At 46.3% G+C, this 288,358-nt stretch overlaps 1 protein-coding gene and 1 long non-coding RNA gene across 3 annotated transcripts; one reads left to right on the top strand and one right to left on the bottom strand.

The window, feature by feature from the left end:
• Positions 1-48,096: 48,096 nt before the first annotated feature.
• GRIK3 (glutamate ionotropic receptor kainate type subunit 3) lies at positions 48,097-276,977 on the bottom strand. Of its 2 annotated transcripts, none has more exons than XM_007060684.4 (16): positions 276,398-276,977; positions 154,047-154,223; positions 149,717-149,974; positions 147,800-147,981; positions 142,321-142,374; positions 134,242-134,415; positions 126,316-126,459; positions 119,122-119,229; positions 112,731-112,844; positions 103,137-103,340; positions 83,409-83,632; positions 72,654-72,772; positions 67,086-67,303; positions 53,451-53,673; positions 52,956-53,206; positions 48,097-51,800 (listed from the first exon to the last, which is right to left on the bottom strand). In XM_007060684.4, the coding sequence occupies exons 1-16, from the start codon at positions 276,510-276,512 to the stop codon at positions 51,606-51,608; spliced, it is 2,760 nt and encodes a 919-aa protein (XP_007060746.2). In that variant the 5' UTR covers positions 276,513-276,977; the 3' UTR covers positions 48,097-51,605. The 2 variants fall into 2 exon arrangements, with proteins under 2 accessions (XP_007060746.2, XP_027678922.2); XM_027823121.3 differs by having other exon boundaries at positions 53,451-53,646; positions 276,398-276,876.
• On the top strand, positions 183,133-186,919 carry LOC122463328. The gene is made up of 3 exons (XR_006286586.1): positions 183,133-183,363; positions 185,047-185,318; positions 185,742-186,919. It is a non-coding gene; the product is annotated as an uncharacterized LOC122463328 (long non-coding RNA).
• Positions 276,978-288,358: the final 11,381 nt, after the last annotated feature.

Below are 288,358 nucleotides of genomic sequence, written 5' to 3'. Positions count from 1 at the left end.
CTCGCTATGGGCAGGAAGTAGCCAACTGAGGGAGTTTTCTTTTTATTATGGTTTTAATATTTGTGATACACACAAATTAGCAAAGAGGCAATTGCCCCAGTTAACACCAAGAAGTCATCTTTCCCCCCACATTTCTTCTAATTTGATGTTCTGCTTCTCTCATAAAAAGTTTCCTAGTGAAACTACCTCAGACCTTGAGTTCATGCAAGAGCCCGCTGAGCTTCTGTAATTAAGCTGTGATGAGCCAGCTATAAATACACTTTTTGAAGCCAGCATTGCACTCTTAGGGCAACTGGAAGTAATAAAGTGCAGCGATCAGTGAACGCCAAAGTGGTAAAACACTATTGGTGAGGTATAGTCATAGCAGTGAAAAGCAAATCAGTTGTAGGGCTTTAATTCCCATAGCCTGGTTTTTATAAAGAGCGGTAAATCTAGGAAGTTGCTGCTGTTACGATTAAAAAAAGTCTCTGGGTTCCATTAACATTGCTGCTTTCAGGCTAAGTGATGAGGGAGCATATTGGGGTGGCATCTCTGTGGAGATTCGGCATTATTTGGTTCCTGTGATGGGGTGTGATGAGCGGAGGAATCTGTATGTAAGAACATAAGAGCAGCCATACTGGGTCAGACCAAAGGTCCATCTAGCCCAGTATCCTGTCTTCCAAAAAGGCCAATGCCAGGTGCCCCAGAGGGAATGAACAGAACAGGGAATCATCAAGTGATCCATCCCCGGTCGCCCATTCCCAGCTTCTGGCAAACAGAGGCCAGGGACACTCTCCCTGCCTACCCTGGCATGTGCAATTTATGAATTCTGTGTGCTAATGAGGGCTCTGTATATGTCTGTTTCAGACTGCAGACTCCATTTTGGATGGGGGTAAGCGGGGGGGTCTTTACTATTTCTTTTGTGCTGCTACCTGCTGGGGACAAAGGGCTAGCAACAGAGGGACATTGTGACACATGAAAGGGTCATGAACATACTTACCCCTGGAATTAGAAGTTCTGTCAAATTCTGTCTGTGGAGAATTCAGATCAGCTGGTAATTTTTACCTATTTGTGTGTCAAATACATTCATTTTATTTTGTTTGAAACTCATTGTTATTTTAGTTTTAAAACACTTCAAGGAAAACTGCTGCGGATTATCTGGTTAATGGGCTGTTGTTTGAAGAGCTGTCCGAGTGATAATTTTCCTTTCACCAGGTTCTCCTTGCTGCATTACTCTTATTTCTGTGTGCGCGCCCAGGGGCCCCAACCATATTGGAGTCCCAGAGTGCTAGGGGCTGTACAGAAATAATGGGTGAAAACCTGACATGGGATTTCAGTGGGGCCAGGATTTCACCCATAGCTAAAGCGTCCCTGCCCTAAAGAGCTTCCAGGTTGAGGGCCCTGATCCTACAGGCTCTTAGGCAAGTGCTCTTATGAACAAGTCCAAGTTCAATGGGCTTATTCACATGCTTCAGATTAAGCACAAGCATATGCGTTTGCAGGATCGGGCCTTAGTTGATGACAAGCCATAACAGGGTTGCTGTGGGTGATGCACACAAACCAAGAAGGGAGGAGGAGGGTTTGGGGGGCGGGGTGGGGGTTATACTAACTGAATGAATTGGAGGTATTTCACTCCCTCGTTTTCACCCTTTCACATCTGTTTATGGTGCTTCCAAAAGTTCCTCTGGTCATAAGGATTTTGTGCCTAGGGCTCAGATATTGAAAGGCCTTTTGGTGTTGAACTCCCCTGGATTTCAAAGGGAGTTAGGTGCGGAAATATCTTTCAAACCTGGCCCCTAGGTAACCAGGGAAAGGGTCTATTATAAACCCGACCTTTCCTCCCTCGTCATTTTTCTGTCTCTCTTGCTATAAAAATGCAACCAATAATCAAGAGTTTTTTGGTAAGTGTGTAGAGATTGGTTGTTTCTCTACCCCAACAGATAATATGCACTAATACTGCACAGGGCACCTACTGGACAAGGCCCCTGCCCTAAAGAGGAGGTCAAATGCAGGACGGCAGTTAAGGGATGGGCAGGTGCAGGGATGTTGTCACAGAGAAGAGATCCTAGCTGACAGGCTTGGCAAAGAGCCATTGCAGCAGGGGTGATCTGAACAAGGAGATGTGGTAATTCAGTGCTGGGGGTGGGGAGGTGCAAGGAGGTGCAAAGTAGAGCCTGGGAGAAGGGGAGAGGCAGTGGAGGAGCATGGGTATTTTGTAGGAGGAAATGGGAGTTAAGATGATAGAATCATAGAATCATAGAATATCAGGGTTGGAAGGGACCCCAGAAGGTCATCTAGCCCAACCCCCTGCTCAAAGCAGGACCAAGTCCCAGTTAAATCATCCCAGCCAGGGCTTTGTCAAGCCTGACCTTAAAAACCTGTAAGGAAGGAGATTCTACCACCTCCCTAGGTAACACATTCCAGTGTTTCACCACCCTCTTAGTGAAAAAGTTTTTCCTAATATCCAATCTAAACCTCCCCCATTGCAACTTGAGACCATTACTCCTCGTTCTGTCATCTGCTACCATTGAGAACAGTCTAGAGCCATCCTCTTTGGAACCCCCTTTCAGGTAGTTGAAAGCAGCTATCAAATCCCCCCTCATTCTTCTCTTCTGCAGACTAAACAATCCCAGCTCCCTCAGCCTCTCCTCATAAGTCATGTGCTCTAGACCCCTAATCATTTTTGTTGCCCTTCGCTGGACTCTTTCCAATTTATCCACATCCTTCTTGTAGTGTGGGGCCCAAAACTGGACACAGTACTCCAGATGAGGCCTCACCAGTGTCGAATAGAGGGGAACGATCACGTCCCTCGATCTGCTCGCTATGCCCCTACTTATACATCCCAAAATGCCATTGGCCTTCTTGGCAACAAGGGCACACTGCTGACTCATATCCAGCTTCTCGTCTACTGTCACCCCTAGGTCCTTTTCCGCAGAACTGCTGCCTAGCCATTCGGTCCCTAGTCTGTAGCGGTGCATTGGATTCTTCCATCCTAAGTGCAGGACCCTGCACTTATCCTTATTGAACCTCATCAGATTTCTTTTGGCCCAATCCTCCAATTTGTCTAGGTCCTTCTGTATCCTATCCCTCCCCTCCAGCGTATCTACCACTCCTCCCAGTTTAGTATCATCCGCAAATTTGCTGAGAGTGCAATCCACACCATCCTCCAGATCATTAATGAAGATATTGAACAAAACCGGCCCCAGGACCGACCCCTGGGGCACTCCACTTGACACCGGCTGCCAACTAGACATGGAGCCATTGATCACTACCCGTTGAGCCCGACAATCTAGCCAGCTTTCTACCCACCTTATAGTGCATTCATCCAGCCCATACTTCCTTAACTTGCTGACAAGAATGCTGTGGGAGACCGTGTCAAAAGCTTTGCTAAAGTCAAGAAACAATACATCCACTGCTTTCCCTTCATCCACAGAACCAGTAATCTCATCATAAAAGGCGATTAGATTAGTCAGGCATGACCTTCCCTTGGTGAATCCATGCTGACTGTTCCTGATCACTTTCCTCTCCTCTAAGTGCTTCAGGATTGATTCTTTAAGGACCTGCTCCATGATTTTTCCAGGGACTGAGGTGAGGCTGACTGGCCTGTAGTTCCCAGGATCCTCCTTCTTCCCTTTTTTAAAGATGGGCACTCCATTAGCCTTTTTCCAGTCATCCGGGACTTCCCCCGTTCGCCACGAGTTTTCAAAGATAATGGCCAAGGGCTCTGCAATCACAGCTGCCAATTCCTTCAGCACTCTCGGATGCAATTCGTCCGGCCCCATGGACTTGTGCACGTCCAGCTTTTCTAAATAGTCCCTAACCACCTCTATCTCTACAGAGGGCTGGCCATCTCTTCCCCATTTTGTGATGCCCAGCGCAGCAGTCTGGGAGCTGACCTTGTTAGTGAAAACAGAGGCAAAAAAAGCATTGAGTACATTAGCTTTTTCCACATCCTCTGTCACTAGGTTGCCTCCCTCATTCAGTAAGGGGCCCACACTTTCCTTGGCTTTCTTCTTGTTGCCAACATACCTGAAGAAACCCTTCTTGTTACTCTTGACATCTCTTGCTAGCTGCAGCTCCAGGTGCGATTTGGCCCTCCTGATATCTTTCCTACATGCCCGAGCAATATTTTTATACTCTTCCCTGGTCATATGTCCAACCTTCCACTTCTTGTAAGCTTCTTTTTTATGTTTAAGATCCGCTAGGATTTCACCATTAAGCCAAGCTGGTCGCCTGCCATATTTACTATTCTTTCGACTCATCGGGATGGTTTGTCCCTGTAACCTCAACAGGGATTCCTTGAAATACAGCCAGCTCTCCTGGACTCCCTTCCCCTTCATGTTAGTCCCCCAGGGGATCCTGGCCATCTGTTCCCTGAGGGAGTCAAAGCCTGCTTTCCTGAAGTCCAGGGTCCGTATCCTGCTGCTTACCTTTCTTCCCTGCGTCAGGATCCTGAACTCAACCAACTCATGGTCACTGCCTCCCAGATTCCCATCCACTTTTGCTTCCCCCACTAATTCTACCTGGTTTGTGAGCAGCAGGTCAAGAAAAGCGCCCCCCCTAGTTGGCTCCCCTAGCACTTGCACCAGGAAATTGTCCCCTACGCTTTCCAAAAACTTCCTGGATTGTCTATGCACCGCTGTATTGCTCTCCCAGCAGATATCAGGAAAATTAAAGTCACCCATGAGAATCAGGGCATGCGATCTAGTAGCTTCCGTGAGTTGCCGGAAGAAAGCCTCATCCACCTCATCCCCCTGGTCCGGTGGTCTATAGCAGACTCCCACCACTACATCACTCTTGTTGCTCACACTTCTAAACTTAATCCAGAGACATTCAGGTTTTTCCACAGTTTCGTACCGGAGCTCTGAGCAGTCATACTGCTCCCTTACATACAGTGCTACTCCCCCACCTTTTCTGCCCTGCCTGTCCTTCCTGAACAGTTTATAACCATCCATGACTGTACTCCAGTCATGTGAGTTATCCCACCAAGTCTCTGTTATTCCAATCACGTCATAGTTCCTTGACATCACCAGGACCTCCAGATACAGGCAAGGGTGGAGTTGTACAAAGCCCTAGAGAATGGGGAGACTGAACTCAACACATGGGGAACGGGTAAGGGATTCACACAGGGGCAGGGGCGCAGAGGCCCCCAAGTGCAGTTCAGGTGCTGTGATATGCACAGCAGAGGCTGATTGTTCCACAATAGCCCACCAGAAAGTGGCTGAAGATACCCGTGAACAGCCAGACGCCGAGCTGCCAGGAAGAAGCAGCGCCAGGGCTGTGAATCCATCCCAGATCATCACACTAACATTTGTTTACTTTTCTAGTCCTGGGACGTGTTGAACTCACTGAGAGCATCAGCAAGTTTTAACTCAAGCTCAGGTTGCTTCACACAGGGCAACAGGTCCATGTAATTATTTATTTCAAACTAGAGAAACTCAACCAAGTGTGCGTGTGTGTGTGGTAAAAGAACCAAGCAATTCTTCCCTCGCTGCTAATTCCCCATCTGGTTTTGTATCGCCATGTTGCCCCCATGCAGCTTTGAGTGGGGGCTTGCACCAGGGAGCTGCGTTCAGAACCACCCCACACATTTCCTTATTAACCGTGGTGCTATTGTTCTGGAATGGTGATTTTTCTCTAAATCGGTGCCATCATTTCATTTCCAGATATCCCCACTTGTCATTAGGTTGCCTGGACACACCGTAAAGAGCACAGATGTGAGAGAAGAAAGGGTAATTTCAGGAGAAGAGCAATAATTTGCTGCACACTTTACGTAAATTGGCTTCTAAAATCTATTATGTCTCCCTGAAATTCTCATTTTTCACTCCATGCTCCATCAATGCAACTGGGGCCTAACCTGCCACCCACCTGGCCCCTGCTATTCCAGTCCTAGCCTCTCCATACACAGATATTTCTAAAATTTTAAAGTAAGCAGTTTTATGCCCCTTATTTATTCCTACTACATGCATTGCTGGAAGGGTTTCTAATAGTGCCAGTCAGAGAAAAGCCTACGAGCATTCACCTTGCCAAGTAATTAGGCTTGGGGTCCTGAGGAAAGACTTGAACCAGCGTCTGCCAGACAACAGGCAGGTAAGACGTCTGTGCGGCTACCACTGCACTGCGTGTTCATTGGAACAGCTTGTCATGACAGTCTACTTAAAGCTCTACATACCTCAGGGATTTCCCTGTGGCTGCCCAAAATATAAAGTCCTCCATTAAGTCAGCCCTGCTTTAAAGTGGGGTCATGTCATTGAAATGTTCCTCACTGTAATGCACGACCTGAGATTCTGCCATGACCCGTGCTGCCTTCTCAAAGCCACAGTCTCCAGGGAGCCTCAGCAGCCTTCCAGGGGGAGGAGAAGCTTGGGAAGGGTTGGTTTGCTTGAGCTTGGTGTGGAATGGCCCAGCCACGCCCGGAAAAGGGGATCCATAAGTGGCTGCAAACACAGTGCTGTCCCAGCGGAGCAATGTCATTTCCAGCAACCTTTTCTTGGCTAAGTGAACCCACTACATGATAGACCGAGAGGCTGGGAAGAGAGGATTTTAAAGTTGTAAAAGTGAAAGGTGAATAAAAAGCCAGTCCTAATGTGAGATTCTCTCTCCAGCTCAGCTAATGCATCTAGGTCCTGACTTACGTCACCTCCTGCTGTTCAGCCCTGGAAGCCCTTTGCCTTTGCCATGGCATCTCACTTGTGTTCTGTATCACACCTTGCCACTCCGCCTTGGGTTGGCTCACAGCTCTGCCACATGCACCTGCATCCCCTTCTGCAGCATCCCTTGCAGTACCAGTCTGAGGGCCAGCTCTGTCAGTGCCCCTCCATCGTGACCTGATGTTTGACTCTGGCTCGAGAATACTGCCGATGGAAGCCTTGTCTCCTCAGAAAGTCTCTTGAACAGTGGCAGTACAATCTCTTCCCAGGCCACAATGTGGAGCTACCAGGGGTTGTGGGTTTCCATGCCCATGAACCATTCTAGTAAGGATTAGTGTCTGTGCATCTCCTTACTGACCCTCTGGGGAGCTTGAATCAACAATCTGCCTCAATGGGTCAGAAACACACAGGCCAAGCAGGTCTGTGTCCCCATCTATGGCCAATCCATGAGGTACTCACCACTCCCAGAAGAGCTCTTGGGTTCATCTCTCAACCAGGGTCACTGTTCAAGGTTATGGCTGCATCACAAATATGCTTCCTGGAGCATGAACTGATAAAGCTTTGCTGTTCGATATGGGCCCACGCTATATAGTTTGAATCTTAACTTTCCCAGATTGTTCAGATTTGTTTTTCTGTTTTGGGGCCCGTCATCTGTTTCCTCCATGTGCCACTTACAATGCCTGTTGTTATGCAAATCCAGTCGTGCAGCTATAAGTGCTCCCTGGAGATTTCAAATGGCTCTGATCTGGCGAAAGGATCCATTCTGCCATGAGACGTGTGCAGCACATTCAATTAAAGATGAAATATTGATATTTGGTGCATTTGACTACAGTCAGATGCTGTTTTATCCCATTCACCAAGCATTACAGCACACTTACTGACCAGCAACCCATGTAATTGCTGGAAAGCAGGATAAACACACAGATGGATAAGCATGAACAAAGCAAGTAGAACATATTTCCAGCTTCTGACAGAATCTGCAACCTCCCCATTGCAAGCTGTGAACTCATCAGGTCCCATAAATTAAGTGGGGTTAGACTGGGTCAACATTTAGATGGGAGAACCTTAAGGAAAACCTTAACCCTAACCCTAATCCTGGCCTCACAGGTGTCTAGACACAGCCATAATGCAGAGGCAGTACTGGGCCAATGGTCCTGATCATCTGTGCTCATTGAAGATCCCATGTGACTTTTCACTAGAAGGGGTGTTTGAGTATTAAGCCTGATACTCTTGCCAAATTCTGTCACTGGTAAAGTATTTGTTGGTTTGCCCCAAAGGTGGATGCATTTTGTGGGTGATTCGTGCATAGCCTCTATCCCAGTTGAAACACCCATTACTAGAGGCTTGACTATGGGAAAGAGCAAACAGTTCATAACAAATAATATTTTTGATTAATTTAGCCTCTCTCCGTGTTCCGAAATTGCATGCCAGCAACCTACAATCTTCTCAAACGCACCAGTTGTTTGAAATGTTGTACTGAATAGTTTGTGAATAATTCTTTGTGTGTAGCTTGCTCCCACCACCAGATATTTGTGAGCATTCAGTAAGGGAAATTCAGGTTGTGCTGGCTGGTTTTGATTGTACATGCAGGTCACATGGAATTGTTTCTGTTTCCTGGTTGCATGAGTGTAACCTTAGAATTAGGTTTTTCATGCCAATATTCATAAGTGCATGCTCAGAATTCACTTCCCACAAATGTCCTCCTAATGTTCTTTTAAAATTTGATGGGTTTTGTGAATATTCTTCCAGGATACTCAGGTGCTAGAAGATTTATGGGATGTGAACACAAAAAGAGTGAGGAATCAAGTGTCGCTCATGTGATTTTTATATGGCCAAATATCAGCAAAACATTTTTTCCAATATTTTCTCTACCTCTCTACAACTTGCACTCATTAGACTAGTCAAATAGCCCACAGTATTCCCACTGAATAGAACCACACCAGTCAGTGGAGGAGAGAAGGTGTCTGGGTTGCTAAAAACCAGCAAGCTATCATGATGGTATTTGCACCCAAGAAGAAATCTTGCTAAAATAAACATAGAACCATCAGGGGACTTTGTAAAAGGTGACCTTGCACCTCTGAGGGAATATTAGAATACAGTATTGCAGGGAAGGATTTACAGTCACATTCATCACCGAAACAAAAGAGGCAAGTACGAGGTTAGATATAGGTTCTATATAGGGGCCAAATCCAGCCTGTCATAAGGTACAGCTCCCGTACACATCCCAGGAACCAATTCAGTGGGGGCGGGAGGTAAGTTATTCAGGTGCTCTGCTTCTGAAGCAGTGAGGTGAAGTGAACAGGGCATTAGACTCAGAGTGAGGAGATCTGTGTCACTGAGCTGCTTGGTGACCTTGGCCAAGTCCCTGTGTTTTCCCTCTCACCCTTTGTCTGCCTCATCTGTTTTAAACTCATTGTGCTGGGGACTGGCTCTGGAATTTGTGCAGCAATGAGCCCAGTGGGGACCCACACTCAGTTGTGACGGTAACACAAACAATGCCAATCACTCGTATTCCAATTTCCGTCTCTGTGTTTCCTGTCTCAGTAACAGGATCTAGCACTGGCCACCTCACTTTACCATAGTGGCTCCTGGCAATCCAGGCTGCACGTTGGGTGAACATAGATCAAAACAGAACACGTATTTAAAGCACAAAAGATGTCCAAGTGCCCAGTGCTCCTTTGTCATTTTCAGTCACATCACCCCTAGTTTCATCTTCTCAGTCCAGGTCCCACCCACCCTAAAATTAGACCACATGGCACTTCATTGTCTTTGTCAGATCACAGCTTTCAGGAGAGGAATTAGTAATTAGGAACTCCACTCTCATCAAGGAAAGTAATTAGTGAGAATGCATGCAGTTTACAAAAGCCAGTTCAATTAAAAAGAATAACAAGCTTTTTACAGCAACAAAGAAACGACTAAGTAGACCTCAGTGAGTAAATAAAGCTGTAATCAGTGTGATTAATTTAAAATCTCAGGAAGGGATGCATTGGATTGATATTCTAAAAAGTCTAATGGATCCTATGGGACAATAGAAGAAATCATTTTACTAAAGAAGAGAATGGGGCCTCATTAATTGTGAATAACGAGAAAAAATATAAAACTGACAAATGTTCTTTTGCCATAAATTCCTTTTCTTTGTACACACAATGGTTTCATTGTTTCTCTAAGTCTCATACATAAATCTACATGTATCACCTGGCTAAAATAAAATAAAATAATATGAAGGTTTAGGAATAAATTGGCCAGAATTTTATCTGAGCACTTTAAAGAGCTTTTTCATTTGGGCCTTTAATTTAAAGGAAATTTCACCATAGATGATATTTTTATCACAAACTCAGATGGAATTACAAATGTGTCTCATAACACAAGGCTAAAAATAGGAGTTAATTTTAGATGCATTGTATTGCCACAGGGGAGAAACGTGCATGCATTTGTGTACAGGAAACGAGCCAACTGTTTATGCTAAAAGGATTTTTTGGGAATAAAAAAGATACCCAAACAGTAGGGTGCAGTGATGCTGCATGGGTGTTTCTTTCTGGTTAGGCACGGTATGGTCCCATCACTGCAGTATCTGAGAGTGCTTTTACAGTCAGCCACCAGTAATGCAGCCATGTAGCACTCTGGAGTTCTCTGCAGCAGAGGATTTAGCAGAAGCACGAGCAAGCAATAGGAGACTGCAGAGGTTGCTCTGTCCCTCACATGCCTCACATCACTCTTCCACCCTCTGGACGATGGTAGGAGCAGTACTGACAAGCGGCAGATGGAGGAAGTTACAAACAACCTTCCTCATCTGAAACAGTCATGATAGTAAACCTTGGAGACAAGGAGGAGTAAATTGGGTTGGTTTGTCCTCTTGAGCCTTTGCCTAACTGAGAGACTTAAGGGGGAAAAACAGTATACTGTTATTTCGCTGTCTTTATTTTTGATGTCGTCCTGCTTTCTTTCATGTATTTGATGGATTCACTAATCCAGAGCTACAGCTAAAAAAAGCAGCAATAAAATAAAATAAAATAAAAACGAAAATTAAATTCATGAAGGCTTCTCTTAAATCTGAAATTGCCAGATTGTGTTGTAAACTGAAATGTGGCTCTGCTCCTCTGTATATTTAACCTTGGGCTGTAACATGCTATGCAAGAACTTGGATTGTAAATTGTAACTAACTTTTATTTAGCTCATCTTCTGGGGAAAATTGATGATTTTATGGCATTTTATTACACTTCATAATAATTTAAAGTGCAAGTTCAGTACATCAATAAAACCTATTTTGCAATAAGCTGGTTGTGGGGTAGAAAATATACATTCATCTGACTTTTGCTTAGGTTGTAAAATTTAGATAGATAATTAAGAAAAGTGGTTCTCTTTTTTGGAGGAGAAGGAAAACAGGTTTTCCCCCTTCCTGGCTTGCTTGCTTTCTTCAGGCGCAATGGTTTGGGAGTATCTCTTCCCAGCAACGTGGAGGAGGCAGAGGAAAGACAATTCCAGGCTTTAGCAGCTTTAGAACATTGTTTCCCCCCAAGTCATAAAAAAGTGCTTCTGTACCACCGGCGTTGGTGGACATTTTTTTAATTGAAAATTTGTTGGAAAGAAAAATGGGTTTTGAACCGAAACAAAAATTTTCATTTTGGTCAGATATTTTGGTGGGTTTTTTGGTGGAGTTTTGTTGTTGTTGTTTTTCCCCAACAAACAAAACCGGAAACTTAAAACTTTTTTTTCTTTCATTTTTTGATCAAATAAATCATTTTTGGCAATCTTTTTTATTTAGTTTGTTTACTTTTGGAGTGTGGATAGGGTTTGGTGAAAAGCCACAAAAATTTCACAGGAAATTTTTGTAAATGAAAATGTTAATGACATTTCCCCTTGCAAAATAATTGGCATTTTTTCCCAGCCCGATATTGCACAAATATCTATCTGGCTATTTATTCAGCCCTCATCACTGTAGATCGGAGCACTTCACAAACATTGTTGAACGTTATCCTCCGAGCATGCCCGGTGAGACAGGGAAATATCATTATAACCACTTGACATGTGGGGAACTGAGGCATAGAGAAACCAAAGGCTCGGCCATGCAAACTGCTGAGCGCTCTGACCCCGATCCAGCAAAGCATTTAAGCATGTTGGTAAAGTTCCAAGAAGAAGTGGATTTTGCTTTGACCAAGTGATCAGTGTCTGGAAATTGCATATTTAGTATGTGCAGGTGGGTTGTTTGTTGAAGTTTTTTCTTTGCTAAGCTTGTTAAATAGGCACCTAAGAAGGATGAGTGTCTAAGGTTGTAGAAAAAAATAGGGTACAATATAGTTATATTTGAAGTCAGAATATGCTATCCTGTAATTAAATCAAATGGGTCAATTTCCCAATTCTCATCAAAACAGATCTCCTGAAACTTTTTGCGTTTGCCTTTTACTCGGCTTGCGTCTGAAGACTACTCCATGCCTGTAGTTAGCAATCAAACTGCAAAGCAGCAGCTCCTCTGTCCTGTAGTTGGGGGGAAATGTGCACAACTCTCCCGCTCAAACACCTTCCGCTAGAAACAGGTCATTCTGTAACCTTGACTTTACATGACAGAAAGCCCAACTGCTTGTAAAGATAAGGCCATAAGAAATTACTGTACAAGAAAAAGCCACTCCACTCCAGAAGTCTGTCCTTTTAAAATTAATCTCAGTCCCCACCTCTGCTTTTATCTCTCCCTCCTTAATCCTCTGACTATTCCTCTCCTTCTATTTCTGACCATAAAAATGTCCAGCTGTCTCCTAAACCCATGTGTACTAGCTGTTCTTTGACCTTATCTAGCAGCTTCTTCCAAAGGTTTGTTTCTCTTTTAAGGAAAAAAAAAAAAACCCACAAAACCTCAGGAGTGATTTGCCTCTTTAAGATGGTTTTGAAGGTCTCAGCATCTGGGAGGGATTCGTTATGTTCCACTTTATTGAACCCATTTGCAACCATGACCTCTTCCATCTGGTGACTTCAGAATCTTCTCTGTCTTGGTGCAACTAGGTTCAGACGCTGCAATCTGTCCTCAAGAGAAATATTCTTGAAACAAGGAAATATCCGGTTTGCTGTACAAGATACACAGTGCAGAGCAATAATACAGTCCTACGTGCCATAGGGGGCACAATGACCCTTTTGCGTCCTTTGATTCGTTTGGCACCCTTCTTTCAAAGCATCCCTGCATCCTGGTTGTATGCCGAGCACCATGTAAAAAGCTGCACACAGTAAATCATTTGCCGCCTGGCAAAACAACAGCTTTTATTGTTTCTCACTCTGCTTCCTTCCACAGACCCGAGGAAGAGCTGTAGGGCTCAAAATCCTGTACCTTCCAGCAACTGCTATTAACATTGCTGCAAATTCTTGAATGTCATCAATTGGTGCACCATCTCACTATTTGCATACATGCAGACATCTCCTTTGTGGGACACTCTTGTAACCGTTTACTTTTTAAAATGTTTTTGGTCAGCTCTGATATGATGTGGATAGCTTGAAGGATTCCTTCACAAGATCCATATGCTGGACAACAATTCCGTTGAACATGTACGCTGTATTTTCCTCCAGATCACTTCATTTGTGTTGGTTTATATTAAATAGCCATGGCCAAGATATTTTTCTAAATTTGAAAAGAATAATCACCTCAGTATTGTCTAAAGTAACGCCCCACGGATGGTGGAAATTGATACTGTTTTTTTTTTAATTTTATTCCCCAAGTCATCATGCAAGAACACCCTCATGACTGAGAGGCTATTGTTATTCTTTCATATCAAAAGAGAAGCATTTAATTGAAAACACACACAAAGAAGAACACTGATTTTACAGAAAAATTTAGAAAAATCTATGCCACAGTTTTGGCTGAGCATCAAAGATGGTAAATAATTGCATTTTAATTTACTACCCTGTCATGGGAAAGACCTATAGAAAATGAGATCCCTGGTGTAAGATTTTTTTTTTTTTTTTACCAATCTAAAGAATTTTATAAAAAGGATATTTTTTTTCCTATTAAATCCTGTAGGACTTTCCATAAAGGCCATACATAATCCAAAACTTTCTAGATCTTTTCTTTTTTCTTCATTATTTTTCCAATATAGTCAATGAAGAATCTTGCATTTGATATTTTTTTAATGAAAAACCCAGGCATCTGCCATAACAATGAAGCCCCCAAAGTGACATATCTCCCAATGAGTGCTCCAGCAACTCTTTCCTGACACATGCCCTCTTTTCTTAGACATAACAATATATCATGGTACATTTGGGATCAGCTAAGTATACAGATATAATGGCCCATTCTAGTTCCCTTGTCTTGCACAGCAGTGAAATCTTGGAACACATCCAGCAAGTTAGTTAAGCACGACCTCCCTCTTGCAAATACAAGTTGGCTGCCTCTCATCCAATTATGTTTCTCAAGGTCTTCCCTCTCTAAGTACCATGAAGCTGTTTCTCAACTAAACACAGCACGTAACCCGCCATTGTATTTTGTCTGTTGTGCTCAGTGCAGGCATCCTAGAGAACTGTGCAATATGAAACAAGTAGCAAAGAAAACAAACCTTAATTAAAATGCAGCTGAATAAACAGAAACCTGATACAGTACTGAAATCCACTGGTGACACTGTGAAATTAAGCCCCACCTATTGGAGATTCCACTGTCAAAGGGCATTATACGTTTGGGAGTACCCCAACAGGAGTTCACTTCGGTGCCCATTGGAAAGGCTCTCATTTTCCTCAGTGAGTTTTGGATCAAGACCAGGCCCCCACAAGGAACTCTGTATAAAGCTGCATCATCCTAAAGCATATGAGGCAAACAGCTTACTACAGTGAACTGGACATAACCCTAAGGAATGCATCGCATGTGCAATTCTGTATTGGGGCAGGAGTGGGCTAGATGTCACTGCACTGGCCACTGCTACCTCCAGAGTGTATGATTTCATGCTAAATTAGCAAGAACCCTTTCAAGCCTTCATAGACATTGAAGAAAACCTGGTGACCAATGATATTCAACTAAACTCAACTAGATACATCTAAACCACCTAACAGCTCTGTCAGCTAAATTCTGTAAGAGCTGGAGGCAAGGCAGGGAAGAAATCTGGGTAATAGAGATATATTAATTCCTATAAAGCAAAGCAAGAAGAGACCAACACGTGGACTGGAATCTCCATATCCTGCTAATTAAGTGTTTTATGTCAAAGTGGTGTGTAAAAATCAGCTAATTAATACTCAAAACACCCCTGGGTGGTGAGTAAGCAAATATCATTATCTTTAGTTACACAGGTGGGGAAAGTGAAATAGAAAGTCCTATCTGGCTTGCACAAGGCCAGACAATGAAACAGTGGCAGAGCAGGGATTAAAACACAGAAGTCCTAGCTGAGTTAAAACCTCTTCGTAGGGCTGGAATCAAAGCCCAGTGGAGTGAATGGGAGTCTTTTCATTGACCTCAGCATGCACTGGATGAATCCCTTATTGCACAAAACCACATTTGTCCCTATAATACTTGCCAACCTTCTAGCCTGCAGTATTTGGACCCATCAAAGTTTCAGTGAAGACAGCTTTGAGTATCTACCATGTGCTTCTCCCAGCACATAGAATTATAGGAATCAGAGATAGGAGAGGCTTATTAAGCTATTTCATCCATCTCCTTTCCAGTTCAAAACTGTGGTATTATAGAGGCATCTCTGCAGGGACACAGAAGGATGCTTTTGACAGCAACTAAATGTTCATCAGTGAGGAATGTTTTGTATGAAAAAATGTGTTTAATAGCCTGTTTATCTGGCCCACATCACCAGAATATCTGAGCAGCTCACAGTTTTCAATGAACACAGGCTGTAACAGGGTCGAGGGGAGCCCTGGAGATCACCCTCTGCTTCTAAGCTGATTCTGTAACATGCCAGCCACGTTCTGTGTAACATACACAGTGTAATTGTATCCAGTCAAATATTTAATGCAGCTTGAAATGAAAATTTTAGCTTAGCCTGTTATGTGTTTTCCCCCCCTCAAGCAGCTTGAGAGTTCTTCGTTAATGATCTTCCTAATCTAAACATACCGTTTTTATAAACCTTGGCTGTGACCCCTTCAGTAACTTGCATGATCATTTTTAAGGGCACAATGAAAATATTCTTTCCCTAAATAAATGCCAAAGTCCAGGGAGAATCTGCAGTGTGTAGGAAAACTCAGAAGAGAGAAGACTATTTCAGCAAGTTCAGAATCCAACCAAGCTCTTTCCAGCAAAGGGAAATGTTGCACTGTTATCTCTGTGTCCTGTTTATTTCCCCTGGAGAAAGATCAAAGTGTTTGCATTAAGTTTCCCAAACTTTTAATAACATAATTTCGCCCAGGAGGATTTTCCAGCAGGATAATATATAGCCCAGTTTTATGTTACCTAATTCCATTTGCCTGAGATCAGTGTTTTATTGCCATATCAGTGTTTTCAAATTGATCTATATTTTCTTAGCTTGATGGGAATTTACGGCACCCAGAGTGGAATGAAATGGAGCTGTTCAGTGCAGCTGGGAAATTATTTTTATCAATTATTTCTGACTGAAATCTTTACCCTGTTGATTAATTTTGCTAATTAGTTATAAAAGAAGTGGTTACTGCAACTACCAAACAACTATGGAGGTGATTAAGTGACTAGGAGCCCCGATATTGTCTGTTGGATTTTGCTGTGATTTTTTTTTCTTGGGTCAAGAAGAAGCAAATAGGTACATAAACAGGGCTGTACAGAGAGTGGCTACTTGTTAGAACAGCAGAGGGGCACTTTAAGATCTTACAGTTTGCACTGAGTTGAAGGGAGACATGTGGTGCGCAGGACTTGTGTTTCCGGCCCTCTGCACAGGGAAGAATTTTGTAGTTTACATACGCCCGGTTCCTACCTGCAGGATGCGCTGCTGTCCTGTGTCCCAAACAAATAAAATAAAATAAAAATTGGTGAGGCTTGAAATATGGTGAAAGCATAATCTTGCTAAGAATGAGTTTTCCAAGCCCACCTCCTGTTCTGCTTTGGAGCCCTGCGTTTCAGGCTTGCTCCCCTGCACCAACTCTGTTCTCCCTGGGGTTCATGTGTGGAATCATGCAGGGTGATTTCTTTTCCTTTATAATTGTATTTTTGGGAGCTAGGTTGCTCATTTGCTGATTCCTGGAATTAATATCATCATCATGTTTAAATTTATGTTTCTTTTTCTATGTTGGTTGGCAGCTCTTATAAAGACACCTAGAAACCTTTGGGCAAATGTGTACAATGTCAAATGAAATGTTAACAACTGTTTCAGAGGAGCTGGACATTCATCTATTATGTGGCCTCGCAGATGGAATACTGGACTGGGAAGTAGGTGGCCCTGGCTTCTATTCCCAGACTTGCTACTGGCCTGCTGGGTGACCTTAGGCAAGTCACTTCATCTCTCCTTCGGTTAAATGAGGCTAAAGGTTCTGTGCTCTTTTTAAAAGTGCTTTGAGATCTACTGATGAAAAGTGCTAAATAAGAGCTAGGAATTATTATTATTTCTGATATGGCAATTCCTACAGGAGTTTGCAGCATTCTTCCCTTCCAGCTAAGAAGCTGAGAATATTTAAAGAGCGGGTCCTATTGCAAAATGGGCCTGATCCTGCAAACTCGGACTCATATGAAGCAAGAGCAACAAGGGTGATGTCGTGGTGGGAGTCTGCTATAGATCACCGGACCAGGAGGATGAGAGCAATACAGCGGTGCACAGACAATCTAAGAAATTTTTGGAGAGTGTTGGGACAACTTCCTAGTGCAAGTGCTGGAGGAACCAACTAGGGGCTGTGCTCCTCTTGACCTGCTGCTCACAAACAGGGAAGAATTGGTAGGGGACGTAGAAGTGGGTGACAACCTGGGCAGCAATGACCATGAGATGGTCAAGTTCAGGACCCTGATAAAAGGAAGAAAGGAGAGCAGCAGAATACAGACCCTGGCCTTCAAAAAAGCAGACTTTGACTCCCTCGGGGAACTGATGGGCAGGATCCCCTGGGAGGCTAATATGAGGGGGAAAGGAGTCCAGGAGAGCTGGCTGTATTTTAAAGAAGTCTTATTGAGAGTGCAGGAACAAACCATCCCGACGTGCAAAAGAATAGCAAATATGGCAGGCATCCAGCTTGGCTTAACAGAGAAATCTTCGGTGAGCTTAAACACAAAAAAGGAAGCTTACAAGAAGTGGAAACTTGAACAAATGACTAGGGAGTATACAAATATTGCTCAAGCATGGAGGGGTGTATCAGGAAGGCCAAAGCACAGCTGGAGTTGCAGCTAGCAAGGGATGTGAAGGGTAACAAGAAGGGTTTCTACAGGTATTTTAGCAACAAGGAGAAGGTCAGGGAAAGGGGGAGGCAATTGAATGGGGGAGGCAATGAATGTGGAAGGCAACCTAGTGACAGCCGATGTGGAAAAAGCTGAAGTACTCAATGCTTTTTTTGCCTCGGTCTTGGCAGACAAGGTCAGCTCCCAGACTGCTGCACTGGTCAGCACAATACGGGGAGGAGGTGAGCAGCCCTCAGTGGTGAAAGAACAGGTTAAGGACTATTTAGAAAAGCTGGTCATGCACAAGTCCATGGGTCCAGATCTAATGCATCCGAGAGTGCTAAAGGAGTTGGAGGGTGTGATTGCAGAGCCATTGGCCATTATCTCTGAAAACTTGTGGTGATCGAGGGGAGGTCCCGGATGACTGGAAAAAGGCTAATGTAGTGCCCATCTTTAAAAAAGGGAAGAAGGAGAATCTGGGGAACTACAGACCGGTCAGCCTCACTTCAGTCCCCAGCAAAATCATGGAGCAGATCCTCAAGGAATCCATTTTGAAGCACTTGGAGGAAAGGAAGGTGATCAGGAACAGTCAACATGGATTCACCAAGGACAAGTCATGCCTAACCAACCTGATTGCCTTCAACGATGAGATAACTGACTCTGTGGATGAGGGGAAAGCAGTGGACGTGTTATTCCTTGACTTCAGCAAAGCTTTTGTTACGGTCTCCCACAGTATTCTTCCCAGCAAGTTAAAGAAGTATAGATTGGATTAATGGACTATAAGGTAGATAGAAAGCTGGCTAGATTGTCGGGCTCAACGAATAGTGATCAACGGCTCGATGTCTAGTTGGCAGCTGGTATCAAGCGGAGTGCCCCAGGGGTCGGTCTTAGGGCCGGTTTTGTTCAACATCTTTACTAATGATTTGGATAATGGGATGGACTGCACCCTCAGCAAGTTTGTAGATGACACTAAACTGGGGGGAGAGGTAGATATGCTGGAGGGTAGAGATAGGGTCCAGAGTGACCTAGACAAATTGTAGGATTGGGCCAAGAGAAATCTGATGAGATTCAAGTGCAGAATCCTGCACTTAGGATGGAAGAATCCCATGCAGTGCTACAGGCTGGGGACTGACTGGCTAAGCAGCAGTTCTGCAGAAAAGGACCTGGGGATTACAGTGGACGAGAAGCTGGATATGGGTCAACAATGTGCCCATGTTGCCAAGAACGCTAATGGCATATTAGACTGTATAAGTAGGAACATTGCCAGCAGATCGAGGAAAGTGATTATTCCCCTCTATTCGGCACTGGTGAGGCCACATCTGGAGTATTGCATCCAGTTTTGGGGCCCCCACTACAGAAAGGATGTGGACAAATTGGAGAGAGTCCAGTGGAGGGCAATGAAAATGATCAGGGGGCTGGAGCACATGACTTATGAGGAGAGACTAAGGGAACTGGGCTTATTTAGTTTGCAGAAGAGAAGAGTGAGGGGGGATCTGATAGCAGCCTGCAACTACCCGAAAGGGGGTTCAAAAGTGGATAGAGCTCAGCTGTTCTCAGTGGTGGCAGATGACAGAAGAAGCAGCGATGGTCTCAAGTTGCAGTGGGGGAGGTGTAGGTTGGATATTAGGAAACACTATTTCACTAGGAGGGTGGTGAAGCACTGGAATGGGTTCCCTAGGGAGGTGGCAGGGGGGAGGGATAGGTCAGTGGTTTGAGCATTGGCCTGCTAAACCCAGGATTGTGAGTTCAATCCTTGAGGGGGCCATTTGGGATCTGGGGCAAAAATTGGGGACTGGTCCTGCTTTGAGCAGGGGGTTGGACTAGATGACCTCCTGAGGTCTCTTCCAACTCTGATATTCTACGATTCCTTCCTTGCAGGTTTTTGAGGCCCAGCTTGACAAAGCCCTGGCTGGGATGATTTAGTTGGGGTTGGTCCTGCTTTGAGCAGGGGGATTGGACTAGATGACCTCCTGAGGTCTCTTCCAACCCTAATCTAAGATTCTATGAGATTTGTCACAAGAAAGGATTTCTCAGGTGAGAAGATGCAAGGTCAGGTCATGTGATGTGCGCCCAGGAGGCAGCCGTGGAACCACTGATTGATTTCGGAAAATACATTCCGGAAGTAAAATGTATAGCAAGAGTATCCCAGGTCACAAGCCCAGGATGTGCATGGAAACATACCCTGGAGAAATGACCAGGCAGAAACACCAGACTGGCGTGGCCACAGCTGTCCCCTAGTGAGGTCAGATAGCTGTAAGTCACTCTCCCTGTAGCCGGACAACCCTCTAATGAGGAGGGAGTCTCTCTCTCGATTCAAGAGATCTAGGCTAAATTTTCAGAAGTGACTGGTGATTTAGGGTGCCCAGCATGAATCACCTTAAAGAGGCCCAATTCCAGAGGGCAGATGATAGGCACTTCTGAAAATCAGATCCTTTTGAGTGTTTTAAGTTGGGCATCCAAAATCATGAGTCATTTTGGAAGGCCCTATAATATCTTGCAGATAGGGGATGACCCATTAATTTGTGCTGCATCGAGTTTTTCAGTGGTCCCTTATTGAAATATTCCTTTGTAGATATCAGGCTTCTGAGGGGCATTCAGCTCCCACAGAAATCAGTCAAATCCCATTGGCTGATCATTTTCAGGATCAAGACCTTGAGCAGAAGATAAGGCTATTCCTGGGACACTCACCCAGAGCATGTGCAGCCAGCCCACTTAAATGTGCTGTTCTAGCACGAGTACCCATTATAGATTATGTTCTGTGATCCCTTAGATAAATGGGTTCATTTTCTAGGTCATTAACAGAGATAATCACTATACCAGATAATTGCTGCTAATTATTACTGTGTATTGTTTATCACATTTATGTGCAGATAAAGAATAACTTTCTTTCTCTCCTCACCAACTTGAGAGCTATTAAGCCTTTTGTATCGCTTATTATATTGCTGGATGTTTTCAAACCGTACAATTAGTGAAAAAATGTAATAATTTACTCATTGTACTTGATTATAAGTGTATGGGGTTTTGTGGGCTTTTGCCCCTCTGAGTATTTTTATGTCTTATTTCCATATGGTAAATTAGTTCCATTTTACATTCAAGATTTTTCTTTCAACTTGTTAAAGCATTTTTGGAATCGTGGGCCTAGCTTTCTCATTGTCTTCACACACAGGCAGCGCAAAAACGCTTTACAATGGGTAGAAACAGCTCCCTGGGAACAATTCTCTGTAGGAAGCCTCCCTAGCCAGTGTAGAAGTGGACTGGGGGAAAGGGAGGCACATGGCACTAAGGCTGTTCTCAGTTTATCTAAGCCCAGAGGGCTTCCTGAGCCCTGCAACGTACAGAATTGCCAATCCCAAGTGTTCAACAATTAATGCGTCAGACCCCAAAGTCATGGGATGGGCTTAAAAATCATGAGATTTAAAAAAAAAAAAAAATTAAAAATGGGTTCTTCTGGCGTTTGAGTTTTTAGGGGTCACGTTTTCAAGCTTTTCTCTGCAGCCATGAGGGCTAGAAACTTGTTTTTAATGAAAGCTGCGATCCATGTGTAATAACAGTCTCTCGGGCTTTAAAAAACAACACCAAACACCAACAAGATCTTCACCAAGCATTCTCAAAACTACGATACCCACACGAAGAAATAAGGAAACAGATCAACAGAGCCAGACGTGTACCCAGAAGCCTCCTCCTGCAAGCCAAGCCCAAGAAAGAAACCAACAGCACTCCACTGGCCATCACATAAAGTCCTCAGCTAAAACTTCTCCAACGCATCATCAGTGATCTACAACCCATCCTGGACAACAATCCCTCACTTTCACAGGCCTTGGGAGGCAGGCCAGTCCTCGCCCACAGACAACCTGCCAACCTGACGCATATTCTCACCAGCAACGACACATCGCACCATAGTAACTCACTCAGGAACCAATCCATGCAACAACACAGGACCTAATCAGATCAGCCACACCATCACTGGTTCATTCACCTGCACGTCCACCAATGTAATCTACGCCATCGTGTGCCAGCAATGCCCCTCTGCTCTGTACGTTGGCCAAACTGGACAGTCCCTACGTAAAAGGATAAATGGACACAAATCAGATATTAGGAATGGCAAGATACAAAAACCTGTAGGAGAACACTGCAGCTTCCCTGGACACACACTAGCAGATGTAAAGGCAGCCATCCTGCAGCCAAAAACCTTCAGGGCCAGACTTCAAAGAGAAACTGCTGACCTTCAGTTCATTTGCAAATTTGACCCCATCCGCTCAGGAGTAAACACAGACTGTGACTGGCTCGCCAACTACAAAAGGCATTTCCCCTCCCTTGGGGTTCACACCTCAATTGCTAGAAGAGGGCCTCATCCTCCCTGATTGAGCTAACCTCCTTATCCCTAGCTGATTCTTGCTTGCATAAATTATACCTGCCTCTGGAAATTTCCACTGCGTGCATCCGATGCAGAGGGTGTTCGCCCAGGACAGCTCATGCTCCAAGATGTCTGTTAGTCTATAAGGTGCCTCAGGACTCTGTCGCTTTTACCGAATACTGTGAGACTCATGATGAAATCATGAGAACTGGCAACCCTGGGAGCATGAAGATGGCTTAAGGCGACATTGGTCCTCGCTGCAAGCACAGAGCTGGAGCGAGTGGGATTCTGACCCACAGTCTTATCATTTCTTTATGCTCGTCCCACAAAGCGCTGGCCTGTTCATCTCATTGGTACCTACCTGTACTGCCATAGCGGGCTGCTGTGGTCTCGCTGCCTGGCGATCTTACAGATGGCACTGCTGCTCGTTCACCATTTGAATTACAACATGATGTTCCCTTGCTGGTTTCAGTCATATCACATGAGCCCGCCGTTGCAGGCTGTATTATTTATTATTTTAATTGTATATCGTTTGTCAAAGGCCTTAAGATGCCTCCTCTCGTCTTTACGGCTAATTTCAAATAGGAGCTTTTCTGAGGTGCTGAAAGGTTTGAGTAGTTTTTAAAACCAAACCAAACTGCTCATTGCGCCTATGGTTGTTCATCTGGATTCTGGCTGGGACCAGAGCTAGAAGTGCTGGGAATCTCCAGAGAGATTCCCCGCACAGATCTGCAAGGATCAGGGATGTATCTAGACTTCTGGATGCTGATCTGAAACAAAGCCAGACCCCAGGGTTTTCTCATCACTAACACATGTATGGAACATAAATTATTTTCAGTTAGCATTTTATGACCTTAAACTTGCTGCCTGCCTGAACGAAAAATCCCTTGTAAAAATGACTTTAAAGAAACCCCAGGCATCTCTTTGTATAGCAAAGTGATGGACTCCAAAGCAGCCATCAGACATGTCACTTTTCAATAGCAATATTAAAGGAGATAAAGGGCTCCTCCTTTCTCTTTAGGGGTGATGACAGTTTAAAAAATGCCTTGTCCTGTCTGCACTCTTTTCATTTGGCACAATTTGGTATTGGTAGTTGATATAATTTGGCAATGATCCTCTGTCTAAACCATGTCCAACATTCTATGCAATAAAGTTAATGGACTTTTCCATCTTTGAACAGCTGAATTCTTTCTGAGCAGCTGCTCTGGGTTATTGATGAACTAATTAGGATGCTGCCTTAGGCATACCACTAGACTATGAAAGACATTTTTACATATTCCAGTTTACACCAGAAGAAAAATGTTTCTAAATGTTCCTGCTTAAAGGAATGTAGCTCCGAATGTTTGGGTTCACCACCCCATGCCCTGGAAGGCAAGGGGAAGAGCATTCAAGCAGCATAATTTGAAAATGTGACCAACCAGTTTCTCACTTTTTGTTTGCTTTAACATTTTTTCTTAGGAAAAATGAATTTTTGCACAAATTGAAAATTTTAACAGAAAAAAATTCATTTCTGACTTTCGGTTTTGTTTCCCCCCCACGCTCCCTTTCTTCTGGTGGTAAATAAAGGGAAACAAAAGAGAAGGGAGGCGGACTCAAAAAACTGAAAACCAAACATTTTGCTTTCAGTTTGCTTTGTTGAAAATCCCCCAAATTTCTAAAAATTTCAAACAAAATGAAAGCAGAAAATATTTATCATGTTCCAGCCAACTCTTCTTACCATCCATTTACTCTTAAGCTTCTTAAATTTATTTTGCTTTCTAGAGATGATCGGCCAGATGCTGCAGTGGTGTAAGTGGGTGAACTACCAAGGATTCAAAATGCAGCTTATGAACCCAATATCCTTAAGGCCTTGGTCATCCAGACCTCAACAGGGCCAGGATGTGTTGTATGGTTCACCTCTTCATTGAAAGCATTTATTTCCATTGCGAATGCAGGTGGTGCCACTGTTCCTCAGTGTTTCTGTCTTCACAATACCACCCCAGTTTCCCTGATGTGTCTGTTTTTATTGGAATAGGTCTCAGACAGATGTTGTAATTCCCCTTGTGAAGAGAGAGGTGTTGTGAAGTGTGACGTTGCACTCCGTATGCTTTATGAAAATATGCTCATGAATGTAAATATGATGTAACTGGAATATGCTTTATGCAAAAGGTCTCTTGTAAGGTATCATTCCAAAGCTTATAATCTACCAAGTGTGTTCATCCTGTTTGTTTGCATGTATTATTTCTATGTCTGGAGTTAGGAGAATAAACTTGTATTACTGATGTAAACAGATTAAGTGGAAGCCATTAAGGGTGTTTCAGAAACAATCAGTTGTAAATGGCTCTAGTTACTTGAAAGCCTTCCTGTGTACATGTGGGCCAGCCCATGGGGAATGGAGACTAGGGGTCTTACAGTGGCATGTGACCATGTCACCTGATAATGAAATCCATCTTAAATCTGGTACTTTTCCATTTAGAAGGAGGGGTGGGGACCCAGAGAGACAAAAGATTCCCGCCTTGTGCCAAAGCTATAAAAGGGGGTGGAGCAGGACAAAGGGGGCTGCCAGTCATGAGAAAACCCCTGCTTCCCACCTGAGATGTCTGCTGGAACTAACAAGGACTGTACCAGGGGAAAGGATTGGGCCCAAACTAGGAAGGAGTCTAGTCTGTGAAAGAAGTTTATTGGAACATCTCTGAGGGTGAGATATTATCTGTAATCAGTTTCTTAAAGTATTAGACTTAGACTTGCGTTTTTTTGCTTTATTTTGCTTGGTGACTTACTTTGTTCTGTCTGTTATTACTTGACACCACTTAAATCCTACATTTTATACTTAATAAAACCACTTTTGTTTATTAATAGACCCAGAGTAAGTGATTAATACTTGGGGGAGCAACCAGCTGTGCATATCTCTCTATCAGTGTTATAGAGGGAGAACAATTTATGAATTTACCCTGTATAAGCTTTATACAGAGTAAAACGGATTTATCTGGGGTTCAGGCTCCCAGAAAGGCTGAACGCTGGGCTCTGGGAAAGTCCCTGTTAACTGAGAAGCCCCTGGGCTGAGTGAATCTCAGTTTCAGTCAACTGCAGAGAGTCATGGCCCAACCTCTGGGTCTGTGCTGGAGGTGACTGGAGCGTCTAACTCAGCAAGACAGGAGTGGAGGGGTGCTTGTTCTGGCAGGAGGGTTGTTCTCAGTGGTATCTCAGCTCATTGAGTAACAGTCTCGAGGGGAGTCTCTGTGACCGAACCCATCACAGGGAGGATGTGTGGGTTGCTACTAAACATGGATACCAGCCACTATTATTCCAGCACTGAGTAGCAGGATTTTAGTTATAGGTGTGGGGTTTTCCCCCACGTTTTGTGCAGCAAAACAAGGGGAAATTCACTGGAAGTAAGTCTGAAATGGGACTTTTATTTTATTTAAAATGCACTCTCAATATGTGCTGGAGGGATTTTAGCTTCAGGATTCTGCACTCTTCCAAAGCAGCGGTTAGTGGTAGAATCCCAAACCCCATCAAAATCAATTAATTACAGGGAGCAATAATAATAACTAACTGAGTTCCTGTGTTGATACTGGAACCAAACTGGCTTCCCTGCAGGTGTAAGAGAGAAGGGACAGATTCTCCTTTCATTCACCCAGCTCTAAATCAGTGTTAACCAGATACAGTGGCATAAGTCAGCCCCTCTGAGTCCTAGAGTGTCAGTCTTGCAGGGGTGGCTGAGTCCAGTTCATTGGGGAGGCATCTGGGAAATGATGTTAGGACCTGATCGAAAGCCCAGTGAACTCAACAAGAATCTTCCCAGTGATTTCAATGGGCTTTGGATCAAACTCTGATAAGATGGGGCAGGTTAGTATCCTTGTGGAGTCAGTCTGCCCATTCCTGTAAGCTTGTTAATAGACTGTGCCCATGTGATGATGTCTGAGGATGTTCTCCTCCATCCTCCCCATGTGCAGCACCCCAGAAGTCTCTGACCGTAGGTGTCACCTGTTTACAGAAGCTTGAGGGGCACAGCTAGGCATTAGCAGCTTTGGCCAGATTAATTAGTCTTTGAGCCAGTCATACCCATCACACTGCATGCCCATTTGGTGCGCTCTCTGCCCTCCCAACCCACTTCCAGGATCTGTGTCAATGCCCTGGCATGCATGGCCCCCTTGTTATGCTTGGCTGGATATGTTTTCTCAGGAAATATCAGCTCAGAAGGTAGAGACCTGGCCCACAGCCAACTCTTACTGTATCATCTGCTTCTGAAATGCCCCTGGACACACCTTCGCAAAGGTAGAGGGAGAAAGAAAGTCTTTGTTCCAATCTCTCAGGCAAACAGGGGGGCTGGCACACCTGCTGGGTATTGCAATCTGGGTTAGCAGGTGGGCACCGTTAGGCAATGTGGCATAGTACCATACCTTGGAGCTGACAGGGTTTTTGTAATATGCTTGGTTTACTTACTGGCATGTATTCATCTCACTGCTTATTTTGCAGACAGAGAGAGGAGACTTACAAGGGCAATCATACAGACCATCAAGATCTCTCTTTCAGTGCTGGTTGGGCATTGCGTTTTCCATCCCAAAATGGGCTAGATCATGGCAGGGGGCTCCAGTAAACCTCATGCTAATGAACTTTAGAAGAAATAAAGTACAAAGTTAATTTTATGTTTAGCCTTTAAGGATTTTAACTGTGCAATGAATTCATGTTGCAGAATTTGTGGTTTCATAATGTGGATACAAACAGGTCAATACCATAATACATGAAATATGGACCCAACTAAATATTTAATCCTAAATTTTCAAAGAGTTGCACGCATTTTATTAGCCACCCAACTCACATTAAAGTTAGTGGGAAGGCAGCTGGCCCATTAAAATTAACAGGATCATTAAATCAGTGGGAGCTAGCGAGTTACATTCCATGAAGCTCTGGAAACGTGGGGGATAATCCTTATTTGAAGACTCACATACAGTTTCTTTGGAGTTTAAATAATACATTTATATAGCACCTTCTATACTGAAAAGCTCCATACTAAAACTATCTGAGGCCTGGTCTACACTGGGGGGGGATCGATCTAAGATACGAGAATAGCGTAGCTGAAGTCGACGTATCTTAGATTGACTTAGAATCACTTACTTCATATCCTCGCGGTGCGGGATCAACGGCTGACACTCCCGCGTCAACTCCGCTTCCGCCTCTCACCATGGTGGAGTTCCGGCGTCGATGGTAGAGCGATCGGGGATCGATTAATCGGGTCTACACTAGACACAACAAATCGATCCCTGATAGATCGATCACTACCCGCCTATCCGGCGGGTAGTGTAGACGTGGCCTGAGTACATGGGTACAGCGATTCCTTCACCTACCAATGAAATGCAGCCACCTCTGACATGGAACATGGCAACTGTTCAACAGCAAACATCAACACTGTAACATTTCAATGAGGTAGTGAAGGCTATCCTATCCAATGGAACGAACACAGTTAGCTAGAATGCATTTAAACAAAATGTCATGTGGCCAAGACCCTAGGGCTAGCTTCCTTACTCTGAAAGACAGGGAAGAAGTGTTTTGGGATATTTAAAGTCTAGATGTAGTTGGAGTCTTGATTTTATATCTCATATGAAAGACACCTCTGTTTAGCATGATGCTGAGACATTAAAGCCCCAGTTCAGGAATGCATCCACACATGCTTAAGTGTTTTCCTGATTTGGGATCTTAAATCATTCCTGACCCAAGGGAAGCCCTCTGAATGCTGAATCAGTAAAGTAACTCCTCTTGCTTTTTAACTTTCTCTTGTTAATTGATAGAAAGTAACAGAGCAACACTTTCACTTTTCTAGTGGTGAAAAAAATTTAAAAGGGAGCAAAAGTAGGGTTTTTCCCCCTCATTTTGTCCAATCCCATCCTCCCCATCCTCTATGTCCAGGGGAAATAAAAAGGAAGATTTCAAAAGTATGGAAAAGTCAGATTTTTTCTCACCAATTTCTCACCAAAACAAAAGAACGTTTTTTTAAAAAATGAAAGAAAAGTTTTAAAATTAATTTTAAAATTTTTAATTGAGAATTTTTTTTTGCAAAATAAATTGAATGAAAATTTTTTTTAATGAAAAATAACGGACCAGTTGCAACCAGCTTTATCTGAACCAGCTTCATGCAATCAGTTGTGCTTGGTGGCTTGTTTCAAAACGGTTCACCGAGAGTTGTTTCGGTATGAACATTGAAATTTGAGCAATTTTTCTTGAACACCGAAGTCACACGACACATTTTATTTCCCTGATTGGATGAGTGTAGCTCTTAGACAGTTGATTCTGGTGTGCATATAAATTCTAAATTTGCTTCCCAGAACTATTCTGCAGCATTCACTTAAATAATGATAGGTTTCAGAGTAGCAGCTGTGTTAGTCTGTATCCGCAAAAAGAAAAGGAGGACTTGTGGCACCTTAGAGGCTAACAAATTTATTTGAGCATAAGCTTTCATGAGCTACAGCTCACTTCATCGGATGCATTAAATAATGATGTTATAGCAAACATTCCTGCTAGTAAACTTGTTTGATAGTCTCTTCTAGCTAGCAGCATATTCTGGAAAAAAAAACCTGTTTTTGTTTGTTTGTTTGTTTATTTAAAAAAAAGATTAAAGAAAAAATTCCAGAGGTTTCCAAATCTCCTAGTTAAAATCCATGGCCATTAAATAGCCCCGAGTGGCAATGCTTAAAGCTTACAGAACATGCCTGAAATTTTGCATCTGAAGCTAAAATAGATGAGAGGGAGCAAGAGATTTATTCAAATAGCATAGAAGAGTCTTGGCCCTCCAAGAAGCCATTTGCTGTACAATGTTTAAGATAATCACTGTTTAGTGTTTGCATAAACTGATGCAAGAGGGCCCCTGTTCCAAACCGCTTTTAAGCCCAGTGAGCCTATGGTATGCACTGTAAATCCCATTAGAAATAAATAAATAAAACCCCGACAAGCAATTCAGCCATAAGAATTTCAGTAATTTTTGTTTTTGTTATTTTCATTTGCCTGGCTAATGGAATTTGTTGGAATTAGGGGTCTGGATAATAACATTTTCTAAACCTCTAGAACACATGAGAGCTGTGGAGAATGTAGATGTAAAGAGAGTGCTATATTGATTGGAATAAACTAGTCCCAGATAGCATCAATTACCCACTTCTGATGGACGTTTGCTTGCTGGCTGCCAGGTTTAGATTGCACAGTATTATCCACCATTTCCATGTGTTTCTAGCGTTCCAACAGCTTTACCTTAGATTGAGTTTGTTTGTGTTCGTGGCATATGAAGAAGAACACCCCTGTGTCAGTAAGTAGACAGGAGAGAGGGGCTTTATAAGATTATTATTAAAATAAGCATTAAGACTTCACAATGGCAGCCTGTCAGATCACTATGTTCATTCAATGCCTGAATGACTGTGGCCAGTCTACTTAGCTAATTGTTTCTCTCCTAACGGTCCTGGGTGAATACTAAGGTCTGGTGCTGGGGATGTTTCATTTATCCCAGCTGATGTGAGCAAGGGCATGTGGGAAGGATCTGCCCCAGTGCCATCACTCTGTCTAAGTCTTCAAGGCACCGAGAAAGTTACAGACATTGGCTATTTGCTATAGGTTGTAAATGCTAAGCCCAGATAATAATATACTGGCTTTCATTTACACTGGTTACATACTGAGTCACCCCATTAATGTCAATGAAGTTATTCCAGATTTACACAGGAGCAAAGGAGAGCAGACTTTGGCTCCTGGTTATGATGGACACGAGCGGTGGCTGTGGTGGTAGAAATGTTCAGATTCAAACAGGTAAATTAGGACTAATAAGGTACAAGGATATATTTAACAATAATGTTTAGGATTTATAGAGCGCCTTTCCTTTCAAGGCTGTTGTACAAACATTAATTAAGTCTTAAAACACCCCATTTTACTACTGTTATTATATAGAGAGGCAGACATATGAGTACCCAGTGGTGTGCAAGAGGTGATATGTGACCAAACCACCAGAACCTGCCCCAAAGAGTTAACAGTGGAAAGGTGTGAGTGGATCAAGGGAGCAACCAGACTTTCCAATTCATGGTAAATTCTGTGAGTTTGACCATTTTTTCCACTCTGAAATGGACTGAAAACAAAATGTTTTCATTTTAAGAAGCTTACAAGAAGTGGAAGGTTGGACATATGACCAGGGAAGAGTATAAAAATATTGCTTGGGCATGTAGGAAAGATATCAGGAGGGCCAAATCGCACCTGGAGCTGCAGCTAGCAAGAGATGTCAAGAGTAACAAGAAGGGTTTCTTCAGGTATGTTGGCAACAAGAAGAAAGCCAAGGAAAGTGTGGGCCCCTTACTGAATGAGGGAGGCAACCTAGTGACAGAGGATGTGGAAAAAGCTAATGTGCTCAATGCTTTTTTTGCCTCTGTTTTCACTAACAAGGTCAGCTCCCAGACTGCTGCGCTGGGCATCACAGAATGGGGAAGAGATGGCCAGCCCTCTGTGGAGATAGAGGTGGTTAGGGACTATTTAGAAAAGCTGGACGTGCACAAGTCCATGGGGCCGGACGAGTTGCATCCGAGAGTGCTGAAGGAGTTGGCGGCTGTGATTGCAGAGCCCTTGGCCATTATCTTTGAAAACTTGTGGCGAACGGGGGAAGTCCCGGATGACTGGAAAAAGGCTAATGTAGTGCCAATCTTTAAAAAAGGGAAGAAGGAGGATCCTGGGAACTACAGGCCAGTCAGCCTCACCTCAGTCCCTGGAAAAATCATGGAGCAGGTCCTCAAAGAATCAATCCTGAAGCACTTACATGAGAGGAAAGTGATCAGGAACAGTCAGCATGGATTCACCAAGGGAAGGTCATGCCTGACTAATCTAATCACCTTTTATGATGAGATTACTGGTTCTGTGGATGAAGGGAAAGCAGTGGATGTATTGTTTCTTGACTTTAGCAAAGCTTTTGACACGGTCTCCCACAGCATTCTTGTCAGCAAGTTAAGGAAGTATGGGCTGGATGAATGCACTATAAGGTGGGTAGAAAGCTGGCTAGATTGTCGGGCTCAACGGGTAGTGATCAATGGCTCCATGTCTAGTTGGCAGCCGGTGTCAAGTGGAGTGCCCCAGGGGTCGGTCCTGGGGCCGGTTTTGTTCAATATCTTTATAAATGATCTGGAGGATGGTGTGGATTGCACTCTCAGCAAAATTTGCGGATGATACTAAACTGGGAGGAGTGGTAGATACGCTGGAGGGGAGGGATAGGATACAGAAGGACCTAGACAAATTGGAGGATTGGGCCAAAAGAAATCTGATGAGGTTTAATAAGGATAAGTGCAGGGTCCTGCACTTAGGATGGAAGAATCCAATGCACCGCTACAGACTAGGGACCGAATGGCTAGGCAGCAGTTCTGCGGAAAAGGACCTAGGGGTGACAGTGGACGAGAAGCTGGATAGGAGTCAACAGTGTGCCCTTGTTGCCAAGAAGGCCAATGGCATTTTGGGATGTATAAGTAGGGGCATTGCCAGCAGATCGAGGGACGTGATCGTTCCCCTCTATTCGACACTGGTGAGGCCTCATCTGGAGTACTGTGTCCAGTTTTGGGCCCCACACTACAAGAAGGATGTGGATAAATTGGAGAGAGTCCAGCGAAGGGCAACAAAAATGATTAGGGGTCTAGAGCACATGACTTATGAGGAGAGGCTGAGGGAGCTGGGATTGTTTAGTCTGCAGAAGAGAAGAATGAGGGGGGATTTGATAGCTGCTTTCAACTACCTGAAAGGGGGTTCCAAAGAGGATGGCTCTAGACTGTTCTCAATGGTAGCAGATGACAGAACGAGGAGTAATGGTCTCAAGTTGCAATGGGGGAGGTTTAGATTGGATATTAGGAAAAACTTTTTCACTAAGAGGGTGGTGAAACACTGGAATGCGTTACCTAGGGAGGTGGTAGAATCTCCTTCCTTAGAGGTTTTTAAGGTCAGGCTTGACACAGCCCTGGCTGGGATGATTTAACTGGGACTTGGTCCTGCTTCGAGCAGGGGGTTGGACTAGATGACCTTCTGGGGTCCCTTCCAACCCTGATATTCTATGATTCTATGTTTGATATTTCCTTTAAAAACAAGGCAGAATTTTGAAAATGAAAAAAAAATCAAAGTGTTTCATTCTGAGACTGTCTGAAGGGAACATTTGTATGGGTTTTTTCCCTCCCCAAATGAAATGTTGTTGAAATTGATACATTTCTGAGAAAAGTTTTGCTTTTAACAAATTGGCATTTCCTGAGGGAAAAGTATTCCACCCCCAAATCTCCAGCCAGATATAGGTACAAGTGTGTGCCCGAGAGAACCCCTGTCAGAGGGGGTAGGCAATTATAGGGAAATGGTAGAGGGTTTAGGTCAGCGGTTCTCAAACTGTGGGTCGGGACCCCAAAGTGGGTTGCAACCCCATTTTAACGGGGTCACCAGGGCTGGCTTAGATTTGCTGGGGCTCAGGGCCGAAGCCTGAGGGCTTCAGCCCCGGGTGGCGGGGCTCAGGTTACAGGCCTCCTGCTTGGGTCTCGAGCCCTTGGGCTTCAACTTTGCCCCACCACATCCCGCCCGGGGCAGTGGCACTTGGACTTTGGTTTTGGCTCCCCCACCCCGGGCGGCGTGGTTCAGGCTGGCTCAGGCTTCTGTCCCCCGTCTTGGGGTCATGTAGTGATTTTTGTTGTCAGAAGGGGGTCATGATACATTGAAGTTTGAAGACCCCTGGTTTAGGTAATTTGCCCCCCCAAAAAAACAGCAGGAGGCAGTGAAGCAGGATTACAGTTCAACCACTCCTGGTGCCCAGGCCTGTGTTCCACCCACTAGTCCATGCCTTTCTCCTCTGTTGCTGCTCATAAACAGAGGCAGAACTAGAGAGGTGAGTGCCATCATTCCTTTACAGGGGCCATATCATAGCCTTTCTGTGGGGGCAGAGAAGGGTAAACCTGGTCAATCCTCAACTCTACCAGTGACTCGGGCAAATCACTTGATTCTGAGTGATTCAGTTCCCCCTTCTGCTTTAGTGTTTTTCTTCATACATCTCTGTGTGTGTGTGTGTGAGAGAGAGAGTGCACACGTGTGCATGTGCCTGCGCAAGAGAGAATGAGCGAGAGAGCAAGAACGTAGCTTCTACAAGTGATTTTTGAAACTACTGCAGGGTTTATTCAGGCTACGAAGATAGAAACTTTCCTTCATAAAACTCTGCGGATGCTAAGCGAATTTTAAGAGAAGGTGACAATTTACAAGCGACTGGGTTCAGTACAAGGTTATCTGAGTGAAGCCGACTGGCCTGCAGTACGCAGGGGGTCAGACTAGATGATCTCTTGGTCTTACACTCAGCGACTCTAGGAGGCAGTTGTCCTCCCTGAGTATTTACCTTCCAAGGCCTGTTTATCACACCGTGCGTGTTCTGGGGGAGCAGAGAGAGGCAGACCCTGTTGGTTCGGTCACTGTCCTGTAGTTCAGAGAGACAGGGTTTCAGCAGGGTGTAGTTGCCACAGTGAGTTGTGGCTGGAGCTGTGGTTCCTGCAAGCAGCCATGCGCAGAGGATCTGCAATCTCCTTGAGCTAGCATAACAGTTACAAAGCCAACCTGAGTGTGGCGTCAGAAGGGAGCAGCCCAGAGTGCGCCTGCCAGGTTAGCCCCGTGTTTGCTTTGTTAACGCAGTGCTGCATTGTGATACAGGATGTGTCTACACTGCAATAAAACATCCAGGGCTGGCCTGGGTCGGCTGACTTGGGCTCTCGGAGCTCGGGCTGTGGGGCTATACCATTGCAGTGTAGACCTCTGGGCTCAGCTCTGGGACCCTCTCTCCTCACGGGTTTTATAGCCTGATTGGAGCCAGCTGCAGGTGTTTCACTGCGGTGTAAACATACCCAGAGAGTCTGCCATGGCCAGCCCCAGAGGGATTCTGCATTCCAGCAGTGTCTCCGAGACCTTTGCCTACATACCATCTTTGAGGGGCATCATTGTCTGCAGGAGCCACCGGGCACCGCAGCCCTTTGCTGTCTGGCCTGGCGATATGAGGACCAAGCAGCACAGGCGGTAATGACCTGAATACGCATTAGCCAGGGGTACAGATTAAGCGGTAGGAGGGCTCCAGACCTTGCTGACATGGCAGAAGGCACTGTTCACGTGGCAAAATGCAGCAGCTTCTCCAGAGGGGGAGATTCCAGGCTGCACAAAGCTGGGAAAGGCACAAACCCAAATACTGAACGGTGTGGAGTTATGTGTCCTTTAGAACTTCAATGCTAGGCTCCCTACAGGCAAGCAGCTCCTCCCATGCCCCCTGCAGCCCTCCTCTCAGCAGAGTCCAGCCTACCTGAGTAATAGTCTGTGGTGCTTCTAGGGGCAATCCTAGCAGGAGGTCTCAGCCTACTTAGGGAGAGGCTTCCCAGCTGGGATGAAATTAGGGGCAGCTGAGCCTCGTTAGGCTCAGAACCATAAATAGGAGCTGAGCTGCCCTCTGAGAGGAGAGAGGGACTGGTGTCTAGAAGCTGGGGAAAGGGGCTGCTAGTATCAGAAAGTCCTGATTTGTTTGCATAGTCTTGTGTTTGTGGGTGATTTGGTATTTAAAGATTTAAGCTGCGTGAAGGAGAAGTGGCCAAAGATGGGGATGAGTTTGGGGATTTGGCTTTTGCTCTTTTCATTGCACAAGGGCCCTCTTTAAAATACAGCTGATTTCCTGACCCTGGGCTGGCTGTGAAGTTTCCTTCCCTGCTGCTTAGGGTTGCTAACCCTCTAGGATTGGCCTGCAGTCACCAGGAATTAAAGATTAATCTTTAAAGAGTGTTGTGTGATTAAATCTCTAGGAATACATCCAACCAAAACTGGCAACCCTACTTCTGCTGTTCCAGGCTTCCAATTGTTGGGGTTCCTAGTCTGTCTCCCCCCTGTAATTCTGCAGTATATCAAGCTAGGCCCGTCCTAGAGCCCAGCAGAAAAGCTGGAAGGCCGCTATGGAGCAGGTGGTGGGATGCAGTCTTTAAGGGTGAACATTGGTTCCAAAACAGAGCCTTCCTGTCTGCACCTCAGCCCTGACCATCAGGCTCGATGCACTATCTGTGAAATATTAAGATGCTCAGATACCAGGGTGATAGGCACAGCATAAGGCCCTAGACAGGGAGATCGAGAGCACATACAGGGCCATACCATAGTCATACATTGTATGGCATTTATACCTGGCATTAAAGGCAGCTTGGAACCACAAAATCCCTTATGTAAAAGTGAATTGTGGAGAAACAGAATCCAAGCAAAGCGTGTGGGTGTGGGGGAATAGAGGAGTATTTTACAGTACAGAGATAGGACAGTCATTCAAGCTAAATTACAAAGAAATTCTGACTGAATTATCTGCTGCAGCTGCATGATCACCCAAAGGATGTATCGGGATTAGTGATTTTATAAGCAATGCACCCCCTTAGCATAAAGGCTTCATGCCACAGACTGTCTAATACTTTCTGTGCACTGGGTGGGAGCAAGTGCATTGGGGATCTGTTCGGCCAGCCCACCCCACCCCACCCCAGCAGGCTGAGCAGGTGAGCCACTAACCAGGAGGGCATGGTTATGTGACATGAGGAGCTGAAGAAGTGTATTTACAGTCCTTCATTGGCAGTCGATCATCCCAAGAGCGAGAGCCTGGCAACAAATGTTCTAGCTGGGACTCGTATCGCTATGCAGCCCGCTCTGCGGAAGGGAATACATGGCTCATTTACATAAGATAATAGAAATGGCAGCAAAATAATAAAATAATAATGACAAATGCTTTTTAAACTCTCTAATTATACCTCATGGTGCTACTTCAGCTGGGCCAGAAAAAGGGATTGCAACATGGCTGAAATATTCACAACAAAAAGAACTCTCTTCCTACACTATTAAATTATCCCCAGACGACATTTTCCGTAGTTCCCCCAACTCAAGAGCTGTAATGGTTGTGGGAATGCAGGGTTTAGGGGATTGCTAAGGAGATGAGAGAGAGTCCCTCGCTTCTAGCTCATTGCCTGGTTCCAGCCCTGACTCAGGGCAGGATGGGTTGGATGGTAGGAAGTGGGACACAGAGCTGTTGTTATTTCAGGGCAGTGGTGTGAGAGTGACTGTTCGTGGGACATCATTTCTTTGTCTGGTATCTAGTGGGCAAGTGATACAGTCATTAAAAAAAGGAAGAGGGGGATTAATTCCTCTGTTCCTTGTGGATGGTCTCTGCAGAGAAGCAGAAGATTGACTGGGTCATCGTGATTGAACTCCTTGGTCATCCTGAGTGGGGATCCCTTCATCTCCAGATGATGGGGGGGAAGTTTGCACAACTGCTGTCCATGCTCTGTCTATGTGGAGGGTGAAAATGACTCCAAACTCGAGGATGGTGAAAAATAACACTGGCAATAAAATATGAAAACAAGAATTCCCCTGCACCACTGTGGTGTCTGAGGTTGTGTTTGTGTATTGGATGCCTCATGCTCTCCTCCCAAAATATTCTGGGATGCTTTGTGCAAGATTTGGGCAGTGATGGATTTTCACTGTCTGTTTCATAAGCTTGGTCTAGCGGAGAGACCACTGGGCTGGGAGTTGAGCTCTGCCGCTGACTCATTGTCTGACCTTGACAAGTCACTTGCCTCCTTCCCAGCCTTTGTCTGTCTGATCTGTTTAGACTGTAAGATCTTTTGGACACGGACTGTGTCTTACCATGTGGCTGTTCAGAGCCTGGCTCAGTGGGGCCCTGATCTTGGGTGCTATTGTGATACAAACTCATGCAGCATCTTTCTAGAATTTGGTCTGCATCATAATACAATCTAGGCCAGTCATACCTGGTGGCCGGGAATGGGTCAATCTCCACAAAGCAAACTCACAGACAAACACATTTATTTGAGCATAAGCTTTCGTTAGCTACAGCTCACTGCATCGGATGCAAGCTCACGAAAGCTTATGCTCAAATAAATGTGTTTTGTCTCTAAGGTGCCACAAGTCCTCCTGTTCTTTTTGCGGATACAGACTAACACGGCTGCTCCTCTGAAACCAATAATAGTAATAACTCGTAGCATGAATACAGATGTCCAGCAGCTCACCTGCATTACTTCAGCTTTCCTGGTACCAGTAATTTACAGTAATAACCAGTGAAGAAAAGCCACGTGTGGTGAAGGAAATACATTTGAGTTTCCAGGAGCAACGGCTAAGAGCTTTCCTGATGTGACTGAATGTAGAGTCCCATAGCACCTATCTTTCATTCCAAGTATGCAGAAAGGCCCTTAGTGCTAGGTGAAGTGCAGTTTAAGGGAGACTAGAAGTGATATAAGAGGAATAAATTTCTTGAAGACCCTGTTCTGCCACGCTCAACTTGGGATGGTTTCTGGTGCCTTTAGTCACAGTGAGTTGTACCTCACAGAGCAAACGGCCCTGCTGATGTCCACAGAACCACAGAAGGGGTGACAAGTATAGTAGAATCAGACCATAAGTAATTACAACTAATGCCAGTGTGGTCACACTCAAGCAAACTGTAGACTTCTCCACTTGGGAAATGTGCAAGTCTTGTGGTGCCAAATCAAAGCTGATTCTTTGACACACACATACTAGGATAGAGCCTGTAATTAGCAGGGTATGATTAAGCATCATTTATCACAAGGTGGTATTTTGTGGATCTGCATTAAGCCACAGCCAGGATCACTGAACTATAAGAATAGGTGCTGGAACAAGACATGCAGGGGGGGCTGCCGCACCCCCTGACTTGAAGTGGTTTCCTGTATATACAGGGGTTTACAGTTTGGTTCAATGGCTCTCAGCACCTCTCCTATACAAATTGTTCCAGCGCCCCTGGCTACAAGCTCTGTTCGCTGAAGATCCCAGGCCTGATTCCCATTAAGTCTGGTTCCTATTTTGATACTATGCTTTCAGTCTTTGGAATAGAGGAAGAATATTGCTTTTAGCGTGGCTTTCACCCTGTCAAAGGGAAAATCCCCAGGATAGACAAAGCCTAAGAAAATTATTGTCCTGTCAAAATCCCATTCTTTCCAAAAGGTTGGAAAGGTGTTTGTCTCCAAATAGAAACTAAAGAAAACTTTCTGTGCTCTCTGCGAGAGATGAGTCAAAGAGACTACAAATCAGATTGCTCCTGCCTTTGCCACTGATTTTCTATTTCCCCTTCAGCAAGTCATTTAACCTCTTAGTATCTCAATGTCCTCATCTGTAAAATTAGGGTAGGAATATTTGTCTGCCTCACAAGGCTAGTATGAATATTAACTCCTATTTGCTAAGCACCTTGAGACCTGAGGTGAAAGACATTGGGGAGATGAACTCCTGAGGTCCCTTCCACCCCTGATATTCTATGATTCTAGATACAAAGTATTATTTATATTGCGGTTTATTTTTACCATTATTCTTTATTATTAAACACTGATTTGAACTAGCTCATTAGCCGTTGGTGTCAGAATGAAAACAGAAGCCTCTTCTGTCGGGAAGGATCTCTTCTCCCTTTTCATGCCCAGAGGACAGTGCATATTTGCTCCACCTCATTCCCCGTGCCGAGAAGTCAGCACAAGGCTGGCATTGCATTTCTTCTAGTGCAGGACTTCTCGGCTGCGGCTGTGCAATGTGAGTTGCATCCCAAAGTCACTTTGCTAACCAACCAAAGCTATTTCAAGGCGCATTATGCACGGAGCCCATATGTTACTCAAGTGCTGCCAAAGGAATTCTTGTTTACTAACATCTTGCTTCACCTTATTTCCAGAGAATGCTAAATGGCCCCATTGACACCTTTTATCCTAAGTGATATTAAAGCATTGGCTGCTGTATATAAACTCCCCTGCAGACAGTTACACATTTAAAGGTCTGGTTTTCAGAGAGTGCAAACACTAATGCCTCCAAAGGGAGCGACGGGAGCTCAGCACCTCAGATACTTCAGGCCCAAACTTTTTAATAGTCTGGACCACGTCTTATCTTATGGACCCACCTCCTGTCCCATTGATGTCAGACAGGCCACCCTTCCCCCATGAACGTCCATGGGGCAGCCACAGCGTTGCTCATATGGCCAAGAGTAACATTAAGAACACATTTAATGTTTTTTAACTTTTCTTAATGCTAGTCAGTGGCTGGAAACAAGGAGGAGAGCCAACACCCCTGTGGCCACTGGCATCTAAGCATGCCTTCATAGTCCCACCTCCCTCCCCCTTTTCTCTCCTCCCCATGCAGATACTGGTGCCAGATCCCACCCACTGCTTCCTGTTTATGTAATATTAATGAATGATTCATGCTGCAAACAGCTGGTACAAGAATGGACCCTCCTGGGGCCATGAGGAATGGGGATGGAGCCATTTTCTTCTGTTCATGTCTCATTAGCGAGATTGCTTCCCTGGAGCAGCCTGATGTGGCAGATCCCCGCAACGGCAGTGCAGTCCTGGGCCTGATGTGAAATTCAAATTTGCCTTCACGCCCCATAAATCTCCCCTTGGTGCTGAGACTGAGCCTCTCGCGAACGGGGAATGGAATCCTGCTGCCTTCCCCACCCCCAGCCTATTCATCAAAACTCGCTTTCATTCGCTTTGCCTTTGAACAGCATGGCATGTGCTTTGGGGGCAGGACCTGGGCGTGGGTCCCTTCTGCCTTCCCAGTCCCCGCTCGGGTCAGAGAACGTATTACAAACGAGGAGAGGATCTACAGAAAGGGAGGGGAGTGTGGGGGCCTGTGCCCCAGCTCTGGAAACCCACCTTCCAGTGCCAGCAGGCTGATTTTGGCCCTGGGTCCAGGCGTGCTTCAAGAAGTTGATGGTGTAGAAGCTATCAGAGGAGAGGTGAATCATTGAGCTCCTGTCCTCTCTGTCTAGACAATGAGTTTTCGAAAGGTTGGAGGCCCCATGGGAATACACAACGGATGAAATTCTCTCCTGGGCAGAGCGCCAGAACAAGGGCAATGCACCATGTAAATACAAGGACTCGCCATCAGAGACTGCTAGTGCTCTGGGTAGGGGACAATTTCAACAACCATGAAGGTGCATCCAAAGAGGGTCATTTTCATTGCAACTGCCCAGAAAAGCAGCCCGAACACGCATCCAGTGAGCCGTTTAGCCCTTCTGTGGTTCTGTAGTGGTATGTAGAGCTCCACTGGACACAGAGGTTCTGCTCTGCTGTGCCCCAGCTGTTGGCCTGTGGTCCCATCTTCCATCCAGAGACAGCATGGTTTAAGTAGTGGATGAACCCGTATGCACAGGGAGCCATCAGGATGAAAGGCACTGTCTCAACCTGAGACATTCCTATTATCGAATATTGGGTCCTGGGAAAGCCTGTTTGTGTGCAGCTTGTACTGGGCTGGGAAGAGCTCCGAGGAGTGGGGGGAAGGAACATTTAATAGTAAATTATTATTAAATGAAGCTGTAGGTTTTATCTTGTGGGGTGCTTGATGTCCGGTTGACACTGAACGATGGGCCTTGTCTGGCCTCCAGGTTCCGGGCTGGCTTTCACAAAACTGAAAGACAATTTCTCCCAGAAGTGAAAAGGATCAAATTTGACCCAATATCAAATTCGTGACACTCTGGCTGGAGAATCCCAGATTTCACAGGTTGCTGCTTCCAGGACAGAGGAAGTGGCTGTGCATCGAGGCTGTCTGAGAGCTGTGAAAAGCGGGCCCAGACTTCCCAGAATTGTTGTCAGGGATGAAAGAACAGTTTGACGTTAGGAATACGTTAATAAGTAAAAACCAGGCTGGCTGCTCCGTCCATAGAGTCCAGACATCCGTTCTATGGATGGGAGTTCAGGGAACAGCTGATGGGAGGAAATGTGGCTGTGCCCAGCAATGTAAAGAAAATTCTGCCAGTGCAGCCTGCTTGTATAGACAAGGCCTTGTGGGGTTGAAGGAAGGAATGATTGACTGAGAGGGGGACTTGGACTAGCGACAGGCATTCAGGTTAGCCAAGGAGTTAATGGGAAGTTAACTGTAAAGCTAGAATACTTTATGCTGCTGAACTGCAGGAGGGACCCAGGGAACAATTTCCAGAAGTTTGTCTTCGCTATTTCAGGTGCTTTCTGCATTGGGAAGAATCTAAAAATCTTGGGGTTTTACCGTCTGCCTCAACTGCTTTGTTCTAGAAACCTACCTGGGAAAGTCGCTAGAACAGTTTTGTAGCTGGACTCCCAGCACGGTCTGGTTACCAACAGGTGTTTAAATATACAAGTCTGGCCTCCTGAGACGTCTGATATTTCAGCTTCTGGCTGAAAATACCCAATGCAGAGGCTGATGGGGAACGTTAAAAGGAAATGTTACCAAACTTCCACAAAAGTCACAAGCAGATTTGGATTCAGGTTGAGTTTCTAGTAAAGGTGCAGCTCTGTTCTAATTTAATTCAGACTGGTTTGTCCAGGCCAACAAAATTCTGCTCCCTGGAGTTTAGGTCTTAACAATTTTGAGTCATTGGACATTTTGGGCCCAAGTCTGTGCTCACATGGGCAACTCCCATCAGGGATGCAGAGCTGTGACTAAGGAGAAAATTCATCCAGTTTGTCCCTTTTTGCTCCTTTTCCCATAAGGAATCCGTTGATTCCTCCTCCCCTTTTCATTTACCGTCCCCTTGCAGACAAGTCAGGTCTTGGTCAGTTTTGATCTGAAGACCTTCCAGGTAGCATGACAGGAAGGGAGGCTACCTAGTGCTTAATGCAAAGGCCTGGGAGTCTGTAGTTCTGCTACCGACCTACCATGTGGCCTGGTCAAGTCACTTGGCCTGAATTTCCTCATCTTTTAAACTGGAGTTAGATGCTCCATGGGCCAAAGTAACTCCTGGTGTAATATTAAGTGAGTGAATTTACAGTAGGGATGAATTTTACAATATTAAACTACCTTGTAGGTCCTCAAATGCAAGGCATTGTACAAGTACAAAGATACTTTAATTATTATGCATCTTTACAGATATTTGCACTGTACCGATTACTATCGGTATTTAAATGTAATAAACCACCTCCTGCTGCCATGCCTTTCACATGCTCTTCTTAAACGAACTAACCTCACTGTATTTTTGACCCTACCCTCTAAGTTGTGACTGTCTTCCAGAAAACCAGGCATGTTCTGCTGTGTAAGTCAGAGCTTCGTCAAATCCTTCATAACTGAAGAGGGTTTAAAAGAGAGAAAGAACAGGGCAAAATGTAATGTGACAGCAGAGAATGACTGAAAATCCAGCTGTCCTTTTGCCCCGCACAGGGCTAATGGCACATGCTAAGAAGTGGCAGAACAGGTGATGTGGGCTGAGATGTGAGGTGGGATCAGATTTTCTGAGATTCAACATGAGGAAAATGCCCACCCAGACCTAGAGACAAACGCCCGGATGCTACATTCGAAAATGAGACTTTCTTTAAATAAATAAATCAATCAATAGGCATTGCTTTCCCTGATCATCTGAAAGAATTTTCAAAGCTTCCTGGTTGAAGAGAGAGAAGTGGGAAGATAGATGGGCAGCTTTTCCCCACTCCCCTGTTGTTCCTTTATTTCCCCTCTCTCACTCCCTGGGACTAATTAACACTGAAAGGTAATGAATTTTCCTTTTTTGTGAGTGAAATCTATTGTCAGCGTAATTATTCATGCCTGGCATGATTGGCAGTTTTGAGGTGGCAGGTTCATGGTCAGTGAAAGGTGATTCATTGAATGATAAGGTTAATTGCTCTCCCTCGTTACTGGCCACCTCTGACTAACGATTCATGTTGACAATTTTTCATATTATTAATGCAGACATAAGCTTGGGTTGCTGGCTCAGACAAGGTCTGCCTGGCCTAGCCTGACTTGTGCTTTTCTAGTAAAGAGAAAACAGCCTCTTCCCTGATTTAGCCTACACCATGTGCATGGATTTAGCTACCGTACACACCGCTGTCGTGCTAGGTTACGTAGCAGGAGCCTTGCAAGAACATCTGCTGCTTTCTCCCTTTTTTGACATATTCTCTGCATATTGATCAGAGTTCTGAACCTAAAAGTGAATCTCTGCCACCCTCTGACACACTCTTCTGGGCACAAATTTCAAGGCTGCCATTTTCCAGGTGCTGGTAGAGAATAGAAATGAGAGAATTTATGAGTGTGCCCCTTAAAAATAATTAATATGGAAAGGAATTGTTTGTGCCTTTCCAGCGTGCAATAAGTGAAGGCTTTGTGGTTAACAGCCTAAATCCCATTTTCAGTAGTGACCTAGGGTGCACTTGGGCAAGTTCCATTGTCTTTCATTGATCCTCGGGCTCCTGGAAACCAAAGTAACATTTGAAAATGGGACTTAGGCTCCCAAGTCACTTATGTACTTTTGAAAATTTGACCCTGTGCCTACCGTCAGGCCTCTACTCATGACAGAGTGGAGTCTTCCTCGGAGAAATGTCTCTGCAGAGAACTTCTGAATACTGTGGCCTATCTTTTCAAATGCAGCCATTCACTGTATGTGAGCAATTTGAAACCCTTGGGGCCTGACCTTCATAGGAGAGAAGAATGACCTTGTAGTTAAAGCACTGGACGGAGCCTCAGGAGGTCTGACTTTGCTGCATTTATGCCCCAACTAACTTTGCATAAATGACTGACTCACATTGTGCCTCAGTTTATCCATCTGTAAATTGGGGTCATTTTTTGCATACCCTTTTGTTTGTCTTTTCCCTTTAGACTGTAGGCTCTTTGGGGCAGGGGCTGTCTCCCACTATCTGTTTGTGAAGTGCCTCGTACAATGGGGCTCAGATCTCAGTTGGAGCCTCTCAGGGTTAATGGAAGTGATAGTAATCTTGCCTCCAATATTCTCCTCAGCCTACACATGCAGGGTTTCCTGTGGCACATTTCACTCAAAATGTCAGAACTGAGATGCAAGGTACAGATACGAGAGTAGAATTTTCCCCCTTAAATGCCGAAATCTAAGCTCCCTGGCTTAATATAATAAAGCAGAACTGTAAAGAGTTCATACTAATAAACATTGGCCTTTTGAGTCCTTTAAGCTTTTATCAAGCTAATAAGATTTTTAATTGCCATTAGACTCACATCAAAGTGGGGAAGATGTAAACAGAGGTTTTCTAAGACTTGGAGCCCACAGGGAATCTGTGAGCCTTTCCTAGACTCGGTGAATCTAGCATCCGTTCATAATGAAAAGCACAATTTCAGCCTGCGTGCTATGTAATACAGGGAGCAAATGTTTACAGGCAGTGCCTGGTGAAGCATCAGGACTTTATTACCTACCCTGCATAGAACTTTCTCTAAGGAAGGGGGGTTAGACTAGGTAAGTCCCATCACCAGTTCATGTCTCAGCAAACATAGGGCAAATGTGGGAATCTTTCCATTGACTTCAGTAGGTTTTGGAATCAGGCCCAGATGCCCAGTTCTCCAGGCTTTTCATCAGAGCACAAACCCCTTTGATAACGTGAAGAAGAATCATAAGGAACGTCCATGGGCTGAATTCAAGCTTTTTATGGCGGCTGCTGCTTCTTTCTTCCAGAGTCCAAAGCACTGTGCTCTGTGCTTAGCAAATACTGACATAAAAGTGCAGCGCAGCAGAGCCAGTTGGGAAACACTAAATATTTTCTATGAAGAACTTCCAAAGAAATACAATTTTTTCCTCTTTTGAGGAAACTTTTTGCTGATTTTTCCCCCCTTGATTATTAACAAAACAAAAACTGCAGAAAAAAAAATCATGGCTTTCAGTTTCCCTTCTCCCAACCCCCTTCTTTTCCTCACTGGAAAATGGAGAGAAAAAGGAGAGAGAGAAAAGTGTTGATTTTGGGGTTTTCATTGAAAAAATTCAGAAAAATATGGCTGAAACGAAAATGTGCCACTGAAATTTTCATTTCAGGGTAAAAAAGCCATTTTTTATCCCCCCCCCCCCTTTTTTTTTTTTTTTTTTTTTTTGAGGAAAATATTTTGACCAGCTCAACTCTGCGTCCCCAACCTGCCCTCATGTGGCCTGTGCATTAGTGGAGAAGGCCTGGGTGGTTTCCCAGCTGGCACGAAATGACAAGTCTCCTTATTGATGGGGACACTGAACTGGAGAAGTTGCCAGGCGTGTCTTCTCGTGCTGTGGATTTTACCTTTTGGGGTAAAAGCTCGGCTTGGGGTGGGTTTTGGTTCTGTTGTGTGATATTTTTGTTTGTTTGTTACGGGGTTTTTAACGGGGAGTGCGGGAGAAAAGAGGAGGGAGAACTATCTGTCTAGAAGGGGAATCAATTAGGGAAGTCATTAAACAATGTAGTTGCTCTCAAGACACAGATTCCAGCAAGGCTAAAGGGGCACCTTTAATACAAACGGGCACAAACTGTTTTTTCCTAGAAATTATTTTTTATTTAAAATTTAAAACCATATTACCTCATACAGCAAACTGTGCACTTTGATATATCACAGTGTCTTAAAAAGGAAAATAATCAGAATTTTTTTTTCTTTTTTTCCTGGAAATTTTATTTACATCAGCCTAGAATGATCAGCAAGTAACACAGTTACTATGAAACCAAAATTGTTACAAAATGTTTACAAAAAACTATATTCATAGAAATTCTGCATGTCCACAAAGGAAAATCCCCTGAATGTCACAGAGACCAGTTTTTTGAGAAACATGTCAAAGAAAATTATAGACAGCAAAGGGCATTCTACAACAATGCTCAGAAATCCATATCCTCCAGGCAGACTGGCTTTAACTGGCAAGGCACAGCCCTAACTTTCCAGAGCAAGGGAGCCGTGATTAAACCAAACAACGTGTTGAGTATGTTTCAACCTGGTCTCTCACAGCAGGATAGCACATAGCACATGGCTCAACTTTGTGAGATCACGAATGCTGCATAATGACTTCCATGGCTGGCATTCAGCTGCCAGAACTGCACTGATGTCTACTAGAGGGAGAAATACTGGGGCCCAGACCTGGCAGAAACCTCTACCATGGAAACATACGATAACATTTCTGACCCAACCCCCTTCCCCTCCACACACACCTCTGAGAGAACAATAGCTATCTTGAAACATATTCCCACCCCCCTTTGCATATTCCGTCTGTTGGTGTATATGTAGGCTGAGTGTTGGGTGCTGGAAATTTACACTAGAAATTAGCCCCCCCCAAAATTGAAAAAATGACCCAACTTTTACCACAGTGAGAGTTTGAAAGATTTGTAACCATGGAAAAACCCAAAACCAACCCATCCTTGTGTTACTTCATTGGTCTTACAAGAGATTAAGAAGGAGACATTGAATACTGTAAGAGTGACAGTGAACTGAAACCGCAGCATTTTATACCAACGTTTTTTTCCACGCCTCCCCCCCCACCCCAAAATGTGCGTGATTGATTTATATTCAGTGGAAGTTAATTACTTTGTGACATTTATTTAAGAAACATGTATGTGGTGTGTGTGACAAAATGATTTGCAAAGTATTTTTAGTTTGTATTAAATTTTCTACCCATCCCAAAGTTTCCTTTCAAATGTATGTTTAGCTCCTAGTTCACCACTTCTCCACAATCAGAGACTGCATGGTGCACACTTTACCTTTGCTAGCCAGTCCAAAGGCCTGATGCACCCCCAAAGATTAGTGGAGGCAAGGGGATAGATTCTGATCTCGGTTATACCAATGCAAAGGCAGCATAGTTCGAAAGCAACGTTAGTCAGATTTATACCAGTATAACAGAGATCAGAAATTGTACTGCCCCATCCCTAAATTTTGGTTGAAATGAACCAATCTAACTGGGGGGACCCCTCCCCCCAAATAAAGGCAATGGGCCAGATCCTCAGCTGGTGTAAATTGGTGCTGTTCTTTGAAGCCAATGGAGTGAAGTTGGTTTGCACTGGCTGGGAATCTGGACCAATAGACGTAGCTCAACGAAGGGAATGGGATTAATCGGTAACAATGAGGTGCAGCCAGGACATTCAGGAGCCTGAAATTGCAAGCTGCTAAGGAGAATGAGCAGAGCAGGGTTTGTACGGCCCCCTGGGACAAGACTGGTCACTATCCAGGCTCCACAAACTGCCTCCAGCCCTACCCGAGATCCCTTTGTGTTGGGGTGGGGCAAGGAGGGCAGAATGGAAGGAGACACAGAGGACTCTCACCCTTCCACTCTTCCTGTGGCTTTTGTAGATCATTGCCAGATGGCATTAGAAAAATATGATGGCATTCTGGTAATATATACAGATAGTATTTAAAAACCTTTGTATGTGTATCATATACTTTTAACAATATATACTTTTAGGCATGTGCACGTCTGTGTCTCTCTCTCTCTATATATGAATGAGAGCAGAGCTTACAGGATGGTAGTTGCAGTAAGACACTGATTGCACAGATGTGGGTGGTTATGAAAGATCTGCACCGCAAGGAAACCTATTTGGCATCTCAGTAAAGGCCCAGGAGAATCTGCGTTAGAGGCGGGGAACAGCCCATGAGGAGATGAGGCCTGAACTGCTGCTGCTTGTGGACTACACGAGAGATGTCGCCCCCACCTTTTAACAGTTACAGATTCACTCATCCTCCTGGCTCTGAGCTACCCACATTCCCCTCTGTGCATTCCACAGTCCCTTTGCTATTTACACTGCTGGGTCCATACGCCTCCCTGGCCTCTGCTGGGTACACACGCCAGCACCTTTAGGACTCCTTGTGGTTCTGCTGTCCATTCTGTCACTAACCTGTACACCCGTGTGTGTCTGGCTTCTGGCTATTTCCTCTCCATTCCAGCAGGACTTTCTCCATATTCAGCAGCAAGCAGCTGTTCTGTAGGGCTGAAAGTTTTAATACTCAGGATTTTAAACATTTAGAAGCATGAAATGGGCTATTCTTTCATGGCCAGTTTACTGTAATTGTGGAGATAGAGAAAAAATTAATCTGCAGGGATTTTTCTTGCTGGTCGCAAACAGTGGTAATTCCACGTGGTCTCCTGTAAATTTGGGACAACGGTGACAGAAACTCACTCGTCACATTGTTTGTGACAAGTAAATGGTGTTGGTTAAATTTTATTCTTTAAAATAATCTTCTAAGGAGTGAAATGGATGATACTTTGTATAGTCTTGTTACTACTCACCCTGTTGGAGCATTTAAAGGGGGGGCCCTTTTTTTTTTTTTTTTTTTTAAGTCCAGCTGGGTTTTGACTTTGCTTTTACCTTCCCCTTGATTGTGAAATCTATTTCTAAGAGCTTGGAAAGCCCAGAAGAAAAGTGTAAAAATGGCCTGTCTGAAATGCCCCCAGATGTGCAAAGAGATGGAGAAGGAAAATAATTAGTTTTGGGGGAGGGAGGTATTTTTTCCACCCCACTTTCTGCTCTTCATACATTTCTTCATTTATTGCTGTTTTAGTGACAGAGATGGTGTTGCTGTTGGGATCCAACCCCTTTGGATCAAACACTGAATTTGAAGTCAGCCAGGTTTTTGGAAGTCAAACAAAAGCGGTCTAAATTCAGCTTGAGTGAGGCTAGGAATGGAAACAGGTATGAGGTGGCAGGGCAAAACATGGCTAAGTCACCTACCTTGTCACAATTAAAGGGAGTTGCTTTCTGTGAGTCAGCAATCAGATTGGTGCCTATTGCTCTCGGGATGGTGCTCTCCCTCTGAAGGAGGCTGGCACAAAGCCTACACACCCCACTTACGTCCCACTTCAATCCTGTTCTGCCTGGTTTGAGGGCTGAAGAGGGATTTAAGTGGGCTGTGGCCCACTGTACTGGGGTGAATTTCACCCTTGGTCACCCAACTCGGTGGAGTCTGACACACAGAGAGTTTCACCTCTAACTTGTCATGGCATCTATGAAAAGAAAAGGTGAGAATAGTGGCAAATTCTCTGCCAAATGGCTAATTTTTATCAGGATCATATGCAAGAAAAGCTACCATTTTATTTCAGGATAAAACATTGTCTTTTTTCATTGTGTGAAGAAACCAAACCAAAGTACGCGCTCTGGTGAAAAACAGCCACAGTTCTCCCTGGAGCAAATGTGCTAATTCAGCCCAAACACCACCACCCTAAAAACTAAAACTGAACAAAGAAAAGAAAGAGGAGGGTCAAAAATGCTAGTGTGTCTTAGACTGCAACTGCAAATGGATTTGTTTCTTTGGGGTCAGGCGAAATCTCTAAAAATGTTTCTAAATAAGAACATGAAAAATTGGATTAGTTTAGCAGCTGACTCCTGCTGTAGCCATAAAACCTTCCTAAATTCACACTATGTAGGGTGAGATTTACCCCATGAAGAGACCAAGCACAAGGCATTACTTAAAGCCCCGCTAAAGCCCTCAAAATAGGACTTAAGTGGTGTATAAGCTTCGTGTTGGCCCTGTATGTGGGAGGGAACATCAGCCTTGAGGATTAGCCTCTGTTCTGATGGGAGAGAATGGAAGGTGCAGGGAGTCCCTATGGCAGATCTCTAGCGATGCTGCATTAAAAGAGGAAGTTGAGCATCGTTTTCCTTCACGCTAAATCCTCCCCATAATCGGGCAGCGTCAAATCCCTGAACTCATTTTTTCAGCACATTCCCCACAACGTTTTAGAAAAGCATCTCTGCATGTTGCAGCCTATCGCTGGTTCTGCACAGGGCCAGGAAGGAAATGAGCCAGTGACATGTCACGCTGAACGCTGTTGTGTGATGCTCTGAGGGGCCAGAATGCAAAAAAACCAAAACCAAAAAAACAAACCCTACTCAAAGATTACCTCTAAATCAGCTCACACGTCTTTGGTAATTCTGACTGAATGCATCTGCAGGACCAGCCTTGTAGGACAAGCAACCTGGGTAGCTGCTGAAAATCCGAGCGCCATTCATGGAGGATGTTTTAAATGGGAGTTTCTTGTTTGTTTGGTGGGTTTTTGGTAGCGTAAAATGGCAATGCATTTGTTGTAGGACACTGAGTGCACTGGGAGAGCAACAGTGAAATGTTCTGGCTCATCCAGGGTGCTGTTTGACTCAAGACTGGTCCTGTCTATTTGGACCAAGATCTTCTTTGCAAGTCTGGGATGTCCCACAACCCCGCAAATTAAACATTAATTTTAAACCAAACAAACAACTCGGCTCTCCCTGCCTGTCAGGAATATGAAACCAATGCAGCCATAATTCACTGCCATCAAACTTGCTGGAGTTAGTAACATTTGGTGTGTCTACACTGCAATGTTAGCCCAGGGTTTGAACTCAGGCTTCAAGCCTAACCCTTTTAAGTCTACGCACAAACCGCACTAACCCAGGACTTGGATCCAGGGTCCCAGGACCGCATGGAGGTGGAGGGTCCAAGCCTGAGTCAAGCTGAGACCCAGCGTCCAAGCCCTATTGCTCTGCAGTGTAGATGCAGCCCCACTGGACTCGTGCTCTGGGAGTCTGCCAGAAATATCCCACAATCCCATAGGCCAACTTTCTTTGTCCTCTGGAGAGTCAAGTTTTCCCACACTGCACCATGAACAAATGGCTAGAGTGGCCGCATTTTTGGCGGGCTCTAGGAGGCCTGGCATATGGGTGGTTGGACTCGATCCCACGTAATGCAGTGTAGATGCTGGAGTCCCAGGTTGGGACCCAGGCTTCAACAATTCCTAACCTGGAGTTGCAAATGAGTGTAGACACTCAAGCCCTAGGTTAACAAACTTGAATTCTATTAATCCTGGGCTTACATTGCAGAGTAGACTTACCCATTAGCTTCCCAGAAACAGCTCCCTCACTTTCCCTTCATGTTAATGCTGAAGTCTAGATTTTTCTAAGGGGAACGTGACCTTCCCACAGGCTGTGAAGGAGCTAGTGACCTGAAGATCACAATCCCGCCCTGGCATTGCAGGGGCAATTGGCACAGGAGGATTTTGTTTATTGTTTTCAGATGGTAGCAATATCGGGTGCACTACCCTAATCCTATGCCCTGTGTCTGGGAGTCCATTAAAGATCATTTGCCCCTTCTTAGCCGCTGTCTGACTCCGATGTATTTCCACACGCCTTTTTGCATCACACGCACACGTGGACTTCCCGCTCTCGACGACAAGAAGCCAGCACAGCATTGAGGTAAAAGGTCATGGTGGACTGCTTCGAGAGAAGGCAGCAGCTTTGACAACTGTTTTATTTATTTATATTTGTTCCCCTTCCCAGTCATTCTATCCTAAATGTGCTGTGTACGTCAGTTCGGAATAGATGCTCACGTGGACTGTCATTCACTCCACATCTGTACTGTACTCACAAAATGTTTCTTTTTTATTGCCATGCTAAAGGAAGCCTGGGGTTTCGGGGGGCTTCTCGTTATCCACTGAGGGTCAGTCCGGCTTGATTCTTGCTTGCCTCCATGTGTGTTCAATATGTAAACATCAGACTCCTGGATGTGTAGTGTGTTTGGACTCCATGAGGCCTATAGGATCTAAGCCTTTTTAAAAAAATAAAACCAGGTTACAGTCCATGCTTTGAAGTTCCCGTTCCTGTTCCAGCGACCAATGGAGTTGTGTTAAAGGCCTTGTTCTTGAAATTGAACCAAACCAGGATTTTTATCCCTTCCTCCCTAATGGAGAGAGCATCCGATCCCGCCTCCAGCATGTCCCTCCCTCCACCCCAATCCCGGTTCCTTATGGAAACACGGGCGTCAGCCCAGTATTGCACGTCATGCTGTCCTTCCCTGGTAGCCGTCTGTCGTTGAACGTGTGCATGTTGATCACGGCGTCCGTCTTCACCATGATGGGTGGCTGGGCTTTGTGTTTGACCCTCCGCTGGCAGGTGAGTGACAACCGGATCTCGTCGGCCATGGTGCTGCAGAAGGAGCGCTGGGGAAGAGTGGAGGCAAAGGGTTTTGTTACTCCTAGGAAGGTGTTTCGAGACCTGTCTGCACAGAGGGCCAGCATGCTTCCTATGTACCACTCTGCACAGGGCTGTGGAGGCCATTGGTGGGCCCCTATGCACACGGGTGAGATTTCCCCATCAGTCTATTGAGACTGGCTAAAGACAAAGCATAGGTTACTGTAAGAAAGTGCAGGGGCGTTCCCTGTTCCCTGGGAGTAGGAATGCTGTGGCATGCTGAGTGTCATAGGACTGCTGCAGCCTGACCTGGGCTGGCTCGTTTACTGGTTTTTGCTTATGCCAACTTATTTCAGTCTCTGGTTATAGAAGTTACTCATACACACAATTATTATGTTCTGTGTAACATCACTGTATACGCAGCACAAGGTAAAAACGTATGAGGGGCATAAACCCTCTTCCATCAGGGGCAAATGGCAACCATGAGAGGTGGGCCTGGCCACACTTTCTGTTAAGATTCCATTTAGAAATAGTGTATAAAGGGTTAACTAATGAGGAATAGTGCATGGAATACTATGCCAGTTCCCTGGTTTCACCAAGACAATTGCCATAGCATGGTAGGACAACGTTTAGTGGCTCCTTTACTGCTCGTGGAGTTGCCACTCACCAAGCCCATTTTGGTGACCGGGTGTCTTGTTTCCCTGGGAGATGCATATTGCATTGGCTACAGGGCTGCTCCCTGCAAGTCACTGGCCTTCTCTTTTCCCCCTGTTTTCTGTCCACCTTCTTCAGCACCAGGCCCTACCACGCCCAAGGCAGGTACAGTCCATCATCCCCTCCCTGGAGGCAACATCCTTCCAGATGGGGGATTTGGTTAGGACATCCAAGCCATACAGTATAGGGAGAGGAGCTGTGAGTCCCACCCTATGGCATCTTCATTTTATCCCTGCTCTGGGCTGCCAGGACTTTTCCCCAGTTGGCGAGGCTGAGCGGCGCTCAGGGCTCTGACACAGCCAGGGTCCTCTTGGCCATGCAGCAAGTGGTAATGCTACCAGCCTTTCAGCTCTCCGAGCTGTGTGCGCCCTGAGCACAACTCCCAGACTCCTGCGAGAGGCCAACCCTGGGACCTGAGCTAGGCTCCAAGGCCTGCAGGGCGGGGGCCAGGAGACCGCCGGGGCCGATACCTGCTCACGCTCCGCTGTTTTGCGCAGCTTGTAGACGAACTCAATCATCGCCACGAATACCGACAGCACCAAGCCTGCTGCTAGGACAATGAAAATCCCACCGATGTTCTGTATCCCCAAAGCGCTGGCCTCTTTGCTCTCCTCCTCAGGGCAGCCGTTCCCTCGCCACCATTTCTCTTTCATTATGTGCAGCTTGTCTTCCTCTTGCAGCTGGAGAATCGCAATGGTGATCTTGTCCCGGTACGGTGAACCTGCGGGGGAGGGAGAGCGGATGCAGTTACACACGCAGCGGGGAAGGAAGACAAAAGCCACCAAGTGCAGGCAGCGTGTCTGTGTAAGCAGGGCTGTGCATCTCCCTGTTCACCCAGCAGATACTCCTGGGTGTTTTCTTCAGAAATACATGGCTGGGAGCGATTAGCTCAACGCCAGCTGTTGTGTTTATGCTAAGCAGCCCCTCTCCGGGCCGTGTACACAAACTGCACCATTGTCACTTACCCATGGGAGTTCCAATCCCATAGCCTTTGGAGTCCATCAGCCCTCCAATCTGGGTCAGGTTGCAGTTCCTTTGTGTGATATATTCAATAGTGGTGGACTCCATTAGGAGGGCGTATTCTGCAGTGAGGGCTCTCTGGATTCCTTCCTCGTTATTTTTAACGAGTGCTGACGGCTTGCTGCTCATGAACGCCCACATCTTTTCGAAGGTGGAAATTTTGGATTTCTGGAACAACAATAACAAGTCGTCCCACCCCCCCAGAAGTGAATTAGCCTTTTATTCCTTTGCTGCTAAACAATGTCTGGAAAATTCCAAATTGTGGCAAGGATACCAATAAAGTTAAAGCCCCAGGAGAGAACCAAAATGTACAAGAATGTCAGTGGCGGATTCGGGAAAGCTCATTGGTTGATGTTGGCATCCTTCTCATTAAAGGAAAACCAGAGTAACTTTGAGGCTGTCTGACACACCAGAGGTAATCACAACTATTACTAACAACAATGATGCTTTGCACTTAATTAGTGACTGCACAATAACTGGAGATCCTCAGATGAAAAATGCTGTTAACAACCATTGGCCCCATGAGTGCCCCAATGCCTCTTTTACCAAATATGTAAACTGAGGCACAGAGGAGCTAAGTAGTTTTCCCACGTCCTAACTATCAGTATCCTGACCGACAGTAACACTACAGGAACTCCCTGGCATTATTTCCCATTTGTATTGAGGTAGCGCCTGGGAGCCCCAGTCACAGACCACGACCCCGTTGTGCCAGGTGCTGCACCAAACACAACAACAGATATCAGAGTAGCAGCCGTTTTAGTCGGTATCCACAAAAAGAAAAGGAGGACTTGTGGCAGCTTAGAGACTAACCAGTTTATTTGAGCATAAGCTTTCGTGAATACATCCGATGAAGTGAGCTGCAGCTCATGAAAGCTTATGCTCAAATAAATTGGTTAGTCTCTAAGGTGCCACTAGTCCTCCTTTTCTTACAACAACAAACAGAGCATCCTTGCCCCAAAGAGCTTCCAAGCGAAGTAGAAAAATGTATTTGTACATTTGAACAATGCACAATCACACTTTGCTTTGATGCCTTGCAAAAGTTGCTATTATGGTGGACTCCCAATATGTCTGTCAAATTATTCTGAATAATAACAGCCACCTGAATTCTGCTTATCCCTTTATCTTTCTACCCAATGACCAAGGAGAAAGAGGGTTTCAGAGAATGTGTTTCACTCTCTCCAACTTTCAAGCACCGCAGGCCATCTGTGTCCCTTCTGAGAGATGTTTCCCCGTCAAACAGGCTTTACGTTTTTACATAAACAGATGCACAGAGACAGTAGAGAAGCATCAGCTATATTTTGCTGGTGCTAAGAAATGGGGACTTTTTTTTTTTTTTTTTTACTATTGGCAGACTTCCCATTGGAATGGGAACTACACATTTTCTGGACTGGCACATGATGTGACCTTTTGTCTTCATTTGCTCATTCAAAAATGGGTTAGGATGGGAAGAAGTAATTTTGTTTTCTTTATAACATGATCCCAACTGGCTTAAGATCGCCTTTTGAAGTGTCTTTTACGTGTGCGGTAACAAAAATTGGTGACGCGTAGGCACTGGCTTTGGAAGGTTCCACAGAAACAGATGCGCGTACAAGTCCCCTTAAACCAGGTGGTCGGTTAATCTTTGTTTCATGGCCAGGTACGCCATGGAAGGAGTAAATTGCAGCCACGAGTGTGTATTTAAAAGGCACCCGTTTCTTCCATGAATGATGAGACCTCACTTAGGGATGTCCGAGTTCACCCCTTTGTATGCTTAGTGCAGGCACTAATTAGCCCAACACAGCAAACAGCCACCTTGCCAAAAGCTTTAGCAAAAGAAATAAAAATATATTACATGGCAAAGCCACATGGGCAGGCCCTTCACTTCAGAACTATTGCAGGAAGTGTACTGTGATAAGCAGAACTGGAGAAAGAGGGTCTGGGTCAGGTTTCAGGATTGGATGTAGTCTGGTGGGGTCCCAAGCCGCTCAGAAATGCAAGCTGAACCAGGTTTCTACCAAACAAACTAGGGCCTCGGCATATAACACTTGTCTCTTTGCATGTGCATTACAGATTTATTTCCTACAACTCTGGGCTAAGGGAAATTATTCCCCCTTTGGGAATGGGTCACTGAGGACCGTAGCTCTTTTAATAATGGAAAGGATGGGAGGAAACTCCCACGCTCTCCAAAGTGAGAGCTCTTTTGAAGAGGCATGTAAGGGGACAGTGCTTGCTCAGTCTTGTCATTTATTTTTTCCATGACAAACAGTTGGAGAATCTCTCTCCTCAATCTCCCTTCCCATATGTTTGCACAAGATAGCAGCATGCATCATCCAGGCAGATACCATCAGCTGAGCAAGAAGGAGCGGATTTGGAGAACATATCACAGGCTCGGTCTGTTTCTTTGATGAAATTTACCATGTGTTGGAGAGGATGAGGATGGAGGGTGTCAAAAAATTCTGTCCTCACACTGGATGTGACAGGAATATAAATGTGTCAAGCAGAGCGAGCATGAAACAAGTCCACAGTACTGTTTAAGCCATACCTGGCTTTTTTGTGCTTCTGGCTCCCAGTTGCACGGGATGCATGAGATGGCCCAGTACTCTGGGATTGAGACGAAAACGTTGTGCTCGCGGTGTCTGAGCTTTCTCTCACTATACATGTAATCTAAATTCTTCCATTTATGAGGCCTGTCCCCTACGCTTAGGCAAGGCAGCAGACGCGGGTCTCAGGAAGAGATGCACAGAAGGGAAGGAGGTGGTGGCCATGCAATACGTTCTGAAGTGAAGGGCCTGCCCATGTGGCTTTGCCAGGTCATATATTTCCATTTCTTTTGCTACAGCATTTGGCAAGGTGGCTGTTTGAGGCGTGGGGTCACTGAGTGCCTCCACTAGGCATACAAAGGGGTGAACTTGGACACCCCTGCGTGAGGTCTCATCATTCACGGAATAAATGGCTGCCTTTTAAATACACACTCGTGGCTGCAATTTGTTCCTTGCACTGAGTACCTGGCCATGAAATGAAGATTAACCAACCCCCTGTTTTAAGAGGATTCGTATGTGCCCCAGAGCCAAGTTCCTCCTATCATAGGTACCTCTTTGGGCCACATTGCCGTAGGATCTGAGTACTTCACAGCTTTTGATGTGCTCATCCCCCCTGCACCCCTGCGAGGAAGGGAAATACCTGCCCTGAGGGAGCCGAGGCAGAGAAAGTCTAAATGACACACGGATTCCATGGCAGAGGGGGAACTGAACACCCGTCTCCTAGGCTTGCACCCTAACCCATACGTCCTCTCCAGCAAAAGCTGTCCTTTGAGCAATCCTGTTGCAATGGGCAGGATCCTTAACTAATATCGCTCACCCCAGGATTCAGTGGTGGTATGGCCATTTACACGAGCTGAGGATCGGACCCAGGCCTTGAAGTAGATTTGGGGCAGCTATTGGACCTCAAAAAAACCAGCAGGAAATTTAGGCCACCGAAGACTATTAAAAGCGGCAAAGAATGCATCTGACAAAGAGGGTATTCACCCACGAAAGCTCATGCTCCAGTATGTCTGTTAGTCTATAAGATGCCACAGGACTCTGCCGCTTTTACGGATCCAGACTAACACGGCTACCCCTCTGAAAGAAGACTATTAAATATCTATACATTGCAATGCATAAGTGAGGTGAATAACACGCTTTCCTCCCCGACAACGACTTGTTTAACACTTGCATAGTTCACATCAGAGACCTTTGAGTCCACGAGCATTCCCTTTCTCTCTCTCTCTCTCTGCATTTACTGCTGCCTGGGTGCTGACACAGAGTTCTTTAACGACATCAGTGTTCTCCCAGTTTAAAGCACAGAGAGAAGTAAACTGGCAAAAAATCAATCGGCTGCATTTAGGGACGCTAATAGGACTAGCAGGAAGCAGTGTAGCTCTTTAGGCAACTTAAATTACATGCGACAAGCCTCTTTCCTACAGAGAAGGCACTTTTCTCCTCTCTCCTCCTGAAATCTCTCCCTTTGACTGACTGAAAAAACGTAATAGTAGTTTGAAAGGCGAGGGCAGCCCATTTCCCCCCCACCCATCCCCGTCACATGATCTCATTTAGTGCAGGGGGGAATGGGTGCTAGAGCAGCAGGGTATCTCCTGGTTCTTCACTCTGCATCCTGAAGTGTGAACCTGGGTCAATGGCAAATGCTCCCTTCTCTTTAGATCCCACTTTGATGAATTTCAGAGGAGCAGCCGTGTTAGTCTGTATCCGCAAAATAAAAGGAGGACTTGTGGCACCTTAGAGACTAACCAATTTATTTTAGCATAAGCTTTTGTGAGCTACAGCTCACTTCATCGGATGCATTCAGTGGAAAATACAGTGGGGAGATTTTATATACACAGAGAACATGAAACAATGGGTGTTACCATTACACACTGTAAGGAGAGTGATCAGGTAAGGTGAGCTATTACCAGCAGGAGAGAAGAAAACCCCTTTTGTAGTGATCATCAAGGTGGGCTATTTCCAGCAGTTGACAAGAATGTGTCTCAAGAACGTGTGAGGAACAGTTGGGGGGGGAAGGAAATAAACATGGGGAAATAGTTTTACTTTGTGTAATGACACATCCACTTCCAGTCTTTATTCAAGCCTAATGTAATGGTGTCCAGTTTGCAAATTAATTCCAATTCAGCAGTCTCTCGTTGGAGTCTGTTTTTGAAGTTTTTTTGTTGAAGAATTGCCACTTTTAGGTCTGTAATCGAGTGACCAGAGAGATTGAAGTGTTCTCCGACTGGTTTTTGAATGTTATAATTCTTGACGTCTGATTTGTGTCCATTTATTCTTTTACGTAGAGACTGTCTGGTTTGGCCACTTTGCAACAGCTACGTACAGTCACTCATGCATGCGTAATGAACCAACAGAATTAAAGACCCAGCAACACTTGCTGAGCCACTTAAGAGAGCAAATGTGGCAATATGATCCCCCAAACAGAGGCATAGCTTGAAATACATGAACACAAGCTACTTCTGCCTCTTCTGCTCTCCTCCAATCCATGCTTTCAGCGACCTCACAATGTCTCAAGGCCAAAATGCCACTAGTCACATTACCCTTATCACGAGGGTAAAAGGTGTGTTCTTACTCATGTTAGCTAACACCAGGTAACTAAGAGGAGGTAAAATGCTGGTGAAAACAAGGCAGAGTTTAATATAAGGTCTAGCTACCTTGTACAATATTTATCTTTTTTCGAATTAAAAGGAAAAAAAAACAAATCTGTCCATCTCTAACTAGCTAGTTGCTTGCTTGAACCTGTCCGATCACAGATATGGGCCAATGTAAAAGGGAAAAAATATGGGCACTGGACTGTAAAAAGTCAGTGCAAACTGCAAGTGGTACCCACTGCCGCTCTACTGGTATGCAGTTGACAGAGGCAGCTAGCATCATTGCAGATGGGGAGGTGTGCAGCCTTGGCCTTCTATTGAAAAGCACCGAGTTCCTGTGAAGACGGTACTCCCTCATCCTGCACGGCTGCAGGAATTGTAAAGGTCCAGAGAAAAACTTTCAGGGGCTCATGCTCTTAATCCTCCCTCCCTGTGACTGAAAAGTCTCCATTCACACTGTCATAAATATAAAGGGAAGGGTAAACACCTTTAAAATCCCTCCTAGCCAGAGGAAAAACCCTTTCACCAGTAAAGGGTTAAGAAGCTAGGATAACCTCGCTGACACCTGACCAAAATGACCAATGAGGAGACAAGATACTTTCAAAAGCTGGAGGGGGCGAGAAACAAAGACTCTCTCTGTTTGTGTGATGCTTTTGCCGGGGACAGAACAGGAATGGAGTCTTAGAACTTAGTAAGTAATCTAGCTAGGTATGAGTTAGATGCTGTTTTCTTTAAATGGCTGAGAAAATAAGCTGTGCTGAATGGAATGTAGTTTCCTGTTTTTGTGTCTTTTTGTAACTTAAGGTTTTGCCTAGAGGGATTCTCTATGTTTTGAATCTAATTACCCTGTAAGGTATTTCCCATCCTGATTTTACAGGGGTGATTCTTTTTACTTTTTCTTCTATTAAAATTCGTCTTGTAAGAAACTGAATGCTTTTTCATTGTTCTTAAGATCCAAGGGTTTGGGTCTGTGTTCACCTACGCAAATTGCTGAGGATTTTTATCAAGCCTTCCCCAGGAAAGGGGGTGTAGGGTTTGGGAGGATTTTGGGGGGAAAGATGTTTCCAAGCGGGCTCTTTCCCGGTTATATATCTGTTAGACGTTTGGTGGTGGCAGCGATAAAGTATAAGGGCAAAAGGTAAAATAGTTTGTACCTTGGGGAAGTTTTAACCTAAGCTGGTAAAAATAAGCTTAGGAGGTTTTCATGCAGGTCCCCCATCTGTACCCTAGAGTTCAGAGTGGGGAAAGAACCTTGACATGGTGGCAGAGGTGGGATTTTAAAGGTGTTTACCCTTCCCTTTATATTTATGACACGTCAAAGAAAAGTGCTCCAGGTCAGGTTAGATTGTGATTAGAAGCAAATTAACTCCCACTTACACTTTCTGAGGCGATAGAACAATTTATTCTTGGTCATCAAAGAGTTCTTGGACATGCACAATAATTGCCTGGTATGAAACTAACTGTCAGTAAAGAAAGAAGTTAATTGTGCCTGCTGCAGAGGTAACTGGATATTTGTCACCTATTGATTTAAAGGCTAAATGATTATTATAAAAAAATTTACTGGGATTCATCAACTATGCTAAATGGACGTCTGTAATACGGTGGTTGGATGTTAATAACATTCTTACTAATGAATTGCCATTTAATTTTAATAAGGTATTGTGTTCAAATTAATGGAAGTGTCTGAATACAGAGTCAATCTGAAATGATGTCCATCTGCTACCTTGATATTCAGTCCCACTGGTAACACGTTCCATCTGGGCAGGTGGGAATAATGGAAGATTTCTGACACCTGGTGTAGCCCCAAACTCCCCCAAATCAGATCTGTTGCAAAAGGTCAGTGAAGAAAAACTGGGGCAAAGCAATTTCAGGGGCCCCTTTGCCCCCTTCCCTGTCTCAGACCTCAGACATTCTTGTGGGGGCCCCTGCGGGGCCTGGGGCAAATTGCCCCACTTGCGCCCCTCCCCCCCTCCCCCCCCGGGCGGCTCTGTGCTCAGTTGCTCTGGAGTAGTAAGAGCTGATCTTAAATGACCTGGCTGCGAACTACTGGGGAACACTGGATTGTCAGAAGTGCTGACTAGAAAGACAGGGACCGCCTATGGTATCTCTAGGTAAAGAAAGACATTGGCCAGACCACCCCAAATGTAGCTCTTCTTAAATCAGTGCAGCTACATCGATTTACACCAGTGGGGTAAACGGATGTGGCTGTTTCTCAGTCTAACCTTACCTTGTGTTCTGAACCAAATGTACTTGCAAAAAAGCTAAACAAGCACACTGAATGTAGCAAATGCTGTGAACAGTGCAGATGACTCTGACTCTGTTCTTTACAGTCACAGCTCAGGAGCTGCCTGTAATAACCGGTGTTTCAAGAGCAGTCACTCAAATAAATTAATGGAATAGTGTAGGAGAGCCAAAATAAAAGAGCCTTGCCAGACATATATGCTTTTTTATCAGTGAAATTGGCAAGAAAGTCTCTTTCAGGCTTATGCTTTTCAATTCCAGGCCATACAAAGAAATAAATTGATTTTCACAAACTGAAGATACTTCATCTTGAGAATTTAACATTTCTGTACAAGGAAATATATATGAATGCTGCAAAAGGCACATTATAACCAGCATTTTTGTTCTGAGAGAGATAGCATCCTTCTTAACACAGTATTTCTGGTATTTTCTATAATGGAAACAAGATACAGCTCCTAAATTAATTGATCTCTTCCTGGAACCCTCGTCTTCCAGCTTATCTGACCTGCATTCCCTGGCAGTAAATGGCTTCTCATAAGCTCTTTCCACAACGATGAAGTGAGCAAAACTCTCTCTTTGCTGTGCATAGGCTGCAGCTAGCCAGGTTGGCCACAGAGCAAGGCCACGGTTAGGCCTGACTGACCTGAGCCAAAGGGACATCTTTCCAGTGGGCTTTCGATCAATCCCAGCAAAAGCCATGCCCTGCATTTTTCAAGCTATTTAGGCTTTGCTGTACTCAGCATCGACTCAAGTGCCTAAATCCCTTTTGGAGATATGAGATTTAGGCTCTTCACTCAATTAGGTGTTACGATGCTGAACGTAGCAACATCTAAAAACCTTTCAAAGTCTGGGCTGATGTCCCCCTGCCTACAGATAGGGACATCAGGTGGCAGGTGGGGAGTCTGCTCAGGTAACTGTGGCAGGAGGCTTTTGCCTTCCTTTTCTTTATGCTTCCATTTTCTCCACAAGTGACAGCACCTTGATCATGTTTCAGAGGAGCAGCCGTGTTAGTCTGTATCCGCAAAAAGAAAAGGAGGACTTGTGGCACCTTAGAGACTAACAAATTTATTTGAGCATAAGCTTTCGTGAGCTACAGCTCACTGCATCGGACGCATTCAGTGGAAAATACAGTGGGGAGATTTATATACACAGAGAACATGAAACAATCGGTGTTACCCTACACACTGTAAGGAGAGTGATCACTTAAGATGAGCTAATACCAGCAGGAGAGCCGGGCACGGGGGGAGAAAACCTTTTGTAGCTTCCCTTGCAGCAGCAGATGTTCCTGTCCTGGCCCTCATCAGCAATTCTCTGACATTCCTACAGGCTAGAGAAGCTGCAAACCAAAGTGACATATTGTGTCTTCATAATGCAGTTAGCAAACGATGCTGCTAGCCTTAGCAAACCAGGCAGCAGAGAAGCTGGGAATACAGATTCCCAGGCTGAGCAGGAGGGAACTTTTAGAGCTGATCATGGAGAAGGGGAGGGGTGATAATCTCATAAGGGAATCCCCTATCAATCAATCCTGGGGCATTTTTCTGCAGCGAGCCGGATGCGATGTCTGCTTCCCTTCAAGGCTGGTATGCCCTAAAATAGACATCAGAGGCTGCACTTCTCTGTCCAGAAGATGATCTGTATCACACAACACGGGTGCACTTGGTCACCAATTGCCCAGGGCCTTTGTTCCGCAGGACCCTGTGTCTCGAGAACGGCTGCCACAGCATCATCCCCAATGAACAGAATGAAGAGCGGGTGTCTTTGCAAACATTGGGGCAGATCCCCAGCTGGTGTACACAGGCATAGCTGTACTAAGTCATGGCGAGGGGCTGCTGAATTACGCCAGCCACGGGTCTGGGTCAGAGTTTGAGATGGGAGCATCTGGATGCCAGTTAAGGAAACTGAGCCACATTTCTCTTTCCAGGGAGGACAAACACACAGCGTCCCACAAGAGCATTTCGGCTGCTCCGGCAAACAAAGCCCATGTTGGGGGGGGAGACAGCCCTGAAAATTCATCTCTTCCCAGTCGTAACACAGAGAAATAAAATATACTGTGGAACATAAACAGACTCTGCCAGATGCATGAGAGGAACCAAAGTATGGGTGGGATGGAGAAGGCTAAGAAGCTATAAAGATACTGCGCGTGCGCTTACACACGCGTGCACACACACACACACACATGCACGCGCACACGCACACTCTTTTATTTCCACATAGAAATCTCATTACAAAGAATATTTAAAATGCAACACTGAAAGTGAACCTCCTCCTAATGGCTCGTCTAAGCTTTCATTGCCTATGAAGGTAACACAATATGGCTGTTCATGCTAAAGAGGAGCCTGCTTACGCAGACTCCGCTGCGAAAAGCAGACTGACACCGAGTTTGAAATTCTCTGCGATGTTTGTACCGAAAAAAAAAAAATCTCATTTCCTTATGAAGGCACATCCACTGCCCGTCAAACTAAGCATGGGCTTTGGAAAGCGTAACTTCTGGCCACCATTGTCATAGCCAACAGCAGGCTGTGAATCTGCAGGGAAATGCTCTGCTCTTTCTTCTTGTTAAAATTCAGAGCACCAGCTCCCTTTAATGAGTCTTGGCTATTAAACTGCTGACTGGCTAATCTAAATGCTATTATATTACACCCATTCAGCGTTTTACAGTATTCCAGGCACAACCTGGCTTCTAAGATGTGAACTGTTTTGGTCCATATATTTCCAGCTGAATTGAAATGATAGGAAGGTATAAAGGGGTTCGGGAAAGGTACATTTCTCAGTACTGTTAGCCTGCTAACCAGATCAGAAAAGCAGCCACATTTTCACCATCCAAACAATGAAAGTCCCCATTTCTCTGAATCCTGGCATCTCCCTTCTGGCAGGGAATTCATAGCTCACCCACACAGAGCACTCACGCTTTACCTTACATTTAATGTTAATAGTGAGAAAGTGCATTGAGATCCTTGGATGGAAATCTTTAAACCAGGGCAAAATATAATAATGATAATATTTGTCACTCCCCCTTTTAGGCTATAATTCTGTGCTTGGCTATATAAGAATAATCACAACTCTGGTTCTTTGCCACATGATTTAATTGGCAGTTGCACAGTATTAAAAACATCTACTCCAGGGCAATCCATTCAAATGGTCTGTTATGTGATCGGAACCAGGTGGAGCACTCGACTGGGACTGAGGAGACCTGGTTTAAATTCCCAACTCAGCTATGGACTTTCTATATGAACTTGGGCAAATCTTTTCACCTGCGCTGGGCCTCAGGTCCCCCTGCTGTGAAAACGGGGATAGGATTTCCCCACCTGACAGGGGTGTTGTGAGGATAACATTCATTAACGAGGGCAAGGTATTCAAATACGATAGTAATGGGAGTTTGGTAAGCGTCAGTGTGATCCCAGTGTAATGAGGCTGGATTGGAACCTCCTTTTACACTGGCCACCAGACAGACAGTCATCAGAGCTAACAACTTTCCCTTTCTAAGCTCTGATGTGCTTTGGTGTCTCAGGGTCTAACATACCCACCTGGTTGGGACTGTTACCAGTGGCACAGGGTAAAAGCCTGCACTCTCCAGTCTCAATCTCTTCCTTGCAAGGGAATATTAAAAATTCATCCTCAAAACATAAAAACCCAGGTCATGTTCGCAAAGGAGGCTAATTCCTAGATAAATTCCTCCCCATTTCCCACTCTCCTTTATCTTCTCCTTCTCTCTCATTTTTAACACATACTTTTACAACCCAATTGTGGTTTCAAAGGCTTTCTTAAATCTCTTAATTAATTTTCATCTTCTAAGCAGCAGTAAAATGCGACAGCTCTTTGCATGTTCTCTGCTGTGTCGGACAACTTCTAAAATTAATTTCCGTTTAAATGGAAGGAATTCATGTAATTTGCCTTCCATGACATGATTGCAATGTATTTGTGGCCTTGGACTGCATGGACTTTCATAGGTGTGGCCTAAAAGCCTTAACATGGACTTGCCAAGAGACAAAGCAGGCATCAGATTCCTTTTCCCTGGTTTGTTTTCTGCTTTGGTTTATTGTTTTGTTTTCTTCCCCTTTCCTTTGCCATGGATCTTTTTCTCCAAGGCACTTAGTGCTTGATAAAAGGTTAACATAGGTTGGAGGTATGTCACAGTAGCTAGTTACTCTCTGAGTCCTGTCAGATGCTACTGTTCTATTATTTCCTGAATTAAGTTACCTGTTGGGTTCCTGTTTCTTTAGGACACTTCATATTAGAGCAGGAAATTACTTACTCTTGCTGTCTGTCTGGATTTGAGAGCTAGCGTGATGGAGAGGGTGGAAACCCCAAAGGTCGACTGTTAGGCAGACTAAAGCCTCTTCCATGCCACTTGGACAATGCTTTTCCAGCAAATTCAACATGTGCTGAACCTTCTGTCTGTGTCCCAACAACTGTTCTTTTGACTGAAAACTGGTTGATGTTTGTTGTCCAGGGCTTGTGTCCATTCTGTGCCTTTAGCATTAGTATTGGGAACACGAACGGAACCCTGCTGTCAGTCACACGCCAGCTAACTTGTAGACTGGGGTTTAAATTTGCATCGTGAGACACCTTCACGGGGCCTGGTCTTCATAAAGTGTTGAACACCAACACACTGAGAATCAGGCTCCTTTAAGATGGCGCTTGTCTGTTACCCCAAATCACTAGTCAGACTTGAAAGTGCAGTTCTGGGACAACGAATGGGTCTACATTTGGCATGTTGTATTTCCTTGCTCCCACAAATATGTGGGGAGGGGTGGGCAGAAAATTGCATTACATTGTTTTCTGAAGACCCTGGTGGAATGATCCCGGAAATATTCTTGCTCCTTGTGATTCCTAAATTCCAGCTCTGCAACCCTGTTGATCTAGTATGGATGAAATATTTGGCCCACTGTGTTCAGAGATGGGGGAAGAACAGTGTTATAACAAAAACCTTGTAGCAAGGGAATAACCTGAGACTACACAAGCTTTGTATGTAATAGGCCCAAGGCAGAGATAAGGGTCTTTTACTTACTAGCAGGCCATGAAGTAAGTTTATCTGATTACTTTTATCTCTTTGCATCTGAAAACATGATTTTCTTGAATTTATTTATGCTGTTTGTTCTTACGATTTATCAAAGATGTAACACCATCAGCAGGTGCCCATCCTGTGCTGTACAAGACCTGATAACAATTAAAAATGGACAATTTCATACTAGGATACACTGTAACAAGGAACAGACTACTTATTCCTACCTAGATAGATAAGTAGCTACTCAGTCCCTACCTAATACTCTTATGAGTAAATAAAAAAACCTTCTCTGTGCAAACCACCCCCTCCCTTAGCACCTGTGAGAAAAACAGGCCACAGAAGGTTAGCAGATCCGAGCCGTCTGCTGAACCACTTATCCGTTCTTCAGTATCATTCAGTGTGTTTTGTTTCATTCTGTTTGAGCTGTGTGGGTTAGTTGTGGTTGGTGATATATCACGTGGTGTTTTTCCCTGCCGGAGTGAATGGAACTCTCAGGATTCTGGTCTGAAAGTTCCCAGAAAGTTTGAGATTTGCTATTTGAGAACATTCATGCTAATAAGACATGATTATGTTAATACGTCAGTGAATGCACATGAGGCAAGAGACGTTGCTTAAAAATGCAAAAATAAATAAATAAATAAATGGTGGAAAGGTGTTTGCAGCATTTGTTCAGCTCTAGTTTTCATTTTTAATCTCTCTCCTCTTGATTCTGAATTCATCTAGAAGCCTATCAGTTTGTCTTCAAGGGCTTCAGGGCATCCTCATTCAGCAGGAGGAGGAGAGGGACTAGGGGAGTTGTGAAGGTCTGGAAGATGCCTGGGGAAAATAAGATTTTCTGGAGGAGTTTAGTACAAGCTGCACAGAAGCTCTGCCTTGATTTGGGAATACACCTTCCATCTGGAGCGTCTGAGCTGGCATTACCCAGTGTCCTTTGTATCTCGTAAAATCAATGCCATTTAAAATTTCTAACACCAATTAGCATCTGGCAGAAGCGAGCTATGGATGTTCCATAGCCTGGATGACTTATAATGGGTGTGGGCAAAGTCCTAGCAAAGATGCAAGAGACAACAATCTTGCATTAAGAGGAGGGGAAATAGACTATGTGACATAACTAGTTTTTCTCTGCTCTTACTCCCTCTGGTCTAAGAACATTGCTTTGGTACTGTTTCTTGTGTGTTTGCATTTGCATTTCTGCCTCGAGGGTGGAATGCATATGTCTGATCTCACCTTGAAGAAGGTCATGGTAGCTCCATCCTTCACAGCTCCATACTCTATTTTCGTTTGCTTTGCCAGATCATCTGCCGAGTCGATGGGGGATTCCATTCTCTCCACAGTCAGGAAGGCAGCAAGGTTGGCTGTGTAGGACGAGATGATGATGAGCGTGAAGAACCACCAGATGCCGCCAATGATCCGTGTAGACAGAGCTTTGGGCATCAGCTCAGACCCTAGGAGAGTAGGAAAAGCAGTTGAAAGGAGTCAGAAAAGAAAGAGAGAAAAGAAATAAAAAGAAAACAGTACATATTTCAAGCACTAGGTCACATTGCTGAACTGTAACAACTGCACAAATTAAGCCAATTGTTTTTAATGCAAATTACCCAGACGTCTTGCACGCAAAGAAATCTGTATTTTTTTTCTGTAGCATTTGCAGAATTTTCTCTCTTTATTGCTGACCTTGGGTACAGTGCACAATTTACAGGAAACCTTCAAAACTGAAGTAATTAACTAGGCTGCTTTTATGAGATTTAAATAGCAAGTCATTTATGAACTTTTATGAGTGTTTTGCTCTGCCATTTAAAAAGCGCTTTGCTTTTATATGAATTACTTCTCAAAGGCCTCATTCTGGGGGGAGTATTCAAATACACAAGGCTTAAAAAAAAATCAAACAGTGCAAGAGAGAAATTATCAGGATCCATTACTTTGAGTAGCTGCTGGAGATAGAAAAGTAGGAGATCTTGTACAGCATGGAAGGTGTAACCCGCCTGGAATGACTGTGACTGAACGGAGATGAAGGACTAAATGGGCTGTGCTATTTTTGCAATCTCGTGAGACACTGATTAAAAATGGGGAAAGGGGTTGGGTTTGAAACAGCTGCAGTCAGAAGACATTTCTGATCTGGAATTTGCATGGAAAGTTGGATTCTGCAAGGTAATTTAAGGAGTGTGGCGTTAAAGTGTGGCACATAATGCAGCATTTCCCCCGCATTAGGTGCCTGAGGAAGCAAGGTTGTCTCATCAAGAACTTATTCCTGCTCCATTCTGTCTCATCCTTTGGTGTAGCTGAAGGCGTGGCTCTGAATACCATTTCTGAATTAGATGCAGAATGGAGTTAAAAGCAACACAGGGGACTTCTAATTTAACCGCGTCCAGTAAGGGAATGATTCATCCTGCTACAATGTCTCCCTGGATACTGACCTTGTCCAGCTCTGGGAAGAATCTTTATTAAGTGTTGCTACAGTGCTGGCAGGGGGACACAGAACAACATTTCCTGTGGGTGTTGCTGAACTAATGCTTTGGGTTCTTTTAGTTTCCCTGCCGTGACCATAAGTGGATCTGGGTGGAATAATTCATAATTTAATCATGTGTGCGATACATTTCATTTCTCCGTTCCTGAATTGTCTGCAACCAGATCACAACTGGCTTGGGTTTTATTCCTGACTTAAAAATAACTCACCAAACAAATCCTTGCACTGGGACTCCCTTGTGCACAGTTCAATGCATGTATGCCACATTTGAAATTCAAACTATTTTGATTGGACAGCCAAGTCACATGGTATGTCCTCGTTTGGGCAAGTGTAACGTGTAGGAACAAGCTTCTGGTGTAAATGGTCATGGCTATGAATCCAATTGGAGCCTTTTCATTGGCTCGGGTGGGCTTTGGACCAGGCCCTGTGTGAAATTAGTTGGTGAGACAAGTTTCAGCTTATCTTGAAGTTTTCTTTCTACAGAAGAGCTGGCAGGGTTTATAGCCCTAGTAAGTCACACAGCCATCCATGGCACCTTTCACAATCTGAATCCAGACACTCCTTTCCCATTCGAGCTCAATCCTCTCGCAAACGGACTGTTTGCTCCAATCTGGGCAAACGTTAAAACCAGATGGTGCTTGACAAGCGACCGAAGAGCCCAAATGGAACAGCAGTAGCAGTAAAGGAGCTGGGACCAGCCAAGTGAGCTGTACCAGGAAAAACACCTTGCGTGGTAACGCGTGGGATGGGAGTGAGTTTCCCTGGCTCTTCTAGGGCACTGAGGGCCTGTGGAGCTGTGTTTGCTTGCACTAGACCTGAGCTGCACCCACTGTGTGCAGACAGGGAGAAGTGTAGGATTCAGCAATGCAGATACAGCCCAGTGTTGCTCCCAGGGTAACAGCCTTTTGTCAATGGAGGTTCAGGGTCTGGAGAAAAGCACTAGACACTTCCTGTACAAACTGACTTTCTTTTCATCTTAAAAACCTGATTGGAATAACTTTTTTTCTGAATCCACAAACATGTGTCTTTCTTCTCTCCTACTTCTCTCATTTACCGCCCCACCCCACCATCGGTCTCTTTCTGACAAACGCTCAGATACTGTCCTTCCACTGGTCCAGTGTCGCTCTTATTCCTGGATATGCAACCAGACAAATGACACCCAAGTAAGGCAGGGTACTGCTGACTGCTGAGCTCCAAAACCCATGGACGACTGCATCGTGACGGACCTGGGTATTTCTGAACTCATTTAAGTCATCCCTCTCAAACAGCCCCCATTTCAGTCCCAAAGTTCCATGGCAGCCTCTCACTTCGACTGCAGAAAATTATTCACAGCAAAGAATAAAGCATCCTGGGACTGAGGCTATAAACAGAGTTGGTCACACTAAGCAAAGGGTTCCTGCAGCTGTTTGTTTCCTGCATGGGTAGTTCCTTTATGTCCCGCATTCTGGGTCTCTGCCACGTACTGTGCCCCACCGCTGGGCCTTGACAGATCATCAGGTCTGGTTTACTTACTTTTAAAGTTTGTTTTTGGAAATTTGGAAGGCTCTAATCAAGAGAAGTCTCACGTTGAGCCTCTGCTCAGCTTGAAACAATTCTGCTCTAATCCATCCAGCCTATTTCTAAGGTTCCTGTCACCATGGTATCAAAGAACTCCTCAGACATTAACTCCTGCAGACACCATCGAAGGGCGTTTTGGGAAAGTGCCCTAGTACGTTTTGTACGGCTTCCTCAAGACTGGAACACAGATGGGATGTGGAGAAGACATGTGGGAGAGGAAAGACACTAGACTGTACTTTCATTATACAGCTCTCCTTAGGTGATGAACATTTACACTGCTAGCTAAGAAAACAGGTTTTTGAAGGTACTTTCAATTGCACTTTATTTAATTGGCAGCTATGGAGTCCATCAAAATGAGTGTTCCAGCAGAAAGCCCTATTATCATCTAGGAGTATTTTATGAATTACCTGTGCCAAGGATCAGTGGATGTGTTTGTAGTTTTTGAACTTCTCAATTCACTGAGCTGAAACCCATCTGATATTTTGGATGCTGTACCTAGAGACTGACCAAAGCCTTTCTCAAAGGGTTCTGTTGTTTTAGGGTCTGTCCACTGTCTGTTCTCCCTTCCATGCCGTGCTAGGATGGAGTCACCACGTGGGAAGAAATGTTAAACCCTCAGCCGCATACATTGTGTGAGAACTGGTTCTACTAACGACCAGTGAATGGTGTGAGGCAGGTTAGATCTTCCTGAAAGTAAATGAATCACTTAAATTATTAAAACTGTGTCACCAGAGAAAGAGAGATGGGGGGGCTACTGCTCCATCTGGTGAATTTAAGCAGCTGAGATGGATTGTAACATAATGTATTCTCACACACAAATGCACTTCCAGCTGATCTTTTAGGGGTATATTTTCAGACTCCCTATTTCTGACATAGTTTGTGCCTATAAAAACTGCACCCATATTGTTGGTTTTTTTGCATGTGTGGGTAAGTCACATATTTGCTCCTACAGCCAGGTGCAGAGCTGTCTGAATGGGGGATTCCGCATCCTTGATAAACAACAGGCACAAAGATAAGCAGTTGTGAAACTTCACTCACACAAAGAGGTGAAGCTGGGGCCAGGCTGAATCTTGGACCCCTAAGATGTAGTAACTCACTTTATTTATTTATTCTTTATATCAGTTTAGACCTGCTGGTAACTCTACCCCATGTTCTGGGCATAGGGTGACCAGGTGTCTGGTTTTCGACTGGAACACCCGGTCAAAAGGGTCAAAAGGGAAGGGGTGGGGCCTCGGGGAAGGGGCAGGGCTTAGGCTGTTCAGTTTTCTGCCATTAGAAAGTTGGCAGCCCTATCTGGGCACTCTTGGCATCTGTGTAAAACTCCAATGTCAAGCTCCATGTGACACTGGAGTTGCCAAACATAAAGCAGCTGCAGCCACATCTCCTTTATCCTGCCCTACTGAGCACCATCCAGTCACCCCTCACAGGACTAGGACATTTGAACACGGCCACCCTACCTCCCACCAGACCAAAACCTCCCTCAGTCCTACGCCGAGGCCAGCTCAGATAGATGGGCTTTGTGACATGCCCGGGAGGTCAGCAGGTCCAGGCGATTTCAGAACTTGCAGGGTAGGAAGAACATGGCAATGGAAAGGAGGCTTTTTTATAATGAGAAGGATGTAGCTAGAGGTCTCTGCTGATGGCAGATTGGGCAGCATGGCTTTAACTGATAGTCCTCGTGGAAGCGCTTATTCCATTCTGCGCTAGCTCAGCCTCTCTTACCGCAGGGCAGGCGCTTCCCCAAATAAACTACAGCGACTTCTACAGTAGAAACAATCTCTGTTTTCAACAATTCAGAGCAGGAGTGAGCACTCTCCTGCCTCCACCCTCATGAGGAGATAAGATGAAAAAGAACACGCCGGTCTCTGTTGGGTGAGCAAAGAAGAGTCCTCCAGCCCCAGCCTCCTGTGAGAGATGAGGAACTGTTCAGGTTTTCTGGAGAGTCTCAGTACCAGCGCCTCCGGCTGAGGCAGCTGGATTCCTGTCTCAGGCTGGGTTAGTTCTTTGCCATACTGGTTTTAATGTCCTTTCTCCCCTGTTTCCCGCCAGCTACACAAAGCAGTGAAAGCACAGTCTACAAACGAAAGGAAAATCATGGCAAGTGAATTATGCCCTACATAGACCCCAGGACCCTCCTGAGCTCCAAGTCATGGCTGGTTTCCATTGATCAGATTAATTCCACTTAGGCATTTATCTAATTAACCCCTGTCTGGCCTTGTTTGCACTAGGCTCACTGGCACAGGTGCAGCTGGATAACGCAAAGCCCTGGATTGTATACAACACACACACATCCAACCAACTCTCCGGAGAATTGCTTCTATCTGAGCTCGCCACTTGTGCATGGTACATCTCAATCAGAAAGAGTAACAGGAGAGACAAATAGTTCATCCCACGGTGGATACCATGAGCAGTAAAACTGTCAGCGGAGAGCGATCTCCCAGTTCCTGCAGCTAACTGCCTACCCAGCGTGGAGACAAAAAGCCGGTGTTGACAAGCACTTCTGTAATCGTTAAGAGACAAACTTCACAATTTCAAACCCAATGTCTGTGCCTGTCAGCGTGCAGTAACGTAGCTCCTCTCTGCGGCTCTAGCGCTGGGTGGCAACCCAGGCGTAGGGCTGCCACGTTTATTCTTTTTGCTACAGTTGGTTGTTTTTGACAAGCGCAACTGCTTTACCTTGCTCCTGTCAAACATCAGGCACCAAACAAAAGCTCTCACCATCACAGAAAATAGCGGTGTGTGTGTGTGTGGTGGGGGGTCAGGGGGGCCAGCCGTACCTTGCTGCATTAGCGCTCCCATTCCAAACCAGAAGCTGTTGAGCAGGGTGAAGTTATTCTCCACGATGTCTGATCCCGGGTTGCAGGGGTGAGCGTCGTACCACTCATACGGGCTGAACCTGTGGAAAGCAAGAGCGTGGTGTTTGGGAGGTTGCATGAGAAGGGCCCAATGGACCGGGAAAGGCAGAGCTGTTCCAGATGGAGCTGTTCCAGAGCGCCCGCTGATCCCTGACATTTCTCCATCTCTTAAACCCAGGGAGAAGCTTGGCCAAGAATTTCCAATGTGATTAGGGGTTTGGGGAACCTCAAGTTTTGGGAGCCCAACTTGAGACCCCTGATAAAGAGGCCTGCATTTCAGACGGTGGGTGCTCAGCATCAGGCCCCTTCACGGCGTCTCAGGTTGGGCCCCCAAAGTCACCGGCCCCTTTTGAAAAGCATGGCAGAGGACTTTCCAGTCATACACAGTCAGCAGAAGCATGAGGCTGATGGAATGGAATGAGGCACAAACACGGAACTCCTCTCGCACCTAGTATGAACAAAGGGCTCTTCTGTGCCCACCGGGCAGATTCTGCAACAATTTCTCAGCATCATCTCATGCAAAGTGTAGTATTTCAGAGGACCCTGGGGAGCTACTTCCCCCCGGAGCACAGGAGGATCTGTTTGTGTTTTAATTGCTGTTGGAAGAGGAGTATTTTGCAGAAACACAAGTCTCTTGCAGTGGGGACAACAGCACATTCAGTGGAACCCTGTACAGCCTCCCAGCAGAGGTAGGGAGCTCCTGCATCTCCCCCACTGGAGTTATCCCTTTCCCCCCTAGAATAACTTTGCCGTCAAGGCTTGCCTATGCTACTGACATATGCCAGGCTAACCGCTACTGTTCCCCCTCGAGCACCCCTGGCACCCAAGCACTGACGGTCTCACGCTGCTTTGCAAATCTGCTCACTGCCATTTGGAGAAGAGTACGCTTCACCAGGGTTAAATACTGACTAATTCAGAACTCTTTTCGTGCCAGAGGGTGGTAGATGCAACTGTTGAACTAGCTGCTGACTCAGTGACCCACAATGCATCAGTGGCCTTGCAAAATCTCCCAGAATGCTCTGTGCCAGACAGATGTGCTAGGAACTGTGGGACAGGTACTTCAGGTAAGAGTATAAGGAAGGAATATGCAAGATGCTCCATTTCAGCACCTAGCAACCTGGGCAAGCATAACCCCTCTTCCCTGTCATGGGGGTAGCTCTGCCAAGACTTACTTGCAGCTGAGATGAGCTTAACACAGCAAATACCTGCTGAGCCGGGGAGGCTCTAGTGGGCTACTTAACAGAAGCACTGCCTCCAGACCCAACAAGTACCGCGGCTTGCAGCGTGGCTTCAGCAATGTGCAGACCCAGCGCAGCTGGTGAATGGAGGAGTCTGTTAATTGCACAGGACTGTTCTCATGCCCAGCCCAGCAGTTTACAGACAAAATCAACAGCCTGTTGTAGTCGCCTCTCGGCACAGCTGAAAGCCCTGCCTGAGACGGATGGGTAAATACAGCTTTTAACGGCGCTCGCTCAACCAGGATCCTGAGGGGGCTCTCGTCAGGAGAGATGCTAATATTTTTAGAGCTGTTTATTCACATTTGCTAAGAGTCCCAAATTTTGCAGTGATTAAATTAAAGACATAATTGGCATAATTGCTTTTGAAACCAGACATATTAATTATTATCAGCTCAGCTTCCTTTAGAAATCCCTGTAGTCCTGCCTCAAATCCTGCAGCCCACCGTTTGTGTTAGGAGAGGTGTTTTAAAATAACTTGTAGGTCTCCACCAGATGCGGTGCTCTTTGGGGAGATGTCCCGTTTAGTTTCATGGGGTTTCCTCAATCGGAGAGGGACAGATGTCTTTGGGGGGTTGGGGAGAGGGGAATTCAGACTTTAGGCACTGAAAGGAACCTTATAACAGTGCTTTTGCAGAAAGTGGCACATCTTCACCTTTGCACATGTACAACATTACATATTAAAATTGGAAAATTAAAAACTAGACTGAACAAAGCATTAGAAAATACCCGGTGGGGAGCAATGCTGAATTTGCCTGGGTATAGACTAAATGGGGCATCACAGGACTTTGTACTTCACAAAATCTTGCAAATTAATTTTGAGTATATTTGTGCTGTGCGAGGGAACTGATAGATAAATCTGTCCATTCCTCCATGTTGGGGAATTATTTTTTCCCCCCTGTTAATGACATTTATAGTTTTCATCAGAACATTTCTTCAGCATTTTTGGGTATTAAGTGAAATCTGGCAACTGAAAATGAATGATTTCCCCCCCCCCCAACAAAAACCCTCCAAAGATCGATGAAAACGGAATGATTACGATTACTGGAACATTTGTCTGGTCAGAAATGCTGTGGTGAAGAGCGTTGTCCATCTCTGTTCTCCATGTGCCTGTCAGTGCAGTATGTGAGTTCCTCTCCCGGAGACCACATCCCTCCCCGCATTTTCACTCAGGTGCACGACTGGCAGCAGCACTGGAGGCTTCCCCGGCTCTGCTCTACTAACGTGTCTCAATCCCAACCTGCCAGAGCCACCCATGAGGGGACACATACGTCTCCATGACCCATTGAATCGTAGACATCTCTGCTAAGACTGCCCATAAAGGGACAAGTGGAAGACTCTAGTGACATGGACCCCAGATTACTTCACACGCTGTTACTGAACTCTCAGTCACTGCCAGGTCACACTTGAGAGATCTTGACTCTGGAAGTCTGTGCTCAATTCCTGGCTCCGCCACAGACTGACTGTGTAACCTTGGGCAAGTTACTTCCTCTCTCTGTGCCTCAGTTTCTTATCTGTCAGATGGGGATAATATTCCATCCTTCCTCTCATTGTTTGCCTGGTCTGTTTAGATTATGAGCTCGTTGGGGCAGGGGCTATCTCTTACCAGTGTTTGCACGGCACCCAGCACCCTGCTTTGGTTTGAGCACTACAGTATTACTAGTCTGTCTAGGTATTGATTGGTCTATCCCTTTCCCATCCTTCTGCTTTAAAAAAAAATTAGAAAGGAAGACAAAATTGTACTGAAATCAAAGTTGGCTTTAAATACTGCCCATTTCTTTAATGGCCTGGGCTGAAGTGTGCCAGGGCTTTACACTGAGAGTACATAAAATATAGTGAGCAAGCCAGACCCATTGACTGAAGTCAGAGTTGAAGAATTAGATAAAAACTTTCTCCGGCTGCCAACTGAAAGAATATAAAATGGAAGGGGAATTGGGAAGATCAAATGAGCCCAACAAGATAACACGCTGAAGGTCTCTGAGTGAGAACCTGGTAGTGCTGCTCAAATTACAGAGAAATATTCAGAAGACTACAAAGCAGGGGAGTGACTTCAGTGCCTGAAAAGGCTCATGGGACCATTAAAGCAAGAGAGACATAATGAAGGCATGGAGGGGTTCATTCCTTCCCTCTTGTTGGAGCCATAATAAATGGGGGTCGCTAAGGATTCATGGGGGCAGGCTTTCCTCCCCCCTCATGTGAGGACCAGGTTTCAAGTGAAATGGTTCATGAGAAAATACAATTATTTTTTGACAGGTTTCAGAGTAACAGCCGTGTTAGTCTGTATTCGCAAAAAGAAAAGGAGGACTTGTGGCACCTTAGAGACTAACCAATTTATTTGAGCATAAGCTTTCGTGAGCTACAGCTCACTTCCTTTTTTGGTTTTTCTTTGCAGGAAGAGTGGAGAAGCATTTCAAAGAAGGCTCAAGTAGAAAGCAAGGATCTGTCACAAAATACTTTGAGGCTAAATTGCATCTCCAGAGAAGTCTCTCATGGGTGGCATGGCCCTTGTTAGGATTAAAATATTTAAAAACCTCCATGCGTGATCCCCTGATCAGTAGTAATTTGGGGATCACATCACTGAGAGCAACAGGTGACAATTAGAAGGGAACAGCCGGCTGCACTGCTGGCTTGGATCATTGTATAAGTGTCACCAGACAAATTACCACCATGAAGCTGATCTGTATCTCTAGCGTTTCTGGCTCTTTGGGGATCAGGGTGGTTAGAGGCAGTGGCCCCATCAAGAAGCAGGAAAGACTGATTAAAAGTGATGATGGATCAAATACATCCTTTGCCTGCCTCTAAATAGTCCCCGAGTCGGTTTTAAGTGTCACTGACCTATGATGATAGCTTCGACAGAGGCCCCTGGTGCCTAGTCTGGGAGGCGCATGTCTTTGAATTACAGCTTGACTATTTGACTTTGTTTTTCTTCTGAGAATAGAACTTCCAGAGGCTTTGCGAAGGTCAAGAGCAGGCATTGTTTCCATTATGTCTGGAGACCATAAATAAACCCACCATTTTCCCCGTGATATCTCTCGCTCTCCATCTGCGTGCATTAAAGGATCATTCCTGTACAACTTTAATCACACTGGATGCTAGAAATTCCTTAAAAGGGCACTAGGGCAGAAGAAAATGGCAGAAGCAGAACCTATTAGTTAGAAAGAGGAGGAAAAAAGGAAACTGTATGTGCAAAGGTGCCTATAAATTATTGTACCCTGTGAGTAACCGGATAGGAAAAATGCTATATTACATTGCAGGCATCATGATGTGACTCAGGCATTGGCTTTGCTACAAATCTGTACATTTCATCGGTGCAAACTAAACTGAAGGAAGCTGTATGGAAAGCTAGGGAACAGCAAATGATAAATGACATGGAAGAAATTAATGTTAACCCATTTCAACACCTGGATTTGGGCCATGCAAAGTGGGACCAAACCTGCCACTTCACAATGGAGCCAGGCTTCAAACTTTTCTGGGGCTGAGACCCTCAGTCTGAGGAGATATGGACACTCTGACAGTGGACAGCCATTTCATTGGAGACTTCAAGAGTTGGCAGGCCGAGCTAAATCGAAGGAGTTCCCTCATCATTCTGACCCTGGATTTGCAGTGCACCGCGAAGTGCATCTGAGCATCCAGAGTGTCCCCTTTGGAATCATCAGGTAGAGTTTAAGAAGGAGCAAACTGCAGCTTGAATTGTGAACGTGCGTCGCTCCTGTAATCTCAGCAACCAGACCAGTGACATCAGTCAACGCCGAACAGAGACGTTACTGGAAATGAAGCAGCACTGATGGCCCTGTGCTAATTAACTCTGGTAATTAGGATCCTGATCCTTGCCATTCAGTGATACACTTTGTTATAACAATAACGCAGTAGGAGAAGATGGGGCGATAGGAATAATATTAACAGCAGCTGGGGCTCTTTCATGTGTGGGTTCAGTTCTCATGGCAGCCCATTCCAGCCAGGAACCAGCCCCTGGATTGCTCCTGGGGGCTGTTTTAGCTCTTTCCAAAAGCGAAGCTATTTTTATGGGTTCCTGAGACAAAAAGGCACCCCAGCCATTTCCCCACTAATGGATAAACCTCACCCACCCACCCCGGCAGCTTTCCAGTCACCCAGCCCAATGTACACAGCCCTATCAGCACTCTGCAGCAACCCTACAATAACAAACCGGGGCACTCAGTCCCACCAGCACTCCAGAGCACCCTTTTATCCAAGGCAGCTAAGAAATGCCAGGTAGTAGCTGAACTTGGCGTAGGGCTGGGTAGCACTACAGGGGATTCTGCTCTCCCATCTGCTCATTCAGCAAGAGATGCCGCAGGTCATTCGAGCCAAGACCTCCAGAAGAGGTTACTCCGCAATGGGGGGTTGCCCAGGGAACTGAAGGCAGTCGTCAAAGCTGTTCTTTTCTCCCATTTGTCAAAGAGGCAGAAAAAACAAGAGTTAACGCCGCTAGCCGCCTCCATTGCAGGAGCTTGGACTGCGTCACACACATGCTGTTACCATTTGACTCCTCTTGCTCTTGGATTCATAGGGTCCTCTAGCCGGCAGTGCCACACCGGGAAAGCAGGCCTGAGAGGCGCAAGTGGCCTGCCCCAGGTCCCAGAGCAGAGCCCCAGAGAACACAGCTCTTCAGAGTCCCCCTCCCGTGCTCCAGGCACCAGCCCCAACAGATCAGAGCATTCTGATCCTTTCCTATCTATACATGTCAGAAAATGAGAGAGAAGCTGTGAGAGAACTCCCCACTTTGGAGTGGAGGCACAAGTGTGTTTGTGTAGCAGACGCTGCAGCCAAAATCCCCCATCCGGAGGGTGAACAATTCCCCCTCTAGTGGCACGCCGGAACCAGTGCATGTCACTGAACAATGGAGATCTCAAAACTTTATTCTGCATGGGACTCCTTTCAGCCTTTGGAGAAGACAGTTGCTGAATGCATACGCCCCTGGGGATAACACAGAGGTTCTTCAGTGTGCATTTGGGTAGGCAACCCCATCCATTTTACAATACACCACTTGGCCAACTGCAAGGATCATTCCGAATTTCCTCTTTATAAAGGTCAACTCCCTAATTCCATTCCACCTGTGGGTGGAGCTGGCAGTTCACTTCCAGTTTCCTTTGTGCCTTTCATCACTGTCCATTGAAAAGATTTTTCTGTTTCAGGTTTAATCAATTGCCTTTTAAAATGCCTGGAAAGGAAAATCAGGATGAGCTTTAGGGATTTTTTGGTCCCCCCTGTGAAGAAAGAAATGTAAACTCGTAAATCTAAAAATGTATTAGAATTCTAATTTCAAACCACACAAGAAATCAAACACAGTCCTTATGTCAATAGAGTCCATCTAGCAATGTTCCGCATTGTTAGCAGAGACAGAGAGCAGAGATAATGCTGTTACTCATCACAGCGACTACTTCGCTAATCATAATTAGCCTGTGTTCATCTTTCCAGATGAACATCTCATTCCCTGCTAAGTGTCTGGGAGCTTCTCTCTCTGGCACTGCAAAAGTGCTAAGGAGCTGATCAGGAGGTCGGGATAGAGCTGCCAGAGCAAAATCCCGCTGATCTCTAACACGTTTTCCGTAGCTCTTCAGCCGTGCCACCTCGTGTGGTGAGGCTACCAGTTCCCCAAAGCTAAGGACTGAAATGCTTTGGTCTAATTAAAGTCTTTGGGCTCAATGGTAGGGGTATATAGGTGAAATTTAATATCCTGTGATATACAGGAGGTCAGGCTAGATGATCTAATGGTCGCTTCTGGTCTTAAACTATGAAGCTATAAAAACAGTATTGGTAATTCAGCAGCTGGTGTTCTCTTCTCTGGCTCTACCTCCGTAGCTCCCCTGCAGTTTCAATTAGATAGAGTATTGAATGGAAGATATTCCCGGAAGTGAATGACTGGTGTGTTGTGTTGCTATGTGATATGTACAAGAATCCCCGTTGTACAAATGATATACAGGGATCCTCACCCTCCCATGATTTGCAGCTACCTATGGGATGAAATTCACCAGCTATTTATGAATTTTCTAACAGGTGTTCGCTCATAACATCACCTTGGGATCTAGACCCAAATTTTTTGGCTGGGTCCATGTCTGCATTGTAAATTCCTTCAGTATTATTGAGGGTGGATGGCGTTATATGAACGTACGGCCATTATCATTTGTGACCTCATGGGCAAGGTTCCCACTGAAGTCAACTGTGGCTCAACATGTGGAGACAGCATGGGAGCAGAAGCCAGGAACTACTGAATCCTGATCCCACCCCTGCTACTTATTTGTTGTGCAACCTTGGACAGGTCTGGAAAATGGCTGGAAAATGGCATTAAATTTTCATGGAAAAAAACGTGACTCTCCATCCCCACCAAAAAAAAAAAAAAAATCTGAATTTCATTTTTTTAAACCAGCTCTGCCTGTTGCCTCATCTGCAAAATGGGGATAATGTTTATGGATAATTATTACCCTTTGTTATTTGTATTGCAGTAGCTCTAGGAGTGTCAGTCATGGACCAGCACCCCAATGTGCTAGATGCTGTATGAACAGACAGTCCCTTTCCTACAGAGCTATAGTTAGTGCCTGCAGAGTGCCGGGAAGCTGTGAAGGGTTAGACACACTCTAAGTCCTGTCACTTGCTAGAGATTCATTGTGAAGACTGGTAAGAAGAACAGGTCTCATTGTCAGAGTAAACCTTTTACTTACCCTCCAAACACCCTGGGCCTAGTTACGTCTTTTGATGTCAGTGGAGTTACTCCTGATTGACACAAGTGTAAGAAGAATCAGCTGCTTCGCCAGCCCAGATGTTCTGGAGAGAACAAATATTCTGCCTGCTAAGCAGAGTTTACTTTGACAACTGCTGTACGTGTAATTAGGGTATTACATGCTAAACCCCGGTAATCATTTCTAAATGCTGCAGAGAACCCAGGAGGGCTGCAAACTGCAGCAATGCTGGAACATCGGGGTTAATGGATTCTGGATACTGTCGTTTGATAATTAATCTCTGCTTTGAATATTTGATTGAAATGTCAGTGGATTAGAGGCAGGCTGCTCTTTTTGAAGGACGCTTTAAGGAAAACACCATTCCATCCATCCTAGGAAGCTATTGGGCACTGAGGCCTGCCCAGAGAGCTGGTGCAGTCCTGGGGGCTGGAGATTTCTCAAGGCACAAATGGCAGTGAGGTACCTAACTCACAATGGGAATTGGGCACTGAACTGCTGTTTGTGCCCATAGGCAAAGCCCGTCTCAGGCTGGTCTCTGGGACACAGATGGTCAGTGGCATGCAAAGGAAATGTAGCCCATCAGGATAATACTGAGAGCTCTTCTAGGTACTGGAAAAAACTCCACAGCAAACTCCAGCCACATGGCACCAGTCACAGTGGTACTTCAAAAGCACAGCCACAATGGAGCAGGCTGCTCTCCAAGCTCCCAATTTATGAGCTTTGAAATGATAAACAGCAAAGCGTGGCCATAATAGCTCATTTATGTGCTGCATTAAGCACCCCTGAGGACCCCTTCAGACAACCAAAACAAGGCTGTCTCTTTGTCCCATAAATATGGATGAGTGGCATGCAAAATGGAAGCAAAGCCATTAGAAAATGGCTCAATTAAGGATACTAATCAAAAGGCGAGGGAGGGCTAATGGGGACTAGGGCCTCCAAGAGAGACCTTCCTGTTGCATGGAAGGCCCATAAGCTTATTTATGGCCCATTGTCCAATGGGAGGGACGCAGACACTTTGCCTGTGCATATTCTGAAGTGGCCCCAGACTGTGTATCTCATCAAACAAAGACTGTATGAAATTAATAACGCATGCAAATGTATGCAAATGCTGCTGCTTTTAAAGATAGGAATGTGTTTTAAACATGAAGATTAGCGGCATGTTAATTTTGTAAACAGACACATTGCCAGGTCCATAGCAACAGGCTTCCCAGTGTTTTGCTATACAGACGGTTTGGGGGATCACTTGCAGAGGGTTCAGCGAGAGAAGGTGAAAGTGATTGAGGCTATGGGGCGATCTGTGTCTCGAGAGAGTGGGACTGGTTAGAGGTGATATGAAAAAGGCGGCACAGAGAAGATAAATCAGGTGCTCCCACTACCCTTCATCACAACTAGGGCACAGTCAGTGAATGGAAAGGCAACAGGCTTTACAGTGACAAAAGGAAATACTTAAACAAAAACGAGGAGTCCGATGGCACCTTAAAGACTAACAGATTTATTTGGGCATAAGCTTTCGTGGGTAAAAAACCCACTTCTTCTTGCATCTTCATGCATATTTACCCAAATAAATCTGTTAGTCTTTAAAGCGCCACCGGACTCCTCATTGTTTTTGTGCATACAGACTAACACGGCTACCCCGCTGACACTTAAAAAACAAACAAACAAACCCAAAACACATAATTGGCCTGGAGAACTCATTGCCACAGCACGTCATTGGGGCCAAGAGATTAATGTGATTCAAAAGAGGCTTACACGTGAGAACACCCACAGCTACTTTTAGTAGGGTAAAAAAAAAAAAATCTCTGAAAGGCTATAAACCACTCTCTATGTCACAGCGGAGAGGGAGTAAAGGGGGTAGAAGGAACTTGTGCTATGGGTAGCTAACCCAGCATTTTAACTACAAAGTTTCTGGCACCTCCAAGCAGCTGGCACTGGCCAACTCTCGAGACAGGATACTGGGCTAAATGGGCTGATCCAGTCGGCCAGTTCCTGTGTTCCGTGGCTATTTCCATTGAGAAAAGCAGCAGCCACTGCTAGGGACCCTACAATAGCAAAGCGATCTGCACAGCATGATACCACTACTGAGAAATCCCACCTTAACGGCATAGCGTGGTCAGCCCCAACGCTGACAGGGCATCTTACTGTATTATAGTAACAAACCATCGTGCCTAGGGATGACTGACCCTACGCTAACAAACCAGCGTATAGAGAAGTAATCATCAACCCTACAATAACAAAGCCTGCTTATCTCAGTGACTGATCTTACAGTAAATAAATAAACCCCATCCCCCAAACAGCAGACCTGATTATCATTTCACTCACAGAGTAAATCAGGAGTAAATCCATTGATTCAACTGGAGCTGCAATGGTGTGGAACCAGTGTAAGTGAGATCAGAATCAGGCCCTGTGAAGTAACCCAACCGTACAATAACAAACCATGTACACTGTCTGAATCGTGAGCAGCCCTGCAATAATGAAGGATGCTCAGCCTGGTGCTCCAGTTATCCCACAGCAAGGAAGGGGAAATAAACAGTGCATGCAGTCTGACAATCATGAGCAACCCGACAATAACAAACCAGCCTGTCTCTGTGCAATGGAGGAAATGTCATTGAATTAAGAGACGAACGGGTTTAATTTGCAGGCTCTCGGGGGTGGTACACCAAGCAGCAAAATGATTCTGAACTCGGCAAAGGGCAGCACGCGTGATGTGCAATGGCAGTCTGGAGCCGTGGCATCGGAGCGCCCCTTACCTGGCTATGACAAACAGCACACAGCTGACCCCCAAGTAGGCGAGGAGAATGTACATCCAAATGTCAGCAGACAAGGGGTTGAGGAAGGAAAACACACTGGGATTGGTGCCGTTGGGCTTCCGGTACAGAATGCTGACCCCCAGTGTCATGAAAGGCTTGGAGAAGTCTATCGCTTTCTCCCGGACGTGGGTGATCGTGAGAGGAGCAACGGCCAGATCAGCTTTCTGTGCGGCAACACAGAGGGGGAGAGACAGAGAGAGAGAGAGAAGCCATTAGAAACCAAGGCACTTCCATCCCCATCTAAGCACGCTGCCTCCTCAGACCGACCGCCCTCCTGGGAGCCTGAAGTCATGGTGCCCAGGGCAGGGGAGACGCCGACCGAATGCAGGGAGCAGCAGCAAGTGTTTGGTAAATTCACTCTGTTGTTTATTCCAACTTGGGGCAGGCCTGGCCTCACTCAAAGCAGAAACACATCAGCCCCTCCTCGGCTTTCCCCCCCAACCTGAAGAAGAAAGACGATACCAGGATCTTTGGAAGCGGTTTGGGTCTCGCCTGGAGGCGTTTGGGCTAGCACCACAGAAATCAGTTTATACCAACTGTGGATGGGGCCCAAGGGTTGCAGAATCAGGGAAGTATCAGAACTGAGCGGACGCGAAACATTGAGAGATTTGTTCTTCACGCTTTGATTCAGTTCGCCGTGAAACTCACCAGGGCCAGTCCACAGGGTCTCACGCCCACCCTGCTCAGTTACACATCCAGGAGGTGGGGGGGGGGATTCAGACAGATCACCAGCACTCAAAGCACAGTCAGCCGAAGGGCTCAAGGCTCAGGGCAAGACCAGGTTTGGCTGGTGACAAGGGGGAGAGAGACGGAGGGGGCCGGGGGGGAGATGGAAAAAAGCACCATAGACATAAGGGGAGATGCTCTTTCCCCCAGATCATGTACACACTGGCCCTTAGTTTATTACTACTCATTTGTATTACAGTAGCACCTAGAGGACCTGACTGAAACCAGCGTGAGAGAGAGAGTCCTTGCCCCCAAGAGTATGCAATATAAACAGCCACAGATGGGAGGGGAAACTGAGGCACGGAGAGCAGCAGTGACTTGCCCAGGTTGTCACAGAAGGTCAGTGGCAGAGGCAGGAATAGAGCCCAGGTCTCCCCACCCCCAGCCCAGGGCCCTCCCCACCAGCCCACACAGCCCCTCTGTTAGGGTCGCTTGGGTTTGCAGCACATGTTGCCTGGAGACTAAAACCTAAAGCTTGCTAGCTGAACAACAAACCAACCCCGGGCAGGCTCCTTCTCCCAGGGGCATGATCCTGTACGGTGCTGAGCACCTTCCAATCCCACTGCAGTTGCCATGCTGAACTGGGCCCAAACCACAGGCCAAATTTTAATCTTGGCCCCTCAGGGCAGATCAGCTCCAGGATTTTCCTCTTCCTTTGCGTGAGGGATCTGTCAGGAGTACGCAGCTGCTGGAGCACGTGGCGAAATCTTCCCCCCATGCACCTTTTCACCTGGGGAGCCTGGCCTGCCCTCTGGGTGTGTGTCCGTCCATCCATTACCTACATCTGTCCTGGTTCTCACACCAGTGCCCAGGGAGGCCACACAGTAATCATCAATAATAATTGCCATAGCCAGAGGATCCTTCTGATGCCCTCAGGGCATCTGGGTCTTGCAATGCCCAGCACTTGGCGTGGCAAGCAGCTCATGCCGAGAGATATATTTGTGATGCAGCTTCAACTTATTATGCTTCTATTAATCTCAACAAGGCCACGGGGAACTCCTTCCTTTTAATTATTCAGTTTATCCCTGTGCTCCCTCCCTGGTTCCTGCTTCTTTCTTCAGCCCATTTGTTTTCCCCTTACGATGTTGAGAACCACTGTCTTTAGGGAAGGTCTAGGCTCCCATTAATATGGCACGGGGGTGGGGTACTGCTCCTTGGAAGCCCCAGTGATCCTGGTTGCAGCTCTGACTAAACAGCTACTGTCTTCCTCCTCGCTGGGTGTAGGCAGGGCTGTGATGCTCACAGGATGGCTTGTTATAACTTCTCTGAGCCTGCAAAGTGTGTGGGGGCGGACATGGGGGCAGGGATGGGGCAGCTCCACTTATGCTGGTGACCCATGAGTTTTCAGGCCTCCTAGGGAGTCTAGCTGGGGCTGAGATGCTTCCCCAGAAGGTATCTGTACCCGATCTGCGCTCAGGGCCTGGATCAAAGTCCCCTGAAGTCAATGAGATTCCTTCTATCTACAACGGGGTTTGCGTCAGGCATCCAGATCCCAGGGCTTGGACCATATGTTAACCATGCAGATCCCAGGGGGCAGGCAGACGGTGAGGTGGGCAGGTGTTGTAATTATAAATACCTTCCATGGATAAAAAGAAATGCAGTTGGATGGTGCAGAACCTACTTAATGCATTGGGCCAGGGTCTGGATGAGGTGACACTGGGATAAATTCATTACCTTCAAGGAAGTGGCTTCAGATGTACTCCAGCATATCGGCAGGCAGAATTTGGTCCACCTTGTTTAATAATTACAGTCTGTAACTTTACCGCATAGCTCTTCTGTTGATCCTAGGTATATAAATACTGTGCTTACCAGCAGGAGATGTTCTGTTCTGAGGGGTTTTGACCCAGGTCTGATCTGCCCAGGAATGAGTTTGCATTTTTAATAGACTTAATTATAGATCCAGAGACAGTGTATTTTAAAATGTCCTAACCAGTGGCTGTGACCTTGCCTCCTGCAGCAACACTTACCAACCAGATTTCAGCGTGCTGCAAATGCCATCCTACACAGAAGGCATATTTTTTGGCCTTCATTTCAATGTTGCTGCAAGTACAGAATGTCACAGAGGGAGGCCAACCCAGAAATTAAGTAGCAGGAAGTAATATTCTAGCAGCATGAGGTAGAGTGTTCATTTTCTTTCCCCACAGTCGACTTCATGATGAAACTTGATAGGTTCGCTGTGGAAACCCCAGAGTCAAAGAAGTAACAGATCTCTAGGACACTGGTGGGAGTGTCTCAGTGGTGAGTGTGAATAAAGGATGGGACATTTTGTACTATGCCTTTGTTCCTCAGGTCTCATGTCTTACTGCAAACATCCCCAGGGAAACTCAGATCACATGGCCTAGGCTCGGCCTAGTATGTACTTGGGGTCATCTCTCTTTTGCTGGCTGTCTGCACAGAGGGAATTTCACTCTATTAAGTCATGTGGGTACTTATAGTTTCAATGATTGGACAGGTTGGTTTGGCAAAGCCCTAACCTTCTCTATGGGTCTGTTTGGGGTAGCATGTGTTGTTCCTTGTATGTGCGTTTAGAGTTCAAGCAGGCACATTTAAAACAAATATAAATAAATACAGTTACACCAGCTGGCTGAATGGCAGCTATGGAATGGCAAATCAGTTCAAATCAAATACAAACCAGCCCTGAAGCTCAAACCAAACTGAAATGGAAGCTTCACCCAGGGCTCAGAGCAGTCCCTTTTTGATTTATTTTTGGTGCTGTCCACCTCCCTCTTTCCTGGTTTTTGACTTGAAGCAGAAATATCAAGATGCCACATAAAAGGCCATTCTTGCAATATCTCCAGCTTGTCTTAGGCTGCAAGCTTTGGGGGCATGGCCCCTCTCTATATGTTTGTACGGCACTTAATATAATGGGGCTCCAGAAGGCCTCTAGGCACTACTGCCATACAAATAACGGTAATAAACAATGGGAAGAGAGATTTTCAGAAGTACCTCAGGGGTTCGGGAGCACAAATTGCACTGAATAATAATCTAGCTCAGGGATCGGCAACCTTTGGCACACGGCCCCTCAGGGAAATCCGCTGGCGGGCTAGGACGGTTTGTTTACCTCCAGCGTCTGCAGGTTCGGCCGGTTGCAGCTCCCACTGGCTGTGGTTCGCCGCTCCAGGCCAATGGGGGCTGCGGGAAGTGGCACGGGCCAAGGGATGTGCTGGCTGCCCTTCCCGCAGCCCCCATTGGCCTGGAACGGCGAACAGCAGCCAGTGGGAGCTGCGATCGGCCGAACCTGTGCATGCTGCAGGTAAACAAACCGTCCCAGCCCACCACTGGATTTCCCTGATGGGCCACGTGCCAAAGGTTGCCGATCCCTGGTCTAGCTTAGCTCAAAGGTCAGGAGGCCCCACGGCAAACAGGCCAGCATGAAGCCAGAGAAATGTTTAGCTCAGCATCTCAAAATTCACCAAAACTTTGAACCTGTTGAGGTTTGTCTGTCACAAGTTCTGTTTCCTTTGGACTCCTTTTGTCTCAGCCTCAAAAAGAGGGTGAAGTTTGAAATCTTTATCCATCCACCAAGACTGAGGATGAAACCAGCAAATTCCACCTGCTACTTAAGCAGAACTTGAATTCTGGTCCTGGCAGTTTAAGGAAATCTGTTGCCATGTCAACAACCCAGATCACTCAACAGAAGCAAACGCATCATGTGCCCAAGATACAACACTCATCCTTTTCCCAGTCTCGTCTATCTAGGTTCCTAGACCACACTCATCACCCTAGTATCTGATCACCTTCCACTAGTGCATCAAGCCACGTCACTAACATCTGTCACACCAATGTGGAAACTCAGGCACACTGAGGTTGCAACAAGGCACGGCCAGCGCCTCCTCAAAGCGTTGGTGGAACAATCTCCATTCTCTGAAAGTCAGTTTACTTTCCCGGACACGCTTTATGGTCGTTTGTAACAAGTGGAAAGCAGTGTTTGTATCTTAGTATAAAATATTGTTTCGCCAACATTTCCACAGCTTCTGGCAGCTCACAAAAATCCAAAGCTTTTACAACCGATTTTTCAGTCATGTGCAAAACCTGCTACAACCCCAGCTACACATATAGCCCAGGTCACTTAGGCACCCATGGTCACATTCTTCCTCATCCTTAACACAATTTCTTGATTCAGTCTGGCATTGCCCTGGATTTTCACTTCTTTCCCCTCTCAGACTGAGTAGGACAGCCCCAGTGTGTATCCTTAAACGCACTCTCGTGTGCAGCTTTGCTGGCCACTTTTAAAAGACATTCCAGCAACAAACAGGTGCCTGGCAGCAAGAAATTCACCCAGCAAGTTTAAGCCCCGCAGGTGGAAACTGCAAAACATTCAGCTGCTCTAGATGACGAATTGATAGCATTTCCAGGGTGCACCAGACACCACAATCCTTGAGGCATCTATGTCATGTGGAAACTGAGCATATACACTGCTGTAAAACCCACCAGTAGGAAACCCAGCTGTACTGGGGGAGGGAACATTTTCTACCCTACCTCACTGAACACATGCTTCAGCTCTAACAGACCACCCTGGACAGCATCCAGTAAAAAGTCTTATAGATGCAATCACAGATCAATAGGTGGCTTGGTTTGTATGTATGTTACATGCACGCTCCTCAGGGCAAGGGCTGTGTCTCTGACATGACTTCAGTCTTGTTCAATGTCATGCGCACTAGGTGCCTAACACACACATAAGATATCCATCTTATTTATTATTTATCCTTTATTTTTTGCCCAGCATTTGCTTTTAGAAATTATGAAACCATATTAACCATTGGAGCAGCTTACCTAAGGATGCTGTGGATTCGCCAGCACTTGAAATCTTTAAATCAGTTCGGTTGTCTATCTGAGCCAGACTTAATGGGCTAAAAGCAGGCGTTACGGGGTGGGAGGAAGGGGCGGGGGAGAATTCTGTGGCCTGTGTTATCAGGAGTTCAGAATAATAAACCCTTCTGGCCTTAAAAAAAATCTATGAAAATTCCCAATGAAATCTTTTAAAATTGGGGGATTTAGGGAATTATTTCCCTCTAGATGGGGGCTCCCTTATGATCCTCGAAGAGTAACATAGAAATAATCAGGTCCCTGCTCCAAACCACAGAGGTGCTAGAGCTTCTCAACAAAACAGTTGTCAGAATTTTTTAACATGGTCAAAACTATGTATTATCCCCTCACCTTGTTATGAGCGATGGCCGAGCCATTTTTGCTGAAGTGTCCCGAACAATGTCAGCCTGAAGCGGACAAAAACCAGCATGGAAATGCTTGTTGGTAATGCTGGTAATGGTAATACAGAACTGCACTTTGAGATCCCCTTTCTCATCGATGCAGATTTTTCGGAAGGTGGCATCTAATTAAGGATTTGCTGACCGCAAGTGTCTAAGGCAAAAACTAGAAGGGGTGAAGCTTTCATTGTGGCATTCTGACATTACAAACCAGGAAGTCACTTACTTACAGCCTCTAAAAGTTTCCTCCACTCACCCCAGAATTTTACATTGCTGAATAGCAAAAAGTCTTTTTATTATAGCCGCAGAATTATTGCAAGTGCCAGGTACACAGGGGCCTTGACTCAGCAAAACCACTTCAACACAGGCTCATGTCTCATTGAGGACTTACGCAGCTGCTTAAAGTTAAGCAGATACAGAAGTGCCTTGGTGAATTGGAGCCAAAAGCAGAATTTTGTCCAGCAGACCGAACGCCAAATGAGGAAACTTCCCCACCAGTCTTTAAAGGGGTGTGAGTCTGCTCTCCCTTACACGGATTTTACCCCACAGTGAGCTCAGTGGAGTTAATCCTGGTTTATACCAGTGTAAGTGGATGGAGAACCAAAGTCTGAGCAGAGATGTTCGCTCGCCCATGCAGATCTCTCAGCTGTGCAAGGGAATGGGGTCAGAGCAGCTCCCAAACAGCCACTGTCCCCTCGCAAGGGTCAGCACAGACAACGCTCCTTCGTCCAAAGCTGAGGCATGTCGCAGCCATTCACAGCCGTCTGGCAAACATGGGCCCCAAGATACATATTTATTCAGGAAAATAGAATACCTCCATCCTTATTTCGCCAACCAGAGCTAGGTATTTGCATAAACTAATTATGTGTGCATTGCCTGAGAGACAGGTAAATAATGCATATTTTATTTAATGAATTAATTGTTCTTTTGGTGCTTGACTGACAATGCCAGAGAGAGCAGCTCTCGATTCTTCCTACCAAGGACACATAAAACATGGCCACTACAATGCTCATCCTCTCCTGCAGCTCTGACCCAGTCACTTCTCTTGCCTGGCTCATCACTGGCTTCTTCTCTCCTCCCATGGCAAGCTTGATTTGTGCCTTCCCCATCTGTGCCCTGCCTACATCTCCGACCTAGCTTCCTCTCACACTCCCTTGCTGCCCAAAGCCTCCCTCTGTTGCTTCCTTCTTCTCCTGTCTGTTCCCTCCTGCTTCCTCCATGCTGTCCTGTCTGCTTGTCACCATCTCCTTCCCGCTCTTCCTCCAAAACCTGCTTCTTCCATGGAGGTGATGAGCCCCTGAAGAAACATGTCCTGCTCCACAACTGCACCTGTTGCCAGTGCATTAAGTGCCTGGGTCTTATTCATACCATAAATTCCCTGGGCCAGGGACTACATCTTCTTCTATTATTTAGTGAGCACCAAAAGCAGACAAGGTCGCAGCCTGGGCAGTAGCTGCGTAAGTTACTCACTCCTATGCTCCTCCCTGCCAATGAGATTCAGCTCTGACCTTTGGGAACCAGCCCCAGGGCAAGTGGAGAGTTCTGGCTCTCCCTGTATGGGCTGATCTCACAGGAGGCCCATTATAGACAGGACTAAGACAACCAGCTCATTTCACAGAGGCCAGCAAAGAACTGAGAGATGGTACGCATGGCTGCAGCCTACCCGGAGCTGGAAGGCGTCAGATGCCTTCCCAGGCCTTTGAGCACCGCACTCCCCTGACTGCCCAGTGCAGAGCCCTCTGTGAGTGACTGCTCATTCTGCTTGTCTAATCCCTCAGCGTGAGAATTAATGTTTGAATAACGGTGAGGTTGTGACCCGAGCCGCCCTGAACGCTTCCCACTCCCTGACATCATGTGAGTCTCTGACCCCCCCGGCTCTTAATGGCTGTTCTCACAGCTTCATTTAGATGTTGTGTTTCGCCAGTGAACTTATTTAACCTCCGGGGTGAAGCAAACACAGCCAGGGAGGAACTCAGCTATGTGCTGTGCATGGGAAATGAGCATCATCACATCCTACCAGGCTTCTTGCTACTGCAATGGCTCCCTGCTTCTCTTTCCTTAATGGACATGTCCTATTCTGCAGTGCACTATCATGGTTTCCAGGGCAGTACAGCCAAGAGCCCCACCTGAGATGAGGGCCACCCGATGCTAGGCGCTGTACACACTTACAGAAAGAGACTGTCCCTCCCCTGGAGAGTTTACAACCTAACTAGGTTTTACGGTCAAGGGAACCAGAGGCTCAGAGAGGGGAAGAGCCTTGCATAAAGTCCCACAGCAACATGGTGATAGTGGCAGGAATAGAACCTAGGTCTCCAGTCCATAGCCCCATCCACGGGCCATGCTGCCTTTCCATTGTGTTCACTGAATTTAAAAAGATGAGTCCACCTGATTAACGATGCTCCAGCACACACGAAAGGCAGAAGCATGGTCAGCCAGCTGGAAGCACAGCGTTTCCTCCTATTTTATGCCTTCTCCTTAATGCTGAATCCCTGCAGTATAGAAATAAATATGAAATACACCTCTGGACCACACAAAGGGGTTCTTTCCATTCCTGAAGCAATGGCTTCCGAATGAATTCCCAGCTAACAGGCACTTGAAATAAACAGCCCCCTGGCACCCCGCGCAAAAGCATTAATCAGAATGTGGCCACGTGGTCATAATATGTAATTCCACCAGAATTTACTGTCAATAAATGTCCATTTATTGTGAAAGTGTTAAATCAACTGTCATAAATCGTCCCTGCGGACAGATATTATGTCTCCACTACACTTACCGGTCAGCAGGAATTTCCATTAGAAACCCTATTATTTTTCATGCCGTTCTATTTCCCACATGAAATTTCACACCAAGTGGAAATTTGGCACTTAGTTTCAGCACAAGCGAAGTTTTATTTTCTTGTATGTGTGTGCACAAAATTTCAAGAACAACCCACTTTTCTACTGCTTTTGTGTCCTACGAATGCCATGCCCCACACCCTAGCAACAAGAGATTTCAAGGTGCAGTTGTCAGACGGCTTGAATTTTTAAATGAAATTTTATGGATAACTAATCCATAATGTGGGTTTAATTGCATTTGTTGTCATTGGCATCTGGAGAAAGGGAGAGAGAGCACGTGCATTGCTGGCAAAAGGAGGTGGATTTGACAGCCGTAAGGTTCTCTGTTTATCTGTAGAACCATGGTACTGAGAGCGGCCACCCGTGCACCATCAGTGCACCCCAAACCTTCCCAAAATGAGCTTTGCTCATGATCTGAGACCGAGTTCAGTCTTCAGGGGCCAATCCATTCATGGCTCCTCCGCTGAAGCTGCCAACCACGGGCTGCAGTTAATAGCAATTGTGGTGGTGCTTTAATGCGATGCGTCATGTCAGCCTGGAAATGGCCTCAACACCACCAGGCTCCTTTCACACAGACCACCCTTTCTGTTGTTAGGAACGATGCAGATCACAGCAAACCCAGCAAGACAGGATGTACAGTTCGCACCTCACAGTAGTAGGTGGTTCGCTCCAGACCCACCTTTGGGAGCTGGAAGATAGGGTCATGCCATGAGTTGCTCATGCTGCTGTTGCTTTTCCTACTTGTGCTTCAGGACAGACTAGAACCTAGCCCAGTTTACAGAGGTTTTCAGATGAAGCCTTTACCACCTATGGACAGCCCTGTCTGGATCAGGGATTTCCCTTCTTCTCCAAAAGAAACAATAAGAGACCATCAAGTAAATAGCCAGAGCTCTGTCATACTCTGGAGCTTGCACCGTTGTACTGCAGACGGCTGGGGAAACGACACAAAGTGTACAAAGCCCAGATATATCTATAATTAGATGATGGTAGCGGGGCTTGTGCACATTCCTTCATTACCGATTTACTGCAGCAGGTGTCCTAGCCTCTTCTTCTGAGCATCAGGCTCTATGGCTGCAGCCCTAGATGAGCTCATTTCCTCAGTTCCAGTCCTTCCCCTCCTCCCTTCCCTGAATTACCTGGGTCTATTCTAGTTCCTGGCCTGTGCCCAGCAGCATGGTATCTGGGCACCATCCATTAGTGCATTAAGCAACATGACTAACATCTCTCTTCTCCTTGGATACTTTTCACAACATACATGGAAGCTCAGCTGGGACGTGGCTTCTCCCATGCGCTCTTCCCCAAAACCACATCCACTGAATCCCGTCTCTCTGCCTCAGACATTTCTAAGGCAACAGCATCTCCCATCAGTCTCAGTCATTCAAGATGCTAAACAATCATCGTAAGATTGCAGCCTCACATCTCAGGAAGGGGGCAATTCATGTTGCCCCCCTGTTCAGAGGGGCCAGGCACACTAAGTCCCATGTCAGCCTTGCCAGGCCTAGGCACCACTAATGTCCCACTGAAGCCCTGTGCACCACTTACGGGCTGCACCAGGACATCAGCACAAGACCCGGGTGTCCCATGTCTTCTACACGGGGTGAACATTACCTTGTGTGCTCAGCACCTCACAGGATCCTATGGTCCTACCTGACTCATGCTTCTCTCTTGATGCGCCTGCTTCACTGAGAAGGAGGTGGATGTCTGAGATGAAGTTGGGCCAATCCAAGCCCAGGTCTCTCACAAGCCTTCACCCGATTAGCTTTCAGTGAGCACGGACTCCTAACCTCAGGGTTCCCCCCCAGTGCCAATCAACTGCTGTTCCTTCTGTGCATGATTTGCGGCTGCTTCTCTGCTGAAGACAGGCCCCATCTGGTTGCACTCAAAGAGTTTCCCTGTTTAATGTTTTACATAAACAGTTCTATAAAGCGTAATGACCCATGGATAAAATAAATAATGGCTTTAGAAGGGGCTCGGGTATTACTGATAAATCACTCTAAGACAAGTACCCGCCAATCCACGCCTGCTAGAAAGGAGGATTCAAAGAACTAGTGGTGCTGAAGCTAAAACATCCCAGAGACCAGCAGCTTTACTTTGCTTCGCTTCCATTCTATAAGTCTTCCAAAGGCCTCTGCCTTTGGGCCCAAGTCTTAATCTAAGGCCTGTCAGGCCATGGGACTACTCAGTAGGAAGAGTGTTGCTCAATGAATCTTATGCAACAGATCTGAGATTTCAAAATGATTCAATGGGATATTTTCCCTTCATTGTGGGGCCATCTCCATCAATCATGCCTTGTGGCAGCCTGTATGGCGCCGAAACCCAGAGCGTCTGTGTGCCAGGAGGGGGGGCTGCGGCTGGTCGTCCATTAGAAGGGTGCCTGCAGCATCAGTATCACACAGACACAAACTGGGCCAGTGCAGCCACACAGACTTTGTGTCTCTTGCTCCTGCAGAGGGAATTATGGGAGCCAGCGTGAGGCAGCATGACATGTTCACACCCTAGACAGCAAAACTCAGATCTCACCAGGAGAATTAATGCTGTGAATTCAGCCAAGAGCAGGTGCTCTCCAAGTAGTGCCAGACTTGCTCCGTTCTTTATTCAGCCTAGAGGGTCAAGTCTACATCATTAGGGGAGAGTGGCCGCTTATCTTCGTGTTTCCTGCCTCTTACCCAGCTCCAGCACTCTCCCATCGCCACTCTAATGGGATTATGCCATTAATGATTGTAGAGTTCTGTTTTACGGGGTCTGTTCCAGGAGGTCCCTGAAGTGAAATCAGCATGAAAGACACTTCAGTGAGCTGGCAAATTAGCATGTCAGATTATTGCATTTTATTTTATTTTTTTGGTGGGGGTAACAAAGGCACCAAGTTGCAATATTCCAAAGCATTGCACTACTTTCTGCACATTGTGGAGCAGGTTAATGAGCTGATGGCTGAAATAATTTATGAATGATTACAATCCTATTAATAAACGCATTGTACCAGGTTTAACTGACCCTATCTGTATTAGTTAATCAAGGTTAACAAGGTCTCCCATTTCATCTTCTATTATTATTATTTATTTGTATTACCGTAGGGCCTCAGCGCCTTGGTCAAGCAGTGCGCTCTTGCCTTGAGACTATCATACTTTCCAAGATAATGATAAAGTCAGTGGTGGAAAAAAGAAATTAGCATTGCCTAATATGAACTGAGAGGAAATTGTGACTAGTGCAGAGTAAGAGATTGGGAGTCAGGATTCCTGTGTCCGTTTCTTGGCTCTGCCACACACCTGCTGTGTAACTTTGGGCAAGTCATTTAATGTTTCCATTAAAAAGTACCCTGCAGGGATGCTAATTAATGTTTGCATATTTATATACCCCCTTTATCTGAAACTTCCACAGCACTTTAAAAATTACTATTTTCACTTGCCAGCAGTGTGTCTAAAAAGTCCAATCAGATTTTAGTCACACTTCAAAACCATATTGTATAAAGTGAAATGTAATACTTTACCCATTACTCTTGTAAAAGAAGTGCAGAGTAGGAGCACGTAGGTTGAGGTCCTAATGCTCCAGGAATACTGGAAGATTCTATAAGAGTTAACAAAGCAGGTTTCTCTCAAACCTGGGTAACAGGATCATGTTTAGGGTGCATGTAAGTCTCAGTGGCTCTTGGTTTTTCCCTGTACTCCACAGTCTGGCTGTGCTCCAGTGAATTCCCCTTTCCTGCACTAGAGCACAGCAAAGTTTCCTTTAGCTTGTAGGGATTTGCTAATGCAGGGTCCCAGACACAGAGAGGGAAAACACAGGGAAATGTGAGGCATAGGGGAAAATCTGGGATGGCTAGGACTCCTCCCACATTCCCGTAGATAGAAATGTAGCTTTGGGCAGTCTATTCCATATTCATAGTTTCTAAAGCCAGAAGGGACCATTGTGATCATCTAGTCCAGAGGTTCTCAAACTGGGGGTCAGGATCCCTCAAGGGGTCATGAGGTTATTACATTGGGGGTCGTGAGCTGTCAGCCTCCACCGCAAATCCCACTTTGCCTCCAGCATATATAATGGTGTTAGATATATTAAAAAGTGTTTTCTAATTTATAAGGGGGGGGTCACAGTCAGAGGCTTGCTATGTGAAAAGAGTCACCAGTACAAAAGTTTGAGAACCACCGATCTAGTCTGACCTCCTGCATAGCCCTGGGGAGACTGTCCCTGAATTAGAGCAGATCTTTTAGAAAAACATCCAATCTTGATTTTAAAACATCCAGTGATGGCGAATCTACCATAACCCTTGGTAAGTTGTTCCAGTGGTTAATTACCCATCCTGTGAAAAACTTCTGCCACGTTTCCAGTCTGAATTTGCCTATCTTCAGCTTCAGCCCTTGCACCTTGTTATGCCTTGGTGGGATTTCTCAGAATGACTCCTCACCCGGACTGACGGCATCAAGGAATTCCAGGCCATAATTACTTCACCCCCACCCATTGTGCACAGAGCTCTCGTTAACACTGATAGCCAGGAGCACGGGGTACGCAGGAGCAGAAATAAGGCTCTTTGCATTGTCAGGAATGTCTTTCTCTGAGGATTGAAAATTAGAGGTGACTAGTTGCTGCTCAGTGACTTCCATTTTTTCTGGGAAAGGCTGAAGGCAATTAGTCAAAGTATTTTTTAGTTATGGGTATTTTGAAGTGACACTTAACTCTGTATCTAAATATGCTACATATTCAAATTACGTTTCATTATCCAGCCTCCGCTATCTCCTGCCCCACGGCCTGACCTTCTCCAGCAGTGTATGTAACATAAAAAAACCCCTCAGAACACCTGCTCAGTCGTGTGTGTTGCATTTCAAAGGCTGAGGTACCAGACAGTTAAATTAGGGTATCACACAGGACATGCAACGAGGAGAAGGCTACGGAGCTAGACGTCTTGCGCTAGGAAGCACAGACGAAAATAATTGCATAAAAGCACGAGGAGCTGGGCACAGTTAGAAAGCCAAGACATTGTCATTTCTTTTCTCAATTTTTTGTATTTAAGACGTTAACTCATCTTGCCAGCTGAAATGAAACAGGATTTTAGTTTCTCTAGCAAAATGAGGCTCTGTAATGTCGACCACCCAGCATATGGAGGCTACTGTCACCTCCCAAAGCACTAGCCACCTAGGAAACCATCATAACCAACACGGTTCATATTTTGTCCTCTGTGGACTTCACGGGGAGCACAACTATGAAGGGCAGATTTGAATCCACGCGTTAGCTTCTTTCCTGGTTAGCAGTGAGGACACATTCCCTACTGCAGCTACCTTGACATGCCCCTGCTCTACTTTTCACCTCTCCAGTGCCTTCCAGCTGAGGCACTTGAAACCCTTGACAAACGTTAAGCCTCGTAGCACCTGTGTGCAGCAGGTAATTGTTACCATCTCCATTTTACAGATGGGGGGAACTGAAGCACAAACAATGTGAACAATGTCACCCAGGGAGTCTGAGGCAGATCCAGGAACAGAACCCAGGTCTCTTGACTCCCAATCCTGTGATTAACAACACGGCAAGAGCCCATTAGCTATTCACAGAGAAGCTAATTTACCGACGTGAGTCACCCAGCAACTACATTCCCCTCACATACGCTACAAGAGGATTGCAGCCACTATACAAGTTATTTTGCTTAGGCAATGATTTCATATTGGTGCCAGGAACTTCAGAGGCAGCCTAGGAGGCTGAATCGCTTGAAATGGATGCAAAATAGCTGTGAGGCCAAAACACCAGGGCTGCTTGTCTCGCTATCCGCACTGCGAGAAGCTAGACCCCTTTGCCAACACCGCTTCTCCCGGAGACCCGATTCTGGGAATAAGAGCTTCACAAAAACGCAAGATTTCCTCCCCTCTCCAAGCTGGCTGTAGGCATGGCAGCATGCCCTGGAAGCAACGCGTCTAATTAGGAAGTTGAGTGACCTCTGGCCATGAGCTGAGGTCTCAGACAATTTGCCTTTCTGGCTGCTTTGGGACTCAGTAACACTGCCACTGGAAATGCACTAGTGTTTAATGGACTCTTTTAAATGGCAGTGGAAGCAAGAACGCAGCTGCTCTGGTTGGTGACGTGGGTTGTTGTTTTTTCCCCCCTTTCTGCGAGTCAGATGATTTAAGAAAATAAACTGAATTTATAAATAAATTAAATTGTCCCCTGCACGCCTGCTCTTGCCCTCTGTTCCACAGAAGGGTCACTCCATAAAGCATGAAAGCAGATCATTAGAAGCAGGTAATGCCTCTGGGATTCAAGGCTAGAGAAGAGCCTAATTATTCACAACTGCCTGTTGGTTACACATGCTAGACAGAGCTGGGATACTGTACACGATTCAGCTGTAGCAGACATTTGGCAGCTCTTACTCGGAGTAGCATCTTATTCACGCCAATGAAATCACTAAGCATTACTCAGAGGAGTAAAGCTTGCAGGATTCTGGACCCTTTGCTTTCCTTCCTATGTATATCCAAGGGCAGCAAAACCATAATGACATTCTCTATTACAAAGCATCTTTCGCTTCAATGTATCCCAGATGGCTGTGTTCCTTGGGGGACACCGGGCACACAAAGCTCTCTACAAATGTTTTAGGCTCTGCATGCAAATGGAAGCGAATGCTTTACGTGGAGTCTGCTGGGAATGCTCATGGTGGGGTGGAGGATTAGCTAGAAGAAGAGAGGAAAGTCCTACCTAGCACAATATATACCCCTCTAGCGATCATCATGTCTATACAAATATATACCCCTCTAGCTACCTATCACATATTTATCCCAATGTTATTTGTATTACCATAGTGCCTAGGAACTCCAGCCAGGGACCCCATTGTGCTAGGCCCTGTGAGAACTCAGAACGTACCCATTGGTCTGCCTGTCTATCAAGGGCACACACAGATTCTCAACCAGAAAATGTAACTGGTTTCAGGGGTGCATGATCACCCTCCTTTTTGGGGGAGGGAGAATCCAACAGTTTCTCTCTCCTGGGGGTGGGGGGAGGCGGAGACCCTTTGCCGTGGTGCATCTCAAGTGCCAACCAACATTGCATCCAGACACTAATTCCTAAACAAGGGGTCTCAGCTAAGCATGGGACTTAGACCAAATGCCCCCAGCACACATCTGCCCTGAGCCCTGCTCCATTTACAGACCGCAGTCCAAACCCAATCCTTACTTCAGGTATTGAGTGGCTTTTATTCTTTCCTTCATCATCATCTGCTCTCCTGGGCTGTGGCTGAAGCACTCCCTGGAAAAAGCTGCTTGCAGGGAACTCCCAGTCCGGAGTCCCTGGGATCTCACAAGAAAGCCTGCTCCCGTGAGAATGCAGCTCCACAAGGTCTGGAGATGCAGCAGGGCTGGCCCCAAACAGCGGGTACCGGGCTGACTCGACTTGCCTGGATGTTGAGGAGCTGCACTGATTTGGCTTATCTGCTCCTCTCAGTTGAGTCACAGGAAGAACTCCCTCCTCCCCGTGAAACAGGAACTCCTGCCTCGGTGAGCCTGGATACTCGCAGAGAGCTGAAGTGCGTGCCATCCAGCTAGTACAGACCCTGGCACGGTGCATCGCAAGCAATTATGAAGAAAATTCCTCCCGCCAACCAGGTGTGCCTCAGAAAGGGAAGGAGATGTCCTGACTGTGTGGCAGCATGCTCTAGTGGATGGGGCATTGGACTGGGTTCTGATTCTGCCACTGATGTACAGTGTGTCCATCAGCCAAGTCTTCGTGCCTCAATTTCCCTGTCTGTAAACTACGGACAGTAGCTGTTGGGGTGATTTGCAGAAGTGTTGTCATGAATTCTCGTAAAGCAGTTTGAGACCCTGGGATTAAGTTGCTAGAGAAGTGCTAGATATTATCGTTATATGTTGCAGTAGGGATCATCTGTTCACCTAGGAGCCAGGAAAAACACAAGATAGTACTGCCAATAAATAAGCATGCCACTAAGCCGGAGAAGTAGGAGATGTCATACTTCTGTGCTCACCAGCAATGAAGGAAACAGCCAGTGAAATAATAAAAATAAATCATGCTGATGATGTCCTATGGCTTTGGGTCACACATTTAGCTGCATTGAGCTTTCGTGTGAGGTTCACCTGAGTCAAGCCAGATAAGGTGATCTGTTTCTGTAGTTCCCCACAGGGGTTTATTTACAGCATCAGTTTTCTGAATGTACTGCTGAGGAGTGCGAGGGGAAACGGGTGATGGGTTTTTCCAGAGGGCGCTAGCTGCTCTCTTTTAATGGGAGTTGGAAACGTAACTCCTTGCTGTGTCTTTGCAAATCCCAGACAGTGCCTGGACAGTTCCCTGGAGCCTTTCCCGCGGAAGGCTGTGAAGGGTGTAAGAGTGCAGGGTAACCGCACACAGGAGTTTAGGATGGGAAGTGAGGCAGAATAGTTTCTAAAATGCCTCTGTGAAGTTAAATACCAGAACTGAAATCAGGTCAGGACACTGAGGTTAATGCCTCCCCAGTCTTGCAAAAAAAGTGCGGTGGGATTTATTTCATGTCTACAAATGGGCCTATAATTAAGTCTCCTCTGGAAGATAAGATTTATGAGGAATTTGATTGTTTTCCCTCTTCTGCACTGCTGGGCGGCCTGGCAAACAGTTGTGAGAGACATGCCTTGTATCTAGCAATTTCCCACCCTATTACCGTGCCTACACGCACACACACAATTATTAATCACCCTGTGGCAGAGCCTCCTTCTGAAATGCTCCCCCATCACCCTGACCACAGGGGCGGAAGAGGCCTCTTCGCATGACGACCGATGACTACAGCATCACAGTTGTTAACGTGCGTTGCAGGGTTTTCTCCAGGAGCCGTGATCAACTCAGACTTTCAAATTACTGGCAGCAGCACAAGGACATCTGCCGCCGATTCTGAGTGACAGGAATGCTGGGTGGAAAAAAACATCCAGGCAAGTTTAGGAGGTATAATCCAAGATTAAAGCAGGCTGAATGGACTCCCTTCTGCTTAACAGCTGGTGGCATGGTCAGCGCAGCCAGGAGCGTGTAGTGCTTTAGCGAAGGGCAAATCGTTCTCTTGGGATCTTTCCGCCAGGGCCCAGGGCTGGACAAGGGATCAGAGCCTAGTCGCATTGTTTGTTTCTCAGCGAGGCTCTGATGCAGCAAAGCACTTCAGGGGGTGTTAACTTTAGGCGCACGCCTGAGTCCCATTGAAGTCTGTGGGACGGACGCATATGCTCACAGATGAACATGTGCTCTGTGGAATAGGAGTCCTTGCTCGGTCAGGCCAGTGATCCCACAGCTGTAGGGCACGCACAGGGGACGATGGTGGGAGTGTTGCACACCACCAGCCTGGGGCATTCTATGGCACATAGCGAAGCAGGTCTCTGCGTAAGGGCATCAGCCTTTGGGGCCGTGCTCTTTGCACCCTTTCAGACTCAGCCTGGTTAAATGATGGAGCCAAGCGTGCAGCAGGCTTGTTCGCGCTATCCCAGGCTGGCGAAACACTGTCCCTGCACTAGGGACCATCTGCCCAGTTGGTTGATTGCTGTACATTTGTTATCCCAGAGGACAGGCACACGGGAAGGGAATAGCTCCATGTCATCCTGTCAGCAGTAGGTGATATTTCAGAACTGAAGACACCAGGAGCTGTGGACTACTCCCCACCACATCTTTGAGAACCCTCGGCACCTGGGCTCGAGGGCAGGTGTCACTGGGGTCTTGGCCAAGTAACATTAAGAAGAGGGATGGAAAAGGGATGCAGCCAAGTATGTCAGACACTGAGTGTGCAGAGAGAAACCCAGCAAATGAACTCCTCTCAGGATACAGGCTCCACTCAGCTGTGACGAAATACCAGGAGATGCTGCATGACCGCTCGCTGAGGCAGGTATAATTAATCCTGCCTTAGCACTGGTGGGGGTTGGAGCAGAGGACCTCGTAATGTTCCTTCCAGTCCTATGACTCCCTCCTCTGGGTAAGCACATTATCTGGGACACACATTTAAATACGCTTGGCCAGAATTCACCTCCCATTCGAACACAACTTTACACTAGACACTGAGGACGAAATGTACATGAATGTAAGGCTGAGGTTCCGATTTTCATCACCCAGAAGTAACGGTATCTCCTGGGAACCCTACTGCCCATATATGGGGCTTACCACTCCTCCCATTGACGTTGGTGGCAAAGCTCCCCTTTCGTTCAATGGGAGAAGAACAGGACCCTGTTCTGTTGTTCCACACCTCCACAGAGCTCTCCTTGACGCCAGCTGGGGTTGCTGTACATACCCGAGGGAGGGACTTGGATTGCCATGTATAATGATTATATTTAACAGCATGACGTGTATCCAAAATACTTAATAGCCATGATCCTCAAGTCTGCTCAGACTGTGCTTTGTGCAAGACTGGGGGCACAGAGTCTAAGGCAGCTGGTTGTCTCCCCATCCACCCCCCCATCCCAAGAGCTGCTGAGCGATGCTTCCACCCCAGGTGTGACTTGACAGCCACCAGGAGTTTCAGCAGCACTGAGGCAAGTAACAGCCCCATGGGTGATTACATTGGTCAGAGACGTCCAGAGCATTGCTACGCTCTGGCAAGCCCTCGGCAATGGGAATGCCCACAACATGCCCCCTGTGCCAGCAGCTGGAATTAGAAGGGGTGGCTTAGAGCCAGGATGTTACCCGGCTGGGGCAGTGGTGCCCCTGGTCCTACACTGACGCAAAGGAAGACATCTGTTGGTGGGGCTAATTTATTTCTTCACTCAATGACCGTGGAAAAGCTGGAAGAGACCCCTAGCAATGATCAAGAATATTTGTATTATAGAGTATGTTCAGTATACATCGAGGAAGATACAGAGCTCAGATGGGCTGGGATGCCAGAGCAGGGGGGATGTTAACCCACTCCAGGTGTCCTGACCCACAGTTCAGGCTGCAGCATGGTTTATCCCCTAGTTACTGGGAGCTTTACACACACGGGTCTTACTCACATGGTCGATGAGTTCCTTCATCATGCCGTTCCACTGCCCCTTCTCATCCTGTGCTCCATACTTCCCATCCTCCACCAGCCGGATATCGTAGGTAAAGCCCAGGATGTGGGACAGCTCCTTCAGAAGGTCAATGCAGTAACCTTCGAAGCGGTCGTTCCCGAAGAGGGCTGTGTCTGACTTCCGAAACATGACGAAGGGCTCTTCCTGCGCAGATGGGCGAGAGCACAGCAAAGAGCCACGGTTAAGGGCAGGCTGCCAGGCCCATTTCCAGCAGAAAAGCGATGAAAGCAGGTGGCTGTTCCTCCAGGTAACCCTGCGCAATGTGACACTCATTATGCAGGCAAGGTTGGCATCACAACATGTTTGGAATAAATTAACTTTGCATGGTGCATCAGCTAATTAGCAACCTTGTTTACCCCACTAAATTTAATTTCGTCTCTTCTGAGCAGCCAACTGGTTTCCATCCTGCGGGATTTCAGAGAGAGAGAGAGAGAGAAAATAACCATTTCATGCTCTGCAAATGAAAACAAGGGCATTGAAAAATAAAAATACATAGGGGAAAAGAATTCAGCCACAAATCCCAGACGCTAGAAACACAAATGAATCGATCCCTGGGGACTGTTGTGGACTCACCACCATCAGGGTTCTTAAGAGCATCTGAGCTGGGTGTCTTGCCAGGACACCATGCGTGGCTGGTGGCTGGTATAAGGTTGGCTTTATTTCTTTATCCCCCCAGGATAGGTGAACAAGACAAAGCAAAGACTGGGGCAGGGATTCTACTGCTGGCCAGAGGTAGGTCAAAAGGAGACCAGCGCGTGTCTTAGACCTTTTCCTTTGTAACACACCAGCACCCGCTTCCATAGCAGGTGCACCTGAGAGCACAGGTCTGTACTTAGAGGAGGAGGTGCTAAAAGTAGATGGTTCCCAAGCAGGTTTCCTGCTAGCTGTTCCAAAGGACAGGTTTTCCACATACACCTGGATTTGATCATGTCCTATAGTATCCCAGGAACATCCCCTCCAGTTCTGACCCACAGCTTGATTCTGACCATATGGCAGCCGAACTGTCCGTCAGAGGACTGTGCAATGTGCCCCACCCCCACTTTGGCTGTCGGTGCAGAGGACATGCCCAAGAGTTATGAGGTGCTCTGCCACTGGGGTCAGAGGCAGCAGGCATAATTTACAGCAGCTCCAGCGTGGCTCTAAATTATGCTAGTCAGCAGTGGTACTGGTGGCTTTTGGCATCTTTTTCCACACCCATGTTGCACTGAGATCAACTCAGATGCAGCCCAGGATCAGGACCCAGGACTTTTCAATAACCAGGTATCACCCTGGCCTCTCAAGCAACAAACCCGTGGTTACAGCCCTGGGCACTTGTAGTTAGTGTGGGGTATATGCCCATGCACGGTGGGCATATTGCATGGAGCTGATGGTTTCTAACAAGCTATGGCACATTACTTCAGGAAGGGCACAGCAAGGTGGGGTAAGTACCCCCGCCTTGCTATCTTGAGGCCTTTTCTCCCCCTCCTGAGCTGTTCTCATTACTTTTGTATTCAGAAAAGCCTCTGAAAATTTAACAAGCTGCAGCAAAGTGCCGCCTTATTAGCTAGCAGACTGCAGGCAGCGCCAGGAAGCATTGTAAGTTATAACACATCTAAAAGGAATGTTCCATGGTGAACTTTCTGAAACACTCAGAGGGCTGCTCTCCTCCAAGTCCAAATGATTGCACTTCCGCTAATGCTCAAAAATAGCCATTCTTTTTAGTTTAAAGATGTCCAGCTTGGATGCCTTGAAAGGTTCAGAGATGTCAGGTGGATAACCCAGCTCCTGTCGGAATCCAGAACAGGCCATTACTTTTCTGAGAAAATCATGTCCAGATGCAGAAAGCAAACTATGTATTTTTAATAAATTATTATTATTCCATCCCACACTGAAGCACTGATTAATGCCCACGATATATGGCACACCAGGAGATCCCAGGTTGCCTGTCAAATACAGAACCACTGTTTATTACGATAATCAAATTGTCTCATTGTTACCTTGTTCTCCCTTTCTTTCTTCCAACTAGTGTCTCTCATCCTACTCCTAGATGGTCAGTTTTTGGGCCAGGACCCTCTTTTCATTATATGTGGGTACAATGCCCAGAAAAATGGGGCCTTGAGCCGTGATGGGGGCCACCAGGTACTGCCACGATCCAAATAATAATGTACTAATATTAGCAGCCCTATAACAGGCTTCTACACAGGAAGGTTCCATCTTTCTTCTCATCTCCTGTGATGAATGAGGCCATCATATGCAAGTGAAGGCAATAAAGTATGCAATAAAAATCATAGCCTTTCACAAAGCAAGACATTAGGGCTGTCAGTCATGGCAACAGAAAGGGACAGGAAGATGTGGGAATGGCCGGAGAGAGAAGATACATAAGGGAAGTGCTGAGATGCTCAAAGTACGCTATCCAGCAGATAGCGCTAGGAGACAAGGGCAGGACAGAGATCGAGCTGAGGAAAAGACTATTTATTAGACTGAACCATTGGATAACATTACACACAATGCTACAGTCCTAGCTTGGAGGTGGCCCAGACCTTGCCCTAGTGCATGGAGGCTTTGCTGGAATTCCAGCAACATCCCTACCTGTGCCTCCTGCCTGGAGGGATCCACACTCATCCAGCACTCACAGTGGACAAACCAGGCCATTCACGTACGGCTGTGCAGAAGGCAGTTTGTCTTGCTCTGGGTGTTGGTGGGGAGCGGATGAGAGAGAGCGTCTGGGTCTGGGTCTGGGTCTGCTGGCTGAGAAAGCAAGGCTGACAACGTCATGCCTATGGAGTTAGCGTGGTGCATGCAAGCCCGTTAAACTCCCTCTCTCTCCAGTCTCCTCTGCAGCCCTCTCCCCTGGAATTAGTGCTTTGTTTGTGAACCAGCTGAGTCTACGGGCCTTGGTATAAATACACCAGCTCCAAATCAGCCATAGAACACTATTAATTTTGGGAAGCATTATAGGGATAACATACATATTTAACAGCCAAAGCACTGAACATTAGGATGCCACTTGCTCCGTAATGTATCTCTGGGTCTCAAACGTTTCCTGGGGGTAATTCTGATCTCTACGAACCACTTATTCACAGACTATTTCACAATTTATTACTGAAAATGGCCAGACATCCAATTCACAAGCTCCCTTGGCTTGCTAATCGATTTCTCAGTGAAGGTGCCCTCAATTTCATAACTTCACAGTTCTTGTATTGCTCAGGGAGAGTGGTGCTGGCTGCTGGAGTAATATTTCTCTTCCAACAAGCCACTGCAATATGAGCAAAAGGCAGCGGGGAGATGTGGGGAGGAGGGGGGTGAACAACCTTTCCTGCTTTTCCTTTTAAAGATCCCTCCTCTGGCTTTTCTACTGTCATTTACACCTACGGATGAGGCAGAAAGGGCAGCAGCAGATGTCGATAAAGTTTAGGGTTGTATTTTACTTCTTAGGAGCCAATGTATGGAAATGCATTTATTGCACAACTCAGCGCGCCAATCCCATCATGCTCCTCACTCGGTGGGTCATAAGGCTGCAGGTGACTTTGCGTTAGGCGTGCACGCGCCCATTCCAGCACACACTGCTGAGCAATTAGAGGGTGGTGATTTGCTCTGTTGATGCTTTAGAACTGAAATGTGAGCACAAAGCTTAGGGACCTTCGTGGCCGTAGAATTGCTAGAGCGGAGAGACTAAAGTGCTAGCTAGAGACAGGCAGGGGCTCCCTTCAGCTCCCTAGCTCTGCTGATGCACCTCACTCCTGACTTGCGCCACTCCCACTACAGAGCTATTCCAGACCCAGACCCCGTCTCAGCTCTACCAATATGTCTCGCTTCTGAGCTGAAGTATTCCCTCTTCCAGCATTTCTCAGTCCTGGCCCTGCAGCTCTCACTGCTGTTCCAGCCCTCGGCCCCACACACCTGGGCTGGTGCATCTCAACCCTTCGTTTCAGTATTACCAGCACCCCCAGCCAATTATTCCCCTTGTGGCACCACGCTACGTTATAATTTGATACAGATGAAGATGGACAAAGGCAGGGGGAAATGAGTCTCTGCTCAATCTCTTGAGAGTTGAAATAACCTTGGGTAATTCCCCCACCGCTGACCCTGGACTCCACCTAGGGTTCATATCACTGTGCATGGCATTTATTTTGTATTATTCATGCAGCTCTATCTCCCACTTACAGGGACTGGCTCCAGCTTGCAGTCTTTCTGCTGGGCCCATTAGAAGTAACCTGCTTCAGATTCCTCCGACCCAAACTTTCAGAACAAGCCAAAAAAAAAAAAAAAAGTAAATTCAAAAGAATAAAAAGAAAACAAAACAAATGCCCCCCCCCCCCCACCTATGGCCAGAGGTAGCCCTGCAGCACCCTGCCGCTACCTTCCCCCTCTTCAGGGCCCCTGAAGAGCTACCCAGTTCACAGCATTTCAGACATACCCCTTCTAGGGTCCAATTTATTCAGGCCTGAGGTCAACACACCAGTTTAGTGTCTCCCTCCCCTAAGTAGGGCATCCCCCTTTCTTCTTCCCTGAGCTGGGTCCAGGTCAAGTCACTCTCAGGCTTGCCCGGGCTGGAGTTCAGCCTCCTGGCTCTGACTTCTCCATTCCCCTGGTGTCAGATTCTTCCCTGCAGGAGCTTTTTTCACTCACTGCAGTTTCCTGAATTTCCCTCCTCCCTACAGTTTCCTGCTGCCCTTTATAGGGGAATGAGCTGTGCTCCATCAGGCCCCGTCAGGTCTCGTGGCACGGGTGGGCTGGAGCCATTCCGTCAGTAATGGGGCTTTTCTGCCTGAGGCCTCCAGCCCATAAGGCCAAAGCCACCCTGTTACACTGTGCAAAAACTGACCCTGTTCCAGGAGCCGGAGCAGAGATGTCCAAAATCTGAGTGAGCGGGAACTGCCAAAGTGCCTTTTGTTCCAGCATTTCCCCTAAGGTAGTGGTGGGCAACCTGCGGGCCGTCAGGGTAATCTGCTGGCGGGCCGCCAGACGGTGTTCGCATTGGCATGGCCACCTGCAGCTCCCAGTGGCCATGGTTCGCCGTTCCCGGCCAATGGGAGCTGCGGGCAGCCATGCCTGTGGACGGTCAATGTAAACACTGTCTCGCGGCCCACCAGCGGATTACCTTGACGGGCCGCAGGTTGCCCACTGCTGGTCTAAGGACTTTTGAATTTACTTTTTTTTTTTTTTTTCCGGCTTGTTCTGAAAGTTTGGGTCCGAGGAATTTGAAGCAAGGCATGAAAGCAGCATGTTATGGGCTAAACTAAGACAACCAGAGGCTCCTGCCGCACAGTCACACCCAGGCGTTTGAGCAGAGCGGCTCAGCTGGGAAAAACGTTTTATGACAATGAACACAGAGAAGACGGAGCAGCTGTGTGCCAGGTCTGGGTTATTTTTAGGCTGGGTGGTAGTTTCATTTTAGGAAGTCAGGCCTCGTTACCCAAGTGGTCCATCTAATTCCATTATCCAACCTCTCAACATGCCAGACCAGATCGTTGCTCTGTCAAGTCCAGTATCTCCCATCCTTTCTGCTGCACTGGATCAGGTTACACAGCTGCCTTGTCCAGCCTCTGATGGGAGATGTGATTACACGGGGCTGTTATTGGATAGCAGTGTCACAGCACGAGCGCATCGTTTGTAAGATAACGATGGAACAAACATTTTTTAATCATTACCTTCCTTAGTTTTTATCACCCTTGGAAGGAGAGGGCTATCACCCTGCTGGAGAGCCCAAGCAGAGTAAAAGTCAAACATGAAGCACCCCACTGGAATAGCAGGAGCTGCAGGCTGGCAGTGCGGTGCATTGGCAAAGCTATGTGCGAGCTCCAGAACTGGAACGGAAAGGGGTTCTTTAGGTGAGACTCGAGGTGCATGAACAAAGAGATGGGCAGAGGATACATTTCACAGTGCTTGTAACATTGCACTGAGCCAAACACTTGTCCTTCTCGTTTATGAATACCCAATTCACATGCACACATCCTTTTAGGAACCCTAGACAATATATCATAAAAGACGATACTCTCTAAACCCTTCATGACCTAGCCATTCTTTCCCACCTCTAACATCCACGATTCTTTGACAGAAGAGGCTCCTTGAAGGCACTGCATGGAAATTGGCCAGAAAAATTATTGGCATAAACAGAATTTCAAACCAGATCTACACAACCTGCCCAGGTTTCCTTAATCGTTTATTTGTTCTAGGCACAGCATTATTTGCTGTTGCTGCCGATTGGCAGACCCAGCATTGTGTAACACAGCCAAATACAAACCAATGCTACTAGTCATAATTCATTAGATGTTAAATAAAAATTCATTCTGATCTGATGCCTGCTATCAAATCCAATAGTGAAGGCAAGAACTAAATACAGCGTGACAGTTGGAGACAGAGGAGATTGGTTAAGTATCCATGGTTTGCTGGATAACTCAATTACTTTTGGCTAGGTTGTCACCTACGTAGCTATGAGGGGAAAGAAACACAACCGCTGCAGTTCTAACCCGTGTGTATAAATGAATTCTGGGATAGTGAGAAGTGACAGATTGGCAGCGCTGGAGCATGAAGTACCCGCAGAGCAGATACAATGCTGGCAATGGCAGGACAAGCACCCCGGGGGTACCCACCCCACCTCCTGACACGGAGCTTCCCCTCTGACCTTGAAGGGCCTCATCTAGAAGCAAGAGGAGGAGTCAGTCTCTAAGGCCCATGAAGCCACTGGTTTCTCTGCTAAGATTGCCAGCAGGGCGGCTAATTTGGGGCTTTTGTGGCCTTGGAGTTATGGGGGCAACTGTCCAACAGAAAATCTGCGGAGACTGACAAGCTACTTCATAGAGGGCTGCTGAGCAGCCACCTGATGTTGATGACTATGTGTGAGAGAATGTGCCCCTCCTTCGATCAGTGAGAGAGAGGAAGAGACCCTCTAGCCCCTTCTTAATCCCCTGAGCCACCAAGGCCCCAGAAGGGAGGATACTGAGGCATGGATTTGCTCTTATTTTTTGCTGTGATGGGAATAGTTACACCTGAAGCAGACACCCACCCCTCTCCTGCTGGTTAGTCGGGCACTTGTACAACCTGTGTGGAATGCTAGTTAAGAGCTTTTCTTGTGCCCAGTGCATGCAGCCCCGCGCTGGGCCTTCAGCACGCACCGGGACCGAGAACATGCCTGAGATTCAGCACAAGAGTTGACGTGGATGTTTTCAAAAGTGCAGCGGGAACAAGGAGCAGCCTCATGGCTACTGGAAGTGTGGTGGCTTCTAGCCAGCGACACAGAGAATCACTGAATTGGCCGGCACGTGTCGACAAGGAGCAGCCGTTTCTCTGGAGTGTGGGAACAGCAGGAGATGCTGCAGCTTAGCACCATACATGTGGGAGTCTGTGCAGCACCTGCTTGCGCCCTGTCGGAGGCCAGCCAGCACCCTCACGCTCTCTCTGGGCACCAGATTCCCTCTCCTTCTCGTGTTTCTTCTCCTTTAAGTTCCACTGCTTAGATACACAGGTATTGAAATGCCTCTGGGTGCAGACAGACTAGCCATTCACGCAGCACAGTGTACATCATTTCTAGAAAGGACCAGCTAGCTCCCAGAAGCGCTCTGTTCAGTCACGACAGCAAGGACGTGCCGAAGTTCTGGAGTGACAATGTGCCATAAACCCAGCCCTGCCTACCAGGCAACGAAAGCAGGTATCTCCACCGGGTCTTCGGTGTACCTGATCGTCTGGGTAAGTATTCAGTGGGTCAGATTTTCTCTTGGTCTAAATCAATGCTCCCGCATTGATGTCAATGGTGCCATTTTATACCAAACAGATTGACTCAATATCTTTTATTGATAACCACTAATGCAAAAAAGGATACCCCCTCCGCAGCCCACAAACTGTGAATTCTAAGACCAATGACAATATTGCAGGATATTCACCCTTTATAGTGGGCTCTCATGCCTCAGAGTCATTGCTCAGCATATCAACTAGCTTTGGCTTCTCTTCAGGTGGCTAAAGTGCCCAGAGCAGCACTCCCAGCTTGCAGGGAGGAATACATCTGTTACCAGATGCACTAAATGATCTCCCCAGCCCGTTCCTGGGAAGGGCCAGGGCTTCTGGGAATGCACGCACCATCTGAGTCCTCACGCCAGCTGCCGTGGTGCAGAGTGGGATTGTGGAACGTTTGAGACGCTGCCTGAGGGAAAGATCTCCCCAAAGAGTGAAATGGGACAGCAAAGCCATTCAGTTCTCTCTTCGGGAGTCTGGGGCAGAGAGGAGATGGTTCCCTCTGTGCCCCCTTAGGCACCAATCGCACCTTTCTCCAACTCCTTCTCAAACGTGGCCTTCAGCTCACCACCTCTCTCCCCAGCCTCTTTCCTCCAGTGGCCCTCTACTGTCAGGATAAAGGGGAAGGGTGGTAGGTGGCCTCTCCAGTTCCTCATCCCCTTGTCCCCAACCGGTGGTCAGAGGAGCAAGGAGACCCCCAAAGCCAAGTCCTTTGTGCACATTGTTCTTCTGTCTCCTTAAGATGAGACACTGCAGCACTCCCACCCCATCTCCTCACCCAGCCCCGTGGTTAGCGTGGAAATAGAGGGACGGGAGGGAGCCAGTTTGGCGTGGCACCTGGGGCTCAGGAATGCAAGTTGGGTCAGGTGGCGACCAGACCAGCACAGGCCTCTTGGGCAGTAGCACCCGTCTCTACACACGCTCAGTACAGATCTGCTCCCTCAGACTCTGTCCACCTTCCGCGTCAATTACTGCTAATGAAACATTTGGAACTGTCCTACAGACCAACTGTGGGATTCAGGGCTGCTAACACCTGCCCTGCCCAGCTGATAAACCAGGAGGCAATGTCAGCATGTGGGTATGAGAGTGTGCAGCAGAGAGTCATATGGTTGCAGGTCTCCCCCTCTCTCTAGTCCAACCTCACTTCTACGCAGGGAAGGGCCTGTAAGCCACTGTGCAGACAGACTCACCAGCTACCGGTCATTTCACATCCTTTCCTCAAGGCTTGATTTCCAAAATCACAAACTCAAACCCCAGACAAACCAACTCAAACTACTGGCTAAAAAGCACCCACGGACTATCCAGCTCCAGCCAGGTAGGAGGAGAGAGAACACACCTTTTCTCCACGGTCGCCTCCTCTGCACTAGCTTCCCTTCCCCTTTATAACCCCACCCAGATCAGCCATGTGCTAGCAGGTGCCTGGGGGCCATCACACCTTCGCATGGGGCAGCCATGGGAGGTAAAATGTTGCTAATTAGTGGAGGTTAATTGGTCACCATGAATGAGCCAATATTTGCCAACAGTGTGCACATGACAGTCCCAAGGACACTGAAATCTCAGTCTCTCTTATCTCTTGTTATCTTAAGTAAAGCGAAGAGCTGTGGTGTCTCAGGCACTCAGCTGTGTGGCAACTGTTGGTGTCTTACTGGTGACCAGCGCAGGTTTCTGACCTTGCCAATAGCATGGGGAGCTAGGAGAGAGCTCCTAAACATAAGGCCAAAAGCAAAGGGACTGGCAAATCTACTGCAGCATTGTAAAGCACCAGAGAAGTCACATATTTCCAGCCATTTATATATGGATGAGAAATACAAGCCTGCAGCCTCCTACCAGTACAGTGGTGACAATAAGAGATCTGTTGGTTAGTGAGTCTGTGACGTTGGGCCCTCGCCCCTTGGAAATTTCCGTGATGTTCAAACCATCAGAAGGGTTCCACACTCCAACCTGAAATGAAGCAAAGAAACAAATTACTAGACACTTGACATGTGTTGTTCAGTCTCTTCCAGAATCCCACAGCCCTGGCTGAATGGTAGCTATTTCTGTCTTCTGCTGCACATGCAAGCAAAGCTGAATACACCGTGTTGGCTGAGCTAAACAGAAGAGAAAGTTACACTAATCCTGCAGTTGCAGAGCAGACATTACAAATACCGAATGCCTTTCCATTTTGCTGCCCTCTAAATGGGGGCACTGATACTTGTGGACAAATATGGAGGCCCATGATATCTAGAGTTCAGGAATTCATTCAACAATGGACAATAGCGCCATGCAGTTCAGGAGCTCAGAATACACTGAAGAGTGAACTTTGGCCAAGCCTCACAGTGATTAGAGATATTCCTGAATCAAAAATTCCCCAATGCAAATATGTCCCAAGCTTTGGTGAATGGCAGGGTTGGCACCAGAAACCCCAGATTCTAACACTTCCAAACTTGTGAAGGGTTAAAAATTTAGATGATGATAATTTTCCAGCTTGGGCCCATCTCCTACAGTAACCAAAAAGAGGTCATGGGATGTATTCAGACAAAAGATAGGCTTTGGCTGCACTCAGGGGATGTGTTCAGACAGTATTTAGAGTCATTTGTGTTGGAAGGAGTCTTGTGGGTCATACAGACCAGAGGACAGGGGCTGTGGTCTCGATCACTCCACACTTCCCATATTGTTAAACGGGAGGGCAGTGCAGTGAGGTGGGAGGAGAATTCTGGTATGGAAAAGGCTGAGAACACAGCTGGTTGGAAAATGGTATTTCTGATGAAAATTTTAAAAATAAGAAAACATTCTGAGGGTGGCTGCTGGAATTTGGGGGGTTTTAACAAAAAACAGAGAAACATAAAAATGCTGGGGGTTTGGTTGGTTTCCGTTTTCAAAAGTCTGAAAGTGTTTTCATTGAAAAACCAGCACGTTTCAAAAGAAATAAAGGATTCCCATGAAAACGTGTGTTTCTTAAAAAAATAAAAAACGCAGCCAAATGGGATCCAAGCTTGCAGTGCCACTGCCCTGTTTTGTGGGCAGCATTCTCCTAAGCTTTCAATCTGGCACCTTCTCTGCAGCACTAGACTCATCGGAGCACTAAATAGGGGTTCTGGGGGTGCGGTAGCACCCCCTGGCTTGAAATGGTTTCCATCATATATGGGATTTACAGTTTGGTTCAACGGCTCTCAGCACCCCCACTGTACAAATTGTTCCAGCCCCCCAACTAGGCTTAGACTTAATTGGAATATATGTGACTTGCATCACAATTCATAGTGACAGGTTTCAGAGTAGCAGCTGTGTTAGTCTGTATTCGCAAAAAGAAAAGGAGGACTTGTGGCACCTTAGAGATTAACAAATTTATTTGAGCATAAGCTTTCGTGAGCTACAGCTCACTGCATCGGATGCATTCACGAAAGCTTATGCTCAAATAAATTTGTTAGTCTCTAAGGTGCCACAAGTACTCCTTTTCTTTTTACAATTCATAGTGTATCCAATGTAGTTCCTATCTGTTATCGTGTGAAAAATGTGTCTGGTGAAGTCAAGCTATACCATCCACATTAATAGAGGAACTATAAACTTATGAACTCTCCTGTCTGGTTTGCATTGCAGGATTGCTACTGTTAGTCAATCCCGTCTGCCATTTCCCCACGGATGGAGCACTCATTTATGCCAGTGGAGAGAATAACGTCCCTGGATCTAGCACTCAACCTGCAATGCAGAGCCACACCATGAATGTGAGAGGAGGAATTTACTCAAGACATTAATTAAGACTTCTCCATTCAAATAATTTTGTCCTGGGGAGAGTGTTTGATTTCAGCAGGTGATCACAGTGTCCTTGCAGAGAAAAGTGCCGAGAGGCCCTGGTATTAGAGAGAGAGTTCAGAAATATGAACTCCTGTAATACCCTGTATGTGGGCAGATTCCACATGACACCAGTTCCACCCAGGGCAACTGCATCAAAGTCCCTGGAGGTACAGACAAAGAGCATAACATTAGTGTCATGGAGTGGAGATCAAGCCCATCTGCATTTCACTTAGCTCCATTTTGCACCAACTTGAAAACTAGTAACATTGGGAATGAATATGAACTGGACACAAAGCAACCGGCCAGGAACTCCCAGCTATCCACTTCTAATGGGGGAAGATTACCCTATACCTGCCCATCAGGGAGTTCTTGCGCCTTCCTCTGAAGCGGCTGGCACTGGTCACTGTCAGAGACAGGATCCTGGAGTACATGGACCATGTGTCCAATCCAATTGGGGAATTCCTATGTTCCTCTCTATAAATTTATTTGGCTCAGTTATAAAGTGTCACAAATAGGGGCCAAGTGTTAATTTTAATCAGTTCTTTTCTGCTGAGAGATAGAGGGCCAGATCGTTAGCTGAGGTAAAATGTCACAGTCTCTTTAAAACCAGGGGAGCTAGGATGATTTACACCAGCTATGGAACTGGTCCAGCATCATCACCGATATTTGATCCAATTCCCTTTTAAACAAATGCAAACACACACGGCCGGCCTGCCCTCCAGCTGCAGGAGCAGATGCTGCATGGGATGTTACCATTCAGCTCCCCTTTCTGTCCAGCCACTATCTATATTTTACAGTTGTTAAAAGGCCTTTTAACAGCATGACTGCAAACGCGAAAAAAGGAGGCGAAGAGACTAATTGGAAAGGAAACGATTGCAGTACAGCGCTATGTTTAACATCAGGACGCACTTTCCTCCTCCTTCATGTACATAGCTAAGTAACAACTTGTTTACTCTATTCTTATTTCTATGACAGTGGCGTGTAGCACCCCTGTTGCGCTAGGCACTCCGGAAACAAAGTGAGAGACAGCCCCTTCCCTGGGGAGCTCACAGTCCAAATAAACAAAACAGACCAAGGTGGGAGGGGAAGCCAAGGCCATGAATTACCCATCATCACAGAGGAGCTTAACAGCACAGCTGGGACTAGAATCCAAATCTCCTGGATCCCAGTCTAGTGCCCTATCCACTCTACCACACTGCCTCCCGATTTTAGAGCCGACTGATCTTTTGTAGAGTCTTTCCTACCGGGATCTCGCTCCACTTGACCAACGCTAACGATTGTCTGGTGACACAGCGTTTTACCACTGGGCAAGCTGAAGCTCTGGGAGGGGAAAGGCCTGGCGACAGCTATGCAGAGGGCCCGCAGAAGAGTTTGACTCCTGGGCCTAGCTGGCATAAAGGAGTACCGCTCCAGTGACGCCATTGTGCTAAGCACATTTACACCTAAAGAGGATCTGGCCCCTCGTCGTCCTGCTGCAACTGCTACTCCGCACTCTCTCCCAGACCTCGAGAATGAGGTTTAAAATCTCCTGTCATAGTCAAACCTTGTGGCTGGTTGTCTAAGGCTGCCCCTTTGAGGCTTGGTATGCCCCCAAATAGACAGAGACACAGCAAATAGGAACCGCAGAATATACAGGTCGCTCCATCTACGAGGCCACATGAGTGATGGAAACTTGAAAACGGAGAGTCCACAGGCCAATCCCATTGCGGGGCCAGGAGCTTTGGATTATTTATTTATCTATGTTTTTTGTTTCCTTGATTGTTTTTCTTTTCTTTTCTATTTTTTTTTTTAAATAATGCAATCTCCCCAGCAACCTCTGGTGAGAACCTGGTTTTATTGCATTCACAGAAAGGGTTTTTGAACAACGAATGCTGTTTGGCATGAACAGTATAAATTTTAAAAGAGTTTCCGTGAACTTTCTGAGAATCCCTAAATATTTTACAAAAGCCAGGCTTTCCTCCATCCCTCCTTCCAATCACGCAGCAGTTAAAATGTCAGAAGATTATTATTGTTATAGGAAAGAGAAGCAATAATATAAAGAGCCTTTGGCAGTGCTACCTACTCAGCGAAGAATCCCTTGCTAAATTTTCCTTAAGAAAAATGAAATGCATGGAACTCAAGTCTGCATTAATTAATTTACAAATTAAAATAAAGAAAAAATGCAAATATTCCATTAAGAGAACTGTGCAAGTCAGATAGTCAGACTACATGTAATTATGTTTGGGTAATACTGCTTTAATCCTCAGAACATCCAGGAGGTAGCAGGATCAGAAGCACAATCCTAAAGCTCAACAAATATAAGCTATTATACATAATGCAAAGTACATATTGGGATTCACTCCATTTGGCATTTCATTATTTCAGATTAGCTATTAACAGAATCTTAGTGTCCACAGAGATTTAACATCTATACTTTAAAACCTTTCTAGGGTTGACAAAAAGCTTTTTTTTAAAAAAAAAAAAAAAGCAGAGAGCTACAAAATCTCTTGACTCAATGGAGATTAAACATAAAAACTGAGCATCCTTGAGGAATATGCTTCAGGGTTTGGCAATTTCCAGTGAGCATCATGTGACACACGGTAGTAATAAATACCACTAGGGTCAGCAATTCTATCATACAGCTGAGGAGAACTACGTTGACTGATAGATATTTTGGCAGTACTTTAAGGTTCAGATTCACGAGATATCCAAAATGTCTGCCATTTTTGCCTATTACTCTACCGGGATCATTAGTGGTAAGCTGTCCACTGGCACAGGGAGCAGGGTGGACGGATGTTACCCAGTGGCACCAATCCTAGCAACCCACTTTGCAAGGTGTCAGCAACCACCTAAGAGGTAAAGCCGTGAAGAATCAGTCCCCAAGGTAAATTCAAAGGCTCTCTAACCGTGGATAGCTAGCTCACAGAGACTGTAATGACACTATATGCAACCTGCTTCGAGCACAGCACATGTGAATAGATAACTATTGGTATGAATTGTCCACGGTGCAGATCTTTGTTCTATTCAGGCAACTTGCTGCTCTGTTTTGTCCACTGACTGAACTGCTCTCCCCTTGAAAATGATGTTTTAGAAGTTTTAATGCTTTGAGTATTCTTTGTTTTTTAAAGTGGTCCATGAAACAGAAATGAAATCCCCATGAGCACCTGAGATTCAGGCCTGCACTTCAGTGGCATGATATCCCTGTATCCAGCAGGGATCTGTGCTAATTAGGAGGATTCTACAGGGTACTAAGAAGAAAAGGAGGACTTGTGGCACCTTAGAGACTAGCAAATTTATTTGAGCCTAAGCTTTCCTGAGCTACAGCTCACTTCATCAGATGCATGCTGTGGAAAATACACTGGGGAGATTTTATATACACAGAGAACATGAAACAATGGGTGTTACCATACACAGGGTAACGAGAGTGATCAGATAAGGTGAGCTATTACCAGCAGGAGAGAAAAAAACCCTTTTGCAGTGATAATCAAGGTGGGCCATTTCCAGCAGTTGACAAGAACGTGTGAGGAACAGTAGCCGGGGCGGGGGGAGGGGGAATAAACATGGGGAAATAGTTTTACTTTGTGTAATGACACATCCACTCCCAGTCTTTATTCAAGCCTAATGTAATGGTGTCCAGTTTGCAAATTAATTCCAATTCAGCAGTCTCTCGTTGGAGCAGCGTTTGGGCTGCTACCTTGCGTCCCCAGCAGCAGGATTGCTGCTGCAGACACTCCACATCCAAATAGGAAAATTTCCAATCAGGCCAGGAAACTAACTTGCCCTCGTTTTGTTCGTACCCTCTCTCGGATATCAAAAAGCAACAAAAAACATACATTATCATCTCCTCCAAAACTCAGGCTGCAAGAGGGCCAATCAGGGCAGTAACGAACAGGGGATATTTCCAGGCCTTAGGCAATTTTCATAGCAGGAGATCACACGGAGAGAGGGGCTTTAAAGAGCTGCTGTCGCCTCAGGGAAAACACTTCATAAACTTTTATGCATCCGATGAAGTGAGCTGTAGCTCACGAAAGCTTATGCTCAAATAAATTGGTTAGTCTCTAAGGTGCCACAAGTCCTCCTTTTCTTTTTGCATAAACAAACTGTGGCATGTAGGCAGCACTTGGGTTGGGCTTTTTTCCTCCCATCAGTGGCATGGGAAAAAAACCAGGCTCCTGACTGCTCAGGGAGTTTCTTCTGCTTCTGTGGCTCCACTGTTTCCTGTGTGTTTTACCACAACAATCTTACATGGCAACTAGTTGTGACAACTTGGGCTGAGGGTTCAGGGGTGTGTGTGTGTACATCAGGGAACAGGAGCAGAGCAATTCCAAAGCAGCAAAGACCCTTACATCGAACACAGAGGCAAATATAGGAGTTATGAGGCTGATGCACCGTTTTCCAGGGGGCCTGAGTGGATCTTTTGAAGGTTTTTTCATAAATTCTTTAGCTAGCAGGAAGGACAAACTTTACTGACCTTTTCGAGACCATCCTCTTTGAGGCTGATGATGTCCAAGTCAAAATCTGTCCTTAATCCACTAGTTTTGTTGAAGACAATACGCCCAGTTAATCCTTCCCATTGGGCCTGTGGAAGGGAGAGAAGGCAGCACAGCAGTTACTCGGCTTCATAAATCATCGTTTGCTACTGCTGTACAGCGCTTCATTTTAATTACTCCTTACACTGATGCTCTCTCCCCGACGAGCGTGATTAATTAATAATCACCTCCATCATTACTCATGCTGCAGCATGGGCTGGAGCTTTCCATAAATTCTATCATAGTCCTTGCCATGATTTACATTTGCACCTTTTGTGTACAACATCTATCTCCGGACGTGTCCCTGGCACACTGGGCCAGTGCAAAACTGGCTGTGTTTCTGCTCGTGTCTTTGCCGCACTGACAATGTCTGGGGGAGGGTCGAGGGGTGTCTTTCAGCACTAGACCACGCCACTCAAACACATAAACAAACACCCCTCACCTGCCTCCATGCGGGGATAGTGCTGAATGTTTACTTACCCTTTGCAAGGTGCTTTGGAGTTGAAAAGTGCTAAGTATTTTTGCCCCTGTTTTACGGATGGGGAAAGGGAAGCACAAAGAGAAGACCTGCTTGATGCTTAGAAGTTTGGGGCTGAATGCTCAGAAGGAGCTGGGCCCCTAAGTTCCAGGGCTGGGGTCACTGCGATGCATAAAACTCCAGCTGAAACCCCGCAGGGATCTCAACGCGCTCCATGCTCCTGTTTTTGCAGTAAAAATTCCTGAAGCACTTCTCTCCCTTCAAGGGTCACTTGGGCCGGAGAACGGCTGCATAGCCTGGTGGTTGGAGCACTGGCCCAGCATGGGGAGATCCAGGATCCAGTCCCCCTGCTTCAATAACTCATTATTTATCCACAGTGCAGCAGGAGAGACTGCAGGACTCCTCCCATCAGAATATCCCACAGCTCTCACCTGAGAGGAGGCAAATTCCTGGTCAAATCTTTTTCCCCCTTCAGGTGGGGTAGGGGGGACTTGAACAGGGGGGGCTACCTTCTTCCAGGTGAGTGTCCGAACCACTGGGCTGAATGTTACGAGGGAGGTTGCTCTCCTTCTCCCCCCGTGTCCTGGGCTTCATGCTAAAATGGCCTAGGGACCCTAACTCCAAAGAGGGGTCCTGGCTGAGAATTGCAAGCAGAGCCACCGCTCCCTGCCACCTGGACTGGTCCCAATCTCTGTGAGGGGGTGGCATTTAGCACCCATCTCCCACAGGCTGGCTTCAGTGGCTCCCTGCTTAGCCTGCTGGCTTTTGTGAATCTCAGTTTCGGTGCCTATCTTTGCCCAATCATTGTATAAAAACAACGAGGAGTTTGTTTTTAACCTTAAAGCCTAACAAATTTATTTGGGCAGAAGCTTTCGTGGGTAAAAAACCCACTTCTTCAGTTGCATGGAGTGAAAATTACAGATGCAGGCATAAGTATATATTGGCACATGAAGAGAAGGGAGATACCTTACAGGTGGAGAACCAGGGGTGACAAGGCCAATTCAGTCAGGGAGGAGGTGTCAATACCAAGAGAGGGAAAATTGCTTTTGTAGTGAGTCAGCCACTCCCAGTCCCTATTGAAACCCAAACAGATGGTGTTACGCTTGCAAATGAATGTTTGAAGAGGGTTGTTTGAATTAAGAAGTGGGTTTTTTAGCCACAAAAGCTTCTGCCCAAATAAATCTGTTAGTCTTTAAGGTGCCACCGGACTCCTCGTTGTTTTGGGGGATACAGACGAACACGGCTGCCCCGCTGATACTTTGCATTCATTGTAGAGGCACCTAGGCACTTAAATCAGGCAATGTGAATTGCAGTGGTCTTCCAGGCGCCTACAAGTCAGGCGTTATGAGGCTGAGCATCACAAGCCCCAACCCCTTGTGAGCATTTGGCCCATTGCCACTTGTACTGCGCCTGTGGTTTTGCAGCAGCAATCCTGCACTCCAGGGTAGACTCACATAAGAGTGCTCACGAGAGTAACGCTTGTTCCAGTTTGGCAAAGAGAAATAAGCTCTTTTGGTACAAAGCCCCTTATGCCAATATAGGTTTCAGAGTAACAGCCGTGTTAGTCTGTATTCGCAAAAAGAAAAGGAGGACTTGTGGCACCTTAGAGACTAACCAATTTATTTGAGCATGAGCTTTCGTGAGCTACAGCTCACTTCATCGGATGCATACTGTGGAAACTGCAGAAGACATTATATACACAGAGACCATGAAACAATACCTCCTCCCACCCCACTCTCCTGCTGGTAATAGCTTATCTAAAGTGATCATCAAGTTGGGCCATTTCCAGCACAAATCCAGGTTTTCTCACCTTCCGCCCCCCCCCCCCCCCCCCCACAAACTCACTCTCTTGCCCATCCAAAGACTATTACCAGCAGGAGAGTGAGTTTGTGTGTGTGTGTGGGGGGGGGGGGGGCAGAGGGTGAGAAAACCTGGATTTGTGCTGGAAATGGCCCAACTTGATGATCACTTTAGATAAGCTATTACCAGCAGGAGAGTGGGGTGGGAGGAGGTATTGTTTCATGGTCTCTGTGTATATAATGTCTTCTGCAGCTTCCACAGTATGCATCCGATGAAGTGAGCTGTAGCTCACGAAAGCTCATGCTCAAATAAATTGGTTAGTCTCTAAGGTGCCACAAGTCCTCCTTTTCTTTATACCAATATAGGAATTTTACCAGCATAATTATGTAAGTGAAACTTCGCAGCCCTAACTAGTTACACCCCTAAAACTTTTGAAGTGTACACCAGGCCTCAGTGACTAGCCCAGGGTGGGGATTAGACCTCGGTCGCTCCTGGCTCCCAGCCCTGTGCTCAGACCATTCAAATGTTTCTCTCTGAGACCTGCTGATAGTAGCACCAGCCAAAGGAATCATTAACTGACACCATTACAAAACCCAACAATGACAAAACCCTCTCTCTGCTTATGTTTTCTTTTAAAAAATAAACATAAATAACTTTTCAGATTCTTTGGATGTGGGAGGTCGGTCTCTGAGCTTCTCGGCCCCAGTTCAGAAGTCCATCCCTGTTCAGCAACGCACGTGAGCACATGCTTAAGGGTTTGCACTGGCCCCATGGGCACGCAGCTCTCTTGAACGGCAGCCCCCTTCTTGGGTGGAGGAATAGCACGGCATTTTGGGGAAGGGAGATTTGCAGGTGGGTCTGGAGCCAATCCCACTTTGATGAAAAGTGCAATGATATTGTCCCTGCCTTTCTGTCTCAGAGCGACTCTCCTGGTGTTTGAATAAACAAAAGCACAGAAATTAACCTCCCTGGTTTAAGGGACAAGAGCACTCGGAAGAACAGCTGCTGCTCCTGTAGGCTAAGTGGTGATTAATGTCACCGCCATGTGCAGTGCTGACCCTGGAACGTCTAGGGACAGCGAGAGGCAATTCTTCTGCTGTTTCTTGTGACATTTCCCTGAACGCAGGACACCCGGATACCATCCTCCCATGCACACCAAGTGAAGTATGCTTGCCACGCTCTGAACTTTAGGCTGGTATTTCCCTGTTCCCTTTCTGAAATGCCAGACTCTTAGCACGCTTTACTGGTTTGTCTCATTCCACTTGCAGAGTTCATCTGCAGCATGCTCCTGTCTAACAAGTGTATCTCCCTGGGGGGGGAGCCAGAAATATCCCCGGATGATGAAGGTGGCACAAGCTGCAGGGATGACTGGCATGTTTCCCTGATCAAACCCCTTCCACTCTCCCCCGGGACATGCCTGGTTAATTCCTGAAGGAATGCTGGCCCCCCCACCTCACAGGCCCTTTGCCCTGCATGTGTGTGGACGGCTGCACTCAATTTGCCAGGTTAAGCGCGCAGGTGGGAACTACAGCTGGGAAGTTCTCCGGGACGCAGTGAACACACACCGTGTTTGAAGTACTGAGTCGGAAACAAACACAGATGTGTACTGAGTGTGTCGACTCCTCTCTGGGGCTCTAACTCTCCCGCTTCACCACCGCAGGCAGGAAGGTGTCACATTAATGCAATGGCACCAGGGAAACGGAGCGCAGGCAGGGGCAGCTAGAGCCAAGGAGACCTCCTTTCCCTGGCAGCCATCGGCAGTGCTCCCCCACATCTCCCCCTCTTCCTAGGGTGGTGCAATGAGTGCTCCCCCCTCTTCCTCAGTCTGCTTTACCCCTGTGCCCAGAGACACGTCTCCCTCTGAGGAGACACGGCACGTGTCTGTCACCCAAGAGGGTCTGTCCCCCTTTGCTTTCTCATTTCCAAAAAAATAAAAGGGACAAGGAAGGGTCAGCTCAGCTGCTTCCCAAAGCCCCCCTCTCCAGATAGCCGACCGGGGTCTCCTGCCCTCTGCAGAGCAGGTTGTTCTGAAGCTAATTTACGTTAAATCTCTGGCTGGTGCTGGCCTCAGGATGCCCTGTGCTTGGGAGGCCCCCGCATTTCTGGAGCCTTAGAGTGTGGTGGCATTGAGAAGGGAGGCCAAGGGACTATCGGCCTCACCTCCCTCTGCCTTGCCCATTGGTCCTGGCTTCCTGCTCCCCTACGAGACTCTTGAGCAGACGCTGGTAGGTGACAGCAGCCTGCTAGCCAACGAGGCGACCTGCCTGGTTTCCTCTGATACTTCAGCGGGTTGCTGAGCTGCCCAGTCTCATCCCCGTGTCCTGTTCGGCTGCTGCTGCAGTGGGAGGAGTCCAAACCACCCCCCAGACATTCTCAGGGTGGCAGTTCCCACGCAGGACGGGATGCCCTTGATGAGCGATAACAAGCCAGGCTGTGCCCCGGGCGAATCACAGCTCTGCAAAAATCCTGCTGAAGACAAGGCCTCAGTGTGTGTTGGCTGGTGCGGCACGAACAAACATTGGCGCAATTCTCTGCCTGAGGAACATGGGGCCAAGGGGCCTGGTCTCTGCAGCGGGACATCCCTCTGCGTTTGCCTTTTTGTCCTTTCCAGCACTCAGAGAGCACAGTTATTATGTGTTTTGGCTGCAACAGAGGAAGCTTATCCCTGCAACTAGCTGACAGAGTGCCAGGAAGGGGAACAACAGGCGGGCACTGGAGTGGAGGGCTCAGGGTAATTTGCAAAAGGCGGCAACACATGAAATTATTAAACACTTTCTTCTGGCAGCTGGCAGGAGCCGCTCATTGCAGAAGGGAACAAACCAAGAGAGAGAAGAGGAGATTTTCAGAGCCTGCGAACTGGCAGTTCAATGTCCCTGTAAAATGAGGATAATCTTTCCTTTCTCCTGCCCTGGGTCTGTCTTGTCTATTTAGATTGTAAACTCTTCAGGGCAGGGACTTTCTCCCACTCTGTGTGTACAGGCCCTAGCGCAAGGAGACCTTGATGGGCCCTAGGCACTACCAGAATACAGATAAGAAAGAACAATAAATAATGATCTTTTGATTGGCTTTTCTGCTTCAAAACAAGAGAGTTAAATTTAACCATTGCAAAACCTGGGAAGAAGAGAGAGAATTATTTCCATGGGTCCAGGAATAGAATAAATTACTATGGCCTGATTATACGACTCCCACGTTAAAAGGCGCAGCCAGAGAAGTGTGAAGGGGCCTTTGTGTAAATGAGAATCCAGCCCTTAATCACAAAGCAATCCCAAGAGTGCTTGAACCTATCTACCGGCAGGACCACATCCCAGGCCCTGCAAAGTGCCCCTAGCACAGCACTAGGGATCTGCCGCTCACCCCTCACTCTTGGTTCGTTTTTTTCAGGCTAGGATCGTCTCCCACTGGCTGGAGGAGAAACACAGCAAGTAAGCAGAGGACAGGCATGGTAAGAAAGTAGCTCCCTGCACGGCTGCTCTCACAGGTGCGCTCCTTGCTCCAGCCTCCCCGCCGTGCTGTGGTTTGGTAAGCTTGCTGCTCGCAATCACTAACTTTCCGCTGCTGTTTGCATGAGTAAGCAAACAAACAGTTATGTGGGCTGAACCCAGGGAATTTATAATTACACAAAACAGAGGAAATGAAGTTCCCACTTCACTTCCCGGACTCCCATCTTACTAAATCCACCGCTCTGCCAAAACTGGGCAATCAGCACACGGGCAGAGATGCAAGACGCTGCCAGTTTTGCCACCAGACCTCGGCCAAGTGCTTTTTGTGGACACCAACCAAAAGTTCCTGCAAAAGGCAAACAGCTCTCACTCTGGTAGGAAACCGCCTTGTAATGAGAGCAGCCCAGAGCAGGCACAGGTGAGCGTCAGTAACAGCACTGGAGGTTTTAGTTCATTTCTCACGTCTTGCTGTGACCCCACTGAAACTATTTTGAGGATGTAAGATGTAAATAGTGCATAAGCCTCACGCAAGCCTTTTGCACAGGGGTGAAGATCAACCACCAGCAAACATTTAACAAGAATTGTAACTCACGATGGTTTACACGATCGGTTTTAGATCAACAAATGCACTCGTACAATTAACTGTTGACGGGCCCCAATCCAGGCCTGGACTATCATTCACAGACATACTTGGGGTAATACTCTGAAATGCCTCCTGTAAAAATATTCCAGCGCACCCAAGAGCTCTGGCTGTCTCCTGGTTAGGAGTTGAGTTTTCACACACTATTCACCTGCATCAGGGATATTTTTTATACCAGGCCTCAACATACACAGATCAAAGCAGCCCACCTCTAGCCCCCGATGAATGAGGCACCAGGCATCTCCAGCTGCAAATGGGGGGACGGACATTCAAACAGGTACGTGGCAGTGGCTGGAAACAAGACAGGCAAAGGGTACAAGCGCAAGGTCACACCTGAGCTAGGAATAGAAGTTGGGGTTCTTGGTTCCCAGTCCAGGATTCTATCTACTGGACCACTGTGACTGGTCAGGTGTAGCCCTGCTCTCTCTCCACCAAAGTCAGGGGTGTTTCACCAGGATTCAGTTTAGCCCAGCAACCTTAAGACTCTGGTTATTGGCCTTTAGCAGATCGGAAAGCTGCACAGTCTGTTCTATCACCACATTTACTTTCAAGTGCATCTTATCTGGTCCCAAAGGGGCCATACAAACAATCTGACTCCTGGAGCCTTGCTCCCATCCATCTCTGCAAGGGTTGTCTATAGTGCTCGTAAGCGCATTGTCTAGCCACTGTGCATCTCCTAATTCTGGGCTCTGAACAGCTGCTCTCCACCCCCACGTTGCCAACGGAAGGTTTGCATCAATAGGGAGGACGCAGTTATTGCTGCAAATCATGCTTTTACCTCTTTTATGAAATTCATAAAGCGGCCCCCGAACCTCCAGGCTTTGTGTCGATGGCACTGCAAGGAGTTAACAGTCATCTGTGGGGCTCGCTGGTAGCACACTGAGACGATGTGAACTGCGTCGTACAACAGGGCAGCATCTGTCTAAAATAAAGGGGAACAGCATTTGGGTTGATAACAGTTCCAAAGCAAAAAGACAATAATGAGGCAGAGCAATTGGGTGCCGGTTCCATTTGGAAAACCGATGATCCATCTCATGCAAAGCTGCAGAAGCTTCTTCTCTAAATTGTCCCCCACACCGCCCCCAAGAACGGGGAGGGGGGCGTTCTCTCCTCCCTCTTGCTCATACGTCTCGCAGAGAAATGAAAGAGGTTGCCTCTGTCTTCTCGCCTGCATCCTGACATCTCTCCTCCCTTGCGCCTGAAACACACTTGCACACAGCTTCCCTGAGGGCAGGGCTTTCGGCACGGAGGGGTTGTATCCTGCCGGTGGATCAGCCCGATGCTGCTGATCAGTCCGGGAACTGCAGGCTGAACACCCTCCAGCACACACACATTTGCCAGCAGCAGGGGGCTGTGAGTGTGTATGGGGAAGGCCTGGGTACAATGGTTTCGTTGGAGAGCAGATTGATGGGACAGTTGGCATCAGGGGAGAGGGGGCACTGGATAAATAAAAAACAAAGCCCAATGCAAGAACTAGCTGACCACTGCAAGGACACCTACAGTCACACTGACTTCTGGCTAATGGAGGGATCTAATTGTTCAGCCCTAGATGAGTGTAATCAAAGGCCACATATCCGGCTCCCAGTGAAGTCAACTGTAAAACTCCCACAGACTGAAAGGGAGCAGAACATAGCCGTATTCTCTACATCGTTACAACGGTGCGCTCAACAAACTTCTAGAGAGTCACAGATTTCAAGGTCAGATCACCTAGTCTGACCTCCTGTATAACACAGGCCATGGGAAACCTTGCTCCATGATTCCTGCATGAAGCCCATAACGTCTGTTCGAGCTATAGCGTATCTTGAAAAGCCCCGCACGGTAACCAGGCCCTCAATTCCCGCCTGGCGGGTAGATTTGGAACAATTCATTCTTTATCCAAAGAAGAGCTGATCTAAAAAAAGTTATCATGTTTCATGACTCTGTGCGGGGGGAGGGTCGGAGAAGGGGGGAGATTTTTTGTTTCATTTGGAATTATTCCTGAATTATTTCTGGATTTGGACAAAAAGTTTCTGGAGAACATTTTTTTGTTTTGAAATTTTTCATTTCATTTTGGTGGGGAAAATCCCACTCCACATTTTTACGTTTTTGTTTCAAAATTGTGGAAGAAAACCCACCTTCTCGTGGTCTTTTATTCTTCCCTCCACTTAAAAAAAAAAAAGTAAAAATAAATGGTGGTGAGGGGAAGTTCCCCCCAATGTAAAAACTGAAAAAGTTGTCAAAAATAACAACCTTGGTGTAAAAAACAATATTTTGTGAAACCCCTTTAAAAAAGGCTGAAAAAATTTCAACCATTCCTAACCCTAACAGGCCTACCCATCAGGCCAGAAAATGTCTTCTCCGGCTGAAATTTCAGACTTCAACAGAACTTTGAAATAGCTAAGCTACGGAACAGCAACTAGGTTTGCTTTGTGGGCAGAAGTTGTGTTTTTGTTGTTCTTTTCATTTTCTAAATGGGTCGTTATGTACACAACAAAGAAATTCTCCAGAAGGTTTTTTCCCCGTATGTGTTCGTTTACACTAAAAGGCCATAGTCATCTCTTTAAATCACAGATGACAAGAACGTCATTTCTCTAGCTACTTCTTTTTTAGGTATCTCTAATGCACCTACCACTGTACTGTCTGCTTGTCACGCAGAAAAGATTGCGAGCCCTTTCTAGTGAAATGTCAGACGAACAGGAGATATAAAAAGATTTTTTTTTTAACGTAGCCCCTTTTCTCTGAGGATCTCAAAGTACTAGCACAGAAAAATAGTGGTATCTCTATTTTATCGATGGGAAAAATGAGGAACAGAAAAGTTAAGTGACCAAGGTCATGCATGCAGCAAGTCAAGACCAGAACTCTGTTCTCCTGACTCTTGGTCCCTGTTAGAACCACTAGACGACACAGAGAAGTCAGAGCTGCCCTCATGAGAAAACTAAAGCAAAGCATCCCCATGTCAAGATGAAGTTTCAAGGTGAGGAGTTGGACTCTGAATAAAAATTCCCCCCACCACCCTGGTAGTTTTTCTTGGGTGCTGGTGCTGTGAAATCTTCACCCAGGTGGCGATGCCTGACAGTCCTGCTTCCATGAAATATCCATAATGAAACTGGGAAATTTCAGGCAGTGGGACCGGGGGGCTATTGGTGTACAATGTGACAGCGAGTGGGGTGGTGGTGGTTTGGAATGGCTTTGTGACACTGCACCCCCCACCTCCAGACACTGACAAAGTGGGATTTTTGTTCACTTCTAAAAGAGGGATGGGGGGAAATCCCACTAGTGAAAAACACATTCCTTGCTGGTTTCACAAAAGTGGATGACAAAGACCCAAGAATAGTAGCCATATTTGTAAAAAAATCAAACAATATAGCAAACTACAGATCAAATATCTAACAGTGGAGTGTGGCAGAGGAGAAAATGCTTTGTCCCAGGTTGGCAATCATTCCCATGACCTTATTCCTCCCAAGTGAGAAGAGCAGGAGCCTGGCCTACATCCCGCTGGCGTATCTTTACAACACTAAGGGACAGGATACTGGGTCTTATAAGTCTGGGGGATACTGGAACACGTTTAAGCACGCAGATGGTGTATAATTATTATTTGTTTGATGGTGGTATGTACGGGCCCCAGCTGAGAGCCCATTGTGTTAGACACTCTACAAACACATAGGGAGAGACAGGCCCTATCTCCAAGAGCTAAACAGACAAGAGAGGCATAGGGCAGGAGAGAAACATAGCCACACATCAGGAAAGAGACTTGCCCAAGATCCCACTGTAGGTCCCTGGCAGAACTGGGAAGAAAGCCGGTGCCCTCCCCATTGGGCCATGCTGCCTTTCTCTTCTATTGCATTGTTCTGGAATACTAGAGAGGAGAAGACAGCACAATATTCTACTCCGAGCAAGCAGGGTGAGTTCACAGATACTTACAGCTAATGTGCATTAGCCATGAATTCCCATGTGGAACCCTCTAGGGAGTTCTAGTCACCATCCCACACTAGCACGGAGAGTGCAGTGTAAGCTAACCAAAAGGTCACCAGCGGTAAAGAACCTACATTACAAGAAAGGATGAAGGGATCTGGACTTTGTTTTCATAGTAGAGGAGTGAGCCTCCAGGTGCCATGGTAAAGGTTTCCAAAATTAGAAAGGCAGAGCCAGGGTGGCTGGGGATAAACCCCCCTCAAAGGTGAGGCGTGTTTCGAAAGCAAAGGGCCAGAATGGCAGGTTCGGTGCTAGCCTCGGATTTGGCAGTCATGGTTTTCCACCTGCAAATAGCGCCTGTACTCAGAGTTTCATGCCTCTGATGGGTTATACCCACAAATCCAGGGACGGGAGTTCAGTGTCTGAGTGATCCCCGTTGTGCTTCTGACCATGCAAACTCAGTGAGCAAGTGACGGTGTAGCTGAAAATCAGACCCACCATCCAAACTGTATTTGGGAGTCTACAGGAAATCAGGCAGAACTTAGCCATGCAAGAAGCTCCCAGAGAAGGGACTGAGTTTGATAGACACCTGACTTAGCTGCTGGAGAAGGAGAGGCTTGAAGGACACGATTCTGAAGCACGAAGATAGGGTGAACAGCAATTCAAACAGGGCTGGCTCATTAAACCTGTGGCCTCTGCGTGTTCCGAAAATGACTTCCGTTCTTATCATCCACCACTACGGCAGATATTGCAGAGACTCAGTGTGCATTTGAGTAGAGTACAGCATGCCCCAGTATTAGGGGGACCAGACAGCAAATGTGAAAAATTGGGACAGGAGGTCGGGGGTAATAGGAGCCTATATAAGAAAAAGACCCAAAAATCAGGACTGTCCCTATAAAATCGGGACATCTGGTCACCCTACGCAGTATGCTCGAGTAGCTACGGAAAATAGTGGACCCATCGCATAATCTAAAGATAGTTTAAAACAAAGAGGAAGCTCTTACATCCCCAAGGCTTGTATTCTGGGGGGTCATATTTGGTAGGGAGGAAGGACCCTAAAACCAGAGGTCCGAGAGCTTTGTGACCTTGCTATTGACAAGAGGTGGTAAACAACCAAATCTTAGTGCATACATAACAAAGGGTTCTACTAACTGAGGTCTTGCCGTACATTCCGTGCAATAGTCTCTCTCCGTGGCCATGCAAAGCCAGGGGTATGTGCCATCTATAAAAATGAAATAATTTAGAAGGTATTTTGGAGAAGTGTCGGAACAAGAGAAAAGATTAAAAAAAAAGTCAAAGAAATGCAGGAAATAGGGGGAGAGCCTGCTACAAGGAAAATTTCAGCTGCAAGAGAGAGACATTTGTCACTGGGGAGCGATCCCCAGATTCTAAGGCCAGAAGAGACAATTATGGTCATGCAGGCTGAGCTTCTGCTTCTCCCAGGGCAGAGAACCTGAACCAGTAAACTCCTGGAGTAGAGGGAATTATTTTTCCCAATACAATGGGTCCTCCTGCAAATCTCACATGTATGGAGATGGAGTAACTTTACTCACAGTTGCCCTGTTTGCTTCCAGAGCTTGGGGTCCCCACTTCTGAAAGCCTGGCCCACCGTTTTGATGTTTGACATTGACCAGAAGGCATAAAAAGGGAGAGAATTCTAGCGTGTGTCTGCCTCATTTCTCGGTTTAGTAAGAAGGGAGAGTTCAGATGTCTTGGGCAGAGATGTCTGATGTTAGAAGGATGCTGCTCCTAGCTGCAGAGAGAAACTTTCAGCTCTGCTGGAAGAAGGCTTTTAAAAAAATTTATTAGAAAGCCCACAGCACGCTGGTTCAGTCTTTGCTGGTGAGGAGAGAGGCTGGAAATCACAGCCAGCATGCAGGCATCACCTCAGAGTAGCATTTTATCACAATGCCCCTTTGTGACAGGCAGAGCAGAAGATTAACAAGCCATACTGGGGAGGGGGAAGATCATGCCCGTGCCTCTGGTTATTTCCAGCTGTCTTGCTGCAATGGAAGAAGGGCTGCTGCTGTCCTCGTTTCTGCCAGCCGCCAGGCCGCGGGGTCCATCCTTGCCCCAGATGTGCTTGGCTCCCGACATGCAGAGAGAGAGCGAAGTTTCTCACGAGGCCATGAGGCACTCTGGGGATGGGGCTAAGGAAGCAGACTCCTTATGGTCAGAAATTAAGACATGGTTCTAATGCATCCTTCCCTCCAGTGTTGGGAAATCCCCCAAACCAGCCACCAGACATCTGATCTGCCCTTGCCGGCTATTTCTCTCTGAAACCCTGAGCAGAGATGGACAGGGCACTCCAGGGAGGATTTCTCAAACTGCCTTTTTCTCACTGTCACTCCGCTTGAGGGCTCCATATGCACCAGGTCTCTCTCTGGTTTTTCTCAGCCCTCCTTGATGCACACGCTGAGTAATAGGACCCAAGCTATAAGCCGTCTCTGGGTCGGAACAGTGGAGCACTTCCTCCTTTGCTTGCCCATCCCTACAGAGGAGCACCATCCCGAAATCCACACCGTGAATAAGGCACCTTCTAGTCCCTCTGGAGTCCTGGGGCCCCTGAGGAGTCAGAAGCCCAGAATGCATCCGGTTGGGGGCCTTGCTTGCTATGGGCCGAAGGCAGAAGGAGAATGGTGGAAGCCTCCACTCAGGAAAAACCCTCAGTGACAGGTGGCAGGCACTTCAAGGAGGAAAGGACGCAAATGCACCAGTGACAATTTGGGAGCCTTTTACCCGGGGATCCTGGTAGGGGTGAAGAGGCAGGACAGAAGGAAACCAGGCAGTACTTGTGTGGGATGCAGCATCCTCCCAGTAGAAACTATTGGGGTGTGGAGCTGCTACCAACCCCCTCAGCGGCAGCATTCCGGGCTGCAGGGAACCCCAGCTCCCAAGACAAGCGTGTCATCTCTGCTCCCATTCTCCAGATCACTCGCTCCAAACTGCAGGCCTTATCCTGCCAGGTACTGAGCTCCCAATGAAGTCTGCGGCAGGCGGGGTGCTGGCGAACCTCCCAGGAGGCATTCAGCATCTCGCAGGATTGTGCCCTGTGAAATATCACACAGCTGTCCTTAATCCAGCCCAACCCTCTGGTGAGTTTCGTGCAAGAGCTTGTCACAGCGGCAGGCACGTCCCTGGTGACATGGCTCCCGCTGAACGGCACGAGCATTCGCAATTCGCAGGGCCTGTTCTCAGGAGCAGGGTGCTCGTGGATGTGAGCCCCTTGGGGCGCCCGTCTGCCCCAACCTGAAAGGCAGCTTGTGCAGGGCAATGAGGAGAGGGTTCCTTCCTCAGCCTGGGAGCACCAGGGTTTGTCGCACACGCATCATGGACCTTTCCAGTGCAGTGAGCTTTGTGCATGGGGCCGGCGCAGAGAAATCCAGGCGTGTTCCCACGAGGAATACAGTATCTATCTGATTAAAGAAACAGCTGCCCTCCTTTGCCTCTCGTTCCCAGCAGATACTGTGCGGGGCACTTCCCCCTGTTTACACCACACCTAGTCGCGGTCCCTGCATGGCCCAGCCACGCGACAGCCTGAACTAACAGCTTCAAATCAGTCTATGTGCATCCAGATTTTGTGGAGGAGATGTGACAGCGGGTCGCACCATTAAGACAAGTCAGATAGCTGCACGGAAGCTGCAGCCCCCGGGCATGCTGGCCCACACAGATGGACTGTAATAACATTGGTACAGTCCTGAGAGCTTTGTTGTATTTAAGAGGCAATTACAATCGAGAGCAACTAAGTACATGAGGAAGGATCCCTGGGATGGGTTGTCCTGAGACAAGTTGGTTGAGATGTGAGTCTTTTACTATATGTTTGTACAGCCCCCGCTGGAGCCTCTGGGTGCTAGAGAAAGGCGAAGAATTACTATTATTAATAAGAAATAATCACAATAACAATAAGAACAATTAGAGCTGGTCAAAATGTTTCCAAATTTCAGAATTAAAAACAATAAAGGAACGATTTTCTTGACCTTTCCACAGTTTTCTTCCAGTTTTTTCTCCAAATTACAGGGCTGGTGGAAATTTTTACAATTTGAAAATACTGACACAAATGTTTGTGGGTTTTCTCCTGACTGGCTCCAATACTAATAAATAATGCTCGGAGCCATTAATGGACTTTTGCATGTTCAACATAGGCTTCCAGGGGACTTATATGCAGCAGGGGCAGCTGCAAAACTCTCAAGACACCAAATGTGCATTTCTCTTGTACTCAGATCCTTGTCAGTGGTAGCTTCGCACTGCTCACACACCTACTGGTGAATAACTACCTTCAGATCTAGTTCCTGCAGGGGAGACCACGTTTAGCAAAATGAGAGTGCATGGATGCTTTTTTGATTTTTAAAGTTGTATGAAATCTAAAAAGGGTTTTTTTTTCCCCCAATGGATCACCTATCCATCCACTTCTGGATTTTAACTAAACGCTGAAGCAATCAGCACTGAACTGCTGTATTTACAGAAGAACAGCAGCTATCTTCACACATCAGACTTTTATGGATGATGGGCCAAGGAGATGTAGATCCCCTGTGATTGATACACATGCTGATACACCAGAGTGAATATGGCCCTATGCAGCTATGAGAGGGACGTCCAGCTACGATCCTTTGTTAAGTTTCAAAAGCAGAGAAATAATGAGTAGAAAATAAATGTCAATTATTCAGTAAAATCCTAGAGGAATAACTCCCTCCCCGGAACCCATGCAGCACCCAGAGCAGATATAACGGGAGTGGCGTTTGTGTCAGGGCCCCTCTCTGCACAGCCAGGGACAACACACCCACATGCCAAAGGGATTTTAAAGTGACCATCGTACCATCATGACTCCGTCAAGCAGGCCTGACTCCACCCTGGGCGTGGCCTGCAGCCGCTCCATGGACCATTTCTCAGTGATGGCAGACACGTGAGGGTTCTCCACGTTGAGGATCCGGAAGCCAGTCAGGTTCACTCCAGAGTAGCGGTATGGTTCTAGGTCTAATGCATAAAGATCCTTAAAAGAGAGAAATCAGTTTTAACATTTTGTGACTTTCTTTTATTTGTCGCATTTCCTTTGTTTAATGTGGTGTCCTTTGTATTAAGCTGGAGAGTTCAGGGTTCACAGAGAGTGGGATACAGGATGCTGCCGTACTGAATGCAGGGTGTAGAGCTCCGTCCCTTACCATCATTATGAGTATCATGATAGTACCAATGGAATCAGGGCTCCATTGTGCTACATACATCTAGGAAAAGCCAATCTCCTTTCCAAAGACTTTACAATCTAAACACACAAGACAAACAAAGAAAAACAACAAAATGTTTTGTTCAACCCAAAATGAAATGTCTAGTTTTCAGGTTTTTTTAAATCAAAAGACAAAGTCATTTTGAACTGAAAATCTTTTTTTTCTTTCAGAATATTGAAATGAAACATTTCCAAATTTCAGTAAGAATTTGCAAAATGTTTTGGTTGACTCAAATCTGCATTTTTCCGTGAAAAGAGTTGACTGAAAAATGTCATCCAACCCTAGTCCTGAGGCTGGTGCCTGGCCACTACACCCGGCAGAATGAGGTCTTAAAAGGCATTGTTTCTGCATTTGAGTTTAATCCTATAAAAGTTCCCCAAGGTTTTTCCTGGAGAATTTGCTTTGAGTGCTGAGTCCTGGATGGTGCCTTGGATGACAGAATAACTCCAAATTTGGAATGTCAATTTGCAGATCACTACAGAAGAGGAGCTAAGATGAATTTCTTGACATTACAACCAGTGTACACAGTCTGAAAATGAATGAGTGTGCCCTTTATACAATAAAAAAAAAGAGAGACAGAGAAACCAGGCAGTCTTTAGCTCGCCTGGCAACCAGCCCAAAGCTGTCACTCGGCAGGCAGGGAGAGAGGGGGTATTTGCAGTCCTTCGTAAGCGCACTTCCTTAATGCATCTCTTGGCTCTGCCACATCTGAATATTAACTTCAGTACAGGGAGGTCTGTAGCTCAAACCTCAGAAACAAATCTGAATGGGTTTTGGATCCGAGACATGCCAGGCACACACCACAGCTGTTCAGCTCGGCAAAAAACAAGAACAGCTCACCCAAGGGAAATGGAAGCTGCCTGGATGATGAAGCTGAACAAGGTTTCCTGGGAGTTCACAAATGAGGGAATCGTGAGTGAGCATGGCAGAGAATGGCAGTCAGGAGGGGGCTTCGGTCCTGGAATAATCTGCTTAATGAGTTGTTTTAACCATATTTTATTTTGAACAGTTTCTGCAACTGTTCTTGATTTTGTAATCCCAGATCATCCCATTCCTACCATCTTCTCCACTGATTCATTCTCTAAAACAGATGAGAGGCAATAAAAAAAAACTAGTTTGCATGCAACACATTCTCCTGGGCCAAATTCTAGGAAGTGCTGAGTTTCTGTTTTGACTTTTTGTTTCAAAATGGCATTGTTTAGAAATTAAGATAGATTAACTAAAAACCCCACAGAATGGGATGAAAAACACCCCAAAATGAAACAAAATGTTTTATTTTGTCCCAGCCGTGGATTGTACACTCTCTGGGGCTGGGACCTGACTCTTCGTTCTGTGTTTGTACGTTGCCTAGCACAACAGGGTCCTGGGGGACATGGCTGGGGCCGCTCGGTGCTCCTGCAATACAAATGCATGGGTTTCCCTGCCGGATTCGCTTGTACCCTGATACCGCATCATCAAAGTCAGTGTTTAACTACCACCCTGATGTGCCACACCGCTCGACCTGTCAGGGACCAGGTCTGGGGTGAAATGTGAGCCATGAAAAGGATCCCTGCTGGGAAGTTAAAATGCCGCTGGGTTCCTTCCTTTACAGCAAATGACACTTTCTGGAACCTCAGCCCCATGATTCTTTATTACTGACTGCACCAGGGCAGCTCCTCCCAGCGGGGCTGAGGCCGGCCAACCCTGCTTACTGAAGAGGCATGCCTTGGTGGGGCCCGGGGCCTCCTCGTAGGGAGCAGTAGGGTGAAATAGCACACTGGGACAAAGGAAGAGCTCTGTGTGTGGCCGACTAAACCAGGGCTGGGTATGAACTTTTGTGTTACGGGTTTGAGGTTCCCTGTGGGGTCTCTAGGGGGATTGTTTGAACCATTTTGGTTATTAAACCATCCCTGGGTGGGGGTGCTGTTAGCCACAAGACAGACTGTACAGGAGTTCTCAAAGGGCCTGCAAGAGAAGGCTAACGGGGGCAGGGCACGTGCAAAATGACCCCTGTCCGTGAGAGGGGTTAGCTACACTGATGTAAATATAGGGTGACCAGATGTCCTGATTTTATAGGGACAATCCTGATATTCGGGGCTTTGTCTTATATAGCACCTGTTACTCCCCACGGCTGCCCCAATTTTTCACACTTGCTGTCTGATCACCCTATGTAAATAGTCATCAACAGTACAAGTGAGGGGACCCCCAAGTTGTGTGGAAGGCTGGGAACTTTGCAATGACATGAGGTGAAGTCCCTAGATCTGCAGGATATGTGCAAGGGGTGTTGATTTAGGGGTTTACAAAACCCTACAAGATTAGAGGAACAGCCTGACTGACCCCCAACGCTAACCCAACAGGCCGCTGTTCTTTGTTCAGTGTCAAAAACCCAAAGTGCAAATTGGGGATGATTTGGACACTAAACGGTAACTTGGGAAGTATGTTCATCTCCGTCACATCCAGTCATTCTCTACCGTGTTATTTATGCGTAATCACGAGTATTCACGTGCAATGCCCATTGCAGGATTTAGGGAACATGGCAATTTTGAAATGCCTGCTCTACGTAAACTCCACGCACCTTTATCCCACCTAGCATGCTGTACCCCCTTCAGCACCGGGACACAGCTTGTCTGCATCCAGGGGGGTTTCCTCACCAGATCTAATGGAGGAGTTTGTCAAAGGAAGTAGCCAAGTCATGGATTCAATCTTGTTCTGTATCCCAGCAGAGCGGCGCCCGCTGCTTCTCACAAGCACCTGGTCCGACCTGCTCCAGGGCCAGCTGCTACTGCAGCAGGGGGTTCACATAAGCTGCTTAGAGAGCTCCCTGCGGACTGCATAGTCCAGTTGAAGGTGTGTCTCCTGACCTACAAAGGCCTCTATGGAAAGCGCTCTACCTGCCGGTGGTTGCCTCTCCCTCCATGACAGCTACAATCCCACACAACGGTGCAACTCTACACCAATGGGGGAGACCCATGGGTGCAGGGGACCAGATGTTCCCAGGCTATGGAGCTCCCCGCCCTGAGAAAGAACAAACACCTGGGATCCAGCCACTCTCAGGCCTAGAGACAAGTCTCATTTCTTCAACTTCAACAGTTTCTTCATGTCCCCCGTCCCCTGCACACGTCCACAACTCGCACACGCAAACACAGGGAGCCTTAGGAACTCAGCAAGCTATTTCTCTTTCCAGCTGGGAAGGGAGAAAGGGAGCGACTGTTGTTGTCATTTCTACTTGTAAACCCTCTCTTATCGCTGTGGTGACATGGGCTGTCTAAGGAGAGAGCCTTTCTGGAGCGTGCAGTGAATGGTTGAGGCTGGGATTAATAACGTGGAAATTCCCCCATGAACAGTGTCCACCCACCCGGGCCAGTGCCTTCTTTTCTGGCAACGCTTTGTTATTGCGGGTAGTAATGAAGTCTCCCTGCTATGGCTTACGGGGGCTGAAGCGATAAGGATGGGTATACGTTTATTGTTCTCAGAAGGGATTTTGAAAAGTTGGGTTATATTTTAACCGTTAATCGATCCCCTGCTGGTGAAGTCTCGTTTTTCTGTCTGATAGTCTCTGGCAGTCCCTGTGTGAGTCATCTGGCCCAGATTGCTTGTGCAATGAGGCAGGGACCACTGGGTGCATGTCTCAATACAGGAGAGAGATGGTCCATGCAATATGCCACTTCAGCCACACAGCTGCTTGACAATCAGTTCCATTCTGCCCAGGGGTGAGTGAAGGAACAGACCATCATGTTCCTGCACTGGACAGCGCGCCCGTATAGGCCGCGTACTGCAAACACACAGGGGCGGCTTGGGAGGTCACTGGGCAATGTGAATAGCACACGTCACAATTTGCTGGGATTTCATTAGCTGTTCACGAGCAGCATTGGGAAGAGTTAGTGAGGGCCAGAGCTCTGCCTGAAAGGAAGCTTTGCGCAAGCAGGTATCGACTGTAGGAATAGGCTTGGCAACTCCTTAAGGGGATTCATCCAGGAGATGACAGGGAATCTCTCAATGGGGAAGCAAGGACTTGGGATATTTATTATGCCTTTGTGCATCTTAGTGGCTGAACACTGATGTCTCCTGACGCCCAACAGGAACCAGCTTAGCCATGCAAATGTGGTTTTTGGTGACGTCACAGGCTGACCCTGTGTAATGACCCTGGTGGTGCACTCTCCCACTTGCAGAATTCATCATTTCTGGAACAGCTGGCAGAGCATTGGCCCCAAATGCAGAACCGTAATCAGTGTGTGAGAAAACCAGCGCATCCCAGACCACGGTGACTGCACACTCCGTGGAGGAGCTGGGAATCATTGCAGCTCTTGGGCCTTAAACTTTTAGGGCCTGATTTTATTTTTAAATGCTGGCTTCCTATTTTGCACCCTCCAAGTGCACAGCTGATGCCATGTAGATGTTTGCAGGTCCAGTCACTAATTACGCCCACAAAGAATTGCATGGTCAAATTTTCACCTGCAAAATTTTAGGTAGAAAACCAAAGATCCAGTCAAAGAGCAGGCTGAAAATCAATCTTGAATATCCTCTCATAAATGATGCCAGGTGACTGAACTCAGCTTGCGGATGTTTAATTGCATCAGGGTTTGGATGGTTAACATCATCTTTATCTCAGACTATGGATTTATTAGTCTATTGCTCGACCCCAGGGGAACAGTTTTCATATTCCTCATTCTTCCAGCAATCAGAATTTTTAGGCATAGAGTATCTTCTGTTAGTGCTTTGGGGAAAGATGTGGTGAATTCATTTCTGAGGCTAGCAGATTCACTTCCACAGCTTTAGTTGTACATGACAAAATCCATCCAGCTAGCTCCAACTGATGTCCAGGACCTCCTATCTCTCTGTTCCCCTCTCTGCCATGCCTCCAGCACTGGCCTCCTTTCTCACCCTGCCCATACTCAGGGTGTGACTATCTCCTATTCTGCATCTCCTGTAGCCCTTCACTTCCCCAAGGACCTGATTTCACTCCCATGGAAGCTAACTTGAGCCTTTCCATTCTCCTCCAGTCCATTTGAAATCTCAGCTGAAATCTGACTCTCCAGCTTCTAGAGATAAAAGAACAATTAAGACTTCAAACTGAGTTGCAAAAATTGCAAGGAAAAAAAATCACCATATTAGTTCCTCCCAGACCTTCTGCTCCTGCCGCTCCTATATCTGCAACTTGGAGCATCTGTTTCCATTTTCCAGTTCATCTACCTTTTCCTTCTATCACAGACTCTGGTGCTTTGGATTCGTCCCCTTCCACCTTCTCTGGAACATTGCTTTTCAGAGTTACGGAGCTGCTTTTACACCCCTGATATTGCCCAGCAAAAAGTTCCTAGCGGAAGCTCCACCTTCCATGACAGGCACGGCTTCTTGAGAGTCTGCGCCCGCAGAGATCAGGGATCTATTCTGTTAGCTGCTCTGCAAACACACAGAAAGCGGCGGGGACTTGCTATGGTCCAAATCCGGCAACAACTGCACTGACAACCCCCATTTGACTTCAGCGGAGCTCTTTGTGTTTGGATGTCACCTAGCACCATGGGGCCCTGATCTCGGCTTAGGCCTTCAGACGCTACTGAGTCCCTGTTTCAACACAATCAACTGATGTACATCGAAGTGACCTGCCTCTCTGATGTGCTGAGTTTCACAGGAGTAGGGTGTGCTCAGCACCAGCTGAAAGCCAGTCCAGTTTAATTTAAGTGCCTAATAATCAGGTTCAATATTAATTTAAGTGCCAGAAAATCAGGCCCCCACACACCCACCTGGGCAGGCCCCATGATTTGAACATTACGGCCTTCTGTTCTGTCTCCTGAACGCTTTCCCCTTAACCCTGGTGGCTCTAGAGATGGCGCCGCATTTAGTGCCTGCCCCAAGTCCTCCGCTGTGCAATTTCCCGCTCAGGCGCAGAGTCCGAGTCCTGCAGGCACTGAGCTCACCCTTCGCAGCACGCGGGGCTACAGACTGCTCCAGCGTTAAGCCTTAGCCCTCTTCAGAGCAGCCCAAAGTGCAGCGAAGATCCTTAGCTCAGCTGGATGAGTGGAGCACGCAGCAGAACATCAGCCCTCTTCCCCCTTACTTCTAGCTCCTCTGCTGGTGTCCGCGCCTGCTTGAGATGCTGCCCTGGGCACGCTCTTTCGCTCTGGACTTGGTGCACAGACCCTAAGTAGTTTGAGTCCCCAGCTTTCCTTAGCTACCCGCAAACAGCTGTGTTAGGGAGACGTCTCTTTGTACGGGCACCGCACAATCCTACAAGCTGTCGAGCCACTTCTAGAGATGCCAAGTCCCGCTGACCCCAACGGGAGCTGAGGGTGCTGAGCACCTTGCAGGATCAAACCCTAAATCCTGTGGAAGCAGGGGCTATGCTTGACACCAAACAACGGCCTCTCAGGGCATCTTGCTGGATCCTGGCTCCCAGTTCCGTTAGAAGGAAAATCAAGAGGGGGCCCTACATGTTGAACTCAGCTTTGCTGTTTGGCAAAATGTTGAAGCATTCCATGCCAAATGTTGATAGAGTGTACTCAGCACTGTCTAGGGACCTTTCAGAAACATTCACTATAACATAATAGACTAATTCATTAGCACCCCATGGGTCTAGCATGGTCAAAGCTGGAGAATGTGCATTGCAAGCTAGGAAAACATTGCCTTCAGGAATAATAGATTAAAACATCTTTCCCATGGTACAACTGTTATTTCAGGAAAGTGGCATTAATTGTGATTGCTTATCTGTTAATTTATTAACATTTTTTCCCCACCTCCAGGCTTTACCTACACACAAGATGTACTATGGGCTCAGCTGGGACTGATTAATAGGAGGTTATCTGGGAACTGCTTAAAGCTGCCTGGAATAGATAATGGCAGTAGGAGTAATTAAAATGTCTTTTGCATTTGAAAAATAAGTTTTGCAAATTTTAAGGGTTAGTTTATTATGTTTCTTTCCTAAAGGGGAAAGATACATGAGGTTTTTTTTAGCATCATACCAAATTCAGGAGGGTCCCAGACAATAACACCCTGAATTAAATAAAAAAAAAAGCATACGCCAAGAACAATGCCTCCTGGAGTCAGAGGGGAACTAGCCCATGTTTAATGAGACTGAAGATAATTTCAAGCTGAATTCTTCTCATGCAAAATAAACCTGCAGTGTCAAAATATCTCCCACAGCAAGGAGGGTTAGGCTGCGGTTCTCAAAAGAGCCTCAGGCAGAGAGGTTCCCAACGCCTATTGAATTTCAGCACCCACAAATCCCATCCACAATGGCTAAGGACCTTGTGCACTTGCTCAGCTTTCAGCGTGTGAGCAACCACACCGAGATCAAAATTACGGGAGGAAAAGAAGTTGAATAAATATTGTGGGCCTGATTCTCTTCTTGCCTCCGCTGGTGTATATGTGGAGTAACTCCAGAGAAGTAAACGCAGTTACACTGATGAAAAGCAGTGTACGGGAGAGGAGAATCAGCGTGTCTGTTAACACGAACAGTTACGTGATGCTTCAATGAGAAGGCCGGAATAAAAAAAAAATCTGATTTTAGACCAAAACTAAGTAAAACCTCCCGGTCCCTGTTCTGTTAATACAGGTCCACCCCGCCCCTCTGGGGTCCTGGAGCTGTATGACACACCCAGAAAAAAGCATTCCGTACGGCTCGCTGATGACATGCAGCACCTGCTCACATTTCATTCACGGTACATGGGGACAGTAAAAGGAGTTGCATTGATTTGATACTTTACCAGAGTAGTGAAGATGAAGTGGTAGTATTCCGTCATCATTCCCATTGCCATGGCCTTAAGAAGAGTGGGGGGAAAGAGGGTTAGCAAGATGTATGGTAAAACAGTCCAGAAGAAACAGTGAAAGAAAAACACCTGAAGGGCTGATACATACAGAGAGAGATGAACCAGGAAACACATTTGGATTCTGGACTGATTCAGCAAAGTGCTTAAGCATGTGCTTAACTTTAAGTTCCTGGGACATAAGCATATGCTTACATGCTTTGCTGAATCAAGGACTAAGACCCTTGTAGCCTGTTTTAAACAGGTACTGAGCACATCCAGATCCCATTGACTTCAATAGGGCATGGCGCTCCAGCAGTGAGAAAAATCCAGAGATTTGATTACAACATCTGGGCATCTCCACACGTCCTATACCACGTGAAATCCCAACACTGACAATGAGCTCTCCGCTGCTGGCCTGGCTGGGACAGAGGGAGAAAGATATGGCTGTGTTTACTTCTTGAGGAAGGTACTCTGGACACCTTGGTGATGGGCAACATTATAGAAACCTAGGCAGACACACAGCCCACCACCAGAGTAATGCTGCCTTGTGTTGATCTTAAAAGGTGAAGTGTAAAGCTTTTTATTCCTTAACTTTGGATTGGCATTGCTGCGTATTTCCATCTGTCATTGTTAGTGTGGGTCTTTGGTGCCTACCACATTCATACAACTAATTTTTTTTAAACGACTGTGCCCCTTTTTCTGAACATAATCAACGGAGGATTATACTTAGCATTTGGGACTCTAATTAGAAATATTTGGGGGGGGGGGGGGATGTCAGAAAAAGTCCAGGGGGAAGGAGAATGGAGGGAAGCCACTCAGCCATTCTGTATTATTCTATCAATGAAGTCAAATCAATTAGTATACATTTAGACCTGCTTGATGGGCTGAAAGGACTGCTCCAGAAATAGTCAGAGCAAAATCTGGCACCCAGGGCAATGTTTACTATTTCCAAGAAGCATTGCAGTAGATCTTAATAGCTGGGTGGAATGAAGGGCCAGACAGTTTCTGGCAGGAAGCAGGAGTTGCAGATATCCAGAGAAACAAATAGCTTTTTCCCCAGAGCTGCCTTAGCTCCTTTAGTCTGGGGAAATAGCATGTCAGCATCTTTGAAACACGGGGTGTAAAGCAGTGTCCAGTTAATGGATGCAATATTTTAGTGTTTCCTTCTACAGCTGATGCGAAAGGGATCAGAGTAGACCAAGAAGCAGGAGTCCATATAAACGATGACTCCCACACATCATTGCCATGATGGATATTAATAAAACTAGACTGAATGCATAATTCTACGATACATATCACTGAATCGTTTGGACCAGAAAGAGCCTGGACTATTACCAAATCCATTCACCTTGCAACAGGGCATAGCCCTAGTGTATCTAGGAAAGGAATCCGCCCAGAAAGATTTTCAAACAGAAGGGAGGTTTGGGTTTTTGGATAGGGTTCAGTGTGCTTTTGGGGAAAGCAGATCTAAGAGTACTTCAAAATCTTTAATGACAGCCACCTTGCCTCCTCTGACCTCAGGGGATGTTTGCTTCTCTCTGCTTTCTGTTTGGTTCTGCTACAATTACTAGGGCAGAGTTTAGCTCAGAGGAAGAGAAGAACAGTTTGAAAAGAAGCAGGGGGTTAGGAAACATGGAGAGGATGGGCCAATCCAGATTGCAGGGCCTAGAAACCCAGAATCTGAAGTTTTCCCTTCATTCCTTTCCTTGACCTGGATGTCTTTAAAAAACACAATGATATTAATGCAAAAAATAATCAGGTCTCTGGTATGAGCAGAAGATTTCAACCCAGAAGGCAATGAGGCGGTAATTCTCTGAGTCATCCACGATGGTCAATGTTAATGTGCTGGGGCCCAATCCTGCCATCAGATGGCTGGTGTGATGCATGAGTCTGAACGCAGAAAATGCCTCTGCTTTTGTAAAGAAATAAAGCAAAAAGCAACCCGCAGAACAGTAGAAAGGCTATCAACAACCGCCGGGGGGGGGGGGGGGGGGGGGGAGGGGAAACTGTAGAAAAGGTAGGACTGTGCCGAGCAGGAGTTCAGCAATCCATTCACAGACCGCTGCCAAGGAGGAGGAGAAAGAAAGTTGGGAGTTCAGAGAACAGATGTGATTGTAAACCGACGACCAGAAAGACTGAGACCAGAGATACCTGGCAACAAAGACTTTTCCCAAGTGAAATTGTAGTGCAAGAGGATAAAACAGAAAATACTTTAACTCTCTGGTGCTATCTCAAGAAACGCCACACCTGCTTCCTGGGAATGTGATCGTCTCATATGTGCTGTCTGTATTATCTTGGGATAGTCCTTCTTGGGTTAGTGGGGTTTAAAAGTATTGCCCAGGGTAACTATGAGTTGCCTTGATGCTATAGTCACTGTGGAGATATTTTTAATGAATGTGTTAAAGACACTGGGTTTTCAAATGTGACTCATGATCCAGGGTGCCCAACCTAGGTCACCTCTGAGGGGCCTGATTTGAAGAGAGCAGGTGCTCGGCACTTTCTGAAAATCAGAGTGTGTTAAGCCATCTCACGCTGGGCACCCAAAAATCAGGACTCACTTTTGGAAATCTTGTCCTCGATCTCTACGTTATTTAGTGGGGCAGCTTGGCAGGATTCCTCTCCTGCTTCGAATTGCAAATAGGTGCAGTAAAATAGGTGAGCTCAGAACACTTGTCCTGACACGGGAAGCAAAAACTGTAGGTCAGACTTGCGTGTGGTTTAATTGGCATGTTTGCTAAAGTATCCCAGAAGGGAATAACACAGAAAAGTTGTTATTGTTTAACAGAAAGGGTCTGGCTCTGAATCGTATCCCTTTTGCACAAACGTGTGACGCGTCTTGCGCTGTTCCTGTATCTTGCACAGTCTTCTTCCCCTCCCGCCCCACTGATTCGCAGTGGGAACAGAGCCCTACCATTCTAATCTGGCGGGATTTGACAGTCACTTTGCACAGGTGTAAAGGCCTGCAGAAGTTGCCGGGGAAGAGCAGACTGGACTCACGGCCTCCATAACCCATCCTCCAGAGAGCAAGGCTCCAGTATCGTGTCAGATTCATACGCTCTGGCAGTCAGAAAAGATGCAGGGAAAAACTGGAGCTATCCCCACTCCTCAATCCACCCCCCACCAGGTATGAGCGGGGACTGCGGCAGAACCCAGGGGGAGAGCTCGGTACACAGCAGGGAGCTTTGACACCAGCTGAGGTGCGGGTGGAGGGGGTTGTGACATTCCTCCGGAGCTCTTACGGTCCTTTGGCACTCGGTCCTAGACATTCTCTAGGGCAGTGGGTCTCACGGCCAATCAGCGCACAGCTGCAGCCCACGTGACGTCCGCAGGGCCGTACAGGTAGCATATATCATGACACGGATGTAACCCACACAACACACAGAGAGCTGCATAGGCAGCCCACAGTGGTCAATAGGTTGGAAACCACTGGTCTATGGATTGTAAGTAGATACCCCTGTTTCTTGTTTCCTGAAAAAATACCCACATACAAGAAACCTTTCGTGCCCCCCCGACCTCCACCCCACCCGCCCTTTATTCTTTACCCACACCGATGAGCAGAGCAGATGGCACAATAAACTATCAAAACCTGCATAATAAGTGTACAGCACCAAATACAGCCAGCCTATTAAAATAATTGACAGGAGATGAGGATTCCCCTTATTACTTTGTTAAATAATCCCGCCCTGGCTGTCTGATCTCTGGGCACTTCCCCTCATTTTGCAGTAGCACTGGGGTTGCAGAGAATTCCCTCTTCGGTGCACTGGGCTGCTTAGTCCTTCAAGGGCAGAACGGTTATTTAAACAGTATGTTGGGTCTCCCTGGGCTGGGATAAATCACACTTGTATTTGCTGATTTTTTTGTAACTCTCCTAGGGCCGACATTTCCTACCATAACGGCATGTACCTAAGGGGAAAAGGAAGGGGTGAAATCCAGGCCTGCTGGCATGTGAGAGACACAAATCAAGTAGCAGAAAAAAAACCTGGTCAATGGGAAATCACTGACATCTAGGCTCAACACAGCAATAAAAAGATCCAGAAATGTGGTAATCTTGGACTTTCCATTTTGATCAAATTTGTGGCTTCTTTTGTGTGTACGTACGTACGTACGTGTGTGTGTAGACACGCGTGCAAGCAGACACGCGTACCTTGCAGTAGTCCTTACCAAAATGTAGCATCTAGTATAATGTCCCCCTGTGCACGCCCAGGGGGCCTGAGGCAGGACAGATGGGAGAGATGACATGAAACCAGGAAGTAACACCACATTTGTGCAGGGACAGGGCTAACCGAACAATGACAGAAGTGGCCAAGAGCAGAATTCTGTTTGATACATTGGCTGACAAAGGGAGGAACAAGATCCAAGTTACCTGGGAAAGAATTTTCTGTAGTATCTGGCTGATGAATCTTGCCCATATGCTCAGGGTTTAGCTGATCGCCATATTTGGGGTCGGGAAGGAATTTTCCTCCAGGGCAGATTGGAAGGCCCTGGAGGTTTTTCGCCTTCCTCTGTAGCATGGGGCACGGATCACTTGCTGGAGGATTCTCTGCTCCTTGAGGTCTTTAAACTACAATTTGAGGACTTCAATAGCACAGATATAGGTGTGAGGTTTTTTTGTGGGAGTGGTGGGTGAAATTCTGTGGCCTGCATTGTGCAGGAGGTCAGACTAGATGATCATAATGGTCCCTTCTGACCTAAATATCTATGAATCTATGAATCTATGAACAAGTGCTGCACTCGCGCATTGAGGGCTGGAGAACCACTTGCGTGGCAACAGGAAATGGTACGTGATCATACAGTTAAAGACTGACGCCAACACAGCTGACCCCACTGATACCAGCTGAGGATCTGGCCTTGCATCCTAACTAAAGCTTGTAGGATTTTTTTCCTCCCTGAAGTGGAAAATTTTGATTTTTTTCCATGGACAATTTTTACTTTTCATTATTTTGGGTTTTTTCCCCAAAGAAAAGTTGAAATTTCCTGCAGAAATCAGACACTTCCCTGAAAATTTTCATTTAGTCAAAAACCTAATTTTGCACCAAAAAAGTTTTGACAGCAATTTTTTGGCCAGCCTTAATTTTAATACTGATGCACAAGGGAGCCAAGTTGGGTTACCAATGCAGCCCTAACTTTGGTGTTCTCTGCATGCTCTGCAGTGTGACCTGACCCTTGTAGCATAGTTCTGTGTACAAAACCTGTATTTTCAGATGTAAAAACCAAGTGTAGAGGAAGTAGCTCTAACTATAGCCTCAGAACATTGCCCACAAGAGCCTAAGCAAAGCATTTGCAGCTGCAAAAATGCTGTATTTATTGTAAAGGACGTTACCTGCAGGGGTACGCCACAGATGTCTCAGCTGGATTATCATCATTGCATGAGCATGAATTCCCAGAGGCTTCCCACTTTCCAAAGGACCCCTCCTGCTGCAGCCCCTCCGGAGCTCACCTGTTTGAGGATCTGAGCTGCCATCAAGTGGTTGCAGTCGAAGATGATGCGGAACTCCCGGCCTCTCTTCATCTCCTTCAGCAGGGGCCTGGCATCCTCCGTGTCGACGGGCAGCTGGCGGATCTTCAGTCGGATGTTGTACCTTGACGGGGCCATGATAAGCTCCTGCAGCCGAATCAGGCCTTAGAGAGCAGCGTTTCAAAAAGACAAAACCCACAGCAATGTCAGAACGAGCTGCTCTTGCCAGCAGCGGGTCCCTTCCACATCCACTGGGCTCCGGGTTCCTTCACAAACTTTTACTGGGCGACTGTTAGTTTTCATTCACAATTTGATTTCACAAAGTAATTTCCCCCCCCACCCCGCCAATATTTAGCATTTTAAAAATGTCTACCGAAACAAAGGATGCAGCGGGGCCGTGGTTTTAAATTTCAACCACATCTAGGGCAATTGTTTTCCAATTTTTCCCATATCAGAAACCCCATTCCTAATAACCCACCTTCCATCTAGCTGAGATCTAACCAGGATGCGCCCTTCCCCCCTCCCCCCACCATTTGGCCATGTGGGATTGGCAGGACAGTCGTGACCCTCTACAGCTTTGGGGGCATGCCCCTTCAAATTAAGAGCCCATGTTCTAGGGGAAAGAGAGAGCATAACAACTAGCCAGCCAACACCTCAAAATCTGTTTCATTTACTGTGTATAGATTAAAAAAGAAAAAAAAAAGTCCAATTAACTGAGACTTGAGTCCAACTGAGTCTTTAGGGGTAATTAATTCCAATCTGAAGAGAAGAATCTCCTCTCTATCATATTATATTACTGCCATGACTGTGGGCAGAAAAAGGAAATAACCGGAGACTTTTTTTCGACCCGTGCACTCATTTCTCTCCTCTGGAGAAAGCACAACGCCGTGCCGGCCACAGCCGGTTAAAGTTAGTGGGATCTAGCGTTGCAAGAAGAAACCCAACAGAAGGCCGTTGTAAAGGGGGAAGAGACAATGGGGAGTGTCCTTGTGCAACATGGAAGAAGTGCATTTGAACACGTCACGGAGAGGAATATACAGGGAGCCACATTAGCCAACAGCAGTGTCACACGGCATTCTCCGCAGCACTTCCCCTAAGGAAACTCGCTGGCTTTGTGAAATTGTCTTGAACAAGCGACCCGACACAATTTTATCTTTAGAGCAGGTGCTTTGCTGGGCTTTGTCCCACTATCAAGAGCTCCCTCTACCTGCAAATGTGTGTAAGGTGCATTTTCTGGTATGAGCCAGACAACAAAGGCTTTGCAGGCTCAGTTATGCCATTAGAGGGAGCTTTGTGCCCTCCGTGGCAAAACCACCTGCCAAATTCTCTGCTCATGTAAACAGACGCTGTGCGGCTGCGTTCAGTGAAGTGGGGCCAGTTTACACAGGCAGAGAACGTCATCCTTCATCTGGCCCCTTGTCGGCAGCCATGGGGATGAAGGCTATCCTTCATGGGGGAGGTTTGGATTGGATATTAGGAAAAACTTTTTCACTAAGAGGGTGGTGAAACACTGGAATGCGTTACCTAGGGAGGTGGTAGAATCTCCTTCCTTACAGGTTTTTAAGGTCAGGCTTGACAAAGCCCTGGCTGGGATGATTTAACTGGGACTTGGTCCTGCTTTGAGCAGGGGGTTGGACTAGATGACCTTCTGGGGTCCCTTCCAACCCTGATATTCTATGATTCTATGATTGATTCTATCCGGTTGACAAGTCTGCCAAAGCTTTAGACATATTCCAAAGAACCCTGTGCACTTCTGCTGTGAGTTCATGAGGAATTCGGATCTGTCCCTGTGGACTCGTCTCACCGCACATAACATGATTTTACTCCACCAGAGCGCATGGGAAAAGTCCCGAAATGGAACCCACAATAGATGAGCTGCTTCGCTCCCCCTTCACCTACCTGTACTGTCATCATAAACAACGGTAGCTGACCTCCATTTCAAATACTGTACAAGGTCCAGAATGGCATGGCTGAGAGAAGCATAGTCGGGGTAAAGGTTGACATAGAAAGTGTCCTTGTTATCCAAAGGGTGATGCTTCCACCGAAGTTGTATATGGGGGACTTCCAGTGCATTGCAAATAGACTGAACAGCATTGGTACAGGACCCTTGAGAAGGCCCGAATATTGCTACAACCCCCAGGGCGAGCTGGTCACAGGCTGGAATAGAAAGGGATCGAGGCTGTCAATACACCAGACAATATCCCTCCTGGGACTGATTAACAGTGGGGGAGGCAAGCCCATCCAGAGCGAGTCACTAATTCAGTCATATCACAAACAGCACAGCTCTGCTGCTTTGTCTTGGCACATGGAGAGAGAGATAGAGCGGCATGTATGGGGATGGATGGACAGACAGACAGAAGCCTCTGGGTAACAACCAAACTATAAATATTAAAAAATAAAGGAACAGAGAGGAGAGGCAGAGAGGCAGGTCAAGTTCTAGATCAACAGTGAGACAGACGAGAGATGACAGGTTCCAGACCAAGGAGTGATTATCCAAGCCTGATACAGCTGAGGGAGATGTACAAAGTCTTGACATTTTCAGGAGTTTTTCCTTACACACAGATAGTTCATTTTTAAATCCCAGCTCTGCATGGTGATAACACTGACTGCTCCTTAGTTAATGGCACTATCCTGTCAACAGCACTGGGTCACAGAGCCCTCTCCTATCTCATAAAGAGTGACCACAAAGCCAGGCTCCAGTGATGAGACATTCACTGAGGCCTGACTCTGCCACCTTCCCCTGCTCCAAGCAGCCCTTATGCAAGTAGTTCCATTGATCTTTGCAGATTTACTTGCAGGAGTAATTACTACTTAAGGCAATTAAGAACAGAATTAGGCCCTGCAGTGATGGTCCCTTGGGCAGCGACTGATATAAATGTAGAGCTGGGCAAAAAATTCCCATTGAATTGTTTTGAAAATTAAAAAAGGCTTTTTGACAAAACTGAAATTTTCATTAAAAATGTCAATTTTCTTCTAAATTTTGCATTAAAAATTTGAAAACCTAAGATATGGGGGTTTGGGATTTTTAAAGAAAAAACAGAAATTTTCACAGAAAAAGAAACCAATTATTTCCCAATCAGCTCAATATGAAAAAGGATTGATTCCTATTTCCATGATAAACAATGCCTGTTTTTCTGGGCTCCCTACTGGTTTGAATCCCATGTGACTGAAACGTACCATAGCCATTGGCAGTCTGGAAGCATCTCCCCCCCACCTCTCTTTCCATACAAAAATTATCTGTAATTTATCCAATATATTTTCAGTGGCCAGAAAACAGGGGTAGATGGCTGGTGAGATTTTTGGATTTTGATGTGTAGGTTTCATTCAGGTTGCTGGGAATGCAGGGTTTAAGCTTAAACCCCAGATATTTTGCAGATGCTTAGCACAGACTGGGGCTTTGACTAGTTCATTACATTAAATAACTTCATTCTGAAATGCACGTAGTCATTACTTTTTAAAAATAAAATATGTTTATCTGTGCCCAGCTCAGCAATGACCGTGGTTTAGACTGAGAGACTTACTAACGCGTACAGGGTTAACCCTCTCGCCCTTAGTCATGGGAACAGCCCCTTTCTATTGGGATGCCAGCTGACGCTGAGCTCAGCGAGGCCAGTCACCCCACTGGAATATCAGGCCTTTGCTTGCATGCTTTGCTGAATGGGGACCAGATCGAGGATAGAGCACCATAGCAGGGTATTTTACTCCTCCATGCTGCTCTGCTCAGAGAGTTATCAGATATGGTGACATCCTGACCCCACCGAAGGCAGAGAGTTTTGCCACAATGGGGCCAGAAATTCAATCCTATTGAGTATGGAATGACACCATAGGTCACCAGAGGGGACAGAGCCCCAGATCTTCTGTACAAAAAACATAAGGCTCAAAGGACCAGGTCTGCGAGCTGTCGGTGGCAGTAGGTTCTTATCCCCTATGTGGGGAAGCCACTAGATCACTTACCAAATGAAATAAGCTGACCTTTATGGGCCTGGTCCAGTACTAGCAGCTCAGACAAAAGGCTCTCTGAAGTCAGTGGGAGTTCCCTCTCATGTAATAAGAGCAGGATTGGGGTGCTAATGAACGGAACGTCATTGACTGGATTATAAACATAGAACCGACACTGCACAGAAGCTTGCACCTTGTGGCCTACACGCTGTGTTCCATTTGGTAAGGCAGGAACCACTCTGCTTCCTGCCAGGTAGGGAGTGTGCGCACATACACGGTCACTTGCACACTCACGTATGCACGCTCACGAGTGCCCCTCCTTTGGTTCCTGTGTGGTTTAACATCCAGCAAAAATTAATGCTTCAGTGAAGATAAACATGATACTTACACTTCAGCCTAGCACAGTGCAGGGGTCACAAAACCTAGGGGAACTTCCAAGATAAAACCCCCTGAAAAAAGCAAATATCAGCCTTGATTCCTGGTAGACTCCGTGACAATCAGTTACCAGCTCTGTCTATTGATGCCTCTCTGGTCTGTGAATTCAGACAGAGCCATACTTTTGCTGAGCAGGTTTCCCCCCCTGCTGAAGCTAATCCATCCCCTCACAAGCTGACGGGTAAACCACAACCAGACCCCTTGCTGTGCCATCCCGTTTCTCCCTCCCGCCCTCCAGACCTCGCTCTCTAGCAGCTCAAATCAATTGGCGTCCAATAACAATAATGACTTGTGGCGGTGGGGAGAAGGAAGGTGTAATCCCTCTCTACTAGGAATATTGGTGGGCAGCCAAACTCTTGCATGTTTATCCAATTTCTAAGCTTTTTAGGATCCACCGTTACTATTCCACACTTCTGTGCTTTTAAAAAGTTCATCAAACCATCACCTCAGACATTCTAGAACATCCACACAAAGCACAACTGGCAAGAAGCATTTAATAACGGCACAACCCATCATTTCAGTGCTCACATTTTACCCTTCTTTTAATGTGTGTGTGGGGGGGAGAGGGATAGGGGGACTCTGTTTCATTGGATAGAGTTCCCAGTCTTTATCTACCAATGCAAATGCACTAGGAAGTGGCACATTAATTAAACATGAAGGAGAGGCTTAAAAACATAACTTTATTTACTTGTCATAGTCCATTAATATCATGTCTAAGTGGAGCCGCTCAAGAGTCTTGCAAACTTTAGAGTTGGAAGAGAATTAGGTTAGCTGTGTAGGGTTAGCGGGTGAAGGAGTTGTATAGTCTAGTGACCGGCATAGGATAAGGAACTGGGAGATGCATGGCTGAGCATCTGATTTACAAGGCTTTTGATCCAGAATTCACTTGTCCCCTTGGTGCTTCAGTCAACTCAGCTGTAGAAACAGGCAATAACCCTGCACATACTGGGTGGTACAATGGCCCTGAGAATTCTAGGAAAAGATATTCATAAAATCCAGTAAAGCAGTGGCCACTTTCCACCTGAAGTGGGAGAATCCCGACAAGTGAGAGTCAGGATTATTTTAGTTTCTGCCACCAACACCTTTGGTGCCATCTTGGAATTTCCTATTGCATGAAGTTCAATTAAATGGAAACATGTGCATGAAAAATACAGTGGGCTTCAACACCTGTTCCTTTGTTTGTTTTAATAAAGAAACTATTGCACAGGCTACAGAAGACAAGGAATCTCCAGTCTGGCTGGCTTGAGGTTCCTGCAGCTGTCCACCTTTTCTCACTGTGGTCAGGTTATTTCAAAAACATGTACCCGTGTGTAAGCCCCAATTCAAAGAAAGCAAAGTGAGCAGCTCTGAATGCAGTGGTTACTCAGATTCCTCTGGGAGATGCAGGGCCAAGATTTTATGGGGTCCCCCGGTATCAGTGGAGCACAGTGTTGTTAACCTTTGACACACTGTTATAGCATTCCAGGTAGGTTCTAATCTCCCTTCCTGCCATGCACGCCAGGTGATGTACTTCCAGGAAGGATGCTGCCAAAGGTGTCATCCAAGTGGGTATATGCATAATGTCTCCAGCAGTGCATTGTTACCGTCACTGATCACAATACTCGTAAGATTTATTTTTGCCACATGCATATATCAGCCACTTGTAGGTGATCTGAGCCTTAGCATCTTCAGCTGACATGGAGTAAAATGGAAATGGGTAGAAGAGATGACATTTTTAAACTAAATAATAAAATAAAGCCATTAAAGACCCATAAGCTCCTGGCTACATGTTCAACAGGTGAGCAGAGAGCAGTCTGCCTCTGATCAACCCAAACGGTAATTCTTCACCAAATGGAGAAACATGCTATCTACTTACCTTTCTTAGTGGCTTCAAAGCTGTCATGGAAATGTATCCTCTGAATGTCATAAGTTAATGTTGTGTTAGGCAACAAAGTTCTATTTCTATTGATAATGTTGGCAGAAAATCTAAAGGCTTGCTCCTCGGCACTCATAACCTGGGCGTTGGGGCCATCTGCATACTCGAAAATTCCTCCTGCAAGACAGGACCAAAACAGAGTTACTAACAACATGAAGGTTCAGGAGCACCCTCTCCCACAGCGTGTCCAGAGACAAACTCCTGGGAAAAGCTTACACATTTCAAAGCTACATTAGGGCTACAGCCAGTGGCATTTATGCTCAGCTACACTACTGGCTACAGCCACGTCTCCCCTGGGTTTATCAGCGAGTGGGAACTTCCATGTCTTCCAAACTGCATGGAGGGACCTCTCTCTCAGTTTCCCCAGGAAGCTCAGAGGAGTTTGGGAACCCAGCCGCTCACTGCTGTGTATGTGATTGTGTACATTCTGTTTTGATTTGAGCACCCAGCCCAGAGACAGCAGGCAGGGAAGCCGAGTCAGATTATGGTGACACCTAAAAACAAGAAATGGGGCCTCTCTGAGAAGGAGGGTTTCCCTGGTTCCCCTTTTACTGCTGGGGAGATGCTGGTGGCTTATGTTGGGGCTGAACCCAGGGCTGCTCAGAGATAGTAACAATTCCAGGAATATTTTGTCACAAATTTCTCTCTCCCCATCCAGCCCAGTTTTGCCATCCCCCTCTTTCCATCTCCTTCCCCTGACTATCTGAGATTAGAGGTGCCTGAGCCTCAATCAACATCAGAGAGAAAGGGTACAGAGGCCAGGATAGAGTGGGTTGAATTGTTTTCCCATTTTTTAAAAAAGGCATTTTGACTACTATAAACATTTTTGTTGGACACTTTTGTTTTGGTTAAAATATTTGTATTTTCATGAAAAACTGGAAACTGAAACATTTTCATTAATTTTTTTTTTCCAGTTTTTGATTTAAATGTTTGGTTTTCACAATCAAACAATTGCAATTTTAATAAATTTTTTGTTTGTGATTTGGGTTTTCAAAAATCTGCTGAAAATTGAAGCATTTTCAAAGGAAATTAAGAAAAACACATTTAAGAAATCGTCCCATCAAACATAACTGGTATTTTCCAAGCAGCTGTTGCTAGGAGGATAAGAATAAAGTGGGTGTGGAGTGTAAGGAGTGCGGGTCAGGAATTTTCCAACAAAACTTTTTTCTGCTGGAAAACACCAATTTGTCAGAACCAGAACTGTTCACAGGAAAGGGTCAGTTTCAGCGAATCTCCAATTTGAAAAAAAAAATTGAAAAACAAAGTTTCAAAGTCATCAAAATGGGAAATGTTGACATTTTCAAAAATAATTTTTTGCTTTTCAAGTTGTTTTGAAACAACATTTTGTTTTGAAATTTTAGCTAAAGAAGAGTAACCTCTTTTTGAAAAGGTCAAAATTAAACCAAAATGAATTTTTATTCAAATTATTTGTTCCCAATTTTTTTTTTATTATTATTATTTTTTGAGATTTTGAATTTTTTCCCCCATTTGGAACAGAATTTTTTTTTGAAATCTTGAAAATTCTCCAGCAGCAGTTAAATCGTTTCCCCCCTGCAGAGTTCTGGGAACAAAGTCTGGACCCTTTAATTTCTAAGTCACCATCTTGAACATGGTCCAAGTTGACAGTGACCAGGAATTGCTGCCTTGGCTTTCCCTTCTGGGCCCTACCTCCTGCCATGCTGTGAGGTCTTCCTCATGTCTTAGATTCTCCACCAATGAGGCAATCAGTGTGTTGAGTTTTACCATGCACAGTCATTGTGCTGTGTGAATAATGCAGAGTTATAATTAATATAAGAATTGGGAGTGAAATCTCCAGCTGCTTTCTGCTCATCCTTAAGTTCCCTCTTTGTCATTCCTTATTTTTAGTTCCCTCTGCCCCATCTTTTTTGTTTCTCCTTGAATTTACTCTCCAAGTCCTTAGTTCAGACAAGCAGAAACTTCTGAGTTTGCCTACAAATACAGCCTGCACTGCTCAATAATGCATGGCTTCAACGCATGCTTTTCCGTGTTCGGAAGTTGTTAATGCCATTAAATTTCCCCAACGGCAGCAAGCTCATGTCATGGTATCACTAGCTTTCTTGGCTCTGCATTTGTAAGTCTTGTCCTCAATTCCCCACTGGCAGCCTCTCTAATTGAAGTGACTGAGTGAGGGCGTAAATTATGTAATTGTATATCCTTGTCTCGGAGATGTAGGAACAATCTTTTGCCCCTAAAGAGCCCTGGTAAGACACACAAACCTGACTCTGTCTGATAACACACAAATCAAAACACTTAATGAATGAATGAGCTCAGCAAATGCAGCTGGTAACAGATGGTCTCCAGGTTCATTACCTGGAAGCAAGCCTTCCTCTTTGATTTAGGAAAGCCTTTCCAATGTTTCGTTATAGATGGCAGACACCTTATCAGCTCTATTGGTATTTAAGAAATTACATGCCTTCTCCTTCCAGGTCCAAACCACACTGTCTATACATGTTTATATTAATTTGGTGCTGGTCAAGAGTGCCAGTCCAATGGCAATTGGGACTGAAGCCCCTAGGAGGATGTATATAGAGCAAGTAAACAGCCCCTTAGCCTGAGTCCCGTAAGCCTGAGTCAGCAGACACAGGCCAGCCCCGGGTGCTTAATTGCAGTGTAGACATTCCCTAATTCATCCACAGGCAGGTAATTTAACAGCTCAAACTCCCCCCCGATGTTTAAAATGGATCAAAGGAAATACTTTTCTGCACAGTATACATTCAGCTTGTGTCAGAGTAACAGCCGTGTTAGTCTGTATTCGCAAAAAGAAAAGGAGTACTTGTGGCACCTTAGAGACTAACCAATTTATTTGAGCATGAGCTTTCGTGAGCTACAGCTCACTTCATCGGATGCATACTGTGGAAACTGCAGAAGACATTATATACACAGTTTTATACAATTGTTTCATGGTCTCTGTGTATATAATGTCTTCTGCAGTTTCCACAGTATGCATCCGATGAAGTGAGCTGTAGCTCACGAAAGCTCATGCTCAAATAAATTGGTTAGTCTCTAAGGTGCCACAAGTACTCCTTTTCTTTATTCAGCTTGTGGACGTCATGGCCACAAGATGTCACTGAGGCCAAGAGCTTAGCGGGATGCCAAAAAGATGGAGCATTTATATGGATAGCAATAATGTCCAGAGTTGATATAGCAAGGATTCAAAATACAAACAAACACAACCCCCGCACCCCACCCAACCCCAGTTTTCGAAGGGCTCTTAACTCTCCTGCGTCAGGGCATAAGCAGCTTCTAAAGACTTGGGGACAGGAAGGAATTTACCCTAAGGGTAGGTTATCAGTTTCTTATACCTTCCTCTTTGACAGTGGCCAACACCAGCTGCTAGAGACAGGATACTGAATTAAGTGGACACATTATTTTATTGAGTTTAGGGAAGATAATTCTTATGTTTTACAGATGACATAAAAATTGGTACCAAGTATCAGTGGGGCAGCTGTGTTACTCTGTATCCACAAAAACAATGAGGAGTCTGGTGGCAACTTAAAGACTAACAGATTTATTTGGGCATAAACTTTCATGGGTAAAAAACCCACTGCTGCATGCATGCAACTGAAGAAGTGGGTTTTTTACCCACGAAAGCTTAGGCCCAAATAAATCTGTTAGTCTGTAAGGTGCCGTAAAAATCGGGGTAGTGGTAAACAAGAGGACTGGTCCCCGATTCAGAACAATCTGGATCACTTGATAAACTGGGCGCAAGCCAACAGTATGTGTTTTAAGACACTAAATGTAATGTACACATCTAGGAACACAGAATGCAGGCCATACTTACAGAATGGGGGACTCTCTCCTGGGAAGCAGAGACTCTGATCATCGTGGTACATAATCAGCTGAATACAAGCTCCCAATGTGACACTGTGGCCAAAAGAGCAAATGCGATCCTGGGAGGCATAAACAGGGGAACCTCGAGTAGCAGCAGAGGGGTTATTGTACCTCCTTCTAGTGATAGACTGAAAGAGTTCAATCTACTTAGCTTAACAAAGAGAAAAGGCTAAGGGGTGACTTGATTACACGGCTCTTCAGTCTAAGCAGAGAAAGAAATAATATGATCCCATGGTTTCAGAGGAGCAGCCGCGTTAGTCTGTATTCGCAAAAAGAAAAGGAGGACTTGTGGCACCTTAGAGACTAACCAATTTATTTGAGCATAAGCTTTCGTGAGCTACAGCTCACTTCATCGGATGCATATTTGAGCTTATGCTCAAATAAATTGGTTAGTCTCTAAGGTGCCACAAGTCCTCCTTTTCTTTTTATGATCCCATGGCCGGAAGTTGAAGCTAGACAAATTCAGACTGGAAATAAGGCATACATTTTTAACAGTGAAGGTAATTAACCATTAGAACAATTTGCCAAGGGCCAGGGGGGATTCTCCATCACTGGCAATTTTTAAAATCAAGATTGGATGTTTTTCTAGAGCTCTGCTCTAGGAATTATTTTGGAGATGTTCTCTGGCCTGTGCTATAGAGGATGTCAGACTAGATGATCACAATGGACTTTTCTGGCCTTGAAATCTATGAACCTATGAATGTTCCTACCAGCCCCAACTATCAACAGCCCATCTCTAGGGGTGTTCAGTCCTTTGCTTCTGTTGACATCATGGTGATGATTATTGTAAATACACGGTCACTAGGGCCTGCTCTGGGACATTTTCCGGTCTATTTCACATAAGAAAGAAGCACAATTCTCTGGCAATAACCTGTGGTTACTGCCAACTGGGGACAGGTGCAACCAAATGACCTTGGGAACTCTATCCCCAGTCCTCAATGCTGTATGGTCCCCTTATTCTGAATTTCCTGACCCCTAGATCCTTGTCCTCTAGCAGTGCTTGCTGCTCTGGTATCTCAGACAGGAATATCAGCAGCATGTGGCCGTTTTAATGTACTGCTCTGCTCAGCCAGCAAAGGGTGTCCCTTCCCCAACCCAAAGGAGGCTCCTGTGAGCCTTCACACCATAGCGCTGCTTGGAGATCTCCCTCTTGTTCCCTTTTTATCCCTGTGAAATATTTATAGGGCCACGGAGCATTCTCCATCCCAGCAAAAGCTAAACTCCACCTCATTGACATTAATTATTCAGTATCTATCGTCAGGAGTATCTCTCATTCGAACATCACATTAAAAATACCCAGCTATGAAAACCCTTAACCCAGAGAGATGGCATCCCATCAGCTCCCTTCGCCCAGCCAGCCAGGGCAAGCACAGGTTTCAACCTAGTGATACCAGCTCGGCCTCGCACTGCCACAGCAGCTTGGAAGTCAGACGGGGAAGGGCTTGTCAGTGGGCTGATCTGACCAACGAAGCAGTACTGAGTGCTTTACAGAGAGCTCCTAATGGAGGGGTGGCCAGGGGCCGGATACTGGGGTGGGGCAGCAAGGGCAGATGTTTGGAGAGCAGCAGGGACAGGTGTTGGAGTGGGACAGGGGAGGTGCATGGTGGAAGGGCAGTGGGGGGACGTTGATGCTTAGTTATTTATGCCATTACAAACAGCAGAGAACAGCAAATGTGCGAAGGGAAGGGCTGAGCCTCATTGATGGCTTTGTCACTCACTCGCTGTCTGCTCTTGGGCACATCATTTTCTTGGCCCTCTGTGCCTCAGTTTCCCCATGTTGCACATGGGGATAGTAATACTTTGTATGTACGTATATGAGGATCCCAGAAACTCTTCGCACACACATGGAATTACTTTCTACATACCCCAGTGTGGTAAAGTATTACTAGGCTCAGTACAAACATGGGTAAGGATGATCCAGTGGTTAGGGCCCCAGCCTTGGGCTCGGAAGTCCTGGGTTCAAGTCACTTTGTGATGTTGGACAAGTCACCTAGGGCCATATCAGTTAGGTTCCTGGTAGGACTTTCAAAAGTGCCCAGGTGCCTAGCTCCCATAGGGTCATCCCAATGAACTCAAGTGGATCACTCGAGCATGCAAAGTTACTCCTGTGCATAAGCATTTGCAGGATTGGGCCCTTAATTTGTGCTTCTGAAGGCAGGGACTTACCTTTATAAAAGTCTGCACTGCTCCAAAAGCACAGATATTACTGTAGAAATAATGAACAATAACAAAAATAAAACCCATTGGTGAGGCTCATCCCTTCCCCTCCACGCGAAGGTTTTCAACCCAGCACATTTCAGCAGCAGGATTTTGTTCTCTAGCATTATGCTGAAATGAACTGGCTTCATGTTGCATTGATTAGCAAATGGCTGACGTGTTTTCTCCCAGCTCAGAGCTTTCAGAGTTGGTTCTGAGTGTGTCTTATTGTGATAGAATACAGTAGGATTCGGTATGCGGATTATCAGTGTTTGATCCCAAATAAATTAACACTCCAGACATCCATTTGGATATAATAGGCTTTACTTAAAGAAAGGATTTTCTGTGCAACCACCCAGCCACTTGCATTTAGTGCCAGGCGATGAGAAAGGAGACAGGCTCAGCTGGTCTATTTCTGATTACAGTGCTGGCTGAAGAGCGCATGGGGACAGATGCAATGTGAAACAGACCCTGCATTTGCTAAGGTGTTAGAAAGAGCCAATGGGTAGCAATATATGACAGAATAATCTTTTACACAGAGGCCCTGGAAGGGGGGAAAAAAAAAGCCAGCGACAAATCTTTTCAGGCCAATCAAATGTGCTGAAAAGAACAGCTAGACCCATTTGGAAATTCCCTGCTGCCTATTCCCCTGGATTGGCGTGGCTTCCTCTCTGAGCTCGTGTGTCTTTTCTTCCCATACGTTCTTCACAATCATTACTTAGAGAGCCTAATAACTAGCTTGGAAGGGTTGATTAATGTATAATCTTCATCGTGATTACACAGTGTAATTGGCATTAATTTGGAGAGCCAGCTAATTACGAAAATAATTGTCACAGCTTTTCCATTTTAATAAAACGGAGAAAATGGGCTTGCACTATTGAGCGAAGTGGCGATGCAGCGATAGCGTGCAGAGCCCAGGGTTCTGGAGATCTGCTTCGTTCCATGTATACCTGGCACTGGAGTCGAGCGGGGGCAAAGACAATCTCTCAGGGTCGCAATTAGAAAAACTAACAACAGAAAAGAAATAACCTGAGGAAAATACTCTGAAAACCAGCCTCCACTCGCCATTCCCATGAGAACCACAGCCACTGAGGTCAGCACCAGCTCAGCAAACGGCTCAGCCACCCTCAGAACAAACAGCTTGTTAATAGTTCAAAGCAGAGTTTTCCTTCTTGTTCACGTCGTGTGAAACAATCCCTCTCACTACCAGTGATGCAGTGAGAACTGAGGCTCTCACAAGCGCCCAGAAAAGCCAGACAGTTTTCACTCCTGACCTCGCTGTGATTTTATTTTTAAAGTAAACAAACACGGCTGGTGGGGTGGGGGAAAGGAAGGAGGTACACACATGTTTTTCTTTCCCTGGAGATGGATATTTGCCAATTTTGCAGTAAATAACACTAACCTGTGGAGGACAAATCTGGCATTTTTACTCAAAAGTCAGTGAAAATGGTGAAATGTTGCTTGTGAGATGCACATTTGCACATGAAAATATCAGCTTGTGCACACACCAGGAGAGTTAATCACCACGTTCATGTGGTGCTGGCGGAATTGCACCAGCCCGGACAAACACCGCCCTAGCCAGCGGAGTGCTCTAAATCCTGATCTCTGTAATAGCTGGTGCAACGCAATTAGCTTTATTATTATTCCTGTGCACCCCAGTGGGGCCTAGAGGCGTCAGTTGAGATCAGGGCCCCATGGTGCAAGGCGCTGCACAGACACACAGTAAGAGACAGATTCTGCCTCAAGTTGCTAGTGATGTAAGTAGGAGTACAGACAATGAGCGAAGGTTATCTCCATGTTGGAGATGGAGAACCAAGGCCCAGACCCCAACCTCACAGAAACAGTAACAGATCCCAGCTTGTCTAAGCTCCAGACCAGTACCTTCAACCCAAGTCATCTTTATCCTGACTTGGGGCTTGGCAAGCTCTTTGAGGCTTCCCCTACTCAGCGCAGTGGGAATGAACAAAGGAATGGCCAGACTGGGTCAGATCAGTGGCCCATCTAGCCCAGTATCCCGTCTTCCAACAATGGTCACTGCTGGACGCTTCAGAGGGAATGAACCATGCTAACAGGAGCAAATAGTCGATCGTATTAATAACTCCAGTGGGCTGAACTCGGTGGGGTTGTGCTCCAAAGTCTTTCTGAAATACAGCGCTTGCACTAAGACAAATGTAACCATTACACCAAAGTACAGCAGTGTGAGGGGAGCAGAAATGCAGTCAGCTGTCTGCATTTCCCCTAGGTTTCACATGGGTGTCCTTCTTGGTCTTTTGACAAGAACATCACCATGACTTTGCTCAGATGAAAAAAAAAAATTGAAGTCAATGGACAGTAAAAGAATCAGCAATAAAAAGGTATCCACTTTTATGCATTGTCTATAAATAAACGTCATATGAAACACCAAAACTAAGGGTCCTTTAGCGGTGATGTATTTCTCTACAGCATTTCCACCGCCACCCTGTTTTAAAAAGTGTTGGAGATGTCCTGGAGATGAATTGAGTTACTGTTCACTTGATTTAGTGCTAACAGCCTTTTCGCAGTGTTACCTCCTTGTCTATTCAGATCACAGCTGCTCATCTTCCACCTTCCTTTGCCTCCTACAGCTTTGCAGGCAGATACAAGATGGCTGGGCTGAGGTCTCTCATCCACTCCGCTTGATTTCAGGCCTACAGGGACGCTTTGCAACATCTTCCTGATAAGCATGAGAGTATTGGCTGCCTAACTGATCCCAGAAGGGACTATGCCATTGCCCTGAGTGGTCAGCGGTGCTCACAGATCTCACGCTGCAATGCGATGGAGTGGTTCATGTTTATGAAGGTTGAATGGCCGCAGGCACAGAGTGTTTGCAATTCTACTTGTAAGAAATTTTGAGGTAGGGGCCCTCTTTTAGTTCTGTTTGTACAGCGCTTAGCACAATGTGGTCCTGGCTGGAACTCCTGGGCATCACAAGAATAAAGATCATAATAGTATTAACGACTATCTTCTGAGGCACGGTAAGGTGCTGAACACGCTTCTCCACCCTGGTGACCCTGACTCAAATCCCATTGCCGGTGAGCATTTGGTAAAATCACACCAGGCTCAGCTGACACTTGTTCTGATCACCAAACTCTGATCACCAAACCTACACCAGCCCAAGAAAGGTCCAGAGTTAGGCTAGCCAGGGTAAGGACAGTGGGGTGCATTTGCAGCAGCGGTGAACAAAGGGTACGTGGTTTTGGCTTTGCAAAACATCATCAGTTCGGTTTTCCCTTTACTAAAGCCGAGGCTCTGGGTGGTTTGAATGCAAAGCTGCAGAGAGAGGAATGGTCCATGTCCCGCGACCAACTCCAGTTCTGCTTCATCTCAATTTCAAAGGAACAAACAATTTTAAGCCAAAAGAGGATGGATTTAGTTCTTTTGCCAAACTGTAGCTAGGCATGTTTTAGCTCTGGGGTTCATTTCACCCATACTCTCAAAGTCCAAGGAGAAGGCAACAGCCCCAAATCCCTGCCTACCCCATCTCCTTAATTCACCTTCCTTTGACAGCAAGGGCATTGGTCCTCCTGTTTCTGATATCTAAACCACAGCTGTAAAAGCACGCCACGAGCAATAAGCCTCGCTCATGCACAACTGCAAATGTAACTCATTGTACATATGGCCAGGCAGACTGCAAGTGTGCAAGCAGACAACTACAGCACATTGTTATTCCGGAATCTGGCGCATCTCATTGTATTTAGGAACGGCAGAAGCCACACGCCACCTATTAGAGCAGGCTGCTGCCGCCTAAGGATTCAACAGCCTGCTGCCGAACTGCTGACAAACGAATATAGTCGAAGTTGTCCCCAATAACGATAGTAGAGGAAATGACTTTACAGTACTCTGAAGGCCACGCATTTAATGTCTTCCAGTGCACACTAATGCAGCCTGTATCCGTACTAAAAAAGTATGCCTCACTACTCTGTGTCAAGAGCTCGTAAGCAAATCATCATATTCCTAGTTAATTCCATTGGGCAATTGGCGAGAATCTGTTATTTGGATGGTAAGTCTATGACGTGTGCGACTGTTCGAATTCCTGCTCATTACCAAACTTAGGGAAAGATCGAGACTCCAGTGTTACCTGATGAATAATTGTGCCAAGAGCGGCAACAGGTTTCCTCCAAGTCACAGCTGGATATGTTCTGCTCAGTGTTCTTCAGACAGAAATGTCAAGGCATAAAGGCAACTGCATTTGCTCAGATATGTGGTGGGGGGGAAGGAGAGCCTAGATCATTAAATATTAACGATGGGAAACAATGTTTGTTGTGCCTTATTACATTTGTCTTTGTGTATTTTAAATATCAATCAACAGGCAGGTTAAATACTTACTCGGTTTGGAGGTTTGGGTTGTTGGGGTTTTTTTTTTTTTTTTGCTTTAAAGTAGGCTAATTGCTCTCCAGAGAGTGTCAATCTGCAAATAAGAAAATGCAACTCAACTTCCCTTCTTTTTTATCTTATTTTCTGACCACTGAAAGTGCTGCTGGAATTGGGAAGTTTCAAAGGTGAAAGAACTCAAAATGAGAAACAAAAATGAATGTTTAAAACTCCTGTTTAAAATCTTGGCTCAGAAGGGCTAGATGGAGCAGGTATTTCACAGGGACAGGGAGCTGGCATTAGACACACAGGGAGGTTTGGATGCAAAGAACTGGCAGGCTGTAGCTCTAGCTAAATCACTGAAAATCAGTCCCCCCCTTCAGAGCAAAATCCAGATCCCACGAAAGAGCAAAGTCCCATTGCAGCAAAAGGAGCAGGATTGGGCCCAGACACAGTTGGCATGACCGGTTCTATTCCCCCTATTCTATGGCGCATGACAAGACCCACACAACCTCAAACCAGACCAAGCATCCAGTCAGAATGTGGCTATGGACAACCCAGATGGGATTTAAGAAGGCCTAAGAGAATTAAGTACCCAACTCCCATTGACAAAGGCCATACACTAATACAAAGCAAAAAGATCTCGTTAGCAACCTTCAGTGCTTACAGTGCTCTACAGAATGGCTCTCTACTCCATTTATTTCACAGACCCGACTTATCCATAGAAGAGAAATTATATGTATATCTCAGGACAGGATGCTGTTAATCATATAGGTGTGAGCTGCTTTACTATTCCCAGGTTAAAACTCGTTTTCTGTGCTTTCTATCCCACTAGTTTAATTCTTGTCTAGTCAAAACCTGCCAGACAAGTTTTCTGGCTAAATGCCATTTTCCTTAAATGGCTGGTTATTTTTAGCTTCACAGCAGCTAAGCGTACAAGAAAGTCAAAGCGTTTCAGGTGTTTTCCAAATTAACAAAACAAACCAGCTTCGTTCTAGGAAAGGGAATTTCAGCAGCACTTAGTCTGCAGTGTAATCACTTACCTTTTTCTTCTTATAAAATCGCAGTGTTATTTAGCTTTGAAAAACAGCTACATTTGATCACACTTTCCCCTCCCCTGCTGACTGTGTTGCTAACACACTTAGACAGCGCTCGGACAGTCCCCTTCCATTGATGGAATTCTGGAATAAACGCTTGTTTTGAAAAAGATCTTACTGAGGATGCAGACAGCATTGCTTCCTGCAGAGACAACATGGGATGAACCCTGAAGAATTTCTTATCCACCCATCTACCCATCAGCACCGGATTTTGTGTGTTCTCTCAAATGTAGGGCCCCTAGGATTTCTTTCCCTTGCAATTGTTTTCTTTCCTGCCGAGTGCTGGGCTGCTTGTTTTGTCTTTTTCAGGTTTGTTCTATTTTTGTTGACCCCCTTCTCCGCCGGGTCCCCGCACCCCCATGGCGGTGCCATCTGGTGTCTTCCAAAAGCCACACAGAGTGATTCCGTGGAAGCCTTTTTCTGAAGCAAGAGGGGAAGATAAAGTCCAGAAGAAATGGAAACTCCATCCCTACAGCTCACATTTTACTGAGGAATCCTTTGTGCTGAGTGGGAATCATTAGCACGCAGGAGATGCACAAAGGGATCTTTTCCCTGCCTAGCACTCCCAAACCCCTCACCCTCAGCCCCATAGCTCGCACCTCCTGCAGTAACGCTTACTTCCTGGGGCACACTCAGAGATCTGCTCAGCAGCAGCAGCAAAGAGCCAGGCTCTTCTACATGCAATAACTGGAACTTGCAAATTTGAATTCCTCCACGGCAGGAATGGAAAATGTTTTCTTTAGGGCATAGATTGGTTTCTTGCTCTGACAGAACAGCAAAGGAACTGAATTCCTGCCCCTGTACACTTCTAGTGATGATGCATTGGCCCTGTCACGTCAGCTTGGCAGAGCCTGATGTGATGCAACATGATTATGTAGCTGATGCAATTTGAGGCTGCACAGGCATGGAGTGAATGAAACAGAAACCTGGGGAATCAGCTGCCTGTTACTTACAGGGCTGAGCTATCCGAAGGGGATTCTCTGTGTGAATATTAACTGGTCCCAAACAGCCCCAGCGTCAGAGACCCCGGCTTTGGCAGGGCCGTGTCACAACTGTAACATCATCGGCACAGTTCTAGTCAGTGTCCTCTTTCTTTTCTAAAGGAAAAAAGACGGGACTTGGGCCTTTCCTGGGGCAGCCCGACATACTTCTCCAGGGGGTGTCTCCTGTCACTTCTGTCTGCATTTTCTAAGGGACCAGGGCTTCTTTCCAGTACGACCCCTTCATGCCACATCAAGGAAGCCAGGGAGGAACGCAGCAGGTCTGGCCAGCTTGGAATTTCCCCTGCCCAAGGGAATCCTTGAGTGGCACAGACCCAGCTGTTACCCCTGGCTGCTGGAAGGGCTGTGTGGGGCCATGAGCAACTGGGTGTATTTTGGAGCAGCCCTGGGAAGCTCCTGGTCAGCCCCCAAGTTGGGGGACCACAAGTACGGAGTAAATCTCCTCCCTCCTCAGCTTGCGGCCTACCACTGAGCCCAACTCAGCTGGAGCTAAGGGACAGACCTGATGTGCTTTATTTCCCTTTCCCCAATAGCCTGGCTTGAAAAGAGCTGTGCTAACTAGTGTCCTACTGCTTGGCAAGTGCGCGTGGGGAAATCTACTTGGACACCTGGAGGGAGCGCGTCCAAGGATGGACTCGACAGCTTGCTGTACATCTCATCTGCCCATCATGGGTCCCTGGGCCCTAGCCTCATGAAGCCACATGCTGAAAAGCAGTGGAGGGCTCCTGGGATTGGAATGAGAAACCTTCAGGGCCAAAGAAACTCCTTGGGTTCTCCGGCATTCCACGTACCGCACCGCAGCTCCTGAGCCATCAGCCTGGCGATGCTGCACGTGCTGTATAAAGACACATACCCTAAACAATCAGCATACGGGTCTGTCACGTTCTGACCATCGATATGCAACCAGTACATCAAACTGGGAACCCTAGCAGACCAGCTCGGTGCTGGATGATGTGAACCCTAGCCAAGGAGGAGTTAACAGACTGCTTGGGGAAACTAAAGAGGGCCAGGGCTGCTCACCAAAAACCAACCCCTCGTTGTAAATCCTGGATGCAGGCTCCTGGAAGTAAGCTCCAGTCTGGGCTGTTCAGGAGGGAGACCCCTTAAACCCCTCTGCCTGGGGCTGGCGGAAGCCCTCAGATGCTAAGCTCTGTAATATGGGTTCAGCTTTGGTGTGCAGATGGGTACAGCAGAGGCAAACCGACGTGGCCCGTATCTCCTCACAGCTTTGTGAAACTGGTGCAACTCCACTGAGGCAGAGAGGCGGGCTGGCCTCGTGGTTAAGGCAGCGGACTGGGATGCAGGAGGCGGGGTTCAGAGTCTGGCTGTGCCACAGACTCTTTTTGAAACTTTGGGCAAATCACCTCGTCTCTTTTCTCCGCTCTGTTCCCCGTCTGAGGCTAAAACCTCAGAGTGGAGGTTCTGAGGGTGAAATAAACCCTGCTCTGTGAAGCACTCCGATTTAAACATTTAATTAAAGCTAATGTTAAAAAAATTATGTAATACATGGGTTAAGAAAAGAGTGTCTGTCCATCTGGCTATAGTGCTTAGATTATCCACAAATACAAAGTTTGTTTTAAAAGATACATAATCAACAATAAACCAAATTTAGGTGCATAAATGTAACAATACAGTTAAGATATACAGTGCTACAGTGATGAAGGCTATATGAGTGGCCTTCCGTGGAGTCATTTCCCAGTTCTAGATCCTAATCAGGCCCGTTAGCCATGTGCTGGTTTCCGGTCTGTCTCAGGCCCTTGGCGAGCCCTTATCACCTCTGAGCACATCACAATCTTTAACTCATTTTTCCCCACTGCACTCCCCAGGAGGCAGGGCAGGGCAGTTCGCCCCATTGCCCTGATGGTGAACTGAGGCTCCGAGACACAAAGTGACCTGCAGAAGGGCACACAAAGTGTCTGTGAGGGAGCTTGGAAATAAACCCAGGTGTCCCAAGCTGCAGGCTAGCACCCTACCCACTGGACCATTGTGCTTCTCTAAAGCTTCCGGAATGGAGGATTTTTGTGGCATTGTATTGCCAAGGCAGATTTCTCTAGTCTGGGAGGGGGGTTGGAGAGGAAACGCCGTGGGAACCACCTGCGTCAGCAGCATCTGTATTTCACACCCAGCATGTCATTGGGCTCGGGTTCCTTATACCAGTTGGTTTATCCAGAATGCGAGTCCCAAGCCAGAGCACCAGAACCTGTCTCAAATCATGCTGGCCGTTGTGGCCGCAAGGCCGGGGAAGCATCGTGGGATAGGACATGCCGAGCCAGCTTCTGCTTCTCTCTAGTTACCCTGACGAAAGATTCGTTTCACTTCTGTTCAGCTTGTCCTCCGACCTTGTAACTGTGGGGAAAACATGAGCTTGTGTCTGGACTCCAATCCCAAGTGCGCTTAGAAGTGTCAGACTGAAAACCAAATCTTCAGTGCTAACTAAAGGTCTCCCTCCAAGCCAGAGAAGTGAAATGCTTGTTGATGGAAACCCTCTCCTCGGCTCGAAGCGGAATATCTCCAAATATCATCGCCGTGGGTGCATTTTAAAAGCCTTTCCATGTACGAGTAAAGTTCAGCACAACACTGAAGATCCGGCTGGCCAGAGAGGTGTTGGCAGCATGACTCAGAGGGTCAGGCAGAGTTGCTGTGCGTCCCGCCGGCCCTGGGGAAAAGTCTCCATTTAGCAGGTGCTGCTTTGCTGCCACACAAGGCCGACCGGAGGAAGGAGAAATCTCCTTAACGGAGTCTCTTGTCCCTCAGGGGGTGCAGCGTTTTCCCTTCCTGTGCCAGGGTGTGACATCAGGGCTGTTGCACAGTGGGATGCATCTCATCACCTCTGCCCGTAGTTCCAGGGATGCAGTGAAAAGATGCTGAAGGGAAAGGTAAGATTGTGGTCACAAACGGCAAAATCCCAGGCATTCCCAGCCACAGACTCCCCCTCTGTGCTCAGACTCCCTGAGGCAGAGCCGGGAGGGGCCAGGACAGCAGCTCCCTGCTAGGCTTCAGTACAAGCTGCCAAAACTTTCAAATGTGGGTGGCTAAAGTGGGGGCTTAACACCCAGTTTGGGCTCCGAAATAAGTGGGCTGATTTCCAGAGGTGCTGAGCAACTGCAGCTCCCCATTGCCTTCGGTAGGCTCTGCTCCTCTGCAGTTCGGGTCTCCTGCCCATGTCTGCATTTGAGGTGCCTGACTTTAAAAAAATCGACCTAACTGATGTTGCTGACTTCGCCAGCTAAAAATGAATAAAGAGATACAAAATGTTTGGCCATGTTGGAAGTTGCTATTTCGAGGGGACCAGGAGAAGCGCTGAGAAGGACGTTTCTGCTGGGTATAGGCATGAGGACCACATGCCACTAAAGTCCTGCTTCAGCCCGATTTTGAGGCTCTATATGGGACTCAGTTGGTACAGAGGCCTCTCTTGTTGTCCTTCTGCAGTGGCACGAATTTCCCCCATTGAGTGCAACTCAGTTCTCAACTGCTGTCCGCGCTCTCCGGCTTCCAGCAGCGCCCATTATACCTGGGTGAGGTTTCATGGATGGAGCTGAAGCTGGGAAGTTCACCTCACGGAGACCCGGATTTAACCATGTCTTGCAGGATAGGAAAAATGTGCTGAGAAATGCCAAGAAACTGAATCCAAGCGGAAAATGAAGTACAGAAAATGTGTGTCCTTTCTGGAAGGATTTGCTTGGCTGCTAGGAAAGACAAGTCCTTTGCAGTGGTTTTATTCATCCTGTAATACCCGTTCCCAGGAGACAGTATCTTCCTCTTTGTTCATTTTGGCATTAAACATGCAAAATCCTATTCCATTCGCACTGTATTAGATACTTCATGTCACAGAGGGTGACATTATTCTCCCATGTATAAGCTGTTTAACAGATGAGCAGTCAAGGGGCAAAGAAATACATTATTAATGTTTCTGGTTAAATTAACTGATTAAAAACACCCTGGGTAAAATGTATGTATCAGCGTTTTACACACACTAAATGAGAAACTAATGGAATATGGTGGCTTGTTTTTCAATGAAAAACAGATAGGGAGAGTCTGAAAAGGTGAGCCACCTTTAATGGAAATTGGATGTTATGGATAGAAGAACCTATCAGATAAGAAGGTTGGGGGTTGATAATGGATTGGAGGATTCTAAGAGTCTTCTGCGCTCATTACGGGCTTTGGTTTCCTGCCTATGTTTTCTGGAGGTGGCTGTGACAGTGCCCCACATAAGGCTTTATGGAAATATGCTTATGAATATATATGATATAACTGGAATATGTTCCATGCTACATATGCCATGTAACATATCTATGTAAAGGTTATGATCTACTGAATCTATTAATCCTATTTGTATGGGGATTAATTGGGGATCGGTCCTGATTTGAGCAGGGGGTGGACTAGATGACCTCCTGAGGTCCCTTCCAACCCTGATATTCTATGATTCTATGCCGTGTACTGGCTTGATTTCTAAATAACCTTAGTAGAGCATTTGGTCAGTTCCTGGAGAAAGGAATTTGCAAAGTTAAGATACAACCACATTCCAATCCCTCAGACAGAGACAAACACCTACAAGATTTCTATCAAGCATTCTTAAAACTACAATACCCACCTGCTGAAGTGAAGAAACAGATTGACAGAATCAGAAGAGTACCCAGAAGTCACCTACTACAGGACAGGCCCAACAAAGAAAATAACAGAACACCACTAGCCGTCACCTTCAGTCCCCAACTAAAACCTCTCCAGCGCATCATCAAAGATCTACAACCTATCCTGAAAGACGATCCCTCACTCTCACAGATCTTGGGAGACAGAACAATCCTTGCTTACAGACAGCCCCCCAACCTGAAGCAAATACTCACCAGCAACCACACACCACACAACAAAAACACTAACCCAGGAACCTATCCTTGCAACAAAGCCCGATGCCAACTCTGTCCACATATCTATTCAGGGGACACCATCATAGGACCTAATCACATCAGCCATGCCATCAGGGGCTCGTTCACCTGCACATCTACCAATGTGATATATGCCATCATGTGCCAGCAATGCCCCTCTGCCATGTACATTGGCCAAACCGGACAGCCTCTACGCAAAAGAATTAATGGACACAAATCCGACACCAGGAATCATAACATTCAAAAACCAGTCAGAGAACACTTCAACCTCTCAGTAACCGACTTAAAGATGGCAATTTTGCAGCAGAAAAGCTTCAAAAACAGACTCCAATGAGAAACTGCTGAACTGGAATTAATTTGCAAACTAGATACTATTAACTTGGGCTTGAATAGAGACTGGGAGTGGCTGGGTCATTACACAAATTGAATCTATTTCCCCATGTTAAGTATCCTCACACCTTCTGGTCAACTATCTGAAATGGGCCATCTTAATTATCACTACAAAAGTTGTTTTTCTCCTGCTGATAATAGCTCATCTTAATTAATTAGCCTCTTACAGTTGGTATGGCAACTTCCACCTTTTCATGTTCTCTGTATGTATATATACCTTCTTACTATATGTTCCATTCTATGCATCTGATGAAGTGGGCTGTAGCCCACGAAAGGTTATGCTCACATAAATTAGTTAGTCTCTAAGGTGCCACGAGTACTCCTGTTCTTTTTAAGGAACAGTGCATCTTGGAATGCTCCAGTCCACATAAGAAGTCTTCCTGGAGACGTTCAAGATGCCAGGTGGGCAATGGCTTCTGCCTGTAAAAACTGTGAGTCTTGCATGGACCTGTGACTTGCCCAGGTGACTCCAGAACACCACCTTGGAGCTGGACTTTGCATAGGCGAGAGGAGGGGGTCTCCACCCACAAGAGAGAGTCTATTTAAGCCCATGGGAGACCCCGCCATTTGGTCTTCAGCTGGCTAAGGAAATAGCTTCTCCACCCCCAAGGATACCTGAAAGAAACTGGAACAAAAGACAGTAACTACAGGGGGTGTGAGTGATTGCTGGACCTGGACTAGAAGGAGATTAGTCTGTAAAAGGAAGCTTACTGGAACTGGTGAGATTTTGTCTGTATTCAGTTTTATTAGACATAGACTTGCGGGTTTTATTTTATTTTGCTTGGTAATTCACTTTATTCTGTCTGTTACAACTTGGAACCACTTAAATCCTACTTTCTGTATTTAATAAAATCACTTTTTACTTATTAATTAACCCAGAGTATGTATTAATACTTGGGGGGGGGGGGCAAACAGCTGTGTATATCTCTCTATCGGTGTTATAGAGGGTGAACAATTTATGAGTTTACCCTGTGTAATCTTTATACCGGGTAAAACGGATTTATTCAGGGTTTGGGCCCCACTGGGAGTTGGGCATCTGAGTGTCAAGGACAGGAACACTTCTGTAAGCTGCTTTCAGTTAAGCCTACAGCTGTTAGGGGACGTGGTTCAGATCTGGGTCTGGGTTTGCAGCAGGCTAGCGGCTCTGGCTCAAACCAGGCAGGGCGCTGGAGTCCTAAGCTGGCAGGGCAGGAAAGCAGGGGCAGAAGTAGCCTTGGCACATCAGGTGGCAGCTCCCAGGGGGTTTCTGTGACCCAACCCGTCGCACGGGGCTTTGAAGTGATGCCACCTTTGTCCAATGCAGCAGCCTAGCTCTATTGGGCTTTGCCTGGCAAAAGGCAGGGGACTTGCTTTCAGGTCGGTAGTTGTCTGGGATTGCAGGCTTGATTCAATAGCACGGGGATTTGGGGCCAAGGTCACCTGTGACAGACACCTGCTCTGCAGTGACCTCCCCGCTGGTACCGTCTCTATAATCCTCAGAGCCTTTAGCGATATGCTGTCTCTCATGTGCCACCGTACGTACCATCTCCTCAGCTAAGACGCCATGCTGATGAGTGCAGAACGAGCATCTAGAACGTCTCGTAACTATGGGTCAGACCATATGCTGAGCGACATGGCGTGCCTTCATAAGGACGATGTAGGGGAAGGCATGAGCTCTGGGCTAGTCTTGCCATTGCTGTGGTTGTCTCCGGTCTGTACCTATATGTTTGCCATGCTCAGGGGCTGCTCCTGGCAGCACAGTGTTTGTAACAGGCGTATCGCAGACCCCAGAGCTGTGCCCCCCACACACACGTGCTCAGCACTCAGCCATGGGTGTGACTCCTCACGTGGAGAGCAGTCGTTATTAAGCTTCTTCCCAGTGTTAGCTTGCTACCTTCCCCCAAGAGCAGCTCGGTCAGGACACGGTGTGTAAGGCGGCGTTAGCAGCCAGGGTAAGGCAGGTAAGAGCTGGGAGATACTCCCAACACCCCGCCCAACCTCCGGACTCAACAGAATCTCCAATGTCAGAGAAGGGAACGGCCCAATAGATCCAGCTCATCTCCCTGGCACTAGACAGACGGACTGACACCATTCTATGTATTGCAGTAACAGCAAAGGTGCTGTACATACATAGTAAGAGCTAATCTCTGCCCTGAAAGAGCTTGCAGCTTAAATAAACCAGACAAAGGAAAGGTTATTGTCCCCATTCCACAGCTGGTGAGTTGGGGCACAGATAGACAAAGTGACTTGCCCATGGTCACACAGGAGAGCCAGAGCCGCAAAGCCAAAATCCCTGTCTCAGCTTTAACCACAAGACCATCGTTCATCTCTGGATGTAGGATGGTCTCCTCCCAGACATTACAACTAAACAGAAACGCTTGTGGTCATGGTGTCACAGGCCCGATGCTCTGGAACTGCTTGGTATGAAGCCAGCCAGGACTCTGGGTAGCGTTACTCCCCTCGGGGCATGGAGCCTCCTTGGCTATGGCCCTCCTGGGACTGACCTCAGAGCATGCCGCACCCCTGTTCTCACCGTGCATGTGCCCTTGGCAAGTCCCCCTGGATGGGACCCCTGGGGGAGCCAGAGGACCCTGCCCCACAACTCTGCAATCAGCCATGACTCTCAGCCAACGGGTGACACAGAAGGGTTATTAGTCAACACAGTGTAGAACAGATCTTGTTAGCACAGAAATCAGTGACTTTCAGCAAAGTCCAACATGGGGGGACCCCGGGCCAGACGCCCGGGACTCCCCCATCTCTGAGTCCTCAATAACTGACTGCCCAGCTTCCAGCGACCCGACCTCCGACATGCCTGTGGGCCCTCCTCCTGGTCTTTGTCTCGGTTCCCGGGCAAAGTGTCACCTGGTCACATCCCCCACCTGGGAGCTGGAGCCGACTCACCTGCCCTCGAGGGTCTCAGCAAAAGTCACACACCCAATTCCCACCACTCGGGCATTGTGCAATACACAGGGAAACTGAGGCACGCAGTATTCATGCAAAACGGTAAGACTCCCATAGGCTCGTGTACAACATAACAAGGAGGAAAACCCCTGAGTTCAGGATTCTGTGTTCCCCCCCCTCCCTTTCTGTCTGGCGTACGGATAGGGCACTGATCCCTGGCACCTAAGCACCAAATGCTGTATTTAAAGTTAGGCTGGCAACTGGAAATGGAAGTCACATCCAATGCTCCAGGAATGCTTCAGGGCACTCGAGTCCTGGGAATCACACTGCTGGGGACGATGGGCCAGCACTGTCAGTCAGACACAGTGGGATATAACTCAGGTACTGTGGCCAGCGCTCCATCACCGCCCTCAGGGACTGGGCAAGTTGCTGCTCCATAGTGCCCTGAATACCCACTGGGTCTGGGGAGGTCGAGCTGTCATCCCACTGGAGAACTACCTAGCCTCGGGGGGAAGCTGCAGCCATCTCCAGGAGAAGCCAGCTATCATCTTAATATATTAAACTTACTGAAGACCAGAAGATCTATGCTCTCTGCTGACTGGCTGGCATGTCCCTGTGGCTCTCCTATAGTTTACTGGATGCACTGCCTGACTCTGATCCCTTCCAACAAGGAGTACTTGTGCCACCTTAGAGATTAACAAATTTATCTGAGCATAAGCTTTCGTGAGCTACAGCTCACTTCATCGGATGCATTCAGTGGAAAATACAGTGGGGAGATGAATGCATCTGATGAAGTGAGCTGTAGCTCACGAAAGCTTATGCTCAAATAAATTGGTTAGTCTCTAAGGTGCCACAAGTCCTCCTTTTCTTTTTGCAAATACAGACTAACACGGCTGTTACTCTGAAACCTTCCCAACAAGGTCATCATCTCCCTGAGGATCTACTGCCCACTGCCAAACAGAGAGGGCCAGTCACCAGTAATTTTTCTATTACCGGGAGTTAGGCTGGTATAATACCGGTGTAAGTGAGAACAGACACCGGCCCCTCCTTGGAGTCAATAATTAAACTTTTCCATTGATTTCAGTGCAGTTACCTGATTTACCATCAGTGTGGTTCCATTGAGTTCGATAGTAACATAGAAATTCCCAGACTGGATCACACCCATGGTCCATCCAGTTGAATACCCTGTTTATGGCAGTGAAGAGTACCAGACACAGCAGAGGAAACTACATGAAACCTCCAAGGCACATGTGGGATAATCTAACCCCTATGAAAGTCTGATCCAAGCCCTCACCTGAACTCACGGGCGTTACTTCTGATGTGCATCGTGTTGGGAGGAGAATCAGGCCAAAGGCTTTTTCCCCAGCACTGTGCCAGCTTCCCCACAAGGCTTGCCACCCAAATGCTCTAACTGCTTTCCTACAAAGCCACTTGGCTGCATTTTACGTCCTGCTAAACTAACCAGCAGCCCTAGATAAATGTCAGGCTTTATAGGGAATTATATGCAGTAAATCCAGATGCTGCACAGAAACAAACAAACTGGCCAAATCTCTCACCTCTCGCTGCGTTTTCCTGACCCAGCCCTCTAGAGGGCACCCAGACAGGAGGCCAGTGTTCCTTAACTCTCCTTCCCGTCTCTCGTCCACCAGCTATTAAGCTCTGCAGCAGCTGTACTGGCCTTCACACAGATGCATATTCATTGGGTGCCACTCCCACACACAGGACAGATGCCCCAGGGACACGGGGAGATGCCCCAGGGCCCATCAGTGCCACTCGACAGAGGGGAAAATGCATGTGGCATCTCTCCTGCTCCCTCCCTAGCTCTGGCCTGTTGTGCTAACCTCCGTCCTTGCCAGCTGTGAGCAGTGGCTGAGTAGCAGTGGGTGCTGGGGAGAGCTGGGGAAGAGGCAGCCCCAAACACAGGGCCAGAGCTGGGTCTTTCTATGACTGTCGGCAGGGCCTCGCACAGCGAGCGTGCCACTAGAAATGAACTGTGTGTATTGGTGAGCATTACCTCCCCTGCCCGCTCCACCCAAATGTTAGAATCTTGTAAGCCACTAACTTAAGACTATTGGCCCAGTCCTCAACTGGGCATAAACTGGCATGGCTCCAAAGACTTCCGTGGAGGGGTACCAATTTACATCAGCTGGGAATCTCTCTCTGGTAGTTAACTTTCAGCTGTTTGCACCTCAGGCTTGCGCAGTCTAACTGGCAATGTTTATTGTGATATTTCTTTGAACGATCGATTCGGATATTATTTTTTTTGACATCTAAGAAAGAGCATCTACTACAAACAGCATGTGCATTCCCTGATCAAGGGAGCAGATCAAAGCACTAATATGAGATCAAAGGCCTTCAACACTGCTACAGCAGAAACAAATTAAGTTAGCAACAGATTTCTTCATGATATTTACATTTCTAATTTGCATAAAACATGATTAAAATGAAACAGGCTTTTTTTTCTTTTTTTTTTTTAAGCATGGTCTATTAATTACAAAAAGAACCACAATCTCCTGGGAATAGGGCACTATCAAGATAAGGGTAATGAAAATGCCAAGAAACTTTTAATTTACCAGATAAGCAGACTTTAGAACAGTCAAGATTTCCAAAACTGATCAGGGAGTTTGGAAGTGGCTATTACTGGTTGTTCAGACACCTTAAAGGGATCTGGTTTTCAGAAAGTACAGCACGCTCACGTGGGTCAAGAGGGGCTCCCAGAAACTGAGATGCTCAAAATTACTTTGAAAACTCTGGCCTACTTGTTTGAAACAAAACATCTTTAAAGCTTTGAGTAACTCCAGTGTGAATGGTGTCTATGATCAGTATAGGAGACTAACTAGAGGTTCTCTTGAGCTTACTCTGGTTGGTTTAACTACAGACCCAAGTTCCTTCCATCGGAGCGGTATTGGAACACAGTGTTTGTCCGTCTCCACTTTCGCTCATGCTGCTGGAGCGTGAGCTGGGTTTAATTGTACTCATCCAGCCAGATCGTTTCTGATCCCAGAACCTGCGGTGCTGGTGGGGCCCACACGGATCAGAATGAGCCCAATTTTCATTTTCAGACACGAGGCTGAGCTGGCAGCACAGGTACTGAGAAACTCACCCCAAAAAAATAATAAAAAAAAATCTTATTTTGACTTGTGTAAACTCAGCAAATTTACCCTGGAAAGCCACTGATGGGAGAATAAATCAGGCACACAGACGTGTCACTTTTATAGCCATTCTTTGGACCATAAGCACGCTTTAAACTGTAATGCACGGCAGGAAAAAAAAGGAAGTGTCTGAAAGCTTGAAATTATTAAGGATCTACAATACTGGTTTTAGGCAACACGGCCATAAATATGTTTTCCTGTGTGTTTTATTGGTCTGGGCTGAAGTCTTGTATTCTATGTGTTGTCCGTCTGGTGCACAGTCCACCCAAAAGCTGGAGCAGAAAAACAATGCAACTGAAATAAATCCAGGCTCATGTGCGTGATTGACCGGGCTTGTAACAAAGACGGCAGCATAGTAAAAGTACTTTGTATTTCTCTTTATTGTGGGTTACAAAGCTCAACTTTAGCACTAGATTTCCCCGTACACCTGCTGCGGTCCGATTAACATGGCCATTAAATTGCACACCTGCAGTGGTTTTAAGCACAGGCCACTGCACTCTGGCCGCCAACCCCTCTACATTATGGGTCCGATTCTCCTCTCACTTCTGCCGAGGTAGCTGTGCAACTTTTTCAGACTATCTTTTCTATAAAAAATGGACTTATTTAGAAAATATTTGTATTAATTTAAATCAAAATGTGTATTGAAAACACCAAATGTTGTCAAAATAGTTAGTAAACATTTTTGTTTCCTAGTTTGTTTGCCAAAAGCCAGGTGTTCAATAAACAAACATTTTATATAAACTTTTAAGAAAGTTCTCAATACAAATTTTGAAAAGAAATGGATCAGTCTGGAACCCTTTGAGATGCCACCATTGCTGGTGAAAGTTGTTTTTCACTTCTTGATCAGCTCTAACACCAAATGTATGGAGTCAGGAAGGGGGGGAAGAAAGCATTGCCAGGGAACTGACTGAGGTCTAGGAGTGATATATAGCTTTTCACATGCTCAGATCGAGCCTGGAATGGAAATGACCAAAGGTGGTAACCCTCTGGTCGTTGTTTGTGTAAGCCTGTGACACCATGTTGATATCATCCCAGTCCAATCCCATATAGTGCCTACATCCCCAGCAACTGTCAGTAACCAACAGCCTTGTTAGTAGCACAAGCAGAGAAGGCAAGGTCCGAATGGACGTTGGGAACGAACAGCTCTCTCACCGTTAGTGACGGCACCTGCCCCCACCCCCGTTTGGATGGAGACAGATTAGCAAAGGGACGAGGTGTTGGAGAACCTTCCACTGCCACGGCCTCTTCTCTCCCTGCTCTCCCGGAGCGGAGCCAGCCCAAGGGCTGTGTGTGACTGAACCCCATTTAAGTTTGTACCAGCCCGTTTGCGACTCAGCCCTTGTATACACTGGCGACTGTGTGCAGAGTGTGGCTAGCCGCACATGGCTTTGAAAGGCTCTGGCAGCGGAGAGGCCTCCGGGAAAACCGCCAGCAGCTCCCGGGGGTCGGGGCCTTTCACCGTGGTGAAGAACAACTCTGGCAGCAGGACACCGCTGTGCTAAAAATAGCGGCGTAGACTTGGGAGGCGGTGCTTGGGTGCACACCCTAAGGTTCAGGCCTGTCTTTACTCCTCTCGCCTAAGCAGTGTTTCACTATCTAAACTGCTATTTAGGGGGTCGGGGGGGCAGGCCGTTTATGTACTCTACACTCTGCCAGAGGTGTAGACATAATGGAAGTCTCGTGCCCTTGTGCCAGCCTTCTGCCCATGGGTGAAGTTTTCCTACGTGAACAAAAAGCTGCAGCCTTCCATACCATTCACGAGCACTCAAATTCCAAAGAGAGCTACTTCCCAGGTATGACCCCGAATGGCAATAAAATAAAACGATGCCATGCGTGAAAATTCAAATGGAGTGCAAATAAGGATTCTACCTACATTAAATTAGAATTATTGTATGTGAACTGAATGCCTGTTAATTATGCATTGCTAAACCTCCGTTAATTAAAATTAATATACACCTGGTATTTAGCGTGCAATATTAGTTTTATGAAGTCTAAATTAAATCACGCACTCATAACCAAATACTGGCAGTCAACTGATTTGTTTTTTATTCTTCTGTTGCTGCCTGCAAAAGTCAGGGCTTTAAGTGAGACGATGCATCAAATAGCAAATGCAATTCAACAAATATTATGACATGCTGTTCATCATCTGCCCTAAATATTTCACAGTTCAGCTTTATGTGATTTTGATGCCACATGCTTTGAATTTGCTCTTAATAGATGCTGAATTTTCAAGCTGGCTCTGTTTCACCGTTTATAAAATGAATACAATGAATTCCACTCAAGAGCTAATGACCCCAAAACTCAGCCTGGTTAGGCCTTTTTTATAAGTGTTCTTATTGTCACATGAAGGTTTCTTTAAAAAGGAAAGAAAGAGAGAGAGAAAAGAAAGCCCCATGGAAAATTTGTTTCTGTTTAATGCTATCCACTCTCTCTGAAATCTCTCCAGAATGCCCTTTATGTAGGAAAAGATCAAAGGTCTGTAATAGATTTCAAGAGGTTTCAATGGGCCGAGGGGTGTAGACTCCAATACCCGGTGCTGGGTCAGTGATTAAATTGCTCTGTGCTGCTGCTGCTAAGGGGCAGGTGAAAGACATAATTGGGAGATTTAGAGCCCTACTTTAGCCTCCTTATCTTCCATTCTGGTGGAGTTAAAAGGGCGCGGTGCCATCCTAGAATCTGGGGTGCGGGTACATGTGCAAAAGGGGGAAAACATGCCAGATGAATGAGGCAGCCATGCCAAGCACACAAAGGGGGAGAACATGCTGTGAATGCCGTGAGGACGCACAAACGTTTATGGGGCTAGCAGCAGTACAGGGTGAGCAGCCCCTGCTCTCCCCATCATAGCCAAAGCAAGAGTCTGAGCAGGGAAGGCAGGTGGAGCTTCATCCTGCCAGCGTGGCCAAGGACAATCCAGCCTTGGGAGATGAAACCCCCGAGAAAAGGGGCTTGACTTTTTCAACGAATACCATTTTTCATCAAAATATAGCCACTTTTTATAAAACTTCATTTTTTTGCCAACCCATCTCACTGAGAGTCTGGCTAGGCACTAGAGAATCCTGCCTATTTTCAAAAGTTTTCAGTGGAAACTGGTAAGGAAAAAAATGTCTTCAGCCCCCCCTGCCTTGCTCATTTGGACTGCTCAGCATAGTTACACCAGGGGGTTCCCCCACCCTAAAACTGACAATTAAAAAAAAAAAAGCAGAAAATTTGGAAAAATGACAAATTAGAGTAAGAAGCCAAAATTTCCAGGGCCCTATGGAGATGGGACTCTGCTAAACCCAGAGAAAGCAGCAGGCAGGAAAGCACTGGAAGATGCCCATGTTCAAAGCAAAGGCAACATAAAACTGAAAGAGGAGTTGACCCAGATGAGCAAGTTCTTCCCTTAAAAACATTCTGATCTCTTGTAAAAATGTGACACTTGAGAGAGCAACTCCCAGGGAGCTGTAACAATGCACAAGTCTCCTTGGGTCTTAGTGACCTTGGCAGTAAGACAGGGTCTTATTCACACTGATGAACAATTTACCCAGTTCATGAATCATTCTTTCAGGTGCTTTGCAGACCTGCTAGTCCTGTCTGCCTCCCTGCTGGCCCCATTTCATGCCTCTAGCACAGCTCCCATGAGGAGCCTTCCAGGCCCCGATGGAAAGGGGAGGGAAGAGATGAGGAAATGAAAGCTGCATGCAAGGAGGCAGCTGCAGTGGACAAGTTGATGGTTTGCCACAGCTGTAGGCTTGATTTTTGGCTGCAAGGAGTCCTGATTTTAGGCCTTAGTGTTCACTCATTCACACCTGAGCAACCCTGCACAGGGACTTGCCCCTATGGAAACAAGGCTGGGATTTGGCCCATGTTGTTTGTGAGTAGAAAGACACACAGAGTTGTTGCAGCAACCAGGCAAGGTAATAACAACCTTCCACAGAACTTTATTCTTAAAGTAGAAACCTCTTTACCAAGCTGCTGCGGCACCCTTACAAGCAGCATCTAAACACCACAAGAGTTCACTGAGGTTGGATCAGGCTCGCTCGCGCTCTCTCTCTCTCTGTTGGGTCTGGCTAATAATGGAAGGGAGACTGTTATCTGTAAGATTGACTATTCGCTAAGGGTGAAATCCATCCCAGTGCATCAGTGATAGCCTTAAAATGAGGCTCACATGGACCATCACCGTGACCTAGCCCTTGTGCTGGCCCAATGCACGGGGAGGGGGAAGGTGACTTTCACAGGGAATTAATGAATCACATAAGGACAGTGCAAGAGAGGGGGAGAAACAAAGGGGTTAGAAATTGCGTGTGGCTCTAGTGAAGAGTCCAGACTTTGTTAATGGAGTGAAGAGCTGAGCCTACTTCAGAAAGGGACCTGGGAGCTTACACCTCCCTAAAGGCTGAGAAACCTATTTCTAGCTTACTATGCTACTGTCTACAGCAAGGTTTGCAGTGGGGCAGCAAGCTCTGGAGAACTGAGACAGGGAAAAAACCATCCTCCCAGGTGTCTGAGCAGCCAGTTGCTCTGCACACATCTGAGTCGGAGGCAGGTGAAGGGTAGGTTAGAGGGCACCGTCCCCATTTCAGCCCCACTACCCCGTTTTGGAAAGGAGGTGAGTGAGTGACTAACCATGACTACACGTGGGTTTAAAGAAAAAACCCTCCTGTTCTGAGGCGTGATCGCTAATGTTAAGCTGATGGAACTGACGACATTTACATATGAATTGAACACAAGACGTGCTCATGAAGCTGCACATTCATTCTATTATGAGTAAAGCAAACTAAGTACCAGTCAGGAAATAACGTGGGTAAATTACTAGTTTGGCAACTCAAAGAGTTGGAAATCTCCAGCACCTTTCCAATTACTGGGGAGACCAAGTGGGGAACCTTATTAATAGATTCAAATCCAATGTAAGTGGTTCTACAGTGTGATCCATCTCTCAATCACTTAGGATTTAGATGCAGGAATCTCACCTCCAGCAATGAACTGAACTCTGGTCCCTCACACACTGAAATCTGAGGAAACTTCAAAATTCTGACCCTCCAGGAGAGATTAGAAGGTAAAGCCCCATTGCAGCATACGCTGCAGAGCTGGTTTCTCTTTTCCTCCTCCCAGCTGCTGGGCTGGGAGGTGCGGCACTCCTTGGGGCTGGCTGTGTGAGTCCACTAATGATCAGGTGGAGGGGGCTGAGTGGCCAGAAACTATTAGGGCTGGTGCTAGGGGACTATAAAACTGGCCTCTAGGCCCCCATATCCTACTCTGCTTTGGGAGCTCAGTGTAGATGGAAGTCTGCTCTAGCTCTGAGACACCCATTTGGAGGGGTTAACATAGCTCAGCTCAGAAGTATATTTCTGGCTGGGAATGTGGTACAGCTCTGAAGCTTGATGTAGATTGGAATTTAATTCAGTTCAAGAGTTTATGCTCATGTCAGCAAGGGGAGCCTATGCCAGTTTCAGAGGCGCATCACGGGTTAAGAATTCAGCCCAAAGTAAGATCTAGAGCTGGTAAGTTTCTGTCTGAAGCCTATTTACCGTAAAGAGACATGTTTAGAAAGGATTGTTCGTTGTTTCAAAAGCTGCTACCAGGATTTTGTAAAATCTGTTTCCTATGGGATCTTCAATTAGTCCCTTATTTTCTATTTTTTTAATTGACTCCTGATTTCCTTTGCACTTTGTGTCTTTGTCTGTACCCGCAGTGTGATAGCTACACAGTATGGGGTGAAGTGGGAGTTGCAAACTGAGAATGTTGCCATCCAACAAACAATTTGAAACTCTCCCTGGTGTAAACTGCAGCTAAACATATACCTCTCACAACTACTTGTGAAGCTCAAAGAACAGGAGGACGTGTGGCACCTTAGAGACTAACAAATTTATTTGAGCATAAGCTTTCGTGGATGCATCTGATGAAGTGAGCTGTAGCTCACGAAAGCTTATGCTCAAATAAATTGGTTAGTCTCTAAGGTGCCACACGTCCTCCTTTTCTTTTTGCAGATACAGACTAACAAAACGGCTGCTCCTCTGAAACTTGTGAAGCTCAGCTGGTGGAGTACTTGTGGCTAGTGGTCATGAAAGGGGCTGCGAACACAGCTGCATCCAGTTTGTTCTACCTAGAACCCCGGGCTCTGGATAGGAGCGAAAAGGGGGGAAACCTCCTCTCTTTACCATCTTCCTTCTAAATCCAGGAATCTGGGCTGAAAATCACCCTCCTCCTTGTGACGTACACAGACAGCTTGAACAAATGGGCTGGGTGTGAGTAACCCACACTAGGTTATGTGGGGCAGGACCTCTCCCCTAATCCATGGGCAGGATATGGGGTTGCTCTTCAGTGGCTAACCCTACGGTGCCTACGCTAGAATAGGTGCTGCTGGGCTCTGCACAGCTCGTGTGGATTCTAGGTCTACCGTATAGTACCCCCAAATCGGGGGTGGGGCTTCCATGGCTCTTAATATGCACTTGTGAATTTTACCCTTGTTGATCACGCATTCCTAGAGGATTTAGAGAAAAGTCCACAGACCACAGGGAGAACCTGGCGATGTGTACAGCCTTTTGCTGTCTGCGCTACAATAGCCCTGGGTGGTCCTACTGAGATCAAGGCCGCATTGTGCAGGGGGCTGTACGTACAGATGCTAAGGCAGTTTCCACCCAAGTGATCGTGTACAGGACAGACAAGTGCTATTACTGGCATTTAACAGATGTGGGGACTGGGGCACAGAGAGAGGAAATGTGTTTTCTCAAGAAAGTCTGTGGTAAAACTGGAAAGTGAACCCAGACCTCCTGAGTCCCAGCCCACTGCCTTAAACAGAAAGCCTTCCTCCCTGGTAAGTCCTGCAGAGGTAATTCCTCAGTTAGTAGATAAGGCAAAAGTCCCATAGACCAGCTGATTTAACAATGGGGTAAAGATCACAGCTCTGCATCTGAGGACAATAGCTCCAAGGCATCTTCTGAGTTAGGAGAGAGGGCAAGTTTATTAGAGGTGATTTCTAGCAATGCCTTCAGCTACAAAGAGCCATGCAAGAAATGAGTAGATGAAGGAACAGTCCTTCTGAAAGCAAACTTGCCCCTCTGAAAGCGGACAGTAGAGAATATGTAGAGAATATTACAGCAATACAGACTGATATCACTCCAAGCATCTGGTTTATATGTTGCTTTGTCCTCAACACTAGTAATAACAGTTCAATATATTTCAAGGCTACCTATGAAAGGCGTTGTTCGCATCTCCTATTGGTGCTCATTGGGAACCTCTATTGGATAAGAGCAGTGGAGCAGCCAATGATGGAGAACGTGAATTACAGCCATTCAGAAGGTTGCATCGAATGCACCAGACACCTTTTGAATATGCCTTATTCCTGGCCAAGAACAATGGGTCTGGGGGACTGAGATCTGCGGGAGGAGGTTTGATCCAGCTCTAGAGCCGTGGAGTGATTTGAAAAACAAACCAAGCCAAACAGTTATACTCTAAGGTTGGGACCGATTGATAAGAGGATTGATGCTGTCTTAGAGACAGACATGCAAGTGCCCCTTGCCGGATGCACTGATATGACTGTGTGTCACAACGTGGTCTTAGCGATGCTGGGCCCCATCGTGCCTCAAAAGCACTTGCTTGGGGGGCTGGGTGGAGACGCAGGCCCTGGGGGAGCTCCGGGAATGGTGGTGACTCCAGGAGGTTCCTCCATTCCTGGAGCTGCAGGAAGTATGGATTTTGCGGTATGATCCCATTGCCGGGCTGGCTAGCTAGCAGGACAGTCCAGGAGGAGCGCAGGGCTGTGGTCCCAGCTCCTCTCCACTCCCTTCGGGGTGGCATGTGTCCCATGGAGAAATAAGAGGGAGCAATTTGTATGCTTGGCTTGCTCCTTGTGACCTTCTCTCCTGCACACGTTCTCCAGGGCCAGACTTGCATGTGGGGCTCCAGGACTGGACGAGCAAGGGATGCTGCGGCTCAAGATTGAGGCAGATTTGTGTGGCAGCCCAAGAATGCATTAGCAGACGACACTGCAGGCCAGCTGCCAGCTTCCATTTGGAAAACTTCTAGCATTCAATAATAGTCTTTGGAAACTAGCATTAAAACTCAGCGGCACTCCAAGGAGCGAATGTACTGTGTCCTGCAATGAATTGATTTAATTAAAAAGTCACTAATTCATACAAATATCTAAGGGCCATAATAATTAAAATATCTGACTTTGGTGTTGAAAATCAATAAGAGTTCCTTCTGGTTACACTGTGAGTGCTGCGATTTCAGTGCAGACGCTGCACAACGCCAAAGGCTCTCCATGGAATCCATCCCTAGCTGCGTAAGAGAGTTTAAGCCAACTTTACAGTGAAGTTACAAGAATGAATTAGAAAGTGTAAACCCTTTGCTGCGTGCTGGCAATGGATTCTGGGAAGAAGCTGCCATTCCGGGTGATATTTCACAGCAACTGTGCACGCCTGAATCGGCCAGATCCTCAAGCACATGCTAGAAAACCCACTCCCAAGAAATAAAGTGAGATCTAAGATTTCTATGTGCAGGTTCCCCCCCCACTTTCCGTCACACCATCCCATGGAACATCAGGGGTTGCTTTTTCCTCGCCTTCGCCACTGGTGTCTTACTGGGAGTGGCTGATCTCTGCGGGAGAATAGGGCGGCAGCCACTAGAGATGGGCTCAGAACCTTGGATTCAGATCTCAGCTTCCCCCAGTCTGGCTGTATTTAGGCCTATGGGCTTTGGTCTGGGCCTATCTCACGCAGTAACCTGCAGGAAAAGTGGCCCCTGTCATGATTTCACTTTTTAAATATCACTTGTAAAAACACTGCCTGGAATGACCTCAATTACAACTCTCCAGATTGCTCCTGGGCTCATATTTTCCAAATCCCTTATTAAGACAATGAATATACATAACCCTGTTTAAGTAAGCCTATTGCTCATCATTACACCCATGGTAGATTAACTTCCACTGACAAGACATGCCCTCCTCAGCATAAAGAATATATTGTTATCCAATTAGTATTTAACCAATATTTCATGCACGTTGGCAGATCCAGGCTTACGGAAAAAGCCATCATTTCCCCCACAATATCTAATTTTGGGCAGCTTCCCTCGTGGCTCTGAGGCTGTAGCAAAAAGCCTGGTCTTTAGAAACAGTCGCTCCAGCTAAGCAAACGCTTGGTGTCAGCTACAGGCCTTCTAAATCAATGTTTGCTGGCCCCTTGCCATCAGGCCATGAAAATGGCCACCAGATGGGGAGCAGCTGATAGTTCCCCACTCACTTTGCTTCCTCTTTATGTACTCAGGCTGAATGGTTCCTATTTTTATTTGCTTTATGGCCCTCCTACAGAGACCAGGGCCCCATATTGCCAGGCACTGTGTGTCCGTACAAGGACACACCACCTGCCCTGAAGAGTCAACAGTATAAATAGACAAGACAGACAAAGAGGGGAAGGAAAGGGGAATTATCATCTGTCTGACAGGCAGGGGAACTGAGGGCAAGAGAGATGAAGGGACTTGCCCCAGGTCACCTAGGGAGCCTATGGCGGAACTGGGAATTGAATCCAGATCTCCCAAGCCGGTTCAGTACTTTAACCACAAGACCATCTTCTCTCTGAACAGTCCTTCCTAGCACCCGCCCAGAGCAAAGGCTGAGATCTTGACACCCAGCACAACAAGTGCTCTGGCCATGCAGCGGGCCTACACTTCTCCCTGTGCAAGCTGGGCATCATGCTCCGCCATCGTGATCTGGGAGCTGTTCCCACCCCCGCTGCCAGCTGTAAATGTGACACAAGTTGCAAGGCAGTGTGAGAATCAGGCTCTTTCCTTCCAGGGTAGTGTCTCCAGTCATCCGGTCACAGCATCTGCTTGGCCTCCCCACAGCGGCTGTTTCAAATGGCCAGACGTGTGCTCTACACACAACAGACACAACAGTGACTGAACCCAACAGCATGTGCAGCTGTGCTGAGCCTTACCTGGGCCCCTTCAGCCCATGAGGGAGATAAAACTGGAGATCAGCTCCGAGATGGATAGGACAACTGTCTCCCGCTATTTGGAAGGCATCTGCTCCTGTTTATGCCTGCGTAGGATGGGAAACCTTGTCAGCCACAAGGGCGATTTGACGGGGACAGCAGCCTCCGAAGGGAAGTGGTGGAGTTCCCCATCACTAGAATGAAACTTGTTTCTATGCAGAGACCCAGCCCCAGGCCCCTGCACTGCTCATCCCTGGTGCTGGCGCGCTGCCGAGGGGGATTTCAGAGATGTCCAGCAGAGAACGACCCCATGCTGGATAGGAACAGACACAGCTACAACTGCACTGCACAAGAACAGCCTAGCAATCTCATGGAGCTTTGCAATATCTGCAGGCTCAAAATTCCTGCAGAATTCCCTGGGAGTTCTGGGCAGAGTTAGGCCCTTAAACTCCATCCTAGGCTCCATCTCTTTCGATCAGCTTCTCTTTTAGGTCTCCTTTTGTGGTGTGCGTTCTCATCCCCTGCCTTGTGAAGTGACCAATGCTTCCTGTTTTAGCTGCTTGCCAAGCTGGGTCACCTTGCGGCCTCGTCATCCTCACCCTGTGCCTACTCCCGGATTCCTCCCTTGCCGGCACTTCATGTCTTCCAGCATAAAAGATGCTGCTCTAAGCATGTCTCCATGGAGATACCCTGTAGGCTCTGGGTGCCTGGGCAGCGCTGACCATGAGGGAGTAGGGGACGGTACTTGCATCCTCGAACGTAATGTGCGTGGATTACTGGGACACAGCAGACACACACACACACACACACACACCACCATGCCCATTAATAAAACAGCGGGCTCCACTGCCCGCTGACTCTCTCGGGTAGCTACCAGCGAGGTATTTGCTTTTCGGGAAGAGCAATGGTGCTGGACAGAAGGTCTGGGCTGGCAAGAGAGCTGCAGCCCAAGGCAGGGAAACAGCTGAGATAATTGCTGGAGTGTTTCCTATTCTCTCTCAAGTTCTCTGCTGCATCCTTGATCTGGATCCGATCTCTCCTCTCTCTCCCCCTGTGCTAATGAGCCATCAGAACCAGCAGCATCTTCCTGTTAGATCTGCGGTACCCACAGGCAGAACGTGCAGTTCCTCGCAGCCAGTGTCCGTATCACTGAACCGCCCCCGACCGCCATTGCCAGCTGCAGAGGCATTGACGTGCAGGGTGTCTCTGATCCCTGCTCTGATGAGGCAGCCTGCTCCACTCGTGTTCATCTTGTGTATCATCGCAGTGGAGAACTCCCTGGTAATTAGTGAGGCTGCAGAGAGGGCTCTGCCAGACGTACAGTGCAGGGTGAGACTAGCAAGGCTTTCTGCCTTAGCCCCACCGGTTTCCACTGAGGCAGGTTTGGAGATACTTCCCAAAACAAAAAACTCCCACTTTATCAATACGGGGGGGAGGGGAATCCTCATTTTACATTTAAAAAAGAAAAGAAAAGATATGGTGAAAGCACCCCTGAAAAGCTGGCAGAGCAGCTAATACAGATACAGACTCGTGTTGTGCACGAGGTCAGATTAGATGACCCAAGTGGTCCCTTTGGACCTTAAAAGGAATGATGTTCACGTCTGTGGCCCTTTGCTACCCAGGAAAGGGCTGGAAGATGGTTCGTTCTTTCGCCAGAGAGGGGCCCTGAGGAAGTCTTGCGAGAGGGCCTGGGCACACATGGAACCAGCATTTCACCACCCAAGGGAGTCGCTTGACCTATGGAACTGTTGGGGGACAAAGTCACAAAGTTACTCTTTGGGGTTTCTGAATTTTACACACGACTCCTGAATATGGGCGGGAGCTTCTGACACACACAGGCCTGTTTTCCAGAGGAAAGGAGAAATACGCCCACTGTGAAAACTAGTCCCATCCACCTGAGTAATGACATGGTTCTCCTCGCTGCATTATCTGAACACCTCTCCCGTGATCCTGCCTGCGTAGCGGGCAAGAGAGTGCGTGAGTTCCCTCCAGCTGCCTGCGGAGAGGTGTGCTCGCTGCAAGGGGCTGGGGCACCTTCGTTAGCAGATTGCAGCTGTTTGATCAGGGGAGAGATGTAGTGGAAGTGTTCTCCAGGATGACAAGAGCAGCGAAGTGGAGAGATTCTCAGCTATAATTGCTTTTCTCAGATAAAACAGCAATGGAATCCGGGAACAAAATTGGTGCCGTGTTAACACATTCAGCGGGAGGGAGAGAGAAGAAATATCTCCACACTCAAGAGTACACAGCAAGACATTCCAGGTGCCTTTCCCCTGGCTGTGTGGGAAAAGCTTTCAGTTATCACAGCCCCCCGAGGACAGCCCTGGCCAAGGGAGAATGTGCACGCAGTTATTTTTAGCTGGCCGTTCCGTCCAGTGGATCAGTGCTCTGCAGACATGTCTTACTTTTGAGGCCAAATGGTGGGGGAGGGGAGGGCTGTGCTTGATGTGAGCAGCGCAGCTGAGATGGCATTTGGGGAGGAGATGCAATCAGAAGGCACCTGAGCTTATGAGCCAGAAGGGGAGCCCATCTGTGTAAAGCAAAGAGCAGGCAGACCCTTCACTCAGCAGTCAAACTAGGCAGGCCCGCGCACCCATTCCCATGCACACCTGCGCTCGCTCTCTCGGTCTCATATCAAACTGGTTTGGAGGCTTGGAAAAGTTCACTTTCTTTTAATATACAGTTTCCAAACACTTGGGTGATACGTGGCCTGGAACCAGATGCAGCCCTGCAAATCCTGCCGTCACCTTATCTCTTGTGGCTCTTTGCCCTGTTTATTTATTTAGCTACAACAGCACACTTGGAGCTGGACAGCACGTAACATCAGCTCCATCCACTGGTGAGTTTGTCTGACAGAGGCCTAAAACACTGACTGCACTGGAAAATCCCAGGGGCATGGGTGGATCAGTGGATGGAATGCACTTCTGAAGGGTATTGCTGAAGATGGGGCGCTAAAAGGGATCAGGATGAAGCAAGGCTGGTGGGCTGGTGAATTGGGATACATATTCTACAGCACCTAGATATTGTGCTGATAGATGCTTTTTCAGTGCCGACTTGATGGTGGTATAAGCACACTGCCAGGCTCCAGGAGTCGGTAGAACGGTGTCTTGTTTCCATAACCAGCTTCAGAAAACGCGTCAGATGTTCGTATTTGGAGGCTCATCCAAACTGAAATCCAGAGTCGGAGATCCAGAGGAGATGCCCAAGGCTGTGCAAGGTCAGACCCCCTTGCGCTCACTCTGACTCCCTTAGGCCTCCTGCCGCCCCTCTAGCCATGTGCACGCAAGTACACGTTGATGTAACCTACCTGTCACGGAGCTAGAAGCAGGTCTACGTTAAAGCAGAGCCAGGACTGCAGTCTAGTTCCATGCAATCCCATGATGCAATGTCCTATTTTCACATAGCATGGGTCTGCTCTCCTCACCCAGAACCTGAGCTCTGTCAAGCAGCTCCCATCACCCCCCCACGGCTCTCACTCCTAGCTGGCCATTACTTGACGCATCTGCCAAGCAGCTGCAGTGCTGAATGCCGCAGCTGGAATCCTGATGCATGACGGCTCCCGCTTTGCTCCCTCCTCTTCCTACCCCAGACCTGGATGCAATAAATAATTCACAACCCCCCCACCGCGAAAAGCATTCAGTAACCATGACCCTAGGCTCTCATGCGCCCTTCAAAGGCTTTTAATTGCCATAATCCCTTTCAGCGATACGATAAAAAAAAAGTTCTTATTTCCATAATAAACATGAATTAATGTGGCCGCGTTCAAGCCGTGCATTGAGTATTCAGATGTGGGAGGCACTTCCTAAAGCATTCATGTTGAACTAACAAATCTTTAGTAATGCTCTCCAATATAAAAGAACTCCTGCATAATGGAAATGAAGACGTTGTGTTATCTAGACGGCAGGCTCAGTCAGACCAAAAAGCCCCACGGTCCAACCGCTACCCTGCCTGCATTGTGTAGCTGAGCCTTAATGCAATTAGGACATTCCAATATCCTATCAGAGATGAATATGGAAACCTAAACTGGATTAGCATGCTGAACTCTCATTCAGCTGCTTATTCCTGCTGAGGTTCTCTGAGCTCACAGTGATCTGGCTGAACTTTGTTAATGCACCATCAAAGCACGTGCACAGAGCTGAGCCGAAATGGGGTCTTGAGTTTTTTCCCTCCAAACACCTGACTGCTTAGTTCTCCCCCGTCTAGCTGTCCAGAGACAATTATGCAGAGTTCCAGCCTTGTGTCTGCAGCCGCTGGAGCAGGAACCCACACAGCGGCTGAGGTCACAGAGGGGTGAACATCTTGGGGGATTCGCTTGCTCACCCTTGGAATCTTAAACAGATGCTGCAGCAGGGGAGATTCCATTTTCCAATTAGCAATTTCCCACTCAGCTGGCTTGAGAAGGTTGCTGGGTAATGTTGATGCGGGTACAGCTGCAAGCGTCACTCACTTCTCTGGACGCCTTGTTCAGGTTGTCTTCCCTCAGCCCTGAGAGCCCCTCCACTAACATTCCACTGGGACAGCAGAACCGGCAGCAGAAATCACCAAGTGACCTTTTTACCCAACTTACCCACAGGCAGTTTTGGCATCTCACTGTGATCACCTTTCTGCATTACAGTAGTGCCTAGAGATCACAGCCAAGATCGAAGGCCCTGCTGTGCAAGGTGCTGTGCAAATACATAAGTCCCTGCCCCGAAGAGCTTACAGTGTGAACAGACACAACAAAAAGGACAAGGAGAAATGTAGGATTGTTATCCCCATTTTACAGATGGCAAACTGAGGTGCAGGAAGATTGTGACTTGGCCCAGTCATCACCTGTTAAAGTTTGCAGATGACACAAAAATCGGGGGCGTGGTAAGTAGTGAAGAGGACAGGTCACTGATTCCGAGTGATCTGGATAGCTTGGTGAACTGGGCACAAGCAAACACTATGTGTTTTAATATGGCTCAGTGTAAATGTATGTATCTAGGAACAAAGAATACAAGCCATACATACAGGATGAGGGACTCTGTCTTGGGAAGCCGTGACTCCGGAAAAGATTTGGAGGTCATGGTGGATAATCAGCTGAACATGAGCTCCCTGTGTGATCCTGAGGCCAAAAAGGTGAATGGGATTCTGGGCTGGGTATATGGGAACCTCGACCAGGAGTAGAGAGATTAGTTCACAGCAAGTGTGTGGCAGAGGCAGGATTGGAACCCAGATCTCCTGAGTCCCATCTGGTGCCTTAATCGCCAGACCCCCCTTCTGCTAACCAGCCATCTTTACCTCTCCTCACCTGCGTTAGCTGCAGCAGTGCCCCCCACCACTAGAGTTACAGCGTTCGCTGTGTGCACGGTGGGGGCACTTTGCTCCTAGCAGGCTGAACTGTTTAAATGAGAGCCGAGCTTTTCGCAAAACAAGCATCATTGCAGAGGACTTCTCTGGCCTGTGTTATCCAGGAGGGCACACTCGATGAGCACAGTGGTCCCCTCGGGCCCTGGAATCTATGAAATGGCTAATCTCTTGTATGGGAACCGACGGCAGAAAGTGCGAACACTTCCCGCTCTGCATTCGAGGAGGGAAATAATAGCTGTGTGTCCATTTTTTTGTAAGAGGAAGAGTATGAACATATTGGTGGCACACAGCGGCGTACACAACAAGCCCAGCGCTCCGAGGGTCCAGCCAATAGGAGGCATTGCTCATTCATGCGGCTTAACTCACCCGTCTTTAAGCAAATGGCCCATAATGGCTAGCAATCCCTGCCACAGAGGAACGTGCTATTATGACCCTGTTTTAATCAAAGTATTGAAGGGCCTCTCTCTAATTCACAGATTTCAAAGGGGCACATTTCTCTCAATGTGGCAACTTTGATGGACTCTCTTGATTTCAAAATAAACACCATCATAATGACCCTTAGGGCTGTACGCTACCTGGGCCGTTTTCTAGCATGTTTTATTTGCTTTGGGAGCAATAGCATAAGAGGTCTCTAAAAAGGCAGGCAGCAAAGAGGATTTCAGTGCAGCATGCAACAGATGCTAAAAAGAGGCTCCAGATGGGGACAGGCTACTCACTCTCTCCCACCCTTCTCCTGCTGTCTCATCCAGGGGACACCTCCCATTTGGCTCTGGTGGACAGTGACGGTTCCCGTTTTAAATCTGCAGTGTGCCTCGCACTCCCATAGCTGGGCGAGGGGCTCTGTCAGTAGGGCACCCGAGGATGCGTAAAAGCGTGGCCACCAGGTGGTGACATGGCACGCTGCACTGGGCTGGGATCTGGTGAAACTGAATCGTGGAACATGGTCCACATTGTAGTGATGGGCGGCAAAGAAAGGCCAATCAACACGAATTGTCTAGTCCTATCGGCCAGATTCACCCCACTGGAGCAGGGGGGCATGAAGACTGGTCCATTTTGTACCCACTCCCCATGCAGGATATCAGGGTTGTCACACCACCCCCCACCCCCCCGACCCCACACGGGTGCTGCCCCAAGAAAGCAGGTTTAAAGCAGCGGCCAGGGCTTTGCAGGAGATTGACTGGCCAGATGCACTGAGACAGCCAGGCTCACTTTCTGGGCTGCCTCCAGCCAGCTGTGGGCCATGGAGCAGAGCCCTGTTGCAAGCCCCCGCCTCCCCTGCTAGCCAGACACTCTGCTGCCCACAGCCCGGTATCTACAGCAGGCTAAGAACGAACATTCCAGGTGACTCACAGAAACTTCCCCGGGCCACGGACGGAGTCTGTAGATCAGAGAGAGCCCAGATGTTCCAGCTCCCAGGGCCAGGCCCTACCCATGAGCCCACCTCTCTCCAGCCCTGGTGGGGCTAGGGCGGGACTCCAAGGGGAATCGGGCACCACCAAAGAAAGACTGTTTGTGCGCGGCTTTCTGAAACAGTCCTTGCTGCCTGCAGCGTACTGCCAAGGAGCCAGTCTGCCAATGGGTCGCCCAGCAGTCATCTGGGATACAGCCCCCGGTTACAGCTGCAGCGGTGAGTGACCCATCCCTGCCCGGGACATCTGAGTTCTGCAGTGCACTAAGGGGAGGAAGGGGCATGAATCCTTCCCCCACCCCAAGGCCCTCGTTCCCCAGCACATCGGCACAGCAGCCGCAGAGCGTGATGCCATCCTAGACCTGCCATAACTGGCTAATCCTCCACAGCCCTGCAGCCGGGGAGGCCTCATACCCCTGGGCCTACACTGCAGCCTTAGGAGGGTGCCTGCTGCTCCTCTTTTGAGTCTCACTAAGGTGCACTCCACGCTGAGATTCCCCCACCCTCACCTGCCATGCACCTTCCTGTCTCGTGTGGGCAGCATAGCACAGATGCCATTCCTGCAGCTGGCTCCCCCGATGAGTTAAGGCAGGGCATCGCTCGCACCCTGTATTCACCACTTGATTTAGGCTGCTCCATTCAGGAATGCCAGTGCAAAGAAATAAATAAAGCACAATACGGTCAATAATGACTATTTATTCTGGCAAATTGAAAGATGGATGCTGCGCCCTCTGTGCAACCAGCTCTGCTTCCCTCAGCACCGAGGCATGATCCATCAGGCGCAGCTCTCCGCAGCAGCTGGACACCTCATCGAAATGCGTCCGCAGGTGAGGGAGCTAGCCAGAAGCTGCTTTCCAACTGAGCTGTCTCAAACGGGGACATGCCTGGCAGGTGGGGAAGGGGGTTTTCATTTAAAATAATTGCTTAATGCAGGTGAGTTCCAAGCTAAGGTCAGTTAAAGTTCTGTTCACCAGATGTCCCGCTCAGCTTTGAAGAGGGGATGGTGCCTTTTGTCACAGGTCTGGACAAGCCCCTCCTGCGGGACGCTCACCAGATTGCTGGGAGGGGATCCCGTCGCTGGATCTTGTTTTAAGCCTTCAGAGCCTGAACAGAGTCCAGGCATTGTCATTGCCTTGGGGGTCCCTAGGCACACTCTCAGGGTGCAGATCCTCTGTCCAGCACCCTCCACATTGAGACCTGCAACCACATGACCTATTCCCCAGCCCCTGACCCCTCAGACTCCTCCCAGAGCTTAAACAGGCCATCTCCCAGAACTCCAGCCAAGGGGGTATTCTGGGTTCTCTTCAAGGGGCATATGGCAGGTGTCACATATATCACACATACAGTTACTTTACACAGGTTACTAAAATACTGTTGCTCTTTACTCAATACACAGAGTGCAGAAAGAGCTACACAGAGTGGAAAACAACAAATAGCCTGAATGCAGTGCCCCTCACTGTGGTTTAGCCATCCCTTGGGAGTCCATGGGGGACCATCTGTGGTCAGATAGGCAGGGTTCCTCTGCTGCCTTATCAGGCTCCTGCAGCAGCTTCCCTCCGCTTGAGCTGGTGATAATGGCTGAAGACAATGAATAGATCAGTTCCTGCCATTTTATAACTGTCCAGTCCCTCTGCCAGCCTCATCTGATGATCCCAGACTCCTACCAGGTGACCTCTCCCCTTACAAACCAGTTTTCTTGGGAGGGGAGAGCCAGTCTATCATCTAGGGTGTTTCTATTAGAATAGAGGACCATCCTAAGTTAACGAACCTCTATTGTCAGCCTTGTATCACTCCCCCTGAAATGTCAGTCCAGCGTGGAGATGAAAGCACAACAGAGCAGCCTAAGGGCTGCACCTTCAGCGTGGTAGAGATACACACACAGAGTTCATCATCTCACAGAAAATTCATAAGTTGTGTAGACGGATTCCCCAATCCTCACCCCCTTCACCACTGTTTCCTTGTGAGATACAAGAGGAATATGAAGAGAGACCTTGCAGCACCACCACTGACAATGGCCTGCCTTTGGATTAATGGCCGCCCTTGCTCTGTAGTCTTGTGACTAAAAAACCCTTCTTACCATGGACACACTAATGCAGCGAGTCCACTGGAACCAAGGACAAGAGTGAAATGGAATTAAATAAAGACATTCCCAAACCCCACGTGCCGAACTCAGAACCAGCTCAACCCGAGGAAATGAATGTAGGGGAGTGTAGCAGAGATCCAGTCACATGACTTTTCAGAAGGGCTTTGTGCTTAGACAATGTCCTTCACAAAACTTGACAAAATTAGGCAGCTGGTGTGCTGATACCACTGCCTCTCATGTTGACTAATTGTTTTGTGTCATTGTTTCTTTATGCTACCCCTTCTGTCTGTCTGTATCCACTGAGTTTTAAACACTGATTGCAAGCTTTTTGGTGCAAGGACTGTCTTTGTTATGTGTTTGTAGCTAGCACAGTGGGGTCTTGGTCCATGATTTGAGCTTCTAGCTGCTACAGTAATGCATGTAATTAATAATAAGTATCTTTTTAAAGGATGGATTGATCCACTCTTGGCAAGAGTTGGATGTGAAGGTGCCAGATTCCATCCCACCAGCATTTAGGAGCAAATCATGTGAATTAACGAATTTCATCCTGAATGAAATCTCACCATTTCTACTAGTGAAGGTGGCTTTGTGTGAAGAGGGGTTCTACCAGCTGCTTTGTGAATTTGTTCCTGGTGAAAGTTCACTATACTAGATGTAGAATCAGCTTTTCTCACCAAAACAATTTTCCTTTTTCAAAACCAGCTTTTTTTTTTTGCTACTCCCCCTTGCTCCAGCATTTGCATGAAAACTGCTTGTAAATGGGGATTTTTTTGCTCACACTTTTGTTAGTGAAGATAGATTTGTAGTGGTGTGTGTGAAGTTCTAAGGCCATCCTGCAGAAAGACACGAGTGTCTGAGTGTGTGTGTCTGTGTGTGTACATACAACATATTGCTTTTCTCTCCCATGCTCAAAGCTCATTCATTCTTGGCTCCCACTGCTTGAAAACTTGAGCCTATGCAAAGAAGCATTTTATCCTTTTTTAATGTATCTCACTAGCAAGTCAGTAATAAATCAACATTAGGGCGAGCACGCTCTGTATGCATGAGGTCGCTTGTTGTCTCCTCAACACCCAAAAGAAGCCATGGCTCAAGAGCTCTTCAAAGGATCTTGTGAATGAGCAAGTCAAAAGTAAAGACAGTACAAACCCCTAAGCCAGCAGGAGAAATGGGAGTTAGAGGAACACAGGGGAGCCAATAGGAGGTCTGTATAAGAAGCTAAGGGGGGAGATAAAAGTGAGAGGACTGTATTCAGATGTTCTGAACTTTTGAATGCTTCTTCTAACTGACTTTCTTCCTCTTGATGCTCACCGATTGTTAATGGAAATAATGTTTTCTTAATAAGCCAACAAAGAGAAGGACCTCTCCCCTTCTACGTACTGGAGTCCTGCTTTCTGGATCTGTTTCAATGTGGGGCTGCCACACCCAAGGAGTCACAAGAAAGTGTGTCTACTGTGCCAAAGGAAAGGAAAGTTGCTTGTTTCACAGTAACTAAAGGAGTGAAAATGCTTTTCTGATGGAAAAGGGCTGTCTCCGTGAGATCAGCTTTCTGTGGAAACGGGCACACGTTTCTCCTTTTCTCTTTGTTCTGTGAACAGGTAATATACAAGCATTTAGCTCTCATTCTCTGTGAAAAATCAAACAAGAGTGTTAGGCCTATTTTACGTGAATTATTTATTCCCTGAAAATGTAATATTTTAGAATAGATCTTTCCAAATCTAAGACATATAAATGAGGGCCTGAGTATATCTACACACGCCCAATATATATGCATATGTATAGATGTCCAATCTAATTTTTGGAAAAGTACTCAGATGCTAATTAAACAAAGCCTCTTTCTGAGTTAATAATGTGGCATTCAGGTCGTCTCTTCCCTGTGTCAAAAGATGCATTAGAATCTACTTAAAGCACCAAATAACTCTCCAGGTTTTCTGGTGACCTTTGCAGTCTGCGCTGAGACACAATTTGTATAAATTGGCTAAAACAATATTGAAGGACGGCGCTTCCTTCAGTGCAATAACAAAAAGGGCTTTCCGAAAACAAACACAGTAACTGCATGTGGAAAGGTCAGCAAAAAGAAAAGGAGGACTTGTGGCACCTTAGAGACTAACAAATTTATTTGAGCATAAGCTTTCGTGAGCTACAGCTCACTTCATCGGATGCATTCAGTGGAAAATACAGTGGGGAAATTATAAATCTCCCCTCTGTATTTTCCACTGATAATCTCCCCACTGTATTTTCCACTGAATGCATCCGATGAAGTGAGCTGTAGCTCCCGAAAGCTTATGCTCAAATAAATTTGTTAGTCTCTAAGGTGCCACAAGTCCTCCTGTTCTTTTTGCGGACACAGACTAACAGGGCTGCTACAAGACATTGTTAGTCAAGTACCAGCCATAAGAGCCTGATATTTAAACCCCTGTGTCCCTCCATGTGGCTGTGGGCGTATTCCTTTTGGAAGGGGAAACAAGGACATGTACCCAACCACAACTGCATATATATCTCCGGCATCTTCATTTATGCCTGACAAATCACCTCCTACAATTATCTGCAAGTACAAACAGGGGAGGGCAAATTAAAGGCCCCTTTCTTAAAAAAAAAAAATCAGGGCTTGAGGGCTGAAGCGTTCGAGGTGCCTGGGGTGACGCCTGGGACGAGTGTTTTGCCCTGTTGCTGTGCATGAGTCTTTTCAGTTTGCATCCCCAGCTCAGACACCAGCTCCCCTGCCATAAACAGTCTCCCCCCTGTTTGCGCTTGTTGCTCTTTGTTGTGGAAGTGCTGCTGCTCCTAAGTGGGATGGCTTGTCCGTCTGTCTAACTAATGCATTTATAAAATGTCCATCACCACGGTGTCTAGGCCTGATATCTACTTAAATATGATTACCCAGCATGCTTTGCCAGCTGGCAGATGTTTCACAGCAGTGCCGGCTCTGTGAAAAGACTGAAAGATTTGGGTTCAGACTTTCACACGTGCATCAAATTCCTTTCTGGGTGTTGTGCAACTAAGAGCAACTGCTGAGTATTTCCCACTTTTCACCTCCAGCTAGTCACTAAATCGCAGGCTCCACAGGGTGCTGAGAGATTACCTAGGGAGGTGGTGGAATTTCCTTCCTTAGAAGTTTTTAAGGTCAGGCTTGACAAAGCCCTGGCTGGGATGGTTTAGTTGGGGATTGGTCCGGCTTTGAGCAGGGGGTTGGACTAGATGACCTCCTGAGGTCCCTTCCAACCCTGATAGTCTAGGATTCTATGATTGCCCAGACGTGCTGAGGAAGAAAGGATGTTTCTGTGGTTAAAGCAATGACCTGTCACTCTGGAAATCTGGGTTCCACCCTCAGCTCTGCTATCACCTGTGACGTGGGTAAGTCGATCTCTCTGTGTTCCCAGTGTGTGAAATGGGGATTCCTTTTCCCCTCCATTTCCCTGGGTTATTCTTTCGACTGAAAGTTCATTGTGGAAACGGCTGTCTCTTACTGTATTTGTCCAGCACCCATCACAACAGGGTCCCACTCTTGGTTGGGGCCTCTAGGGGTCTGTCTACACAGAAAAGAAAAACCTGGGGCTGGCCCGTGACAGCCGACTCAGTTAATGGGGTTCAGGCTGGGGGCTGTTTCATTGCTGTGTAGACTTCTGGGCTCAGGGTCCAGCCCGAGCTCTGGGACCCTCTCACCCTGCAGGGTCCTAGAGCACTGGCTCTAGCCTGAGCCCAGATGTCTACACAGCAGCGAAAGAGCCCCCAGCCTGAGCCCCAGGAGCCCGAGTCGACTGGCAGGGGCCAGTCATGGGAGTCTAGTTACTGTGTAGACAGATCCATGGTGTTACCGCAATACAAAGAATAAATAACAAGTTTGGAGGTTAACACAGAGATACCCTCCAAAGTGAAACAATTCTCTATTTCTTTGTATCGAAGTTTGTAGAACAGTGCAAAGTTCTACTTAATGACATTTTTTCAGATGTCAGTCAACCAGCTGCACAAAGTAAACTAGCCAAACGTCAAGGTTTCTTCAGCCATCTGGATGGCTAATATACCCCAGAGTGGAACTGGACCCTTAGCTCCACTTCAGCGTCGCTTTTGTCCTACTTATGCCATGGCTACATATGTGCTGCTCACACTGATTAATGAGAGCTGTTTTCGGGCCCAGCATTAGGGACCTGCTTAATCTCCACGTTACAAGTTATTTAAGTCTAAGTTGACTTTATCTCCACTCTCCTCCCATTTCCCAAACATAGATACAACACCATGCACCAAGGCAGAGCTCTAATGGTTTCTCTAATAATCTGAAGGAGCTTCATCTACTGATTGGAACGAAGGGTAGAGGTGATTACACTGTGTGCTAGTGTATTATAAGAAGCATACTGGTGCCACCTTCAGTATTTCTGTGGCACAGAAGGCATTGTTCAGAGGGATAAATACAGATATAAAATCATCATCACATCACACAGCTCAATGACAAGGTATTGTCTAATTATGGAAACCACAAAGACACCTGCAAGCTACACATAAAGCGGAAATGCAGCTCTAAGAATGACTCCCAAGATAAGTCCCAAAGAGAGTGGGAGAGGAAAATAAACCTTGATTTGCTGAAGAGAAAGGAGACCTGAGCAAATTCAAACAGAAAAAGATTGGAAAATGGGGGACTTCTGGGTAAATAACCAGGAAACAGTCAAAACTGCACACCAAAAGGGAAACATAAAACTGAAAATTAGCTAATAAATCTCTAACCCCGTGAAAGAAAATACAGTTCTACAGAAAAATACAAAACCTAACATTCTGGAACACAGCAGAGTGGAATTTATAACCTAATTAAACATGCACATCTAAAAAACCAGTACCTACAGTGAGAAGTGGAGGGAGGAAAGGACAGCTGAAGGGAGAAACGCCGTTGGAAAATTCCAGGGAAGAATCAAAAAGGACTGAATGAGCAATGACTTAACTATATCTCTCGCCCTTTAACATCTGCATGTCAGATCCTCAGCTGGTTGGTGTAGCTCTGTTGACTCCAATGGAGTGAGGCCATCTGACACAAGTGGAGGGGCTGGCCCAGGCTCTCCAGGTCAAAGCCGAGGCTCATGGCATGTACAGTTGCAGAGCACAGGGGAAGGATGTTTTCCCAGTGTCATCCCTATTGCGTGGATACACAGAATTACCCATTTCCAGAGACGAATGTGCCACGTAAACAGAGCTCAGGATTTGTTCTGTGCAGGCTGGCGTTCAAGAGAGCGTGTTACTTTGAATATTTAAAAAAGAGAGACCCGAAGGATGTTTGCATCGGGGCAGAAAGCGAGTTTGGTTTCACTTGAGCATTAAATAGTTGGTGGTCATTATTACAGCTGCTTGGGAAACACCTTTTGTTCCTATGAAGTTTCAATGAAAACCAAGGAGGTTTTGTTTTAATTTTTTTCTCCAAACAAGGGGTGTGGTTTTGTTTTGTTTTGATGAAAACTAAACAAATATTTCCTCTGAAAATATCTATTTTGATGGGGAAAATTGTCAGCCTCTCTCCCCATGCACACATTTTGAACCAAAACTAGATGTTCCATAGTAGCCATCATGTATCTACTGACGTAATTCTTTTTTCATACCAGGACCTCCAACCGTGAAGTCCCATGGAAGTCACTGGAACTTCTCAGGTGCTTAAAGTTAAGCAAGTGCTTAAGTTCTGATTTGGATCAGAACCCTAGCCAGGATGTAACTAGGAACCCCCTGCCCCGCACTCACCAGTATGGGAAGGGCAGGGTGGTCATGACACCTGTTTGCAACCCTCATGAGGTCTTGTGTCTCACCAGATATTTCTGAGCACAGGTCTGCTCTTGGTTACCTGGGTTGCGCTCTCCACATACTCTGAATGCGTACGCACAACTTTGTGTACATGTCAACTATCCAATCTGTACACACATCCTCTGTTAGGATTTGTAGCCATGTGCCTGTGATTTTAAACCTGCAAAGTTTAACAGTAATGTGTTGGAGACAATACTGGACACTGGAGGCAGGATGGAGGCTTGCTTGAGCAGTGGCACCTGCCAGAGAAGCTATGAGATAACATAAGATTTGGGATGTTATCCTCTGCCCATAGAGACCTGACAGCATAACTAATCTCACGGGGGGAATTGCTGGCTGCTGTATTCCCAGACCTTCCTCTAAAATGAGCCATACAGATGCCAGAGAGAAAGTCCCCACCTGCCAGAAAAGTGCTTCAATGGAAAATAAAAGAAAATTCATGCATCCATGGCAAAGGGGAAAGGAAAACGCAAACACCATTATTATCACTAATGCCACTGAAACACACTGGGCAGCCTTTACATGAATAACAGAAGCTGGGCGAGCAGCACTGGCCATCTGGAGCTCCCTGTGGGAATTCGATAAAGCTCTTCAAGTTGCATTGGACATTTTCTTGCCTCATTTCAGTGCAGAGTTCGGTGATGCACCATTTCCTGGTCGGATGCTGCTTGTCACTTCAGCTCTGTGCCAACATGTTACCCTTCTGGCTTCAAATCTTTAATTTGCTTCCTGGTGCCAGGTTTTCACACTGATGTTGTGGGAGCCTGGACACCCAGAACCATGTGGCTCAGCACAGATGTGGGCAACTGCCACTGCCCTTGTGTCCTGTAGACACAGTAGCCCCCACCTGGATTTCCTTAATAAAACATGCTTTGGTTTTATGCAAGACAGAGAAACAGGGCCAAGGGGTGTCAGAGAGAACAAGCAGTAGCTGCTTAGCGGTTAGGAAGTAGCTCTTTCTGACAACATCTTTCTCTGCACAGCAATGACTACAGGCTTAGACACAGATGCAGGCTAGAACATTAGCTGCAATGATGCACCAACTCCGAGTGTTTCAAGGCACCTCTAGGAACCTAGACACCTTCTAGCTAATGGCATCACAACCACCCTAAGGGCACAATAAGGAGAAACCCAACATCTTAGTCCATGTAGACATGCACTCTGAACTAATGACGTAGGCAGCCTGGTGATCAGACTCAGCAGTGAGGTGCAGAGTATGACCCGCTGGGGTGGGAAGGGCTAGTGGGCTATCTAGCCTGGGAGGCGGGTAAAGGATTCAGCAGTGGGAATGAGACAGGAGTAATCCAGTGGGGCTGGGAAGAAAAGCAAGTCTGGTGATGGGGAGAGAAGTGAGAGGACACGATTGGTAGGTCCATGCTCAGTTTAGCCTTGATCATCCCAGTGCTTGTGAAAGACACTGGTCCAGCATCCCCGGAGCCTGGAGTCCTCTGTTTATCAAGTGGCAGGAGGATGGGTGAGGGCATGTCTCCTCACTGCCCTTGCTGTGTTTAACAGCCAGGACTGCCAACAAGGGAGTTAACTTATGAGGGTGGATGTCTGACAGCGAGAAACTCGGCCATGCCCACCTGCTCTGTCACTGCCGAGCTGGGCTGGGTTTGAAGCAGTGGCCTAGGGGTGAAAAGTTGTGTATCCTATTAGCCCACCATCCAGGTCCCCCATTCTCCACTCTTTTCACGGGGCAGCACCCTACATATCTCTTGCTGTGAAGCTTTGTGACTGGAGACCAGTGCCAACTCCAGGCACTTCAACCTAGGACAAGCTACTGCCCAAGTACCCACGTGCCATTCTGACCCTTTCATGCGCTCACCTCCCTCTTTCAGAGTCTCCTTTGAGAATGAAGGGATTTGAGGCCATTCTCTTTTGGGATTTAGCTTTTCTCTGTTTTTCCCATGTAGAAAACAGATTTCATGGAAAATTAGAAGCCACCTTGGTGCCAGGAGTCTTTAAGGTTGATAGGTAAGTAGGTGGAGAAAGAGAAAGAAACAGGATTCAGCTGTTTGCTTCTTCACTTCATTTGAAACTGAATTGCTGTATTTTTATAAAGCACTTCTTCCACACTCCAGTTCCAGAACATCTCTGATCATGCTGCAATGCAGACGATGGTGCCAGCAGCAACAGCTGGTAACCATGTTTTTATCTGTCTGCTGCTTATCAGGAGTCGAGCCACAGACTTTCCACACTCCAGCAGTGAGTTATGATATAAAAAATAAGCATAGACCTGATTATTGGCTCTTTGTCTGCTTTTTGCAACCAGATGCTCCATTGTTTGCGGAGCTTGTTCACTCAATCCGCGGACATGCATACAGTACGTGCTATTTGGACTGGGAGGTATTGTCTTGTACCTTAATTCTTGAAGTGTACACTAAGAAAAATGCCTGACAGTTGTATCTGGGGTATCGTCTCATCTCTAACATGACTCCCTTCAACATCTCATGTCTTCCAAGCAGTCTACAGAGGAAGATACAGTTTATCTAGCAGCTTGCCAAGCTGAGAAGACCTTTGTTTATGCACTCCATTTAAAAAATTATCCAGCCCTGAGCTGGATGCGAAGGAAAAAAGTCTATCACAGGCTTCTACCTTGGAAGCTGAATTGACTGATGCTTTTATAGGAAGGAGCAACTCAAGATTTGTTACATTGGAGCTGACCCCAGGCTCATATCATCTGCTCTCCATCTTTTGGACAAGACATAAAACATGATGAGGTCCTTCCCACTCTTAATCCCTAATGGCTTTGTCACGTGAGGTGTGCAGAGCCAGGAACTCCATCTGGAGCATGAGCACTCGGAGCCTCCCTGTATTGGAAGAGACTGGATGAGCACTTCTGGCACCAAGGAGCACATGGTGGTGCTCAAAAGTCAGTTTCTGTCCAATATAGGTGGTCATGAGAGTGAAATTAGCTTGCTTCAAAAATTCATTGCAATAAAACTCCTTCAGTCTTTGTGTGTTCCCGGCCTGCAAATACATAAACGGGCTGAGTGGATTTATTTAAAAATCCAAACTAGTATACACAGTGTGATGCATCAAAGAGGAATGGCTTTTGGCTGCTCATGGTATGAAATCTTAAAATCCTGTCCCTGCCCTGTTTCGTGAGCTTAGAGAAGTGTTAGGTTTGGTGGAGCTGTGCATTATTCAGCAGTTTTCATTCCCACAGATACATATGAGCAATTTTTCCTCTTGCGCCTCTTGCCATTAACAATCTCAGCTTTGAACACACCCCAAAAACTCAAAGCAAAACTCAGCCCAAACCAACACGTTTTTCTCTTTTTAAGGTAAAACAACACAAACCTTCTGACTTCCACTTGGCACTTTAAGTCTGACGTATTATCTAGTGTTATGTATGTTTATGATTCTAAACACATGGTCCCTGGACCAGTCAAAACCCAGCCTGGAATCATCCAAAACTCAGCAAACCTTTCTGCAAATTTGGCCTGAGTTTCAGATTTGCAACCAAAGCTGATTCGAGATGGGGACTCCTGGGTGCAGTGCCCTGCTGGCAACAATGCTGCACCCTCTGGTTTTTAGGACTGGTCGTTCAACGCAACATTTTCCTGTAGCCTTTCCAGAGTCTGAGCTTTGACGTGCTCAGCTTCCCGTATTGTTCTGAGGAGCTGTCAGAAAGGGTCGGAGACGACAGGTTTTGAAATAGAATTGCCCAAGTACTGTACATGGCTGTACCGGTCACCATTCCAGTGACATGCCCGAGAGGCAACTGTCTCTTTCATAGTTGCTTTGGGGCTGTTGATGAAAGCTTTCAGGCCTGAGAGGCTCTCCGGTGACGGCCTCACCCCACGTAGACTCTGTCCACTCTAATCCAGCGCCGATCCTGAGCGAGACTGAGACTAAATCCTACCTCTCAAGATTATTTTTTCCAGAGTGTCCTAAGAAGAACAACGGTGTTCTACTCCAAAGTCGACACGTGTCTTCAACCAGCTGAAGACACTTCAGTTCTCCAAGGACACTCCAGAAGAGGCAACAATTATTTATTACTTTGGATCTAGATTTTCAACACTGGCCAGTAAGCATGGGTGCCCCTGTGTTTGGGTGCCCCGTTTGGATGGGTACTGAGCTTTAATTTATTATGTGAATTACGATCGAGCCTAGATGCTCCCTCCACCTGAGATCGGGGCCCCAGCAGCTGTACGTACATATACTAAGAGACAGTCCCTGCCCCAAAGAACTTACAATCTAAATAGACAAGGCAGATAAAAGAAATATTAACAAGCACCATAAACTGTGTAGATGGCACAAAATCTGAGATTATCCTTTTTCTAAATGCATTTTCCAGCCTGTCACAAGCACAGCAAAGGTTCTGAAAATCCTGACCACTGGCCTTTCCTGATTTCCTCAGAGGAAAAGGCCCTTGCCCCTCACTGATGGCACTCAGGCCGAATCAAAACAGTGCCACTCCCATGAGCATTTTCACTTAACACCAGACTCTAGCAAGTGGCCAACTGCAGGTCAGCATATGTCACCAATGTGCAGGGTTGGCAGAGAAGCGACCCTCAAAGGCGCTGTCCTCAGAAAGCTTAGAAACACAACCAAGAAGCTTTTTGCATCTACTCATCTGATGTGCACTTCTCCACTTAACATTTCAAGACACTGCCTTTATTTTGTTGAACGCAGAGAGGGCAATGAGCACAGCAAAGTACAGAACATGCAAGAGATGAGGTCTTTGCCCTGTGAAGATCTAACAGCATGGGCTCTAGCCTTCTGTGCCAAGCTGAAATTCTAGAGAGCGCTGATAGGCCTGGGTCAGTAGTTCACAGGAGCAAGAATAAAACCGCCTTAGAGAAGGACCTGGACACGTGCTAGCTGTACCATTTAGAATATCCAGAGAAGCAGGGTTCAATAGAAGGCAATCTTATATCCCACAAGTGATTTTTTAGTCTATTATTTTGTTCACACATCCCACGTGCATAGCCTGAGTCTAGCTGTAACTCAATAACACATCAATCTTGCTACTGCTTTCGGATGGCACAAGTCTTTGTGAATGTGATTTCAATGGTTCTATGCTCTTTTACCCCAGCTAAGGATCTGGCCCATTGCTTTCCAGTTACATTCAATATATTGATTTTCCCTTTTTCCACATGACTATTATTCATCATTTTGAACTGTGCCCAAGATACTCATAGAGCAAAGTCAGACAAGATCATGCCCTGCAGAGCTCTCGCTCCGGAATTCAGGCATGATAAACCAGGGAGGGATGGAGCAGGGGTGGATGGGGCATAGATCAGGAGAGGGGCTCAAGATAAGAATCTGAGGTGACTCAGGTACCCTGTGTGCATCTCAAACGTAAATGCTGTCTGGAGTTCCAAGCCTTCCTTCTAACTCTGTGCCTGGGCTCCTGCTTTCTGATGTTTCTGTCAAACTCTGGAGCAGTCAAAAAGTTCACTCTGTTTCTGTGTCTGTAAAAATTGCAGCAGTGTTGTCTAAGCTCTGCTCTACAGGAGGCTACAGCTGATCTTGTATTTTGCGGACACTCTTCAAGTCAGGGCAGGCTGCTACGTCATTCTGCATCTGAGCATGAGCTCCGTCCTTCAGGAAGTCACACAGCAACAATTCACAGCCCCTCTGTGCCTCCTCCCCTTTAACTGGCAGGGCGTATTGCAACGTCCGTTCGTTTTAAATATGAAATAAATATTTCTGCTCCCCATGGTCTTCTCCTGTGTCCAAGGTATATGAGCCTTGGTGAAGGTCACTTTTCTGAACCCTTGTTGTTGTTATAAAAATTCTGCAGACTCTGTGCTTGACTTTCAAACTTCGGCACTTACATTCGGGCCCCCAATTCTGCATGTGGGTGCTCACACTGGGAGCTGGTCACCTTAAGGATATTTTAGATCACCTAAGGAGAAATGAAAATGAAAATCTAATAGAGATCAAGAGGCAAGAGACAAGGTTGTGTAATGTCACTGACTTTATTCAACATTTATAGCAAGTGTTTGTTTGAAGTTAATCAAAGAAACAGAATAAGGTATTAAGATGTATGGAAAATAGGTGAATAACATTTGCTATGCGGATGACACAGTGCTATTGGCTGCTTTAGAAGGTGTCATGAAGTTAGTGGAGATTATTTATGAATATGGCAAAGAATACGCTCTAGAGCTGAATGTGGACAAGACTAAAACTATGGTACACAAGGATCCTAGGGAAACATTTAAGTTTCCAGTGAACAACTCAGCCATACACTAAGTGAGAAATTATTGCTACTTAGGAAACATTATTAGGGAAGATCAGATACTGAAGTCAGCATCAGAATAGCAGGAACGAAAGAGATATTCTGTAAGAATAAACTTCTGATGAGAAAGGACATAAATCTGAAGACTAAATTCCAATTCTTAAAAATGTATATTTGGCCTGCCTTAAATTATGGCTGTGAAACATGGACATTCAAACTATTGATAATAAGGAAAGTACAGTCCTTCAAATTATGGTGTTATAGAAGAATTCTTCTATATCATGGCTAGATTGTGTGACCAACAAAAATGTACTGAAGATTATTAGAGCTCAGCACATACTCATTAAAGATCTTGCAAAAAGAGACCTTTGGTTTGCAGGACATTTTATGAGGCTCAGTGGGCAATGCATGTCTATGGATACTGGAAGCGAAAGTTGACGGAAGAAGAACACAAGGCAGAAAAAGAAGATCTTGGATGGATGAAGTGGTCTCCTGGGTGGATCAAAAGGCCTATCCGTCCACAAAGAGATTAGCAACGGACCCTACCGAATGGGCTACCATGGTGGCAAAAGTAACAGATACAACATAAGGAGAAAATGAAGGTGAAATGAATTACTCAAAGTCACACTGTGACTCGGTAAAAGAACCCAAGAGTCCTGACTCCAGCTTCCCAGCTTTAATCAGTACATGCTAATCCATTCATCATGCTGTTAAGCTTTCGGTTCTATTCAGTAAAACTCACCTGTCAATGATCACCCACTTTTGTAAAATGGTGGGCAAATAATAAAAGAGAGAGATCTCTTAGCAACAAGGATTTCCTCCAGGCCATTTAGCACCAAAATCTACCTGGGTCCAATTCTTGGTAAGTTCTCTAGGCACTAAGTTCTCTAGGGTAGTATAACTTCCAATAGTCTGTGTGCCCTCTGCTGGTGTTCGCCGTGTGCCATGTTTTGGAACACACCAGAAATCAGTTAGAGCAGCAATATGTTAAAACTAGGCCTTGCATCTTTGTGCACAGTTAGTAAATGTCGTTCTTTGGACCCAACCGTATATGTGGTTTGTTCATATTGTTAAATAAAAGAGCAAAAGAGACAGCATCTGGCAACAAGGATGGGATCATTACCCTGTGAGGCTTCAAAGCATGTGCTTCATCATAATTTAACTTTAAGGGGGTTCTTTTAAATGTATCCCTGCTATTATTCTCCAGCCTATCCAGAACAATACTGTATCTCAGTTCAGATATTTGGTTCTAGTGTCTGAAAGCTACACCAAGGTCTCAAAAAATCATAATTAGAACTGGTTGAAAAATCCCAATTTATTGCAGTGACATTTCAAACAATTCCACAGAACAATTCTAAATGAAACAAACTTTTGTTTAGAAATTCTTTCAACTGAAAATCCAACGTTTTTCAGAAAAATCAAACTTTTTTTACCCAGAACATCTGTGAATTTGACAAAACTGCATTCTTCAGTGGAAAAAAGTGTTGGTTGAAAAAGGTTAACCATCTCTGATTATGTTGTGTTTTTATAATGCTATTGCAAACTGCATGTTGGAACTGCCCCATGCAATGGGGCCACACAAGGCCTAATCTGAGGGCTTTAGTGATGCACAGACCTGGTGCTGTCCTTCAGCACAGGGGTAAATTTTGCCCATAGAAGGTGCAAGAGAGAATAAATTCATTCTCAGTCTGGAAAGGTATTAACTGTTAGAGTTAGGGAACAGGCACCACAAAGCGGAATATCTCTGGCTTCCCCAAGCAGAAATAAATCAGTCGTGACATTGCAGTCTTTTGTTGCTTTTGATAGCCAGAAAAGCTCCCTTGTCAATACAAACTCAATGGAAACTAAAGTTTGGGAGTCACATACTAGATTTACGTTGTGGAAAAGCACATAAAGCAAAGTAAACTTTATTGAGTGTCCCTACAGCGCAGACCATTTGAGAGAGAATTCATGTGGCTGATCCAGTTGGAAATAATGCTTTCAAAACCAGGATGCATCTTTCCTCACATTCCCTAATGAAATTATTTAGTGTCTGACAATTATACAGCAGAAGATAGAAGATCCGCCAGAAGATAAAAATGACACAGAAAATTGATTGGCGTGCAGGAAGGACGTAGTGTACAATACAAGAGATAAGCTAAGTGGCTGTGCTGTACACTTACAAATGTATATAAACTTCTGTTTACAGCAGAATAATTATGTGCTTCAAAAATGTGCAGTGTTCTGTTTTTTTGCAGTTAGAGCTGGCAAGTCTCTACTGCTTTTCATTCAAGAACACACAGAAGATTAAAACACATTAAAAGACACAGTGGGGAGAGAAAGAGAGAGGGGAAGAAAGCAAACTAACTACAGTCGAAAAAATAACCATTCATCCCATTGCTTTGTACCAAGAATGAAATTCTTATGCTCATAAATTCATTGGCCATGGATTTTAAAAAGTATTTAATATCAAAGTTGGGAGACTTTTCCCCTCTAATCATGCTTGTAAACCCCATTACAACCCTTGGAGGGCAAGAGAATGCCCACTCTCCTCGAGGTGTTTTTAAATTTGCTATTATTTCTTTTATTGCAACAGGGAACAGGGAATGGGAAGTGTCCACTCCACCTCCAACACACAACAACTGCCCCCAGTGAAAATCCTCCAGACCCAATGCACCAACTATTCATGTATTTATCTTTCCCCCAAGTTCCTTGCCTGTTCATTATTTCATTCACTTTCTTTCTGCTCCACAAACAGTAGATATGCTTCTTCCACTCATACTCACCCTCTTTCTTTATCATTCAGTTATAGTAGTTATTCCATTCCATTCCAAAGAGACTGAAAGGTGTGAGAGAGAAGGGGGTGGCCTTTTATGCTATGCTCCAGGTAAGTTTCCTTTGTTTTTGCTGTGGCCTATGATCCCTTCTGCATTTCAACTCCAGTAATATGCTGGGTTTAAAGTCAATCCAAGGACAGATTCAGTTGACTAAACCTCTGTGATATATAAGCAAGAATGGCTAGTTCACAGGAGCCAAGATTATGTTGGGCCATGTTATCTCCCCTGTATTTCTCCTGAATGGGATTGGACAGCAGCCTGGCAAAAACTTGGGATCAGTTCTTACATTCCTAGAGGTCAAGACTGGAAGACCAACTAGTATGTCACAGGCCATTACATTTCACCCAGTTACCTCTGAACTGAGCTCAGGAACTTGTGTATCTTCCAGAAAGCCATCCGGTCTCCATGCAAAGACATCAAGAGAAGGAGAAATCACCCCCTTCCTTGGGAGTTGGTTCCAGGGATTAATCATCCTCATTGTTAAACATTTGTGCTAATGTCTGGCTCCACTGGTTTATAAAAAACCCAGTCATCCCGCTTGCCCTTTCTGAACATTGGCACCTTAGCACTCTTCCAGTCTCCTGGAATTTCCCCAGGATTCCAAGATTTATTAAAAATTAACACCAGTGAGCCAGAGATCTCCCCAGCTAACTCTTCTTAGGATTCAGGGGTGCAAGTTATCTGGGGCTGCTGATTTCAAAATGCTTATCCCGAGTAGATATTGTAAAAACACCTCCTTGGTTACTAGTGGACTGGAAAGTACTTCATCAGCCACAGGTACATAATTCTGCTTCTTTCCAAATTCAGAACAGAAATATTTATGGAATATTTCTGCCTTTTCTGCCTCATTATTAACCGTTCTCTCCATCTGAGAATGGGCCTATACCATCACTGGAATATCCTTTGTTCCTAATGTACTCAAAAACCTCCTGTGTTGTTCATTGTCCTGACAGCCATGGATTTCCCCCTGAAGTCTTTAGCTTCCCTTATCAATTTTCTATATTTCATAACTTCTGATTTATATGGATTGCTTCCTATTTCCCCTTTTCCCATCTTATAGATAATAAATATTATTATATAATATATATAAAATATACTCTAATTGCTGCTTTTGCTTTGCCACTGAGCCAGGATGGGCTTTTACCCAAAGTTGTCCTCTTTCTTGATTGTGGAATTGTGGCTGTTTGGCCATCTAATAAACTCTTCTTGAAGTCCCAATTTTCATTCACATTCTTCTGTCTTAATTTTTCATCCCGGTCAATGTCACTCATAATTTTCCTCAGCTTTGGGAAATTAGCCCTTCCGAGGCACCAAGTATATATAGATATATATTACTGGTTGGGACAGCCCTCTGCCTGCCAGGATGGAAAGATCAGCAAGAGATTTATGAGAGCATCCTGTTCTTAGATTCAGAGTTGGATGCCAATGCTGTGTAAGCAGAGGTCCAGAACAGGAAAGTTACTTAGAGAGATTAAATGACTCAATGTCCAGCATCTCAGCCACACTAATTTAAATGACTTAGAGTCTCAGTTGTGAAACAACTATGTTTTAAATGGACAGACTCCCAAATGCTGCACTTCAGTGAAGTGATTTCACTCCTTCTGGGCCAGATCTTTGACAAAAGAGGCAATTCACTCTCCTTAACTCCACAGACCCAGGGTAGCATGGGGAGGGGGTAATGCACCTAGAGAAGGACGTTCCCTTGGTAATGTATAAATCTAAAGGGAACTTGATCCAGTGGCTTTCCAGCCTTTTGAGGGAACTATTCCATTACTGGGCTAGGACCTCAGCTGAGCCAGCTAACACCCATCTGTCATGGGTTCTCTAAGCAACAAGGCACCAAATCCAAGTCTTGCCTACGATAATGCTCACACGTTAAATTTATCTCAGGGAGAGGGGCACTGCAGGACTCCAGGACCGGAGCACAGAGGCTTGTTCTAAATCAGGGAGTGAGAAACTAGCACAATTGTTATACGACTCTGGCGCCTGGTGACCGGACTGGAGTGGGGAGCACCGGTTGGCAGCCACGGGGCTCAGACATCAGCAGACGCTTTCCTGACAGTTAGTATAAAGCTGCTCCTTGCTGATGGAAATTACTAAAACCACAGGGCCTTCTGCAGTGCCCAGGAGGTGAAATTGAGCCAGGAAGAAGCCTGCTCCCACCCATTCCAGCCCTGGGAGATCTCCTGCAGTCATCAAGGAGCGCACCGGAGGCGGCAGCCGAGAGCCTAGGAACGGGGGACTGAGCTGTTGATTCAGGGTGACTATGGGGAGGCCATTTCACCTCTCTGTGTTGCTCTCAGGATCCCCAGGAAGGATCTATGTGGGAGGCTGCAGCTCCACCGTCTCAAGCTACGTCTGTGCTGTCGCAGTACAGCCAGGGCACTGCTGCTGCGCTAAGGTAGTGCCATAGCATAGACACTCGCTAAAGCCACAGAAGGGCTTTTTCCGTCGCTCTAGTTACTCTGGTTCTCTGAGCCCCAGTAGCTAGGTGGACAGAAGAATTCTTCCCTCCACCCAGTGGTGCCTACACTGGACTTAGATTGGCTTAACCAATGGAGGCCAGGTCCGTCAATGGCGATTAGCCAGGATGGGCAGGGATGGTGTCCCTAGCCTCTGTTTGCCAGCAGGTGGGAATGGGCGACAGGGGCTGGCCTCTATACAGGACTGAGGGGCACATTCAGAACTAATGCCAGATAGAGATTCACTTACAGCACCGACTCAGGAACTGTTTCCTACTGCTGGAGTCTCCTGGACACAGACTCTGTGGTGTTGCTCGCTGAGCGGATGGCAGTGTACTCACAAGAGTGTTGTGTCCCCAGTGGGAAATTGTATCAGGACTGCTGCTTTCCATGATGGGCTCTGGGGCCATTTGAACCTGAGAGACTTGAATACTTGCATTATCTTGACTAGGATCTTCAAGATCTGGTCCTGAGTCAGCAGAGCGGCTCGGACATCTAAATCCAGACATGGTGCATCCAAGACGACTCCATAATATGCTCAGAGACACCCTCTGTTCCTCCCCTTTAAACCTCCACCAAGACCCCAGCGACATTTGCTGTGGATTATTGTGAGCTGTGGGGAGCAGTTCATCAATCAGCCAAGGTGCATTCACAGCACCTGTGGCCACGCCGGGGTTCTGGGGATTCTGAAGGATACAAAGGCCAGCAGCCATGTGTACCTTTCAGCATCTTCCTGAGAGAAGCCCCTGCTTTCGCTGCTCTCCCCTAAGTCCACTCCAACGGTGCTCTTCGAGTTACATGTCTTCAGCCACTTCCGAGCATCTACGGCACGGCCCGAGACTGCAATATTTTACATAATGACCCAAGTGTCATTTCCCCAGCTTCCCTGCAGTCTTTGCCACTGCGGAGGTATTCTGTGCAATTTTCAGTTCTAACTATAATCTTGCTCCCAAAGATGATTCTGGGCTATTGTATTGCTTGGGATCCTGTGACTCCAGCTGGGCTTTGGCCCTCCCAAGTGGAGGAAAGGAAAAGTGACTATATCGGTTGTGTCTCCAGCTATAATTGCCCAGACATAGAGCACATGCCTTCAGAAGACAGGGCATGTAATCTCGGCAAAATCTGGCCCAGTAGCGAGTATTGAATCCTTATGGGTGAGATGAAAAGCTGTAGAGGTTTCGGCAAATAGAACAAGACATGAGTGAAACCCTTGAACGTGTTACCGCATAGAACATATGTCCTGTGAAAGGGTCGCTGGCAGGTCCCTGGAGACATATTACACCGCGGTCTGTCATTTTTCTGCAGTGTTGTCACTTCAGGGGAACAAAAATCCACAGCACTGAAGTGCTGAGTCATCATATTAATTGTGCTGGGATTAATTGCTATTGGGGGGAAGGGAACAAAAGGTTCACATACTGTCCAATACATTATCACTCAGAAAAGCTGATGGGGCTTGGAAAAGCTCTTTGAATAAGAGGGAATTGTGCCACTCGCTCTGGTTGTACAGGATTCAGGGAAGTCAGAGATAGAGGTGGCAGGATAATGGGTGCTATGGGCCAAAGAGATTTAGGTTGCCCAGTCAGAAGAGAGAAGGTGGAGCTCAGACACTGGATTATTCACTAACTGGCCAGACGGTTCCAGCTCTGGACCCAGGTGCTGGGCGAGTATAGAATTATCAAGCCGCCTGCCCATGGTATTTCCCACATGCTTTAGTTCAATTCTTGCAGTCCTGGCTCGGGGATCAAGAGAAAACTCCAATTGACTTGAATGGCAACTGAGTCAGGACTGCTGGGTCTGGCTTCACCTTTACCTGTGGAATAACCACCACCAGCAGGATGGAGCCATCTTTTTATTCTGTGTTTGTTCCGGGCCCGGCCCTCTGGCCCCCTGGCCCATGACTGGGACTCCTAGGCCCTACCACAATGCCAATACAAATATGACTATCTTGGTGCCACTGACTAAGGAGAGACGTCTTCCCAAAAGAGGTAACTGCAGAGGTGGTATTGGCCACAGCTGCAAGCGAGCAGCAATTGCTAATCGCAGGGATGCACTTCGTCTGACAGGCTCTGGGGCCAGTATTCAGATATGACCTACTCTGGGCTGGTTCCAAAGTCAGTTATGAGGTCCTAGTAAACTAGCCACAAAAGGCCTCCACTGCAGTTCAGTCAGAGGGGCGGGTTTGGCCGACCCTTTAGTGCAATACATAGTGGGAACTGGCTGTATGGGATTATGCATTATTATTAAAACCTTCATAGCCCATTTCATCTTCCAAGGGATGTACAGACAGAAAGGTCTACACAGCAACAGGACCTCAGGACAGACCACGGACCTGCCTGGTCTGGCATTCTGGCTCTCGCAGTGGCTGATGCAGGACGTGTCAGGAGATGTGTGTGTTCGAGGCTTGTATGTTACCTTGAGCGGAGTTATCCCATATCTCAGGACGTTCCTGGCTGACACCAGCTAGCGATAAGCTCATGCCTTTCAACACGAGGGTTAGTAGCCTCTGCAATTGTATCCCAGCGACTGTAACGGTGGGTGTTGCTGTTAATCCTAGCACGGCCTAGGTTCCCTTTATCGTATCCATTGGGGTGGGGAACGGAAAGGCCTATAGCTCCTGGAGGAGGGTTGGAAAGGGTTGTCTGGCTGGGAATCCAGCTGAACGGTAGCAGTAGCATTTGCCCCTCACACTCAGCTGCCTCTCTCCCTCCCTTTAGCCCCTGCAATGGGCTCTGGTTCTGCAGGACCCGGGGGCAGGCCAGGGAGAGAGGAGTCGAGGGAACACCTTATCTGTGCAGCCTGGCCTGTGGGCAGGCCCAGCATTCGAGCTGCTGGAGGCAGCCGGACTCCCCCTCCTCAGCTGTGCCTGGCCACACAGGTTCTGTGCACAGCAAGGGGCCTGGTGTTGCAGGGGGCGATGCTGCAGGGATCTGGGACATGACCTGGAGAGGGCTGGAAGGATTAAGTAGCTAACGTCGGACTATGCTGCGCCCTAGGTCCGCGCTAAGTCTTATGAACAGGCTGGCATTTCCAACAGCCGCTCTTTATCTGGAGAGCTCCCAGCAGTTAGACTGGTTGAAATGAGCTCCCTCTACTGACCCAGCAGCGCAGCGCTGCTCTGTTATACAACCAAGAGCAGGACTTGCTTCAAGGAGCCCGTGTTTCGCTCTCCAAAATGCATTGTACCAGACGAGTGGCTGCACGGAGGGGCAGCATAAATGGCACCGCCAGGCCCTATAATGCTCTTATTGGAGCAGCTGATGGAGGGGAAGTGCAAAGTTGTGTTAGCAGCAAAATGGAACAGAAAAGTCTGGGCAAAGCAGCCTCTTGCGCTACATGCCAGAAGCTATTATCCAGAAAGCAAATCACCCGCGGGAAGGGATGTGGCCAGAGCACGGCTCGCAGACACAGAGCCCTGCAGCAGCTAATGTACCATCATTCACTTAAGCAGAATGCCCGTGTCACAGACAGCCCCACTGTCTCCTGTGTGTTTGGGGCATCAGGATTTGGAAATACATTTGCAGGCTGGAGAATGCAAACAAGCCTTAATGCTCAATCAGAGGATGCCGGGGATGTTGAGGAAAAAAGAAATGAACATGTCAAGCTTTGGAAAACTTCCCTAGAAGATGGGCAGAGTGGACTCTGGGAGGTTGTTTAAAAATAGAAGCAAGCGAGAAATCATTTTCCTATTGGTGATATTCTGATGCTGATACGCTGCTGGGGGACTTTTCACTTTGCTTTTTATAGAATACACTAGAGAAAAGCAAATTCATGTTTCCTACATTTCAAACCCACTCAGATTTCAGGGGTTTAAAAGATTGACTTAATACATTATTGAATTTGTGTCCCAGCTGCGAGGGTCTGTGAATAAAGGAGCAGAGAGAGGGTAGGGGAGAGATTCTAATGGAAAGGGAAATACAGAGCCTGATTTGCAACTGCTTATTGCCTGGTGTCGTCGCATACATCTGTTGCAAAGGAGTTGAACTGTTCTCCCCTCAGGATGGAAAAATTTTGCATCCACTTTGAAGTCTGTCTGCCCACGTGTAAATCGCCAGCCAAAGTTCAAGGCAGGGCAGAATCAGCCCCACAGTCTCGATCCTGTATCTGTGGCTCTCCTCATGCTTGGAGGCCTTCTCCTGTATTAAGGCTGAGAATAAGCTAGAAAACGCATCGTTGTTTAAAACGGAATCACCTGTGGGTTTGAGTTATATAGGGGAGGGGGGCAATTTCAAAAATTAAATTACCCTGCCCCATCCCATTAGCACAGAGTGTGGCTACTGCCTCCCCCACCCCGCCCCGAGAAAGCTGCAGGCCAATGGTGCTGTATTGCAGTAATTTATGAGCTGCTTTGGGACAACAGGTGCCGTATAGATGTAAAATATTATGTCCAGTGGTTTCTCTTCTGAATGGGCGTCATGCATCCGAGAGGCAGCGAAAAGGTCAATGGTCCATATTTCACACAGTTTGTTCCAACCAAAGCACATGTTACACTGCACACAATTCAGCTTTTTTCCCCATTAGGAAAGGCACAGGGCGTATTAGTCCCACTTTCATGGGCAGAATAAGCTTCTTCTCACTTGTACTATTATTATTTGTAGGTAGCCCTTTGAGTTTTACTCTCCTGGAATGGGTGACAGCAGGGCTAAAAAAACTCTGTGGTAAAAAAAGACTCAGCAAAAGAAAGTGGATAATGCAAAAGGAGACTGATTCTCCACCCCCTGCATTTTGCACCAGTGTAACTCTGCTGACCTCAAGGGAATTGCTCCTGATTTACACCACCAGAGGCGAACAGAGGATTGGGCCCAGGATATCAAGTGCTAGCCTCACTCCACACCAGGAATTTCTACACTTATTTTATCACCAAAATCTAATTATCGTTGGGTGCCAAGGCGCCGTTTGGCAGGGCTGCATCTGAAAGTTCTGCCAAGAGATCTCTGGCAAACCCAGTATTGATTCATTCACAGAGCAGATATCGGCTACACAATATGGCCTAGGACAGACAGTAAGCAAACAAACCACTGTGCCCGCAAGCTTCTCCTCAGCTCACTGATTTATTCATCCCACCCTCCTTCCCGGTCTCTGTAGCTTGGGAGGAGCCTTTTGCTTCATGGTATTATGAATAGCATGGAACGAGCAATGAACTTGGTTTCGATTTACGCTGCCTCCTGTATCAGTTCCCTGGCTCTGGATCCTCTTCGTCTTTGAAACCTGCTGCAAACCACAAAGCCTTCCTGGATGGCCAGGAATGTAAAAGTGAAGGAGAGGAGCTTGTAACAAAAGTTCTAGGGAATGGACCCAGCGAAGAGATGCTAGGCAGTGCATGGGAGTGATATCTGACTGGTGGAGACTGGGGGGCTGAGTCTTCTCTCTCTTACAGGGGATCAATCAGGAGTAACTGCTGCAGTTAATGGTGTTACACCAATGAAATACTGGTGTACATGAGAAGTGAGTCAGACCCTTTTCCCTTGTTCTAGTGGAGCATTTATTCATCAGCACCTGAGACAGCCCGGGCACACCTTAGCATGCCCTCCTCTACAGAAAGATGTGCTCGTGTGGGGCTGCACTTTTCTGGTGGAAGTGTTGCCTTGTGCTCAGTGACCACATTCCCCCACCTTCCAGGGGACGAGGGCTGAGCTCTGCTTCCTCTAGCACACTTCAGCCCAGCAACGTGGGGCATTTCCCTCCCCGCTCTGGCCGAGCATGCTGCCTCAACAGCACTAGGGCGGGGGTACAGCTCATTCACAAGCTGTCTCTTTAAATCCAGCAGGCCCAATGGCATTTCCTGGGCGCTACAGGAGAGAATTTCATTTTACTGCATTTTCTAAGGTTATCAAGATTCCCCATTGGCCACAGCTGCAGAACACACATACAAACATTTCACCGGATGGGTTTTCCTTCTTGCCTGGGGGAAGGCCAACCTACTTACGTCATTAGAGCTGCAAAGTGACTCAGCAACCACAAGCCGACGTACTACAATGTTATATTATATGATGAGATTGATGAATGTACAAGAGAGCCCCCGTCACTGCCAGGGAATCTCATGTAGGATTAGGGAGGTTATATTCCCTCTGTACTTGGCACTGGTGTGACTGCTACTGGAATCCTGTGCCCAGTTCTGGCGTCCACAATTCAGGAAGGATGTGGATAAAATGGAGAGCGTTCAAAGAAGAGCCAGGAGAACGATTAAAGGATTGGGAAGCATGCCTTGTAGTGATAACTCAAGGAGCCCAATCTATCTTTTTTATCAAAGAAAAGGTTAAGGAGTGACAAGATCACAGTCGATAAGTACCAACATGGGGCACAGAAATCGGATAATGGAGGACTCTTCAATCTAGCAGAGAAAGGTATAACAAGGTTGAATGGCTAAAAGTTGAAGCTAGAAAAGTCAGACTTGAAATAAGGGGCACATTTTTAATAGGGAGGATACTGACTTGAGACTGGCTGTTTCAGATCTGCTCCAGTTCAACTACAGCTATTGATTTGAAACAGGAATTAATTCGGGGAAGTCTTATGGTGTGTGTTGTACAGGAGGTCAGTCTAGACAATCACATTGGTCCCTGGGGCCTGGGAACGTTTGGCTCCATGACCTTGTGACCAGGAGCAGCCCCTTTCATGTCTAAGGGGATAGCTGGAATGGGCTTAGTATGTTAAAAGTACAAGAGCGAGAGGAATCACGAGCTTGAGGCCTCATGAGACCTGGGTTCAATTCCCAGTTCCAACATAGGCTACTTCTGTGATCTTGGTCAAATCCCTTGGTCATTCTGAGCCTCAGTGGGCCACCTGCAAAATGGGAATAATAATCCTTCCTTCCTCCCACCCACTGCCTATCTCGTCTATCTAGACCATGGGCCCTTCATAGCAGAGACCATCCTTCGCCACATGTTTGTATAGCACAACAGGGCCCTCCCGAACGCTGGTTGAGCCTTTAGTGTGGTACTGTAACCGTGGTAACGATAGTACGATGTCACTGGCTAAGGAGCCATTTCCCTAAGCAGCGCGGGTACAGGTGAGCAGCCCCACGGTATAGATGCTCCTTCATCTCCCTTCCCTGGAGTATCCCATCTTTGCTTTGCATAGGTGACGTTCCGACAGGAGACTGCTGCAAGCCGCAGCAAACGGAATCTGAAACAAGACTGGAGGAGCGAAACCTGAAGAATATAAGGGGCAAGGGAAAAAATTATTAAGCCTCAGATCCAGAGATTCAGGTCTAAGATGACAAAACATGAGCAGCCCTCCAGTGCCTGTAAATGAATTACAATTCAGTAGCCAGGCTAGTGGAGCTGATGGGAAGAATCATCATCCTCTTATCATTTCAATTACCTGCTGAAAAGTGGATCTCACAAAGACAGCGGAAGAGTCACAGGCCCTGTAATATAAAGAGACCAGCTGTCCCTTTACTCAGAAAAGGTGAGGGATAAAGACTAAACTTGCAAACTCCCTGAACACAAATCAACTCCCTTGGTATTATTGATTGTTCTCCTATTTCAAGGAGGGTGGGAGAGAATAAACGACATTGCTTTACGCCAATGTCACCCTGTCAAATACGGGCTTTTCTGCCTTGATGCAGTTGGCTTTATGCAGACATAGTACTGCCCCAAATCAACAGAGTCAGTAGTTCCATGGTGCGATCAACACGTGCATTGTTGCCATTATACAAAGGAAAAATTAATGCACAAGTAGGGAGGGCGTCATCGGAGTTGCTTCCATGCTGCCTTTGGAAGGACAAAGTGAATGCAATATATTGAGCCAACCCAGTGCTCTGAGTTTGGGCCTGAGGTAGCACACAGAGTCTGGGCTCAGATGAAGAGCACCCTCCTTTTGCAGGAATCTGAGAGAGGCAAATTCCCTGATTCCCCACCCCATATGGAAAGCTTTGGACTCAGACATGATCACACCCAGCTTTTTTTGACCATGGTAAGGTAAGATCTTTGAGGCCTGCAGGGAGTAGGAAGGGGTTGGTAGAAGGGGAAGAGGGAAATGAAAGGATTCCAGAGGAGGAAATTCCTCACTAATTAAAATAAAATAAATGTCATGACTCTTATTTTTATTTTACAAAAGCTGTGAAGTTCGGAATTTATAGGGGAAAAAAAACAACTATTTGTTTTCAAATTTACAGGCGACAATGCATGATTTAGGGCCCGGTCTACTTTCTGTATAGACTGCGCTATAATTCAAAGGACAATAAAGTTTGGGGCCATGATACCATTGCCACCGTAAATTAAACACAGCTATCGCTACTCAAAACAGAAATTATTATTCTGTGTTCCTGATGAGATGCCGGCATACTGCTCATTTTAGCTGTTTATGCAGCCAGCTGAGATAGCACTTTCCCCCTCCCCTTAGTATTTTTTTACTTTTGCAATGAAATACTTTCTGCTCCTCGGGGCATCTATTATCCAAGATATATGGGGGTAGCATAGTGGGCTGGGCAGACAAACCATTCTAACACCAGGATACAACTTGACAGCACCCCACAGAACTGTTAATGTCTTGGCTGTCCTCAACAAGGAGTGCACTAACGCCTTCCCCGCTGGCCCCCTGCACCGAAGGCGAAGTGACAGGAGGGGTTCATGCACGGCTGAAAAAGGACGCACTGCACTGGAAGAAACCAGGGGACTGTGCAGCCCAGAGAGCTCACGCCTCTGGAGCCAGACAGCCTTAGCTCCAGCCTGACGTGCTGGTCACTTGATGTCACTGTTCTGTGACATCTTCCTCTTTCATACGGTGCCCAGAACCCCTTCTGGCTCCCCAGGTGCTCTTGAAATCTCACTGACTCCTTGGGAGCTGGATACCTCTTTCCCCCGATGGACCCTGGCCAAGAGCCGCCTGCTCTGTAGAGCCAGCAGAACCTGATTTCCTGGCCCCTACACGCCCTGCCCGCTCTGGGACCTGTGCTGTCCTGCCCCCCGATTCTCTGTGTTAAATCCACAGCCCATCTGGGAGCCCGAGAATGCAGAGCCAGGAGGGGGGCACCCTTCACACACACTAAACACACACACACACAATTGTCAAAGTACATAACATGGAGAGAGGAGCAGACTGGAATAAAGCTCACATCAGGGGAGCGAGAGCTCGGAAAGCCTAGCGGAAGTTTCCAACCCATTGCTGGAAAGGACAGCTGCTTGGATATTAGCAGGATCTTGGGCTTTAAGCAGGATTAGGGTCCAGATTTGTATAGGTATTTAGGTGCCTAAATAGATCAATAAATAGGCACTTGCTGGGATTACAAAAGCACCTAAGTGAGTCAGGCCCTGATTCCCACTGAAATCAATGTACGTCGGGTGCCTAACCAGGTTAGGTGCGATTGTAATCCAGTAGGTGCCTATAAGCACTGAAATACCTTTGTAAATCTGGCCTCGGTTACTTCAACATGGAGCCTCTCTCCCCCCACCAACTGCTTACCAAGTCTGGGGTCAGGCAGGAAGTAAACAAGGGAGTTCAGTATATTCATGGCACTTCCTGTGATCAGGAAAGATACAGAGTCCGGAACAAAGACTGGGATAGATGTTTTGAAGCGATATTAATGTTCTCCCTTTTCGATTTACATTTCTCAAATGAAACCCAAGTCTCATTAAAATTCCTTGACTCTGTAACCTCAGATGTATTCACTGCTCCTCTCTCTCTATTCCATTAGCATCTTATATTCTTTTGAACACCACGACCACTCTGTGTTCACTCAACCAACTTCGCGTTCTCATGAAAGTATCCACAGACAGAGACAGCCCTGATGGAAATAAGGCATTTAAATCAGCACAGAACCATCAAGTTAATGGCAGCAAGCCCAAATTTATTAACATTCTACCCATTTCTCAGCAGGCTCAAAATCTGTTTCCCTGTGGTGTCAGCAATGCCAGTAATTATTGAATTACAAGGAGACATCCTCCAAACGTCTTTGTTTTGTATTTCTTTGCCCTTTTATCCTTTTACTTCCTTTTCTGGATACTAGAAATGTGAAGACTCTTCTCTGAGAGAGCCGACTATTACAAGTTTGTATTTGCTGAGGCAGTATTACATACGATTTTTTAAAAAGTGGATGTTATACGCGGAATGAGTCCCTCTTTCCCACACAGAATACAATATGATAAATGCCTGCAACACAAGAAGTATCCTTCAGATTTCAAGAGGTCAGTAAACCAATGACAAAGCCCTCACTAGTTTTATATATTGACACAATCCCAATTTGTAGAGTAGCTAGTGGGGCTTTAAAGAGATACTTTTAAATGAAAATTCATATATTTTAAATAAATAGTCTTTACATGCATTTCAATTTTTAACAATCTTCAGCTTTTACTAATCTAACTTAATTTTAATCATTTATACTGATTGAAAATACAGATGGTAAAAATAGATACAAACATTTGCAGGAATTTGGGCAAATTCAAAAGCAGTTTTTATCTAACTGTGTTTCACATTGGTCTGAAATGTCATTTTCTGCCATTTTTGCTGAATGAATCAAATGTTTTTGAAAACCAAACTTCCATTTTGAAAAAACACACCATGTGACTTGAATTGACCAAATCAAAATCAGCCATTCAGAAAAATAAAAAAAATTTCTAAAACCAGGAAACTTTAAAAAAAAGATGGCCCGTATGAACACTTTTTTTTGTTCAAAAAATGATGACCAGCTCTATTTGCACTGGATTCAGCTACAATCCTGCGTTTAAGTTAGCGGGCATGGTGCCGCTGTGTCGGGCAAAGCATCTCCTCCATCTGCCTCCCCACTTCAGCTCGCAACAATTAAGTCCCAAGAACTTATTTATTTAATGTGTTTTTCATCTTCAGGTGAATTAGCCCATTTTACAATCTGAGATGCGGCTACTTCTTGCTCCTGGTTGGGCACCAAAGTGAGCATTCTCCCAGAATTTGTGTGCTTCTGTTCCCTGACCAACCTGGGATCATGCAGTGCGAAGGGAAATGAAAGCATGAGTGCGTGCGGAGGGGGTCATAATCCAATTTTGATCTTTAACAAAGGGTCCACTTCAAACACTGAGTGAAGGTTCTGTGGGTTTCCGCATCCTTGGTTTTATTTGGATACACTTCCAGAAGTCGCTGGTGGCACTTGTACTGCCAACCCAATGACACGAAGTTGCCATAGGAAATTTCCCAGGCGTTCCTGCCTGGTTTCAAAAAAAAGGTGAAAAATACTCTGAGAACGACTCCACCACAGGCTTTTGCTTCTGGCCCTACCTGAAAATCATGAACTCAGGACTCAGCAAGAAAACAAACCGAAAAAGCCTTTGGAACCTCATAGAAATGTCCATGCATGGTTCAAATTTGGGGTGAAGTTTTAGGCCAGTTTCTGTCCCCTGGTTACATGTGTGAATATTATACAGGCTCTCTAATGTCACTGTCTGCAAGATGTACTATAAAATAGTCAGAGATAGAATCATAGAATATCAGGGTTGCTCAAAGCAGGACCAACACATCACAGAGAGCTAAGAGCCAGCAGTGTGTGTCCCAGGAACTGATGCAATTGTCTTGGCGGGGCTGCTGCCAAGCAGGGCACATTACCATTTTCTGATTATTGTTTGACAGTCAACGATTTGAGCAAACAGAGTGATTCATCCCGAGTCCCAACAGCAAGACTGAGACTTTTCAATTTCCTCCCCTTGGGACAGCAGCTAATTAAGTTTATGAGTCTATTATCCCACGCTGAAGTCAGACACTGTTCACATGCCCCACTTGCTCTTGAAAAGGTAGAAAGATTAATATCACCACAAATGTCACCCTTGCTTTTTGTAAAATCGTAATTATCGCTGGGAATTTCTTGATCACTCCCGATTCATGTTACACACACACAAAACTTCCAAAAGAGCATGCACGAAGCAGAGTAACCTTTCTGCAGTTCTTTTCCCAGTTTAATTCTATAACGTTTCCTTTCCCTCACGTGCCGGATCGTTCACCTTTATTCTGGTGTAATGAAGGGAGTGGAGGAAAGTGAAGTTTCCAAGGTGAGTGATGGCCTGGAGGTGGAAAGTTTTATCACTACAGGTGGATTCCTTTCGTTAAGCTATAGCAGCCCCTTCTCTTTCTTTAATTAGTTTACTTCTGAAGCTCCAACAGTTGGTCACTGCCTAGATCGGCAGCCATGTTTGGAAGAAATAAGAGCTATGAAGAATCTCAGCTCACTCCCAAATCTTTTTTCTTTTTAACTGGCTTATAGCTGAGAGCAGCGATGTCCATTTCTGGCCTTTGACTTCCTCTGCCCCCAGTAAACTCCCTCTCCCTGACCAGCAAGAGCCTTCTGCTTTAGCCAAACTCCCTCCTGTGATCTCAGTAGGTCAGAGAGTCTCCTCTGAGCCAGAGGCTGTCTCCAAACCTCATCCACTTGGGGGCTGTCCATGGATTAAGGAGCAGGTTCAATGTATTTTGGACCATGCCTGGTCTTTGGACACCATTGCCAACCGTAAACGTTTAAAAATCGTGAATCGGGCTCCCCAAATATCACAAGGTTGGCTTAAAAATCATGAGTATTTAAACTAATAAATTTCAGGCTATTCTTAGTCGACCTTATGAAGGGGTTGTGTTTTCCAGATTCTGTAAACACAGTGCCTAGAAACATACACACACACACACACACACACACACACACACACAAAAAGAAAAAAGTTGAGATTCCCAAGTAACCACAGGACTCTGGGAGCTGAGGCTTTAAGAAAAACACCAAATATTGTGAGGCTCACAACAAAATTGGGAGAGTTGGCCCCACTTTACAGATAGCTCTGAATCCATGCGATTCCATTAGAACAGTCGGCCAGGCCCCAGGAAATAGAGCACAATTTGTTATTCCTATTAGGTGAATAATATACATGGCATTTGTAAACTCTCAGAGAAAGCTGCATATTGTGTCTCAAGCACAGGACACACACCTGCGTACACGCAACGATATGATATATTCAGCACTGAAATTCTCCCCAGGACTAGACCCATCTGCTGTTAGCTTTCCCCTTTCATGCTAACTGCTAAATATATCTGAATGGGACTAAATTTTAAAAAAGCAGGAACGATAGCTCAATGGACACCAGCAATTTCTTTTGTAGTTGCAATAATCCTAATGTATCCTGAGTTAAACAGATTCTTTTCTGTCTCTGGCATAACCATGCCCAGGTGCTCTGCATGCTGGTTCTGCGCTATTTATGGAATGGATGAAATATGTACAGACTGCTGAGTTCACTGTAACTCCAGGGCTCACAACACACACACACACAGACACTTGCCAATAGTAATGGGCTGGATGAATTCAGATACCAGGGTATCCAGCAGCTGCCAGGAGAGTGACGGGGACTCAGCCCCGCATTGTCAGTGGAATACCAGAGATTTGGAATTAGCAGGCCCTTTTGCTTCCGAAACCATTCTCCCTGCAACAGGCTCCCTTAGAGCCTTCCTGGTTCTTGGCAGCCACTTTAGTTCCCTTTTCTCTTTCAGATTGGTAACCAAGACCCCCAGCGACATCAATACGTTCAGATTTCTTTATTTGCAAGCAGAATACAGGAGACTGGTCTGCCTCTAGAGAACCCACCTCCTCAGCCAGTTTTAGTGCAATCCTATTGCTTAGCTCCTGTATTGCCTATTCAATTACTCTGCACTCCTAGTAGCAGACATGAGGAGGACCGGCTCTAGGCACCAGCAAAGCAATCACGTGCTTGGGGAGGCACGATTCCAGGGGCGGGATTCTGGCCACCCCTTTTTTTTTTTTGCTTGGGCAGTTGCGTTCTTGGGGCGGCAAAAAACCTAGAGCCGGCCCTGAGCATGAGCCCCACTGGCTCTGAGGGAAAGATTCAGGACCCTGCAGAAACACGCTACAGTAAGTGGACTTTGCCAGCGTACTTGCAACTTGTCCTCTGCAGCAAGTTTTATTGTCTCTTGATATGACCAAATACATCGCTGGTGTAATTCCATTTGGCCCATGGTCTGCACACGCTGGCTCAGCAAATAGCCAACATTTTCTGTTCTCTGGTTGCCTGCAAAGTACATTCCCCAGCTCTCCTAAGGACAAATTCCCCCACGGTTCAGTGAAATCAATGGAGTTTCACCAGGGCTGAATCTGGCCTAACGAATGACAGGTTTCACATTGCTAGATCACACCAAAGCTCCCTCCCCAGTAGCAATCTGGCCCGGCCATGCCCATTGGACTCTAGTCTCTTCCCATTCCTACTCTATAGCTAAGCAACTCCCACTCCCCTCTCCAATGAAGATGAAATGCCATGTGCCGGATACGTACAGCTGTATGGGTCATCTAGCACAGTGGAGTCACTTCTAATACTTGGATCGAGAGAACTGTCAGGGTTGGCTGGGATTAATTTTATTTCTCTTGGAGAATTTCTGTTACCTCTAAGATTTATTCAGCCAGTGCCCCAGCAAACTGTGACTGGAAAATTCCAAATTATTTTCATCCTGCCACCTTTTTTTATTTTTTTTTAAAGTGAGAGTCCCCACGCTCATTGGATTGTACTGCTGAAAAAGCATCTTCAGGAGTGAATGGAATAGAGACTAAAACACATGGATTGGACTCATAATACCAAGTGCTCTGGTGGTGAATAAACGGCACAGGGACACCAATGGATGCTACTAGCTAATCCCATTTAGACTGTAAGACCTTAAATGCAGGGATCTGGTATTCTTATGTTTTCTGTGCAGTGCCTAACTCACTTCTGAAGCCACAAAACAATATCCATACATATGTACACAGCTTCTATCCAGGTACTTGCATGGTGCCCATCCCTGCCCTCAGAGTGGCTCTAAACAATTTATGGCTTTATCCTCATGCAGGGAAGTATCATCCCTGTTTTACAGATGGGGAAATAGAAGTACAGAAAACATGAGAGACTTGCCCAAGGAACTTTAAGGCATCTCTGGGAGAGCTGGGAATTGAAGCTAACATCACCTGAGTTTAGTGCCCAGCCTCTGATCCACAAGACAATCCTGTCTCTAGAAAATAGTTCAAATCAAACGTACTCTAGACTTAAACTGTAAAAGTACATTCTACGGAATAAGTGACCAAACAGCTGGACTTACAGGATGTTACGCCATGCGCAGCTACAGAAAAAAATGGCCACTACAGAAGAAGAAGGAAAAAAAGTGTGTTTTCTTGGCAAAATGATGATTGGCAAATTAGCAAATGTCTGAAAATGTTGCTAATTTGCCTCAGTGGCGAGGAGACAGACAATAATCTTCTGAACCAATGCTCAGGGCACAAAGTGGCGCAAAGGGGTTCGTTCTCAGGACTTTGGTGCTACTTTCTGTTTGGTAAACGAAGATCATTCATGATATGTATAAAAGCTCCTGTACCGTCTATCAGTGGTAAGAAGCCAAGTATGTCTGTAATTAACCAACTCCCTCTTGTAATGATGGTGTTAGTGTTCCACTGTAACACAAAGCGTTAACAAGATCTAGAGCACAGTGACAGGGTCAGGTAATCGTGCCTCTTATTAGTGGAAGCAAATATGGCCCTGATATTGCAGATCGCTGGAGCATAGTTAAAGTAACACATACTGCAAGGAAAAGTAGACAGAAATCTGTTACCATAAACTACATTTCAAATTCCTTATTGCCAGTTAGAATAAGAAAGTCAAACATTCTGGTGCATTTGTGAATAGCTTTCATAAAAGCACTTTTATTGTTAAAAATAATATGAGAGAGAGAAAGAGAGATGTGTAATCATTTCGTTCACTGTTTTGACTAGGAAACTTATAAGTGCTTATGTGTTGGCGAATACAAAGGTTTCCTGATACGCTGAAGGTTTCCTTGGTGAACGTGTAGTATCAAGTGCTGGCTCTCTGTGTCTGCTGTACCCAGATAGAGAAGAGGGTACACCCTTTCTTTTGAGATCATAGAATCATAGAATGATAGAATATCAGGGTTGGAAGGGACCTCAGGAGGTCATCTCGTCCAACCCCCTCCTCAAAGCAGGACCGATCCCCAATTAAATCATCCCAGCCAGGCCTTTGTCAAGCCTGACCTTAAAAACTTCTAAGGAAGGAGATTCCACCACCTCCCTAGGTAACGCATTCCAGTGTTTCACCACCCTCCTAGTCAACAGGTTTTTCCTAATATCCAACATAAATCTCCCCCACTGCAACTTGAGACCATTACTCCTTGTTCTGTCATCTGCTACCACTGAGAACAGTCTAGAGCCATCCTCTTTGGAACCCCCTTTCAGGTAGTTGAAAGCAGCTATCAAATCCCCCCTCATTCTTCTCTTCCGTAGACTAAACATCCCCAGTTCCCTCAGCCTCTCCTCATAAGTCATGTGTTCCAGTCCCCTAATCATTTTTGTTGCCCTCCGCTGGACTCTTTCCAATTTTTCCACATCCTTCTTGTAGTATGGGGCCCAAAACTGGACACAGTACTCCAGATGAGGCCTCACCAGTGTCGAATAGAGGGGAACGATCATGTTCCTCAATCTGCTGGCAATGCCCCTACTTATACAGCCCAAAATGCCATTGGCCTTCTTGGCAACAAGGGCACACTGTTGACTCCTATCCAGCTTCTCGTCCACTGTCACCCCTAGGTCCTTTTCTGCAGAACTGCTGCCGAGCCATTTGGTCCCTAGTCTGTAGTGGTGCACTGGATTCTTCCATCCTAAGTGCAGGACTCTGCACTTGTCCTTGTTGAACCTCATCAGATTTCTTTTGGCCCAATCCTCCAATTTCTCTAGGTCCCTCTGTATCCTATCCCTACCCTCCAGCGTATCAACCTCTCCTCCCAGTTTAGTGTAATCTGCAAACTTGCTGAGGGTGCAGTCCACACCATCCTCCAGATCATTTATGAAGATATTGAACAAAATCGGCCCCAGGACGGACCCTTGGGGCACTCCACTTGATGCCAGCTGCCAACTAGACATGGAGCCATTGATCACTACCCGTTGAGCCTGACAATCTAGCCAGCTTTCTATCCACCTTATAGTCCATTCATCCGGCCCATACTTCTTTAACCTGCTGGCAAGAATACTGTGAGAGATCGTGTCAAAAGCTTTGCTAAAGTCAAGGAACAATTAGGACTCTTATTTGAGAATGAAGAAAGAGGAGAGGGCTGGTTGCCACAGTACGCAGGCCCATGTTGGTGTCAAATACCTTTTCATTACTCGCCATGAGAGAAGCGAGGGTTAACACTCAGCAAGGAGTTAAGATGGGGACACACACACACACACAATCCTGCTGCATGAGCTTTGTGTCCCTTCAGTGCCTCGAGAAGTACATGTGTCTGGCGTAACAGGACTTCCTCCTAAACATGCCAGAAACTCACCCTGCCCACCCTCCTCCCAGCCCCCGCCCCTGGAATCTTTATCAGCCACTCAGAAATGGCCACTATATCTCAGTCCTATTTCTGGCTTAGTCCCTCCATATACACAGCGAATCTTGTCTTGAGCGACCACTCCAGGGAGACGCACTCACTGGTTGCTTAACAGAGAGATGGGCTTCTCAGGTGCATGGAATCATACTCAGCAAACTGAGGGACAGTTTGGGGTGGCTTTATGTACAGCTTCAGGGGCACAGGAGGAAAATCCGTAGGCCAAATGCTGGGTAGTCGCACTCCCTGGAATCCCTGTCCAGGCAGGGAGGTTGCACACTGTGAAATTCTGGGCACATTTTACAGAGCAGATTTAATGTTTGCTTTTGTTTTTAGTGGGCAGAAAACCCCTTATGGGAAATCTAATAGAACACCCATAACTTTTCCACAGGGTTTTTAAAACAAATCTACAGATTTCTATAAAGAGGATATAACGCTCTGCAAAAGGTCGGGGGGGATGGATACGCATGGCAGGATGGCTTAAAAATTCTATAGAAAGGACCTCATACTCTGGCTGGTGTAAGTCCCATTGGTTTCCTTCCTATCCGTTTCATAGGAATTTTCCAAAAAGGAACAGCAAATGCCAAACAGCAGGATGAGGAAAAGTGCACTGTAATTAAGATGACTCATCCTTCCATCACTCTGGATGTGAATAAAGTGAACTCCATGCACACAGTTTGCTGGAAAGGAGGCTTTCAAATGAGATCTTACAATGACAACGGCCTGTGAATTCCTCACCGAAACTGCAGGGCTGGTAGCCCTGTTTGGGAGACTCTGCTTTTGCCCCTGTGCCCTGGACAAAAAGATTCCTCCCTTCTCTGTTCTTTAGCCTGCTGGCTGCTGTTCCTGATGCAAGTGGTGGAGTCTTTTCAGTGCTGCTGGATGTCAGCAATGTGTTTGAAATGCTTTGGGCAGGAAAGGTACATGTATACGACTGGTCCTATTCCGTTCTCAGATGGGTCACCATGGAGCTAGAACTTTTTTTCTCTAAGGCAGGAATTTTTTATTCCCCCTCACATCTGTTTCCCCCAATTAGATCCAAGCAATAATGGAATTAGCATACAGAATGGCAGGCAAAACCCGGCTCAGAATGCTTTCAACCGTCCTTTCAAGAGATTCAGCTCTGTCCCTTTCAATTAGCTTTTCAGTTTCCTCTAAGTTAATTGTGAAGTTGTTAGCCTGGCAGTGTTGTAAAAACGAAGAAAGAAAAGAATGAGGCAGAAGCCAAACCATGTAAATTATTCGGGATGCTGCGCATGTCCACAGGGAACCCAGGAGACAGCTGTTAACATCCAAGAACTCAGGACCCAGAGAAAACTTTGGAGTAAATTCAAACCCAGCCTCATTCTCACAAATCCTGGTCACATCCCCTTAACTCCAGATACCTCCTTGTTCCTGGCCCTAATACTCCAGCCTGCACTTTCATAATTTAGGATTCTAAATTACACCAAAGGATTCTCGCAATCAGGGCCAGCTCAGAAATGGCTCCACTGTGCCCCTTCCCTCTCTCACTTACCTTTCTCCCAATCCCAAAGGATCTTTCTCCCCTCCCCACAGCCACTGTTTTACTTAGTCCCTTCCCACAGACCCTCCCCAAATCCATTTCCCTCACCCCTCCTGGCTCCCAGCAGGGCCTGCTGACACCGTACCAGGATACCTTAGGCCCGTCCTCTCTCTCCTCAGTTCTGGCCATCTGCTGAGTTGGAATCTAAGCTACACCAGGGCTTCCCCCAGGTCAGTGGGCACTGACCCAGCAGAGAGTTGTGAAGTGTGAAGGCAGCAGTGACTAGTTCCCAAGATGACATTCAGCAAAGATGAATGAGTCATGCAGGAGGAAGAGGGGGAAGCTAATTAATCAAATGATATCAAACCCAATAATTGGGGGTTGGGTTCAGTTCTCACTACAGGAGCACCCCACGTTGCTATTCTTTATACAAACAGCAAGAGACAATCTCTGCCCTCCAAACCTCAGTACACAAGACAGGCAGAGAAAGAGACATGATAACCTGTCCAGGGTCACACAGTAGGTCACTGGCAGAGCAGGGATTAGAACCCAGCTCTCATATCTCGCACTCCCATGCCTCGTCCTACACTACACCACTCCCAGCTGGAGAGATGAGCTGTTCTTTGGACCATATGTTAACTGACTAAGACGTTCTTAGTGAGCAAGTCATAGAAATGGCTAATGGAAAGAATTCAAAGCATTTCTCTATCCTGATAGACTGATAATTTAGTAAAGCAAAACAACTGACAGATCCAATAGTCCATCCTGGAAAGTGAGGGGAAGGCAGCACGGATGTGAGGGTGAGTCACAGAAATACAGTTTGAGATTAATCGCTCCACATTGCAGCAGCTAGGAGAATGAAAACAGCCATACTGGGTCAGACCAATGGTCCATTTAGCTGAGTGTCCTGTCTCTGACAGTGGCTAGTCCCAGAGCTTGAGGGGGAGAATACAGAACAGGGCTCTTGGAGTGATCCACCCCTATCTTCCCCTCCCAGTTTCTGGCAGTCAGAAATTTAGGGTCACCCTGAGCATAAGCTTGCCTCTCTGATCATCTTGGCTAATAGCCATTGATGGACCTGTCCTCCCGTGAACTTATCTTGTTCTTTTTAAACACCAGTTATATATTGGCCTTCACAACATCCTCTGCCAATGAGTTCTACAGATTAGTTGTGTGTCGTGTGAAAAAGCACTTCCTCTTGTTTCTGTTACTCCCGCTGCCTATTAATTTCATTAGGTGACCCCTGGTTTTTGTTGTGTGGGAAAGGGTAAACAACACTTCTCCAGTCACTTTTTCCATGCCCGTCATGAGGTTATAGATCTCCAGAATATCCCATCTTTAATTGTCTCTTTTCCAAGCTGAACAACCCTAATCTTTTTTCTCTCTCCTTGTACGGAAGCTGTTCCAGACCCTTGAACATGTTTGTTGCCCTTCTCTGAACCTTTTCCAGTTCCACTCTATCCTTTCTGAGATGGGGTGACCAAAACTAGACACAGTATTCAAGCTGCGGGAGCACCAAGGATTTATATAGTGATATTTTCTGTCTTATTTTCTATCCCTTTCCTAAGTTTTCAACATTCTGTTAGTCTTTTGGACCACAGCTACACCCTGAGCTGAAGTTTTCAGAGAACTATCCACGGTGATGGGAGAACTCTCTAGCCCTCTATCCTTTACGGGTCACCTGATTAAGCGACTGTATGGCAGCTTTCCCTATTATAGCATAAACTAATGTGTTATGTCTTTGTTATGTTAATGTCATACCACTGCACAATTTAAATAGCACTTCCAGAAAAATTAAGTATGTTCATTGACACAATGAAATGTTTTCACCCTCCATGTAACCTTCACAGTTTCTGTACAAAATCTATCAGTCAGTAAACTATTCATCTGCGAATGCTTACCAATTATTATGCTAATGCGTTACAATACATTACAGTGAATTCTTTTTAAATGCCAGGAAATGCAGCTGTCTGGCAATCTACCTCACCATATTATGGAGCTATCAATAAACAACATAATATTTGCAACTGGATTTTGACTGCATTGTTAGTTATGCAGATTTTTTTTTTATCATTTGATATTATGAAGTAGTCCAGAAACTAAAGCAGCACACTATAGTCTTCATACACAGGAAACAAGACAGATTTCTACATGCAAAGTACAGTAAACATTGTCCTAGGGGACTTCATTGTGACTGTGTCGCATAGTGTACCATATGAAGGGTATTGTGTATCTATATGAATACACACAAACACACCTGCCCAATATATGACACCAAGTCTTAGCTGTTATTTCTCACTGGATATAGGCTACAAGCCCAGAGAACCATCTTAACTATGCTATATAGAATATCAATAGCTCAGACTAATGAGATTCCTTAGACAAAGCACCAGGATTGCTTCCAGCTATAAAAAGGGACCATCTATGTTATCATTTGTTTTAGGAGGTGCTTGGTGTTCATATGATTTTTGTCATACCATATGTAGTTGGATAATGAGATTGAAAACTGGTTAATTATCGAGAATTAATATTTTTGGTTGGGGACAAAGAATTGCTGAATCCAAATATTTTGAATTGGAGTGGATTGCTAATAAATTGACTCTAAGGGGAAGATCTGCCACATCCTAAATACCTACAAATGTTTAAATATACTATGCAGATTTTATGAGCAGCGTACCTGTGTCTGTGCACAGATGCATAACATCTCACAGCTACACATAGATAGACTCGCTTGTAGTTTACATAAATTTACATACAGTTAGATATTTTTAAACATTTGCAGCTGCACAATACTTCATTGAATCCATTTATTCCCCTGTAGCATGGTGCAGAATATAGAAAAGAAAATAAGCATACATTAGAGCTGCAGTGAGCCACTCAGCCCCCAGGAAAACTTTGACAGTTACAAAGCTGGGGCTTTTGCCGCGGATCTGTACGGTACACTTGCTCTCCCTCACAGGCCTGGCTGAACGGAGAGCACTGGGCAGGTGGCAAACATATAAAAACAAAAAAGCCCACCCCTGAGGCAAAGGAAAATGCCAACGTCTCAAAGGAGGTAATGCCCAGGGCCGGACCATGGTGCCATCATAGCATGGGGCACTTAGGAATCGAAGTGGGTGACCAACACAGAGGGGAAGACTGTAAATTCTTTAGTGAAGTGGCACATTTTAAGCATCACAAACACTGGGGATGGGGAGACATGAAGTGAGGTACCTCAAAGCACATTTTGCCAGTTATGTTAAAACAAATAAATGATTCCAGAGACAGAGGTGGCAGATTTGAGGGGATGTGATCTCTGATGGGTGCTTCAGCATTACTGCAGAACAATAAATAATCAATCTAGTTCCCCACTTACTAGGACGGGCGGGAAAAATGGTTTTCCCACCCTGAGCGAATTTTCAACACTTCAGAAACTTTTCCCATCTCAAATCAGGACAAAAAGTAAAATGTCCTACTTTTATGAACCGAAAATAAAAAAGTTGAGGTCAATGTTTCATTTTGATTTTGAGCTCTTTTCCCCCCCCATGTAACTTTTTTCACTGTAGATTTCCTAAAATTCCCAAACAAAATGTGCTGACTTTTTCAACAAAGCTTCTATTTCAACAGTCCCAAAACTTTTTTACCCTATGTTTTCCTTTTTTACTAAATTTTTTTTGAGTTGGGTCTTTCGTGAACAGTGTGGGGGGGGTTTTCAGCAAAAACTTTTCGTTGAAAGATTCACAACCACCTCTCTCCACTGCTTACCCCTCAGCTTCTTTCAGCTCTGCCACCCCTCTCTCCCGCGGCCTTCCCAAACTTTCAAACGAAGGTGGGTTTTCCCAACACCCACTATTGCAGATTTTTTATAAAAAGATGCAAGAGCGCAACCGTGTATCCCCCCAGGTACTCGCTTGTGATGTGGTGTGGTGCTGCAGTGGCTCTTGGTCTTGGTCTTCCGTGAATCCATCCAGCCTCCAACACTTTCCTGGGTGAAGTGACTTTGCCACTGGCGAGATCATACCACAGTTCCAGCCCCTACACGGTGCCCAAAGTCCTGCATAAATACCAAGAGACATAAACTCCTCCTCCTGTCCAGGGCACAGTCCTTGGCAGACTTTCTGCCCCTTCCAGGCTTCTCAGCATGCCAAGAAAACAAACTCTTCCACCCTGTCTGGGCTTATCTGAAGCTGTCAGTCAAATGGCAACTGAACAAGGCCAGGCCAGGGCAGGCCAACCGGCCGTCAGGCAACAGGCTTCCTGACAGGCAACAGGCTTCCTGAGTTCCTGATCTCAGCCTGCCACCAGCTGGGCGGGGCTCTCCTCTTTGAGCTCCCCCTCAAAGCCTGACACCTGCTTCCGGTATCTCTGGGTGGGGCTGTTTGGCCCCCAATAGCCCACCCACCATTTCCTGACTTGTGTGGGGTTTGCACACCCCATCACAAGGAGACCAATAGATGCATCCAAGGCATCCCTCAGAGCTTGTCTGGTTCTGTATTTTCCTTTTCTTGGACGTTAACATGCATGAATTTGCTTATTAGAGCCCTAGTTATAATTAGAGTATTAAATGAAATAATTATCACTTGTGATTAATCCTGGCCATGGCAGATATGTCTGGGAGTCTGGAAGGCATGTTTCAATGAGTTCTGAATTATGAATGTTTAATTCAAGTTAACAAGCACAATAGCTAGAGGTGAAGACACTGGAGAACAGGAGGGTTTCCAGCTTCTGAGCAAACACGGGGCCTTTTCATGCCTGTTTCTTCCCGTAACTGGCCCTATGGGCCAAACTCTCAGCTGATATAAATCCTGCGACTCCAGCGGAGAATTTGGCCCAACCTTTGGACAGTGTGCGCAGTCCAACACAGCGATGCGGAGCCAGTTGCTGGCCCCTCGTTGCTGATCCCATGCCCTAGCACTATATTAGTGCTGGAAATGCTTCTCGCACAGCCCACTGCACTTTGCACAAGTGCACTGGAGTGGGACTGTTAGTCTTCTGGCCAAATTCCAACTCCAGTAAGAGTACGTCCTGCCAGCCTGTATTTCCCGCGCAGTTCCAGCTATCCTGGCAGCAGTTCACACGCTGGGGCCAGAGGACTAGCCGTGTGAGCTCAACACTTGCTGATGTCTATATCTGGTCATGTGAGGCTTGCTCCTCTTCCTTGTTGCCAACTGCCAAATCACATTAAAGGAAGCTAAAAATGCTTCAGATAGTTAACTGTGCCATGGAAGCAATTGCTGTTTGTAGCCATGGGGATGTATTATAAAATCACAAAAGAGAGAGGAGAGGCTGCCCATGAGAATCTCTCTTAAGATGTGCTCTGCACTGCAAAAACATGGGTGCACCTTGACCTACGGCATTCTTTGCTCCCTGATCTAAGCGGCTGTGAAGCATTGTTATACGAGATAATTTAATCCTGCCTGGAGAGCAGGGGACTGGACTAAAAGAGGCCCCTTCCAGTCCTATGATTCTATGCTTTGTTAAGAAGCAGCTGAATTTCACCCCAAAAGTGGCTACATTTCAACAGTGGATGAAGTGATTCGCCATTTCCACCTAGGTGCTGAGGCCTCATTAATTTGTAAATTACGTTACGTGTATATTTCGCACTTCATCCGAGGATCTCAAAGTATAATAATGCCCATCATGACAGGATGCCCTTCACAGAAGGTGCTGATATCATGGCCTACTGACAAAAGGCTACATGAGTTTTGGACTTTCACATTTTACATAGATCCATGTGTTTGTCAGTAGATTTCTTCACTCACTGGCACAATCACCACGCATCCTCAAGCTTTAATGTTTGGCATATTTTTCTGTGAAAATTACAAGTGCTCTAGGGCAAAGACCTTGTCTTCTGTGTTCTGTAAAGTGCTGTGTAGCTTTGTAGCTCTGTTACATAGACACTAGAGTTGGGGCTGATCTGAAAAGTTTGTATCCAGGTCCCCACCAAAGGTCTGGTGATGCTTGAGTCTGGAGTTTTGATTAGTCCATACTACAATCATGCACAGGGCCACAAAATTCAGCTCCGGCTTCACACGCATATACCCACTCCCCACAAACTTTGGGGAGCTCAGCTTTAGGGACTGTATTTAACACACACACACACACACACACTGTAACATTCATACACACAGAGAAGAAACATTTGGACAAGGACTGACTATGCGACTGACACGATCCTATCCAGGCAAACAGCTCTGAGCTTTATAAAGTGGTGTTTCTATAAGGCAGGAGATTACAATGGTGCTTAAAATCCCAAGTCAGAGAGCCATAGATACAGGCACTCCACAGGCTCTGATACTGTCTGTAAACAGATCTTGACACAATGTGTGTCAGTAACAGGGTTGAGAGAATTCTGGCATATCTCTACACAAACAAAAAGAGCAGCTAGAGAAGCCAGGTCTGCACATTGTTCCAAGCTCTTTAACCATTACAGTAATTAATCATCAGGGACTCTCAATCCAGCCTCTATAGGGCCAAAGCAAACACTTCATAATCTTCTCTCTTTACATGTAAAAGTTATGAAGCTGCAGAAGGTAGCCTGTCAAGTTCAGGAATTATGTGTTGGCTCCTGGCTTCTCTGTCCATCTGTCAACGTAAGTACTGGTCACTCAGCTAAAATATAAAATGAGGCTGTCTCACCTGACAAAAAGTGGAGTCTTTGGTTGTATGTGCCTTGAAAGATTGTGAGCAAGAGAAATAAAATCTTTTTACACTACACTTCATTGCACAGAGCTACTTTTTCCAGTCTCTGCATTTCCTTCACTACAATAGTCAGCCTTAAAACACAAAAGAAAACAAAGCAGGAGACTTAAGGTGAGTGTTCAGATCTGATTCCTACTGAGGAGGTACAAATCTCTTTGAATGAAGAAAGATCCATTATGAACCTCCTTAACCCAATACCCAAATCAAAGCATTTTGGAGGTCCAAGTTTTCTGAGACTCATGACACAAAACATTTACAAGAAATAGGCCTGGACTATGTAACTTACTGCCACAAGAGAGAACAACCATGGATCTTACAGAACTAACTTCAAAACTCATTTCTTCACCCTAGCTTCAATAATTTTTTACACATGCACGCACACACAACTAACAGCTACCGGCTGCAAAGGAAGAAAGCGAGATTACTATTTCTATTTTTAAATTCTTTGGAGGCACTCAGTTCCACCCATTGTTTCATGTTCTCTGTGTATATAAATCTCCCCACTGTATTTTCCACTGAATGCACCCAATGCAGTGAGCTGTAGCTCACAAAAGCTTAGGCTCAAATAAATGTGTTAGTCTCTAAGGTGCCACAAGTCCTCCTTTTCTTTTTTCAGTTCCCATGGTAATGGCGGTCATCAGCTGATGGATAGTTTGAATTAGATTAGATAGAAGAAGCTGCCAGACAACATGAATACTTTTCAGGAGAGTACACGGGTCTGATCCAAGAAAGAATGTCACAATATCTGAAAGTCGAAATGTTGACCAAAAGGTGAGAATACGCTATGTTACAATGGGTGGTGGGGGGGTCATATGACTGTTTTTATTTCAATGTGTAGTTGGTGAAAAGAGTACAGTTTACAGAAAAAATATTGCACCAGGAATGAAATGTTGCTGAGGATGAAAATAAGTGGCAAAATGTAAACGTGGTAATTGAGAAAGCTTCCCTTGTGTACAGAAAGATAGAATGAAATCTGTTTTCATCTTTTCTTAGTTATGATTAACACAGTTCCCCAAAACATCGCTTTGTGACCTTTATTGCAGACTCAACTTCCTTTGCACTGGAGAGAGATACAGTATGTAATTTACCAAGCAAACGATCTGTGTTGCAACTGTAACAAAACCAGTAGACGGGCTGTTTTCAGAGAGCAAGGGTGCTTCTAGAAAAGGAAGGAGTTAGAGTGGGCTAACTACAGCCCAGCCAAAATTGAGGAGATTTGCAGCTTCCACAAAGGAAAGACTGTCTCGTGTTGGCCCGATATCTTCGTGCTGAACCAAGCTACACTGGAAGAGATCACAGCTCAAAAACACTATGTCCGGGTGAAGAAAACCATAGAGTGTATGGGAAAAGAAGCGGGAATCTTAGAGAACACACATGAAAGGCATGTACAGCTGGCAACTTCCACTGATGAAACTAAGACATTAAGTAAGAGTTTAGAGCCCTTGTCTCTATTTAATCGATTTAGCAATTCAGAATTAGTGAAAGCAGCTGAGGGCCTGGGAAAGACTGGGAGGAAATTATGGACTTTCCTTGTCCCCTGCTCCTGAAAAAAAGCCCGAGGTTACTCGGTGACTGCTCTGAATGAAGGAGCCTCTGCACTCTAGCAGGTTGGCAGAGATCTGCAGGAGAAGTCATGCCCCGCATCTGACTGTGAATGCCACTTGCCAGTCCCACTCCATTTTAAGGCCTAAAGATGATGGAACAGCATGTACCTAACCCTGCCACATTCTCTGTATGCGCTGATGAACAGGAAGATGCCACAAGTCATGCTTGTTACCCTGAGGTGTCCTCAGACAGCCAATGGTCTGCCATTCCTAGAGCTAGTTTTTCTCCTGCTGCTCTCCACATCCCATGTCACAGGCTGATCAGACTCTCAGCCTTGTAAAGACAGAGCCTTTCCCAACATGACTGGGACTGAGTAGTGCTTGGGTTTCTCTCTCTTGTGGGCTGCTGCCGAGAGCACATGGCAACGGGAGAAATTGCTTAGGGAAGTGACCATTTGGCTATAAATCCTTCCTTTGTCTCTTGAGATGAGCATCTTGTCTCCCTGAGATAAATGATCCCTTTAGGGACCTGTTCCAAACCAAGACCTCCTTTGTAGGATTTCTCCAGTGCTTTGCTCCAGCCAACAATCAGATGAAGAATGGGGAGACTTTTGGAGTAGGTAGGATGACTGCCTCCTGATTAATAGGGAAAGAACCACCAGGGCCCTAAAGAACCCCAGATGTGTGCAGCGGCAGATGTTGATCTCGTTTCTCCTTTCCATAGGCACAGCTGGAGAAGTAGCTGCAGGCACAGGTTAGAAGAGGAAGAGGCCTCATGCGGAGAGTTTCTCCTGCTTTCCTCTTTGAATTGGGATGCAGATCCAAACCAGGATGCCAGCCATGCAGCTATATGGTGGCCTTATGTGGTCAAAAGTAGCAGCTGAATCCCATGTGGGTGAAACGTTCCATCTCCTGTCTCAGAGCTGCAGAAATGCTGTGAAAAATGCAGGATGCAAGGCCAGTTGGAGGCAGTAGCTTTCCTTAGAAAGTCCACTTTGTCACAGTCCTGCATGCTGGCAGAGGCCTGCCATCTTCTCAGATACACCACCTTGGCCTCCCGCAAGTCACAGACCTCCCGCCAGATACGTCAAGAAGGGCAGGAGGCAGCTGGCTCCCAAGAGTTGTTTTACTGTTTTTTCTTTTAACCTGGAGCTATAGCAAAGATTACAGCGGAAGGGCAGGGAGGATTGATGCATCTCCAGCGGCACACACAGGGAGCTACTCTGTCCTCTTCCTGGGTGTAACCTGTCTGTCTATGCAGGGCTGCTGGGCCCCGCTCCAAGGCAAAGTTAAAGAAATGCCACCTAGAGTCACAAGGGGAGAAATCCTCATGAGTCCTATTGTGCCACAAGGGGGTAGGATTGCCAACCCTCCAGGATTGGCCTGGAATTTCCCTGAATCAGCATTGATCTGCCAGTGACTACTGAAAGAAATCCAGGACATTTTAATAGGATATTTTAAGAAAATGACATTACGTCATGTGGGGGGGGGGGGAATCTCCCAGAATAGCTTCATTCAGAGTTGGCAATCCTACGAGGGCGGGGGGAAGATGGGGGGAGGGAAATGGGCCATGTGCTAATTACCAACAGCAACAGAAAAGATAAACACCCTTAGACTGTGTGAGTATCGGGCACAGAGCACTCAGATCCTTCCAGCAGCCAGTCCCCATTTGGCTGTTTCTACCCTGCTTTCATTGATAGTGTCATTGACTTCACAGCAACATGGCCCCTTTTACAGAGCAGTGAATATCATTAAAGCCAGGACAAGCCCCCTCTCTTTGATTTTGGCAGCGATTTATTAATTTCCAAGATGGCAGGTGGTTTTAATTTGGGGTGGGGAGGGAGGGGAATAATACAGCAACATTCTCCTAGGAGGATACCATAAAATATTCTCCCAAGAGAAAGTGGCAAATTAATGTTGAGAAAGCAGCATCTATGGCAGGTTACCACAACCCAAGCTTGAAGTGGTGACTATTAATACTTGAACAACAATCAATGACATGACTTTTTCAAAAAATTGTTTTTTAAAAAAAAAAGCATCAGTGATGTGCTAAGAATTCGTTTGGTAAAGGATCTAATTCTACTGGAGGAACACTAGATAGGTAGGTAGGTAGATATAGCATTGGAAACATTTCTGAATTGTTTGAAGTATTGTTTTTACTGCAATGCACTTTTCTGCTACAAAGTGAAACTCAGTAAAATGCCGGGCAACAGAAAATGCAGAGATCCTCAGTGCATGGAATAATGTGGCAATAAAACCCAACTATAAAGTTAAATAATTTACCATAAATATCTAAAGCTCTTGAATTATTCCCTACGTTAACTGCCTATGTTTAAAATGATCTTTGCATTCACTGTGTCACAGATGGCAACATCAGACAAGAGAGTCCTTGACAAAATCTAGCTGTAATTATTCCTTCCACAGCTGCAGTTATTTTAATGCCTTTTCAGTTAAACTGAAAGGGATGCACGCATTTTATAAATAAGGGCTTTTAGCCAGTTTGACAATGAAGCATTTGAAATGTACAGAACCCCCCCCACACACACACAAACTTTCCCTACAGTCTGAAACTGGGACAAACACGTGCACCCACAGAGTGGCAAGGCAACCCTTCCAGGGCGACATTTAGCAATTAAAGCTAAAGCGATACTGACTGGACTGTCTTGAGAGGCTGGTTACCAGCGGCAGAGACACCGTCTAATAATTGCTCTTATTTTGGTGACCAGCTGAAGAGTTATGCCTGTGCTTAGAAGTTGCTCTTCAAGTGCGGAAAAGTCTGTCGGAAACTGACTCGCCGGAGAAGAGCAGGGCTTAAATGTGGTCAAGGCGAGAGACTGCTCAAGAGAGGAGTGTTCAGCTGAAATCAGAGGGTTATTTTGAATTGCTTCATTATCACTGAGGCAAGTGAAGCCCTGTTTAAAGAATAAACTCTCCCGCCACAAGCATGGCTGATGGGCTTGCTGCTTGGTAATAGTTACCAGTGTGCTATATTCCCAAAGCCTGTAAACTGCACACACATCACCTCTGGCCCAAGAAGTCTGAGTCAGAGGACGTGTAAGAGAATCTAATCCGGTGTCACCTCTTCACTCCTAGACATACGCTGCACCTAGAATTATTATTTGTATCAGAGTGGCACCGAGAGGACACAGTTACGTGCAGGTCCACTGTGCACACGCACAGGAAGAGGGAGTTCCTGCTCCAGAGAGTTTACAATCTAAATGAGCAGGAAGCACAACCAGGGTAAATTGACTTGCCAAAGATCATCCAGCAGAGCTCGGGATAGAACTCCTGTCTCCCCGCCTAATACCTGTCCCCTAGACCACACTGTCCCCCATCTTCTTAGAGTACGTACGTCAACCAGCTGTGAGTATGTAATGCTGGGTACCACTTTACTCCACGGCTGGTTCTATTCATGTCAGTGGGATTACTCATGCAGTGACATGCTATTCAGAGTGAATGAGGGCCCTTTGGCTCTCTGAGACTCACACCCACTTTCCAATGGATCATTTACAACCGTTTGCACATCTTGTCTCTGAGTCAAGGTGCTCCATCCTTTTCTGAGCCTTTGCGCTGAAGGAAGCTTTGCCTCTCCCCTGACACCATGTTTAAAAATAACTTCAGGAAGCTCTGCAAGAACTCAGCTCTGTGCAGCCTTTTTTTTCCTGCCTTATTTAAGACTTTTGTGGCTTTAACCAGGTTTTCAAGGCTACTTCAAGATGGGTGTCTATGTACATGTCCTTGATAGGCTAGTCTTTAAGGAACTGATTGTTCACAGCTGGGGCTTGAATCTCGCTTCCAGAGAATCCACAGGAAGAATGCACGGCTATTCTGAGCAGAAGTTACACTACGTGCATGCTAGTCACTTTGGTCCTGGTGGATGATGAAGCCAGTTCCGCACCCTGAACAAGCTGCTTCTCAGATCACATGAATGCTGACTCAGGATTGTAAAAATGCCGTTTGTTGACTTGAGAGATCATCCCATGATTTAGGACCTGGCGTGCTCTCTCAGTCTGTATTTACATGACTATCTGAATACAAATTAGAGCTGGGACAATAAAGATACAATAGAAAACATTCTACCAGTAGGCTTGGCCGATTAGATTAATCTGTAAATGTTGGTAAACATCCATTTCACGACACACGCACACACACACACACATGCACGCACACGCACACCAATGAAAAAATATTTCCATTGACAATCATCAAAATGTACAGATAGGCAATGTAAGAAAAATGCTGCGTGAGAATTTATTAGAAAAAAAAATCCAGCAATCTAGACTTTAGAATTAGGCTTGTTACAAATGAGCTAGCGAATGAATAGCGAAAATAAGTAGGGTTTGATTCAAGGATATTTACTTTCTATATTTTGAAATGTGATATTGACAATTTATATTTTTAATGGTTTATAAAGCTTTAACTTTTTGAACCTCCATGTCTACTATTTAATAGTTATCTGATGCTCCCTATAATTCCCATGGCTGTGAAAAATTGCACCCGTAAAAATTTTAAAAGCTTAAAAATAAACATCGATATCTGACAAAATTATTTTAAAAAATTGAATTCTGCCAACCCTCTCTAAAATCAATCACCATTTTAAAAAAACATCAAGAATAGCAGACTAGTCCTGGGGTGGTTTTTATGCTTTATCCTTATGTACCTCAGAATACCAAGCTCTGTTATTTACGGCTCATTTCCAAACCTGCATGCCCAAAATTAGGTTCCTAGCTCCACCTTTAGGTACCTAAATAAAAGTGGTCCTTGCGTTTCAAAGTCTCTGTACACCTGGAGCTCCCCTCAAAGTCTGTGTGATCTATGGGTGCCGAGCATCTCTGAAATCCAGCCACTTTCGTTTAGGTGCTGGTAGATGGATGAAGAACTTGACGTTAGGATCCTAAAGTTAGGGCACTTCTGAGAATCAACCCCAACAACCCAAGGGACTTAAAATCAGAATTCCCATTGACCTTCAGTGGGACTTCTGCTTCTAAATCCATGAGGCACCTTTGTAAATCTCCCCCATAAATTCACATTTTAGGCTTCTGAATAAATGGCCTGATTTTTAAAATGTCTGAGCGCCCAGGAGCTCTATTTCAGTCAAAGAGGGTAACCTTTTCCAAAACATCCAAGTGACATAGGAACCTAATTGAAAGTGACTCAGGCACTTTTGAAAATTTTGCCCAGACTGGGCTGCTCTTTTCAGTTACAAAGGACGCTAACTTTAGGATCCTAATTTTGAAAATCTCAGGCCTAGGATTAGAAATAAATGAAGTTCAATCCCCTTTAAGTGGAGCCCTTTCACACCAAGTTTTAGCTCAATGTGAGCACGGCGGTGACACAAGCTAAAAGATTGCAGTACCAGGAGGCCTTTCTACCCTTCCAGGAAAACAAATAGAATTCAAAGAATACGGGCTCAACTGAAGGATTTTCAAAGTGGAATTCCTAGCAAGCTTTGGCACCCAAAGAAGACATCGTGGTCACAGACGCTCACAAACTAGAGAGGGCTGATTAATGAAGGTTATTGTTGGGGAAGCCTGGCTTTCATGGATAACATTGAAAGGCACCAACCCTCAAAGTGTTCGGTGCCACACAATAACAGATTGTGTGCAGTTAGCCTTAGAAAACAAATGTGCTCTCTCTTACACAAGATTACGGAGCATCCATCACTAGCCAGCATTAAATAACAGAAAACACAAGTGTGCATAATTAGCAACACCTGAAATCTAAACAATGAAATGGCAGCTTTGTTTTCTGGGGGCTGGGGTAAAGTGTTTCAATATTTTTTTCCTTCAAAGCACTTCCCCCCCGCCCCCAAATCTTTTACTCTTCTTCCCCTAAACAAGGTATTCTTCTCCAGCCAATGGATTTCTCTGAGCTCAGACAACCCGGCACTCAGCTACATCACTTTGGGAAAGTGGTTTTGTAACTGAAGGTAACGTTTCACTTTGTTTCTCTCTCAGATCTCTGCAGCCCTCACTTTGCTGGGCTAAAGGAGTGCAGCTGTTTTGACTCCCCATTCCCAGGGCTAGAAAAGGCTCTTCTGCCAAGATCTACGCTGATCCTCTGATTAGATTTAGACTGTAAATGAAATGTAACCATAGCACTGAAATGGGGAAAACAGGATTTTTATAAGATACTGTATGCATTACGTTAGTAGGCTGCTCAGAAACCACTGCTTGCCGTACAATCCTCTGCAAAAGCCAAGTAGCTGCTACATCACAGATCTGTGCTTATTTTTATCTGCCTACCAAAGGAAACAAGGACATCCATTTCCTTTTGGAAAACTGACACTGCATTTGCCAGTCCATTTGGTTTGTTCTGCAATTCACCACCACTGAGCAACTGCACCAAATCGAAAACAGAGGTATCCAGATCCTGACTTGGGAAAACAACATCTGCGGCCCTGTGCCGTGTTAGACCTGTGAATGGCACATAGACCATTTCACAAGGCCCTGTTTGGAGGTCACTTCTGAGGCAGGTTGCTGCAGTCCAACTAAGTCCTTTCCTCTATGCATCAAAGTCCCCCTCAGTTACACCAGTGCCACGGCAATGCAGTGACTTCAGAGGGGTTACGCTGGTGGGCCATAAGGGCAGGCCACACATTTTATTTGACCTTGCAAGTTCCTCTGCTCTCCAGAACAGTTTTATGGAGTGTGAGGGGCAGCTCATTAGACAAAAAAGCAAGTTAAGAATGTCACTTTTTCCACCTTGTTGTTGTTTATTATTATTACAGTATTGCCAAGAGGCCCCAGCCAAGGTCAAGGCTCCATTGTGCTGCGTGCTGCATCTACACAACGTAAGAGAGTCTCTGCCTGGTAGAGTGTGTAACCTAAATAAATGGGACAGACTAAAAAAGGGGGGAAGGGGAGTATTGTTAGCCCCATTTTACAGCTGGAGGGACTGATGCTCAGAGAGATTCAGGGCCTGATCCAGTGGCCACTGAAGTCAGTGGCAGTCTTTCCATTCAATTCAATGGCTTTGGATCAGACTCTTTAAACTCTCTGTGCACTGGTTCCCCCAGCTGTAACATGGGGATATGAGTTCTCCCAAAGTGCCAGGCCCATGGTCACACAGGGAGTCTGTTTCAGAGCTGGGAAGTGAATTCAGATCTCCTGGATTCCAGCCCAGTGCCTTAACCCTCTCACTTTTTTTTCCAGAAGTATTTATAGAAACAAATTGCTGTATTTTAATCATGCAGACAAACAAATAAACTTATTGGAGTGTAATCATAGACTAGACTTTAAGGTCAGAAGGGACCATTATGGTTGTCTAGTGTGACCTCCTGCAGGCCACAGAATCTCACCCACTGTCTGTCATGGAGTCTCTCTCTCCCCTGACTCTCCCCCCGGTGCCTGAATTTTGAATCTCAGGCTGCAAATCAACAGAGAAGCTTCACTAACATGAATTAAAAACTCTGGCACATTGTGAGACTAAGAGTCTAATGTGAAAGCTTTTGCCACTTTAAAACATGCTTAAATTAAATGCAGGCTTAAAGAAGAAAAGTCACCTGGCCAGATGGCAAGCAGGTGGCCTCACACCTGTGCCCCCAAGGGTTCAATTCAGCCTGTCCGACGAAGGCTGGCAGAAGACACAATAATAATGCAAAGGATCCCATTGTTATAATTATTAACGGAAGGAGCGACCTGTGCAGAGTGCTGCCCAGAAGCCGGGACTGGAGATGGTGATGCGGGTTCAGTATTTTCAAGGCTCCCCCATTTGACATGCAGTATTTTGGCCCGGATTCCAACCTCCTCTGGTGTTACTGCTGGAACAAAGGGCTGCACAGCTGGGGAGAGAACCCCTTTGGGAAATGGCCAATTTCCCACCCTCCAATCAGACCCTCAGCGCAGCAGCACGCCCGGGGCGCTGACCAACCCGAACCCTAACAAGCACCAGGGTCTGCTCCACACCTGGAAGGTCTAAAGTAGCAGGAAGCACCCCGGCTACCCCCTCCATCCCTGGTTCCTGAGCTGAGTTCCGCTCTCCCAGAACCAAACATTGGGGCCTGAGGAGCTGACTGCTGAGGAAAATGCGAGCACACATTCTCATCAGATCAGCCAGAGTTGTGTCGACTGGAAGAAAATCTCCCTGCAATATCACCGCACAAAAGCCCAAATCCCTGATTAAAAACCCAGCCGTAATGTAGTAATATATTAGATATATGCTGCCTCAGTATGATAGTAACAAACGTGCAGCGCGGTAGAGATAGATCACTGGGATCGGACTAGAAATGTAAATGCTCTGGAGCTTATTATAGTCACCTTTTCAATTAAGTGTCTCAAATAGGGATTTAATTGGGATATAATAGAACACGCTATTGTATGTTAGTTAAATACCAAGGGATTATTAAGAGCATATTTTTAAGGTTTTATAGCTCTGCGTCTAGTACGCAGTTGTTCAATCTCAGTAAATACCCTTGAAAGTCGAAATTAAATATGCAGTTAAGTATATTTAAGGCACTTGATCCTCAAAATGCCTGTAGCCAAAGCATCTTGGGGTGTAAACTCAATGTCTCACTAGGTGACTATCGAAGGCAGTTGTGTGGCCTCCACCACCATAGGATCTGAGCCCCTCACAATGTTTAATACATTTATTCTCACACCACCCTGTCCAGTAGGACGGTACCATTATCCCCATTCACAGACAGGTAAGTAATCACCGAGGGCACGTTACACAGCCTGCAGCGGTGAGCCTCTGAGGTCCACAGACTTGAGCTTGCAGGGCTCATGATGCAGCATGGGCTGGAGCTCAGGGCTGAAGCCTAGAGAGGGGTGCACATCAGCGTCCCAGCTCCGCCCCACACAACAGCTTAAAAACACTGTCTACACAGCCATTTTTAGCACAGTAGCATGAGGCCAAGTCTGTTGACCTGGGCTGGCAGGCTCCCTGCCGCGGGGTGCCCCGTGGTGTGCAGATGCCCTGAGAGAGACTAAGTGACTTGCCCAAGGTCCCAGGGAATCTGTGGCAGAGCAGGAAAGGTCGGAAAGTACTTTTAAATAAAGTCACATTTAGAAGGAAAGAGAGACATACAAAGCAGAGACAGCAGTAACAAATTGTAACATTACTCTGACAGAAAACTCCATTGACTAATTAATCCTATGCTGGTTCTAGCTAAGGCATTAGCTATTGACACACCAGTGGCCCAGATCCCCACCCCCACCCCCACCCCAGTGTAGACGAGGGCTTAGAAGCATTTGTCTCTTGCCTTCAGCAAACCACAAGAAAGGAGCCCACGACCCCGGAAGGGCAGGGATTAGCGGAACTGTCATCAGGATCAGAGGCATCTCAGCTGGGAGGGGTTTTGCAAGATGGCACTTGGAGAAAAACAAGCAGAATGGATGCTGGTAACCATGACAATGAATAATTTAGGAACCACTTAACCTTTCTGTGAAGGTCGATCTAAGCTGCCCGTTATTTTCTGAAGCCATGGTCTTATTCCAAAGAGTGATCATCCTGCCCTGGAAATCCCCCACCTGCACTGATGGTTTAAGGCTGGCTGCATTTGCTACCCAGAGACCTATGTGTCCAGCAAGGATGGGCCCGGTTCAGAGAGGAACACAATGAGAGGGCTCTGCAAAGGCAGGGGCAAGCCAATGGGGAAGATTTTGACACGTGCCCTTCTGAATCCAGCTGCTTGCAGCCCATGAAGGAAAGAGTGAGTGCATGAGAGCTCATTCGGCTCCAGTGGGCACGTGCCCCCTTCTCCTGATCAGGATGGGCTCCCGCAAAATACACCAAGGAAGGGGACCAAATTACGCTCTCTCGCTACAGCTGGAATAGGGTCGGAATTGTGCTAGGTGAAAGTCATTGGCAGGGAGGGGCAGTTTGCAGAGATTATAGAACTAGGGCTGATCCCTCGTCATGGAGCAGGGGGCACCCTAAATGGGATGCCCCCAAGATTCTCTCTTAATCCACCCCTACTCCTATGCCAGGAGAGCTGCAATCGATGTGGGCATGCATGCGCTGGAGGAAGTCTGGGTGGAGATTCCCAGTCAGACAGGAGGAAGGAGGCACCTGTGACAGGTCGCAAGCGGAGCTGTGATAAAGGGAGAGATCTCCCCAGGCTCCCAAGTCCTCACTGCCCATCACTTGATGCAATTCACACACCATCTTCCAGGGCTGGGCAGCATAGTGCATGTAACCCGATACTCAATGCATGTTACATTCAGCAGAGGATGCATTTATGTGACAGCAGGAATTGAACCAGGAGCATTGGCAGCTAAGAGCTTGTATCAGGGGGCTACAGTCACACTAGCAAGCACAGATAGAGCTGGGCCTGCGTAGAACTGAGGCCCAGTGACTGGAATAATCCATTCCAAGAATCAAGGCAATTCAAGAAAAAAATGCAAATACTTTTCAGTTTCTGCTGGGAGGGAAAGCGGAGACTAAAAGCCTTTAAATTCTAGCACATGCATCTCTCGGACTCCTCCTAAATGGTACTGCCCATCATTTACATGCACTCTCTCCTGTATGAAAAGATCCACAGGTAATTTCAAAGGGCATTCTATTATTAACTTATATTTGTCTATGACATGCATAATTATGTCTGGGAGACTGCCACCATGTCGCGCCTCTACAAACAATTTAATGGAAAATTCAATTTGCAGAAATACAGTAAATGTGGCATTTCAGGGGGAGCTCACCCTGAGCTATTGTGCTTGCCAGACTTGCTCCCGCCACGGCTGAGAAGGGCGCGCCTGAGCAGTTCAGCCAAAAGGGAAAGATGAGGAAAAGGCAGCTGAGCTTAGAGTCCAGGGCTGCTTCAGGCAGCCTTTTCACACGCTCTCTGTTCTTTGCAAAATCGCATGCAAGCTGGCAGCAAGAGCTGCAGGTTTCTGGGGACAGCTTTTAGCCTGGCAGGCCGCAGTGGAGTGAGGGCTCGTGAGGAAGGGTCAGGCCCTCCAAAAACACTTGTATGTAACCAGAAGTGATGTAAAGCAAGCGAGACACAGTCCCAAACCCACGAGCTCCACTTCAGGACACATCCTGCTCTAGTCTCATTAGATTCCAGTTCCCATCGTTTTAGTTCGTCAGCTCCCACAAACTCCTCCAATGCTTTGTCTCTGCCCTGGATGCTGAGTCTGTGTTCTCACCAGTTAAGCAGACTCCATTCTTGACTTTCCTAATTATTATTTATTTGTATTACAGCAGCATCTCGAGCCCTCATGCTCGGCACTGTTCAGTCACATAGTAAGAGACCATCCCTACCCCAGACATCTTAGTCTAGTAGATCAGACAGATGACAGGTGGGAAGAGTATAAGGCTGTTATGCGCACAGTATGGATGGAAAACGAGAGACTAGGGGACTTGTCCAGGGCTGCGTGGAGATTCAGATGTAGACCTGGGATTTGAACAAGGTCACCTAAGCCCCAGTTTAGCGTATTGACCTTGGGCCCAACCCTCCTCCTGTCATTGCTCCCTTCTATTCGTAGGTCATGATTTCTTTGCCCTGCTTCAGATTCTCAGCACCTCTGCAGGGCGACTCCCCCAAGGGCCCAATCCAGAGTGCCACAGCCCAGCCATTCAGCCAAATGCCTCATCCAACAGAGAAGTTCAGAAATGTGAGACTTTTAGGTTCCATCTTGAGCTGACAAGAAAACAGTGCCAAGTCTTAGGGCAGCATTCAAAGCCAGCCAGAGAAAAAGCCACTGCTGGACTTTCCAAAGTTCCTTCTATTCCTTCATTAAAAAAATTAATCAGCCCAGCAAATCTGCTCAGCTTCATTATTTGGCAAGTAATGCTAGTAAAGAAACTCAGAAATCTGACCCTGCAGCATCCAGTTATGCTGTAAAATTAATGAGAAAGTGTTTAGGAACATGAATAATCCGTGTTCTCCATTAGAGTCAGTAAGCAGCAGTTATTGCTGCTTAAGGAAAAACTGCACACACCCCCCAGCTAGCATCCCTTTGAAATGAGTCATTGCTAATGTCCAGTTTTTGTCAATTGAAAGCCCAATTGTCAACTGAAAGCCCAGAGTGGTTAACCCTTTAACATACTGATTGTTCTCCATGAAAATGACTGATTTAGAAGTAATTATTGCTATTATAAATTGAACGTAATGGTATATATCAGCCATAAAAATGTAAAAAAACCTCTCAAGTAGCATGGGCTGCGGAGGAAAAATCGTTAGTCCCCTAGTGAGTTTACAAGTAATTTGCAACCAATAAAAATGCAAAACCACATTTTGTTGGGTAATAATCATAAATAATCCTTGGGCAAGAAATTTTTTCAAGACTCACAAGTCCACTCCCTTGATGGCAAGGTTTATTATCCTGGTTTCTCTGTGTTTCCTTTCAAAATGCAGCTGTCGTAACAATTTAAGAATTACAATCCTGTTGGCATAAACTTTCATTTTTCATATGGAAATTGGTTTCCCACCAACACTCACAAGGCACAAAAAGCCATCTAGCCACACAAAGTGACCTTAATAATAATGCAGTCAAAAATATATATGTCAAACCAGTGGGCAAACACTAAATATAGATGGTCAAACTGTTGCGGGGGAAGGGAAACAACCCAAGCCAAATCTATTGGAGAGGCAGGTAGGCGTATTTTATGCTGTGTAGCCAATATGGCATTGTTATAAAATGATTAGCAGTCTCATCCAAACTGAAGTGACCTTTTGAATTCTTTAAAATACAAGGAAACCTACTAACTGCTTTGCTTCCCAACACCAGCTACAGGGGAGGCGATGCACAGAAAAGCCAGAGGGAAGGAGACACTTGAGGTCAGACATTTTAGTGGCTTTAGTGAGAGTTAATTTGTTCAAAAATAGCAAAGATCTCTGGCCATTTCAGGCATGATAACAACTCTGCCATGCAGGTGTACAAAGGACTGCAGCCTCTCAAAAACCAACTTTGGCCTCCTGAAACTCACATCAAGGTCAAAATGCAAGGCATATTTGCAAGGAATTTTACAACTGAAAACTGGCCAAATAAACCTGTGTTATAGTGCTAGCCCAGCCCGTCAGCCTGAGGTTCAGCTCCACTGAATCACTCCTGTCTGTTAGAGAACATCTTGTCTAATTCCTGTTCTTTACCTTCAGGGCCAGAGCCCTGGAGGGTTCCCACAGATAAGACTCCCACTCAAGATATGAGTTTCCCCTGCTTGAGCAGTGCAGGGTTTCAGTTGGCCTGCTTGCTAAATATGTCTAATAATCATTAATGGATTTTTCTCACCCATCTCTATTTCTAAGAGTGAGATTTATCCTACTTAGAGTGGGTTGAAATATTTTGTGAATTATTTTGGAAGCTGTTCACAAAAATGTCTCTGCTGTTTTCCAACCAACTAGAGCAGTCAAGGGCGGGGTTTTTTTAATTTAAAATTTCAATACATTTCTTGTGAAACTTTCCCCTGCCATTTCTAAAGAGCCCAGTTTTCTCCCATATATTATATGCTGTGCCTCAGGAACTATGTCTCAACATGAAACATGTTATATGTTTAGATGCCAGAATAACAGGCATTTTAGTGCCAAGGATAGATAAATTGTTAGATAATTTAATACATGCACAGAATGGGGCCAAAATGGATATATGGTGCCCCTTTTAGAGTTGGGGCCTGTCTACATTAGGGAACTTTGCATTGATGTACTTATACTGGTGCATTATATGGCCACAAACCGTTAATGCAGATGCATATGGATTTACACAAAAGCCTTGTTAATTACCCTTTCTGCACGGGTGCAACACGCTCTAGTAAGTTACCCACTTTGCAGGGGTGCGACACGCTCTAGTAAATTACTGATTTTGCACTAGAACAGCACATCCACCTTAGGCATTTGGACTGGTGTTGCTCTTTTTCCTGAGCCCTTTTTCCTGAGGATTCCCATCAAGTGTCACGCCAGATAATTCACTTGGGTAAAAGGGCTGGCTGTTCCCACCACACCCCAGCCCCTGAAACCAGGGCCATGCACAGTGACAGCCCCTAGCATCAGAGCGATGAAAACTGAAGGTCATCGCCAGGGAGACTGGAGGATTGCGATTTACTACTGTCCATGGTGCTGACCAGTCCTACTGCATATCAAAACCAGCTCTCTATTGTACAGGTTGGTAGCATGATTAGAGCCATTGCTGTAAGGATTACTGTGCTTTGAATTAATGATCTCTTGAAGAAAAATGATTTCATACATCTGGTATTGTCATCTCCATTCTTTGCACTTGCAACAGTGATAACTGACATTGCAATAATTAGCCCAGTTCTTGTCCATGTTAGTTGCTTGTCCGAGAAAATAGTGATACTGTATCGACATGGCTACTTTTAAGCCTATTCTATTTCCCTGCATCTATGAACAAAAATCTTGACCAGCTACTAAGAAAGCAGATGGATCCAATTTATTCTTTCAACAGGAAAAAGGAGAGATTGCCCAAGACTTAAGCTGTATTAATTTCTTCTCTCTACTTTTGAGGCATGAGGTTGACGAATAGATTTTGGGTAATTTGCAAAATGAGGATTTGAGTGGATGGCATTTGGGGAATTCTAGTGGAATCAAAGTGAGGCTAATATTTAAGCAAGACTAAATCCCAACAACTGTCACGTGGCTTTCCTGTGGCTTGTTTGTGTGGCTCAGCTGTTGTCTCAAGCAGGAAGGGGGGAAAGTGTCAGATTCTTGGAGAAAGAGAGAGAGAAATTTAATTAGGTTAGAATTGCCTCCACCAAGTACTAAAATTAAATGTGAATTCATAAGGTAAAGCATTATGGATAATGATATGCAAATCGGGTTGGGTTAGAGATTTTAGTATGCTATTGCTCTCCTTCTAATTGGGAGAAATAGATCCAGCCCCAGAAGCCTCAGCACTCAAAATGTAATATAGTATTGCAGAAAAGAAAGTATTTTAAGTTCCTCTGCTCCAAACTCAAATAACCAACATTACATTAATATTTAAAAAGTAAAACAAATATTGAGCTTATTTTAACTAATCATCAACCAAACAGTATATGAATTAATGGGCAGGTGTACAAAACCAGTGTTGCCTAATGAGAAACCTCATTGGTAAAGAATTCCGGGGAGGACAGAGGAATGCTGAGGTGACAGAGTCTGTTTGGGATTTTTATTTATAATTCCCCTTAATTTAAAGGGCAAGTGAGATCTGACAGTTCATCAACTACATCTTCATCTGAGATCCTAATCCTGTTTCGATGACATTCATCCCAAGCAGAGGGCCAGCAAAAATCTTAATTTGAGTATTTACATGGTACTAAAGAGGTTCATAGGTTTGGGGCTGGCCCCCTGCCCAGGGTGAATTTTACCTTTCTGAGACATTATGGTCCTTTCCATTGCAATGAACTATGATGTCACAAGCAGAGGCTTCAGTCAGGTGAGGGATAAGCACCAGAATCCTAAAAGAAACAAATCATCCTATTTCCATTAAATATTTATGGGCTAAATCTCGGAGCCGTCCTCAAGCAAAATGCCCACTGATCTCATTTGGAGTTTTATCAAACTAAGCACTGCAGGATTTGGTTTTACAGAAATAAATTATGTTGGAAGGGAAATACAGAAAATATGGCGGAGGGAATTAAAATGGTCCCTCGTTTCCCTGTGAGGCACAAATGGGTCTTTGAGGATATTGAGTACCGCTAGCAGTATGGGTGTGTATACAAGGAGCCTGGGGGATATCATATGCAGCCAACACATAATTCATAAATCTTCAAAGTTTCTAAGAACAGGGAACATCTTTAACAGATTTGAAGAATTAATATGAAGAGTGAAACATGTTGCTGCCCGTAGAGAGCAGATTTGCCTTGCATTTAAATACACTATAGCCGTACGATGCCTTTAAAGGGAGTCTAATAGCAGGAGAAGAGGGTTTTGAATAATTATTTTTATTTGTATTGTGGTAGTTCCTAGGAGCCCCAGGTATAGACCAAGTTGTCATTGTGCTAGGAGCTCTACAGACACCAAACACAGAGAGGGTCCCTGCCCCAAAGAGCTTACATGTTACCCGCTGGCTGGAGCCCACCAAGGAGTTGCAGGAAGTGCTGTTAGTGACTAGAGAGATGTTCTCTCCTCCCATTCACCATACAATTGAGGCGGTGTCTTAGCCAGGTGCTAGGAGGCTCTGTACAAGGTGAAGTCCTTTGGATTAAACATAAATTTGAGGTCTTGCCCACTTGGGCTCATTAAATCCACCTCGCTTGATTGCAAGCACTTGAAAGCAGAATTTATTCAGGTCCCACAAGAGGGCAATATTCTTGCAAGCATTTCTAAACCCAAGCCCAGCTGATATCAGATGCTTTTGTGTCCTCATGCACTGCTTCCACAATGCTGGCTGTCTCCAGTATCCTCCTCCTGCCTGGATTTAGAACCAGCTATCTTGCCCTTTCCATCAGTGGGCTTGTTTTTTGAAGCCTATAGAAATATAGAGGGAAAAGGAGAAGCACTTAAGCCTTTACCAAGCATTGGGTTGGCCAGTGTTCCCACACTGATTATATTATTGTCCAGTGTAGTGTCCTGCTGCCCTGACAGGAGTGTGAGTTTGGGGGCATTAGAGCAATGAACACACAGCTTCAGAAACCTTCATGCTCTACACATCTGTGCTGGCCTGCAGGGTTCCAGGAGACTCTTATTTTCTACCTGAGTCCCTGGTGCATTCATCTCGCTTTGCTGGAAGGGGTTATGTCCTGGGTATGTTTGCACAAGAGTTGGGGAGATACTCAGGAAATAGCATATATCGTATTTTCCCCTCTTAAAAAGATGTAAAGTGGGATTCATAGACTGGCATCCTCTATTGCCTCTGTTCTCTCTGTTCAGAAATGAATCATTTCCATCCTCTGTTCAGAAATGAATCTTTGTCAATAACACTCCTGAGCTCATGAGTTCTGATCTATGCCCCTAAAATTACCTCGCCACCCTCAGGCCATCCAGCCCTGGAAGGCACAGAGTTTAACAAATCATCCAACCCATCTGAAGCAGTAAGGATGGAAGAGAGCCCCCTGTTAAATCCCCTGCTCTGCCACAGACATCCTGGGGGAGTCCCTTAAGGCAAGATTTACAAAGGTATTTTTGAGCCTAAAGATGCAGATAGGTGCCTAGTGGGATTACACAAGCACCTAAGCAGGTTAAGCACCTAACTCCCATTGAGTACAATCTTTAGGTACCTAAATACCTTTGTAAATCTGTCCCATAGTCTCTCAGTGCCTCAATTCCCCATCTGTACAATGGGACAGCAACACTGCCCTGCTTCAGATGGGGGGTTGGGCCTAAAGATTGTGAGGTGTTCAGTTACTATAGTTATGGAGGGTTTTCAAATACCCAAGATAGATGGTATCCTGCCCCCGTTGAAGTCGATGGGAGTTTTGTCAATTGGTCGGGATTTCACCTGAAAACTCTACCTAGGCTCAGAGCATGCTATTCTTTTTGAATACACAGAATTCTACTTCACTTGTCCCCGCTAAGTGGAGAGCTATCTCCTGGGTGATGGTTTTAATTATGGGTGTGAAAAAATGAATATTTGTTTGTCCCTCTGCCTGAGGATGTTGGAAAATTAAAAAGTGGCAATTCTGCTGGGTTTTCAAATTTAAAAAAGGTGCAAAAGAGAACAAAATACACATCCCGTGGATGAGTCCAATCTGCTGCAGGGAGTTTGGCTCTACTGAGAGCTCTTACTTTTAAGTTTTAATCAGGTTCTGACAAGAAATAAGAATGTTTCCAATAGCATTTGGCAAAAATAAATACTATACTGTGCCAGTAATTCTTAGCATTTATATAGTGCTTTGCATTTTTCAAGGCACTGTATGAATTTGAGTTCATCCCCAAAGGAGCTGAATGAGAGAGGCAGTGTGGCTCAGTGCAGTGGGCACTGGCTTGGTAGTCAGCAGACCTGGGTTGTTCTATTCCTGGCTCTGACCTCTGACCGTGGGATCCTGGACAAGTCCTTTCCTCTGGCTTGCCTATTTAGACTGTAAGTTCTTTTGGGGCAGGGACTGTCTCTTACTACGCCCAGCACAATGGTGCCTCAGGTCCCCACAGTTGTGCAAATAAACAGTCACGCCCTCTTGTGAGGTAGTATTCCTGTTTTGGTAGTAGGAAAACAGAGACAAGGGACGTTAAGTACCTTGCCCAAGGACACCTACCAAGTGAGTGGCAGAGGTGGGATTAGAAACGAGAATCCGTACATGTGGGCCAGTGTTCAGTTCACTGCACGAGAACATGCTGTCTCTGCGCACAGCCCGGCAGATGACCTGGTTCCCTCGCACTGCATGGAATCCGGTACACGGAAAATGACAAACGAACGTATGCAACTGCAAATCCATTGCCGCTCAGCCAGCTCAGAGAGCAGGAAGAAATGAGCGGTGGGCCTCCAGCAGTGTAGCAGCACAGATGAAACCCAGGCTCCAGAGGGCCTTCTAACGGGCATGAACTAGCATCCCAGCTGCAGACAACCTTGAACTTGAGGAGAATTCGCATCCTACCTCCATTCTGATCAAACCCACCCCTCAGTTCCTCCCTTCCCCTCTTTCTTTGCAAGCTTCACTCTTTTTGCCTCCTCCGACGGTTCATTTTCCTGATTCCCCCTTTCATTAGACACAGGGAACCAGACCGTCTTTATCCATAAAAGTCCTAGGAGGCCCCTCCTGCTGAAGAAGCAGGTCAGTTCCTGTCCACAGACTGCAACCACAGGCTTAGGCAAGACCTAGTCACCCCCTAAGTGGTGTGGAATTGTGGTAGCCCTTCTGCAGGGGGGTGAATTCTATGCACTCTGAGCACACGGCATAGCAGACCCTCTGGAGAACAGGATAAGATGCCAGGGCAGAGGATACAGGTCAGGCAAAGAAAAATGTAACTGGCCCAGAATGCAAAGCAGATTCAGAGAGTGCAGCTGAGTGGCCTGGAGCCTGAGTTACACCAAATATCTTCTCTCTCCATAAATGGGAATGACACCTGGGGGTGGTAATCTGCCTAGATTTATCTCCGTACCTCCCTGTGTATCCTTCTGTGTTTAAGAATGTCTCACTGCCCTTTGCATTATAGCATTGCCCTTTATATTCATACTGCATAACCCTCTCCTGCCCTGTAAAGCTTGTAAGGCATAATATAACAGAGTGATGTTCCTTTATGCACCATAAACAAAACCCATAGGGGGAAAAAAGGAATAATATGAAAATGAAAACTTCATTGGCCCTGACAACGATACACCAAGACACACAGGACAAACACACACACACACTCACAGGCTAGATTGATTATCTGGCATTGATGGATTGCTTCAAAGTATTAGGTAGATAAGGAAATTGATTATTCAATAAATCATTGTCTACGCTGAGAATCCAGTGGGTTGGTTTTTTTTTAAAAAGAGAGAGACAAAAATATTACAAGTCTGTCCCAGGGTTTTTGCCTACACTTGAAATGCTACAATGTCACAGCTGCAGTGTGTTCTCCCGTCAGCATCAGCAATCTACCTCCATGAGAGGCAGTAGCAAGGTCAGTGGAAGAATTCCTCCGTCGGCCTGGCATTGGCTACACCAGGCATTAGGTTGGCCTAACTACGCCGCTTCCCACGAGTGACATCGCTGGGCCGACCTAACTTTTTAGTGTAGACCCGATCTCTGCGCTGTTGGAGCTGTGTTGGTCCCAGGATACGAGAGAGACAAACTATCTTTTATGGGACCAGCTTCTGTTAATGGGAGGTACAAGTTGTTGAGCTACACAGAGTTCATCTTCAGATCTGGGGAAGGAAGTCACTGTCTCAGGCAGGCAAGGAAAAGCCTCAGCTTCTAAGTTTAGTCGTTATGTATCTTTTGCTACGTGTCCAATGGATGAATATCCCTTTGCATCTCTGCAGTGTTAAGCCACAGAAGTACCTTCCCGAAGCTGTGTGGCCAGCAGAGGGGTTTCAGCGGAATAACCGTATTGTGCCGCACGTATCTGGCAGGTGCTCAGGTGCACAGACACTGCTCTGTCATTACACAGGGAGGGCGTCAGAGTCAGGGAGGCTGAAACCCACGGTCTCTAGTCAGGACTCCATGCTGCAGCACTTCCCGCCTCAGAGGCCTGGTCTAGCCCAGGGAGGTCAGAAAGGAGCAACGAGGACACACAAAGCTGCATGGCCCCAAGTCTACCCTGCTTCCCGCAGCAAATGTGACACCGCGGAGGGCTTGATCCGCAGCCCATTGAAGCCAGTGGAGAGCGCTGGATGCCTGCTGGGAAGGATTGCATGGCAGAGGCGCCAGGCTCTCACAGGACTCAGCTAGGAGAATGTACTCCTCCTGGGCACCAAGGAGCCACCAATGATGACAGCCCACCCCAGGGGCACTGTCAACAAGGAAGGGGGGGAGGGCAGCAAACAGCAAGAGCAGCAGCAAAACAAGGAGAAAAAAGGCAAAACCCAGGCAAGACAGAGAGAAGATGGTGCCTGGCGAGTGGAGCCAGGACAGGAACCCACCTGCCAATCTACCAGTAAGGGGGGTCCAGCCAGGAGAGTTTGGGAGCCCCTCCCTTGCTCACTCCCAGTGGGAGTTCTGCCCCGTGTCTCCATCCAGCTCCCTGCTCAAACAAACCAAGCAAGGAATGGCTGCATTTTAAGAACTCTCTGCAAATGCAAATGCCTGATAACAGTGCTAATAAATGAGAGCAAAGGCCAAAGTAACAGGTGTATTTTAGAGAGGAAATTCCTAACGGAGGGATGTTTTTTTCCCGGGGGACGGCCTTTGATACTGCCCACTGCAACCATCCCATTTCAGGAGCCAGAGGAGAGGATTCAAATGGCTCAGCAAATCAGTACCAGGAACTACAGCACTTGGCTATCTCTCAAGTCTCCAGGTCACACGCCATCCCCGTTAAAGCCAATGGAAGAATCTCTGTTGACTTCAGTCAGCCTAGGAACTGGCCCAGTTCTACACATTCAACACAATTGCCATGTGTTGTCTGCTCTGGTGCCCTGTTTGAAATGAGATTGCTGTCACCTCAGCCCAGTTCTTCAAGGCTGTCACTATCCCCACTAGCTGCCTTGTTTGAAGCCTCAGCAGAACAGCCAAAGGCAGAATAGATGAAGGACAGTATGGCCATGGACACTGAATTGTTTTATGCCTAGGGTGGTCCCTACAGGTCATGCTGTAGATACTGGAAGGGGGTGAAGGCATGGGGAGAGTCTATAAGAGAATGTCTGAGGTTGTACTGTTGTGGGGGTAATTATTTCTTCATTCTCCTGTGGAACTCCTTGTCAAAGGATGTTGTGAAGGCCAAGACTATAACAGGGTTCAAAAAAGAACTAGATAAGTTCATGGAGGATAGGTCCATCAATGGCTATTATCCAAGCTGGGCAGGGATGGTGTGCCTAGCCTCAATTTGCTGTAAGCTGGGAATGGGCGACAGGGGATGGATCACTTGATGATTCCCTGTTCTGTTCATTCCCTCTGGGGCACCTGGTATTGGCCACTGTCAGAAGACAGGATACTGGGCTAGATGGACCTTTGGTCTGACCCAATATGGCTGTTCTTATGTTCTCAACAGTAAAGACTATGGAACCTTTCACCTGCACACATATTAGAATATTAACCAAAAAACTTCTTTCAGTGTCTTGCTGCTTTTTCCAAAATTCTCTCAAGTTACATACTAGATACAAATAGTTCTAGAAACAAGAATAGATTTCTTCTGATTTAATATTCATTGGAGGAGTTACCAGCCTGTCTTCCTACAGGATATATAAGGGGTGAATAATTTACCCCCACATGAGACTTGAACCAAAGACATTCAGATTTCACAGTAGCACCTGTGCAACTTACGAGAGAAGCTTTTTCTGGCAGTGGGAAGACTCACATCTCCCCTTTCAAAAACCACGGATGGAGGCACATGTTGTCCTTGTCTGACAGAGTTAAAAGCCAAATTTTCAAAAGGCCAGCTTCCCTTTTGCAAGGACAGTTTTACACCAGCAAGAGAGAGAAATAAGTCAGCTAGAGCTGAAAGTTACTCTGTTTTGCATCTGAGATTCATTTTGCAAATGCAAAAATGCAGGTGCAAATTTTCCATGTGCAACATGCACTTGCAGGAAGAGAGGCTGGGCCTTTCAGCCTTTTTGAAAATCGACTCTGAACTCCTTGGCTGAACGTGTGCTGTGAGCATTCCTTCCATTCATCCGCAAATCAGCCCAGTTTATAAAGTACTACTTCTGTTGCAGCCATTGGAAAAATTACAATAGATATGTACCCACACAGCTGTAGTTTCTAGCAGAGGAAGTTTCTATTTCACAGCCAGATGGTGGATTTTAAAACTACTACTGTGACTTACTTCTGAGTGTTCTGAATTTACTGCGAAAAGTAACTGACAAGTCTAACACTCAATCCCAACAGACACTATAACTCACCTAAATTTGTGGGTTATTCCATATTTTACTTACTGTTTCATTGTAAGAGACATGTAAGAAATGACAGTCATTTAACAACCTGCAACAGACGTTTGTTCTCTCATCATGCTGCACTCTTGGGTCTTTAAAAGTGTTTGGTTTTTGTTCTACAACTGGTGTTTTTAGAATGACACATTCCTGTGCAACTCAATACTGGCTGGCTCAGAGGCTTGGGCCTTTCATCTCTAAGTCCCCTGTTTGATAAAGGCCATGCTGGAGTGAGCAAATGTCATTACCACCCAAGGACCAGCCAATACCCCAATACAGTCTCAGTCCAGTTCTTACTGGACATCACAAACCACCATCATGGCATGAATTGACATTCTTATATTCAGTCTGAGCAGTTATTCAGGACTGAAAGCTCATTCCGGCTGATCAGTCTCAACAAGCATTTGTGATGTGCCCGGCACCACCGTATATCAGGAGACTGGACAGCCCTAAAGGTGGTTCATCCAGGCATGATCGGTAGTTAGATCCCATAGTGCTGGCCGGAATATAAATCCCAGATTCAGAAAAGCACATAAGCAAATGCTTGAAATTAGATAAGTACATAAGATCCATTGATTTCAGGTGGGTTGAGCATGGGTTAAAATGGAGATGTTTTCCTGAATCAGGGCCTAAATAACTAGAAGAGAAGAGAAGCGAATAAAGCTAAAGTATGTTGCCGGCAGGCAGAGACACCACATCATCCCCCTCTGCGGGAGCTGGACTTGTTCTGAGAGTGCGCAGACGGCCTCTGTCTCCAGGCTCTTTTCCCTAGCAATAAATTAACTTCTACAAATATTTCTCATCCAGCTAATCCAAGATGCAAATATCCCGTGTTTTGGTGTGGGGGTGAATCAGTCTGGCACAGGCAGGCAGGAAACAGCCGCTACCCACAAAACTTTTTAAAGGGGCCTATTTTTATTTTGGGGTGTTGTTCGGGGGTTGGTTTGTTTTTGTTTCAGGTGATCATTGTGATACCAAATCATCCCACCAGACATAAACTGGGATTAACGCATCTCAAGAGAAATGCAGCCGCCTCTTTGGAGCTGATATGACAAACCTTCCTGTTTGTTAGACCATAAAAAAAGAAGTAAGTCTGAAATAAGTAATGGCCTAGATTCTTTTCCTGATCTAATGAGCTAGAGTGCACTGCACTGCTGCCAGACAGTGACATCTTGTTTCCTCCATAAAGGAGTTACATAAAGATGATCCTCATAAAGCACTAGGATTACAAACAAGGAGAGGCTGCGTGAAGCCCATTTGGCTTTGCTCTCTCTAATTTCACATAGCATTTCTTCATGCAAATTATTCTGAAATAGTGATATCACAGCTGTGCCCAGATGTCCCAGGTGGGATCAGGGCCCCATTGTTCTAGGGGCCATATGAGCACATTGGAAAACGTGGTCCCTACCCTAAAATCCTCACAGTCTCCGAATATTCTTCAGTCTCCATTTTTTAACCCTGGGCTGGGTCCAGCATCTGCCCCACTTTAGTTTCCTTCAGAACTGTATATTGTTATTTAGATAACCAGGTGACTGGAGCCTTATAAATCTGTGGGTTAGATTCCTCAGTGAATTGCCGATAAATCCTCCCCATCTAGATCTCAAAGTGAAAAAAGCAGACTGAAGGCCTGCCACTGTCTAAATCAGTGGGGACAAGAGCTGGGGCTAAATTGAGCTCTGCCTCTCAGGAGACATGGCCCAGCAGAGTTGGGGGCTAAAGGAACTTTAACCACCTTTGCACCTCCCAAATTCTGGGCCTGGAGGAGGGGGATGACCAGAACCCCCAGGGCTGCTGTACTTTACCCCTGCTTTAGACAACCAGAATAACCAAAGTGCAAAGCACCAGGGCTGGAGGGTTACCAACCCTCCAGGATTGGCCTGGAGTCTCCTGGAATCGGCATTGATCTCCCAGTGACTACTGAAAGCAATCCAGGAAATTCTAATAGGCTATTTTGAAAAAATGACATTGTCATGTTGGAGAAAAAAATTCCCCAGAATAGCTTCAGCCAGAGTTGACAACCCTCCATGGCTGTACCCCCTTTCAATTCCAACTAGCCACCTCCGGTCCCCCGCCACACCTTCCCACTGGGGGCTAGCATACAGCCATTCACACTCTCATTACACTGGCTGGGGGAGCGTTCCCCAGGGCTGTCCCTGCCAGCCACCTGCCCCCTGGATGCTCCTGGAGTAAAGGGAATGAATCATAACTGGGAACCAAAGTCCAGGTTTCTCCAGTTTTTGTGTGTCACAAAGATCGTTGCAGCTTTTCTCAGTTGCACTGCCCCTTCACCTTAGCTAGCGTGGTCTTTTCAACTCTGCAGTCACTTTACAGTCGGCTCTTTTATAATGCCAGATGACATCGCCTCCCACTCATTGGGAACCTCTATTCAGGCAGCCAGGAATCTTGTATCTTCCGCCTTTTCTTTTACTTTCGCTTGATTAAGCATTGTGCCAACGGCTTCAGAATTTCATCCACCACTCCCACAGGAGCCCTCTCCAGCTCATTATTTTAAACTGTATGATCACCAGGGGGACATTCTCTTCCCATGCTTTTGCCCATAGCCTCATTACCTGACAGTTCTCTGAACGGACTGCATAAACCTTTCATCTGCCCTGTGCTCAGAGTCTCCCCAGCCCTTTCAGAATGACTCTGCCCCTCCCCGCAACCCTTTTTTTGTGTTTTTTTAGCATGCTCAGCAAGTTTGATTCCTCCCCCCACCCCCACAGCTGAGCACTCCCCTGCCAGGTACCCTGATTCACATGTGGTGGTAGAAAACAATTCAATAAAGCTCAGTAACTGATAGGCTTCCAGCATCAGGCACCAATTAAAAGATTCTAGGTGAATTAACATAATCCCAATTTTCCATTTAAAATCAGAAAGCACTCAGACGTGAACTGTGCATCCTTAATGCATAATAATTCATCTGTAACGTGACTCTCAGAAGTATTCTGTGACAATGGCCTTCAGTATAACATATATAGTAGTGTATAACTAACAATAGAGATCACAGCACTTTTCCACTGTAGATCTCAAAGCACTTTACAAAGGAGGTCAGTATCATTATCCCCCTTTTACAGATGGGGAAACTGAGTCACGGAGCCGTGAAGTAGCTTGCCCAAGGTCACTCAGTGGCAAGGCCAAGCATTGAATGCAGGTCTCCTGAGCTAAAGTCTAGTGCCCTATCCATTAGGCCATGCTGCCTCCCTGAATGTTCAAAATCAAATGAGCAATGCCTTAAGCAACTACTGAAAAACTTTGCTTTCCCCCTTTGTAACTCCAGATTCTCATGTAATTTCAGGGATTCAGAGGCATATTTTCTTTAGAGTGGTGCAGGCCTGTGAGCAGAGTAGAATGGTCCAGTTGCCCAGGAAGACTGGAATAAATGTTCACAAGCCCTTTGCAACTAAAGCACAAACACTTTAACCCAGCAAGAACACACGGGTCTCATTCTTGCCACTAGCAGAATGGATAGGGGGTGAAATTCACCCCGGGCACAAGATCTGGGCACCACGTCAGCCCTCAGGACTGAAGGGGGAACCAGCTGGTTTTCGAAGCCTTGTGCTGGCACTCACCCAGGAGGAGGAAGATCCCTTGACTAACTTTATTTTCCCAGCAATACCAGCCATGAGCTAGAGAATGAGGAAACTTCAGCCCAGCAAGAAGCTCGAGGTGTTCCTGTGGGGCTTCGCATCACAAGGAAATTGTGGATTCCGTGTGTGCTGCCGTTCACTGGGTCAGGCCAGAGGAGCGAGAGGACAAAGCTCAGAGCAGATGCATAGAGGTGGTCAGTCAACGGGAAGTAGATAAATGCCATTGGATAAATGGCACAGACTGGAAAGGAACGGCTGGAGGAAAGTCTGACAGCATTGTGCTGCAGTGGCTGCATTTGAATGTCACCGTGAGCTAAAGAACAAAGGGGGAGGGTTGTTCTCTGCACAGTATGCTGTGCCTATGGGCCTATGCTTCACTCCATATGTGATATGAACTAAGAAAGCCTATCTCTGAGCATGGCATTCAGATCCCAGGCAGGTTCTGCATCATTAAACACAGGAACATGGGAGTTGCCAGACTGGATCAACGCAGGGGTCCATCTAGCGCAGTATCCTGTCTTTGACGGTGGCCAACACCAGCTGCTTCAGAGGAAGGCGCAGGAAACTGAAACCCTACAGTGGGTGTTATGGGATAATCTGCTCCTCGGATGAGTGCCTTCCTGATCCCATTTGTTAAAAGTTGTCTCATACTCTGAAGCAGGAGAGTTTATGGCACTTCCAAACCTTGTTGCTATCTTGGTAACCCATGCTTGGCTGGCTCTCGAGCATTTGGAAGCACTAGAAAAGAGACTTGTGAGTGTAAGTTCTTCGGGGCGGTGAGCGTGTCGTTATGTGTGTACAGTGCTGAGCACTATAGGACCCTGATCCTGACTGGGGCATATGAGTGCTAGCGTAATAGACTTGTTTAATAATGATGTGGTGGTGTAGCCTTTTATCACTGCTAATTGCTGTTTGCTGTAGTATCTCTTTAAATTATATTTCAAAGGAAGAACAATTGGGCATATCGGTAGAGAAAATCTGAGCTGAGTCATGGAATTATTCATGCCACAGCTCCATTAGGCAACTTGTGAAAATCCTGCTTTTTATTGATCACAGCCACCTTCTCTCCTTGTCGGAACAAACCAGCTCAGTCCATGGCAATATATTTGTGCCGTAAAATTATCAAGTTGTAGCAGAATATATAGTGTCTTCCTGGGCCTGAGGATTTCAATGCACCAGAGATGATTAAACATCTCAGGTGACACTTGGCATGTGAAACTTCCCTGTCCGCAATGAAAGCTAAAGAAATAAAACTGTAACGTAAAGGAGAATGTTCCTAGCTTCACAGTGCAGCATGCGGAGGCTCTGGACGCTGCTGACGTGTGACTTAAGTGGTGGCTGGTGCACATAAATAGTGAGGACAGAGGTTTTGGAAAGGGGGTTAGAAGAGAAAATCCGAAGTAGAATGAATGCAGAATGCTGTCATTAGAATAAAGATGCAGTACAGAACTGGGCCTACCCCATGCTTAAAGCTCTCCTGATTGTGACGTCACCTTTGGATTTGATTTAATGTTCAGACTAACAAATACCCTCTTGCTGTTGTTATTAAACATTGCAGTAGTGCTCAGAAGTCCCATCAGGCCAGGGCTCTATTGTGGCATGTGTTGCACAAACACAAGAAACGGCAGTCCTTGCTCAAAGAGCGAACACTCTTGTGTGTGTTAAGACAGAGAGCACCCCACAATGTGTAATGATGGATCACCAACCTCCCTCAAAGGCAGTACAGACAGACAGACGTAGATGCAGAGTCTCAGCAAACTTAGATACAAATAGCTTTAGGACCAAACTCAGCCTATCTGCTTCAGCAAAAATCCCTTATTCCTGACTCCACATTTATTCCATTTGGCAACACTGCCAGTAGCACAAATTTTTAACCTTGTTTTCAGGTGCTGAATTCCTCCTGGGTTTGTCTGTTTTTTTAAAGTAGGTTCTGATGCTTTCTAGCTGTTATCTGTGTTGCACAGAGATTCTGACCAGTCCATGTTCTGAGAATGCAAAGAAAAGCTGTCTAGACTGCATTACATTAAACCGTTAGCCAAGAAGAGAGAGAGAGAGAGAGAAGAATATATAGCATTATAGGAGAGGGGAAATGCAGTGCATTGGATAAGTAGACTTAATGTTCACAACCAATAGTCTCTGCAACCTGGGGTTTTATTTCATATTATATTTCCATCAGAGACACTCGTAGTCTAGCTAGGTTGGCAAACCCTTTCCTTGCAAATGGTTGTAAATTAGCTATGCTGGCTAATATGAAGGAGCTACAGTCAACAGCCAGAAGGAGAGAAGTAGGGAAAATCATATTTTCAGCCATACCTACAAAGCACTTGAATTGTAAATGAAAAACACTGCCCTCTGCTGAAATGAGAGAATAAGCACTCCGCAAACATTAGCTCTCTTTAAATGCCAGCTTTTTAGTTTCTTGGCAATATTGCAACAGATTATCATGGGGCAAGCCCACATTTTATTTAGCATGGTTAATTTAATGCAATTCCTTATCCATATTAAAGAAGTGCTCAGGTTACAAAAAGAAGAGAGAGACAGCTTTGCTGTAGATTGGTCGGGTTTTACTATTGCTCTGTGCATTATAGAATCAAAAAGGCTTTTAACAGTCTTCTCATAAGCAGGCCGAAGGTTTAAAAATCAACCGTCATTTAGTTCTTTAAACAGAAATGGTCCAGTGAAGGAGAAATCAAGATAAAAAGGAGGGGTTTGCACAGCAGGTGGCAAGGCACGAAATTAACGATCCAGCCTTTATTACGGGGCATTCGTGACAGACCGTACGGAACCTGGTGCCAGAGTTAATGGCCCCATTACCATTAAGGACTGAGTGGTGAAACTCACCCCATGCAGACTCCATCCAAAACTTATGCATCATTTCAGTTCTACGTAAACCTAGTGAGTTTCACTTTGTGCAAAGGGGTCTATGGATCAGTGCACACAGAGTCTTGAGAAAGTGTCTGTTTCATTCGAGGAAGCAGCCGCAGCTGCTGCACACAAGAGGTTATATTTATTTCAGCTGGACTCCTATTCCTATGTTTAACTGGGGTCAGTTTTCATGTTTCATCTTAATATCCTGTGTGAGTTTCTCAAGAGGAAGCTGAGATCAAACCATTAGACTTCTCTGCAATAAAGAAGTAATGTTGTGATTCAGATGTATTGAGAACTTATATGCCACCAACAGTTTGCCACCTGTACAGTCTGCTGAAATCACTAAAACATACTATTCGACCCAAAGGATCTTGTGACCCGAAATAACATTTTCAGTTATAAAAAGATGGAGCGATGGGTGCCTGGTGTTGGAAATACAGAAAAGGCCACAAAAGCAGAAAAGTGATTTAAAAAAAGGTCTTAACTTGCAAAAATGCAACGTGCTAACAAGCAGAGAATCCCAAGGAAATCAATTTGCCTGTGTGGGCTTGTGTCCCTCATTGATACAAGAGGGGGCCAGATTCTGATCTCATTTACCCCTTTGTAAATTGGAAGTAACTCCACTGACTTCTAAAGAGTCACTCCAGATTTACACCAATTATGTAAATGGGTCAGAATCTGGGCCAAGGTGCATTTTGCAGTCAGGCTGGCATTGACTAACTCATGCTAACTCAGCCCAGTGAAATTCAAGTTTCAGTTCTTTCTGTTTACACAGCCGTTAAAGAATAAAATGGCTGGAATTTGTGCAGTCAGCTTGGCTGGAAGGGAAGATTCCTCAAGTTAATGTTTTCTAAGACTGTATGCTGATCCCAGGTGGCAGGAAGCCACTTGTCTAAAGCGATTTGCTTCCAGGGGTGGGGGGAAACATATTGATCTTCATTCAGCTTCTGTCTGCTCCTACACACCAATGTTTCATCGCATCACCAGTCACTGGAAGAAATTTCTCATTGTTTCACACTCAGTGATTCCCAAACTCAAAGACAAGTGTGCCGGCCCATTCGGCTACAGTGACACACTGAGTTGCAGTGGACTCGGGAGAGTTGCTGCAAACTGTGTGGGGTTGAGCCTGATCTCACTCACACCAGTGTAAATCCGGCACCGCTGAAGCCAGCCCGGCTCCACTGGCAGAAAACTGGAGCTAATTGGAGTCTGGCCCTCTGTCTCTGTGTGTAGGATTAGGAGAGGCTTATACAAAATAACTATGTAAATAAGATGTTAGAGTCTTTCATGATAGAAGGATGAATAGGGTTGGTCTCTATCCCATATACACCCTGGATTAAGGGCAAGGATCTCCCCTGAATACAAACCCTTACCTACTGGCTTGGGGCCAGCAACTACGCTATTTAGGAAAAGGCAGGCAAAACCTAGCAACCCCTCACACCTGTGAACTCCTGTTTTACGGCCCTGCAATAACTCAGTCTAACGCTTCCCCTCACCCTCTCACTGAAACAAGAATTTCTCCAAACTATTAATCAAGCTGAGCCAAATAGAATAATACTTGACCAGCCTTTCTGAGAATTACCTCCTGCAGCCTTCACAAATCCCATAGCATTCAGCGCAGATCCCTACTAGAAGACATCTCTCTTGCCTAGGGAAATCTGGGTTTTTAAAAAATAAAACTTCCTTTGCTGAAACTAGAAATCTGGTTTTAAAAATATCCCAGACACACAATAATAAGCCATGAAAAAGCTGATCTCACAGGGAAGGATAATTATGCACCAAATTTATTTTCTACATATTTATACAAAATAATCAATGATCATTTTCCCTGCCAACTACAATCCAATTGTCTCTCTCTCCTGCATTACTTGCAAATCACCCAAAGAATCGATGCCCTGACCTCTTCCCTTACCCGACACAATTTAAAAAGAGAAAATAAGAGACAAAGCCCTATCATTCAGCTATCTAAGACCGTTTCTTTAAAAGTTCAGTCAGGGCCCAATCCTGTTATTAGTGACGTAGATGACAAAATTCCCACTGACTTCAGTAACATAGGATTGAGCCCTTCTATCACGCTTGAAGTATAACATCTATGGAAATAAATAAAAAGAAAAATGTAATCTGAGTAACCAAAAAAAAAAATAAAAATGTAAAGCTGAAGAAAAATGAAGGGGAAAGTGAATCATTTCAAATATTCAGAAAACACAATGAAATTCGCTCCAGACAATAGCTCCCTGTATGCAGAGAGGAGGATGTGGTATGTACGTACCGAGGGTTTTGGTGACAATATAAGAAATGAAAGCACAAGTTCAAGTAATTTGCACCTACATATCACTGAGCACTTAAGAAAAAGATATGGTCCTGCAGCCCTTATTCACTGCAGTAATCCACGAAAGCCGGTAGGAGAACCCATGTGCATTAAGGCCGTCGGATTGGGCTCAGGACATATACAGTGCTGGTGCTTCATAATAACAAAAGACTAGGCAACCAAAAATTGCAAACGTTCAAAGAGTGGATTAATTTCTACCACTCACTCTCCCTCTTGTATATTATTATTTACTATTAGTCTTGCGTTCATGTTGTCTGGTTCATATCTACGTAGGTTTTGCTTTCTGGTCTTGCATTGACATAATTCTACAGTTTCTGAAGCAACTAAAATTAATTTGTTAAAAACAGGACATGCTGGAAATCCTAAGTGTGACGTCATCTGCAGTAACAACACTTCGCATTGTTCCGGTTAGTGACTTCGGACATTACAAGATGGCATCAAGCTCTCGTCTACCACTGATGAAGAGAGCTGCGGCTGCTTTTTTAATTGAACAGAAAGGCCAGATAAATATGCTGTTTAAAATAGCGTAATCATATTATACACATTCAGAGCAGCAGCTTTTACTACAGATTGGGCATGACGCTGCAAATACTTATTATCAAGTGCAGCACTTCCTACCAAGAGTAATTCCATTGATTACATGCACATCCAGAGTCTGACTGTCACAAACCACTGGGGGCTAAATTCTCTTCAGTGGCGGGGGGGGGGGGGGGGAAATCTGGAGTAATTCCACTTAAGTCAGTGGAGTTACTCTGGATTTACCCCGGTATAACTGGGAGATGAATCCAGCCACTTGACTGTATAGAAGGTCTAATCTGAGGTTTCTGTGTAATATTTGAAAATATTTGATGGATCACATAAAATTCAAATAGATACTGAAAAAGCTGGGGAAAACTCCCATTTAATAATAAATCAAGGCATGTATTTTCTGTGTTATCAATCTCTTCCCTCCCTCCTTTCCTCCATTATGAGGATCTGAGAGAGAGAGAGCACAGGCTTTCTGGATCTTCCTTTCCTTGTCCTGGATGCCTTCCCTAGAATTCAAATGGCACATATTCAATTGTCAGTTTCATTTCAAACCAAACTAGCCTTTAAAACTTGACTGTTTTTAAAGCGCAAAGGCTACCTCTTCAGGAGTTTTCCATGTCCCAATGTACTCTATTCATTAAAAGCGGAATTTGGAATCGGTGTAGCTGTGCACAAACTGACAGGCAAATTAATGCAGAGAGAAAAATCTGCATTTTTCAACTGAACCCAAGGGGAGGAAAATATGATGGCAATTTTAAACGAATGTCACTAAGGCATTTGTAGCTTTCCCTAGACCCTCAGTCACCTCTCTGCATTTTAACTTTCCTAGTTCATTGACCAAAACCAAGTTAGGCTCTGCTAGAGATAGGAGTTTGGCTTTTTTACATTTAGAAATTAAAAACAGCCCTTTCCATTCAACCCATAACACCACTGACAGGGGCTGTAGGCAGAGGTGTTTGCAGGGAAGGAAGGCCAGACTGCTCACTGTGGGGTCATTTATGCCAGGCTAGTGTGAGAGCAAAACCCTGCCCACCTGACTCAGTAGCATTTGGCACTGGGGTAGGGGAGGGCAAGGCAATGGCAAATCAGACCCACAGTGTCTCCACCAGTGAGAATGATCCAGGTGGCAAGTTCATGATGATTTTTTTTAATAGCACCGGAACGTCAAGTGTCCTTTCTTCTCTGCTCTTGCTGCAAGGGCCTGGAGCCTTTTCAAGCTCCAACAGAAAATACTTTCCTTGGATGGTTGAGGCCACTCGGCCTCGCTGAACAATTCCCTTGAGCCACAGTGAGGTCCCAAGAAGATGGGCCTAATCCTTTATGGTGCTGAGCACCCTCCCCTCCCAGTGACTCCCGTAAGCTCCCCTTCAAGTGTCTGCTTGAGTATCTCAGAAGGCCGGGCAAATCACGGGGCAGCTTGCAGCTCTGGTGAGCTAGGCAGATGACAGTGCAAGCCACGGTGGGTCAAGGGACTGAGCCTGATTCTCCCCTGCCCTACACCTTGTGCAGTCCTTAAATCGCTACCAAGTCAGAATGGCAGCATCTGACAGCCCCCTTGTTCAGGACGACATGGCTGCACCAGGTGCCTGGCAGTGGAGATAGTTGGATCACAAGTTGCAACTCCCAGTGCCCAGGGTTGCAATTGGATCTGCTAATGTTGGACCCCTGCATGCCTGTGCAACCGTATCCAGCTGCAGGACTGGAACCCGAGACGCCTGTCCCCTCTCAGGCGGCAACTTCGGTGGGAAGTTAGCCTGAGTAAGAACTGTCAGGCTAGCCACACTGGGCTTCTGCTCCACGGAGCAGACGGAGATGCGCAGAATCAGGGAGCCCATGCAGGGGTCTACACCCTCCCTGTGCTACAGTTCCCACCACCCTGGTAGGGAGGGGCATTTCAGAGCCCTAGATCTGCAGTTACACCGCTGAACTGTGGTAGCGGCAGCCCTTCCCTTGCTCACACAGCCTCGGCTGGGGAGCTCCCTCGCACGTGGGCCTCCTCAGTGCACAACCTGCCCACAGGATCCAGGGCTTTGCCCTCAGAGAACCCCAGGGCGACTGGATTTAGGAAGCGAAGCTGCGAAGGCCCCCCTGACCCTGCCGTTGGACCCGTGCAGGCGTCTCCTGAGCCTTCCCCCTCTGAATCCATGATGATCTGAACCTGCACAGGAGCCTGGGTGGATACAACTGCAGCATCCGGCCTCAGGGCCGCAGGATCTTACTCCGAGAAGCAGCAGGTGCTCGGTCTCCCTGCGTCGGGCCATCAGTCCATGGGGCAGGCTAGGGCGTGTGGTCATTTGAAACCTTTCCATAGGTGGAGAGGTTACACCTCGGCCCTAAGCTAGCCGTGCTGAAGCACCTACCAGCTCTTCTGTGATTTCTATATCCCCAAGTGGACCTACCACCGGTAAAATCCAATGGGCAGCAAGTAAGAAGCTGAAATGTATATACACAGATATAAATATTTGAAACTTAAAAAAAAATTAAAGTGGCAGGATTTTATTTGTGGTCCAGCTACGTCGGTTCCCTCTGACAGACATTGGTGAGGGCTGCTGTTAAGTTGCATTTGGGCAAATAGGGTCCCTGTTGCTCTCTGTTTTCATCCCCACTGTCCTTCCATTGACACCTGCTCGGCCACGAGGGTCCCTTTGTAAAAGGCGAATGACAGCTGCGTCATGTGGCGGGGAGCAAACCCCTGGATTCGTGCACCAAAAACACACAACCAGAAAGCGCAAAGGCTGGGTGTATGTGGACTGAGTGCGAGCGAGAACAGCGCCTTCCTGACGTCCCACACTTCAGAATTGCATCTTTAATTAAAGAGCATCTGTGGCTCTCCCCTGCATCCCCGGCCGTGCCATGACTTTAGGCAACATTATTCAAAACGTAAAACCTCCCCGTAACCTCAGTCACTCCACAGAACAAACGTGGCCGCCAGCACCAGTTGCCGGCTTTAGCTGCCATGTGCGGAGAGTCAGTGGGAGTCGCAGCATTTGATCGCTCGTCCTTTTAGGGCTGCAACCCCCCTTCCCACCTCAGCCTCAAGCAACTAAAATTACGAGCAGCAGCTGCGTTCAGTCCAATGCACTCGCATGTTTGCTGCCCCCCCCCCCCCCCCCCCCCGCCGTAGCAAGTGCCCAGCTGCTCACCACGCCCCGCTGAGCGCTTCGCACCAGCCAGAGCCAAGGGGAGTCTGAATTCAGCGCCCCGCCAGCGCTCACGCCTCCTCCTGCAGCTTCACACACCCCACCGTGTGCGCGCAGCCCCTCTCCTGCTCTGGGGCAGCCCCAGGCCAGCCCCCCTCCTCCACAGCACCGAGCAGAGGAGAAGCCCCTGCCCAAACTTTCCCTTCTGCTGAGCCCCCTTCCCGGGGCATGCCGCCCGCTGGACACTGGCCAGCTCCCCTTTGCCGCGGGAAGCCGAGAGAGGAGCCACCGCGGGCGACTCTGCCTCCTGGCCACAGTCACCGACCCAGTCCTGACAAGCCCGCAGCTGGATCTCCCCGAAAACACCCGCCCCTGCATCTTTCACCCCCGAGGTGTCCTGCCGCCCTTCCAAACCGCTCCCCGCCCCATCGCTGCCGGCAGAGCTGCCCCCTGGACATCTCGCCTCGTGGGCCAGCAGCAGCCAACCGCCCCCCAGCCTCCTGGAGCATCCCAGCCAGCCGGTGGGTCTCGGCCTCTCCCCCTCCTTCCCTGCCCCACCGAACAGGACCTTTCCCCCGGGTCGGGCTGGCACTTGGGCTGCTTCCTTCGGAAAGTGCACTTGGCCGGCCTGGCAGCCGCCAGAAATCGCAGCAGACCGGGGGCAAGCCCTTTCCACGCCCGCCGCCAGCCCCAGAGAGCAAACAGCCCCCCGCATCCCCGCGAGAGGAGCCGGGGGCGAGGGCCGCTCTTACCTATCCGGATGACATGCGGCATCCCGGGCGCCTCCTGAACCCAGACGGTGCAAAGCAGGAGCCCTGCCCAGTATTCCACAAGCGCACCCCGCAGAGCGAGCCAGAAGTGGGGCATCGTTGGGGGAAAACGCCTCCCGGCCAGTTGCGCGTGGGGGTCCCCTCGCGACCCGAAGACTTCAGGGCTAGCCCGAGAGCGAGCGGGGAGCCGGGGCTAGGCGGAGCGGGCCGGCCGGGGCGCGGGGAGGCTGCTCACGGCTCATCGTACGCGGCGCTGCAGCCCGCGCCGTGCCGCTCCCGCGGAAGCGCCGCTCGCTCAGCCCCGCCGCTGGGTGCCCGGGCCGAGCCGGGTGCCACCGGCAGGAAGGCTCTGGCTGCTCCGGCTCAGCCTGCCGGAGTCTCTGTCCCCTCCTACCACTGCTGCTCTCGCTGGTGAGCACCAAGCCCTGGAGTGGAGTCTTGCACACGCACACGCGCGCGCAAACACACACACACACAGACCCGCGCGCACACACGGGGCGGGGAGCAGAGTTTGGAGGGGGATGAAAACCCCCCACCCCAAGGAGCAGCCCCCAGGGGAGGCGGGGGGCGGGCAGCCCCGAGCAGCTGGGGCTGGGAAGGGGCAGGCGGGCGACTCAGCTTCTCGGGGGACAATGGAGGCTCCGGCTCCTCGCCGCCGGGGCGCAGGTACCGGGACACGCGCAGCCCTGCGCCCGGGCGCACCGGGGCGCCCAGAAGGGCCGCGGCTGCGGAGCCCGCGCAGCCTGCGACCCGCGGGAGGGGGCGCGAGCCTGGGGGGCTGCTCCCGGCCGCGTGCGAGCCTGTCCCCCTCCCTGGAGCCCTGGGCTGAGGTGGGAGGGGGCGCAGCAGCGGGGTGCCCGGGGAGGGGTGTCCCTGCGGGAGGGAGCCCCCCTCCGGCAGCCCGGACAGTGACCGTGGGAAACTTCTCCGGGGGACCGTGAGCTCCCCTCCCGGCCAGGCTGGGGCTGCCTTGCAGGGGGGCTGCCCTCCTGGCAGCATCCCTTCAGCCTGGAGCAGGGAGACCCGCCGGGGCAGCGCCTCCTGGCCCTGGCCAGGCTACGGATGGAGCCATTCAAGGAGGCTGGATGTAAGGGAGAGGGCAGAGACTGAGCATCCTGCGGCCGGAGTTTATTTGCGGGCAGGAAAAGGGGATGGGGGTGAGGACAATAATAATAATTTTAAACCCCCCTCTCTGGTGGGAGGTGACAGGAGTCCCGGCGCTGCAAAGCAGCCAGGAGTTACGCAGTTATAGGCGTTGAATGACCTCCGTGACAGAGACAAAGGGCTGGAAATTCACTAGGTGAGCGGGCTGCTCTGTCAGCTTGCTGGGGCCAGGCTGCGGTGCGTTTATTTTTCTCTTTTCAATAGTTTGACCTATTCCATCATCCCCAGTCGCTCGCGTTTGCCGGCTGTCGGCGACTGCATCGCCTGGAACATCCGAGGAGCGACTCTTCAGTTTTCTTACAGACGTACTCACAGCCCAGAAGGAGCATCCATCCTTCTCATTGGCCTTGTCTTTTCAGTTCCCCGGCGGTAGGCTCAAAACCACCTCGCATTGTCGGGAGGGCTGATGTCTCCGGCCTCTCGCTGAGCAGTTAACTCAGTACTGGCCCCTGCAGTTATCATTCCTACCCTTAAAGAAAGAGGAAAGGCCACCCCCATCCCTACCAGCCTCAAGTGCAAAAGGAAAGACTCTGGTTTTGACACTTTGCAGCAATTAGTGAGCACATCTGTGTAGCACACACAGTGGGTTAGCCAGGTATGTGCCCACCACCGGGGTTTCTGATCACCTGTAAGTGTCTCTAGAGGATAGAATTAGTAACTGGGGGGGACAGCGGCTGTAATATATTCCTTGGGCTACAGGCAAGTTACCAAAATTATGACACGGGCGTTGGGCCTAATTTCACAAGGGGGGGTGACTTTTTCTCAGACTGGCCCCATTGAGTGATTAGGCCAATTACCAAGCAGCAGGGGCAGGGCTCTCCAGCTGTCATTTGCACAGGTGTTACACCCCAGAGCAAGGCTAATAGCTGCTAGCCCTGTGGGTGTGCAGGGGCCCTGAGCTCCTGGGGGAATTTCATTATCTACAGCCGGGCTGCGCACGTGGGTGTTTCAAGCAAAGACAATTTCTGTCATCTCCTGGCAGTGCGTTGGGGGTACACAGAGGATTAAAGATTCAGGGAAAGGGCATGGAGGCAAAGTCTCCCTGCTAATAGCGGATATGAGGGACATCTGTAGCCCTTTACAAAGGGCATGAGCTGGGGGCTGCTTGTAATGAGACACAGACAGATATGCCTGGTGAAGGAAGAGGCTTTTGCTCTGAGTTAGAGCAGCAGCTGTTCCTTGTTGCTGTCAGTCTGGGCAGGTTGTAAAGAAGGGGGTTGATTTTATTTAAGTCAGGCTAGTGGGTTCTGTCTCTGTGAATCCTTAGGTGTAAAAGCCAGCTGCAGGCTGATATATTGGGTTAGTTTGTTACTGGGTAAGGATTGTCTCTTACTCTGGGTATGTGCAGCACCTTGCACTATGGAAACCTGATCCTGACTGGGGGCTGTGGATGGGTGCAGTGCAATATAAATACTAATCAGAGCATGGGTGTAGTTTATCTTTTGCTGTTTGATTGGGGTTGGATGGTATGCAGAGGCCATGGGTGCTGCAAGCTTTCATGGAGAAAGCTCTGCGTTGTTAGTTGAGGCAGGGAGAGCGAGCCCGAAACAACAACAATGAAGTTAACCGAAGGAAACAAAAATGCCTGCAATGTCTAGCAGCAGAAACTGTGGTGTATAGATGCTGGAATACAAAGTCTGTTCTCTCTGGGTTCATATCTTCCCCCCATCTCCATAGAAGCTGAGAGTCTTGAAAGGTGAAAAATTGAACAGGATGGCAAATCCCTGGTATATTTTCCTTCCCATCCTCCCTGGTATTCCTGAAGCCCCACCCTGGCGCTCTCACGGGCTGGCCTGCTCTCAGCCCCCTTCTCTCTTGCATGTGCGGCTTCGCAGCTTCATTCTTTTCTGGCCTATGCTCCCACCAGAGAGAATTCCGCTCTCACCCCAAATGTCAGCCCGGGATTGTTCTACGATCAATAACAAAACAGTTTGGAAACCCCAGCTCCGAGGCCTTGTCTCAGTCACCTCAGAATGTTTTTAGGAAGAGAGCGTGTAATTCTACATATGTGTTTTTACATACAAGTTCCCACTGACACCTGCTGCAGTAGATGGATTTAACACCCCTACTGGTAATGGGCCAGACTCATGCACGGGCCGCAGGGGAGGTATACCCACGATTAATTATGCTAGAATGGTGGCAATACACAGCAATGGTAAACATTATGAAAACTGCTCTGTGAAATGCAGAATCAATGCTGCACATTAATTAACTGAATTCCAACATAATGTAATTATTTACACAGTGCCTGTCATGTGCTGTACAAAATTTAAAAAAAAATCCAAAACAACTCATTTCTTGTCCTGAAGACCTTACTGTCTAACTAAGCCCACAATACAAATTGACCTGGGAGACTCAAAAGACAAGGAACTGGTATCACCACAAGTTGTTCGAACACCTTACAGAAATCTATCATTGCTCCACTGTCCTTCACTAGAATAGCACAATGTTGTTTCACAGTTCTTATGTGATTTCCATTGACTGTGGTAAAATCTATTTGCACAATGCACAAATATAGTGAAAATAGTTTTATGGCAGTAATTCATCATTTCACAGTATATCCATCACCAATTAATGCAAATTCTATACTGTACTTACAGGGCATAAAGATAGTATACTTTTTATTTGTATGAATTAGGAAGTGGTGTGGTCACAGGTAGCTTAAGATGTCCTGGTATTTTTTTAGACTCTTTTACTACATGTTTTTGCGGTGGTTACACATAGCAGTTCCTGCTGTATTTGTTATACTGATAGGACTATGACACTCGTGAACATTTTACATTGATTGTCTACATAAGCACCTTAATGTTCTCTCACCCACAGGCAAGCCTAAAGATTTACGGAAGTTCTAAATGCCATTAATTTTAATGCAAAGCTTTTTCTCTTCAAGTATAAAAGGAACTGCTTACAAAAGAGGACAAAATGTTGAAACATTTTATTAATATCTAGAAAAAAACCGTTGATCAGTGAAGGACACTTTCAAATCAGGTTAATGTTTCCGACAACCTAAGAAGGATGAAACTCACACAAAGAGACATGATATAAGCACTTCTACCTTCAGGACATTTTTTCCACAATACCGTAGAAGGGAAAAAAGACCATTTAAAAAAACCAAAAAACCCAAAACAATGGCTGTCTAAACTGGTTCATTTATTATTAGCCACATGCACATGAATTTTGTTTAGACTTATATGCATTGGGTATAATATAACCACAATCAGTGTGAGATATGAGACCCAGTGCTCACATTACATGAGAGTCATGTGCTAAAGCCTTGTAAAATACTACAGAGTAAATACGCAGGGTTTGGCAAGTACAGATTCCTAGGTCTTGAGTGCCCTCTACTGAAATATTTTCAGCTATCCTTTAAGTTTGACAGTTAGCAGCTTGATTGATAGGTTTGCTAAATTGAATTCACTTTAATGGTTCACAGGTTCACCCATTATGGATGAGTCTTCCTTCCTTTCACCCACCCCAATTAAATACTTTTTTTTAGCCCTATCTGTTTTTCATTCTAACCTCTCCCCCAGCTTCCTATATGCCACAATACAGGGGGTGGGGAGAGAGAGAGAGCCGTATGGCCGGGGGGAGGGGAGTGTGGTTTTGGAGACAGTCTGGGAATTGTTATTCCATTGATTAGGATCAGGAGGGCTCCATTATGGCAGACACTCTGCAACCCTGTAAGAGATCGTCCTTGAATCAAAGAACTTTAATAAGCATAATAAAGGTTTTTTAACATTTATGTTATGGTAGCACTTAGACAGACAGACAGAATTAACTGAGGTCAGGGCACTGAAAGAACACAGTAAGAGAAAGAGCTTACAACCTAGATTTGTTCTGCATTGTATTTTGTTGATTCAGAGAGAGAAAAGGACTGAGGGGGAAAAAAATCCACTCATGTCTCAACACATCACCTATGATGGGAGAAACATTTTTTTTCATGCATCACTAGGAGCCTGAACAAGAGTTTATTTTACTGTCTCTTGTAAACGATAGTGATACTGCATACCCCACAAGCCTCAGAGCAGTCACTGCTTTCATCAGCTAGCACATCTTACACGTCCTCCCCCCAACGCACACAGAGACAGCAGAGTTAAAGACTTCTGGAAATGTCATAAACCTCTCATACGTTTGTAAAGTGTTGCAAGACAGTGAATGTGCTTCCTGCTCCATCAGAAAGTCACATAGGCAGTATCATTTGAAAGTCAAAAGGAGACGTCCCTGCATCTTAGATTTTTGTCAAGTTTATTCTCACTAGACACATTCCTGTAGATTTGCCAGGAAAGCATGTTTTGCAGCTAAACCTACTGCATAAAGTCATTACGGTGCGGCTAGATAGACAAATAGACTCGACACTAAAGTGAGAGGAGAAATATGATTTTACTGCAATATGTGTTACAGTAACCCAGTATAAACTACTAGAAGAAATGTAGCTACCACTGTGTACATTTCTGTCCGAATAGCGAGTCTGAAATGTATCCACTTCTGTGGAATGTATTATTGGGAAAATAAGGCAAACACATGGAAAGAATGGAAGTTGCTGTCAAACGAGACAGCGAACTCCCTCTGTGAGGGCTGTGAAGACTTGAAGGATGTTCATACCGCCTGCTCCCGTTAATTGTACATGAATATTTCCGTGGGAGGGGTGGCAATGCTCTGCTGGTACTCACACCTTCTTGTCAACTGTAGGAAATCGGCAATGTCCCCCTTGATTGCATTGGCCTCATTAGCACTGCAAAAGTAATTCGTTCAACTGCACATCTACCAATGTGATATATGCCATCATGTGCCAGCAATGCCTCTCTGCCATGTACATTGGTCAAACTGGACAGTCTCTACGTAAAAGAATAAATGGACACAAATCAGACGTCAAGAATTATAACATTCAAAAACCAGTCTGAGAACACTGCAATCTCTTTGGTCACTCGATTACAGACCTAAAAGTTGCAATTCTTCAACAAAAAAACTTCAAAAACAGACTCCAACAAGAGACTGCAGAATTGGAATTAATTTGCAAACCAGATACAATTAACTTAGGCTTGAATAGAGACTGGGAGTGGATGGGTCATTACACAAGGTAGAACTATTTCCCCTTGTTTATTCCGCCCCCCTGTTCCTCAGACGTTCTTGTCAACTGCTGGAAATGGCCCACCTTGATTATTACTATAAAAGGTTACCCCCCCCCACCCCGCCCCCGCTCTCCTGCTGGCAATAGCTCACCTTTCCTGGTCAGTCTTGTTACAGTGTGTATGGTAACACCCATTGTTTCATGTTCTCTATGTATATAAATCTCCCCACTGTATTTTCCACTGAATGCAACCAATGAAGTGAGCTGTAGCTCATGAAAGCTTATGCTCAAATAAATGTGTTAGTCTCTAAGGTGCCACAAGTCCTCCTTTTCTTTTTGCGAATACAGACTAACACGGCTGCTCCTCTGAAACCTTTCCCTCTGTTGATATTCACCCCTTCTTGTCAACTGTTGAGAATCACTTCCACCTTAATTGAATTGGCCTCATTAGCACTGACCCCCCACTTGGTAAGGCAACTCCCATCTTTTCATGTGCTGTAATATATATACTTAGGGTTATCAGATAGCAACTGTGAAAAAACGGGACACAGGGTGGGGGGTAATAGGCGCCTATATAAGAAAAAGTCCCAAAAAATGGGATTGTCCCTTTAAAAATGGGACATCTGGTCACCCTATATATACTGGTTACTGTATTTTTCACTCCATGCATCTGATGAAGTGAGTTTTAGCCCACAAAAGCTCATGCCCAAATAAATTTGTTAGTCTCTAAGGTGCCACAAGGACTCCTCATTGTTTTTGCTGATACAGACTAACAAGGCTACCACTCTGAAACCTTTGGTACATGGAGCCTTATCTTGCCGACCTCCTGGGTCCTCTACTCAGCATAAACTAGTGAAGTGGAGCTGGGGCACCCTTCAGAAGAATCCATTTCCAAGGTTCACTGAACTACCTTGGGGTGATCTGGGTTTGAACTTAGTTCTCCAAGGTGAAAGTATTGGCAAGTCCAGATTTGAGAAAATGGGCCATTCTCTCCACTAGTGTAAAGTCATGCAGCTCTACCAAAGTGACCAGGGTTGCACCTGTTTTATACCAGCAGAGAATTTGTCCTAGCATTTGCACACATTGGCTGGGATTTGTCCGTCCTTTTATCCGATAGGGTTGTACATCGCTAACAAGCAAGGAACAAAAGTAGGTAATCTTAGCACCCAGAGGGTCAAACCATCAGGCTTTGTATGCAAAACAGGTCTGTTGTGAGCCATGTGTCAGCTAATCAATGGTATACAACAGCAGGCGAACTTGTAAAATTGTAGCATGTCTTGTACTCTGAAAAGGGCAACAGGGAGCAAATGAGTAAGTAAGGCCAGCTTAAATTATTATCTTTATCACAGCACATGTTTGTCATCTGACAAGTCAAACCATTTTGGCCAATCAGTTCCATCCTGTGTTCCCTTTCCTGTGCTATGCTATAATCTTTTGAGCTCGACAGGGAGGGAACGAGGAGTGGAGTCACACAGTCTTTGCAGACATAGTCCCTCCCTTTCTGCAGCCATAGGAAGCCATCTTTCTTCCTTTTTTTATAAAAAATTCAAGCCACTTCCAACCTTGGGGTGGGTGGGATAAGCTGTTTGCAGCTGATGGGTAAACTATGCCTGCTTTGTCAGGCAAGAAAATTAGAGGCTACAGAATTAGACTCTGCTTGCAATTGTCTTTACATGGAACCAGTTTACAAAAATATTTGGGCTGCTCCTTGGCTTTCTGATAACTTCTCAAGTACTTTGTTTTCCCCCTGGCAGCTACAAAGCATGATCCATTGTGTGAACCCCAGAAAAGGAGTTCTTTTTCCTGGAGAAATGTACCAAATGGCTGAGCAGAAGGTTAGGCACTTCCCAACCTGTAGATTCACAGGGCAATCTACTACTCATATGGCTAATTACCCATGCAAAGACTTGGAATGAGTCTTTCATACCTATTTTTGTCCACACACAAAGGGCAAGCAAAGAGCATGTTATTTCAGATGCTTGTTAAACTCGGACTTCAGTGGAATTGTACCACAGATTAATTTGGCCAGCTTCATTTTATGGTTCATTTGTATCATCTCTCAAACTCAGTCCTGCTTCCATTGAAGGGTCAATCCCCCATTGATCTGAGTGGTGTGGGACCAGCCCCTTGCAGAGAGGGTATAATATAATATGTGATGTGGGGAGGATGTGACAATGGCTGTTCTGCATCATTGTTACACAAAAAGGCTTGGACCGTGGGACCCAAGGCAACCCGGTATTCACACCCTACACGCTTTGTGATGATTTCTGTACAAACTGGGCTTGGCAAGGTATCATCTGAAAACTAATGACACACTAAAATACGTGACAAATATCACTGTAAAATACGTGACAAAACGCTGTCTGTGGAAATATGGATACTTGCTAATGTTATGCTTTGCCGACTGTGACTAAAAGGTGTTTAAACCAGGCATGGCAGGGGGAGTTGAATAAACAGGTTTTCTCCAGACAAAGGAAAGATGTGGACACCTCACATCAGGTGTGGCCCAAATTCAGTGGGATATTCGTTATGTATCTTGCATCGTAGCACCTACCGCTGGGGTGGGAGTAGGGAGGAACCAGCATGGAGCCTTAATTTGCAGACTTCCTGGCTCCTCTGCCCCACATAGACTGGGGCACCCTTCAGAAGAATCCATCTCCAAGGTTCATGGAACTAGAAAGAGAGGGGGAGCAAACTCCTAAGTTATTCTTCATTTTAAGGAGACTAAGAAACCCAGCGATTTGACCCCTGGAATAGATCCTGGCCAGGCCAGCCAGTGAAAAGCTGGAAAGGAGACTGTGGGTGAGAGAAAAACCGTTTTGAACAAAGGCAGTGTCTTGCCACACGAAGTTTTAGGCTATGTCCACACTGCACACCATACAACAACATGCTGCTTACAGCTCCGCCGTTGGGAGGTGCCCTGGGTAGCCGTTCTTCATCACCCCCTGAACAATCAACAATCAATGTTTTAATGAACGTGCCGGTGTAGACTGGTAGATGTGTGTTTTCACTCTTATTTGCTTGTCACCACTCCTCCCTATCTTTTTCACTTGTTACCGCTTAATCCAGGCTCTTTTATTAAAAAAACTTGTTTTGTTTTCATCATAAATTGTCAGTGCTGGGTAAGTTCAGTGCAGAGCGTGTGTCTAGTAGGCTGGCCGGTTGGAGTGTTTCACTGTCTCTGGAAAGGCAGCAAACTTAATACTTTTGCTGTGAGGGTCCAGTGAGAGGGACTGGGCCCTGCAGGAAATGCCTTTGGGCTGAAGTCAGGGCTGGAAGGGTACCAAAATCAGCCAGCCAGGAATAACCAAGTTGGGCCACTCCAGGGGAAGGTTTGTGGGCTGCCAGCAGGCCATGGGGGTCAGAGCTCTGAACCAAAGCTGCACAGCTATGAGACACTCTGGGTTACAATGCAGACATTGTCTGAACCCCTCCCTGGCCTATGTGAACCCCAAAATGTCACAGAGAGGCTGTGTTTTGAGTTGGAAGCCATCAAGCTTCAGGGCATAGGCTAACCTCTAACCAATGGCTGTCAGGAAGAAACTTGCCTTTTTGGTAGATCATAGTCTATGATTCTATCAGGGTTGGAAGGGACCTCAGGAGGTCATCTCGTCCAACACCCTGCTCAAAGCAGGACCGATCCCCAATTAAATCATCCCAGCCAGGGCTTTGTCAAGCCTGACCTTAAAAACTTCTAAGGAAGAAGATTCCACCACCTCCCTAGGTAACGCATTCCAGTGTTTCACCACCCTCCTAGTGAAAAAGTTTTTCCTAATATCCAACCTAAACCTCCCCCACTGCAACTTGAGACCATTACTCCTTGTTCTGTCATCTGCTACCACTGAGAACAGTCTAGAGCCATCCTCTTTGGAACCCCCTTTCAGGTAGTTGAAAGCAGCTATCAAATCCCCCCTCATTCTTCTCTTCCATAGACTAAACATCCCCAGTTCCCTCAGCCTCTCCTCATAAGTCATGTGTTCCAGACCCCTAATCATTTTTGTTGCCCTCCGCTGGACTCTTTCCAATTTTTCCACATCCTTCATGTAGTGTGGGGCCCAAAACTGGACACAGTACTCCAGGTGAGGCCTCACCAATGTCGAATAGAGGGGAACGATCACGTCCCTTGATCTTATACATCCCAAAATGTCACTGGCCTTCTTGGCAACAAGGGCACTCTGTTGACTCATGTCCAGCTTCTCGTCCACTGTCACCCCTAGGTCCTTTTCTGCAGAACTGCTGCCGAGCCATTTGGTCCCTAGTCTGTAGCAGTGCATGGGATTCTTCCATCCTAAGTGCAGGACTCTGCACTTGTCCTTGTTGAACCTCATCAGATTTCTTTTGGCCCAATCCTCCAATTTCTCTAGGTCCCTCTGTATCCTATTCCTACCCTCCAGCGTATCAACCTCTCCTCCCAGTTTAGCGTCATCTGCAAACTTGCTGAGGGTGCAATCCACACCATCCTCCAGATCATTTATGAAGATATTGAACAAAACCGGCCCCAGGACCGACCCTTGGGGCATTCCACTTGATACCAGCTGCCAACTAGACATGGAGCCATTGATCACTACCCGTTGAGCCTGACGATCTAGCCAGCTTTCTACCCACCTTATAGTTCATTCATCCAGCCCATACTTCTTTAACTTGCTGGCAAGAATACTGTGGGAGACAGTGTCAAAAGCTTTGCTAAAGTCAAGGAACAACATGTCCACTGCTTTCCCTTCATCCACAGAACCAGTTATCTCGTCATAGAAGGCAATTAGATTAGTCAGGCATGACTTGCCCTTGGTGAATCCATGCTGACTGTTCCTGATCACTTTCCTCTCCTCTAAGTGCTTCAGAATTGATTCCTTGAGGACCTGCTCCATGATTTTTCCAGGGACTGAGGTGAGGCTGACTGGCCTGTAGTTCCCAGGATCCTCCTTCTTCCCTTTTTTAAAGATGGGCACTACATTAGCCTTTTTCCAGTCGTCCGGGACCTCCCCCCGATCGCCATGAGTTTTCAAAGATAATGGCCAATGGCTCTGCAATCACACCCACCAACTCCTTTAGTACTCTCGGATGCAACGCATCCGACCCCATGGACTTGTGCACGTCCAGCTTTTCTAAATAGTCCCGAACCACTTCTTTCTCCACAGAGGGCTGGTCACCTCCTCCCCATGCTGTGCTGCCCAGTGCAGTAGTCTGGGAGCTGACCTTGTTCGTGAAGACAGAGGCAAGAAAAGCATTGAGTACATTAGCTTTTTCCACATCCTCTGTCACTAGATTGCCTCCCTCATTCAGTAAGGGGCCCACACTATCCTTGACTTTCTTCTTGTTGCTAACATACCTGAAGAAACCTTTCTTGTTACTCTTAACATCTCTTGCTAGCTAACATCATCACCTCATTGCCTTCTCAGGGGTTCTTGCATCTTCCTCTGAAGAAGTTTGTTCTGGTCACTAGCAGAGACCGATCCTGGACTAGATGGGCCATGGGTCTGGCCCAGTCTGGTAATTCCTATCTAGCAAGATGTGACAGGCTCATGGCTCACCTCAGGCTAGTTACAGGCAAACTAGAAATTGTTTTTAAAATCAAAATGTCAAAAATACTAATGAATGTAAATCAAATTCCCAAACCCATAATGCAGAAGAACACACGAAAGATACCCCAGTGAGCTCTTTATCCTGTAGCTGATCAGAGTCCATGTCATCACGAAGCAGAGTGAATGCTTTTT

The sequence above is a fragment of the Chelonia mydas genome, chromosome 19, assembly GCF_015237465.2.
Source record: "Chelonia mydas isolate rCheMyd1 chromosome 19, rCheMyd1.pri.v2, whole genome shotgun sequence".
In the NCBI taxonomy this organism is placed as follows: domain Eukaryota; kingdom Metazoa; phylum Chordata; order Testudines; family Cheloniidae; genus Chelonia; species Chelonia mydas.
Note: the sequence above shows the minus strand (reverse complement) of the source record. Positions and strands in the feature narration are given on the sequence as shown.

What these genes read in the sequence shown, in the direction of transcription:
- GRIK3 (XM_007060684.4), bottom strand. Translation starts at nt 276,512, where the DNA reads ATGCCCCACTTCTGGCTCGCTCTGCGGGGTGCGCTTGTGGAATACTGG. An exon ending in CTTTGAAGCCACTAAGAAAG is followed by an intron (nt 149,975 to 154,046) that starts GTAAGTAGATAG and finishes TTTCTATTCCAG; the next exon opens with CCTGTGACCAGCTCGCCCTG. An exon ending in TGCTTGACGGAGTCATGATG is followed by an intron (nt 126,460 to 134,241) that starts GTACGATGGTCA and finishes CCTTTATTTTAG; the next exon opens with ACAGATGCTGCCCTGTTGTA.